Raw genomic sequence first — 248256 nt, 5'->3', positions numbered from 1 at the left:
ATCAGAAAACAAATCAAACTTGATTGTATTTTGAAAACAAAGACTTTGAGAGCCCATTCGTTGCCTTTTTTTCTTGAAATGATACGAGGAGTCTTTAATTTTCCTTTGTAGCACCCATTTAGGAACACGCTGTATACCAGTATACCTATTCACTATTGTAGTATCCAAGAGCGTAATGTGTGCATGAATGAACTCCTCAGAAACTCCTGACGCCAAGTCGGTACTTTCTCGAATATTTTATATAATTTTATGCAGTTAGCTCTCAGATCATCCTCGAACAAGGAACAACCGATTTTTTTTTAATTTTCATGCATCTACATTTTTCCATAGTCTGGTCATGGTAGATAGAATTTTCAATTTGTTACTTCCGATACTAAAACAAATTCTCTCACAATTCTTTCCATATCGATAGAAAGAAGTTTATTATTGTGGTAATTCATGTTCTAACGTAATGTCTAACACACCATATATTCTTGATAATGAATTTTGTATTAAGACCGAGGTCACTTACTTCTCATCATCTAGTCTTATTGAAATATATAACCCAAATCCCATCTGACGCTATAACATGAAAAAATTCATGTTCTCTCAAAAGAATTATCCTTCTACGAGCCAACGGAAAAATTGTAACATTGTTCTCTCTGCTCTACCTGCATAATCAGGAATCAACCTAATTAGGCATTGTTTTTATTAATCGGAGATTACACAGGAAGTATAAAATATTTAATTTATACCGTTCTAACGAAATATTTCGTTGGATATCCATTATTTAAACTAGATTTATAGATACCGGCGTATTGTATTCAGTACAAAACATTATTATGTTAATATTATTATGTTTTAATCATTCGTCATTGAATGTTATCCTCTTTAAGGTTTATGGTGGATATTTCGCAAATATCTATTGGTACCGATAAGAATTTTACGGTTCCATCATAAAATTCGCAGTCCATTTGGATGAACTCTGACAGTTTATGAATATCATATTCAAGGTTCATACCTGAATGGTTAACATCCTCTAAGCAGTAAATAAATAACATTCTTTGACAATTGTGAAGATAAGATAAGTAAGTACAATCCCTAGCGTACTAAACGGAGGAAAGATAGTGTCTAATTATCACGCTAGGTCCAATTGTTGGCCTACCTATTTTCTATTCAAACAGTGTCACTTTTCCAAGAAAGAAGATAAAAAACTTTTTATACTAGTGCGAAATTTACTACGTTATGCATCAAAACAAGATTTTACCGAGGTGCGTTGAAGCACAAGAGCGAAGCTTGAGGGAGCTACAAAGTACCTTGGCAGTGGCGGATCCGAGGGGGGAGGGGGTTGGAAAAGGGGATAAACCTTCCCCCTCAAGCCTCGTCGAAATATTTATAGTTTGAGAGTTGAAACAGCTTTCAATCAAAAGTAATTGTTTTTAGTATAGCTGCATCCCTATAGCAAACATGAATGAATACCACTTACGAGTGATCAAAAATATAAAGTAAATGTATCTGCGCCAATTTTATTCATACGACTTGATCACTAGAACGCTTTATGGCTGATTTTTTTAACTACTGTGATATGCAAAGTTTTCTCAACTTGTTTTCACTATTTTTGTTATTTTATATTGATTAATTGAACAAAAATATTTTTTCAATTATTTCCATCTTGACCAGATATTTTCAACTGGAAATATATTGTTATCTCATTTTGATGTCTTATCAAACCATATTTTTCATTTTTACTATTAAGTATGTCCATTCGAAATATATTTCTTCAACTTCCAACGAGTTGTTAGGAGTGGATGTTACTATAATGCAATTAATTCACTGACACCTTTGTTAGTATTATTACTATTAGTGGTTACAATGATAACATAATCTTGAATTGAGTTGGCTATGCTTTTTCCTCAAGGTAGTAAAAAACTCACCTTGCTCTCGCTTTTGGGGGAGTGGAATAGCTTATTATATTTGAGCAAAGTAATAGTTTTTCTCTTCTTGAATTTTCTATAAATAATGAAATAAGACATATTACTGTTTCCTGTTTATAATTTATGGCACACTGTAGATTTCGAAAAAAAATTGGATAAGGGTATTCGGACATAGATTTTTGACGGCTTAACCCAGAAGAAACGCATCGCTTTAGTTCCTTCAAATAAAAAATAAAATAATAAAAATAGGTATTTCAATACCCAGAGATATCCAAAAATTATTCAGATTGTTTTTTTCCATTAAGCCAATTTTCCCAATAGAACGAGAAAAAACAATGAAAGAATTTCTCAATGCATGCACCAATTCCCATGAAATAAATACAGATTTAGAAAAAATTAAATTAATTCGAAAAAACACAAGAACATATTGATCCTAGTCATTGTATACGAAAAAACTTTCTAGGAATTTTTAATTGCAATAAGTAAATTTGATGTTTTCGATGCATCAGAATTCTTCAAAGAAGGATTCTGTTAATAGAAAAAAAACTATTAAATTGCATTGTGATGAGAATTGAAACGAAAAACCTAAAATAAAAAATTCTCTGAAAATAATCGCCTTCCCTCTTTTGAATACTTTCTCGAGTTCCAACATTAGTAAGATCAGTTGATTTCCTTATTATTTCAGGATTATTGCTAAGCTCATCACATACAAGCTGCTTCAATTCTTTCGTGAAGATGTTCCCTGGAACTAATTTCAACCTTGTTAACTGATTATTGCATGGAGCATAAGATAAGACAAACTACATATTTTACATCATTGGTTTATTATTTCGTGTATCTCAACATATAAATATCTTATACTTAACTGTACAAATTTGTATGAAAATTCTAAAGCCTGTAGAAACTATAGGAAATAATTTTTATGTTTAATTCTCTACATAAATAAACGCTGTGGTTTCAAATTCCATAATTAAATGAATCAACTTTTCATTCTCAGAAGATAAATGTATCCACTTTTAGGTATTTATAAAATTTTCTGCAAACAGTATGACGGAATGTATAACGGAAAATTGAATCATGATATGAAAGGCGATTTTTTGTTGTTGTTTTCATCATCTCATGAAAATGAAGACTAACGACAAAAGAGTTTTAAAGTTTAACATACTTTTTGTACCTTGCTTGTTACAACACCCTCAAAATTACTTTCTCAATCCAAAGGGCATGGAAAAAAGGAAAGTAATGGATTCTCAACAATTTTCAGGTTTTCAATGACAATCATAGACGCCTTATCGTTTTTCAATAATTTTCATTTTGCCCCCCCTGAGAAAAATTTCTGCGGGCGCCTATGTTTGCTGATTGCTCTTGTTGTATTGAACCAAAAAGATGTAATATTATATCAATTTTATAATTTGGGCACTGTCATAATTATTCGAATTGACTATAGAAGTATTTTACTATAGTAAGCAATAGTTTAATCTTTCATTAGGCATAATTATAATATATATAAAGGTTCGAATTACGATGGAAATATTTTACCCATCTCAAAACCTTGATGCGGGAATATGTAAACTTTGATAACGTAATTAACGGCTGAATGAAAATTGAATTATGTCATGCTCGCTAAATTCATAAATGGTGAAGTGTAAAAGTTGCTGAAATGGATTGTTGCAAATTGAAATTCAATGTTAATTTACACTTGGAATATAATCAAATCGTGAAAAGCAACTATTCTGTTTTGATGAATATCAAGTGAAGAATAATTTATTGTTTTAATCTACTGAATAATGAACTGAGAGTTCCAAAAAAGTGTTTTTTTTTATTATAATTTCAGCTTGAAATCATCATAAAGTGTTACGGTATGGAAGGTAATTGATCTTTATCAGGAAATCCCTGCACTAATATTTTAGAAATTTTATAATATTTATTTGAAATTCTCCTTTTCGTCGTCTCCGTTAACTCAAATTAACACATATAATAAAAATATTCTTTTGCTAATATTGTTTTGTATAACATAATTTCATGACATTTTTATTATAAAACTAAACCTAGTGACAGTGTGCTTTATGGTCTCTGTCTCTCGCTGAAGTTGAATAAAAATAGTGTACAATCATAAGTGTCCATATAAGGAAATGAACGAGTACAATAGATTGTTAGATTGACAATAGTCATTATGGTGACAGTTTTTCAAGAGAAAAAAAATTGTTCAGGAATTGGGTTATGAATCTTCGGCCTAAAATGGAGAAACGATCTTTAAGAAATACTTTTTTTAAAAGCCCATCTTACCAAATATAATTTTTTTAAATCGTGTTCTGGTCAATTTCCAACATGTTGATGGCGTTATTGTAGACACCACCTCAATTCATTAAACCATATCTCAATATTGATTCTGCTGGTGCAGAACATCACATAATTTATTCAAGAAGACAAATTCAAAATATAATTTCTTTGTGTGGATTAAAAAAAAACTATATGAACTTCTGATGAATGTGTTACTATGATTTATGCCACTTCAGAAAGAAATAAATTGGTATTGGTCAACCTGCATTTCGACATTTCAGGGGAAAGAGTTCGGTTCAATTCCATGCTTAATTTGAGCTTTAGATATAAGCCTCAAAGCATTCGTATTTTAAGAACGTACCCTTATACTTTGGTATCCAAGGAAGCAAAACAATACGTAAATAACTGGAAAAGACCCTATAAACTCACGTGATGATAAATATCAATTGCGATTCCTTCATAAATAATGTCAGCTACATCTATAGTAGATAAAACAACCGTAGCAACAGGACCGACAATAAAATCGATCATCTAATCAATCATGAATAAATGATACCATCCACTTCATTCTTCAATCATATGGTCTCAAGAAAACGAAACCAGATCACTTACGGTCTTAGCAATCTGCAATGTTGCATGTATTGGGAACAATTGGAAATATTAATAATTTTCTAGTTCAAGTTACAATGTCAGTGTACCAGGGATTCAACACGCACCAACTCTCACTATTCGGTTACATGCAAATTTCAATTAGTGTAACGTTGCTTCAAATTGAGTTGCACAACAAGCCTGTACCTGGTGGATTAAACATTGAAATAGTGCAGGATCTGATAATGAGGTTTTCGGATTCTTCATTGGGGTTCTCTTCTTTTCAATAGTAATTATCCTCAATTAGGATCACCACAGCTAATGCAAGTTTGAAGTTGATGCTACATAGTTTCATTCCATTTGCTCTCTGTGAATTAATTTCTCACATTTGGGGTTTCGAATTTTAAACATCTTTTTCTTTTTCACGAATTAGGAATAATAAGACTAGGGCTTTGTTGACCTCATCGAGTCAGAAAAAAAATCATACGAGCTATGATGATAAAGTTATGAACTTGCACATTCAGTTAGCTATATTTGACTGACTGAGTGAATTTAGCTGCCAGCTTTTCTTCCATTAAACTTTGGGTATGCGTTATCAGCCAATTTCGATGGTGCGCCCCTCCAAGAGATTACGGTGTTTTATCCAGATAGCTTGATACTTTGTGATCCCTGCCAAATACACTTACCCCATCTCCATAGCTGAGATCTGGAAGCTTCGATCCAAAAAACTAGAATTCTTGATAATATGAAGTATTCCATTGTTACAATAACGTTATTTATTGTTTCGATTGAGCCTCTGTTTCAAATATCGAGAGTGGGATATCGGTAAAACGAAACTGAAACAGTTGAATAAGAAAATATATGAAGAATATCTCGGATGTAGGTACAAACTGAATGCAGTCCTTCAAAGTAAGTTTCACTTACTCTATAAATTATTGTCGAAGGCTTTATACTAACTTTAAAGAATTTCAATCAATCTGTAAACAAGCAGTGGACAATTCAAGTAGTTTTTTAAATATTTTTTGATCTTCCCAAATAAAAATTACTTCACCCTGTTTATATTGAACAAAGAATGTAATTCAGCCAGTGGGGGATTTACAGAGTTTTCGCCTGTGGCTATTCAATTTTTGCCGCTTCTGAATATTGATATCTTACTTCGCAATCATATCAATTACAATGTCTCAGAATAAAATTCTAACTAAAATGATTTGTGTTCTAACATCCTCTTAACATCAATTTTTCGGGATGGTTGGAGAACTAAGGTACATACCGTGTCATATCCTGGATTATTTTCACAGTAAAGAATCATCAAAAAACATTATTTCCAGAAAATAATATCGCAATCATGTATATCACTTAAAGTTATGTATGTGTCTTAAAACTATACAATACCCATAAATAATATAAATAAAGCTTACACAGAAAAAATACATTCGACGAACGTTGATAAATATTTTTTATTAGACTTACAGTTTAAAGACAATAGAATAAATTCCTTTTCTAAATTATATGTTAGTATTAGAGTTCAAGTTAAATTATAACAGCATTTATTTATTTATTAACCATTCTTTTTTTTTCTCTAATTTAAAAAACGAGTTGATGAAATGATAGAGAAATCGATTCTAAAAACCAGCTCTTGAAAAAGAACAACGCCTCAGTCGCAAATGGTACCTATTCAAACATACTCACATTACTATCTGAAAATAAACTTGCCATCGTTATCGAAAGCATTGAAACAAATGAGACATTATAAAAGTATCTCATGTCCGAAGCGGCATTCATTGACTTTTTACATCATCTGTTCAACCCACAGCTGCAACCGTTTTTATTATGACGTTAATCAAACAATATGGTAACCATTCCACATAAATGATGGGATCAAGCACATCATAATATTTCCACTACTTCAGCAGGAAATAGAGCAGGGTATTAGTTCATTGTCCACAAATTCTGGTTAAGTCATGAAAATTATTTTGAAATACAATCGAAATAATCCGATTTATATTCCATTCGGGGCAGAATTAGTGATTAATATTTTTTTATTATTGGCTTAACACACAAAATGAAATTTGATTTGATTTTCACTCTCGAGCTGAAATCTAATGCTTTTTTTCTTTCTATATTAAATAACTATTTCAATCATCTCTTTGTGGATGCTAGCTGTGGCTCACTCTTCAATATAATAAGACAATATACAGTGTGCTCCAATGAAAACTTAACACCGGCTTAAAAATGAAAATCTGGAAAATCGCAAAAACTCGTCCAAGGATCCATCCAGTGGAGCCAGATCAGGTGATCTGGGTGGCCATCCAATATGTCCCCTTTTTCCAAACCAGGCGTGAGGAAAATTTTCATCTATGAACCGATTGAATGAAATGAGGTGGTGTGCCTTATTGTTGGAAAATGATCGTTTGATAGTCTTCTGCATTTTCCATTACTTACACGAGGGCTGTATGAATAGCGTTGTTCAATAAATCTGAATAAATCGACTAGTGCGATTTCCGGGTATAAAAAAGGGCCGATTATGTGTTTTCCATAAATACCCACCCAAGCATTTAATTTTTGGGGACGCTGAGTATGCATATCACGAAATGATCTTGGATTTTCATCTAACCAATACCGACAGTTATGCGGATTTACAATGCCGTTATTATTTTCCTCAAGGTTAAATAAACACTCGTCCGAAAAACGTAATTTCACTGACCACTTCACAGAACTGGGGTCGGCAATCGGGATCATCCTCATTCAGTTCCTGAACCAATCGTTTTATAAAGATGAAATTTATGTTTGAGGATTCTCATGATTATTGTGCATGAAACACCAGATACATCGGACAATTTCCTAGCACTCAAGCTCCGATCCATTGCTACGCGTCCTAAGACAGCCACGACCCTCACTTCGTCTCTTTCATGCACCCTCTTTTTGTTTCTGACTGAACCAATAGCGTCAAATTTGCCAACCAGTTGCACAACGTAAGCAGAGGATACATTTTTTCCAGGATATCGTGCGTTAAAGTCGCTTTTGTTCGCGCAGAGTCGTTATTTCTAAAAATGAATTCATCATATGCACCTTTTCTTCTACGAAATACACCATTTTAATTTACTGCAAATTTACAATCGCTTTGACGACATACTTGTAACGTTCTTAAAAATTCACGATAGACTAAGGTTAATCCAAAACATGGTCCGTCCACTTTTTAGGACTAAAAATTAATAATTTTTTGGACAAAGAAAATTAACAACATAACCACTGAATAACTTCGAAATGTCTGATACGAATAATATTGTCGAGATAAATTCCACATTGCCTCTTTTACTACTTTCGTTGTTAATTCATCATCGATGGATATTTTGAAGAGAAATTTTAGGGTCAGATAGTACTCGATACGATCTTCAAAATTAGTTATCGCAAACAGGGTTTGTACCAGGGCCGGATCCAGACGATGTTTGAGGGGGGGCCATAAAAAGTCAAAATAGCGTAAATTTCTGTTGGTACCTACTGGGTCAAGTGGTTTTTTTTATAGAAAGATGGATTTCAATAAATCATATCATATTCAGTTACCAAAATTTTTGTAGGACAAAAACAAGTTCAAAAAAAATTTCACATATTTCATAAATATATGTAAATTCATTTCATAAGAAAACTCAGGCGCAAGAAAGTATAAAGTGTAGTAAAAAGAAAACCATTATTTTTGCATGAAGAACAAGGCTTCAATAACCGTAGTTAGAATGATCCAATTTGCGCTGTTTCGTTCGATAACTACAGTTCCAAGTTGTGCCAAAAAGTCTTGTTCTATTAACTGACTTTGCGCCCCTACGATTTGGCGCCCCGGCAAAATGTCCGGTATGACGCTCCTGGCGGCGGCCCTGATTGGCCTTCCAGTGCGTGGTGCATCTTTGACATCGAAATTACCGGAACAGAATCGACGAAACTAAAATTGCAAGTGATTGGTCATTACAGTATCAGGTCCAAAAACACTATTTACATTTTCAGCCACCTGGCTGATATTTTTGTCTTTATCTAAGAAAAACTATAAAATATAGCGTATTTCCTTTTTGCTAGTGTCCATCTTTGTGGCGCGCTCAAACTTAACTGAGTCAACTCATCACAAAACTGTCAAAATGTTTTTGTAGTGCGAAATCTCATCTTTCTAACGCTATATAGTGAAACCCAATCGGACTTGTAGAACACGAAATACAGATAACTAAAGCAATCTATCGAAAACATAATGAATTCCTTTTTACTGCACCTATTAAATGAAAACATATGAACAAATATTAAAAATTTAATAACAAATTCTAGTCTCCTATTTTTTCGACAAGCATATCTTTGTATAATATTTCAACATTAAGACTGCTGCAAATGGTTCTATGTATATGCATTAATGCCAATAAATACATTCAACATGTCTTCAACCATTCTAGATCATATCCAATCTTTCACCCTCATGATTGCCCACGCATATTTTTCGATTTTTCAGGATACATTTTTATATTTATAAGGTCCCCCCCGTATCCGCCCCTGATTTGTACTCACGCTCGTTAGAGGGTTGAAGTTACGAGGATGAAAAAAGTGGAAAAGTTGTTCCCGTTGACTGATTCGAGCGATTTTCATTTTAAAGTCGGAAAACCGAGGTGTTAATTTTTCATTGGACCCCTCTGTATACTTTATGACTACCACTATAGCCTACACTTGAAGATATTTCTTTTGAAATTCTATGTTGTTCTATAGAAATACTATCAATCAATTATGATTACCGATGTTGTTGTCACAAGAAAGTATAGCTTTGTAGGTATGTGAAAACAAACGCGATTCCTTTATTCGATTACACAAACTTGCAATTATCAATTGTTCTCCGCCAACTCTCACACTTTCGTCGCTAAATTCCAATACAAATAGAACGAACATAAGATTTTTACGAGAAGCATCATACTTTCCATCCTGCCGAAGAGAAATTGTTATTGCTCTTCGACCTCTAGCAAAGATGAGTAAATGTTAATTTGTAGTGTTGTTCTACCTCTCCTATATAGATGAGGTAAAATAACCACGTTGATCTAATGGAAAAAACTGATTGATGATCTTCTTTAAATAAAAATGAAGTGAAGGGAATAAGATTTTGGATAATACAATTATCTTGAATTTTCAAAGATTATAGCTATATATCAATTCCTTGAATCGATTGTACAGGCTGGGCAAATAAGCGAGGTAAGCGGCTATATCTCAGGATCCACTCATCGTAGAGACTTGCGGTAAAAAATTTTACCACTAAAAGGTACAAGAAAACACACTGGAAATGGTTTTGAAGTTCATAGCTCTACCGCTAGGGGCGTAATTTTACTCGAAAATGTTTCATATGAAGTGGACGAAAAAATATCATCATTGTAATCCTTGGAAAATCCTCTATCTTTTGAATTGTCACTTTCGATTTTACGACATCAAATAAGGGAAGGTGAAAGGGAGAAATCTGAATGATTGAAATGCCTGTAACTTCAGTTTGGCTCAACATTTTTGAGCAAATTAGGTCTTGTCTGAAAGATAATATGTTGTCGATTGAGGACAAAATATACTCATGATAAATTTGTTTTGGCTGCTTTCGATAGGGGGCGCTCAGTCAGAAGTTCATTGTTTTGTTCATTTTACTCCGAAATTTCAAATGTAATGATAGGATTTTCTTAACAGAATAAGAAATTCCATCAAATTTGCATGAAAAAACCTGAAGGTCGCAAAGCGATAGTTTCAGGAGTTCTGAAGTTATGGCCGAAATTAGATATTCTTCAACTAATGTTCTGCGAAAAACCAAATTGTGTCTTTAAGTTCTGACAGAAACAGAAATCCCATCAAATTTGTATGAAAAAACCAAAAGGTCGCAAAGTGATAGCTTCAGGCATTCTGGAGTTATGGCCGAAAAAAGATATTCTTCAACTGATGCACTGAAAAACTAAATTGTGTCTTTTTTCGGCCATAACTCAAGAACGCCTGAAGCTATCGCTTTGCGACCTTTTGGTTTTTTCATACAAATTTGATGGGATTTATGTTTCTGTCAGCATCTAAAGACACAATTTGGTTTTTCGCAGTGCATCAGTTGAAGAATATCTTCTTTCGGCCATAACTCCAGAACGTCTTAAATTATCGCTTTGCGGCTTTCAGGTTTTTTCATGCAAATTTGATGGAACTTCTGTTTCTGTTAAGAAAATCCTATCATAACATTCGAAATTTTGGAGTAAAATGAACAAAACAATGAACAGTGATGATATTTTTCTTCAACTTGATATAAAACATTTTTGAGTAAAATGCATTTTTCCACTTCACGATAGCAATTACGCCCCCTAGCGGTAGAGGTATGAACTTCTAAACAATTTCCAGTGTGTTTTCTTGTATACTTTAGTGGTAAAATTTTTTACCGCAAGTCTCTACGATGAGTGGATCCTGAGATATAGCCGCTTACCTCGCTTATTTGCCCACCCTGTACAGCGTGTTACTGAACAACGTGTCGATATTCAAGGAACGTATCTGTTGCACGGCTCCAAAATGACTAAAAAAATCGCATTAGCTCTGGGACATTGTGTTGAAATTGAGATTATTTCTCAGCGGTTAACCTCCGATTACCTACTACTTAATATTTCAGTGACATATCAATTGAGTATAGAGAATGTCAAGAATTGTTTATTTCTTATTCTAGCTCTTTTTAACTCTTTTCGGTCGGACAAGTCCTTTTTCACCAAAAATCAAACGAATATTTTGTAGAGGTGATTTTAAAACCTTAAATGACCTCTTCCTTTGAAATATTTTGAAAGGTTTTTAACGTCAATAGTTTTATTTTATTTTTGAATCTCAATCTTTGAAGGATGCTCTTATCTTCTAGAATTCTGAATTCTGAACGGATTTTGGTGTTCCAAATTATGGAAACTACTTGTTCGATGGTCGTAATGTGAACACAACTTTTCTTAAATTACAACAATCTTTATCGTAAATTTGAAAAGTTTATATTGGTGTGATAAACAGAAAAATTGAAACGAAAAAAGCGATTAAACTTGGCCTGGCCTTCTACCGTGTACCTTTGTTTCATATTTCGGGGTATTCCTTTTTCACCTATCCAATAATTGGTTATTATTGGTAATTCCATATTTCGACGAAACCATTGCTATCTCGCTATTTGTGTGCTGGTGAACGATATGCGAAACCCGATAAGAATACACTGAAATAACGACATATGCAGGCAGCTACAAATCAACAGCAATGCAGGACTGGAATTGTAATGAATCATCCAATTACAAATGCCCATGCAATCGGTCATCTTCCAAATCACCACTTTATAGTTAGAATTGTTGAATAACTATGCAAACGATAGTTGGATTCTTTTCCAGCAGTTATTGGAACATTATATTTCACTATATTATTTTTTCATTGAATGTTAAATACTAAATTGGTATATGGAAAAGTAGACTTGTACTTAGAATTGAATCTGAACAAAAGCTAGAATCCTAGGTTATTCACATATCAAATTAATACGAACTCGTTAGGAAATTTATTTTTGGGATTCATTGAAAGTAGTTGTTTAAGTATTTCTTTTTTGACGAAAGTAGTTGTTGAAGGCTGTTTTATTACAGACCAGACTCCGCATTAAACATTTTTTTCCTCTTTTACTAGGCAGATTAGTAAGTTCTCATAGAAATTAAGTATAAGCATTTATGTGGTGAAACCTCAAAAGCGATAAAAAATGAGGAATAGAAAACTCGACAGAATTACAAATCGAGAAGAAGACAAGAAAAAGCTGTATATACTGTGTTCTCTTCATTTTTATGAGAGATTTGTGATCTAGCCTGTAAACGCAGAAACTGGGAGGTTCGTAAGATACAATCCTGTAGGATGCGGAAATTAAACTTTCCAAACAGCATTATCGGTGACATGAACTGCAAATTTAGAGAACGAAACAGCAGAACAGAAAACCAAAATGGATAGAAGCTCAAGGCGTGTGCCGAAAAACTGAATGTCAATGTACTAGGACCTGAAATTCCAAAATAATTGTCCATAAGTATTCGCTTTACAGACTTATTAGATGTCGTCATAGTGAAAGACATTATCCAAGAGTTCTGACTGAAAGACGGCACATCGGATTAAAACTCAATATAGTTTAGATAGGGGCACTGCCGAAAACAAAAGAATTTAAAACGAAAGATTCAACTTAACAGACTTGCAAAATTACAGAGAAATAATACAGTTAAGAAAATCACTGACCTCCTCAAGAACTAGAGCACGAAGTTGAAAAGCACTGAGGAAATCAAAAGGCTACCCTTGAAGCAATCAGGTAGTGAAACCTCAAAAGCTGATAAAGAGGATTAGAAAACTCTACAGAACTTCAAAGAGCTGAATAAATACAGCCAAATGGTAAAAAATGATCTAAAAAACCAAGAACAAACAGATGGAACCAGTGGGTTAGGAAGTTGAACACCATAGACTATTCATAATGAAAGATACAGTCTCATGGACCTGAGGAAATTCCAACATTACAGACAGAGTAAGTGGAATAATATATTCAAATCTTGAAAAATCCTAAGTTCTGGCTGATACTAAAAAACTAGAATTAGGTATCTATATATGAGACGATGAAGATTAAGGCTTGGAAAAAGGAATAAGAGAAAATGAAGAACTGATATTGGTAGCACCGTATTACGATACCATTCCAAATCTTACATCACCAACAGAGATCAATAAAGTCATAAAAAATTGAAATCCAGAAAATCCGAGAGAAAATCTCCAGAAGAAGGAAGAAATAACAAATTTTATGCTACAGAAAATACTCAGGAAAGGTGAAGAACCATAAAGGCGATGGAGTAATAAGAAGAAAGCCCTACCCAAAAATGAAAGATGAAAGGTCGCCAAATTTATTGTGTTCAATGTTCTAGGAAAAAACCACAAAAGCCCTTGGAAAAATTATTCCAAAGAGAACTAGCGATGAAACAGAAGCACTGAATCTGATACCACCTAAGCAATTCAGAATCAAAAGGGATCATGTCACAGAACTCGAACTACTGAGGCTTATCGAATTTGTTACTGAAAGATTTCAGAACAAGCAAACCACATGACTAGTGCTAGTGGATCAATCAGATGTTGAGAGAGCCTTCGACCGAGATTGACACGAAGGACTTGCGTATATGTAGGATATACTACCAAAACCTGCAAAATAAAAAGAAACTAGATGGCGCAGTATTTACAGACAACTAGAAGCAGGAGTGCCTCAAGGTTCAGTCCAGGGCTTCTATACATCTCTATCTTCATGAACATAATTTTTTTGATATTGATATAAGTAATAATTGAAGGAAAATTTTGTTTGCAAACTATTTCAATTTTTACGGTGCAAAAATTTCAGGTAAATACGAGAATTGCCTACCTCAGTACTTACTCGAGAATTAGTCAAGATGAACGATTATATTTCTACTCATTTAGTGAAGTACATAATAACAGGTGTTTCTTTCGAGGTATATAACTTTAAGTTGGCATTCTTGTTCAAGATGGCGACCGATTTAACAGCTGTCAAGTGATTTATTCTCAGTTTGGTTTGGCAATTTATCATGAATAGACTCACGCCTGAACAACGCTTGCAAATAGTGCAATTTCGAAAATAATGGTTCTGTGCGGAATGCGTATCGCGCACTACGTCCAATTTATTTTGTTTAGCGATGAAGCACACTTCTGGTCGAATGGCTACGTCAACAAACAAAACTGCCGTATTGGAGTGAAGCTAATCCTCAAGTGTATGTCGAAACACCGTTACATCCAGAAAAACTGACTGTTTGGTGCGCTTTATGGGCTGGTGGAATCATTGGTCCGTACTTCTTCAAAAACGATGATAGCCAGAACGTTACAGTCAATGGTAATCGGTATAGAGCCATGATGACTATCTTTTTCATTCCTGAATTGAACCACCATGATGTCCAGGAGCTGTGGTTCCAACAAGACGCCGCAACATGTCACACAGCTCGTGCTGCAATCGATTTATTGAAAGACACGTTTGGTGATCGCCTAATTTAAGGTTTTGGACCTGTGAATTGGCCTACAAGATTTTGTGATTTAACACCGCTAGACTACTTTCTGTGGGGCTATGTAAAGTCATTGGTCCATGCGGATAAGCCACAAACCCTTGACCATTTGGAAGACAACATTCGCCTTGTTATTGCCGATATACGGCCACAAATGTTGGAAAAAGTCATCGAAAATTGGACATCCAGATTGGACTTTATCCGAGCCAGCCGTGGTGGTCATATACCAGAATTCATATTTAAAATGTTATGCCACAAGATTATCTTGCGGATAAATAAAATTCATGTCATCGTTGTTTTATTGCAATTTAAAGTTCTATAGCTCTAAAGAAAACACCCCTTATAAGGTTGATCTGACCCTATGAGAAATTTCTTTAACGCCCTTGAATCTATATATATTTTCGTCGTGAAAGTGAACAACACGCTTTACTAGTATATCGATCTCTGAATGACAATTTGTGTTTATATCCGTTTTGTGTCTGTATCCGACAATTTCATATTCATCATTCCACCCACTTCCAATATCAAATGGTAAAATATGGATCTGATTCCTGTTATATCAACTGAGATATCTGGTAGATCGACAACTTTGATTTATGACCTCTATTATGGTAAACTTCACAATATGAGAATAATCTCATTATAGCGCAGACAAGAATCGAACTCCTAGTAGAAAATGAACCGTTAAATGGCTAGAAAGGTCAGGTACTATATCCTTAAGTTCACTACCCGGCATCCTCAGAAGTTAAGACTTCGAATCGAATTGTAAAAGAAGCTACGTATATCCAGAAAAAATTGATTTTGAACTAGAAATCTAGTGCAATCATTTTATGTGTTTTTCGAAATATTATATGTATGTTCATCGGATTTGCTTCCGACGCTACTAAAGAAAAATGTATCTATTGGGATGAAAGAAAGTTGGTCTTGATTTTTAGAATATGTATTTGCAAAATGTATTTCAGACCATTTTTACCGACTATGTTTTGTGTATCTCTGTATGTTGGTCTGCGTGTCCTGCAATTCTCATCCGATTTTGCTGAATTAATAATAATAATATAATAACAATAATAACAACCTTTATTGATCCCATAAGACATACAAATATGTATAAGATAAGTCGCACTGAAAAAAGTAAAGAAAAATCAATCCTAATACTATAACTAAGTAAGAAATAGGTTTTTATCAGCTAGATATTCACTAATGGAATAATAGCATTTTTCAAGCAATTCACATTTCATCAATTTCTTGAACTTAATTACACTCAACAGTTTAATATAAACAGGTAAATGGTTGTACAAACTAATGGCCTGGTGAATAGGAGAACATTCAAATTTAGTTGTTGCATGAGCTGGAATACATAAAGTTGTAATATTTCTGGTGGAATAGTGATGGAAACCTGATAATTCAACCATTAATTGTTCATGTACATAAATTAAACATCTGTAGATATATAAACTAGGAAGAGTAAAAAGTTTATATCTTCCAAAAAAAGGCTCACATGAATCACGCGAATTCAAGTTGAAAATTAAACGTATTATCCTCTTTTGAGCCACAAACACTCTACCCAAATCAATCGAATTTCTCCACAACATGACATTATAATCAAGAAAACAATAAACCAAACTATAATGAATACTTAAAATAGACTCTATGGATGACGAGTCTTTAATCCGGCTGATAGCGTAATAAGAACTACCCAATTCTTTACAAGCTGACTCGACTTGGTGATCCCATCTCAGAGAACAGTATAAGTGTTACCCAAAAACTTAACGTATCTCTGGAAGTTACTTGCTCACCCAAACATCCCAATACCAAACGATCCGTCTAAGAGTTGCGAATGCGAAAGTATATACATTCAGTCTTGTTAATATTTAAAATCAAACCATTTGAGTGACACCACTCCACAAGCTTGCAAATAAGTTTATTACATATTGCCGTGAGTTCAACAGGACTGTACTAAGAACGCCATCGACGTGTCATCAGCAAATATAGACCTGGATCAATATAATCCGGTAGATTTTTGTGCGGTAACATATCACTTTCCGCACTTGTACGGAAGATAACTACATATTGAGAATTATGTAATGGTGAAAAATTTTCAACAACACAAAGTGTCTAGTGATTTGTAATAACTTTCTGCTTCCAAGAAGGCGCTGTGAGTTGCGCATCTATTGGAAGATCAAAACCACTTGTGATATAAACCCAACCGTTCTCCACCGAAGTCACTATGCTCCGCTACAGATATGGCAGGGTATAAGGCAGGAAATACTGTATGCTTTACTGATGAATCCATCAGTGTTAATAATCTAATATTTGAATTTTTGATAACTCGAATCGAATTGATTGGTAATAGCGTCAAGTATTAATATTATATGTAATTTTAACTTGATGAGTCGAATATATGTGGGAATCCCCTATTTACGTATGATTTCGATCTATTTTTTCAAAGCATAATCGTATGGAGGTGTAAGGTCTTAAATCAATAATGGAGCATTGGCATGGGTATAGACCTTATCTCTCATCTCATATGGCCCCAAAGAAAAAAGTTTCGGTGGTAATTTTTGATCACCTCTTCAAGAAATAATACGGTCAGAAAACTTTTTTTGTAGATTTGTGATTATTATTTCCTTGCTTGTGTGGACGTAGCACCGTCTTGTTGAAAATAAAAATCATTTATAATAGCAATCCATTCACCGTAACACCAAACCTGGGTTTTAATTAACGCTACGGGCTACAACAGCGATATTCACGGCTTTTCTTGTGCTCGCACATGGTTTCGATTCTTCGCATTACTAACTTGTCCCAACAAACAGCTCAAATATATCCACCAGTCTCACTATTGCCGGCCGAAAAGGTGCTTTAGTTTTGCTGGCTGCAAAATTTTCACCATCTTTTTAGTGGAATTTGAAAATTTCAGTGCGTGGTTGAAACATATATCGTTCTATTTTTAGTAATGGCGTAGTTTCTGCTTGTCAAATGTCAAAAGATGCTTAGAAAGTGACAGCTGCCCAAATAGCGGGCTATTCAAAATGAAACCCCTCATTGGAAAACCCTTTACTAGGAGAAAGGCACCTTTTCTGGGACAACTCAAAATGTCAGGCGAACGCAGACAGTGACATTCAGTGCCGAAACTGCAGTGACACTCAATCTATTATTGCAACAAAATAACATTATATTTTTGCGAAAAGTAAGCCTTCTAACACTACGACACTAAGTTCTACGAAACCCAATCTCATAAAAATTTGATTCTCTTCACCAATTGTTGCTGCTCCGCCTGCTCAGAATCAGATGATGCAACAGCTCTCGCCAATTCGAAAGTAATTACTTCCACGTGAAATGAAATCTACAACTGGAACATCAGAAGATCCACTTCGTCGCATACTTTATTCTGGAGCTCACTTCCTAAGCCGGTTTCGTGAGTGTTGGCCCTGAACTTGCGAATTAAAAAGCCAGCCAGTAACCTCACTAAAGATGGAAGAGGCTGCATGTACTGGTACCTACATTCTTCAGGGTATATTTATGCAGCACGTATGTTGTCCATTGGCGGAGATCTAACTGTACAAGATTACAGATCGTCGAATTCAACGGTCAGAAATTCAGATAATCGCTATCTTTTGAGCAACAGACGGGGGTACTTAGGGTGGAAATGAGACGAAAATTCAGATCGATGAAGATAATGAGGTAGGCGATGATTCGTTATTCGTGGTCTGGACAATGAACCCAATGATGATCTGGTCAATTCTAATTGAGATTGGAAATTATCAAAGAAGTCAAACAATTACAAAATTTTGATGAGAGCAATGACGCAGCCAGGATTTTGTTTTGGAGGGCTGGACACCGAAAGAATTCGGCGACAGAAGGTTGACTTAGGTTGTCGGTTGTATAAAAATTAAATAGTAAAAATTCATTCTATAATTCTTAGATTGAACTGAAGGTTGAAGTGAATACTAAAGATAATACAAATAAATAATTTTAAATATTCAGTTTTCTTTCAGATCAGATAAAAATCATAATAAATGTTCAACAGAATGATCCCAGTCAATCTCTCACTTCCCATTGTTCTTTTTAAATCCATTTTAGCGATATTGCACTAGGTTTTGAATCGGAAATTTTCGATAATTCCATCCTCCCTATCTTGAAATCTTGAATTCACATTGAAAGGTAATTTCGATGGCTGTTTTTAAATCCATTTCGTGTAATTTGGTTAAATTTTCAAATTAGTCGAAGAGTTATTACTCCGATCAATCAAACGCTTGAATGCCGATGTCACAGATTGATAACTATTGATCTATAACTCAATCGTAAGAGTGACATTTACAAAAAAACAATTTCAGGGAATTCCACAAGTATCTTCAAACCACAAGTAAATTTCTGCCGGGTCTGTACATAGTATACCTATCTATAATATTACTTATATATATATATTGGGAAAGTAAAATCATAAAAGCATTAAGTGTGTTTGACCAACCTAAAATACTAAAAAGACTCTTTGAGCTTTTGTTGCTGAAGACTGATTTTGCGTAGGGAAGGGATTTGATCTCAACTCATTATGGTAGTTGTTTATATGGCTTGATGAAGGTTGACTAAGCTGAAAATGGCACCTTTTCGAACCAATGAGTTTGTACCACTTTTCCGTTCACCATTACATTACATACACCGTTACACGTACCTTCCTCCACGTCATACGGAAAACTATTATTTTGTGCATACTCGCAGATTAAAAACGACTATCTAAATATTTTTTTCCATGTAGCATGCATCTGAATCTATTGAGAAAGTAAATGTATGAAAAAACTGTTTTATTCGATGACAGCAATCTATGGTTAAATTTAATGTGCAACTCGAACACCCACTTTCTATATATCCGCAACAAGTATATTTTGCCAATTTTAAAAAAATACATGGTCATCTCTTGCTATGAATAAAAACCACACTGCTTTTTGCCATTTCTTCGGTCACCTCTTTATTTCACCGAAAAAATTCTTGACCAAAAGATATTCTGTTGTTCAGAAGTTTGTCAGGTCGGAAAAACTTTTTCATTTTTTCGACTTGAATGCATATCGTGTAGATATGTATATATCTAAAGTTTTGGGGAATGTACTTAATTACAATATTAATTTCATGATACCAAATTCTAGTAAAATCTGAGGGGTAGATTCTGAAATATTGAAATTTAAAAAAAATCTGTTTTAAGAGGGAATACCACCACGTGACTGCTTATTTCAAAACGAAATTATAGAGTTTTCCTTTACAACTACCGATTTTTATGGGGTTTTCACATAATCTACATTGTAGAATGACAATATTTTCAATGTTCGAAATAAAAAAAAATTATGGTAACGTTTTCTCTCAAAATGCGACTCTCCCTGAACCAAAATTTTTAAAATCAAATTCTTAATTTTACGATTCACCTATGATGTCGTAATCTACCATGAAAATACTTAAATTCTGCTCTCAAACATATCGCCAATTCGAATATAATAACTTAATAACTACCAATAGTGCTATCAACGACTACTGAAGAGGTAGGTACTTCAAGCACGTTCAGTAGACGATAAATTATTATGATATAGATTAGACAAAAACAATCTCGAGTTACGCCTGTTAATAGGCAACCATAGAAACGAAAGAACGCAGAACAACTCAAATTTTAATACAATATAAAATTTTCTTCGAATGCAGCATGTTATGAAGAAAATATAGCTGAACGCTTTACTGTTGATGATCATTAACAACTTATTTCCGAAGTATCGTATCTCTAGAAAATAAAAAAAATCTTTTCAAAAAAAGTTCCATATCTCAAAGATTATTCGCCATTTAATGCTGAAATTTATCGTAATTTCTTTCTGAAAAGGATAATTCTTCTTGAAGGTTCATTTAAATTCTGTTCCCAAGGAATCAATAACGATCTCACATCTTCCAAAAAATGAAAGAGACGTAACTTTTACTTGTTACAGTCGAATTTGGTGAAAAATCATCGCGAAGTCATCGAATCTTTTCTGGTTATATTTTTTTCATTTGGAATAACTTCACAAAAACTTTGAAAATCCAAAATCAAAGCATGAAAATTCTCGAGTATATTCCAAAAATATCATAACTGAATATATTGAAAAAAAGAGTGTGGACTGATAAACAGATTTAATTCCCTAATAACATTTATTCTCTAGAGTATCAAAGTCGAATTTAAATGTATATAGGAAGTAAAATAAAATTAACTCAATTCATTATTTGATTATTCATGATTTTTTACTAAAAAATTTTTATTGTGATTCTTATCACAGTCACAATTATAAAAACGTTTGGGGTAGAACCCTTCTTCAATGTCTAAAATATAATAATAATAAATTAGAAACATTATATCATCAACTACCTAACAAATTCAATTAAGGATAAATAGAATAAATAAGTTCACTACTTGTAAATCTCGACAAACAATTTATAATTTAAAACAGAAAGGTTATCGGGTATGTAGTCAAACTTGAACAATTTTAGCTCTTTATTGTTTCAGCCAAGATTTCGGACAATAACTTGTCCTTCTTCAGGGCTACTGAAAATTACATAAAGTTGTGAAAAACACACAGAAATCAATACAGCAGAAATTACATCAATGTGAGTCTTAAATGTTAAAAAGATTTCAATGTCCATATATAATATGTAACATGCAAGGAAATAACTATATTTTTCTGAATCTTAACAATAGAATTAAACAACGAGTCAAATCTTAAAAGACATATGAACGAATAATGTCAAAGGTTGAAAACATAGAAAAACACAAAGACAAGAGACACAGAGAGGAATGACACTAGAGGACGAGTGACGTCACAAATGAGGAATTATAAGGCGTTTTATAGTGAGGGAATCATCTGTAATGCATAATCATCTAATTTCACTCATATTAATCAATTAAACGATATTACAATAATAATAATATAAGCAACAGCATCAAAGAATTAATTAATTAATAACTAAACTGAATAACTGTTGAACTAAATAAGTTCAACAAATCATAAAATAAGCTTAAAAGGGGTGTCTACCACGTGGCATTCTCGCCATTACTCCTCTCTCTTCACCGTTTTTGAAAGCATACCACTTTCCAAGAATCAGGATGAGTGAAGCAATCTCAAAGGTTCCTTCATAAAAAATTAAGGTTTGTTCGGCAAGTGAAATCATGCATATATTTATTATTCAATAAAAAAATTATATATTTTTTTCTATTCTAAAAAAAAATCAATAAAAAGGAATTTTCGCATTGATTCACTAAAATTGATAATCCTCACATATATTATAAATCACTGGTATCCAACGTAAAATAAAACGTACTGACTTTTGAACTGATCGCTGAAATGGTATAGACCCCTCTTAAACTAAATGATATTTTTAAACAAATGTACAAGTATATAAGTTTTTTATTTATATATTTTCAACTGAAAATCAACAAAATCATTTTTAAGTTTACAATCAATTATTCACAAGCAGCACATTTCCACTGTTAGAGATATTGGAAATTTTCTGGAATTTTCCTTTGTGGTCTCTTAGATATCTCTGCTTTAATAAATACATACGTGAGATATGGTGAGATTTGATTTAGTTTTTATGAATGAAAAAGCCACGACTCAAATATCAGACAGTTTCATATGTTTCTCTAACTTGTTTGAACTTGTAATAAACAGCTTTCTTAGATCTAATGTTTCGTAAATCAATTTCACAAGTATTTTCAAAAGATACATAACAAAGTTCATCAAAATCTTATGTAAGCAAACACTTATGTCTATCTTAAAAAATAAATAACTGATTCATTGAAATCGGTTTTAGGTTGGTTCCGTTCGAAGAAAGAGTTTTCAAAACTCCTGAATGTTCGTATCGTTTTGCAATATAGGTAATCAACCCAAAAATCGAATGAAAAAAATTCGTCAGTTTATCCCCCAGACCTTTTCTCGGAAAGGGCTATTTCAATGAAACTTGGCGCAAAAAACGGAAAAAGAGGCAGTTTTGTAAACATGATCTAATAATTATTTAATGGATTCGGTCCTTACTTGGCGGAAATTCATTATAAATGAAATAAAACGAATTTATTTCCACTATATTATTTAATTGTTAGCAACAATTGTTTCGCCACACTGTGGCTTCATCAGGCTACATTTCTGAACATATCAGTTCAGAAATGTAGCTTCATCAGGCTACATTTCTGAACATATCAGTTCAGAAATGTAGCCTGATGAAGCCACAGTGTGGCTACATTTCTGAACATATCAGTTCAGAAATGTAGCCTGATGAAGCCACAGTGTGGCGAAACAATTGTTGCTAACAATTAAATAATATAGTGGAAATTAATTCGTTTTATTTTATTTTATGATCTAATAAGTTGTGAGTTACAATTTATTATAGTAGTTATAATTTTCGAAGTGTATTTCCACCCTTAAGATAAAATATAACATGGTGTCATGTATGTATAAAAAAGTATTAGAACGCAAAGGTTAGGTTTGGTAAGGTTCTATCCCGCGGTCAGTATCTTGCTGTGGGGGGAGGTAACTGCATGTTGTGAAGTAGACAGTGAAACTAAAATTGACTGCGACGAGCTGAATAAGCCCGATCATATTTTCTCTTGCAGGAAATGGAAACAATCCATCCAAAAGGAAGCTGGAGGAGGAGATCGAAGGCAACTCTGAGAATTGGAACAGCATAAGGCTGTGAATCAAAGGCGTAATGAAGGAGAGCGCAGGAGGAGTGAGCAAGGTAGGTCAACAGCAGATACGATACAACTAGACCAAAAAAAAAGTTAAGTGGAAGTTTCTTGTTTTTGTTTTCTGAATGCCATTCTCGAATTTTGGGTTAGGTGTAGGTGGGTTATATTTCGCGCTGTACGTCACTTAGGCTGAAAAACACAGAAGACTTTCCTAATTGACGTGGAAATCCACTTTTTCGAGGTACCCGTGGAGGAAGTAGTTAGGTTATTTGTCCGCTGGGTGGCGCTCCGCAGTAATTCATACTGACTAGCGTCTGCCAGAATTCAATAAGGTGCCTGCTATTTCGTTTATTTGTCATCTTGGGTAGAGTTGTGCGGTACCGACTACTGACACAGATTACGGATAACATAGATAGAACACTCGCCTTTCCCAAACCCCCCCCCCCGAAATTAAGTTTTAGTTATTGTCCCGGACGCTTGGAACCGCTGCTAGTCATTTGTTTACGTTTGGTTTGCTCTTGCAATATTATTTTAACCTAGAAGCTGAAAATGGACGTTTGTCATTGAAGTTGTTCAACTAAGTACAATTCTCGTACGCCGTAGAAATTCATTTGAAGAAAAAAAATACTTCCAAATTTCGAGGTAAGTGCTTCAATTTAACAAGTTTCAATTAAATAAATAATGCATATATTATTTTATCAGAATGCCTAGACTAAAGAAATGTTGTGTACAAGGATGTACCGATGAGACAACAATGAGTACAAGAAATCATTTCCCTAAGAGTAATTTGGATGAATTCAATAACTGGCTCCAAATTCGCCAAAGCAACTTTTGCTGCTATCGCCAAGACTCCTAGTTGACTCCTAACTTGTGGGCCGATATGCCTCTTATCAAGACTCCTTACCAAGAGTATTCGGATTTCCTCGCGACCAGCAAAAATGTTGCTGAATGAATGTGATTTTGCTTATACATAATAAAATCACGTCAATAGTAAAAAATTATCCAACCAAGAAATTGGCAACAATTCAGTAGGCATCGAATTTATGAAGGTTATTTTGTGTGCCATTCACATTTTGATAAAAAATATCATCTTCCAGGAAGCCATCGTGGTCTTACTTGCAATGCCATACCTACAATCAGTATTCCAGGTAATTTTATCGAATTACTCAATTTTATTCATATTTAAACCCCTTAAATTTTTGTTCCATGTGTACTGTCCAATGGAGCTGCAGTATATTCTGGTTTAAACGATACTAAGAATTAGGCGTTACATAGTTAGTATATATTTCAGTAATAGTTATAGGATGTAGTATGTTTCTAGTCTGTTGGTTTTTGAATTCTGATGAACATTTGATTTTTTGTAGGTACTGTATGCACTGATTGATTCGCTCAATGTATCAAAGATTCGAAATACACAGGGTAAGTTTTTGAAGGAACCAATAACCACAAAATCAGAACATGAAATCTTTTGGAAAAAATCAATAAAATTTTTTGAAAACATGTATTTTATGATGAAAAAAAAAATTTAAAAAAATTTTATTTTGACTTTAAAAGCTTTCGTTTACTTTAAGAGGAGGTTGTTAACTGAAAAAAATTTCAAGTATATCTTGACTGGTGCTTTCAATCAAGATTGCCTTGAAAATTTTTTCAGTTATATCCGAGGGCATGGTGTAAGGAACACTAATCCAAATATTGGCCAGTTTATGTCCTCTTTCAAATGCCTTACTTTGAATAACTTCATGTCCTCCCATTCTGTAGGTTCCAACTGTGAAGAGGATTTGACATCACATTGTTTGGATAATGTAAAATCATTTGTTTTATCAAAATTTCCTTTACCTCAAAATGTTGTGCTTGAAGATTTAAATATAGTTATTCCGAAATTAATAGTCCTTGAACAAAAATCAAAATTTAGTGGATGTACTTTAGTTTATATGTGTGGATTCATTTGTAAAATTTCATTTAAATATAAATTGATCAAACAATGTGATAAGTGTAAAAAAAATTTAACCTTTAACAATGAAGAATTGGGGGACATGGATTTTATTCAGGTAAGGCAGTATAAACACGGAAAGTTGACAAAACCTGGGCAATGTGTATCATTTTCATTTCGGCATTCTCTAAATTACCTTTTCTATATTATTCCGCGAATTTGTGAAAAAAAAAACATTTCCCTTTATTTAAAATCGTTTTTAATGAAATATTTGGACTTCAAAATGTTAAATTGTAATGAACATATGTTGGGGGAAAAAGTATGTGAGACAATAATAAGGTGTTCCTTGCACTGGTGGTGCAAGCAGGTAAACGAAATTATGAGTGGTACTGACACAAAATTTTCCAAATTCCTTCTAACTTCCCCTAGTGAAGAATTAATTGATCCTATCAAAATAGGGGCAAAAAGGATCTTCGATACAAAGAGAAAAAAGAAATGATTTATTTATTTAATTTTATATTTATTCATATATTTATTTATTTATGCATTTATTTATTTATTCATATATTTATTTATTTATTCAAATTAATTTATTTATGTTATTCATTTTTGTTGAAAGTAATTTTATTATTGTTGAAACTAATTTATTCTTTTATTGTTTGAACTAATTTATTTATTTAATGTTGATGCTCCTTTATTATTTCAATGTTGATATTTTTATACATATATTGTTTATTTTTTGTTGATTTTTTTATTTTTGTTTACTGCTAATAAATTATATGTTTATTCTACTATCGACTTTTATTTGCACAAAATGTAATATCATCACATATTATACCAGTTATTTAAAAAAAAATTCAAATGGTTTTTGGTCATCATAGCAGCAAACTCCATTTGAATTGCTTAATATTTCGTTAATAAATTCAAAACAAGTATAGGAAAACCACTCACTTCAAATTTCCCGCGTTTGTCGAGTTTATTCTTGTCCCGGACGCCAGGGGGAGTTAATTTCAAATGATTCTACTTTAGGTAGGGGAGTGTTCCATCTATGTTATCCGTAATATGTGGGTACTGATTATCCCTAATAAGGGTGAAACCGGTATATCGCTACTTTCCCTTGATGACCAACATTCTCCTTGGGTTACTTTCTATTTGATTCCTACGTAATAACGTGGAAATCTTCTGTTTGACAATGGTTATCTGGATGGCATATTTACCGAAACATTAACCAGATAGGTAATATCTTTTGATATTTATATACACTTGGAAATCGTAGGTACTTTTTTCTTTTTCCTTTATCCAATATTACCCTCATCGTCAAAATTGCCTGATCATCTATTTAATCGGAATTCTAAGACAAAGCAATGTCCAAAAATGTGTGAGAACCATAACGCCATAAAAGCCGAATTCAACAATTACCCTTTTGAAAAAGATACAACTAAAAGGAGTCATGGGAGACTACTTCGTGAAGAGAAAACCGAAGAAGGAGATGCTGCAAGTGATGGTTGTTTTACCGATTACCTTTCTAGAAAAAATACCCAAATTGACGCGTCTCTGTAGACAAGTGATGACCATAGAAAATCCACATAAACATAACAGTGTCATATATATGCCAATATTTACACCACGCACAAATGTAGAGAGGAACCAAAGTGCGTCGGCAAAAATTCTTCAAAAGAGTGTAAGCAGACGGTCACGAAACCAGTGAAACCAACTGATCAGTCTACATGGTTTGTTCGAAATTCCCGAAAGCGGATAAAAAAAAGACCAAAACTGCTTCCACTCCCAGGACAAAGAATAGACAACGCGATGTAAATGCCGCAAACAGTCTTAAGTCTAGGACAAGCGATGAAAGTGACGATTCGGTCGTCACAAGTAATCGAAGTATACAGTTGAAATTTTTAGACCAGTACAGGAACGTAACCAGAACGCTTGAAGCCATAAAAGCCAAATCCCAAAACTACCTTTTAGAAAAATATACACAGGAGTGAAGAGAATACAGAAAAAGGAGATGTTACGCATGATGGTTGTTTTACTGACCACCTTTCTAAAGAAACAGTGGCGTACCCAGACCTAAACCTTGAAGGGGGATAACGAAAAAAAAAATTCAAATTTTCCTTCTTTTGAATAAGTTTTCCAAAGAAGTTTGCTTACTCATAATAAGATTGTGATATATAGGGTTATTACATATAATGCAAATTCCTTCTGGGGGGGGGATATATCCCCCCTATCCCCCCCTCTTGAGTACGCCACTGTTAAGAAAATATCCAATATCAATGTTTCCACCAAGCACAAAACAAATGTTGAGAGGAACAGAAATGCGTCGGTAAAAATTCTTCAAGAGAGTTTAAGCAGGCGGTCACAAAACTAGTGAAGCCAACTGCAGTGGTTTCTACCCAGTCAATTACAGGGGTTGTCCGAAATTCCCGAGAGCGTGTAAAAAACGCTACCGAAACAATGCATCGAAAGAAGGCAACTCCCAACCAGTAGTCCAAATGACCAAAACTGCTTCCACTTCCAAGACAAAGAAGATGCCAGCTAGAAAAAAACTAAATATATAAAAAAAGAGCTCACCGCAGAAACAGTTATCTTATCTTGAGAGTGCTTATTACCGTAGCATGACACAGACACATTGAAGCCATGAAAGCCAGATTCTGCAACTACCTTTAAAAAAATGATATACCACTGAGGGTAGTCATGGAGGGACTTCTTCGTAAGAAGAAGATGCTGAGAGATGCCAATGAATAGACATTGCGATGTAAACGGCGTGAACAGGCTTAACTGTAAAGGACGATCGATGAAAGTGACGACGATTCGGTCGACACTAGTGTTCAATCCTTCCAGTTGAAATTTTCAGACCAGTACAGAAATGTAACCAGACCGCTTGAAGCCATAAAAGCCAAATCTACAAATAACTTTCAGGAAAGAGATAGACCGCTAAGAGGAGTTATGGAGGGACTACTTCAATAAAAGAATCCAGAAGAAGGAGATGCTGCGAATGGTAGTTGTTTTACCAAACCTCTCTAGAGAAAATATCCAAATTGACGCCTCTCCGAGGACTAGTGGTGACTGTTGAAAATCTGCAGAAACACAACAGTGTCATAAATGCCTATGTTTCCACCAAGCACAGAACTAATGTAGAGAGAAACCGAAGTGCGTCGGTAAAAATTCTTTAAGAGATTTTAAACAGGCGGTCACAAAACCACAAAGAATAAATTGTATCCAAAATTCCCGAAAGCTGTTAAGAAAATCACCGAAACAGTGCATCGAAACAAGGCAAGTCCCAACCAGTGGTCCAAATGACCAAGACTGCTTCCACTTCCAAGACAAAGAAGATTTCCAGCAAGAAGAAAACTAAGAGAGGAGCCATTGGAGACTCTTCGTGAAAAGAATACAGAAGAAGGAGATGCTACGCGTGATGGTTGTTTTACTGACCACCTTTCAAGAGGAAAGTGGAGGAAGTGGACTAGTGATGACCGTTGAAAATCCACAACCGAAGTGGTCGGTACATTATCCGAGAGAGTGTAAGCAGGCGCTTACAAAACCAGTGAAGCCAACTGCAGTGGTCTCCACCCATTCCACTCGAGTTGTTCGAAATTCCCGAGAACGGATAAAAACCCCTCAGAAGCGGTGCCTCGAGACAAGGCGAGTCCCAATCAGTAGTGCAAAAAGACAAGACTGCTTCCTTTTCCAAGACAAAGAAGATTTATACCCGAAAGAAGATCTAACTCCAGAAGCAGTTATCTTATTCTGAGAGTGCTTCTAAGAGCATGACACAGAAGTTTCGATCGAAAACTAACTGATCGAAATGGGTTTCGACGTACAGCAAGTTGCCCAGCTATACAAAAGACAAGGCGAAAAGAATATAACCTTTCCAATGATGCGGCTCTAACGCCGTCTGAGAACAGTATAGAAATACACGATCTGACGTCAATTTGTTCATTCGAAATCAAGATAGAAACGCATAGAATAATACAAACATACCGATATTTCCAAGAAAGTGCAAATAAAACACAATAAGAAAAATTACCTTGATTCATAGGTAAAATTTTTACTTCTTAAGTTTCATCAAAATGAAGTCTGTATTACATTGAAACTGTGATTCACCAAGATGTAGGTGTAGTAAAATCACTAATAAAATAAATAAAATAAAGAAGTCACAGATGCCAAAATTACAGAAACATGCAGTCAATTGCGCTATCAGACAAACTGAGTAAACTACTACAAAAATTCCATTTATTTTCATTAAACTACCAATCAAATAGCCTTAAAGAAGAAAGAAGAAATAGAAGAAGAAGATGCTGCGCTTGATGAGCAACCTTTATAGAGAGAATATCCTAATTGACGCTTCACTATGGGCTAGTCGTGATCGTTGAATATCCGCAGAAACCAATGAAAACACAACAGTGTCTTATATGCAAATGTTTCTATCACGCACAGAACAAATATAGAGAGGAACGGAAGTGCGTCAATCACAGAGGTTGTCCGAAATTCCCGAAAGCTGGTAAAAAAACGTCTCCGAAGCAGTGCCTCGAAACAAGGCGAGTCCCAATCAGTGTTCCAAAAGACCAAGACTGCTTCCTCTCCCAAGACAAAGAAGATTGCCAGCCAGAAGAAAACGAAATGTGTTCAAACAAAGAGCCAACCGCAGAAACAGTTATTCCCTCCTGAGAGGAGAACCATAGCATGACACAGAAGTTTCGATCAGAAACCAACTGATCGAAATGGGTTTCGAGACTAGTTGAGTTTCAACCAGTAGTCCAAAATACCAACAACAGTCCATTTCACCGAAGTGAAAGTTAGTGTTAGTTAGTGCATTTACTATTTTATTGGAGGCAACAACTTAACAGAATCATGGAAAATCAGTCGAAAACTGGGATGACTCTTCCGAGAAGATCCGGAAGGGTCAGAAAGGCCCCGGAGCGATGGAGATACCCTGTAGATCAACACAGAATAGAAGTCCGAAATTACCGAAAGCGAGTCAAAACACACCACCAAAGAAGTTTTCGAAACTAGGTGGGTCTCAACCAGTAATCCAAAAGACCAAAACTGCTTACACTCCCAAGACAAAAAATAGACAACGCGATGTTAACGGCATGAACAGGCTTAAGTGTAGAGGACGATCGATGAAAGTGACGATTCGGTGTTCAATCCTTCCAGTTGAAATTTTCAGACCAGTACAGAAATGTAACCAGACCGCTTGAAGCCATAAAAGCCAAATCTACAAATAACTTTCAGGAAAATATAGACCACCAAGAGGAGTCATGGAGGGACTACTTCATGAAAAGAATCCAGAAGAAGGAGATACTGCGAATGGTAGTTGTTTTACCGACAACCTTTCTAGGGAAAATATCTAAATTGACGCGTCTCCGAGGACTAGTGGTGACTGTTGAAAATCTGCAGAAACACAACAGTGTCCTACATGCCAATGTTTCCACCAAGCACAGAACTAATGTAGAGAGAAACCGAAGTGCGTCGGTAAAATTTCTTTAAGAGATTTTAAACAGGCGGTCACAAAACCAGGAAACAATATAAATTGATATCCAAAATTCCCGAAAGCTGGTAAGAAAATCACCGAAACAGTGCATCGAAACAAGGCAAGTCCCAACCAGTGGTCCAAATGACCAAGGCTGCTTCCACTTCCAAGACAAAGAAGATTGCCAGCAAGAAGAAAACTAAGAGAGGAGTCATTGGGGATTACTTCGTGAAAAGAATCCAGAAGAAGGAGATGCTGCGAATGGTAGTTGTTTTACTGACCACCTTTCTAGAGAAAATATCCAAATTGATGCGTCTCCGAGGACTAGTGGTGACTGTTGAAAATCTGCAGAAACACAACAGTATCCTACATGCCAATGTTTCCACAAAGCACAGAACTAATGTAGAGAGAAACCGAAGTGCGTCGGTAAAAATTCTTTAAGAGATTTTAAACAGGTGGTCACAAAACCAGGAAGCAATATAAATTAATATCCAAAATTCCCGAAAGCTGGTAAGAAAATCACCGAAACAGTGCATCGAAACAAGGCAAGTCCCAACCAGTGGTCCAAATGACCAAGGCTGCTTCCACTTCCAAGACAAAGAAGATTGCCAGCAAGAAGAAAACTAAGAGAGGAGTCATTGGGGATTACTTCGTGAAAAGTATCCAGAAGAAGGAGATGCTGCGAATGGTAGTTGTTTTACTGACCACCTTTCAAGAGGAAAGTGGAGGAAGTGGACTAGTGATGACCGTTGAAAATCCACAAAAACACAACAGTGTCATATATGCCAATGTTTCCACCACTCACAGATGTAGAGAGCAACCGAAGTGCGTCGGTATACATTATCCGAGAGAGTGTAAGCAGGCGCTCATAAAACCAGTGAAGCCAACTGCAGTGGTCTCCACCCATTCTACTTGAGTTGTTCGAAATTCCCGAGAGCGGATAAAAACGCCTCAGAAGCGGTGCCTCGAGACAAGGCGAGTCCCAATCACTAGTGCAAAAAAACAAGACTGCTTCCTTTTTCCAAGACAAAGAAGATTTATACCCGAAAGAAGATCTAACCCCAGAAACAGTTATCTTATCCTGAGAGTGCTTCTAAGAGGAGTACCGTAGCATAACACAGAAGTTTGATCGAAAACTAACTGATCGAAATGGGTTTCGACGTACAGTAAGTTGCCCAGCTATACAAAAGACAAGGCGAAAAGAATATTACCTTTCCAATGATGCTGCTCTAACGCCGTCTGAGAACAGTATAGAAATACACGATCTGAGGTCAATTTGTTTATTCGAAATCAAGATAGAAACGCATAGAATACTACAAACATACCGATATTTCCAAGAAAGTGCAAATAAAACACAATAAGAAAAATTACTTTGATTCATAGGTAAAATTTTTACTTCTTAAGTTTCATCAAAATGAAGTCTGTATTACATTGAAACTGTGATACACCAAGATGTAGGTGTAGTGAAAACACTAATGAAATAAATAAAATAAAGAGGTCATTAAACTACCAATTAAATAGCCCTAAAGAAGAAAGAAGAAATAGAGGAAGAAGAAGAAGATGATGCGCGTGATGGGCAAACTTTATAGAGAAAATATACAAATTGACGCTTCACTCTGGGCTAGTCGTAATCGTGGAATATCCGCAGAAACCAATGAGAACACAACATTATCTTGCATGCCAATGTTTCTCACGCACAGAACAAATATAGAGAGGAACGGAAGTGCGTCAATCACAGAGGTTGTCCGAAATTCCCGAAAGCTAGTAAAAAAACGTCTCCGAAGCAGTGCCTCGAAACAAGGCAAGTCCCAATCAGTATTCCAAAAGACCAAGACTGCTTCCCCTCCCTAGACAAAGAAGATTGCCAGCCAGAAGAAAACGAAATGTGTTCAAACAAAGAGCCAACCGAGAAACAGTTATTCCCTCCTGAGAGGAGAACCATAGCATGACACAGAAGTTTCGATCAGAAACCAACTGATCGAAATGGGTTTCGAGACTAGTTGAGTCTCAACCAGTAGTCCAAAATACCAACAACAGTCCATTTCACCGAAGTGAAAGTTAGTGTTAGTTAGTTAGTGCATTTACTATTTTATTGGAGGCAACAACTTAACAGGATCATGGAAAATCAGTCGAAAACTGGGATGACTCTTCCGAGAAGATCCGGAAGGGTCAGAAAGGCCCCGGAGCGATGGAGATACCCTGTAAATCAACACAGAATAGCAGTCCGAAATTCCCGAAAGCGAGTCAAAACACACCACCAAAGAAGTTTTCGAAACTAGGTGGGTCTCAACCAGTAATCCAAAAGACCAAAACTGCTTACACTCCCAAGACAAAAAATAGACAACGCGATGTTAACGGGCGTGAACAGGCTTAAGTGTAAAGGACGATCGATGAAAGTGACGATTCGGTGTTCAATCCTTCCAGTTGAAATTTTCAGACCAGTACAGAAATGTAACCAGACCGCTTGAAGCCATAAAAGCCAAATCTACAAATAACTTTCAGGAAAAGATAGACCACCAAGAGGAGTCATGGAGGGACTACTTCATGAAAAGAATCCAGAAGAAGGAGATACTGCGAATGGTAGTTGTTTTACCGACAAAATTTCTAGAGAAAATATCTAAATTGACGCGTCTCCGAGGACTAGTGGTGACTGTTGAAAATCTGCAGAAACACAACAGTGTCCTACATGCCAATGTTTCCACCAAGCACAGAACTAATGTAGAGAGAAACCGATGTGCGTCGGTAAAATTTCTTTAAGAGATTTTAAACAGGCGGTCACAAAACCAGGAAGCAATATAAATTGATGTCCAAAATTCCCGAAAGCTGTTAAGAAAATCACCGAAACAGTGCATCGAAACAAGGCAAGTCCCAACCAGTGGTCCAAATGACCAAGGCTGCTTCCACTTACAAGACAAGGAAGATTGCCAGCAAGAAGAAAACTAAGAGAGGAGTCATTGGGGACTACTTCGTGAAAAGAATACAGAAGGAGGAGATGCTACGCGTGATGGTTGTTTTACTGACCACCTTTCAAGAGGAAAGTGGAGGAAGTGGACTAGTGATGACCGTTGAAAATCCACAGAAACACAACAGTGTCATATATGGGTTATTCGATTGACATGAATTTTATTTATCCGCAAGATAACTTCGATGACTTTTTCCAACATTTGTAGCCGTATATCGGCAATAGCACTGCGAAGACCAACAACAGTCCATTTCACCGGGGTGAAAGTTAGTGTTAGTTAGTGCATTTACTATTTTATTGGAGGCAACAACTTAACAGGATCATGGAAAATCAGTCGAAAACTGGGATGACTCTTCCGAGAAGATCCGGAAGGGTCAGAAAGGCCCCGGAGCGATGGAGATACCCTGTAGATCAACACAGAATAGATGTCCGAAATTCCCGAAAGCGGGTCAAAAGACACCACCAAAGAAGTTTTCGAAACTAGGTGAGTCCCAACCTGTATTCCGAAAGACCAAAACTGCTTACACTCCCAAGACAAAAAATAGACAACGCGATGTTAACGGCGTGAACAGGCTTAAGTGTAAAGGACGATCGATGAAAGTGACGATTCGGTGCTCAATCCTTCCAGTTGAAATTTTCAGACCAGTACAGAAATGTAACCAGACCGCTTGAAGCCATAAAAGCCAAATCTACAAATAACTTTCAGGAAAAGATAGACCACTAAGAGGAGTCATGGAGGGACTACTTCATGAAGAGAATCCAGAAGAAAGAGATGCTGCGAATGGTAGTTGTTTCACCGACAACCTTTCTAGAGAAAATATCCAAATTGACGCGTCTCCGAGGACTAGTCGTGACTGTTGAAAATCCGCAGAAACACCACAGTGTCATATATGCCAATGTTTCCACCAAGCACAGAACTAATGTAGAGAGAAACCGAAGTGCGTCGGTAAAAATTATTTGAGAGATTTTAAACAGGCGGTCACAAAACCAGGAAGCAATAAAAATTTTTCTCCAAAATTCCCGAAAGCTGGTAAAAAAATCACCGAAACAGTGCAACCAGTGGTCCAAATGACCAAGACTGCTTCCACTTCCAAGACGAAGAAGATTGCCAGCAAGAAGAAAACTATTATATAAAAAAAACTTACCGCAGAAACAGTTGTCTTATCCTGAGAGTGCTATTTAGAGGAGAACTGTAACACGACACAGTTTGAAGCCATTGTGGCGGCTTCTCATAAAGCTCCACATAGCAACAATAAACAGCACTCGGTAGCCTAGACGTTAAGAGGTAGACTCACTCACCGAGATGCGACGAGGTGCCGGGTTCGAGTCCAGCATTCACCGTCCGCACGATGCCGCGAGGTGCAGCTCTGATTAGGCGGCAATCACCCGGCTGCACCGATGACCTCGTAACACGCATAAGTTTCGTTCCTCCGTCACTGGGGAGGGAGTCATGTGGCGGCTCCTCATAAAGCTCCACATAGCAACAATAAACACAGCAATCGGTAGCCTAGACGTTAAGAGGTAGACTCACTCACCGAGATGCGACAAGGTGCCGGGTTCGAGTCCCGGCGGCTCCCGATATTAATAAATTCCCCAAGCGTCTGTGACACGGCACACACAAATATACCAAAGTCACACTGATGAGTCCGGTGTGTGTGCCAGGGACGAAACGCATAAGTAGGCATATGTGAAATCCTACACCATTAAAGCCGGATTCTACAACTACCTATTAAAAAATTATATACCAGGTACCACTGAGGGAAGTCATGGAGGACAACTTCGTGAAAAGAATACAGAAGAAGGAAATGCTGCGAGTGATGTTTGTTTTACTGACAACATTTTAAGACGAAATCTCCAAATTGGAGCGTCTGTGTGGGCTAATGTTGACAGTTGAAAATTCGCAGAAACCAACGAAAACACAACAGTGTCATATATGCCAATGTTTCCACGTACAGAACAAATGAAGAGATGAACGGAAGTGCATCAATCACAGAAGTTCTCCGAAATATACCATCTGACATCAATCGGTTTCTTCGTTATCAAGGAAGTATCATCCTCATCATTATTGCATCCAGTGTTGGACATATGTCTCTCTTATTCTATTCGATTCTCCTCCGTTCTATTTTCTTCTTTATACAGGGTGTAGTATGAATAACATGGTTGACCATATCCAAGTGGTGAATACAGGTCATTCAGGAAAGTAGCTTGTTGTGTATTTTAAGACTTTTATATTTGGATATACAGGGTGATTCACGAAAGTTGACCTAAATTTCTGAAACCCATAACTTGGGAATAAGCAGTCCGATTTTGTTTAATTTTTATGGGTTTGTCCACTCCATGTATAGCTTCAAAACTTTTCATGTAATTTCAATATTTCCAGAGCAGTACTCAAATTGATGACTTTTTTCCTTCAGACTACGAAGTCTATATTTTCTTCACATTACTTCTTATTACAGGAATGTCGTTATTGCCAAGAAAAAGTACATTTTCCAGTGTAATGAATTCAATTTTTACTTTTAATCCTCAGCACCTACTGAGGGTTATATCTAACACGCTTCGTAAAATCACATAGGGTGATGATCAAACATAAACATAAGGAACAGAAGAGGAAACTGAAAGAGCAAAACAAGCAAGACCGCATAGAAGCTGAAAATGTAGATGACTTTGGAGAGAGTGAATCAGAGGACGATGTAGATTTATCTTGGATTCCTGATCCTGATAAAATTTATGGTTATAATGAGGAAGATAAATAAATAATTGTTGTAAATATTTTATACATATTGAGAATATATTGTTATAATGAAAAAAAAATATATATTGATTACGTATTGAAGGGTTACATGAAGTGAATGAACCCAAATAATTTGAACAAAATCGGACTGTTGATTTCCAAGTTATGGATATCAGAAATTTAGGCCAATTTTCTTAAATACCCTGTATCTTCGAAATTAACAGTTTTAGGTTGTACAAAAAGCTACTTATCTGAAGGGCCTGGATGACCTACATTCACCACTAGGCTATGGCCAACCACTCATGTAACACCCTGTATATAGTTTGTAAATAGGCTATAAGAGTTATTGTTCTCTGTTCATAGCTCTATGATTAACAAGACGATCTACACCGGTGTTCGACATAAAACTTGGTATCAGTTGTGAAAAGGCATTGCCTGTTAAAAATTGATGTAAAATATCGACAGAAGACGAAGCAGGTTAGAATTTCAAGCAAGCTATTATTGATGAATTAAGAACTGTTGAAAAAATCTTAAATGTATTACTTCAAACTCATTCAATTCAACATCAATGAGCCACAGGGTTCGTCGAAATGGAAAAATGTTCGAGATTTTCTGTCTTCTGTAGAAGCAGAAGCTATGGAAAAAGTCAAGATTGCTCTTCTGTTAAACATATTAGGAGAATCGAAAATCGAGAAAAATTTTGACGACAACGTTTACTCATATTTGTAATGTGAAAAAGAAAGGTTTGATAACGAGGTTTGAACCAAAAATTACTCGAAATGATAGAATTTTTTTAATTACCGATTCGATTGTTCTTACCTTATACAGAGTGTTCCTAAATTGGAGATACGAAGAAAAATAAGATAATCCTTGAATCATTTTGAGAATAAAATGTCCTATACATGTTTTACAGGGTGTTTCTTGTAGTCCTACTTTTTGTGATGCTAATAACAGTTTATCGAATCTTTATTAATCTCATCACAGATTACTGGATCCTGGATCTTCTGATAATTTGATTTTTTCTGAGGATTACTGAAGAATTGTTCGACAAGAACCAACAAAAAACCAAAAAGAGTAGTACTGGACCAGATTTCCTTTTCACAATTTTTCAAACTACCAGTGGTTCACCAAAAAAGAGTTCTGGTGGACGAAGCGGGCACTCTTCCAGAAAAAATATCACCCTGTAGATTTGCATTCAAAATGAGCATATCACATGATGAAATGTGTGTGATTGGAATATGTACGCCAAATTTAAATCAAATATTTTTTGAAGGGAAAATGCTATGAGAAAAAAACTTGAACTTTTACATCTGTATCGAAAACAAGTTGTTTGTTATATCAAGAGGTGATGCTACACCCCTTGAAATTTTACTCCATATCCCCCTTTTGTACGAGGACAAGAATGTGGCATATGTATTTGTTAGGTCTAAACAAGCATTAGGTCGTGCATGTGGAGTCTCTAGACCAGTGATAGCTTGTTCAGTGACTGCTCTTGAGGGTTCTCAACTAACACCCCACATCAAGACAATTTTCAATGAAATTGAAAGACTACTTATATAAAAATGTGTATATTTGTTATTTGTTATAGGACTTTATTTCTTAAAATGATCCGAGGAATCTGTCATTTTCGTTTGCAACTCCAATTTAGGAACACCCTGTATAGTCAATACAAAACTGATATCTTCACAAATGAATTGCAATTTGAATGTGATGAAATACATTACATCAATTGTTAAACACATCAGAGACCATTTTTCGATGCGAATAACTCTGTTCAGTTTTTTGATAACTGCAGTTTCAAAATTTTGTGTCGAAAATTATACAAAAAAAATAGGTGATCTTGCAGTGCAGAACATTGCCAAAATACCCAACAAATTTTCATGCCGAGTTGGCGAGTTTCAGGAGATCGTATCATCAGAAATCTTCATCTATATAAAATGACCGACAAAGATGAGATCAGAACAAATTAAATTGCTTATAATACATTCAACAGTTCTATGGTCTCCAATAGGCGCATAAAAACCTAAATATCAACTTTTTGCGTTTTTTTTTCACCTAAGTTTATTATATTATTAAATTATCATGGGTGACTGGTTAAATAGGGTGACTGGTGACAATGGCTCAGTGGAGATAGAATATGCTCCATAAGGATATTGGTTTCTGAGATATTGTATAGGGTGATTCATAAAAATGCTGAAACTATGAACTCCCATATCCTGGTTAAAATGGCAAATTTTTCGCTGATTTTTTACAAAGTTGTTACTATACGCATTCCCCATCAACTCACAACAAAAATTACAAAAATTGCGGAACCGTATCGAAAAATTTCAATTCACGGTTCAGGTGAAAAATATCACGGTATATGAGATAAAAAAAATCAAATAGGAATTGGAAAGAAGCGAAAAATATTGAGTGAAGATCAGGTTTTTGTTTGAATGGCTCAAATTCTGTATGGTTTTCATGTTGAAAGCGGAACACTACAATAATTTCATATTTCTCTTGATGAAAAAATATTTTCGACAGAACAATATATATATAATATAATAGAAATAATATATAAAATAAAACTCAATACAATATTTTCGACTCATTTCAATAACTCCCAGAACTCCTGTTTATTCTACTCAATTGAAAAATGTGGGACAATCATCAACCTGGTGTAATTCCAACAAAGTATTGTCTTCTACAAATAATAAATTAATTTCAAAAGGATATATTTTTCTATATATATATGTTCTAAGGTGGTGATTTGAGTTCTCCTTTTTCTAGGCGGCCAAACTTGAAAAAGAAAACATTATCTTATTCCAACAAGAATTTCTTCAATGCAAACAACAGAAGATTGAAGAAATTTTGATATGCAAAACTTAGCGGTTTATTACTCAATGTAAAGAGAATGTTTTTCTACTCTATTCGATACATTGTTCGATACTCTGTTCGATACATGTTGAGTAAGTTTAACCGACCAGAGGGGGTCTCATGTGCCCCCCTCAGAACCTGAACAAAAAAAAATGTCCTGATAATTATTCCAATATTTTGACTATACTTTGTTGAAAACATACCAGATGGATGATTGTTCCACATAGAATTCATACAAAATTTTTGCCATTCAAACAAAAACTTGATCTTGCGAATAGTAACAATCCTGTATAATATCAGCGAAAAATTTGCCATTTTTACTAAGATATGGGAGTTCATATCGTCAGCATTTTTTTTATGAATCACCCTATATGTCTGAAATCAATAACCTCATGGGACATTTTAACCCCCACTCCTCATTCATAATTTGAGGTCCTCTATCTCCACTGAGCCGTTGTCCCCCTGTATATGTATATAGTATAAAATTTCACCTAATAACTATTTTATCGACTCTGTTAGAATTGAATTGGATTGTAATTATCTGTTAGACATAAGTGCAGCTTATACAATAGTATGTTGATTTATACAAAGAAAAAAAGAAACATAAATATTCACAAAAACCAAAACTTACAAATAATGTATTATCCAGGATTTTGATCTGCATTTTTTTTAAACTACGTGCATGTATTATATCCAAATGCAATTGAAGCCCATTGTGGTCCATGACGAAATTATATCTATGATGCACTAGTTAATGGGATAACTGCCCAAAATTATTTGGATCACCCCAGTTCCATATCTACAACTTCATTACCATGGTGAACTATAAGTTCAGCGCATGAAAGGTTGATCTGTAAAAACATTAGTTGTGTAAATATTTTTCTAATTGATGGAATAAAATTCAAACTCAAGTATTAGGATATAGGTTATTCCAAATCCACTTTTCGATCAACGCATAATGGAAGAGTTATGAAAGTAATTCACAAAATTACCGCCAAATTTGTGAAAACAAATAATGAAGGTAAACAAAATAAATATAATATGAATGAAAGGGTATGAACTCAAGAGTAGCTAAATAAAACCGACAACTGTTTAAAGATAACTATCGCAGTCAATTAATTGAATGTTTACCAACAAAAAACATGCAATAATTCGGTCTAAAATTTTTATTTCATTCTCATTTTTTTGATCGATAAATTTTTGTGGTTATTGAGAATCGATAAAAAGACGTTTTCTCGAAATGCGACTACGACAAAAACATGTATAGGGTGTCCCAAATTCGTTGTCTAGTGAGAGGATCTCAGAACCTCTTAGAGCTAGAAAAAAATGAATGCCACATTTTCGGGCTCGATTTTTGAGAAAATTAATTAGGTGGAAACCGCAACCTCAAAGTTCAACTGTTTTCAAGTTATTCAAGGAATTTGGAAATTGGCGTGAAATGAAAAGTTCTCATAACTTTTTTATTCTTGGTGCTATTAACATGAAGCGAAAACATCCTACCGGCATTTTTTTTAGTTGAATCCATTGGTGTCATGATTTAATTTTTATTGCCATCAGTTTCGAAGTTATAATATAACACATCTAAAAGAGTAAAAATTTTCTTGAAACTACTTAATACCAGACTAAAAAATTCGTACCGATTTTCAGACTGGTAGAAAGAGATATATGAAAATGCTGAAAATTTCGCGTTTGCACATGCATATTACGAACCTATCATTTACCTGAAAAATTTAAATTTTGTAAGGAACCATCTACCGTCTAAATTGAAGCATGTTGGGAGTGGAACTTGAAATTGAATACTAAAAATTTTATTCATCGCAAAATTGATCATAATGCTTCCACTTCCTCCAGTATACTCCAATGCAAAGGATGAAATGAAGATGTAGAGAAATAATAGTTAGGAAAAACAACTTCGAGAACAAATTATAAAATACGAAAGGCATAAAAGAAACCTACTTATTGCATGAATAGAAGCAGAAAAAAGAGTAATTATTTTCTATAAAAAGGAAAACGCAAAGAGACAAGAAACAGGAACAGTCACAAGAAAAGACTAGATGTACTACAAAATTATTTTCTCAAGATAATACACGGTAAGCCAAAAATATTCCCAAGTAAACGACTCTATGAACTAGCCAAAGTACCCGATATTAGGCAGATATTTGCGCTGAAGATCATTATGAACATCTTTGAGGGAAAAATTCATATAAAAAAGAATGATCACCGATATCGTACCAGAGCAGCTGATAGAAATTTTGAAGGCCCAAGATCAAAGAAAAGGTTTGGTCAAGGATGCTGCGACTACATAGCCCCAAGACTGTACCCCTTAGTACCCGATGAAATATCTAAACTAAAAAATAAGAGATCTTTCAAACTAGAAATAAAAAAATGGATTATGAAATTTGATAGAACAAAATTACATGAAATAATTAATCAAAAAACTTTATAAAATACTCGATTTCGACATGAATACAAAATGGATTTGACACATACCCGGACTTGACAAAGAAAAAAAAGAAAAAAAACCGTTACATGATTTTTGATTTTCACAAATGCAGGCTCGTATCTACGATGGAGAACACGATTTATGGGAGTGTATATAATTAGAAAAACATATATTTTGTGGCAGAATTAAAGAAAAATATTTATGTTAGCACTGTGCACAGTTAATGTAAAAAATTAACTCTACAGTAGCTTAGAGTTTGTTTAATGTATTTATTTTCTTGAATAAACTCTCTTATTATTATTATTATTATTAACATAGAAAATCATAAAATGAATTAAGTACTCACAAAAAAAGATAGTCCATGGTTTGTTCATCAAGGTTTCAAGTATGCATTTGTAGACATCTTAGGGGCGATACCAAATAAACATTATTTCTTCAGTCATATGTAGATCACCATATCACAACAGTTTTGAATTGTCGCTTCAAATAAACTCGTTTCTTTCTTCTTTGTATTAATATATGTATAGATGAGAGAGTTATTTCATTTTTACATCTTTTTAAAATTATGACAAAATGATCATTCTCTTGGTATTCAACCCAAATCTATTCAGTTCTAGATATTAGCCATCTTAGCCAACAACTGTCTATGGAGTCGAAATATATAATATTTATCGAAATTATCAATTATATCTTCAATTATGAAAAGATTCAAAATCTCATGGAAATTTTCAACTAAGAAATCTGCAATTACACGTTTTGCTTCGTAAAGTTTGAATGCACTATCAATTTTCATATTCAAGTAATTTCTATAATATGGAAACATATCAATGCCCCTAGTCCTACGAACGTTAAAGCGGAAATCTGCATTTCGAAGTTTTCGGGCATTTTCATAATCATTATCAGTTAAGATATCGTAATATGTAATATTTGGAAAATCGATTACTGTTGATTCCTTCAATATATCCAAGGAAGCTACTGATATCGATGGCACCGCACTAAATTTATTTCTAAGTTGCGCTAAATCAGTTCTTGAGAGCGTCAAAGAATCGTACGTCATTTTTTGTAGTACAAGATGAGCAATTATGCTCTTAGTGGAATCTTCGCTATACATCAGTGCTAATCCTAGAGGAGTTTTGTTAGTTCTATTTGTCAATGTTAAATCTGAATTGTAGTACAACAGAGGAGCTACCAACTTTTCGTTTCTTTCAATAGCGAAGTGCAAAGGAGTTGCACCAGTATAGATAGTCTTTGCATTTATATCAATACCATGCTCTAATAACAGTTCCATAGCTTTTACTGCAAAGTATTTTTCATTTTTTGTATTCGAAACTATCATGTGAAGATAATTGTATCCATGAACATTCGTGAAATTTTTATCGCTACCATTGTCGAGCAATTTTGCAATATTTGATATTCTTTCTATTCCGAAATTTATGTGTAGAGATAAAGCGTTTTGGTGCCATCCGTCGCAGGCGTTCATCAACGGCTTGTAACGCAGTATTAGATCCAGGCACTCGCTATATTTTGAGAAAAATACTGTATGAATGGGTCTCCATTGATATGGTCCCCTGATGTTTATGTCACCGCCATACTCCAACAACATACGCAGTATGTCAGGTCTATCCATTATTATAGCTCGGTGCACTGCTGAGCGCTTACACCTATTTATCCTATTGGGACCTCCACCCATTTTCAGTATCTTCAAAACTATCTGCTCTCTTCCCGACTGAACAGCGTGTTGCAGAGCAGTGTTATTGTACCAATCCAAACCTAAGTTTATGTTATGCTTCAACTGGACCAGTAACCAATCAATTAGAAACGGATCTGGAAAGTTTGAATTTCAATTACCTACTCATTATGATTTGAAGTTATTGAATTATACTGACAAAGAAACTGCAACACCCAGAAGGAGCTGTTTGAATTTAATTTATTTTTTGGTATAACATAGAAAAAAACCAAGGGTTCAATACATTTTTTAATAATTTGTTTGTCCACCGCGTATATCTATACACTCCCCAACACGTCTCAGCATTGATGCAATAGAATGGTCTATTTCTTTTTGAGGTATACTATCCCGAGCTAACTGTACTTCATGTCTCAGAGCCGCCAATATGTTTCACCAAAAAAAAAATTCAAATTCATACAGCTCCTTCTGGATGTTGCAGTTTCTTTGTCAATTAGTATATATGAGCAATTCTGACGAAACTTCGATGTAGATAATCCCATCAAATTTGTATGAAAAAACCAAAAAGTCGAAAAGCGATAGCTTCAGGGGTTCTGGAGTTATGGCCGAAAGAAGACACAATTTAGTTTTTCAGTGCATCAGTTGAAGAATATCTTTTTTCGTCCATAACACCAGAACCCCCGAAGCTATCGCTTTGCGACCTTTTGGTTTTTTCATACAAATTTGATGGGATTTCTGTTTCTGTCAGAACTTAAAACACAATTTGATTTTTTGCAGTGCATCAGTTGAAGAATATCTTCTTTCGGCCATAACTTCAGAACGCATGAAATTATCGCTTTGCGACCTTCAGGTTTTTTCATGCAAATTTAATGGAACATTAAATTTGAAATTTCGGAGTAAAATGAACAAAACAATGAACTTCTGACTTAGCGCCCCCTATCGAAATCAGCAAAAACAAATTTATCATGAGTATATTATGTCCTCAATCAACAAGATATTATCTTTCAGATGAGATCTAATTTGCTCAAAAATGTTGAGCCAAACTGAAGTTACAGGCGTTTCAATCTGTCAGATTTCTCCCTTTCACCTACCCTTATTTGATGTCATAAAATCGAAAGTGACAATTCAAAAAGATAGAGAATTTTACAAGGATTACAGTGATGATATTTTTTCTTCAACTTCATATGAAACATTTTCGAGTAAAATTCATTTTTCTACTCGAAGGTAGCTATTACGCCCCCTAGCGGTAGCGGTATGAACTTCAAAACAACTTCCAGTGTGTTCTCTTGTACACTTTAGTGGTAACATTTTTTACCGCAAGTCTCTACGATGAGTGGATCCTGAGATATAGCCGCTTACCTCGCTTATTTGCCCACCTTGTACAGGGTTTAAAAGAAGATCATGAACTTGGACAACTCAAATTCATCAGAACTAAAGATTAATGTCTAAATGACATTAATAATGACAGTCATAACTGTCATGTGTTTAATAATAAAATATAACTTACTACCACGCTTGATAATGCATGCTGCAGCTGAAAGTCGTGTATTCGGATCAATCCAAAAAAGTTCTTTTCTGTTTCGCATCAAAAACTTGGCCAGTACTCTATTTTCAGCATACCTCATATCCATCTGAATAACTTCGATCAGGGAAGGATAAGGCTTCTCCTCTGTCTTGGGCTTTCTAACGGAACAACTGAATGCCTTAAGTCTCTCCAGTTCCGCATGGTCAAGTATGTCACTGATCAAAGTCTCACTAGAAAGTTAAGATAATAATAATTAATCGCCTCTATTGAAAGTTACATAAACATTGTGTTCGATAAAAAAAAACATAATTGTGATTACAATGATGCGGTGAAGTATAGCGTAGCTATTCAAACTGAACCACATCAAAGAAAAATATATAAAAAACAATTTAACCCACTCACTAAATTTTGATCATCTAATACTGAACACTAATAACCACACTTTCAGATTAAGTCAGGCATGTTGGACCACAAAATTTTGAGAACTGAGAATATATACAGGGTGTCCCGGGAAGAATGTGACAAACGAATACCATAAATTAAGGTCATCATGGAGGACCCCTATCAAGATGTTTCAATCGCCTGAGTGCCTTCGTTGGGGATATACAGGGTGATGTTCATCTTATGAGTGAAATTTTACAGTTCAATAACTCCTTAACTAATCGACCGAATAATTTCAACTTTTGAGGTTTTGCCACCCTTTCCAATCGCCTTCCTTCAGTATATCTGCTGAACTGAAAATATTTTATTTTCGATTAATTGTTTTCAAGATCAAATATTTTCAATTTATTTGCTGTTTTTGTTCTATTCTTTATCCAGCTTTTTGATTGAAAGTTTTCCTAAATAATTTGAGGAAAATTTAGGCGAGACATTCGTGAAGGGTGAAACAACTTCAATTTTCGAAATAATTCTACCGATAAATTCAAAATATCTTGAACTATGATATTTCTTTCATGAAGAAATGTTTATTGATCACCCTGAATAATGGCGCCAAGCAGAGATTTGAAATTTTTTATTATGAATTAATTCTTTGTTATTACGAAAACGAAAAAAAAATCATGATATCAACATACAGGGTGATTAAATATTCAAGAAAATAGAAAAGGTCTTAAATTTTCCTAGTCCGGATCTGATTTACTCGATTTCAGAAATATTGAAGGAAGGCGATAGTAAAGGGTGACAAAACTTCAAAATTTGCAATTATTCGGTCGATCAGTAAAAGAGTTATTGAACCGTGAAATTTCACTCATAAGATGAACATCACCCTGTATATCCCAAACGAAGGCACTCAGGCGATTGAAACCTCTTGATACGGGTCCTCCTTGATGACTTTAATTCATGGTATTCGTTTGTCGCATTCTTCCCGGGACACCCTGTATATTAAAAATTGAAATCAATCCATACCAGCAAAAAATAAAATATGCAGCAATAATCAAATAGAAAAATGTTGTATTACGCAATGCAACAAAAAAAATCATTGAGTAAAATTTTTATATAGGATTAATTATGAATAACGGATAAAGAAGAAAAATACCCACAAGAAAGTGATATCTGCACCGATACATGATACATAAATTGAATTCTAATACAAATACATGAAAAAAACGTTCCGCTTAATAAATTAATCACCTGACATGAGAACAAACATAATTTGTTTTCGGATGATGAACTGAAAACACAAAAAATATTCAAGCAATATCTTATGACAAATTGGAGCTCTTCTCATTAGAATTTGAATCAGATAAAATTGCATCCAAATCTGATCCCGATGTCAAAGAATATACTTTACAACTTTTACAATTCCTCACATAGTCCAGGTCTAAACATTCTTATATCTATAGGATGGCCACTTTTTTAATGGGATTGTATTGGTAACTTTTAAACCATAAGAGTTAGTAGGTCGGTCAAATGGAGAAAAAGTTGCATTCATTATCAAGCAGTTCAAACAAATCAAGATTATCAGGGCTGGTTATTGAGATATCATAAGAAAAGTAAATTATGTCATTTTGATTTTTCTTTTTTTCCCACTTTATTTCAAATATCATAAAAAATGTTACAGGAATTTTTTATTCAACAGTAAATTATCCTCAATTTGACGTAATCAGATTTCGTATCCAACGTTTCGTACTCTCTGGGCCACCCACAAACTCATTTTTTTCAATACGGACCTGCATATCTTATGACATTTTTCGAAATAACATTTAACGCTGAATTCAACGATATATCATACAATGTCATTCAAAGTTGATTTTTAGGTGATTTTGACCCTCATCCAAATTTAATGGTGTGTATGTAAGAAAAACAAGTCTATTAACGATATCAATGTTCTGACCCAAATTCAATCAAACCCAGAAAAAAAAATCGAGAACTGTGGCCAGTGAATGGAATTTTTCAAAAACTGCTGTTGATAAAATAGTCAAGAGACGCGAATACAATGATTTTAAATTTGAATACCAAGCCTTGCAAAAATTATATCGTAATGATCTCAAAATAAAGTTCGATTTTGTAATTTGTTTCAATGGAACAAATGACAAATACAACAATAGTGATACCTCGCGAGAAAATCGAGAATGTTTTGGAAGGTATTCAAGGAGACCAAACAAGCAAATGTATAAGAAGTATGGGTTCCAGAACCGTAAAGTGCATTTTACAAAATGGTGGACATTTCGAACACTTACTTCATTAATTTTCATTTACTTTCGAATAATAGTTTGATTTTTCTTTCATTAAATGATACTTTCGTTTAATTATTATGAATTGAAATATTTAAATGATTATTAAAAAAGAAGAACCAAGAAACCATTATACTGGTTTCTTGCTTTGATTCTAATATGTTCCATTTAGTTCAAGATGGGTAAGTTGATTTTCTTATCGAAATTTATTGCATATTGCATATTGCATGTTGTTAATTGAACTAAATAAAGGTAATACAGATCCGACCCAAAGAAAATTGGATAAGGGTCAAAATCTACTTTGAATGACATTGTATGATATATCGTTGAATTCAGCGTTAGAAGTTATTTCGAAAAATGTCATAAGATATGCAGGTCCGTATTGAAAAAAATGAGGTTTAGGTTGGCCCAGAGAGTACGAAACGTTGGATACGAAATCTGCTTACGTCAAATTGAGGATAATTCACTGTCGAATAAAAAATTCCTGTAACATTTTTTGATGATATTTGAAATAAAGTGGGAAAAAAAGAAAAATCAAAATGACATAATTTACTTTTCTTATGATATCTCAATAACCGGCCCTGATAATCTCGATTTGTTTGAACTGCTTGATAATGCTTCTATATGCATGCAACTTTTTCTCCATTTGACCGACCCTCTAACTCTTTTGGTTTGAAAGTTACCAATATAATCCCATTAAAAAAGTGGCCATCCTGTATATACTTCTTGAGAGCACATTTGAACAGTTTCAGTCTCTTCCTTGTTAAATCTTCCTCAATTTTATTTCATTCTTAGCCGAATCTTTCCTCGATAACAATAATTCGTTCCTTTGGGATTCCTGCATAAATGAATTATAGAACGATTTATTTTGTTTACTTTCTTTTTCAAGCGATGTCATTCGTATATGGATTGCTCGGTAATATCAACTACCTTATCTCCACATGTTGACGTTACCGTTTTTTTTTTAAGTTTTCATTGTTTACCTCAGGAATACCGAAAAAAATGACGTTTCGCTTTTTTACTGAAAATGGTCTAATTCTTCCTTTGTTTCTGTTAATTTTTCTGTAATTTGACATCGTATTTTATCCGAGGTTTTACCTTTCGAAAACTTTTTCTGCCAGGTTATTTGTCAAGTCTTTCGATGAAAGTTTGCTTGACCAACTCTTTAAATTCTGTTTTATTCCCACGAGTGAAACCAATTCCAATTAATACTCAATAATCGTAGTAAGAACAACAATATTCATAAATAAACAGATAAAATACAGCTGAGTGAATATTCAATCAATCAATTTTAACAGAGCCGTTAAATCACGTCTACTTGCTAGGTAACACACGAAACAAATGACATCAGATCATGCATTTCGTAATTGAAATCAAACATTTTTTTTTAATTGCAAGTGAATTCTCCGTATTTACTGTAAGGAGTGTTAAGAGGGAACTGATGAGTGCTTAGAGATTTTAGACTTTTTGACAAAGAAAAAATATAAAATTAATCTGAACAGATCTAAATGTTGAAATTTTGTTGATGAAAAGGAGAAAAATAGGTATAAGATTCTGTGTATAAAGTGGAAGTACATAAAGGTCCCTAATTATAATATGATCATTTCAATAAATAAGTTTGTGACCCTGGTAATGTAAGCTCGACTGGTCAGTTCTAAGGGAACTTTTCATTTCACCACCGTCAAACTCACTTTCGTCATTTTAGATTTAATTTATGGATGCGCGAATGTAATAAAATTAAGTTCATCTTATAGAGACATGATCTAGGATCTAGCAAGGAGAGATAACCATTGTGTACGATAAATTTATTATTTGTAGCCATCATTTTACTTCATGATATGAACCCGAATTCATTCTTGGCCACTCATTCGGAATTGGAAAATATAAAAATCATAAAAATTTTTGTCCGGCATAAAATTCTTTAATTCCACCCAGGAATTGGGCTTCTGATGTAGCCTATATTAACGAAAAATTGCTCCTTGCTAGATCTTTCATTTCTCTATAAGACGAACCTAATTTTAACATTCAAATATGATAATTGAAAAAAAAAATTGTGGTAGAGAAGAACGTGTGATGGAAATGACACAATAGAATGAGGTTATATTTTGTAGTCACAGAGCATGCGTTAAGAAAAGGATCCCTTTCTTGCCATGAAGGGCCACTATCGAGACTTTATGATGAAGGACACTTCAAAGCTTTCTTCAACCTTGGAATTAGTTCATGAAACAAGTTTCAAAAAGGGACTTTACTTACTTAAATTGAACTGGCCCTAAGCATAAGTGTACTTCCAAGTACTTACTGGTATATTGGTCGTGGTTCATCCATAATTCCTTGAATTCTTCAATTGTGGTAGGAATAGTCGTCTTAGTGCTTACGTCAGTGGCGTAGCGAAGATAGAAGCGCCCTGCAGCAGAATCAATTTTGGAACCCTTCTCAATCACCCCTTTATCGATTTTTGTAGCCTCAATGTCAATTTCATCACAATTTCCACACTAAATTAACCTATATAAAATATATGAAAAACTTTATTTTTCAAACCATTTTTTGAACCATTTCCCACTTATATAAATCAGAAACTAAATGAGCAATTAAATTTGCCGTAAACACAATAGAATACTGTGGAAATGAAGCACTCCTTTTGAAATTCTGAACTACATTTGTTTGTCTCATTTTCTGGTTTCTATTGTATAGTATTTTATTGTGCTCAAAGCAATTTGAATAAGTTTGGTAATTTCGATTCAATATTCTGAGCGGTAGTAAACTATATATTTAGAAACAGGAGAAAAAGTTTGAAAACAAACAGAGTGCATTTGAGAAACATCTTCTGGATTGAATAATTCCAAAAACTCTCTTCAAAACTTTGATACTGATATTTCAATTTTTTTTTTCAATTTCAATTCTTCAATAGAACAGACATTTGTATTTCATCCATTCCAATCATCAAATTCAACATCATATCAATATCCAGTCTAGGCACGGTGTCTAGACTTAAGCTTGTAAAGAATTGTTATTAATTATATTTTTATTTATAAAATAAAAATTTTTTCATTGAAGAAAAGATTAATTGAATACATTTCCTGTTGAAATATTATAAATAAAAGTTAATGAATATTTTCATAAATTGTATTTCCCTAATTTCTTATTAATTTATTTTCCAGGTATTCATTTTCTATTTTGGGTTCATGAAATGTAGATACCTTCATTCGAAATAAAATTTCAGTTCTAACAATTCCTCCATATGAAAAAAAATATTTATCTTCTATACCTACTGTTTTTTCCTAGCCATGGAGATAATAATAATTGACAATTTTTTTACTATATTTTGGACCTATAGGTACAATTTTACTATCAAAAGATAATTAGTCATTTTCAAAAACCGACGTAGAGTTTTAATGATTATAAAATCTGTCATTGCAATTAAATAAATTTTACGTATCTATTTGATTTTATTTGTCACTTCCGAGAAATTGATTCATCTCACCATTTGAATTATATTTTCTTTCATGAACCATAATCCATATCACTTGATAAATTATTAATTTCAGTTAACTTATGATATTGTCAAAAGAAATACATACGTACATAAAGAAGATTCAACAAACTCACTTTTTATTTTATTGTGAACTGAAAATCTCAGGAACCTTATGGTATTATTTTCGTCCGTCTCTACGCATAACGTCATGTGACTGCAAAACAGCAGATAAAACACATTATTTTCAACATTTTTTACATATAAGTGTCGCTCCTGAAATCGCCCACAATATTTATGAATATTTCTTGGCCTGTTGAATTTTCTTTGAAGTTGATGAAACGAAAATATGCCTAATTATGCGTTAGCAAATTGTACAAATCATAGTCGAAGGACGTAGGAAACAGATATCAAACACTTTCGATTTCAATAAAATGAAAATTTGACAAAAGACAATTTTGAAACAGAAAATGACAAGAAATTGATAAAAATTATCTATCAAATTGTTTTCATATCTTTATGCTGATTTGGAAGTAATTGCAATTTGGCACCACATAAAATTAGAAGCTTCTGTGAATTTCTCATAATTTTTGGTTTGTAAAAAATAATGTCTACATTGAAAAAAGGATGTAAAGAGAGTTGCTTCAAAACTACAAAACCAACATTTCACTTGTAATTTGCTGGTATCTTATTTTAATTTTTTGAAATAAATAGAAGAACTCAATGATAATTCAAGTTCATTCGTGAAACACAAAATATTTAAATACACTCCGCCAATAAATTAACGCATCACTAAAAATAAGGCAAAAGTTCAAGATACAATTTCGTCAGAACTACTTGTCCGATTTGAACGTTTTTTTTTTAATTATATTATTTTTCACTCAAGAAGCTGGTCCGAAAGTGGTGAAACAAGATATCACCTTATTTTTTGAATGAGAATTTCCAATTTTCATGGAATAAATGTCTTTATTTCACCAGAAATCTCAAGGGGAAGTTCACCCAAAGTTGCTCTACCACTTAACCCTTTTAGTCTACAAAAGATACATTCGAACATAATTCAATCAATAAGAAACAAAAATAAAAGTACAAAGGAATTAAGACAACAACAACAAAATTTATATAAGCAAGCACAATTCGCACATACACTCAAGAAAATACACTGAAGATATAAGATCTGATCTTCCTCTTAAACCTACTTGGATCTAACATTTTATACTCATCAGAAACACCATTGTAAAGCCTGTAAATATTGTAACTGAAACTTTTCTTAGAACACGATCCTGCGCTGAGGACACTATAATATACGTTCAGGACTCATTGATATTATGAACGTCAATTTTGTATATTAATTATCGTAGAGATTCTTATTCGTATCTATTACGAAATACCCCACATGTCATCATTTATCTGCTTTTTATCTACTTTCATACTTAAAACCTCCTAATATGATTTAAGGATAATCCAAATCCAAGAATCCATCAAAATATTTAGCACATTAAAAAATACATACTTCGTTCAATTTTTATGGTTAAAAATTATATTCGATCGGTAAAATATGCGTACCGTTCTTGTTACTTAATATTTTACTATTGAAACTAGTTTTGCGAGGCGTTCTCAACGGATATAGAAGATGAAACATTCTCTCAGAGAATTCTTCTGTTTTATCCCGGGAATTTCGGGAACACTGCTTTAGAACGATCAGTTTTCTACCCCAAGCGGTTCCGTACGTCCGAGAGATGTGCAGCCCACGACACCATCTCCCGGGCAAGCAAAGAGTCACTACACATTTGTTAGATGCAAATATCATCTTTGGACAAAACCGATTATTGTAATCACTTCACTTTGAATGATGTCAGATACATGATTATGAATGCTATTTATTTTGTAAATATTCAACCAAATATTTACAATAAAATCTTTCTAGGAGATAAAGCAAACTAGGAGTTATTTAAACGGAGTGGTTTCAACAAATCGAAATTAAATCGTTATCCACAATTTCGCAGAGGCCTAGAGGGGAGGAGCCAAAAATATCTAAAAAATTGATGAGAGAATTTTACACCAATTATTGATTATTGTTCAAATTGGTACTAGACAATTACTGGTTTAGGAGTAAATAAAAAACTAATTAGTGAAATTTCGATTTTATTTCTCAATAGTTTCATTCAATCTATCATTGCAGGTTATTGAATTATTTAAAATATTATGCTGTACATGTTTCAATTCATAGACTCTGTTGAAAATAGATTCACTGAGGGATTTTCAATATGACATTCCATGTTTACATCAACTTTTATCATTCAACAACTACAGTACCTACATCCTTTATATCGTGGTTTGGAGAAGCATCCCAATATTTTCCTACAGCTATACATTATACACCAGATTGTTTTCTAGGTGTCTTCCTAATATTTCATCAGTCTATCTTCCCGATGTCTCAGACATCGAAATGCGTATGTCATATAGGCCTGGAAGGTCTCTTGAATAAATCATCGTCAATGTCGTCTATATCCACGCCATCTGTGTATCCAGAATCATCGTATCTAGACCGATCTGGTGTCCTAGAAACTCTGCTACCACCCGTTGGGCTTCTGGTGGCAAGTCTCAGAACTGGATCGTCATATCTCCGAGATACCAATGTGAAATCGTGGTGTGCATCTACCAGCTTCTGCAACCTCCCAATCAATTCGTAGTCTGGCATCGGCAGTGCAACTCCGAGGATCTTGGCAATTGAAGATTTAAAACTTTGTAGCTGAGCTTCCCTTCTCTGAATTTCCGATAGAGTGTCCTTCACTCTGGATAGTTCATCTCTTAGAAGCTGCATCGAATGCTCGCTTATATTTCTCTCTTGATCTATTGTTTCTCCAGTGGTTCTTACTTGATCCTTGAGCTGAGTAAGTTTCCTGTTGTATTTGGTTCGAAGTGTTTCCGATTCTATCAGTCTCTTTTGGAGGTCTTCTATTTTTCTTCCTCTCTCCAACGCAGTTATCTGAAACGTAAAATATCCATCTGCATATAATACGCACATGCTCAGTATCATAAAATCAAATAACTTCAGTGATATTGAAATTGGTGGAGCATATTTCGAACTTTAGAACATTAAAAAAAGTCTATATCAAATATAACCTTACATTCATTAAATCCAGACCTTCAGTCAAAATAGAATAGGTACATTGAAGAAAAAAAGATTTAGGTCACGTTGAATTATAAATAAGATAACGAAATTTCAGTGTTCAGAAGACATAAAATCATTTTTTAAAATACAGAAAATCAATGAATTATTTGAATTATTCAAAAATTACTGAATCCAAGAAACAATACGAAATAATTGGTCAGGGTAGAAGTACTCGCAGTTTCCGGTAGGAAATACTCTATGTGCAACGTTCTTCCATGCCCAAAATGATTATATCTAGATCTGTTGGTAAGTTAATTACATGAGTATGGTAGTTAAAGACTGAAAAAGTATTGACGTTGTGGTTGCGCACTGTTTCAAATATGTTTTCATTGAATTACTGATAATTTCAAGAAAATGGCATTCATCACTGTTTTGCAACAATTTCCTTGAGCAGCCGAAAAATCACATAAAAAATGATTGCTTTGTTGGTTTAGTTGTTGTTGAACATGCAGTTTTCTAACGAAAAACATGTAGCTATTATTTTTGTGTACCTTTGGTTTTTGTGATGGCAACGCATTGAAAGCTTGTCAGAGGTACAACAGGAGATTCCCACATAATAGCAAGATTAGCAATTACCATACTGTTGCTGATGGTGCTACCCGAAACAATTATTATGATGCTATGAGATGAGGAAAAATAATACATTGTGTACTTGATAATGCGGAAATAAGTACAAGATGCATTGTTACCCGTCTAAATGTTTCCCAAATTTTTGCTTGGAGAACTTTGCAAACAAAAAGTACATAATTTGCACCCAAGAGATCACATGGACTCGTATGGTCTCTAGAAGATCCTCGCGCTTTTAAAAGAAGGGATTTCCAACAGAGATACATGCCAACTTGGTCAAGGAATCAAAAGAAGAAAAACCTCAGAATGTGATTTTATTGAACCAACCACTTTAGCGTAATTAACATCGATCAAGGCCATGCAAAATGATTACCGAAAATATAAAACGCCTCTTGAATTAATGTTCAAAGGCTCTATGGTAAATACAGAACTTAGGACTCACAAGTAAGTTCTAAAAAAATATCTTGCAATCAACACCGAAGCCAGATTTGAAGAACTGCTAAATGAAGATGTTTCTATCAAACATGTCGATAGTTTCAAATATCTTGGCGTTACAGTTACCAAGGATACCATAGGTAAGGATGAGATAAGAAACATAATCTGCAATGGAAAGAAAATTGACATGCTTTTGTGGAGTAGAGTCAATTCTTTGTTATTGTGCAATGGGTGCAGAAATAAAGCGTAGAGTGTTGACAGTGGACGTGGATCTTTTACGCAGGTGTGCTGGGGTATCTAGACTTGTAAAGAGAACCAACTATGAACTGAGACAAATCATGAACGCGAATGATACGGTGATTAATAGGATTGAGAGGTGAGAGTTTAGAGAGGTTTGGCATTTCCTGATAATGTCTGATGCTCAATAGTCAAATAGAGTTTTTGAGTGGATCCCTCCCTATCGGAAAGAGGGAGGTAGTCCAAGAGGCAGAAAATAGGTTTGACAGACTTTATGATGCATATCATAATAGAACGAAGTGGAATTACCAGAACATCAGAAAGGCTGCTCTGCATTCGAACAAAAAAAAGATATCGCACAAAAATAATATTCGTAGAACAATTGCCAGTATGACCAAGGCGAACAGCGGTCCAGTCAAAAAAATCATATTTGAATGTTTTGAATTTCCAAACTTATTTTTTATGATTTGGACAAATTCATAAGAGGTTACCTTATAATCTGCAGCTTCCGCTAATTGACTATTAAGATCTCTGATATGCGACTTCGCTTCTGATAGTTGAACCTGAAGGTGATCCACTTGTTTGATCAATTTTTTGATTCGTGCGTTGGCTTCATCCCTTTCGCTCTGTAGTATGCATTTATTCTTCATATTGTCTTCTTGTAGATTTAGTTTCCTTCTCAAGAGATCTAGATGAAGATCTTTCCTCTGCACCTGTTCTCTCAGATTCCGAACTCTTCTTTGGAGTTGATATACCAAAGCAGTCTATACAAGAATTGATTTCAATCAAATCATATTTTCGGGTGATATTTTCAATGGAAATAAAGTTGAATTTTCTCATATATTCCATATGCATTATTCCAAAAATATGTCAAATCGGAATGGCATGCGGATTTCTATAAGAGTCTCTATTCTCTCAAAGTAGGTTAATTATTGAAGCTCTACTATATTTATTACAGGAGACAAATACTGCTCTAGTGTGGATAGAGGATGTCTCAAACTTTATCGGCCATAGCTGAACTAGAGGATCAATAAATGTGGTGGCAAATGTTAATTGCTAAGCTGCATTTACACTAGGTGCGATTTTGTCTCGGAATATTTTCTAGAGGAACTTCTAGAGGTTTTCGCTCAGTGTAAACGTGAAAAGAATGTCGCTAATGTAAACGCAGCTTTAAAAAATACAGAGTGATGAAAGTTAATTATAATTTATCTCCATATCGTAAGAGTCCCTTTATTCTGCATAAAAAACTTCTTATTTAACTAATAATAATACATCTAATAACAGATGTTTGAATACTCAATACTCAAAGTTTGTTTTCATCTTTGAATAGATAATGATTTGTACATTTAATTTCGCATTAAATAGTGTCATCAATGTTAACAACACAAAAGTTATTATTAAAGAGTACTTTATCCGCATCAAAATTATTGTAATTTCACGAAAATTGCGTATTACTTTCAGCCACTTGTAAATTTTGGCGTCTAATATTTGCCATAACATTTATTGGAAGAAATTTTCTTTATTCGAACTCTAATATGCCTTCTGTACTATAGCCAATAAGTCTGTTATTGAGAGAAATCGAATAAATTGCCTAAGAAGAAGCCTTTTGTTGACTCTAATGGTATAGGTTTTATCTATTCAGAAATATATTTTGTATTTGTATTACAGTGGAATAAACAACTTCATTCAATTATGGAGAAGTTCATAAGAATTACTTGGTGGGGAACTTTGGCTAGCATGTGAAAAAGCAGTGGTTTTACGATTAGGGACTACTGAGGCCACCTGAAAATAACCTAAATATTTTCAAGCTAAAGTGAGGATAACCTAAGGCTTACTTCGCGCAAGGAACAATCGTGTTTTGATTTTTCCCGTTGCAGACGCGGTAGTGTTCCATATCCACAGCAAAGCAGCTAACATTTTCAAAATACACAATTAAAAACACAAATCTGAATATGTACAGGTATAAGAAGTACAGCCCTGACTATAGGGGCATGAATTCTGTTGATAATGACAAGTTTGAATTGAATTATTTTGAAGTATTTTGATTGCTTAATCATTCAGGACCAAAATTTGTAATGATCCTGCAATTACAAGTTCGTTATTTTGCCACTGATGATTTGAAAAGTGTTTGTAACTACCTATAGAAACATTGGACCATATTTATTTCTATAAATCTGCTTTTTTTTGTTTGAGATGTATTCCTCAAATTTCAGTCAAAAGGGAATATTCAGTCAAAAGGGAATATTCTTATCTTTACCTCTTTTAAACAATGTTATATTTTTATTTTTGACTATGCTACTGCTTCTGTGTAATTTTATATCTACTGATTTTTCAAATGCTCGTCTCTTGGAAATTTTGTTTTGATAGCATCAAATGGACCATACAATTTTCAAGAAGAATATCGACAAAAAAAAACTAATGACAATAGATCAGATCGGGTTGAATTTTTTGGGTACATATATGAAGAATCATAATTTCAAGCCCCTTGCTAAATTTTATGCTGACAGTCTCATCAGAATCATAAAAAATTCAAGAAGAACGTCGAATGGAGGAAAATGGAAACCTCATATAGATATATAAAGGTTATGTGACCTCCAAAGATTGGTGAATTGGTGAATTAATGATGAGCAATCCAAAGCTCCTGTCTTCACTTCAGTGCTTTCCTTATTTTTTCAGTGGTAATTATAGCTGAAACTATAAATGAATTTGTAAACTACAGAGGTGAAAGAAAAAAACATTTGTTTGACTCTTAGTTCTATATAAAACATTATTTTCTTCTTTTGGCGTAGAATAAATTGTGCCTATTAATAATCTTGATTAAATACTATTTCAGTAACCGAAAATAAATGATTTCATTAGATATTACCATCGTATTGTGAAATTAAAAATATTTACAGAAAAAAAACGAAATAATGCTTACCTTATCAACTAACTTGTCACTTTCTAATCTGGACAATTGTTCAGCTCTCAGCAAAAGAGATTCTGTATGCAAATCCACTCCGATATCATTAGCCATTTCTTCCATATTTAGAGCTCTAGCAAGACGTTCCAAAAAGTTCAAAAACTGAAAGAAATGTACTCATATTATGATGAATATCGGTTATCATCAAAAGTTCACTATATAAGTAACAAAGTTATAAATATTTGAATTTTTAATACCCCAAAGGATGGCTAAAATATTTTTGGTATATTCAACTGTATATAATGGTAACATTTCAGTTATACCTGATCAAAATACCATACATTTTTCATATTTTCAATATGAATTTTAAGAGGATATAGCTTATCAGTGAAACTGCAGATTTTAAGGAAAACTATCTTGGTAATGAATATTTTAAATGACTAATGAATATACATCAGATACTGAAGAAAAATCAGCAAATTTCATGTTTCTTTTTTAAATTTCAGAGCTAATTGAACCAAATAATTTCAACTTCCTCAGCTTTATAATAATTAATCACCCAAGGATTTTTGAAAGCAACAATGGGTAGTTTTAAATGACTAATGAATATACATCAGATACTGAAGAAAAATCAGCAAATTTCATGTTTCTTTTTTAAATTTTAGAGCTAATTGAACCAAATAATTTCAACTTCCTCAGCTTTATAATAATTAATCGCCCAAGGATTTTTGAGAGGAATAGGTACCAATGAATACTTTTTATAATGAAAATTTATGAACGAATGAAAACGAGATTCAGAATCTTCGAATCTGACCCCACTTAAAATCCTTCAGAATCAACGAGAAAGCATCGGTATACATTTCAAAATTACCCATCTTTCCGATTTGTTTGGGTACATCGAACTCGTTCTTGTTTTCCGTACATTTGAGAAAATAAAGTTTTTTTAATGATAACCAAAATCTCTTTCAGTGAGTTCTAGGAAGTTAATTCATTACTGTTGGTAGAATAGAAAGGAAGTTACCAAATAAACACTTCCAGTTGAACTTATACACCCACTAAAAAAACAAACACAATTGAAAATACATCTCACATCATATGTGTTAATTCCTGGAAAAGTTTGATCGTTGAGAATTTGAATGAATACACACTTTATTCTAGATGTTGTTTCGATGTTGATACATAGAGTGCCCATACGCCCCAAACATAAACATGACGTCAAAGAAACCTCGAAGTTTATATTATGGATCTAGTTTTCGTTCCTTCAGATGTAAAATGATTCCTGTTCAATTGGGAAACTTAAAATTATATTTTTTTAAGGCTGATTGGAATATCTCATTTATATTATCATTTACTGGCATTCAAAACAAAACATTCTGCGTGATAAGTGGAAAGCGCATGTTATATTATACTGAAGAGCTAAAACCAGTTGGAAATTATTTTTTTTCGATTTATAAGTATTTACTTCTTTTTTTTTCAAAGCAAAATGGCCATTTGCCTAATATTTTTCCATCCTTGATAGCATACCTGTCTCAATAGAATAAAATGAACATCCATTGATTTCTCTTAAAAAATATTTGTTTTTATTCAATATCAACATGACACTCGTCGAAAAAGCTCACTGCTGATACCTCACTCTAGTATAAAGAAGAGATAGAGAAGACTCAACAAGATTCAAAGTACAGTGCTGTTAAACTTTATGATAGACTCCCCCAAGACTATAAAACGCTTTCATTCAATGAATTTAAAGGGAAGGTGAGAGATTTGAAACATTTTACGACTCGAGGGAATTTTTACTCTAAAATATATATAGTTTGTCTAAAGTTCGTCCTCTGTTATATAACTATTTGTAAATATTTGCTATTATGACTTACCATTTGATTATTGATGGTGCAGTTTTATGCTTGTATCTCAACATGTCATAAATAAATAATAATATTCATTATACAGGGTGGCCATTTGAAAACGAAACAGACGAGATTACAGACGAAATAAAGTTTTTCGATAGAAATGCTTGGACAGGTCGATTTCTGTTTCGAGGGGGACAACTTAAGATGTAGGTTACGGACGCATAGCGCTTCAACCCTTGCTACTACAACCCTTACCCCCAAATTTTGAATAGGGAAGATGGGGTAAGTGATACCTCAATTTAAAGGTATTTTTATACTGATTTCAGCACAGTAATTGTTTTTTCATTTTATGCATTAGTTCTCGAAATATTCTTAACTAAGTATTTGAAAATGAAGTAGTGTTTTCATGGCACTTGTAGTGTTTTGTGAAAAATCGACATTTTGAGCTTCAAAACAACCATGACTGTGGCTTCCTTCCTAACTAACTAACGCATGAATATTTCGAGAACTAATGCATAAAATGAAAAAACAATTACTGTGCTGAAATCAGTATAAAAATACCTTTAAATTGAGGTATCACTCACCCCATCTTCCCTATTCAAAAATTGGGGGTGGGGGTTGTAGCAGCAAGGGTTGAAGCGCTATGCGTCCGTAACCTACATCTTAAGTTGTCCCCCTCGAAACAGAAATCGACCTGTCCGAGCATTTCTATCGAAAAACTTTATTTCGTCTGTAATCTCGTCTGTTTCGTTTTCAAATGGCCACCCTGTAAAATCCTATGAGTTGTTAAAATTCCGCTAACAATCCAAATTCTGATATAGTCAGAAAAAATATTCAATTTCTTTTTTGACAAGATAAATACCAAGTTAGATACGAATAAGATTATTTATAAGACATATTCAGGAACAACTCACATTTCAGAAGGTACAGAATTCTAAAATTCATTAAAGAAATGAGCAACTATCTAGTTTCGATCATTTCAGCTAGGTAATCCAATAAATTATAATAAGATAAATGAAATACAAATAGGTACTCTCCTCACCGTTTGCTTGTCCCTCCTGAATCCATCTTTAGCCATTTCGCAACTTGTTATATCATTCTCAGCTTTATTCAAACGAGATTCTAAATGAGCTTTTTCATCTTCAAGACTTCGTATCCTGGCAGTGGCTTGATCATACAAGGATATCTGACGAGAAAACTGCTGCTGCTCGGTATTGAGGTTCTCTTTTGTTGATTCCAATTGCTGAAGATTGAAAAAAGACCGAATAAGTAATTATTGTAATTATTCAACTTAGATAATGGGTTTGCGGAAAGTGTCGAAGGAGCTCAAAGTTCCTGGTTGCACCTCAGTGCTTCTATTTACTTTTTATATGTATACATGTGCTCTCGAAGGGTGCAATTTATATCATAATATTTTATGTTTCTTGAATTGAATCAATTCAATTTATAGCATTATTGAAACTGAAATTTTACCGCAGTTTTTTCCTTGATCTCCGTCGTTAAATCTCTTATTCGATCCTTGATTGTTACTTCAAGAGACTCGACGAAACGTGAGGGTGTGCTCAATAAGATGGCCAATGATTCCAAAAAATGACGATTTTCATTCTGGATACGCTGTATTCTTTCATCACGTGTTTTTAATTCCTCTGAAATCAAACCTCTTTTAATTTAGGTTGAAAGAATCCATTCGATATGAGATATGACTAAAATTGCTACTAATATAGAACATCTAAATCAAATCACTTTATTGTCTCACCAACGTTTAAATAGATTCAGGATACCCCTAATTCAATGCTAACTGAGAGCATTTCCAGAGCTATAAGATTTGGAAAAAAATCTTCCCGATCTCCTTTTTCGAAATAATGAGATATCAGAAAACTAATCATATATATCTTAATTAGCTCTTAAGTTACAGCGAGTTTCTGAGAAATGGCTGTTTCAAATCGAACAGATCGGAATAAGCCAAAATTTAGTTAGGGTATGTAACATATTCAGTTGAATGATAATGCCGAATTTCTTGAGAATCTCATTAGAATTCCCAATCTATAGGGTGTTTTTTTTCGAGGTATATAACTTTAAGTTGGCAATACTGTTCAAGATGGCTACCGATTTAACAGCTGTCAAGTGATTTATTCTCAGTTTGGTTTGGCAATTTATCGTGAATAGACTCAAGCCTGAACAACGCTCGCAAATAGTGCAATTTTATTTCGAAAATAATGGTTCTGTGCGGAATACGTATCGCGCACTACGTCCATTAGCGATGAAGCGCACTTCTGGTTGAATGGCTACGTCAACAAACAAAACTGCCGCATTTGGAGTGAAGCTAATCCTCAATTGTATGTTGAAACACCGTTACATCCAGAAAAAACTGACTCTTTGGTGCGCTTTATGGGCTGGTGGAATCATTGGTCCGTACTTCTTCAAAAACGAAGATGGCCAGAAAGTTACAGTCAATGGTGATCGGTATAGAGCCATGATTACTAACTTTTTCATTCCTGAATTGAACAACCATGATGTCCAGGAGCTGTGGTTCCAACAAGACGGCGCAACATGTCACCCACCTCGTGCCATAATCGATTTATTGAAAGACACGTTTGGTGACCGCCTAATTTCACGTTTTGGACCTGTGAATTGGCTTCCAAGATCTTGTGATTTAACACCGCTAGACTACTTTCTGTGGGGCTATGTAAAGTCATTGATCTATGCGGATAAGCCACAAACCCTTGACCATTTGGAAGACAGCATTCGCCGTGTTATTGCCGATATACGGCCACAAATGTTGGAAAAAGTCATCGAAAATTGAACGTCCAGATTGGACTACATCCGAGCCAGCAGTGGCGGTCATATGCCAGAAATCATATTTAAAATGTAATGCCACAATATTATCTTGCGGATAAACAAAATTCATGTCAATCGAATAATCCATCGTTGTTTTTTTATTGCAATTTGAAGTTCTATAGCTCTAAAAAAAAACACCCTTTAGATAGAAAAATCAACAGAAACAACATCATTTGTCCCAATTAATCTTTATTGCATTGCATTAATCTTCAATATTTTAATAACAGAAGAAGTTCCTGGTGAAGAATCCCTCCTACAAAATTGATGAGTTACCTAATTCCAGTAAGTTATTATATAGATGGCTAAAATTTTTTTTTGTTGATGGCATCGACTACTACAGTCATTAGCCTTGTAAAGATATATGTAGATTTCAATCAAAGAGACTATATATGGACACATCGGGAAACAAATTCACAAACACAGTGTATAACAAAAATTTGACTAGAATAAAGAGAGATTCAATTCATTGCGTATACTTTGGTATTTTTTGCAGTCTACCAATATATGATAAACTGTGAGTACCTGATTACAATCTTCATACCTAAATAAATATTATTTTTATTATTAATAGGCGCATAAATGAATGAGCGCTCGAAAGCTCATGGCTCCAGGTCAGTGCTTTTTTCAAATTTTTATATGAAAATTCAATAGTTTTGAATAGGTACACTCTTATATCTAGATTGATGTTGATCATATATTTTACCTCTCAACTGGCAAACTGTTGCTTCCTGCTGGGCGAGATTTCCACTTGCAGAACCCAAACTTTTGTTCGAATAGGAAAGCTTTTCTCTCAGTTCCACCAACTCTCTCTCATTTGATCTGTGTAGCATCTCCAACGATTCTTTTTCTTGCTTCAGCCTGTCGATTTCCAGAGCTTGAGATGCTGCTTGCCTCTGTAGGCATTCCTTATCCGATATTGCCCTTTCTAAGTTTTCTCGACACGTTCTCAATTCAAGTTCCACCGTTGCTAACGTGTCATTAATGTTGGTAGTCCTGCTCCTCAAACGGGAAGTGTCCTAGAGTTATGGAAAAATGTTTTTGCCTGACAAGCTTATTGAAGAGGCGATTTAAGCTCGAAATATCACTACTAGATTTTGATTTGCTATTGTACAGGCTGTCCCAAATTTGATGAACTCTGAAAGTATCTAGAGAACTATAAGATTCAGAGAAAAAATCTTCAAGAACCCTCGATCGATTAAGATATCAGAAAGCTGATCCTAGATGTTTTGATTCGTTCTTGAGTTATAGGACATACTGTTTTGAATATTTCGCTAAATCTTGGTTTTTGTTCAAGATGTTCGAAAAATTCTTAAACATTTTTTTCCGTCATGTTTACAGATGATACTCAGAATAGATCGTGCAAATTAATTACCAAATTAGAGTTTTAGAGGAGAGTTAGTGTTTTTAATGGGACTCCTTTATATTTTTCAACAGTTTTTAAGCTCCAGATTTTCCGGTTTTTCAAAAATGTCATCCGTTTCAAAGATGTTGAGTTCTTCGACTTAATTTTTGAATTGGCACATCTTGTATTATAAATATTTTTCACTTATTTTCATTTTCCCTGTAACTCGAGAACGAAGCAAAATATTTACGATCTGCTGTCTGATATTTTATTATTTCGAAAAAATAGATAGAGGGTCCTTGAAATATATTTTCTAAGTCTTATAGTTCTAAAGATGCTTTCAGTGAGCATCGAATTATGGACACCTTGTACTGCAGCATGAGTTGATTATAAAATTTAGATTCGAAAATATGTAGTTCGTTTCATATAATAAGATAAAAATATAGGTTAAATAAATACAATAAATAAATTCTGGAGCGGGACTAGTTTTTAAAATGACTGGGGTATTATTTATTATTTATTTATACCAACCTTTTTCGATAACCAAATATACAGAGTGCGTTTTTAGTAGTTTAGTGTCATTCATCTCGGAACGGATTGAACAATTTTTATAGATTATAATGAACAAATGAAATTTGTTATTTCAAATGTTATTTCTACGGCGTTATCAGCCTGTGATCGAGCCTTACTCCATAGATGGCTGTACGATTCCTTACCTGTACTAATTCTGAAGCCTTATGCACTAAAGCTTCTGGGGACATATGAGCACTATCACTTATATCCGACCCCAAAGCAACACACAATCTCCTGATGAAATCTTGCATCTGCAACCTAGCAGATTCCTTCTTCTGCTCTTGAGAAGTAAGGTCCATTTCGGTGCTCCTCAATTTCTGTTCCAAATCTTTTATTTTTTCTTCATGGTATTTATTGTCTCTTAAGGCAGTTTGATAGGCTATTTCGCTCCTACTCTGGGCCGAGTATAGGTTTCTCTCTCTGTCTTCCAGGTCGTGAATTCGTTTCTTCAGCGATGATATTATGGCATTCTGACGTGCAGATTGCTCTCTCAGCTGCTCTGCCTCCACCTGAAGCTCTAAGCATCTTTGATCTCGAGATCTGAACTGGCACCTCATATCTTCCAATTCTGCTGTGAGTCGATCTCGCTTGTACTGAAGAGCAGCTAACTCGCTCTTTAGGGCAGTTGTTATGTCCACTTCGTTTTCATCCATCTGTAATCAAACATTCAAAACAATATATGGTTAATATGAGCACAAAATTTTTTCATAATTCATAAACATTATCATTGTACAATGCAAAATTTTCAATTTACCATAAGGTTTAAATTATTTTCAGTGAAACCTTATGAGTTCGTTACATGCACTGAAATGTTTTTTTTAGTGGAGGCTTTCAAGCTGAAAGAAAATATTTGAAGAGGTAATTTTTCTGCAGAATACAATAATATTTTACTTAAGACCTCTTCCCTTCGAAATAACAGCCCTTCAATGTCAAAAGAGTTTTTTTTTCATTTTTTTCATGGTTTTTATCTTTCCGAATTAATACCCTAACAGGGTGAAAAATATTTAATGAGATGAAATCTTTCGGAAATATTGATTTAATCCGTGTATTTCCTTTAAGAGTTCAACTTTCCTTATAAAACTACAGAGGGAGTCATTGTTCAAAAAAAATCAAGTATAAATATATCATATGATGTTAAAATGACAATTTAGTTGTTCTGTTTTTCTCATTGTCTAGACTGCCTAGAGGGTATGTAAAAAAGTAAAATAAATCAAAAAAAAGATTAAGACCAAAAATTAATTCTGCTGAAAAATTACCTCTTGAATTTTTTACACCATTTCACAAATAGAAGAGTTTAGGATTGAATTCAATTATGTCCATCTGTTTGGCTAGCAAACTGAATATGAAAACGGTAACTCTCTAAGGAAACGAAAAAAAGGATGCTCGACAGATAGACACGAAACCAAAGTAGTTTAATATGATCTGAAATGCATCTTTCAATTGAAAATTCTGAAATCGAAGAGAAACATTTTTTTTTCATCCCAAAAGTGATCACAACGCTTCTACTACCATCGGTGGACTCGGAAGCAGAAACCTACATAGAACATATTCAGTTCTCAAAAGAAATATGTGTAGTAGTTAACAGATGTCTAAATGAGTGATGATCAAAAGAATGAATCTTAAACCGACCCTTAAACATTGTATTGATTTAAAACTTTGTGGTATGACTATTGTTCAACAAACAATCAAATAATAAGATCGTATAAAAATCGTATATGAATCAGCTCCAGCAGAAAATTTTTAACTGAAAACTGAAAATGGTTAAGGTAGGTATTGTATAACTTTTTCAAAAAAAACTAAATAGAGAAAATGAGACTTGCGAATGTATGAAATTGAAAATCCTCATAACGAATTTTTTTAATATTCCTTTCATATCCATATATGTAGTTGTAACTTGTAACTTTGCAGACGTAATGTTGTTATTTTGAAATTCTTGGGAAATTTGTAGTTTTGGAAACCATCAACCAATAAGAGAACTTCGGATAAAAAATGTAATACTATCGGTCATTTTTATGCTTCATTCATAAGAAAAAATTTTTGAAGTCACGAAAATCAAAGTAACCCAATAAAAACCTTAATGAAAGACTATCGTATTCTTAGGGAACTCAAACATGAGAATCATCTTTTCAAAGTAATCATTTTTTTTTAGCCAATTACTTATAGTGCTCATCAATGCTTGTGTCAGTTTACTCACACAATAGTTCACAATTCATTCTACTTTTCATCCTCTACGTCTAGATATTATATCAAAACTACCACGGCAACTGACTAAACCTTCGTGTCGTTGATGGTAGGGAAGATTACCTACTAACGTTTGAATTGATAGTTTAAAACGCAAACTCAGACCCAGAGGTAAAATTTACATAATGCGAAAAATCAATCTCTGATTGGAAAGACAACATGCAAAAAATAACATAACCTGTACAAAATACCATAATCCATCTAGGATGCAGGAGAAAAATACCTAGATCCACTGGAATTTCTGGTCAAATTTGGTTTGTTTTTGTGATTGATATTGTTTAAATGTCTTCTAATTTGAAGACTATAAGAAAAAGAAATGCATAAGATGAACGTCCACAGTCTTGAAATTCTCCCAAAGTATATATTGATGTGTTTAAATAAAAGTTTTTCGAAATAAATTGGAAATATTAATTTGTTCTTCCATGAAATTTTTGCGCCTAACATCAATTCAAATAGAAATTATTTGGCCTAGCTAATTGTAATTCCCATTTTCTCTTTAATATATTGATAAGAATTTCCTACCTTCATCTTTTCCTTAAAGAAAAATCAGAAGAAGATTCTTGTTAGGACAGGCTGAAACCCATAATGGTATTCTCTTTTGAAGGAGTCTTGAGGTTCAATTTTCAGGGTTAGGACTTCAACGTGTTCACTCAAGGACATGAAAACGTCGAATATTCTGGAGGAATATTATCATTCATATTTCGCACTCCCATTGAAATATAAAATTTTTTTGGTAATACAAATTTCAAGTTTCTCCTAACGAGGATTTTCATGTTTAAGGACTGCCGGAATTGAATTTGACTACATATTCGACATTAGTGATGGAACCTTATCAGTTGAAATACTCGTAATTCCCAGCTCAAAATTGAACGAGCGCTCAAAAAGCCAACTGGATAACTAGAAACCTTTTCTTTCGAGAACGGTGTTCATGAAATAGAAATTATCACGATGAAGTAATATTCAATATTCACAATCTTGATTCATCACTTCAGATTTAAGTAAATTTTCTTCATAACAATCACTCGAAAATAAATTTGTTCAACCCTTTCATCTTAATTCCTTCTTCATTGCAAAAGATTTCCTTACAGAAAAGTGGATCAATATTCGCGTAAAGCAAATATTTGACCTAAAATTCGGTACCAATACGTTGAATGACATTTATGGAAGGGAAGATAAGATAACCATGTCATTTCCATGTTATTGACGTTCTCGAATAAGACAATGCTAAAAGGGAAGAAAGGATTTCAACATAATTCCACTTTCATTAATTCGACAAAATTTCTATTAAAGGTTACGAATGAATTAGTATATAGATAATGTTGAAGTTGAAAAATTATTTCAATTATTATTTCCGATATTGCAAAAAATGTTGTTTGTGTTTCAAGATTCAAGTCATGAATAATATGAACATCCGATCAATTTTAAAACCTTAAAAAATAGGAGTGCTGTGGTGAATTCAAGAGCCTTTGAGTGCATGGTCATTTATGCAGCAATTGCACCCTTGGAGACTACATAACTGTATAAAGGTAGATATGTGGTGTTCAATGGTCTATTTAGGGCATGAATGAACGAGAGCTCAAATGCTGACAGCATGTCAGTACCTACTTCCTTGAATTTTTCCGATATTCTGCTTAAATTTTCTGCAGTAATTACCGCTGCTTGAAACACAACATTTTTCTTGAATTTTTTATGGCTCTCGTTATGCAATTCGCACGAGGCCACATTCAAATGCAAAATTTCATCTCGATCGGATCTGGAGTTTTGAAATGAATAGGAAATAAAGTTACGAACAGCCATATTTCGGAATCGCTATTAGGATTTTGCCCATGCAGAGGGGTTTATACCACGTAGCATTTGCGTGATCAGCCAAATTTCAACTACCATTTTTCCTCAGCGTTTATGAGATCCCACCATTTTTCAGGATGAGTGAAGCGTTCCTATGATTTAGCGTCCTTTTGTACCACATACAAGAATTCAAAATACGCTTTTACGTCATTAATTTCAATTTTATAAAAACCGCAATTTCAGCCTTTGATAAGATTTTTGATCTAATATTTTTATGAGAAAATTCATGAAAGAAGAAATAATTATTCGGAAAGCTATATCACTCATATATACATATTTATTTGTCAATAAAAAATTCATCTAATTATTTTTTCACTCCAAAAAATTTATAAATAAGGACTTTCCGTTTTGACGAACTCTTTGAAAAGATTAATAGCGAAAACCTCATATAAATCCATTTGTCTCTAGCGTAAAATAAAGCGTTCTCATTTTTTGAACTGACCGCTGAAATGGTTTACACTTTAGACCTCTATTAACGACTTCAAACGAGACATTCGAGACCCAAACAATTTCAAACTATTTATGTTATACCTCCTACGATTTCAATTCCAATTTAAAAAATGTCCTATAAACACTTCGTTTCCAAAATACAGGATGAAGTTTTATTTCATTTTCAAGTTTTTGCTCATAGCATCTTCCGTTCACGAGATATAGGTATTCAACTTAAAATTGGCCCAAATATTCCAATTTAAAGATTTCATCTTATGATATGCTAATTTTGAATGCAAATCTATAGAGGGTGATAGTTTTCTGAAACAGTGCTTGCTTCTTTCCTCCATAATTTTTTTGGTGTGGACTTCTGGTAGTTTGAAAAATGTAAAAAGAAATTTTGGTTCAGAACTACACTTTTTGGTTTCTAGAACTTTTGTTGTATCTGCTACCGATTTCGAGATAAAAAATTAAACAATTCTCTCGCAATTTCCAGGAAAATCCAAATTATTGTGAATATCCAGGTAGTACGCTAATACCAATTAATTAATTATATATACCTAAGTTTTTGTATCTCGAAAACAAAGAATTTTCGGGTCCATGTTTAAAGGACTTTTTTTTTTAAATTACCCAAAGAATCTCTCATTTACCTTCGTACAATTTAGGAACACTGTACATAAAAAAATCATTTAAAGCATTGGCAAGATTTCGTGTTTATAGCGTATTCAAACCATAGCAGCATGTTGTCATCATTCATGCTCCAATTGCACCCTTGCAGACCACGTATCTATATTCAGTTATGTCGTCTCCAAGGCTGTAGTGGAACCTTGAATGACGTGCTTTCTTCATTTTTAATATGTAGATTAAAGTGCATGCTGATGGTTAGGACGACTTGTTTAATTTTTTTCTGTTTTTTGGGTAACAAAAAATTCTTATTCTTATTCTTATTCGATAAAATATGTATAATTTGTACTCAATTTTAAAAATCATTCCAAAATATCGATTGCTATAGTTTACTCTTCAAGATTTCTACCAGTCCGATTCAATACAATATCAACTTCATTCAAGACAAGCATTGTGACTCCAAAAGAAATTTTCGAAGAATTATTGTTCAAATCAATGTCTGAACCACCAAAAAAAAATTGATTTGTACGGATGTCGACACGTCTACACAGAAATTGTGAAACATTCGAGGCAGTATCTGCACTAACCTTGTTTCCTCTACAGAGAATGTCAAATATCTGCCAATCCTCTTCAGCGTTACCGGTCACCCCTTTCTCTCCTACAGGATCTGTAGACGTTTCTTCGGCCATATTATCTCATTCTTCTGTCCCCCAAACGCCATCGATGAACGGTTGATAAGAAGAATGAAATTCATTTGTTTGTATACAAAAACGAATTCCTCAACTCAAAAATAATCCCCGCAGGTTTCAGTTCGATTCATTCTGTGGTTGTCTGATCGATAATACCAAGGTGAATAAAAACAGTTATGAGCTGTAACGTCACGCAAAGGGTTCCTGATGTTCTTGATACAACATGAGTTTAAACCTCAGAGGAAAGGTTTTCTTCCCCATGAGGATTGAACCACTTGAGGGAAAAATTTTCAAAATGAAAACTACAGTTGTTCGTATGTGGATTTTTGAGCGCTCTTTTCCCAAACAGGGCGAATTTCCACACGATGTCCTCATTTTTCGAATTGTGAGCCAGGATTAGTGGCGTACCCAAGGGGGGGATAAGGGAGATATATCCCCCCTTGCGGTTTCCATGATAGCAATTTCTCCAAATTTTTAGGACCCTAATAGTAAATAAATATAATCATATTACATCTAATTATCCCTAAGTCGGCACATTGGATTCCATTACGCACTGTGTTAACATTTTCACTAACAAAAATAGTTTAGTTTAGTTCAGTAGGTTTGGTATATTCTATTGACTATGTGGCGGCTTCTCATAAAGCTCCACATAGCAACAATAAACACAGCACTCGGTGGCCTAGAGGTTAAGAGTGCAGACTCACTCACCGAGATGCGACAAGGTGCCGGGTTCAAGTCCCGGCGGCTTCCGATAATAATTAATTCCCCAAGCGTCTGTGACACGGCACACACAAATATACCAAAGTCACACTGATGAGTCCGGTGTGTATACCAGGGACGAAACGCATAAGTAGGCATATGTGAAATCCTACAACTAGTTTTGAGGTGGACGACGTAAAATGTTTATATTATATTCCGTGTTTACCTTTAAATGTGTGTTAAATGATCTCAAAAACAAATCAAGATCTTATTATGAGTAAGCTTTTCAGGAAAACTTCTTCAAAAGAAGGAAAATTAATGCAGGCGAATCTTAAAGCTTTCAGCGTTTGAATACAACAATCGACCCTTCAACAAGTGAAAATCAATCTAAAGAAGTGTCTGTAAATTCAAAGGACATCGGAAAGGAATAACAATTTTTCTTCTTTATCCCATCAACTTTACCCGGATTGTTAGTATCATTGATAACTAACATACCGTGTCAGATCCTTGATTATTTTCACAGCAAAAAATATCAAAAAAACATTATTTTAAGCAAAGAATATCACAATCATGTACCAGTTTTGAAGTAAGGTATTATTATTACTATTCACTGAATCAGGGTCGTTGCGATTCTGTTAGCCTTCCGGGAACTGCGACCAATTTGATATTTTGTTCTTAATTTAACCCTACCTATTAATACAAACCCAGAAAAGCAGTCGATACGGTTAACGAAACCGATAGCATGTTTATAGGAGCCTTGACTATTACTTCTTGAGTATCCAGAACTGTTTCCCATGTGAGTGGTTTTAAGGCCAGTCAGCCCTGGACATTCGCACACTATTTGAAATATATCAAATAGCATGCTTATAGGAGCCTTAAGGCTCCTGTGCAAATGTCCGGGGCTGACTGGCCTTAAAACCATGGGAAACAGTTCTGGATACTCAAGTAGTAATAGCCAATTGGCTATTACTACTTGAGTATCCCGAACTGTTTCCCATGGTTTTAAGGCCAGTCAGCCCCGGACATTTGCACACTATTTGAAATATATCAAATAGCATGCTTATAGGAGCCTTAAGGCTCCTGTGCAAATGTCCGGGGCTGACTGGCCTTAAAACCATGGAAAACAGTTCTGGATACTCAACCCGGACATTTGCACACTATTTGAAATATATCAAATCCTACTTGAAATTAAATCAATTTTTCGACATGGAATATTTTTGACCGAGTTGATTGCTAAGAATGTCCATTTAAATTTACGGATATGATCCTTCTTCTAAATCTTATTTGCTGGAAATCGAATGTTTATACTTTACCCTCCAATATGGCCAGAGCCATATTGGATAAGATTCTAAATCTTATTTGCTGGAAATCGAATGTTTATACTTTACCCTCCAATATGGCCAGAGCCATTACTGGACTAAAAAAGTTCTCTTACTCAGTAAACAGGAACTAGAAAAATTGACAGGCGCACTCAAAGGACACTGTCCAGGGAGGTATCATACATGTCGCTTCTGTCAAGAAGCCACTGAAACAACCAAACACTTGCTATGCGAATATGAGGCTGTTCACCGGAAAAGGCTCCAACACTTTGGCTCTTTGTTTTTAGAGTCGGAGCAACTGAAGGATGTGGCCCCCAGAAAGGTAATAAAGTCAATTGAGATGATATTGCCTGCATAGTAAACAGCGCGGGGATGCACAATTGATCTTTAGGTCAAGGTGCGTGCGAGATTTGATGATATTTCTCCCCTCCTCTAATCTAATTTAAAATAACCTTCAGTAGAGTATGCCAAAAAAAAATCGTATTTTTTTATTACAATTTCAGAAAATTTTGGTTTTAAAAATACTTATAAAACTTAAAGAGCACTAATTAATAAGGTCAATGAAAGTCATTTGGCCTTTTGACGAATGAAGGGATTTCTGATGCTTGCAATTTCGGATTGGTCACAGTTCAATAGCAGCAGTTCTGCTCACTCACGTGGCCATTAATATTACAATGAACTTTATCCAAAAGCAAGATGTTTGTAAATGCTCAGAATTGCTAGGTTTATGAATTCTCAGCTCTGAATGGCATCTTGGGGTTTCAATTTTTGCATCAATTGAATTTTATGGGAATGCAGCATTAAATCTTTGTGCAAAATGAGGTGTAGCGATGATCAATGCATTCAAAGCAATTGTACGCTTTCGAATGGAGAGGTCGGGATCATCACGAACAGACCGATCAACCCGTTATCTTCAAGCCAATAAGTAGCTTGATATTTTAACCAACTACTCGACTTGAAAATTAAGCTCGTGAAAAATTACATACTTGAACTGAACGTCTGAACTTGACTTGATTTGAGATATTTATTGCTTGACTTGATATCAATAAGCTACTTAATATTACTTGAGCTTCATACGCACGTCATATATTTCTGCAAGCTCATACGCCCTTGAACAGAATAAGGGGTTTCCCGATCGCCAGCAGGGGCGTACCTAAACTTGACTCATGAGGGGCGTTTACACCCAATTCGAAAAAACAGAATCTTTAAATTTTTTATAATTTTTTTCCAAAATGTTAATCAAAATTTGTTTTTTATTTCTTTTGATCAACCAATAACCCCATCGTTACACCTATGATTGCAAGAGTGATTTTCTTAGTAGTTTTCCCGCATTTCTATGAAATTTTTGTTGGGCAGAAATCTACTGGTAGATTTTGGTAGTTTTAGAAATCTAACATTATGAGTAACGGAGATACCGAGACGGTTGGGAATTGAGATGCCTAGGCTGTTCCCATTAATCAATTCATTGTTCAGTGAGGATCTGCGTGATTCTAGAAGAATCTACGCAAACATAATAAAATCACAATACTTAGATTCATAAAATATTGTAATATGAGACTATAGGCGCATACGTTCAATTACTGAATTTTAAGAGGAGAAATAATCACAGAAATAAACAAAAAACATCTAAATATTGATAATCATGAATTGATTTGATTAATTTTAAATATGTAAAATAAAAAAAACGTTTTCATAAGATATGTATTTTAAATTTAGTATTTCAGATCCAATTTCGAAAAGTATCCTGTATTTAGTACCTCGAACAGCCATATTCAAAGAATTCTGTATTCCATTATTTTATCGTATAAATCTTTTCCAGCGATACCTCGCTTTTGAAAGTATTCGAAGATATTAGGGGATATATTAGGAAGCTAGCAAAACCACTTTGGAATTTTAGATTTATTTTTGGTCATAATTTAAGGCTAATTTATTATCCTATTGAAACATTTTTTCCTCTCAAATTGTCAGAGAAATCGCGGCTTCTGTTAGCTCAACGTTAAGCTAGCAAAGCCTAATCATGTAATCAAACAGTGCTTGGAGGTTTCCCAATAATAAGAAACTGTATTTTCATATTTTTAATTTTGTTATTATCTATAGTGATTTATTTTTGGTTTCCATTTCAAAATAGTTGATTTTTTGGTTCTTTTATACAATATAATTTTATAAATAGAAGTGCTTTTTGCAAGGTTCCTTCCCATTTCATTATTTTTTTTATCGATGTGACACTACACAATGCTAAAAATCGAGTAGCTTGATAGAATTCAAGTACTTGATAAATAAATACTTGACTTGAGATTGAAAAACTACTACTTGACTTGAGCTTGACTTGATTTCAAGTCAAGTCGTGAATCCCTAGTTCTAAATAACATTGGGTGTTCGAGTTTTGATTATTTGTGTTGAACTAATCTCCTCAAACCCATTTTCGAATGAAAGGAATGCTAACCACATCATTTAAGTGAATATAAGAGACATTTTTTCGCGCTATAGTCGAAGAATTACCATTTTTATAAAATTCGCGTACGCACAACGCGTGATTTGTTTCCGAAAAACACTCCATAGCGAGTAAATTCCCATGAGCTATCGATTAGCAGTGTGAAGTTTTATTTGAGAGACACATTTTTTAATAATCATTTTATTGGTGAAAACTTTATAACATAAAACTAAAAAGAAGTTATAGCATGATTTTACTGAATAAAATGATTTTAAGAGTATAATTACCATGAATTGATTACATTTTTTTTCTTTAAACAGGATAAGCAAACCAACTACTCTTGTTTATGGTTAATATCCGCTAATTTACAAGGAAATACTCGGTTTGAAAAGAATATCTTCATACATAAAACTCCCGAAAAACTTTTCAATATTTATTTACACCTTTTCACTGTAATTAATGAAATCTGATCTTTGAAGCTCCTTATTACACCAGTTTAGAAAGGCCTGCAAAAAAATGTTGGTCAAAACTAAATATTTAGTTGTTTAGAAGACTCACCTTCTTTCTAAAAGAGGTAAAGTTCGGCGATAATTGGTTGAAGTTTTGAAAAGGTAAGATTTATCACCCATGTCAGTATTATATCCCTGCAGGTACCTATTTCCAGGGGCCTGAAATATGATGAAACAAATTATTTGGAGAAATTGAAAATTTAAGATTAAAAATTTAAAATTACATGAGAAATGCAACATTATCATTGACAAGAATTTGCTTCGAATAAAATAAATTGAGTAGTTGTTGAAAATTTCATATACATTGAGTGAAGATTTTCTACAAAAAAAATCGTCAAAATTTTGAACATTTATCAATAAAAGGTGAACAAATTGAAAATAATATAACTGAATTTTATCATTTTGCAATTCAATTTTGATTTAATACTAAATAACACCCATATATGTAGAGGTATGAGGTGTCTTCTTGGTTTTGTATAAATGAAGAAATGCAGTCGTATAAAATGTTGCATTTTCTACGTAAATGTAAACAGTTTTAAGATGAAGATTATAAATTATATATTACATTATTCCATACGTCATGCCATATTTGAGCTTCATCAGGATCCATTAACATTTCTGGAATATGAAACACAGGAACTGATGTAATGGCCAGAAGTTCATCTTTCTCATTACAATACCTTAAAGAAGAAACAACTAAATATAACATACATATTTAATCAATTAGAAATCATTGACATATCACTCGTCGTGAATACGGTCACTGAGTTGGTGACAAAGACTTTTGAGCGCTCGTCATTCATACGCCTATTGGAAACCATAGAACTATTGTAGTATGACTAGTATACCGGGTGTTACAGGATCATGGTACACCCCCTGTATCTCCGTTAGTTTTAAACGTAATAGATTGAAATTTGAGTTATCCCATATAGATAATAAGCGGCACTTTTTGATTTATAAATGATTTTTTTTCTCTTCCGGTTTTGTACCATGATCCTGTGTTTTTTTTTAGAAGAATAGAACTTAGAAATGAAATAAAACCAGGATGAATTATTAAAATTGACTCAAAATTGACTGCAAAAGATAATTTTTTGGCATTAAAATTTAAATATCATTTCTGGCATATGACTGTCACGGCTGGCTAGGACGTAATCTAATCTGGAGATCCAATTTTCAATCACTTTTTCTAACATTTGTGGCCGTATATCAATCGTCAAACAAAATTCTTTTATGGATTCTTTTTGGGATCAACAGCAATCTTGTTTTGGGCCCATTCATTGAATATACTACTTGCACGAGATTTTTGTGCAAAATCGTCCATAAAATAGATGGACACATTATCCAATTCTTGTGCACAATGGCGGAGAGACTGATTCGGGTCTCCTTCTACGTAACACTCTACAGCAGCAGTGTCTTCTTCTGTTCTCACTGTACGATGTCTCTGTGGATGCGTATTTATCATTTAGAGTAACTGAAGTGAGAATCACGTCCTTGGTTATTCATGCTGAGTACTTTTACAGGAGCTAAGATAGCTCTTGTCCATAGTTAGTTGGAATAATTGCACGATACGCATTTCAAAGATTTTGTCTATGGTTCTAGTGTCACTATCAACATGTAGTTTCGTATACTGCTTGAAATTGCTATTGCCCAGCTGTTTGCAAAATTTAATTTCGATCCGATCAATTGTCATAGAAATACGATTTGTTTTTTCTTTTGTTCTGATGATGCGATCTCCAAGAAATGATACACCAAGCTTTAAACTGCTATTTTCTTTATGCTATCAAAATCTCAACGCTATTGATGTTCTCTGGACCCTGAGACGATCAGTATTGTCCTTTTCTCATCTAAATGCAACATTTCATCTCGTTAAATCGATTATTTTCACCACGATTATAAAATTGTTTCAAGAGTGAAGTACTCCATATTAATATTTAGAATATTTTTGCCATTTTCATTGAATTATTTTGTATGGTTTAATGGGTGTTTGTTTATTATTCTCGCAAATAATTCAAATTCGAATTTATTTTCAAATGGATTGTACTGATCAATGTATAGAGCAAATACTCATATTCAAATTAAATCCAATAAATAAACAATATAAGGTACCAAAGTGCATGGCAGAATATGCAACGTGAACACTTTGCAAAAATCAGAAGTAAAGGACGTTATGAAATGGGTAAGAGCATTGGAGAAATCATGTAGTGTCCAGACCAAATTGCAAATTGGGCTAATCACAGAAACCATGAACAAGACTACCAGTTGGTGAGCCCACAAAATGTGGTATAACAGCTGGACATTAACGTCACAAGGCAAATCACAGAAATGACAGTACCCACAACATACACCTTAAACTAGTGATAATGTTGACTTTTTCATGGTTTGCATTTCTGAAATTAACCCTGAAAGAAGCTGAAAAAATGCATAGTGCAATCTATGACATATATAAGAAAACAACCCAGAAATAGAGTAAAAAATAAATAGAACACTAAATACAGTGTCGATAGGGATGAAAGTGGCCACAAATGAAATCAGTCAATAAATATCTTAAAATACTTGATGAAAATTTGAAGAAATTCTACTTACTTTCTTCTGAGACATGACCAATCTTCTTCAGTTTCTTGGACCCAATCTCTCAATTGACTAACCTGTAGGTCAAAAGCATCAAAATCTATTCTTTCAATATCCTCCACAACAACCTCAGGGTCGCCACCTTCAGACCAATCATAAACTAATAGCTCGGAATGTTTACTAAAAGAAAAGTAAAAATGTACAATTCCTATACTTGCCAAAATAAGAGGAATGATTTACATTACTTGCCAAAATCCATGAACTCACCTTATATCTTTCAAATACTTTTGTTTATAATTTTTTTCCATTGCAGTAAGATATTCTTTTGTTAATGCAGGAGATTTGACTTCAGAAGGTATATTTCGCCTCTGAATGTTTTCTTGAACTTTTGGAACAGGCAGATCCAAATATATTACAAGATGTGGACGTAATAGTTCTTGTAAAGTTCTTCTTCTCACTTCATAATAAACATCGTATGCTTTTCAAAAAATCAATAGGTTATTCAAACAATTCATGTAGATTATAAATTATAACTTACTTGGTCTAGAAATATATCCTTGGCTATACATGGCTTCAGCAAAAACAAAATCGGAGTATACACATCTGTCTAAAACAACACCTTGTCCGGTACTCAAAATATGGGCAAGAGCATCAATGTATTGAGAAAACCTACAAATTACAAGCTCAGGTTGGGTTTTTGTTCATAATTATATTATTATACATTGTCGACACTATAATAGACAGGATACATTACACTTATCTGAACATAAATCTAGAAGTAACATTATTGCGTGTTCCTAGGAGATCATTTAACCTCATGAGTTCATGAGAGCTTATAGTACAAATGATGATGATTTTTTGAAATGATCAATTGTAAAATATACCCACAATTATATGAAGTGCACTGAAACTTATCAACTCACTTAACGTAATATTGGTGCATTTGAAAAGCTGCAACCATTCCAGTTCTTGGATTCAAAAGGAAATTTTTCACATCAAAACTCCTACAACGCTCTGGTAACTGACTGTCAAGAGATTTTAAATCAAATCCATATTCATTGACATACAACATATCTAAATTAGCTTCAGGCATATAAAGCATCTCCAAGTCATCAGCCAGTTGCTTTGCAAATACACTTTTACCAGCAGCAATCGGCCCTTCCACTACAATGAGCTAAAAAATAAATGTTGCAAAGGTTTGTTGTTTTCTTGTTTCATAAAGCTAACTTTAGAGTTGTCATCAAAACGTGATGTTGTTTTATCAATAAATTGATGAAAAAAAGTATACTTTTTCTCCTTATATGGCCATGGTTTTGGTTTAGGCTTTTCATCAGGATTTTTGAACAGTTTACTGGTGATAGTTCTTATAATTTTCACATCATGGTTTCCAAAACTAGAATTTGGTAAAGGGTTAACAATACTCCGAAGAGTAATACGAATTAAGCTAGCCATGATGGAAAATTATCCAACGTAATTGCCCACAGCCAAGAATACCAAATATTATTATATAATAATATTCCACCAACAGTTTTTCGTAGTAGGATTTGACAGATTGAGTTGAACTTAACCTATCTTTCGGATTGATGACAGATGCATAGACCTAATATCGAATTGTTGTTGTCTCTCTGATTAGGTCAAATGATTTTCCCGATCAAGGATAGGCTGCGCCCTCTTCAGCATTCGTTTTCAAGTGTAGGTAAGATCATTTCCAACACAAGTATTTCGTGGTTAATTGTGATATTTATTCAGGAAAAAAATATTATGAACAATGAGAATAGTTTTTTTCAGTTTAATGAATATTTCTGATATTTAGAAGAATAGAAAGTTGAAAAATATTTTCGAGGTGAATTGTAAATATTTAATTGAGAAGAATGACGATTATAAAGTAATTTATTTTTAGAAATCAAGGTGCCCTTTGATGAAAACATATATCTTCTGTGAAAAAAATATATAAGAAAATGTTGCACCTTATTTGTACTTCTGATTGAGTATGATTAAATAATGTATATATTCCTTGAAATTAAATGACAGTTATTCTTTTTCCACTTTTTAATTATTTAAATAACCATTATTTTTTCTCTACACAGTAGTTTTACAGTTATATTACTTCTTTGTGTTCTCATGAATACATGTAGGAATGTTTTTTGTTGGGACTGAATTTCTATTCAATTTTATGAGTCTCAAATCAGTTTTTGTAGATTTCAAATACAAATCTATTATTACTACTACTATATTACTACACATGGAACCTTACTGATGTTTTAACGAATCACCTTGTGTATGAAAATCAGACTCTTCTAAATGCTTTGAACAAACTCACATGGAAACTGTTAATTTCAAATGCTACCAACTTTCTCGTTAGTACCACTTCATCAGTTATTCTTAGTTTTAAACTATTATACTTGGGAAGGCAAAGGAAGGGGACGAGGTCCCTTTTGGAACTACAATTTCATCAGTAAACGCAACAAAAAACTTTTGTTTTCTACATTTTAGGCCAGTAATCACTAACACTGTCCAATTAAATATTAAATAGAAGCTGAAACTCTGGAACATAACTCTTATAACTCACCGCCGAACACTAAAATATAAAAATTGAACCGTTAATGATTATAGAAAAGAAATGAACGCCTGACGCCATCAAAGCTTTGGAGTCTTTGGGCCCTACCTACGCTCATGAGTGTGAGTTAATGCAAAAAACCTCATGGACCGAATTTCCAAATGCGAATCGCTGCTGAATCGCTCCGTTTTTGAAACAGTTGGTGACTGCTGATGAAAAATGGATCACTTATGACAACGTCAAGCGAAAACGGTCGTGGTCGAAACGCGGTGAGTCGTCAGAAACGGCCAGGAAGGTTATGCTGTCTGTTTGGTGGGATTGGCATGGAATTATCTACTATGAACTGCTCCGCTACGGCACAACTGTTAACTCGGAACTCTACTGTCAACAATTACACAGTCTGAAGGAAGCAATCGCCCAGAAGCGGCTAGCTTTGGCCTGTAGGAGAGGAATTGTGTTCCATCATGACAACGCCAGGCTACACATATCGATAGTGACTTTCCAGAAGCCCCAGGAGCTTGTTTGGGAGGTTCTTACGCATCCACCTTATAGTCGGGACTTGGCACCAAATGATTATCATCTGTTCCTGTCCATGGCGAAGAATTTTGCTAGTGAAAAATTCTTTTCACTACACCTTATTCTTTCTTTCGTCTAACTTTTCTCATGAAATAAATCTGCATATATTTATGAAATATTTTAAATTTCTGGAACTTGTTTTTGTACTACAAAAATTTTGGAAACTGAATATGTTATGATTCACTAAAATCCATTTTTATATAAAAAACACTTGACTCAGTAGGTACCACCAAGAAATTCTGCTATTTTGCTGACCTATATGAGCCTCGACTTTCTATGCCCCCCCCTCCCTTAAACATCGCCTGGATCCGCCCCTGTTGTGTACCCCCTTGAAGAAATGCTGGATCCGCCACTGGGTATGAGTATATTGATAACAGCTTTAAATTCCCGTTTTTTGAAGAAGTGCTATTTTGGAATGATCGATCAATGAATGGATATTAATTTAATTGAAAGAACTCATAAAGCGATCTCATCATACAATAGTCATAGAAAAACGATTTTTAGTCCTGTTTTTGAAGGTTTGTAATTTATTTCAAAGAGTTAATTAAAATGCATGTACAAATTGCAAATATTTGTACAAAAGATTTCAAATATACTAAATACTTGTAGTGCTAATTTGTTCAATGGATATAGTACAAATTTATACAAAAATATTGCTTAAAAATAAACATCTTCGCTACACTAAAAAAAAACTAAATAGGTGTTCACTGTTTTTCTGGTGTTTGATTCTTAGTGTTGAATGGATTTGTTATTAACTTGGCCACAGATTGGAGAACAGTTATAGGAATCTGCAAAAAAGACGAGAAACAATTAATTGACTTTGTACAAAAAGAATATATTTATTTACTAAGTAGAATTTCGTGAAAGACTGAACTCTAACTCAGATAAACTTAGTCATTCGAATACTTCACAGGAAAAATAAAAATACTGAATCAACGATTTTCAAAAATTACTGTCTCTGTCACTCTGAAATTAAAAATCCTCTAATTGATCCCCTATATATGTTTTCTTAACAACATAATAAAACATAAAAGTAACACAGAAATTGAGGTTTTGCAGTCAGTTCAAACAGAAATTATAGATTTTTCCAATTATAACCACCGATTTTTATGGGGTTTTACATAATTTCTTTGAACAATGATCTACATTGTTGATTGACAGTATTTTCAATTTGCGAGTGAAAAAAAAATGTTGGTAACTTTTTGTCTTCCGCAAAAGAATTGTACAAAGCACTGATATGAAAAACCAAAAAAAATCGTTTTAAAAGATTTAAAACTATAAGTCTGTGAAAAAAATAATAGTATGTACTACAGTGCTGTTCTATACATATATTCTTCGAAAAAAAAAGGCGATAAAGTGTATAACTTCGTCATCTTAAGAGCGCCAGAGGGGAAACGAATATGGATACCTAATAATGATTCGCGGCAAGCCACGTGGTGGTAATCCATCTCAAAGATAGAATTCGTGAAGTTATCTGGGACGTACAGCTGCAAATGTGCGAATTGACCATGAAAAATTTCATGGAAAGGATATGGTGCTTCAACCGTAGCCGTGTCGGCCATTTGGCTGATATCGTTTTTCATCGTCAATGGAATTATCCTTTATCTTCACAATGAAATAAACATCCATTGTTTCCCTTAAAATATACTCTTTTTTTTCAATATCGAAATGAAACTTCTATTAGAAAACCTTAAATAATAAAACGAATCTGAAAAAGGGACGAGAATCAAGGGATGAGTTATCGAATTATGAAATGTTTTGTAGTAATATATTTTACAGGCGTATGGTCCACTTCGGTAAAAAATTACCAATACTGTGCTTGAAGTGACGATGGGACACAGTAACAAAGCTTACACAGAACACAACCAATTCTCATAACTCGGTAAAAGTGTTGGGTCTCACATCAGAAGATTCGGAATAGAAAATATTAAAACATATACATTTTTTATTATGTATTTAGATTTTTATTTTATTTTTGCGGTATTATTTTCATATTGTTGTTTATTATAATGAACCACATACAAGCAATAGTTCTACTAGAGGTTCTTTGGAAAGACCTGTTTATTCAACCTTTGTATTTTTTGTTCTATTATTGTTTTGACTGTTTGATGCTCAATAAATATATTATTGATATGTATGATATCTAAAGGTACAACTGCAATGTAGGCAAGAATTGTAACTTGGTTTGAAATCTTTTATTTGTATACTTTGAGGTGAATAAACATATTAATATTATTATACCGAATACTCACATTGAAAATATCATCGATGAATCTGGCAAACATAGTTCCAGCCCTTTGTGGTTTGAAGTCACCATTGGAAGGTGGTGAATCAATCCCTGTGCTAATGCCTGTTATTTGAACTGAAGCACTGTTTTTATCTGCGTCGCTGTTTATGGGAAGACGTTTGTCAGGATCTACAATATTGAGCGATGGGTCATCTACGGAAACCTGGAAACATTGATACAATATATTTTTTTGAGGTATTGTTTTCTTTCCTAACTATAGGAACTTATTGTTTCAGAAGTTTAATACAGTATACACTATAGATCATCCAGCTTTTTAATCAGAACGAAGAGTTTTAATAGACGAAAATAAAATAGGTAAAAATTAGATTTAAGGTTGTTTATAAGTACTTAAAAAAAAGGATTATAATATTGAGTTTTATACATTTTTTGGACAAAATATACTGAATGGCCCAATACTTTACTTTTGTTTCTACAGTGTGTTTCACGAATAATTTTACACGCTTTCAGTGCAGATGCAGGTCATTTTGGGGAATTCGAATCGGAGTTCGAAATATATCCTGAGTATATCAGTGTAAGACATACAGGCTGTTTTATGTATTTTATCGATGTCTCTCATGACTGCATCTAACATTGTTGAACTAATCTTGCAGTTAACCGCCAAACTTTTAACCTAGCTGCCCAGTCGAAAGCCTTTTCATTACTTTCTTTTCTGGCGTTATAGAACTTGAGACGTTCTGCAAAAACTGATTTTACCACGGAAAAATGTGAAGTTAAAGTTCATTCAATTCTGAAAAATTTTCTCTCTGGGTGCTTTTGGTATAATTATATAAATTCTTCAGAAGCACATGACATTTTTCACATATATAGGGATTCAAGGCTTGGCTTGGTTTTCAAACTACTTGGCTTGAACTTGAGCTTGACTCAATTTCAAGTCAAGCTCAAGTCAAGTAGTAGGTACTTTTTCAATGTCAAGTCAAGTATTTATTTATCAAGTACTTGAATCATATCAAGCTACTTGATTTTTAGCATTGTCTAGTGTCACATCAATAAAAAAATGATGAAAAGAGAAGGAATCTTGCAAAAAACCTTCAGGCTTTGTTTGATTTCATAATTTTCCATCCAGGATCTAAGGCACGTAAGGCATCTTATAGATTTGTCGCCTAACCTATTGCGGGTTTTTGTAACTGTAAGAGCAGCTCTGGGAAATTATCTTTCAACAGAAGTTGAAGATGCTGGTGTTGAAAAAAAAAATCCTTGGTCATTTTGGCCAAGTTTGGAAAGATATTTCTCTAATTCTGTGGTTATTCCGTTCATTCTTCCACATCTTGTAGAACAAAATCGTGGGAGAATATATCAGAAACGCACAGTTTTCATGGTTATATTTTATTATTCTATGTTGGTACTCCGAACTTTCCGCCAAGGCTTTATCTGTCAATTCATCAATTTGCCTTAAAGAAATCAGTTCTGCCAACCAACATTTTTCAATGCAAAAATCACTAAAATATATTTATGGGAATATTTCATTAATTTCAATGAAAATGCAATGAATTAGAGGAAGATATTTTTGAAACTACCAAAATCTACCAATAGATATCATAGAAATGTGAGAAAACTACTAATAAAGTCACACTGGCGAATGCTTCAGTCTCTCGGCGCTCGAGGAATTCAGTCTAAGCGCGCACGAGATTGCAGAAAAATATTTCGTGCGACGCGTGCATATCAAGCTCAAGTAATATCAAGTACCTTGATATTAAGTCAAGCAATAAATATCAAGTCAAGCTCAAGTATGTAATTTTTCACGAGCTTGATTTTCAAGTCAAGTAGTTGGTTAAAATGTCAAGCTACTTGGCTTGGTGAATCCCTAATTCAAAGTATGCAAGAGAATCCCATCTTCCTCGCCAATGTTCAAGTTGGGAAAATAACTATTAAATATTTGGTGATATTTTAGTTTCAGTGACTTGTCTATAATACAGGTCCGGACTGAGAAAATCATATTTCTGATGTTACATCTTGTGAAACTTCCAGTTCATCAAATTTTCAATGAGTGAATTTATCGAAAACTACATTTAAACCCTATTGAACAAGCCAATCGACAATACTGTCACACTTCGTATGAATATTTTATGTACCACTGAATATCAGGTATATGCCAAGCCAATTCACAATAAACATGGCAAAATTTTTGAGGGTAAAATAAATGTTATGTTAAACAGATAAATTTCCGTAAGACCTGAACATAATTCAAAACATCTTATGAGATATTTGATTCTCATGGGTATAACTGGAATTCATTAAGAATGTGAAATGTGTAGAAAAAATACAATCTTCAAGGATTTCTTTTCTATTCATTCTAATGTAGGTATTAGTAATTATTGAAAGTACGATGTATGGAATGAGGAACTATGCATACAAACTAAAGGAAATGAGCAATGTTCTAGTAAAACTAATACGTTTTCAGTATTCAGATAAAAGTAATTATTTCTTTAACCTTCAGAGTCATTACAAGTTCAATCGATTACTCACATTGTCCAATTCGTTACCAGCAGGTCGTGCTAACACAACACTCACTGTAAAAGCACAAATTAACAAAGCTGCAATTGGCTTCGACATGTTCTGTAAAAAATAAAGTAAAATCAGCATGAGCATCGTATATTTTTGGATTTACGGGTGAACTGTATATAACTAATGATGAAAATAATCCAGCAGTAGGTATAGAAAGATTACCCACATAACAGGATTACCCACATTTAATTCTTGTAATTAGATTATTGTTTCATTACACATATTTTCGACCAGACATTCCATTTGAAAACTCGTGAAAACCATTTTTTCCCAGTATAATAATCAATTCCTTTGGAAACTTTCACTCAACTCATATTTTCAACGATAGCATCTAAAATGTGAAAGTTAAGATGGTTTGATGAAAAATCTATCTTTCGTTCTTTTCGTTCGAAAAAAAAAACACAAATTTGTATTATAACTTCAAAACTAATGGCAATAAAAAATAAGTTGACACTTAAGGATTCTACTAAAAAAAGTGCCTGTAAGATTTTTTTTCATGTTAATAGCGCCAATAATAAGTTATGAAAACTTTTCATTTCACATCATTTTCCAATGTTCTCTTTAAGCTTGAGAACATTAGAACTTATGAGGTCGCGGTTTTCACTAAAATAATTCTCTCAAAATGAGGTTCTGAGATCCCCTCACTAGATAACAAATTTGGGATATCCCATACATAAGTTCAGTTATTACTCGAATAAGTGAGGTAGGTATATGAAAAATTAGGTAGTTACCTACTTCTCCTGAGTGCAGTTTCATCTTTCGTGTCAATAAATTAGAATAGATAAAGAAAAACGGTTACATAATGAATTGTAGTAGCCGTTCACATCAATTACAAATTAGGTATTGCATTGTAATTATACAATCGTAATAGAAGAGGATCAAAAGAGTCGGAAGAGTTTTTGCTGTTGTCTAATAAGTTGATAACAAACAAGTTCCTCGTGTTGTATGCTTGAACAACTTTCTAATTTATTAAACGCAAACGCATCTGTATGATTGATAAACAATAAAACATTGACATTTATATACCAAATTATGAATTTTGAACGATCGTTCAAAGATAATGATCTGCATACCATATTTTATGGAGCTTTTTCAGAGAAATTTTGAATTTTTGAGGTCCCGTCTCTGAAATAGCGCGGTTGAATTTGTTGATGGACAAAATCCGAAGAGGAATTCCGTAAATATGGACGTTCGAAATTTTTAGAGCTGTAGGATGTATTACACTTAGAAAATATTTTTTGACTTAGATTCCACCTGACCAATAAAAAAATGGATTCTCATTCGACAAAAAATGAGTTTTGTGGTTTTTGTCGTGACTAACTTTCACATTGAAATCTAATTATGAATAAAAAAACTGGATGTTTCTTTTGTGAAACAAAAGGTGTTATCATTTCCGGTGAAACCGAAGTCAAACGAATCTGAAATTTTTTCTCATCTCTCCCAAGTTTAACTATACAATTTTAAATGTTTATCGGTACCTAGTCTTCTTTTGAAATATTTTAACCGGTCTTCGTGAATCTCTCTGCTTATCCACCTTTAAACAATTTTATTGAACTGTAATGAAATAGCGCTCAAAAGCTCCTGTCTTCACGTCAGTTCACTCTTCTTTTTTCGAAATTATTCTTGAAACATTCGAAACTAAAACTTCCTTGTATGAAGACAAATAAACCAACACTAATTGTTTGTGCACTGCTTGTATTTTTTCGTGGTTATGACAAGTGTATGAATAAAAATATTAGCACCAAGCTTGAAAGTGTTATTTCATTATACATACAGGTATAATTTGCGTACAAAATTTCAACTTAGTTGGATCTGTTGTCATTGAATATTAGTTTTTTTCTACTTGAATTATTTTGACGACACTTCGAACACAGAATTGTGCACAAAGCTTCAAATTGATATTATATATACAGGGTGATCCATTAGTAAATGTATATGCGTTAATCTGAGGTAGAACTAGCCTAGATGATCCCCAAAAACCTATATATGATAGGTCTAATCAACTCCATAGCCGAGATACAGGATTGTTCATGAATTCAACCATATTTTGATTTTCTCACAGCTTTCGAACCACCAAGTACCTTCGATTGATATTTTGAACGTATAATTCACTCTATTATCTCCACCAATTCATCTTTAAACTAATCAAAAAATTCAGGCCCGTATTAGAAAAATATGGAAATTTCCACAAGCTAAGATTCAACACCCTGTATAGTGAAATATTGGAATTTGATGGAAATGTTCGGAAAGAGCAGGAATTTTTCAAAAGGGATCAGTAGATTTTAGTCACCCATATGTCATCCAACTTATTGAAAATTTCGACTAAATTTGAGTTGAATAATGGAATTTCACTTACTTCCCAAAAAAAAATGGTACATTGTCCCCAAATTGAAAAAATTTTGGTTCCACTGATTTAATATGTGTATTTCGTGATATTATAACAAATTATCTTGAGCACTTTTTATTTTCTAGAAGAACATGACTTGTGTTGTAACAAATTTACCTACTCAAAATTATCAACATTGAATAAGTAAACACAAATAAATGAACAAAAAAAACATTTGAAATGAATCACAGAAGTTGCTCAAAGGACCCCTATTTTGATAGTTACACATTTTGCCTTTCTCGAATTATGTCGAAGAGCCTTTTTTATCATGTCTGGATTATTACTTATTATAATGTCTGGATTAATACTTATTATTATTATTATCGCATGCAACTTCGATACGTTTTTTCACTTCCTGTTTCAGACGAATATATTAAAGATTAAAAAATTGGTTTACCATTAAACCATACACGAGCAACATATCAGCTTATTATTGATTAGAGAATTTATGAGGCATTATTATGTTGGATTTCAATTGAGATCAAATCACAATACACACAAATATAACAGCTATAGTAAATCTGTTTTTTTTGGTATTATCAGCACGAGGTTGCAAAAACCTAATCGCTCTCTCCCTTTTCAGAACTGAGAAAACACGCTATAGGTACCTACGAATTTAGGACAGCCCCTATATGAGGACAAATTGACAAAACTTTGCACTGCAAAACAATTCCATTGAAACATTTCGAAAGTAGGTATAATAAAACCAACATTTTATATGAATATGTAAAAATATACATATTTATATTCAAATAGATATGGTGAAATCAGAACGATTATTACCATATTATGAGGAAATTTGGCTAAGGTGTATCCGTGCACCTTGACCATATTATCAAGAGTATATTCTGATTTGAACCGGCAATCCTTAAAATCATTTTGTGTTAAGTTCTAAAGAATCATTTCTAGTTTTCAGTTGTTCTTCTGCGTAATGAGAATTTGAAGATTTGAGGCTGAAAATGTTTTTTGTCAAATTGTATTATATCTATTTTTTCATTGTAAATAATATTAATACGGAATTGAAGAAAACCACTTATTTGGCATCAGGAGTTTTCGAGCTTTCGTTTATTTATCCATACAGAACTTTATATGAATATTGTATAATAGTGTGCATAGTTATATGCTCTCCAAGGACGCATAAATGATGATCGCTCAAAAGCTCCCGATGCGAAATCAGTGTTTTTCTCCAATTCTACAATATAAGAAATGTGCTTCTCATTGTACATCTCATATTCATGAGATGTCATTTATTATATTATTTTATTATTGTTGTTGGTTAGTTTACCTAGATGAGGGGTATCTCTTGAAATTTGGCATGCTCTAGTAATTTACATACACGAATTAAATTTTCACCTAGTCAGATCTGTGGTTATGGAATTAAACATCTCTTTGGATATTTTATTTTGACTTTTTTTATGATTCTAGTGACGTGATCTATTTGAAATTTTGTATTAGTCTCGAAATTGTTACTAGTTATTGATATACAGTCAGAATTTCAACTTGGTTGGATCTGTTATCACTGATATATTTGGTATTCTGCTTAAATATCTGATTCGGATGATGCAATGAACAGAAATCAAAACCTATAGTGAAAAGTCTCTAGGTTCTCCTTTGAGAGTTATCGTGTTCACGATCGAATCGGGTGGATAGAATTGAATTAGACCACGGGTTCATCATAAGTGACTCAAACCTTTAACTCCGTTCCCGGCTCAAAATTCGAAAATTACTCTGCTCTGTTCAGGGAACGAACACTCAAAAATGGAGTATAAAATGCACCGTTCATATTTCAAGACGTATAAGTACCTACATTGAATTCGAAGGCTGAGTATGAAGAAAATCAGAATGTGTATCTAGAATTATAGAATATACTTATTTCTATAGTTCTGATTATGCGATCAACATAAATTTTTACAGAAGGGACTTTAAATTGTCATTCTACAATTCATATCTCGATTGAATTTGCAGTTTTGAAATTAACATCAAAACAAAATTTCAAACAGCCTTATTCACGGAAACACTATTCGTATTTTGCCCATTATCAAAATGAACTGCGGCATTCAAAATCCGAACCTATTCTACAAATTTCAAGTTTCTAGATCCTTACGTTCGAAAGTTGTCCTGTATCTTACGGAAGGCCAAATGGACGGACAAACTCGAATTCGAGAACAGATTCGAAATCAGTGAATTAACCTCATTGTTTGATACTATTCCCGGCTCAAAAATCGAAAAACGCAGACATTGTGACGAATGAGCACTCAAAAGGTTATGTTTTCAAGTTAGGAAAATTTTAATTTTCAATTATCAATATTTTGTGAGCATTGAAGATCATTTTTAATGCCATGAAATTATTTGATGAAAGAGCGAATTATAAGCTCCATTTGAAATTTGCAGTTTTAAATGGAGAGAAAGTAAAATTCAAATATAAATAAGGCTATGTCCAGAATCCATAGGTAATGTTTATACCGGAAACTTAGTATACATACATCACGCAATTGGTATTGTTTACATTCCTCTTGATCAAATACCACAAGGTGCCGGGTTCGATCCCCGATGAAGACATATTTTCGGTATATGAATTATGGTATTTTGTGACATACTTATATTGTAGGAAAAGCCAAGATCAGATCATGTTTATGAATCACGCATTACCCTTGATATTTTTAAATGGAAAGTTCCACAGTATGATTTACCTGTTTGAAATCGAACATCGTTAAAAATGAATAGTTTCCAGGAAACGCATAATTATGAAATAACCACTGGCCGAATTACGTGATCAACGTTCACCTGGGTCCTATATGATAGCAGGTGAAGTGCTCAAATATTGATAAAATCTATACCACAATGAACGTATATGTTTAATGAACTGAATGGCGTGATCGAGAATTTGTACTCACGTTATATCCTTTTTTTTTCTAAATTCAATCGGATGTCAGACGAAAATTGCGGAAATATGCACTCTATCACTGTTCAACTATTTCTGGTGAGCGGATTCATTATGCTGTTCGCTTACCGTGTAACTCTCCTTCCAACTTCTTCTGCACCGAATGTCTGTAGATAGTAAAACATTGAGAAAGTCCTTGATTGGTGAAATAAATGTTGTGTCCAGATAATTGTCACATAAGTCCACTTTTCATTAGGTAAACGATGGAATAATAAGGTATTACGTCTTCATTCCAGATCGATTGTAAATGTAGGATGCACAAGAAGTGGTTGAGGTTTGTGTACCCACATACTATCTTATTCAAATATTGCATCTCTGCTCTCGGCCCGTAGGGGAGAGAAAACACGCTTATCATTATATAGGATTCATTACTTAAAATTGAGAAAATGGTAATGTCGAAGCTGTTTTGATTCGAAGAAAAACTGCAGGTTACTCAAAAAATAAAAAAAATTAAAAAAAATAAGAATTTGAACAAAGCGTGCATATAGGCTTTGCTCAAGTTCGTATTCATGTGGATGTTTGCTTCAACGTAGGTCAATCTTTTGAAAACAAAACTGAAGTAAAAACTGTCTGGTCAGCTACCTACAAGCTATAAGAAGATATATAATGAATTGGTACTGTTCAGTACCAATGTCACTTTGATAATTTTGACGTTTATAGGTAAATTTTCTGGTTTGTTAATGAAGTTCTTTCTTTATTCTGGTATTTAACTATTTATTGTTATAGTAGTAGATAAAGTATAGTATTCAACTTGCGGTAATGGTCATAACTCACTTGATGAATTACAGCACTCTCCTGCGGCTCGTGCTGCAAACTTCATCTGCGTGAGTTATTACCCACATTACCGCTCGTTGAATAATATACTATTATCTACTCCTATGGAATTATATATTCATTATTCAACTGCTTTTGTGCAATTAATAGTATCTATTAGCAAACAACGTGAGTTATAATAACTCACTGTTATAACTCACTACAATATATCGGAAAAAATGTGCTCCTGTACTTCTGTGCTTCTATTCTGTTGGTTGAAATGGAACATTTCATTATTGTTATTGAGGGGAGGAATGTCACTTCGATAATTTTGAGGTTTATAGAAAACTTTTGGGGTTTTTCAATGAAGTTCTTTCTCTATTCTTGTATTTCAGTATTCATTGTTATATTCGTAAATAAAGTATAGTATTCAACTTGCGGTAATGGTCATAACTCACTTGAAGAATTACAGCACGAGCCGCAAACTTCATCTGCGTGAGTTATGACCTACATTACCGCTCGTTGAATACTATTATAAACGATAGTCTTGATGAGCAGCTCAATTTTATACTTAGCAAGTCTCAATTTTTGCATTGTCTTCTAAACTGTTTCGACGTTATACACTTTTTGATTTTTTCTGATATTGTCAGTCAACGAACTTATGAAAGCAATAAAGCTTTCTCTTTGGGAATTATTTCTCGAGTCCTGTTGTCTCATGTTTGACGTCTTAGTCATAGTGCGCGTTCGATTTCTTTTTAGTTTTAACTTTTGGTCAGCAAGGTTAGTCTCAAGTGATCAAATTCCTGATGGCATCCCAGCTCAAATTTTCGTTGAGCATACATTTTTGCTACAAAACTACCTAAGGGGTTGCAACCCTCTCCAGGGGGTTGCTAGTAGAAACAAGTTTTGTATGCCCCCCTCTCTTTAAAAATCGACCTGTCTGAGGGTTTTCACAAATTCTGATTTGTTGTTGACTTATTGAGGGTGGATACTTTTAAATGAGACACACTGTAGTTTTCAAATATTTACTCAAAAAGTTTTATCAATTAAATGTAAGACAACTTCATTTCCGCTTATATGAAGTGACCAATACCTATACTTTTGACCAATATATTAAGATGAATGTTCATCAAGTAGAGATTGAAGCAATCAAATACTTGAAACCTAATTAATATCACATCCAGATAACCATACATCATCAAACTCTCGAAGCTCTTAATGATACACCTTTCCTTATAATTTATAATGATTGCAGTTTTCTGTAGTGAATAGAGGAGAAACCGCAATCATTGAGGGAAAATATAAATTCGAGTACCAAAGTTCATCAATACATGAAATTTTTTCTGAATAACTTCCTACATATAAAATACGTTTTATGTTTTCCCCGTAATGAATATAAAATTTTGAGTTGAGAAGTTGAATCATTCCACTTCATTTTAATGGTTTGGATTCAAATAATGTTTAAACCACTTACGGAAATGAGTAATAAATCGTAGAATACAGAAAAACCAGAATAATGTTTGTTGTTCTCTAAGGTCGAACATACTTCATATGCCGACAACAACCTCTAGAATACAGTAAAACATTTATATCATACAATTAGCTAAGTCACATTTTGTTACCGATCAGAAGTACGATCATGCGATGTGATTTGTTAGTATTTTGTACTTTTTTGGTGATTATTCAGCATGGTGATTCTTAAGTTGAAACATTGAGGCAAAACTTCTTGACCAATGACATAATTTTCAATTTTGTGCCGGAAAACATAGAACTCAGCATTGGGATTTAGCTCAGAAGTAAGAGCAAATTTTGTCCCCAACATGAACTATTAAATTTGACATGAAGCGCGCGGAAATGAAAACATAACAGTGATACGATATTTAACTGAATTCGCGAGTTTCTCCACGAATAATGCACTTCTTATGTTCCATAGTGAGTCAACGTTTTATATAGACTCAAAATATATTGAGATGAATAGGTACCTAAATATATCAGAAATTCAGAAAACAAACTTCAAGCGCGACAAACGACGTGAAACAACGGATGACACTAGAAGAGCAATAGTTGCCAAACCATGGATATCAGCAGGTATAGGGTGTTTTTTTTTTTCGAGGTATATAACTTCAAGTTGGCCTTACTGTTCAAGATGGCGACCGCTTTAACAGCTGTCAACTGATTTATTCTCAGTTTGGTTTGGCAATTTATCATGCATAGACTCAGGCCTGAACAACGCTTGCAAATAGTGCCCAAAATGAGATTGCCGTTGTTCCCGATTTTCATAAGCGAATATTGTTTAGCGATGAACGCACTTCTGGTTGAATGGCTACGTCAACAAACAAAACTGCCGCATTTGGAGTGAAGCTAATCCTCAAGTGTAAGTCGAAACACCGTTACATCCAGAAAAACTGACTGTTTGCTGCGCTTTATGAGCTGGTGGAATCATTGGTCCGTACTTCTTCAAAAACGATGATGGCCAGAACGTTACAGTCAATGGTGATCGGTATAGAACCATGATTACTAACTTTTTCATTCCCGAATTGAACAACCATGATGTCCAGGAGCTGTGGTTCCAATAATACGGCGCAACATGTCACACAGCTCGTGCCACAATCGATTTATTGAAAGACACGTTTGGTGACCCCTAATTTCACGTTTTGGACCTGTGAATTGGCCTCCAAGATCTTGTGATTTAACACCGCTAGACTTCTTTCTGTGGGGCTATGTAAAGTCATTGGTCTATGCAGATAAGCCACAAACCCTTGATCATTTGGAAGACAACATTCGCCGTGTTATTGCCGATATATGGCCACAAATGTTGGAAAAAGTCATCGAAAATTGGACGTCCAGATTGGAATACATCCAAGCCAGCCGTGGCGGTCATATGCCAGAAATCATATTTAAAATGTAATGCCACAAGATTATCTTGCGGATAAATGAAATTCATGTCAATCGAATAATCCATCGTTGTTTTATTGCAATTTAAAGTTCTATAGCTCTAAAAAACACCCTTTATATACAGAAAATAATAAATACAATTAGGAAAAATATCGGATTCCAAATATGTGAATTTGCATATTTAATTGAGAATCACTCAAATAAATATATTCCATTCAATATAATATACATTCATAATGATATAGTAAACTTGTGTATTTGAAAATAGGTACCTATATCACAATCTGACAACGTAATCTAACCATGTTGGGGACATGTAAAAATTACGTATGCTCCCTCTATCTATTTTTATTACTATAAGGGATTCAGAATGTGCTGATTCCACTTTTTTATTTCGTCTATAAGTGTTAATAACGGTGACAGAATCATAGAAAATTCAAACGGATTATAGAAAAAAAGTACTAATGTGAATTCAAAAGCTTTTGGTCCCTCGTTCACTAATGCGCCAATTGGAGGTCACATATACACCTATATACAGTTGTGGTCCCGAGGGTGCAATTAGGTATGAATGACGCACGCTCCTGATTTCACGTCTGTGCTTTTCTATTTTCTTATTGTTCTTACTACTGATTCAAACTGCAAAAGATCCTTAATTCATTTGAAAAATTCATCAAAACAAAATTCTATTCCAATTACGCTATAAGGATGTTTACAAAATAACGATATCCATTTTCTATACATTTGTTGACTCTTCTAGTCAAATTTAGAATTGATTTTTCAATCATATTGAGATTATTATGTATCTCTTCACGTCTGGTTCATTCGTGACATTAGTTTTTCTCTGTTATTGATCGACTCCTTTAATACACTTCAGATGACCCCCAGAAGTGGTGTGAGGTCAGGATATGGAGAAGGCCTTGCCACCACGGTCCACCCAATTTATCGGTTTATACGCTCTAAATCTAAATCTAAATAATTCGTGACTTATAATGAGAAATATAAGTGAAAATTACTCCCATTTGAGAAATATCGCCTAGAAGGTGTGGAAAAATATTCCTCAAAAAAATGATATTTAATTTCACTTCAAAATTCTGAGGACCAATTAATTTATCATTATTTATTGCATACCACACATTCACACTGAATCGCCCCTGAGTTCTTTTTAATGATTTATTTCAGACCCCAGATCGTTTTTGTATTAAAGCAAAGGGATTTTACTTTTGCCAAAGGTGCTTATTGTGGTATAATTCATTTCATCCTGTATGAACTGAGCCAGTGAAAATTATTCTCATGATCTCTCGTCTGTGACCTCTGATCCATTTGAAGTACATCAATTTTCCGAACAATTTGGTAATGATAAGGATGATTCTCTTCTTTTGATGTTTTCCAAATGAACCATTCACATAGATACTCCCTTCTTCACAGCTATTTCCTGCTATTAACTGCAGGATTATGGTTATTATTATGGAAGAATATTCTCATGTATATGTTGTCTTATTCTACTGGGTCATTATGGGTCTAGCCATGTTACTCAGCATGAACTAAAATAGAGGAAATTACTTATGATTTGGAACTCGGCGATGAAGTGAAAGTCACTAGTATTCCCTTTCAGCAATTCATTTTACTTTTGTATGGGTGTACTGATTGAAACATAAACGGTTCCAAAGGAATTAGCCTCTTCGATAATATGATGCACGTCGCGCATGCTTAAATTAGACATTTCCAGCAGATAACACTATTGTTACAAGACCGAAAATAGTAGTACCTGCCTGATGAAGCGAAGGAGATGGAAGCACCCCCATTGGCAGAGATTTTTCCACTTTCTATAATATCTCACAATCGCTGTGAATCTTCTCAAGAAGTAAATGGGCAGAAGCTAGCCAATCGCACTTCGTTGTCTAGCTCGTTGCCTATACCATACGGTAAATACGTCTTATAAAGGATAACCGATGGTTGAACCGATGCGTCAACTACCAAATTGCGTATTTCTAGTAAGGAATTTGGTAGTTGACGCAATGGTTGAACCACCAGTTATCCTTGATAATACCGGTAGAATCAGTTTTCTTGAGTTTAATAATTCTGTCCATTAGTCTAATTCTTTAGCATACATAAAAAATGAATCATTTTTTCTTGGATCAGCAAATATTTCTTATGGCCGGCGTTTAAGAAACACTGCTATAGATCATCTATCGGGTGGTTGCCAAAAAAAAATTGAATTATTGTATTTGTTTTTTATTTTAAAATTTTGTTCCTATAAGGTTTTATTTACTCTTATTCAAAAAATAAAAATATTTCACAGTTTGTTACCTAGACCTTAGATACTATTTATGAATTTTGAGCAAAAGGTGTTTTTTCAATGAGTATCATTGAAGGGATGAATCAATAGCTCGAAGCCGAAGCGTAACCACCTCCTCCAACGGATTTGGATAAATTAATGGATTTTGAAAAGCCAAATGAACCCCCACCGCTAGCTCCTGATGCAGCATTCGTCAGGAGTTTATTCACAGCTCCAAGAGTAGATACTGGGATCTGGAAGAACGAAACATTCTGATTATTTTGTGACAATACTACATAGTTTAAAAATATAGATTTTTTCAATAAATTAAAAAAGCTTATCAAAATCAGCATGAATATAGAGGGCACTCGTGCTGAATTTAGCAGAAAATAATAAAAAACTACAATTCCCGATATTCTCCTGGTCAAATGGTATAGTTTTCGATCATCATCGTGTTAGGTCAGCAGTAGAGTTTTATTTTAGTTTTTACTTTATTGGAAAGGACTTTCTGTAAACATCTTATAGAGGTTCTGTCTTACGATGTGGTTTTGCGAAACTTCCTACGATTCACAGAATAACGTGTTCAACAATGAATAGGGAGAGAAAAAATCTTTCAAATTCAGAACTCTATTTAGCTATTGAGGAGTCTCCATTTAATTTTTCAGTGAAAAGTGATTCTGCTCTTAGGATTTCTGGCAGAATTCACATACAAACCCCAAGAGCATGGTTGTACAGGAATGCTTCCCAGAAGACTATAACCGAGAAATTCTTCAAATTTCTCTGATTTGGGACTTTGAGCTACCACTGAATCTCCATCTTTAAAGGGTATTAATTAGTGAAATTGCCATATGACGTTACTGAGCAACTGACAGCTATCGAACCCAAAGACCGCTCGTTGCCCAAAAGTCTCGTGTAAAGACTTAATCGGGTCTCACCTTGCGGTTTTTTTATTTAAAAAAGACCAGTCTTTTGAAAATGCTGCGTCACCGTCACAGTGAACTTTGAGAGCATGATCCAGAGAGCTTCTGATTACAGCTAGATAATGCTACAAGACACAGCCCATGCACTATTCTCCAGGGATGTTTGTAAATGCTACGCTCTCGATATTTGACTGTTAATTACTGACTGTAACTCTTACCACTGTTCTTATCTAATTTTTTCCCTCCATCTGGGCCACACCCTAAAATTTTCCCAAGTATCAGGAGAAGTACTAAGGGTACCCCTTGTCTAATAAGAAGTTTTGGCAGTACCGCTAACAAAACACTTCGTGGTTCAGGAAATTAAGATGGTTTTCACCATGGAATATTCCCGATCCAAGAGTATTTTGCACGTGGTACTTTTATGGCAGACATTTGGTTCTCATCATGTTCGTTTCTGAGCGTTCTCAACCCACAAAAATGTTTGTGAAGTTTATAACTTAAATAGGTTCCATTATGAAACAATTGAAAACGTCATGCCCTCGATATGCTTTGAGGAACTAATAGATTTACAAGCTTACAGTTGTCCATACGTAAAATACTTACAGGGAACAATAATTTGCATGCTACATACATAGTTTTGAAAGCATGCAAAGGAACTATGTAATATAAACTTGTTTTTTTTTCACTGTTTGAAATGTGAAAGCGTAAATTTAGAAATAAATACTCACATTGAATATATCGTTAAATAGTTGAGGATTTGCAGTCTTTGAAACACTGGCGGAATATGTAGCTCCTGCTGAACCTCCAGCTCCTCCATAGTTTGAATAGTCCCCTTCGTAGCCTCCAGAGTATCCCCCAGAATATCCTCCATTATAACCTCCGTTGTAACCACCAGCATAACCATTACCGATACCAAATGAACTGCATAAAAATAATTCAATCAGTATATATTGCAACGCTTTTGAGAGCGATTAGTCTAATAAAGAAATCATTTTTTTACTAATTCAATTTCAAATCAATATTATTGTCAATTCATCATGGGACTGAATATTCGCATGCAGGAAATTCTGCTTTTTTTAAGTTTATACTATTTTTTGCTCCATCAGCAGACCGTATACACTTTGATTAATCCAGTTGAATTCAATTTCATTTATTATATACAGGGTGTTTCCTAAACATGCGGCAAAAATTCAGGGGGTTGTTCCTTGGACTATTCTAAGAATATTTTGTCCTTTGATGATTTTTGAAAAACCTCTTTGTTTCGAAGATACAGGGCGAACAACATTTTTCATATTTTTAAAATTAATAATAGTTTAAATAAAAATGCGTACCGCACTGTGTTTACTAAGTAGGTACAATTTATTTTTAAATTTGTTTAACAACATTCCAATTACTAAAAACGGCCAGTTTTTTGACTAAAATTGCTAATACATCACAAAATGAATTCAAATGAAAACCGTGTTTAATCTGTATTCCTTTACCATCTGCACTTATCAATTTTTAGTAAAAAAACTGGCCGTTTTTAGTAATTGGAATGTTGTTAAACAAATTTAAAAATAAATTGTACCTACTTAGTAAACACAGTGCGGTACGCATTTTTATTTAAACTATTATTAATTTTAAAAATATGAAAAATGTTGTTCGCCCTGTATCTTCGAAACAAAGAGGTTTTTCAAAAATCATCAAAGGACAAAATATTCTTAGAATAGTCCAAGGAACAACCCCCTGAATTTTTGCCGCATGTTTAGGAAACACCCTGTATATTGAAGCCAAAATACTCAAACTTCTGAATTCTAGTAATTGTTTATTCAATATTTTCGAAAATTCAAATACTTACAAATGCTTCCTAAAGAATGGACGTTTGTGGAACTTCGTTTTGTAAACCACAGGTACAGTTTCGACAGTTTGCCTGAAATCAGAAGGTAAAATTTGTAAATGCTATCAAGTTTAAATTAATGTTATTCTGGTAAGAAGTATGACAATTTCAATTAGATACACTATTCTAAGGCCACTGATACGGTGTCTTTTTCTCTTTAGATGGCCTATGAATAAAAATTCCTCTACCTGGCCATATTCTAAGCTGTAATTTTTTTTTATAATATCTAATTGATTTTATGATATTCTTTGATGGCTCAGTGTTTGTAGAGGTTGTGGTCTAACGTCAGTGAAGCGTTGAACCTATTTTTTTATTGAGTACTGTTATTGATATCATAATAGCATACAGGCTTTAAAAATAATGAATGATTGATGGAACGAAACTAATGCCTGCAAGAATAACAGAAAAACCAAGAAGCGGTATCTATTCATTTCACATTCAAGATAATTGAAAAAGAGCACCTTCTTAACCGTTGCCAATGAAGGTGAAGATTTGATTTACAATTTGAAGCCCGAGATATAAAAATCACTTACACAACAGTTGGTGGTGGTTGATGTACAACTGGCTGTTCTACGTGAACTTCTTTTTCGATAACAGTGGGTGCAGCAGGTACCCAAATCTCTTTCTCCACAGTTGTTGGTACTCGCACCACCTTTTCCTCATAGGATGGCACTTTGATTATTTTCTTCTCGTAATTTGGAATTACGGTTTTTTGAATGACAGTGGTGACTGGTCTCACTTCTGGTGGAGGTGGAGCTGGGTGGTGAACTGATTCGTGAACAACCTCAACGACTCCTACTTCTACAGGTTTCTTGACGACTTGGACGTGTTTTGTCACTGGACCTCCATAATGATGTGATTTGAACTCAGCTGGAAGAAGTAGGTAGGTACTTGTTAAGTTATTTTTCTTTTTTTTATGAATAACCAGAGTTATTTTTAAAGTCTCTAATTTCTTCAATTTGGTTTTTCAGCATCATAATTCATTTCAAACATTTTTGGTAAAAATATCAACGTTTCATTTTTGATAATTTTTTTCGAAAATATCATTATTTTATTTATTACATTTTCTGGTAGAAAACGATTTATGAGAGCTGGTTGTACCAATACAACAAGAGAGTTGGGATTGGCCTTGTTTACCGCAAACCCGTCAAATTCAGTCGAATGTTTTTCAAGCAAGGTAAATTTCCTAACGATTTTTCATACCTCAATTTTTGAAAATTCTGAGGCAGAGTACCATTTTGCACTAGAAACATATTCCCCTCTTTCTTCAATTGAATGCATACCGTTTTCCAAAAATTTTTCATCATAAAATAATACGTATCCATCTCAGTCAAGCTCTAAGCTTTCAAGAAAGCACACTTAAAATAGAAGTATTGTTTGAGAAATACCAATGATGTAGGTAACGGATTGCATTATTAGAAAATTTGTTCGAACTGTTTATCATACTTAGAGTAAGAAGAAGAACAAATTTCCTCGATCCATTTAGTTTGTGGATGAATAAATAACCATGGTTTTGAGAGAAGCGAGCTTTTCCATTTGGTTTGTGGATAAATAACAATGGTTTCGAGAGAAGCGAGCTTTTCCTCACGAGGAATTTTGCCAAAGGCGAATAGGACTCTGTGGTGTGCGCTTCCTAAACACTGTTCTTAAAAGACCGAATATCTAGAAATAGGACACAGATGTAAACTACATCTAACGAATTTTTTGACAAGTGATCCATTTGGTTTCTGGAGAAATAACAATGGTTTCGAGAGAAGCGAGCTTTTCCTCACGAGGAATTTTGCCAAAGGCGAATAGGACTCTGTGGTGTGCGCTTCCTAAACACTGTTCTCAAAAGACCGAATATCAAGAAATAGGACACAGATGTAAACTACGAATATTTCGACAATTGTTTCATTTGGTTCGTGGAGAAACAACAATGGTTTCGAAAGAAGCGAGCTTCTTCTCAACAGGAATTTTGCCAAAGGCGAATAGGACTCTGTGGTGTGCACTTCCTAAACATTGTTCTCAAAAGACCGAATATCTAGAAATAGGACACAGATGTAAACTATATCTAACGAATCTTTTGACAAGTGATCCATTTGGTTTCTGGAGAAATAACAATGGTTTTGAGAGGTTTTGAGCTTTTCCATTTGGTTTGTGGAGAAATAACAATGGTTTCCAGAGAAGCGAGCTTTTCCTCACGAGGAATTTTGCCAAAGGCGAATAGGACTCTGTGGTGTGCACTTCCTAAACATTGTTCTCAAAAGACCGAATATCTAGAAATAGGACACAGATGTAAACTATATCTAACGAATCTTTTGACAAGTGATCCATTTGGTTTCTGGAGAAATAACAATGGTTTTGAGAGGTTTTGAGCTTTTCCATTTGGTTTGTGGAGAAATAACAATGGTTTCCAGAGAAGCGAGCTTTTCCTCACGAGGAATTTTGCCAAAGGCGAATAGGACTCTGTGGTGTGCGCTTCCTAAACACTGTTCTCAAAAGACCGAATATCAAGAAATAGGACACAGATGTAAACTACGAATCTTTCGACAAGTGTTTCATTTGGTTTGTGGAGAAACAACAATGGTTTCGAAAGAAGCGAGCTTTTTCTCAACAGGAATTTTGCCAAAGGCGAATAGGACTCTGTGGTGTGCGCTTCCTAAACATTGTTCTCAAAAGCCGAATATCTAGAAATAGTACACATAGGACAGGGGATGTCACCCCTCTTTCTTCACACAGATATCAAGAACTTCCAACAATGAATCCACGAATGGAATATATGTAAGTATTGTTGGTGATGAATTCAGATTCTACTGAAATGGTTTACCTGAAAAGCTGCTAGCTCCTCCTAATCCTACTGACTTTTCTTTGATAACTTCCACTGATTTTTCTCCAACAGATGCACCGGCGTAGGAACCTCCATAGCTACCTCCCTTTGAGATGCTACCTGCTAGTCCAGCACTAGCTGACACTCCACCACCAGCAGTTGCGCCTGCGTATAGTCCGCCACTACTTTCATCACTGGCTGTACCTTCGATTCCTGTAGAATTATAATATCAGTTTAGTAACATGATAGAATTAGTAAGACATAATATCAAAAAACTAAACTTTCAACATATCCCCTACTGAATATCAGAATAGTTTCAATTGACAACACTGATATGTCCGTAGAAATGTTTTATCTATAAATAAAAACAGGGAAGATTACCAAAATTTAATTCAGTGAGTCTCTAGCAAAGATAATTTTTTTCAATTAAAACCTCATAATCAACAGGCAATTAGATTGCCTGCAGCAATTAGTTTTGCACCTGAAAGAATTTGTTTTTTATTTTCTGCCCAAGCAAAAACTGAAATGAGTGAGCAATCATTCGGTGATTCGTTCTCTCGAATTTTAATTTTTTTGTTGAATTAATTAAAACTTCATAATCTAATATGCAAAATTCATTTCTTGTCACAAAAAAATAATTTTAACCTTTTTACGTATTTAGAAGGAATAATTGTTCCCAAAAAAACATTATAATTGAACCAAATTAATTTTTACGGCATTCAGACAATTTTTCAATTCTGGAAAAAGTACCTCCCCGGGGGGTAATTCGGAGGTTGCGGCTTCGTGCCCCGCTCGGGGAGGTACTTTTTCCAGAATTAAAAAATTGTCTGAATACCGTAAAAATTAATTTGATATATTATATACAGACATAAACCATTATTTATCTATTATAATTGAATATGCATAATAACAAATAGCTGTTAAAAATATAGACATATCAGACACTCATTTTCATCAGATCAAGTTTTTTCTAAAGCAAAAGAAATTTAAATTTTTTGAACCTAAGTTAAAAACTCATTCATTTTGTATTTCATGCTTTCTTATACATTCTATTTTCGAATACGTAGATTGTCAATTTATCTACAAATATCCAAATATACACTTCAATGTGAATAGCTCGTTAATGGGACACAATAAGAATGTGGCAACAAAAACTTGAAATTTCGGGAAACTTCTTGGAAAAATGCTCACCTGCCCCTGCCTCTGCTCCCCAAGGTGTTCCTGCACCTGCATGAAGTTTTCCATCGCTACCTATGCCTGCATTTGCTTTGAATCCAAGAAAGCTGACTCCAACTCCACCATCTCCAAAGGAAATCGGCTGAAAATATCCATAGTTATGTTATGATGAAATAGTAATTCATTCTTATCAATAATGGAATAATTTCATTCCCGTCCCAGAAATAGTCACTTTTCCATACTAAATTGGCATTATACTCTAATGCAGTAGTGCAAAGTAAATATAAATAAATATACCTATTATTTGCCTAGAAAATAAAATTTCGCAATTCAATTATGTTTGTTCTGAGTTCTAAGAGTAGTAACAGGTTTTCCAATAAAAGATTTCTATTTTGGGGTTGAGTTGAATAGCTTGCTAGACTTCGCCCTTGATGTCATGATTGCCAGGCATATTATAATCCTGCTTCTCCGAATAAAGACGTTATTTATTTATTCATTTTATTTCATATAAAAAAACGAGTATATGCATTTTTGAAGAAATCAATGTGTGTCATCAACGATGGAAAATGATATCAGCCAAATGGCCGACATGGTTACGATTGCAGTACCATAGTACAAGGATATACTATGGCAGTACTATATCCTTTCCATTAAATTTTCTATAACTAATTCACACATTTGAGCCTGTATGTTCACAATAACTGCATTGCATCTTTAAGATCTTGAATCGATTGTGGAGTTTGCCAAAGAACTTTTCCTTTGCGTGGCCCCAAAGAAAAAAGACCAAAGGTATTGACAAGATTTCGGTGATCACATGGCCTGAAAACTTTTCTTGCAGTATTACGATTATTTCGTTGCTTGTATGCAGAGCCTTAATCAAGGTACTATTATTATGGAATATGTTAGACAGCGCCCCCCATTTTCGATTTTTTTTTCACCCATTACATTTTCTTATGAATTTTTTATTCATAATTTGAGTCATTATTTTCGTTAAAGCTTCAAAATGATAAATAATATTATACAGGTTGTATATGAATAGTTGCGAAAAAATTCAGGGAGGGATTTTTTATCAAAAAGTAGGCTGGGTCTTTCATATAAAGTTTTTTTTTGCGGCTCCCACTCCTTTTACAATTACAGCTCCCTAAAGATTTCCAATATGATATCGTATGTGATATTATTAGTTATTCATTATATTTTACAAAATATAATGTAATCTGATCTGTATGAAAACTATATTATACAATATTACAAGCTTTAACATAGTAATAGTTTGAAATATTCGCTATTTAAACTCTTCATCTAAAATAATTTTATAATTTCTGGGAAATATTTGATTTTCTCTGAAGATTTGGTAATTATGCACGATAAATGGAATGTATAAAATTGCGTAGTCCGGAATATCCAGTCATATAGGTATATAATTTGGTAGATCGATCAACTCTATATTTATGATTCACAATAATCCAGCAAAACCTATCTCACACTAGTACGAGAAAATGTAATTTAACACACTCATTCATTAAATTTAAATAAGATTGAGAGAGAAATATAATTCCTTTCAAAGAATTTCTATGACAGGCACCTAATTATACATTCATCCAATAGAGGACTTAACTCATCAGTTGAAATGCCTCACGACTATGATTAAAAAAAATAAATTAATGAAAAAATCGGCAAATACAATGAATATTATGCTATTTCAAGGATTACTGAAGTAGTAATATGATAAATGATGAATAGTGTGCGATCCATCTAAATCAAAGTTATAAAGCTATTGAGATACAACTACCTGAGGATTTGCTTTGAAGTAGATGCTGTATAAAAAATCCTCTATCCGGTTATGAGAACTTGTACTAGGTAAACAACATTTCGGAAGGTAAAACCGTTTATTTCCAAGTCTTGACGCACATTCAACAATGAAGAATATCTTCTAACACAAGACAGACAATCTTGATTAAGATGATAATTCAGATGATTCGCTTTGATACGAAATAATTGTGAGCTTTGAAGATATGCTATAATTCATCTGCTTGCTACTTACTTTAAACGAAATTTCCCCATAAACGGTTGTAAAAAGTGTTATTAAACTGGTTATTGAAGGCCTTCTTTAATGGTGTGCTCTCATGAATTCGATCATTTTGTGTAACTTGTTCAGACGGAAATCCATCAACCATTCTCGATCAATATACTACCTTGCACCTTGCTCACTATTCAATTTGTAATTTCCAAAGATCTCAAAACTTTTTATTAGGTTTAATTTAAATATTGAGGTCTTTCTTTTCAAAAGTATCGAAAGTAGCAAAATTTTAATTTTGGATAGATTAATCGCTTATAGAATTTTTTATGTCATACCAGCTTGTAATATTGATTCTATTGCTCAGTTACCAATATTATTATTAAGTTTCTATATGCCCTAGAGTATCACATAGATACTTCATGACCCTTAACCATAATGTAAACAGACAAATAATTTTTATTCTATTTAATGAGTTTCATAAACAAAATTAGAAAAAGTTAAGAGCACTATCACCATCTGTTATTCAAATTAATATGAAATTGGCAATTCTCAAAGTATTCCGTTAATATTATATAGGCTGCAGCAAACATAGATTCATGTTTTATATTCTGGTTATCAAGTTTCTGTAAAAAAGAACCGATTGCTAAGGTATTCCTGCAAGCTTTCTTGAAACATATACCTATTTTTTATAATCGCACTTTCTTACCTAGTTCTCAAGACAGAAATGCCTAAAGACACTGACAGCTATTTCTTGACAGTTGCTAGTGTTTTTAGTGCATTTATTAAGGGAACTTGGATTTTATTTTCTACTGTTATCTTTCTGCATCCAACAAATACACTGAAAATTAATGCAATATTGTACATTAAAAACGTCCTATTCTTTTCATCATGAACAAATTTCATCTTCATAAGTCAGGACTTTTTTGGCTTATATTCTTCTGATCAGGGGCGGTGCTAGAGGGGGCATTAATGCCTCCCCAGAAATATCACATGAGCAAAAAAATACAACATAAATAATTTAACGTAATCTAGATGGACCTGAAAATCTTGGTCCCCGTTAAAAAATCCTATTCCCCTATTCTTAATAGGTAGCGTCGCCACTGCTTCCGACCCTCAGTCCCTCACTGCAAATATTCGACCAACTTATAGTAATTATCTATATAAATATTCTTATTTATCACTAAAATCTTCTTTACCATTGAATAACTCCGAGAAAATGTTTCAAAGAGATCGGTAAAGAATCTCAATTAATAGTATAGTTTCATAGATATAAGCACCAGCAAAATTAGAGGCAGGGCCGCCGCAAGACATTTTAGCACCCCTACAAAATAAAATTTCACCGCACTGCTTTACCTAATTAATTGCATTTTCTTCAGAGGAGCCTCTGTTTTTCTTCTTAGGCATCTTTTCTATTTCATAAGAAATCGTATTTTTCAACTTGAAATCTCCTTGACAAAGTTCTTAAAGGTGCAAAAAGTCTTGTTTTATTAACTGACTTTGCGCCCCTACAATTTAGCGCCCCGGCAAAATGTCCGATATGCCGCTCCTGGCGCCGGCACTGATTAGAGGAACAGACAAAATCTGTTGTAGTTCAACTCTTTCACCTATTTTCGCTATTTTTTTTTTCAATTGTAGCTTGATCATCAATTATTGGAAATAGTTTTACTCTCTGGAAAACGAATTTTGATATTATTCAACTTGCTAAGAAGTTCCGTGAAACAAAATTTATGCTCTGATAAGATTTGCACAATTTAAATGAAAAAAGAACAAATATGAATTTAAATAATGTTTGCAGTTTTTCTTGGTAATTACATAATTGAAATTTTAAAGGATATGATATAACTACAGACAACTCAAGTAATTTTCCATTATAAGTAATGAAGGTATCCTGTAACAAAATAACTGAGCACCAAGTGATTAAGGAATTAGTTTCCTAATTTTTGAACAACGCTATAAATCATCGAAACTCGAATATACGGAGATGAATAATTGACACTGGTAAGATAAAATTGAAACCGAATGAATTTTTCACTTCGCATTCAATGCAAACAAGAAAATAATATACAATTCAGAAAATATTCAAATGACATGAAAGCTCTGTAATAGTCGTTACTGACGTAACCTTACTGTTTTATATTCATTACTTGTTGTTAAATTGGAAAATAAAAAATAGTAAAGTTCAACCGATAGTTACAGTCAGAAAAAAGCAAATCTCATAAGGGGACCTTTTAATGACCAAATATCCTTCAAGAACAAGTTTTTATGATGAATGCATAATAATTCAATGCACCATATGAAAACCTTCGTCTAATGGACTCAAACGTTGAGGTTTGACAAAATTTGAAATTATCAGGGTGGGTTTGAATCTTGACTACCGCATTTATTATGTTTTTTCAAGGAACACAATTTGATCAGGTTAAATGTGACCAAAATTTTGTTGTTATGTTCATTTCAAGCTTCTATCCAAATTATATCTTGATTCCTTAAGCAGAACCATAGACAACTCGAGAAGAATATTGAAAAAAAATCCAAAATATTTACACAGAACAAACCCAGTTGAGATTTCGAGTGTTGATGTGAAATAACAATGTAAAGCTCCGTGCAGAATTTAAAGCTGATCATATTAAAACCATAGAAAATTGAGGAAGAATATTGGAAAAAAAAATAGTCGATATTTCCGTGACAAAAAAACGGAGAGATTCAGCATGTTTATTGAAAATCAAATTCGAAGCTTCTTGCTAAATTTCGTGTTGATCATAATCATAGAAAAAAAATTAAGAACAATAATAAAAAATAATATTTCAGCAATAAGTATCAGACAGAGTTAAATTTCCGCGGTCCTTATAGAATAATAATTTCAAGCCTGTTGAAAATTTTCGTGCTGATAGCATAGGAAAAAGGGGAAGAAAAATGTCGAAAAAATGAGGAAAGCACTGGCTGACTTGAAGTTAGAAGCTTATGAGAGCTTGTTCATTCATTCGCCAATTGCTCTTTTGGAGACCTCATATACAATACATATGTACATCAGTTATGTCTTTCCAAGGGTGCAACTGGCGTTGAATTCGTCATCAGAATCAATGAAAAATCAAGCAAAATATCGAAAAAAGGGAAAGCACTAACGTGGACTCGGAGGTTTTTGAGCGGTCGGTCATTCATGCGCAAATTTCAGCCTCGTTTATGGCTATAGTCGTTTATCTCCATGCAAACAGGTAAAGCTCCAGACTTCACGTTAGTGCTTTCCTCACAAAGTTCAAAGTTTCTACTTACGCTTTCACCTGCATAGACTATGCTAGTAACTGCGAAAAGCAGCGTTACTTTATGGAACATAGTTTTCCTGGAACAAAGAGTAAATGTTGAATATTCATTAATTTAAACAACAAATATGCATAGCACTACGAAATTCCAATAAAAGTGTCTTGACTTGATTCAAAAAATCTACCAACTTAAATTTAAAAAGAGTATACAGATAATTGAACAAATCACAAAATAAGTATCAAATCAAATAAAAACGACTTATTGCCTTGAAATGCTAAATTAAATTTCGCAGAAAACTCAGCATCATTTCGTCTAAATGTTTGAAATTTTCAAATTTTGATCCAGGAATGGTAAAGTTCGATACGTTGATGATTGGTCAGCTAATTCTAATATGTCGGTTCGTATACAAAATAATTTTTGAATGGAAAGACTTAGAAACTTGAAATTTCCTTCTCGAAAAATAATAGTATGATTAGACCAAAAATAACGTGATTTAGAGTGCTTTTGAGCAGTATAGGATGGAAAAAACATAGTACCACACCCATTGGTGGAGAACTTTTTCTTTTCGCCAATCTTCCCTTTTTCGATAACTTAAGTAACATTTTCAGTACTTCGGCACACAAAATTCCATTTCCAATTATAATTTGAAATACATATTTTTATATGTTGTAAAAATCATCAAACACTCAAAATGAATTGATCAAATGAGGCACTAAAACAAATAAATTAAACGATAGATAACGCTTAAACTTCCCTTGAGGGAAAACCGAAGAGAAAAGGTTGTGCAGTTATGTTATTGACAGCACGTTTTGGACAATTGATTTAGTTTTTTCGATTCCTTAAAAGGTCTCATATAAAATAAAAATTCCCGTGAGTGAATGTTCGTAAAATAGTTTTAAACATAAAACATGAATTGTTCATGGTCCAAACTACTTCCTCTTATTGTCGAACAATTTCGTGAATAATTTTGAATAACCGGTTCATCGAGAAACAATCCTTGGAATATGCAGGAAAACTCAAACTTTTGAATAAAACATGATTTTTTTTATGCACTTCCAGAATTGTTCCTTCCTTGAATAATTGTATATTATATCTATTAAGCTGTTAGCAGAATATATGAGAATTAAAAATATGTTTTTTCATTGAATGACAATATTTCGGCAAATACTATGAGAAAACAACTCACAATACAAAGTAAAATACAGGGCAAGAGTAACATTGAAGGATGAAGAATATGGAGTTAAAAATTTGGTTCTACTCAACTTATTCCGTGCAGCATTCGTATGGTCCATATCGCTATCATGTTCAACCTATGAAACGCATAAGCTTCGAGAAAAGAATAAAAACTATGCTCGATTTTAAATTGAAAAGTTAATATAAGTAAATATTTTTATAAGAGTAGTAGTTTTGAACGGAGTCGCAACTGGAGCAGAAGATAGCGAGGGGAGTCCCACAGGGAAACATTTTGGGTCCTCTACTATCCATTCTATATACCTCTAGTTTTTATAGATGCTTGAAGTACTTCGATTATTATTTGTATCTTTGTATGCTGATGATACTCAAATACAGTTATCTTTTGATCCCTTGACGTAGACCAAGCTAATAGAACGTAAATGTCGGCCTCAACATCAGTGGCTCTATACTATTTTGCTCTGATGATGCGAGACTAAACCTTCAGCAAAGTTTGAATGACCGATACCTGAGGTTTATCATTAAAAATGATGAAAGAACATATATTTTCTCCCGTATGTATTGAAGAATTTTATTCATGAATATTTATGATAAATCCGTCATTTAATATTCAAAGGATTATCAAAACAAATAAAGGGTCTTGTAACTTTGCAGTGGCCTTTTTAACATAGATAGTTTTCATGGATTTCGAAAGAGAGAGTTCACAATATTGATATAAGATTCAATAATTCTCAATTTATGATTGTTAGTTTTGAAGTCTGATCATATGAAATAGTTGTCGGTCACTCTATTATAATAAAGTGGTAAAGAACATTTCAATGGACACTATGATGTGACAATCACATATGTATAATATGTATAACATCTCACAAAAGTTTCGAAAATTCAAAAAAGTAACAAAAAGTAGTATTGTGAAGGATTCTACATCTAGATAATAGTATAAGTAATTCTGATAATTATAGTATAGGTATAATTACGTTACTTTTCATTATCCTAAAAGTTCTTGCATTATGTCAAAAAATATTATTATATTTTAAAGTATTTTTTCTTAGTTGAGACCACAGGAGAGGTTTGTAATTAGGTATTGTAACAGAAGGTAATATACTCCTCAAGAAAAAAAATTATGAGTAGGTTTTCCACGAAACATAGTGAAAATAATCGTTGAGCAAAAAACATTTTTTTTTATTTTCCTGATTCAAATTTAATTCAAAGAGTATATGAGAACTTTGAGAAAGGCCTTACCTCGATTAGTGAAATTTGAAGGTATAGTAAAACAAGTAACGCACAACACCAAAATTCGAGAACTACTGGTCACTATTATTGATCGAGCATCTTTATCTTAAAAACAAACCAAGTGGGAATACCTGAGCATCAATTAAATGGTGAAGGACATGAATTGGTAAGTAGTTGTATGTTTTGCTATGAGGATATGGAAAAATTCAGTATCGCGTTAGTATAGCTGATACGTGAAGACAAGAAGGTTCAACTACCATCGATATCAGAAGAGTAATTCATTTCAGATGGGCTTTGAAACTTTCCAAAAATATATTCTCCTTACCTATGACGATATATTTTCTTTTAAATGATATATCTCATTGTCTGGTAAATGTCATTCTTCTCATATTTACATAAGGTAATCATGAATCGAGGAAACGTCCGTGGAATATCAATTGATTACTTTGTATCAGAATTAGAATGTTATGTGATTCATCTATGAATGAACTCTGTTCAACCCAAGTGAATAATATGAAACAATAGTGCAAATTTAATTGTTTAATATTTGTTTATTTGATTTTTGCGTTGAAAATATTTCTTTCAGGTTTAGGAGTTTGAATGGGATATTAAAAACATAATCGTTAAATTTGAGAAATATAAATGGTAATACGAAGCCTTTATCACCGAATTTAGTGTCTTCTTTTCACATGGTTAAAGAAAGAGTTATTTTTTTAAACCTTTTATTTTCCGGCTTGAATTGATTGATTGGAATTTTTAGATAGAATTTGCTACAACAATCAATATTTGTACCTACCTAATTTTATGACTCTGACCAGAGAATATTTAGATTTTTTGGAGACTTGTTCCAGGTATATAGCCCACTCAGGGCCGGAACATGTGTTTCGCTGATAACATTTGGACTTTATTAGTAACTAGATTCGAATGCCAAGTCATAAGAAGTTTCCATATTATGTTGATTGTGGAATGTTGTTTTCTGTAGTTGTGAAAAATGAGGAATTCAAACTAATAAAAAGATTGATGAAGCAACGTACACATAAATTTACAACATAATAAATAACTCCAACACAACAAAGGAACCAACAAAATATATACCAAAGTTATCTGGGAAAATTGAAAATATAATAAACCCGTACCCAAATATAAAAATTGTACACAAATCAAATCAGAAATACGAAAAAATCAGTTATTCATGAGATGCCATGCTATGTAACAGAATAAAAGGCTACAAATATTCAAAAACCCAGACAGCCATCTTCGAACACATAGTAGATAATAAACACACGTTCAATTTCGAAGAAACGAAAATAATAGATAAATAAAAAACCAGACAATCCCTCGAAATTTTTGATTGTATAAGGTCTGTAATTTATCATAATTATTTTTAGATATTGAAAAACAGTTCTCCCCGAAACGTTCGTTCAATTGTAACTGTGGTAAAAATAACAATAAAAAGTTTTCAGTGAACAACCATCCCAAATAATCAAATACCTAACAAATTCAATTATTGAAATTAATGGGATAAATAGGGGTTCAACGAATAATCAGGGAATTCTGTTTATATTGGTTGGGCTGCCATGTGTTATTTATTATACATGTAGCTGGTAATATGGTTTCGAGATTTTCATTGCTGAGAATGTTGACAAACGCATCAACGCGTAACAACCTTATGTTGTTTTTAATAATCAAGGATGAAATATGAAAATGCGGCCAGCAAACTTGGCCGAATTACCGCCCCTCAAATAGAGGCGCCTGAAACGGTCGCCTCACTGTTTTACCCCTAGCGCTGGCCTTTCCTCTAACATTTTATCTAAATGACAATTTTGAATTTTGTATGTTGATGTACAGTAATAGATTAATTTCTTTCTTATGATTACAAGAGTCAAAGTTAGAAAAATCCATCATTGAATGAAGATTTTTTCCATGAAAGTTTCGTTTTCAGCTATCAAAGTGAATGTGTTATATTCTCAAAAAAAAATGTTACCTACGGTATCAATTTTTTTACACGCATCAGCAAAAAAAAATTGGGGTAGTCATTCAAAGAAAATTATGACGTCACTTTACAAAAATGAATTAATTTTATGTCATGAAGTGATTAATAAAATCTGAAATTTACACTTATCCCAATGTTTGAAAACATTTAATAACAAAATTTTGTTCCTTACTTCATCCACACACTGTATTTCAATAATTTGGTACCTACCTAATTTTTCAAATTCTAATTTTGATCATAATTCAAGTATGAATACTTAGTATTTGTTCTCTTTATTTTGAATGAATATTTATATATAATAGGTAGAAATAATGTTTCGATGAGTTGAGTTATATTTTTCTTGATTCAGTTCCTCAATTATCAACTTTTGAAATATAATATTCAATGTGTTAAATCACTACTGTATGATGTTGAATTATAAAGATGAATTAGTAAAATTCATCAAAAATAATATTGAATGAATATATATTCTCATCTTCATTTGTTCTGAATCGAACATTCAAAACTCATTCAGGGAGAATTCGTTAATTTTTTTGTTATCGATTATTTATGATTTATGACTTTTAGAAAGCGTCAAATGGATTATAAACTATCTAAAAGGAGATGGTATTGATACAAGCTCATTATTGGTTGAATTTTATTGATTCTTCATTCATTCGAATTTGTTTCCGGTTTTGATTTTTTTCAGAAGAAGAATTTTAACAGCAAATCTGCTAAAGCTGCTCCAATTGCAAGAAAATCATCTGATACTGGACCTCGTTCAACAAGCTGAAACTATCAATCAAGTCAATTGTATATACGTGGAAAACAATGCGATCATGCTATAATTTTCAATTTAATATAATTTGTGTTTGATTTTGTTATGTTATGTTTGATTCATCGTGAATAAATTCTTGAAGGAAATATATAAAGTTATAATTTAAAACATAAAAATGAATTTGTTCAGTACTCACCTCGGGTTCAGCCTGACATGAGTAAAAAAATATAAATAAGACAACAAAAAATATGTGGATCTGCATATCTGAAAAAAAAAATTTTATACTCAAATCAATTTGAATAGTAGTTGGATATTCGACATTAGATACATTCCGGAAAAAATGTGCTTTAACTAACTTCAACATTGTAAGACATTTAAATAATGCATTACCTCAAGCTTACTTCTCTGATGTAGGTATAACTATACAACACAAACAGAATCAGGTTAGGAGCAATATGTCAATGCTGAAGACTGGTGTTCCTTATTATTTATATGTATAGAAAAGCCAATTTAATGATTCATTTAACATTATTTTTGTTTTTGTTATGATAACTCATTAAACTTAAAAAAAAAAAACTATAAAAATTTAATCGTTTCAATTTCATCTTCCAAAATCATCTAGGTACTTTGGAATTCAATTAATTTTCAAGTCTATCGATGTTTCTTTAGATCCATTCTTTTTCGAATACATAAAAGCAAGAAGGGAAATTACGAAATCTTTACAATATATTTATATCATTAAATACTCAACAGAAGAAAGTAATTGGAATTGAAACAGTAAATAAAATGTTTTCATGAAATTCCCGATCAGTTCTATTTCCCTTTTGTCCTATTGATATATCAATCTTGTAAAGTATTCATCATTAAATTATGTTTTTTCAGAGGCGCATTTTTCCAAAGCAATTTTTCGCCTTTCTATAAAACTATTTTTTGGGTGTTTCTATAAGTAAATATAAAATAAGCCATCTATCATTCTAATCCAGATTTTCCCTCTTTAATATTTTGAATATTAATTTTCAACTTTTTTCTTTTTTCCAGAGTCAGAAAGGTCGTCATTCAAATTCCTTGTACTTATTTAAGCTCAGATTGAATATTATCAAAAACTAATTATATTCAAAAGAACGGGAACTTTTTGAGTGAATTTGCCTTGAAAATATTTCTTATTTATTTACTTTGGTTTGGAAAAAAAATGAGAAAAGACAGAAATGAACTCCGCTAATAGCAAAATTCTTCAATTTAGTTTTTAGACTCCTTATTTTGCTTCTGGTCCAATTTTTTGGGTGTTTCTATAGGTAAATATAAAATAAGCCTCCTATCATTCTAATCCCTTTTTAATATTTTGAATATTAATTTTCAACTTTTTTCGTTTTCCAATGTCGAAGAGGTTGTCATTCAATTTCTTCATACTTATTTAAGCTCAGATTGAATATTATCAAAAACTTGATAATATTCAAAAGAACGGGATCTTTTTGAGTGAAATCGACTTCAGAATATTTCTAATTTATTTATTTTTGCTTTGGAAAAAGAGTGAGAAAGAATTTACAAAATTTTAATGAGAAATGTTTATAGGACTTTTTATTTTAAAATTATCCTTCGTACCTCCAATTCAGTAACACCCTGTTTAAGGTAAGAACAATCGAATCAGTTATAAAAAAATGCTATTGTTTCGACTAATTTTGTCAAAAATTTTTTTTCGATTATCCCCCCAAGAAAAAAAAAGATCTATGGCCTTAGTAATCTGAAAAAACTTTGTCCGGTTATAGTGACTTCTCGATCGTTTTCACGAGCCTCAAAACCCCGAAAACTATATTTGATACAGGCTAGAAGAACTTCGTATTATCTTCTATAAAAATAACAATTCTTGCTGCAATTCTTATGATTTATGGATGCTTGGATAAGAAGTTATTAAGTTCATAGATTAATTAATATACCTATGAATCATGATAATTTTTGAATACAATTGAATTTAATCAAATAACAAATAGCAGTGAATAATGGTTACAACCTATGCATTATTGATAAGATTTTTATTAACAAACAAAGAAAACAAGCATCACGTCTACCATACCCTATGGTAAGATGTTATATCGCCAAAAAAAGTTCATCGACTCACATCGATAATATCTCAGAAAAAATTAGTGAATACTTCTAAAGGAAATTTTAATTACATATTATCTTGATGAACTAATAATAATTTGGAAATTTTCATCAAAAATGATAAAGATAGAGCTAATAAAGATAATAAACCAGGTGTCTACAAATTGAAATGAATTACCCTATATGATTAACATTGGAGAAACATGAAGTACTTTAAAAAAGAAAACTATAACCTCTTCTTGAAAGATCTCCCTGTTTGACAAAGTAAGAAATTAAACATATTGCACTTTGAACATTAGCGAATCATATAAAAGATTGGGGCTTTAACTCAAATGATATATTCTAAATTCTTCCTATGGAAAATAAATAGCTTTATGTGTTTTCAGTCAACGTTTATATTTCTCATAGATAGTAGTTGTTCTACAATATATGTTTCATTATCAGTCGGAATGTAGCCTGAAGAAGCCACAATATTGGCGAAACAATTGTCACAAATCATTAAAATATTAGTGGAGTTTTTTTTTTTAATTTTATTTATAATCAATATTCATCAATCTGAATCTATTGAAAATCATCTAATGTTTCAAACATGCAGAATTTATTGAGAACCATACAGACTTGTTATAGCTATTTGTTCATAATAATAAAGAAAATGATGATGATGATTTTAAGAAGGCTATCTACTTCTTAGGATGGGGATAAAAACTGTAATTCAAATTTGAGAAAAAATATAAATATAATTGATCTAACAAATAGAAACAAATATATTTTATATGTATTTATTTATTGTTTTTTGTTAGCTAATGACTTTTCACTTTTTCCCAAATTTACTGTTTGCTGGAGGATTGAGAATATGAATTATTAAACGTCTTGAATTATATACGTATATATATTTTCTATCCCGAGTTATTTTGAACCTAACTTTTATGAGAACTTGATATCATTTCACACCAAGAAGGCACTATTTCTAATATCTATCAGAAATCGGAATATCTTCATCTGAGAATGATAAAATAATAACTGAGGCTGATATAAGGAAAGAAGTGAGTAAAAACAATAACCTACTCACTTATTGAATTAAAAAACCTACCAACTCGAGAACACAATCTAGAAATTTTAAAGGCAAAAAACGTATTTTTCTCAGCATTATTTAAACCCCAATAGACTACAGTATGGGAGTTGTAACGTTACAATTGCCCATGGCCCATGAGACTCTAAAGACTGATTTCTAGGGGTGGTTTGGCTTATTTGGCAACAAAACGCCTACCCAGGTTTTTACAAATTTAATAAAATTTAAATATACAAAGATCGAACCTTTTCACTCTGAACTATTAATATTGAAATAAAATCTTAACTTATATCTGTTTTTAATGAATCACTGTGCTATCAGGATGGAACCCCTTTTGTAGATTATTTTCAGCCTTTAAACACCAGATCTTAGCAGGAAGCTATAGTCCTCCAATTACCATTCAAAGAAGTTGATGTAATAACGCCAGGTATTACGAAGGTGTTCTCTCAGTTTCAGAAACTATAAAGTGGTTCAACGTATACACCATTCCAACTTATATATCTCAAGGAAATACTTCTTGATATTTTTAATCCCAAAAGAGGTTTCTGTTGTTCCAATCCCACGGGAGGTGCGAGAATCCCGACACAATTCTCGCCGACATATTAAATTCCAAATCTCAAACTAAACTAGTAATGGCTGAAATCTAAAACAAGTTAAGTATCTTTCCCGGAGTCTAGACAATATTCAAAATCTTTCAGGAAAATTCTCTCTGTTTCCTTCTCTAGATAAGCGCATCCGCATCCTGACTAAAGGCATATAATTAATTGACAAATTACCACGTCTTTGAAAATTCCAGTAGCGTAACATGAATTGAAGCGTGCAAAATCGTTGCAGTGTTTAAATGTTCCCTTCTGAATATGACGTTTTTGTAGACCATTTTAGAATTTTTGGATCCGTCCATTGAAAATTTAGAATGAAAACTTTTGAGTAGCAGTGATCGACATTTTTTCAAAAATGCGTGGATTTGTCATTCGAAAATTATTTCGCTAAACAGTAGCTTCCTCAGATTTTACATTTTGAATAACCATTGTTAATAACAGTTGCTCAAAATGTAGAATCCGAAGAAGCTACTGTGTAGTGAAAACATTGTTATCAAATAATGAAGAAGTGGAAATAGAAGAATTGTTATTTAATTTCGATTTACATTATGATAAAAAATCACAATGATCAGGGCTAATGAAAAGTTACTCATTCTAATTTTTCAACGTTCAAAACCAAAAAAAGGAGTCTTCAAAAACTTCATATTCAGGAGGGATATTTTTCTGGGTTTCCTTATTTTTTGGATAACGTTAACTGAATGTAAATGATCAAAAGGGAATAGTATTAATACAAACTCATTATTAATTCAATTTTATTGAAACCTTCATTCTAGTGTGCTCCCAGATTTGAATTTATTTGATCCATAGACGAATTCCTTTTAAGAATGCATATCCTCTCTTCACCAAATCTCCAAATGCTATTTCAAGTGCCTTAAAATCGTCATATACGTCCGCTCGTTTAGCAATCTAAAAATATCCAATGAAATCAATAGTTTCAACGTAGATAAATAAGTGGTTATGCTATACTCCTTATGCTTAATTTTACTCTCATACTTTGATATGAGACATTGAAAAACATTTTTTCTTCATACTCACCTCAGGCTCTGTCTCTGCCTGGCAAATGCAGAAAAATAGGAATAAGGCAGCAAATAAAATGTAGATCTTCATATCTGGAAATCAAATTTTTTTATCCAAACCAGTTTGATTAGTAGGAGATTCAATATGAAATGAAATTATAAAAAGATCGTACATATTAACATTATAAATCAACTCAACAAATATATTACCTTAAGATTGTTTTCTTTGAGGTATCTCAAACAGTAGAATCAGATATGTTTCGATTATCAAAATGTCAATGGTAAAGATTGCAATGCTTGATTATTTATATGTACACAGAAGACAATTTAATGATTCATATAACATTATATTTTTACTTTGTAATTATAACTTATAGAACTATAAAAGTTTAATCGATTCCATTCCATCTATACAAGATCTAATTCAGAATTCAATTATTTTTTACCTATAAGTTATATTTCTTCAGATCCATTAATTTCCAAAGACTGAATATCAGAAATTGATATTTCAAAAAATATTTTCTTGAAACTAAATCGAATTATGAAATAATGAATTATTGACAACGAAATTTCTCATTGGTAGATACGTCTTTCAAGTTATCTAATTCTCTCGATTAATCTAACCCCTAATCAACTTCGAACTATATCAAGATTATTTTTCCTCGATACAGCTAATTAATTCAATGATATTTCCATCATGTTTTTTGCCTTAATTGCTATTTTTTGTCCCAAAACTTTATATAGGTGTATATTCGAGTATATATGAGAGGTGATTTATTATGATAAATATTTTTTCATCTTCATCTGAAACCTTTTGTGTTTTATATCCACATTTTAAAAAAGACCAAGTATAGATTGTGGGTGAATTCTTGTTTGAAGAATTTCATCATCTTCTAAATTAGATCGTAAGTAATATTCTTATACTTTCTACCCTTCATCCCTGATAGGTATCACTTCTAAACATCATCCTCAACATCGAAGAGCACAACTGGAAACATTAAGGTAGGTACTCTCAAACAATTGTTTCTTGGTCTATTTAATTATAATTGTATTTATATCATCATCATTTTCATTTCATGAAAACGATTAGTGTTGAAAATCCGATAGCGGATTTTCATATCTATTTATTCGAATATTGAAATATACATTATTTCTTTATAAATCCAGAATCTTTTATGGATGATTTTGTTGACTTCATCATTTTATTTTCCTTTCGTGTGTCCTTAAAAGTATTTCCATCAACTGAAGATTGAATCAATCATTTATCCAAAATTTTAAAAAATCATTAATTCGGGAGAAAATTGATCTGGAACATAAATGTGCAATCAATGTTCAATTGGTCGAAATGAAGAGCCTCTCCTAAATGTATGTAGACATTGTTTAATCTTAGTTTAGTGGAATGAGATATCTATTCTTATTTTCCTGTAATATTAGATAGACAAAAGTAAAAAAAATATAACATTTATTAAATCACTAAAAACTACAACAAATAATATACATTGAACATTAGTCTCATTATAATCAGTCATTTTTCAGGTTCAACTTTTTGAAATGTTTCTTGGATGATCTCCTTTAGTTCTAGAGAGTACTGGAAAAACCTTCTTCTGAGCAGTATCAGGTGATTGAGTGGTTCCTCCAAATCTTTGTGTTGCATACTCTCTTAGTTTTCGTATGGCAGGTCTAGAGTGCTGTACAAGGTTGTTTAAAGCAGTTAAGGTTGATATAGGTATCTGAAAAGAAATGATCAATTAATAATTTCTTCCTTGTATTCTGTATGAGGTACTATACTGATTACAGAGTAACTTTTAGGTATGGAACGCCCCATTTATTTTGGAAACAGATCTCACGATTTTATAGATTTTGATGTGCAAGGATCTGTAATATTATGGAGGTATCTACATTGTTTTTCTGGAATAATATTGAACTTCGTTAGGTCGAAAAGATCACTTTGTATATATTTTCCTTTTTACCCATATGAATGGTTCTTAGGCCAGTCAGCTCCGGACACCAAGTGTTTCTGCTTCCGATCCACAGAGCCTACAAAACTCGTCTGCTGACTTTCCCATACGGTAGAAATGATGTTTGTACCGACAGTGCCCCGTTAGCAGTCCCACCATCACCCGAAGCTCGTCTCGCGACAGCTTCAGGAGCTTTTTGGCGTAGGTAGGTGAAATCTTCACGAAATTCTTTGCCTGAACAAGTCTAGGAGTGTTAGTCCAGTGGATTGTCCTGCTGTTCAACTCCTATAGCTGGAGCGCAGCATTATATTGGTCTTTTCCTATCCCTCAGAAAGGCTCAGGTCCAGCAGATGTTAACCTTAATGCATTTTTTGCAAGTTCATCAGCTCTTTCATTTCCTTCAACCCCACAGTGCCCTGGTACCCATAGTAGAGTCACCTTATTTCTTCTGCCCAGTTGCTTTATGGTGTTACGGCACTTCCAAGTCAGCAGAGACCCCTGGCAACACGATTCCAGGGATCTCAGCGTAATTTGGCTGCCCGTGGTGATGTAGATATGCGCCCCCTTGAGGTTCATTTTGTGACACTCCTGGGCGCATACATAAACAGCCATTATCTCGGTCTGTAGAATCGAGGGCTCACTTCCTAGGGCTTTAGAGATCCTCAGTTTAGGTCCATATATCCTAATGCCGGTGCCCTTCTCTGTTTTTGATCCATCATATGGATGAATTGTCCAGACAATTTACGAGACTTATTGCACTAGGACGGTCATTTAAAACCGTTTCAAAGGGCGTTTCAAAATCGTAGATGGTTGGCATAACATCCGATGGTTTTGCGAGGAGGTTTGAATCTAGTTGATTCAGTATCCTCATATGTCCAACCCAGTTTCCAGGAAGGAGCTTTTCATTAAGGGAAATTCTTATTGCTTCGAGCAGGCTACATTTCCTCACATGTAGATGTAAGGGAAGCAAGTCTAGTATGACCTGTGGGAGCTGTGCGCATAGCTCCTGTGACACCAATGCACGCCAGCCTTTGCAGTTTCTGCAACCGCATATGTGTGGTGACCTCCTCGGTTTTTGTGCATCATGCTAGAGATGCATAGGAGACAATAGGGCGTACCACCGCTGTGTATAACCACATTACCATTTTCGGTTTCACTCCCCATGTCTTTCCAAAGAGTCTTTTGCATGCTCACATCTTACCTATATGTTTCCCCCAGTTCAGTGTACTGTCCAGATATTTGCACTCACTAAAAAATGCAAAGTCTGACCATTTAAGACCAGAGCTCTGAGGTCTAGATTCCTTCTTCTAAAGCAAAGAGTAACAAACACGAGATATTCTATCAAATATATTGCAGTTGAAATAGAGGAAATATTCATTTCATTTCTAAAACATAAATTTTTTATTTCTCAAGAAACCTAGGGGAGGCTAAGTCTTTCGACGATGTGTGTATTTTGTACTACGTTACCCGACCACACCGATAAGGACTTATTCTGCCCTCGATAGACTGAAAACGTATTTGAGAAGTACATTGAGAAGTGAGACATTGACTGAGCTTGCTCTGTTAAATAATTACTACAATTTTGAATTCGAAATTGAGAATGTATTAGACAGCCTAGAACACCAGAAAGGAAACTGAACATTCAAAATTACTTATTTTGTTATCTTTAGTTTTAACTTCAACCTTCAACAGTTCAATCTCCGAATTATAGAATGAATTCTTCATATTTAATTTTTATACAACCGACAACCTAAACATTTCAACTAACTTTTCCTCTATCGCCTAATTTCGAAACAAAATGCTGGCTGCGCCATTGATGAGTTTGGAAGTTTAATACCACACGAGTAAGAAATTCGCACGTGTTGCACACCATACTTTTTTTGCGATTATTAATAACCAGAAATCTTTCACAAAATACAAATTTCAACACTTAAATCGAATTGATCTATTTCAGAATGGCCTTCTCAAAGGACCAATTTCATTAGCCTATACAGAATCACAGTCCGAACTGTGAGAAATGATTCAACACATGGAAAAATTAATTTTTTATACGAAATCGCTTGAGGATATGAAATTACTAGTCCAAATCTTCATTTTTTACTTACATTTCAAATTTTTGCCCTTATAACTTTTATCTTTGGAATCCTGAAGCAGTAATTCCCTTCCAATCGCTCATTGTTTTTCTAGATATAAAGATTTAGAAAACTGAATTAATATCTATGAATTTATATGGTGATAGTATGAATGAATGAATCTGAGATAGTTTTGAAACTAGAAGATGTTGAAGCAGCCACTTCGTATTTCTTTTTGGTGATAATCAATGACAGATGAGTATGAATGAATGGCTTACATTGAAGAGACTATCAATAAACTGTGACCTCTGCTCTGATGGGTCTGTTTGTCTCTTGCCTCTACCTTCATTATTCACAACAGCTAACTGGTAATCATATTGGTTCTGTTCAGGGTAGCTTATCTGCTCCATTGTCTTTGGTGGGTCTATAATTCCTGCTATCTGAAGAGACTGTGTAGTGATAATAGTGATAAGGAGCAACCAAACTATTCGATCCAAGATGTAAACCACTATCTGAAAATATAATTTAATTTTAGAATCATAGGATCATAGAATCATGGAAATGTATTGAAAACTCTTTGTTATATTCCTTGTGACCAACAGTAATTTATATTATGCTTATTATTTGTAATGTTCAACAATGTCCAAACATATTCACAAGAAATGTACATTACAAATGTCACTATATGGTTATTTCTTCTTTCAACAGAAAAAATTTGGACACGTGGAGAAATCAAGATGTTATTACGATTAATGTAATGGACAATCCTCGGGACAGTGTACGTATATTCAAAATGATGAAAGCACTGACGTGAAATGAGGAGCTTTGGAGCTCACGTTCATTCACGCGCCAATTGCGTCCCTAGAACCGCATATATACCTATATACAGTTATGTGGAATCTAAGATTGTAAATGGCACATAAATGAACGAGCGCTGAAAAGCTCTTGACTTTCCTTATTTGTCTTCCATGTTCTGATGAAGCAATCAACATCAAGCGTGGAATTGTTATTCTATACAGGGTGATTCACGGGGATGGCCTATTAGACGAATATTTGCATATTGGGTTTGGGGCAATGATCTTTCTCTCTAAAATATTTTCAGATCTCTACAACTTCCGATTGTACAGGAAACGTACTACTACTTCCTCATTTCAATTGGCACGCCCAGTATATTATTACATCATTAGATAGCTTTCTTGATGACAATTTCGGCAATACGCCATACCTTGGGTAAAAACTCATTATTCATGAGGGTCATTCTTATGAAAAAAATGGTGGCGGTGAGGACTCACATTTTTTCGAATTTTTCGGCAGAAAATGCCTTTTTCGAACGAAATTTCTTTTTTTTTCGATTCTGCAAATACGTAGTATTATAAGACTGTTTGCGGCTTGGACTAAAAATGTACAGGGTGTTCATAAGAAGATCATGAACTTGGACAACTCAAATTCATCAAAACTCGAGATTATCAAATTAAAACCTATATTTTTTATTATTTCATTCGATTCTACGTACAAAAATAGTGGGTGTTACTTAAGGAAGACAAAAACTCAATATCTTTGACAATAGACGATTTTGAAAAACCAATAACGGGATGCTTTGCAAAAAATCTGCGACTAAAAAACTGCGTTGAAAAATATAGTGTGCCATTTGAAAAACACCAATTCTCCTTTGTATCTCTTAAACGATAATGAATATCTAAAATGTTTTATGAGTATCATATAAATAATAAAAATTACTGATAAATCGTTTTAGAATTTTTTTAAATCTCGAACATAAACCAAGATGTAGGGAAATATTCTGAAACATTTTTCAGGAACACCCTGTACCTTAAGAACGAATCAAGATATCTATATGATCTTCTCTCTGATATCTTATTATTTAAAAAAAGGATATCGGGGATCCTTGAAGATTTTTTCTCTTAGTGTTATAGTTCTCCAAATGCTTTCGCAGTGAGCATCGAATTTAGGACACCCTGTAGAGAATAACTCTCAAAAAAAAAGTTCATCAATTAAAAGTAAAAAAATTACCTTTTTTACGACAAAAAATAATCAAGATTTTCTGATCTGATAACTATCTTTATCGGAGGATATTTTTTAGAGAATGCATTTTTGCTTATTAGCAGAAAGAATCAAAGCAATGCCAATATATAAGTCATAAGAAGGACGGAATTCTCGTGGGATTCGAATTCATACCAAACAAGACGCAGGTTTTATTTTCAAGGAAGTAGTATATCGTAATAAAAAGATAGTTCTCATTAAAATTCGACAAATTTGAAAGCAGAATGTTGTTGTGATGCAGATATATAGATAAGCATGCATTTATCATTTATATATGCTTTTTTGTGAATGATAAATGCTTCTGCATTGGAAGTATGTTTTCATGGAAATTCACTTTGCAGGTTATCAGAGTAATTGTATAAGATCAATCAGAAATCTACTACTTTATTTTGAAATAACTATTTGAAGATTCACGGCGTATAAAAACACTTGGATTCACGTCAGTGCTTTTCCCATTTTTTTAATTAAATTAATGGATCGCTGTCTAGACTAAGCTCTCATGAAGATATAGTTGCCTCATTCCGTAATGGTTTTCTACATATTTCAAACCTTATCTTACAAGGTATTTCGACTTATTTAGAAAATATTAGTTTTTTCAATATGGTTTATTATTTTATCTTTCAAAAAAAAAGTTGAAATTAAGATCGATATTTCATAAGAAAAATCACTGAGCCTTTAGGCGCTAGTCATTCATGCACTGCACATAAATAGGGTGTTCCTAAATAGTAGGTATCGGATCTTTTAAAGAAAAAAAGGCCTATAAACATAGGCCCGCAAATGCTTTGTTTAGGAGATGAGGCTTTTGATGTTAATTTTTTTATCAAGTTTTTTTCTCATAGCACCTTCGCTCCACAAGATATCTAACTTGAATTTGGCATGGCATAGATACCATAATTTAAAGATTTCATCATTTGCTAATCTTGAATGCAAATCTACGGGGTGCTATTTTATCTGGAACAGATCCCGCTTCTTTTCTCCAGAACTTTTTTTGATGGGCCACTGGCAGTTTATAAAATCGTAAAAACAAACTTAATTTCGTTGTATCTACTACCGATTACGAGAAAAAAAATTCAAACAATTCTGTAGTAATCTTCAGTAAAATCCAAATTATAAAGATCCAATGAGTGAGCTGTGATAGATATGTTTAAAACAAAACATGTTCGGGGCAGTGTTTATAGGACTAATCTCAAGGATTATTGAAGGAATTATTCGTTTTCCTTTTTACCGCCAATTTAGGACACCTGTCTACCTATGTATATGAGATGAGATTTAACATGATATTTAGTTATCGGTTAGTTTATCTAGATAATGAGTTTTGATGATTCGGTCCCTTAAAATTTAAAAATTTTTTTAGTGGTTATTATCACATATACAGGTGTCCCGTAAAGACCACGTCAAACCGAGGGAGAATGTAGATCAAAGGATAACCCACCTGCTATGACAAAATTTCCATTATAAAAGTCTTACCGTTTTCGAGTTATTTTTTTTTTTTTTTGAAAATAATGAATTTTTGCCCATTTCAATAGTTTTGTTCTTACGGTTGGTACAGTTTTACATCTTTTTGGTTAATTTTTTCAGTAAAATATTGCTGAAGAATGATTTTAACATTTACATCAAAAACATCCTCCGAACATTTTAAAGGGGGGCTATGAGAAATATTTTTATTGGAAATTTTGGTAGTGGATTATTTTGTTCATGAAGTTTAGCCCATCGCATCGTAGTGAAAAAAAATGTACCGAGCTACTGCTGCACACATTACACCAATAAATTGTCTATTTTATAGTGATTTCAAAGAGGTATCACACAAGTCATTTGTTATTCAAAGAAAAAAGATATGGCTCTTTTTATCCAAATGGGTACGTTTCTGACAAAATCAAGTTTGTCAATTCTGTTAAGAAATCTTCGATATTGCATTACTCAGTGAACAATGGTAATTGTTTACGTGCGAAAATATTACTCGCATAATTATTCACCTCAACAAAATTCAATTTTGCCGGCAAATTTTGCGGAAACATCATGCAGATCCAGATTTTTTTAATAAGATCATTAGGAGCGACGAGTCTTCCTGTACCAAGGATGGGTACATGAATCTCCACAATTTGCATGGCTGGAATATCATAAATCCACACGAGGTGAGAGAAGATAGATCACAATATCGATTCAAGATCAATTTATGGACTGGAATATTTAATGGTGCAATTTTGGGCCCGAACGGCGGTCACCAAACGTGTCTTTCAATAAATCGATTGTGGCACGAGCTGTGTGACATGTTGCGCCGTCTTGTTGGAACCACAGCTCCTAGACATCATGGTTGTTCAATTCAGAAATGAAAAAGTTAGTAATCATGGCTCTATATCGATCACCATTGACTGTAACGTTATGGCAATCATCGTTTTTGAAGAAGTACGGACTAATGATTCCACCAGCTCATAAAGCGCACCAAACAGTCAGTTTTTCTGGATGTAACGGTGTTTCGACATACACTCGAGGATTAGCTTCACTCCAAATTCGGCAGTTTTGTTTGTTGACGTAGCCATTCAACCAGAAGTGCGCTTCATCGCTAAACAAAATAAAATGGACGTAGTGCGCGATACGTATTCCGCACAGAACCATTATTTTCGAAATAAAATTGCACTATTTGCAAACGTTGTTCAGGCGTGAGTCTATTCATGATGAATTGCCAAACCAAACTGAGAACAAATCACTTGACAGCTTTTAAATCGGTTGCCATCCTGAACAGTAATGCCAACTTAAAGTTATATACCTCGAAAAAAAACACCCGTTACTATGATAGAAGGTAGTGTTGACCGGCCGAAAGTAAGACTCTCATCGAGTGTTTAATCAATAAATTATTTGTGCTTCCGATTATACAACAAAAGGAAGTGGAAACATTGAGTTCACTTCTATTATGAAAATTTCAAAATTTTCACTTCCATTTCAGACCATCCTAAACAACTTTGATTTCGTGCCTGTCTGTCAGTCTGTTTATCTGCAAATTTTTGTAACAGCCTTAATATACTATTCTAATGAAATTTGGTATGAGCATTTATTTCAAGCCGTAGATTTTCCATATAAAGGGTGCAGGTCGAGAATGCGCGAAAGTGAAATTCCCAGTATTTCAGTTAATGAAAATTAGTACTAATTTTCGGATCTAGTAGTAAGTTTTTTCGTGAAAAAAACACGCACCGCAAACATACTAGACAAACGAGCACATTAATATAAAATCATTCATTTGTTTTCATAAACACATTAGTTTTTGATGAAAGCACTTTGATGTATACATATTTAACAAAAATGAAAGTAACCATACAGCATAATATAAATATATGAATCAACTGCACTTCCGGAAATGTATTTAAAATCTACTGCGATGGAAAATACTACAAAATACTCACTTTGCTCATATTGACTTTTAGATCCTTGTTTATGGTGAAGCACACTAAAAAAGTACTTAACTGATCGGAGATACTCAAAGAAGTCTCTGAGCTAAAAGTACAGAGCTCAACGCAGAAGAATATAGGAATAATTGAATAACAAACGATTACGAGTCTGATATAACTGTACCACCTTAAGGATATGTGAATAAATAAAAACCTTTCTCTCGTGTTGGACTCTTAGGTACTTTCACATTTCTCTCCAGCCTACCCGGTAGAGGATGTTTTCGCCAGTACCGTAATGTCCCATGTTAGTTGAATTACGCACAATAGCATTCTGCAATATTATCATAATATGTATTCCATTCAGGAAACAGATTTATCTCAGCCCTCGATAGCTGAACCTAAAATCCCCAAAAAAGGTGTACAAAAAAAATCATTTAATCCCTCATTTCTCTATTAAAGAATCCTGAAAATTTCACATTCCGTATCTACAAGTAAAGGGTGTTCTTTTAAGAGCTATAGAACTTTAAATTACAATAAAACAACGATGGATTATTCGATTGACATGAATTTTATTTATCCGCAAGATAATCTTGTGGCATTACATTTTAAATATGATTTCTGGCATATGACTGCCACGGCTAGCTCGGATGTAGTCCAATCTGGACGTCCAATTTTCGATTACTTTTTCCAACATTTGTGGCCATATATCGGCAATAACACGGCGAATGTTGTCTTCCAAATGGTCTGGAAATTTTCTGGATGTAACGGTGTTTCGACATACACTTGAAGATTAGCTTTATTCCAAATGCGGCAGTTTTGTTTGTTGACGTAGTCATTCAACCAGAAGTGCGCTTCATCGCTAATGGATATAGTGCGCGATATGTATTCCGCACAGAACCATTATGTTCGAAATAAAATTGCACTATTTGCAAGCGTTGTTCAGGCGTGAGTCTATTCATGATGAATTGCCTAACCAAACTGAGAATAAATCACTTGACAGCTGTTAAATCGGTCGCCATCTTGAACAGTAATGCCAACTTAAAGTTATATACCTCGAACAAAAACACCATATATTATCGTGTACACATAGGGCTGCCACCAGGACCGGCAAACCGTACATTTTGCCGAGGCGCCAAATTTTAGGGGCTCAGTCAGTCAATGAAACAGGACATAATTTTCGACAAAAACTGTTTTCTTAATGAAAATTCCACTCTTCGTAGTTAAATACATAATAAAATTACCAGAGCCTTTTTTTAATCTAATATAGGCGCACTATCAACTAATGTTATGAAAATACAAACAGGTACTTAAATGCATCTTTAAGAACTACGTCATCTTTTTGCTATACATTTATAGAGCGTCGTACATTTAAACAATGCAGAACGTTTTTTGATGAAATCGACAAATCGTTCTTTGATTGATTTGACAAGGTTAGTTCAACTATGAAATATGATTTCATTCGAAATTGAAAAGATGTCTTAGGGGAATCACAGAGGCTCCTTCAACGAAAATCGAGAGAAATTAGGCAAAGCAAGGCGGCAAAATTTTATTTTGCAGGGGTGCCAAAATGTCTTGGGGCAGCCCTGTGTACACATTAGATAGCCGATTTAAAATTTTTAATTTTTATACAAATATTTCTACACAAAAGCACACAAAAGTTCCCGACTTAACGTCAGTATTTTCCTCATTTTTCGATTGAACAAATTGAACAACATAAACTTTGAAGATGGAAATTTTCTTCTGTGAATTTTATTTGTGAAAATAAGAAAACAAAAGTCGTCTGTCATCCTAAATTTTCTTGGAAATTTTTTACCACATTGAAATCCTTCGCTTCAGAAGCCAATCCATTAAAAAAAACACAAATCCATTTGTGAAAAACTATAGAACATAAAATAAGTATATTATGACTATTAAGGGTTCTATGAGTAGGTATAGTTCAATGAGTGTGCTTCGAATGGGTTTAGGCTTAGAATTTTGAATGCTTTTCAAATTGATGAGGAAACAATAATAAATATTTATGAATTCCCATGTTCCCAAAAAAAAATCGTAAAGATGAATTAGATCATACGCCGATAATAGTAAGTAGATTCAACATTCAACATCATCGATTGACATTCGTTGACTTTCTCTAGACAAGAATGAAGTCATTTGCATTTTGCATTCGCACTACACATGAAGTCGAGTGTTATCCGCTTTCTAGACTAGATTTTGCACTAAAAAAATGTTCAACATTAAGTGAACAAGAATAGGCACCTACCTGCATGGAGTAATTTCTGGAGATTGTACTTGTTTATGTGTTCAATATAAATTTAATGACATTATAAAATACAGAGCGAATGTGCATTAATTTTTTGTAAATGTATTGTAGAGTTAGCTTGTCACAAAAATGTTTCACTATTTTGAGGTACTGTTAAGCGAGTACATACAGTAAGTTCCAATAAAATTAGAATTAGGGTTGTTCGAAACGGTCGATTTTATCGATAAAGGAAAAAAATAAATTTAGTATTAAAAAAAACTTTGCCAATGGGTGTGGTAACTTCCTACTCCTTTCAAGTTGAAAAAATCAGTTCGTTATTTTCGGTCTTGAAATAATCTTCGAGAACTTCTAATTTACGCAACTATTTATTTCCCAAACCGAATACTTAGATCAATTATCAAAGATGTCTCAGGAACTTCTCATTTTGTGTAGTATAGCAAACGGGTGACTAAGTATATTGACAAACAATAAATAATTAACAAGTACTTTAAATGAAAAAATGTCATGTCAAATGAGAAAATTTCAATTTTATGAAGTAAAATACTATTAATCGAATCGAAACAAAATACTATATAAAGAAATAACCTAATTACAATTTTTGGCTGAACTCTCTATAATTTTTGTTTTGGTGGAAGGAAGAAAGAAAAGTAGACTACCTCGGTAGTATGGTCGACTGGGAGGTTGACTGTGGTGCCGAGGGTACCGGGTTCGAATCCCGGCTAGGTCATAGATGTTGTATATGACTGGTGGTGGTTAATGAATTATCGTTTATTACTTGATTATGGGTACATAGCATTACTGCTGAGCCCAAATAAAATAGAAAAAAAAAGAAAGGAAGGAGAATAAATCACTTGACAGCTGTTAAATCGGTCGCCAACTTGAAGTTATATACCTCGAAAAAAAAGACCCTATACTTTTGGACCTGATGAGGCAACTGAAACCTGGCTACGCAATTTGATGAATAATATGCTGATTCTATTATATTCTTCAGGATTATTAGTAACAACATTTGCCCCCATTACCCCCCCGTAGCGATAGCCTTGACTGTGACGAAATAATGATTGAGCAATTTGTTTAGGGACGACTAGCGCTCAAAAAGTTAAAAATTTGAATGGTTCATATAGAAATGAAATATGTATCTAAATGCAAGCATTAAAAACTTTATTAAGTAACGTTATTGAATATTATTGGACACGCCTGCGCTAGCTCTTCTTTTAGTTTAAAATTCGATAGAGTTACGTAAATAACATCACTTTATCCAAAGCATTGACACTATTAGGTAATCGCAATTCAATCCATGTTCACTTCTCCATTTGTTTTGGACTATCTACTCAAAAAATACAAAATATTATCTGGTGTCCGTAACATTTCTCAAAGATGATATTGTATGACCTTCAATTTCTAAATTTCAGAAATATTTTCATAGATCAAATATCTTTCATGATAGAACAATTAAATAATAATAATTATTTTCAATATTTTAAAAAATTTCCTACTACTAGATCGAAACGAAATGAATTAAATGCAGAGAGCAGGTACCAAAATTGACATAACCTGGAATTTCGAGCTGAAATTTATTGATAATCATCGTTCATGGTCCAATTCCAACTCACTAGAGAGGGGATCCAGTACCTAGTCGATTACTGGTAGATAACGATAATGAAGAATAAATATTAGAATACTTTCCAATTGGAGGTCATTCCAAGAGCATTAAGTTTCTGGAAATCACTATTGTGGTTAACTTAATCATTTTTCGTTCCGGTTTTCCTGCTGTTATATATACAATAAAGAATGTCTGAACCACAGTGTAAGAAATCTAAAATGGCTAGTGTAAATTCTTTGGAAAAATTGAAAACTTTAACTACGGTAGTGGCTGATACCGGTGACTTTGAAGCCATGAAGAAATTCAAGCCCACAGATGCCACCACGAACCCTTCTTTGATGTTAGCTGCGGCAAATCTACCCCAGTACAAACCTCTCATTGAAAAAGCCGTCCGTTATGGATTAAAAGTTGGAAATAATATAGATGAGCAAGTAGAAAATGCGATGGATATGTTATGTGTACTTTTTGGATTGGAAATTTTAAAAATTGTACCAGGAAGAGTATCAACAGAAGTCGATGCAAGGTTATCTTTCAATAAGGAAGCCAGTATAGCAAAGGCAAAAAAATTGATTCAGTTATATGAAGACGAAGGAATAGGTAAAGATCGTATACTTATTAAGCTTGCTTCAACATGGGAAGGTATTCAAGCAGCCAAAGAACTAGAAAAAAAATATGGCATACACTGTAATTTAACACTACTATTCAGTTTTGCACAAGCTGTTGCTTGTGCTGAAGCTGAAGTTACCCTAATTTCACCTTTCGTTGGGAGAATTCTTGATTGGTATGTGGCAAACACAGATAAAAAAACTTACAAAGGTGAAGAAGACCCAGGTGTTATTTCAGTAACTAAAATTTATAACTACTATAAAAAGTTCAATTATAAGACAGTAGTTATGGGGGCTTCATTCCGCAACACCGAGGAAATTAGAGCATTGGCAGGTTGTGATTTGTTAACAATAAGTCCAAAGTTACTGGCGGAATTAGAAGCAAGTAGTACACCCATACAAAAAAAATTGTGCATGGAAACTGCTGCTCAATCAAACTTAGAGAAGCTACATTTAAATGAAGCAAAATTCCGCTGGATGTTGAATGAAGATAAAATGGCTACAGATAAGTTATCTGAAGGTATTAGGAACTTTGCTGCAGACTCCGTAAAATTGGAGAAGCTCATCCTGCAATTACTATCCGAATCCAAAAATTAATTTTTTATATTTACAATTTTTATTTTATAGAAAATGATTTTATTGGTGGAGTACTTTATGTAAATATAATGCATATTATTTTTAATTATACATTTCTGAACTTTTAAATAGTTTTTTTTGGATTATTATGATAATGAACCTCTGGATTCTTATGTAGATAAAAATTCCAAGCCCCTCAAAAAAGTTTATATATAATATAAAATTTCAACATCAAATTATCTGTCCTTTTCCTGGGTTGTGTTCATAACCTTACTCCGAGTAAGCTCTAAAACTAGAAGAAAGGAAAAGTAGGTTTATGCACACTTCAGTGTAAACAAGAGTTACTCAGAGTAAGTTTATGAAGGCCCCATAAGAGATAAATTATTCAATTCATTTATTTTCTAAGCATGGAATATAAAGATTCAAAATTTGAATATCCGTGAAATATTTTTTATGGTAACTATAACATCTCATGAAATTGATGTAATTTGTGCTTCATCGAGACAATTTTTCATACATGAAAAAAGAATAGAACTTTTTTATGTGTAATCAAACATTTTAGTAAATAGAACCTTAAAATAAAATCAAATTGATTTCATAAAGAATAAAAAACTATTGACATTAATTATTGTATTGCTAGTCAAACCAAGGAAAATTGGAAGTCTTTGTTGTCTTTTATTTTTGCTTACCTAACGTTTTGCCCAATATGTGGGCATACATTTGGATGTATATTTCATTCTCTGAAGGAGCCCATATGTATGTATGTATATTTCAGCATCTGAAAAAGTCCACATATATGGCAAAACGTCAGGTCAATAAAAATAAAGGATAATAAAGACTTGTCCTAGTATCAATACAATAATATTTTGGGGACACAAAACTATTGACATTAATGGCAGGAATGATATTAGATTACTTGAACATTGATAATTGAAATGAATTTTCATGCAAAACTCCCATAAATATTATTATTCAATGAATCTCAACATTTAGAGAATGTTGACCGTTTCACCCAGGAAGTAATAAACACTTGGGGATTTTAAGAAAATTACCAAATAAGAAGTATAACATATTGCTTAAAGAGTTTAATACTTACAATATTTCATAATAATAACTAATTTTTACATAAGAATTTTATGTTTTCAAACATATAAACAAATATAAATATTTCAAAACTGTAAAAAGAAAAACTTATAAAATGATCGGGAAAACCATATTTCATTAAATATCAATCTTTCCCTTTTTTTGCTCTAATTCTTCTAATGTATCATCTGAATGTTTTCTTTTAAGGCTTTTATTACCGTTCATATTTTCTGTTTGGGGCGAGTTGGTTGTAATAGCTGTACGATCTTCATCAAATGATTTGTTCAAGAGGTCGAGAATATCTGAGTTGTTTGGTTCTGTTAAATTGCATAAATCATCTGAAAGCGGAACATGTTGATCTCCTTCAGATGAACTGGGTATATCTTTTGTAGATGTGAGAAGGCATTTTTGTACTTCGTCTATCAGTGAACCAAAATCTTCATCTGCTTGTGCAGGTGCATCTTTCATTTGGTTACTACTCTTGCTGCTTGATTTTTCTAGGTCCTCCTCATCATCTATTCCTTTATCAACTTCATTAATTTTGACATTCTCATCTTCTATTCCTTTATCAACTTCATTAACTTCATCAGATGTGTTTTCTGTTGCTTGATCTTTTGCTGATTCTTGACTAGAACCTTCTGGGCTGTATTTTTTCAGTAATAATTCAATATCGTCATTATCCACAGATTTTTCTTCTGCTAATTTGTCTGAAGAGCTTTTCTCAACATTTGATTCTGATTCATCAACAGTTGGAGAATTATCAGGCTCTTCAGTTTCATTATTATGATTTTCTACAATTTCTGTCAACTCTTCATTGTATCCAGTTATTGATTCTTTATTAACATTAATTGTTCCACTTGAATCATTGTTTTCCAATGATGTATTATCTACACCATTATCAGGTTCATCATCCACATCTACTAGTTGGAAACCATCTAAACTGCTTTTTTCATCTTCTAATTCTTCTTCATTGCTTTCAATACAATCATTAATTTCCACTTCTTTCTCTTCATCTGAAATGTCTTTTACTTCATTGGTATAATCTTCAGATTTTTGCAATTCTTCATTTTCCTCATATTCTGTTTCTGGATGATCTTCTATTGCAGAATTCTTATTTATTTTGTCATTGGCCTCATCATTTTCTTCTAATTTCTCATCATATTGTTCTTCAACATTATTTCCAGTTTTTTCATTTTCCATATCGGTATCACTATCTATCATTTCAGAGGAAGAATTTTCAGCATTTTTCTCGCCATTTTCTTCTGATTCCTCTTCATGATTTTTTTCTTCAATATTTTTAAATGACCCATTATTTACTTCATGAATTGATTCATCTTCACTTCCAGATTCAAGAGACAATGATATAAGTTCATCATTTTCTGATTTTTCAGATTCAATTATATCAATTACATCTACTTTTGATTGTTCTGACATTTTTCGAGTATTTCTTTTTCTTTTATTTTCATCGTATTTATTTCCGTGTTCAAAATTATCACCCAAATCATCATCAGTAATAATAATTGTAGGAGTATCATTAAAATGAACACGTTTCTTTTTCTTGGGGGTTACAGTCATTTGAGATATGTCACTCTCAGATTTTTTTGCAACAACTGAAATATTTGATTCTGGAGATGATATTCCTGTCAAAGGTAATTTTATTCTTTTCACCACAACTACAAGTTGTTTTGAGATTTCTACCGGAGGGGAAGAACTAGAAATTGATTTAATCACTTTCAATTTATTTTCTTCCTTTTTCTTTTTATTATGTAATGAACTTATATTTTTCAATGACTTGATTTTGATTGGTGGAGTTCGTGTAACTTTTATTATTGGTCTTTGAGATATCAAACTACAAACATAACTACACTCATCTTTCTCCACATAAGCATCTTTTAACTCTTTCATCTTCACAAATGGAACATAGTTGAAAAGTTTTTTATCTTGTTGAATTTCCTCATTAGTTTGAATACCAGAATTGCACAGTGGAGAGAAATTATTTATATTTGTCAAGTTAAAACCAGTTAATTGTTTTTGTTTATAAACTTCTGATTCTTTTTTTTCCTTACAATCTATTTGGAATGAACAGTCAGAGTCTGGAAATTCTTCAACATTCCTGCTTCTTGTTTTTGGTTTTTGTATTGGTTGTGAATTAACACCAAAATTGTCAGATTTACTAGAATCATTTATGTTGACTGAATTATGTTCCTTTTTCCTTTCAAGAGTCAATTCTGAATCTACTTCTTCTAATTCTTTATGAATACTCTTTCTTGTTTCACAGGAAGACTTTCTACGTGATATTAGTCTTTTTTGATTGGGAGAAGATTTCGAATTACCATCTAGGTCCCATTCAGACTGTAAAAGAAAACAATAAGAATAAAAAAGGAATCGCACTATAACGACAATAGATAATAATATATATAGACTTTTACCACAATTTTTCAATATGGTGTTCTTCTGTATTAAATCAAATTTAAGAACAGTATCTATTATAAATCATATGAACGTATATAATCTTGGAATTTTTTATTTTACATCTTGTTACATATCTTTCACCTAGTTTTACCAAACTAAAAGGTCTTTTTGATGTATTCTCCTACAGAGTGTAGTATACACTACACTGAACTTAATATAGTGAAGTATGTTCACCACAAAGATTATATGTTTATATTTAAAAAAATAAATAACCCACATTAAAATCTTCAAATAATAACTTAAGGGTAATATTCATAGATTTATTAAAATATAAGGATGATAGGACTATCGTGCCTAATATTAGTATAATTCATATAATAAGAATGAAGTAAGTACTGATCCGAAATCAGGAGTTTTTAAGCACTAGTTGATGCAAGTGTCAATTGCACCCTTGGATATATCTGTTAACAGTTTTATGGTCCCCAATGTTAAGAGTCGCCTTGTATTTAAAGTCATATTGACAAATGGATTTTGTCATATTATAATATTTGTCAGTGGTTTAGAACTTAATACATTTCATTTACATTTTATTATATTATAGATTGATAATAGTTGGTGACATGAATGGGATACCAATTTAATAAAAAAACTTAGTGCAAATACAAAAAGCTTTGATATTGGTCAACCAGTATTTTAAAAACCCATTCACACAACAGAGTAAAGTGGATTTCAGGTAAATCATTGGAAATGTTATGTACAATATATTTCTGGAAGAAGATTGTAAATTAATCCGTTCTTATGCAAATACACTCAAACAAAGAGATTTCAGTACTGTAAAAGATCATCGTCAAAACCAAAATGAGTTCCACTTGAGATATTATTAGATACTTCAGATGATACTTCTTTGACAGAATCGGCTGAAATTGATTTGAATGAATCATCACATAAATAAGAAAAATTGTGTTTACAAGAAGAGAGAAGTAGAATTCAGGATCAGCCTGAAAAGTCAGATGGATCAGGCAATAACACTGAGAGGGAAGAGATGTTACAGTCACTTTTTATTCAAAAATTTATTTTGAGGAATGGATGTTGGTAGATTATAATATTTGTCAGTGATTTAGACTGAATGCATTTCATTAGTTTTTGACTATTTTATTATATCATAGATTGATAACACCCAAGGGCAGATGAATAAACGAGTGATTAATAATTTTTTTATGAATATGAATTTTCTATGGTTCCGACACTACTCTTAACACAAAGTTTGGAATGGTTATTTTCACTACACTAGCTACACTTCTTTCAAAGTCAGTGTGTTTAGTTGATGGAAGGAAATAATTTTTCATTGCTACAAGATTCTACAACAGTATAGTGTGACAACAAAAAAAATCAACAAAACAAGGTGCAAATTACATTTATTGCACAAGTGTAGCTCAGTGTATTTAGTTGAGTAACACCAAACAGACCTAATAATTTTTACAAAATTTCATTAGGAAGTATCAATTCACATTTAGTTTTTCAGTTCAATATTGAAAATCATGGTTGTTGACAAGCGCGGTCCCAGGGGAGGGGGTCATGACACCCCCATCCCCCCCCCCCCTAAATAGAACCACCTAACACTCAATATGCATTTCAAGCGGACAATGTACGAAATGGTCCCATCAAAAAACTTGAAGCCCATGATGGTGACCCCCCAAAATTTAAGGCTAGGACCCTTGGTTGTTGAATGCTCTAACAGCATCCTGATATCAACTTTATGGCCTACAAATAAAATCTGTTCATGCAATTTTTTTCTCATAACACTAAGTTTCTATTGAAGAAACAGAAAAGATGACTAAAAATAGAAAAATTCAATATAATCTCCGCCTATGAATTTTACCGGTTGATCCATACCAAGCAGTAAAAATGCTATAAATCAATCATAGATTTCAAGGTTTATTGAACAATTTTCATAAATTGTTTTCTGCATCTTCCTCAAAATTGTATGTCATCATATTCCAAGAGTTCTTATCAAAGTCATTATAATTTGTAAAATTCTTTCGGGTTTTTTCATGTTAATCTAGAACCTAGTCTAATAGAAATCTAAACCTAAGAAGAGATTCAGAAATTCCACACTGCCTTGACAAGTCATCAAGGAAAAGCAATGAATATTATAATTCTGAATAACTCACCAATTTATGTATTAAATTGTCCTTCAAGTGATTTCTGATTTCAATAACATAATAACAACTGACACACAGTCCAACTTCATCCTCCTTGGTCAACCATGGTTTACACTTGGTCAAAAAAATTGTATCATTAATAGTGAGTACTTCATTTTTTTCCCCACACATTTTACACACATCTCTTGTTTCCAACTCATCATTTGCATTCTGATTAGAAAAGACTTCTCTTTTTGAACTTATCAATGTGATCTGATAAACACATACTGGGCAGAGATTGAAATTCAATTCTATTTCCTAAAATGAAAATCTTATGAGAGAAAGACAACCCCATCAATTACAATTAAATATTGTCAACAATTTCTTTTTTAATTTGTCACTAAAATTGTAATAAACTTTACACTCCAATTATGTAAACAATGTAAGGATTAAAATTTGATTTTAAAATACTCACTTCAGCAATATTTAAATCAGACTGAAAGAGGCTACATATTAGATTACAATATTTCTCTGAATTTTTAGAATCCAAAATTAAATTTTTACATTTGCAAATCCCACAAACTCCACTGTGCAATTCCATTTTTTCCAGTAGGAAATGATTTGTTATATATTATTGTAATATGAATATTTCTCATGAATTTCAAACTCTACATAAACAAACGTATTCCTAAAAATATCATAATCAATCACTAATCATTTGCTTTGCGACATGGATTCACTGCCACAGAATATACTAAAAAACTAACGGGAATGTCAGTCTATGGTTTAACCCGGTCTTTTTGGCGCTAATTTCTCGAATCATTTTTTTTCTAGTTATTCATGCTGATCAACTCGAATTATTGATATTACTTCAGTTACATATATTGCTTCAGTTACAGCTTTTTATTAGTTGAATATTAATTGAATTATATCATCTGATAACCTTTCAAAACTTAAAACATAGAATAATATTCTTTATTTTAAGTTTCAAGGGCCAGTTGCACCATTTGCCTAATCGTTGATTGAAAATTTAATCATTGATTACTTTCTGGTTCCCTAAGAAAAATCAGAAAGTAATCAATGTTTAAATTTTAATCATTGTTTAGGCAAATGGTGCAACTGGCCACAAAGCTCTTTAGTTGTAGTAGGTCGTGTGGAGTTAAGCATTAGAGACCAAGGAAGTGAAGTCAGGGAGCGGAAGGACCATAGACCTAATATCAATGATATTATTGATATATTATTATTATTATTCCCAGTCCCCACAGAACAGTCCTTCCCACAGAACAGTCCTTCCCATAGACCTAATATCACTGGGAAAGACTGGAAAATATATGCTCTGAGGTACTCCACGCCTCTCGCTCTGCACCGGAACTGATATAGGCAGTGTGCATAGTTGAATGTAGCTCCCTCCGTGGAGAAATTAAACAAAACCATTAGTAAAATTTTACGTCTTTACTGTGTCTTGCCTGCTGAAGTGGTGTTAAAATTAATGTTTTTTGACGATTCTAAAAATTTTTGAGTTCATTTTGTTTTCGATAACTGATTTACAGTATTGAAAATGAATTCTGAAGTTATGAAATTACCATTTACTGTGTCACAGTTCATACAATACAGAAAATTCTATAAAATGTTATTCTTTTCCGAAAAAGTGGTTCGAGAAAGAAAGGAAAGATATGATTTGATAATGCGAGAAGAGTTTGGTAAAAATATCTGAATAATTGAGAAATATTAGCAAATGTCTTTCATATAAAAATTATTGTAGCGCTGATCGTACTTCGAGAGAATGGCAACCTATGAAGAATATTATAAAATATGATCATTTTGTGGGAAACGTGAAAAGTAATAATCCTAACCCAAAGATTTTCCACGATGAATGAAGTAAATTCAATATAGAATCCCTAACCGACTACTCAACTAAGCACCGACATTGGCTCAGAGGAAAAGTAGTTGCGAAAAACATCCAAGACTTTGACGACGTCGAAATAGCATGGGCAAAATTAAGAACTAACATACTTGAAGCAGGAGAGGAAGCATTTGGAAGAAGAATTATAAAGAAAGGGGGAACCTAATATGAAACCTTGGTTCAAACAATAAGATGTTGGCTGAAAAAATGAGAAAATCATAAGTACCTACAATATAGGTCACAGATTACGGCATTTAGGAAACAAGTATTATTATTATTTAAAATTAAGGCTTATTTTACGAAGTACATGATTGTATCTCAGCGAAGAAATCTTTCATCCATGTTCAAAGAATAGATTATAAAATTCCTTTTACTCTCTTCTAATTGGTTCCCTGATTGATGATACATATTTTCGATGTCTACAAAATTTCCAACTTTCTCATTAAGTGGTTCATCAACAATTTCCTCAGGAATATCTCCTTTCAACTCTTCCAAGAACAACACATTATGTAGAATACATCCTCATATCACGAGGAGACAAATTAGATTTTGTCTGGCCGTCTCCAATAATTTCAATCGACGAAATTGCTTTTTTTCTTTTTACAAAACACATTCAAAAATTCTTCAATATCAGCTCCGTTAGCTCCGTCATCGTTCGGCAAATCAAGAACGCACCTATTGCTCCGTGGTCACGTGACCTATCAACCGTTTACACCGCACGCTCCGCACCGGTGGGCATATACCGAATGCAGTATGTATACTAAAGTCTAAAAAAGTTAGTTTAGTAGTCTGTGGTTAGTTAAGTGTAGAAGTCAAAAAAAAAGAAGAAAAATATCTGTACCTTTAGTAGTCTGTAGTGAAATAATTGACATTATTGACAATATTGACATCATTGAAGGAATGAAGGAATGAACACAATCACAAATGAAAATTAAATCCGAGTAGAAATCTTGATTCTTTCTTCTGGTTTTCAAATCAGTTCAAAATTAATAGAAGATTTTTCACTTTTAAATGTTGAAGGTAAGTTTATTTCTCTTGAGAGAGTTGTATTATGTTGATCCTTACAGGCAAATAACAATAGAAGTAATGATTTAGGAAAATTCTTATCTTGGATTCTAAGGCATGGAGCTGTGAATGAAGGTATTCCCATTGCAATAGATGGATTCGTCCCAGTGGAAAGTTTATTAGAACACAGATTCCTTAAAGGTAGATTCACTAAAAACGACATAATCAAAGTTGTAGAAACTGATGACAAGAGAAGATTTGCTCTAAAATTCAATGAGACCAGTTTTAAAATTAGAGCGAATCAAGGGCATTCAATAAAAGTGAGTTTTGTTTTCTTCTCAATCAAATATTGGTAATTATGTAGAATAAATTCAACTTTATAGCTGTGATAATTAATCTTGATACTTATAACTCATAATCATGTGAATAGTGATACTGATCAAGTTCTCCAACATCAAAATGTTACATTACGTAATTCATAGATTATCAATTATCTACATCATAAATAACTTTTTTTGCAGTTAGCTGTTTAATGTTCTTGATGTAGAATAGGTGTATATCATTTTGACATAGTGGATTTGGGGTCTCAAGGTCATATACCCATACTACATGTTTACCCATACATTTCCTACTATATAAACTGTTTTAATCTAACCTTCCAAAAAGAAACACTTTTGAAGAAGTTGATTTATATGGTTTAAGTGCTTGAGATGTTTATTGAAAATTGAATGAATGGGAATGTTAAGACTTCTCTTAATTTTATATTATGCTGAAGACTTCCATATTGTTAAACAGAGTTAGAAAATTCAGAATTTTCTATCCATGATATTGGTTTTCCACCAAATGTTTCATGTCTAACTAGACTAACCTCCTGAAGTTTATTGTCTACTACCTTAAAACTTTTGATGATGTTTACTGTAATTGTAGACAAAGTAAGTTGGAAACCTGCTAGATTATGGCTAGAAACCTCAAAATTCACCAACTCTGTCGGTAGTCCTTTCAGAATTCCACGATTATCTCATTGAGAGACTTGATATTCCAGTGGGTTGTCTTGAAATTATTACCACTCAGACTGAGTTGAATAATAAAAAAAACAAGGCTCATTAGGTGAAACTGCCTTTGAATATTAGTTTTACATGAATTGAAAATTAATTCCATTCAATTATTACTTCAACAATATTGATTATAGTTTATTTCAGGTAGTTATAACATTAGAGCTGACACCAATTACCAACGCCAATAGTTTCGAACATGTTGTTCATGGAACATTCTTCAAAAAATGGAATAAAATAAAATTGGAAGGTTTACATCGTATGAAAAGGAATCATATACATTTTTCACAGAATATAACTGACAGTAGTACTAATATCAGTGGCTTGAGGAAAAATTCAGAGATCTTTATATATATTGATCTAGAAGCAGCCCTTCAGAGTGGATTACAATTTTTTTTATCAGCAAATGATGTCATTCTCTGTCCAGGAGATGAGGAAGGATTTATAAAACCGATTTTCTTTAAAAAAGTTTGTAGAGCCAATGGTTGTCCATTGGAATTTCATTGAAAATGGATAACAATTCCTCTACTTGTGATCTATGTAAAGTGACTTTTGGTAGTGAAACTGATTCGATTTTACATTTCAAAGGGAAAAAACATCTCAAACTATCTGAACAGCAGAAGAACATCAATTGTGGAGTGTATATCACAGGTTTGAGAGATGTTTTATACTCTAATTATCTGCAATTAATGAATAAAATAGAGGTTTTGTTAAGAAATTGTAAAATTAATTTTTTTTAGGTTTTTCCCGTAATCAATCAAAAGAAGATGCTCTACAATATTTCTCAAAATTTGGAGGAATAGAAAAAAGTATAGTTGGATCTACTCTAACTTACATGATTATAGTGTATGAAAAGGAAGAACAGGCTGCCAAAGTAATATCTCTTGATCATTCTTTAGGAGGTAGACAATTGAAAGTAGAAAAACGACAAGCTTTTCCACATTTTGGTTAGTTAATTGATATTTTATCAAGTATATTCATATTAAAAAAAAAACTTTATTCAAATTTATCTTCAGAAGTTTTTGAAGGTTACATTACTTTGCTCCATTTTTAGAAACTTCTGGATAAAATTTTCAGAAATCTTGCCAAATCTACAAGTGACCTTGAGAGATCATTGAGTGTTACGTCAAATTCGTAGCTATGTTGCCAGTTCGGAAAATTAATCAGATGTTCGAAGAATGTAATAGAATTGAGACAGAAAGTCAATTTCCCGCGACCAACGGTTATTACAATCTAGGGGTTGTCCATTAATCACGTGATCTTTTTTTAGCATTTTTTGAACCCCCCTCCCCCATTGGTGATACGTAGTGAGGTTTAAGACCACCCCCCCTCCCCCTTCTCAACATCACATGTATTTTTAGTACCTACAACGAATCTTAAAATTTTCTGAATATTAACTCAATTTAAATACAGGTATAAACTATAATCTTTCTTCTGAAATTAAGGACCATAATAAAAATGTCTACACCAGGTTGCAAGTTTTTTTTGATTGCCATAACAATAATAATAAACGAAAAGTGTAATCATAGGAAAAACATGTATTGTACTAGTACATGAATATATTCAATGTAGTCAAGGTCACTACACGCCGCGCCGTGCCGCTTAATATTTGTTTAAAAATCGCGCGTTTGACGAAAAAATAAATACACGTGATATCTTACTACACCCCCCTCCCCCTTGTGATATTTTCGTGATTTTTATCAAACCCCTCCCCCCCCTTTCAAGCCTCATGTGATTAATGGACAACCCCCTAACAGATTGACCTTATGGTATTAATACCTTAATATCACATATTACTAGTGTTTGTTAATATATTGCATCTTTTCCTTCAAAATGGGTGATACAATACAAACTCTTTTTAGTTCAATCCTAATTGTGGATCCAGCATAAATCTTCAGTGATGAAGAATTCGAGGACAGAATTTGACTCTACATTGTTTTTTTTACTACTCGCTTAGAAGGCATAAAATGGTGCGGGAAAAAAACTGCTTTAAAACATTTGTGAAACCTTCAATATACTAATGACCTGAAGCCGAAATTCGAGCATATGGTCGGACGGATATCAATAGATTTGCAAAAAGCAGTGTAGTTCAAGAATGAAGTGTGTGCACAATCTGGCAACAAAAACTGTGAAATGACAATATCGATACATGCACATTCTATGTACCCAAATCCACTTGTAGATTCAGCAAGATTACCATATTTTCAGTTTGTTTTGTTACACTCTATTTTTTTTCAGCTCTCGAAGAAAGTGTGGATAAGGTTTTTCATAATGACTTAATTTGTCGTTTGAAGGACATAACAAACTTTGAAAACCAAGTACATCAGTTTGTTCAAATGACGACTCCAGATTTGAACAGTATAAGTTGGGCCTACAATTTAGTCAATTGGGACGTATATAAAGCATTGTCTTATTCCTTTCAACAATGTTATACTTTTAATTTTGGATCGAGTACTACATATTTACAAATGAATTCAAGTGACTTAGATATTTATGTGGACATAAGACCCATGCCTGTAAATGAAAGAAATTGTTTAAAAGCAATTAGGTTTGCTTTAACTAGAAGTAGGCTGTTTCATAATATTATTGACATACCAACAGCTAAAATACCTATAGTGAAAGCCATTCATAAGCAAACTGGAATGAAATGTGATATAAATTTCAAAAATATGTTGGGTGTTGAGAATAGTAAATTAATTCGTTACTATCTTTCCCTCGATTCCAGATTAAGACCCGTTATGTTGGTTATAAAGTATTGGGCCAAAATTCAAGGCATAAGTGGAAGAAATCATCTTTTCACAAGTTATTCGTTGGTAATGATGTTTATTTTTTATCTACAACAATGTTATTCCTTTCCAAGCGTTTATGATTTGCAAAGACATACTGTACCCACAGATCCTAGAGTTATTTGGAATATGAACATAGTTCCAATAACAACTTTGAGAAGTACTCATATACATTCAGTTCCATTATTAGAAATTTTGAAGGGATTTTTCAGATACTATTCCACTTTTAAATTTGATTCAGAAATCATTTGCCCATACCTTGGAAGAACTGTTGAGAAGCAATGTTTCTCAGACATCAACCTTATTCCAGAACAAATGCAAATTTATAAAAATAATTTAGATAACATTGCACCTCTTAAATATGATAAACCAGTGTGTCTCCAAGATCCATTTGAACATAATGCTAATACAAGCAGAATAATATTCAAAAATATTTTGGACAGATATATATCAGTATGTTCTTCATCTTTAGAGATACTATCTTCAAATAATCAAAATATGTTTATAAGATTATTTGATGTTATTCAAGAGAAGGAACCTGAGAAGAAAAAGGATAGTAATGACCCAGATAGCTATAATATTATCTTGGAAAAAACAGATTTTCAGTCTGATTCAAATACTCATTCAGCAGAAATTTGGTATGACCTTACCTTAGACTTTTGTTGTACAGTATTTGAGAAGATCTTCAAGTTAGATATGAAACTAAAAGAAAATAACAAAACTGCAAGAGTTGCTAATCAACAAGATGTACATGATTCTGATAATATCAAACAATTTCATGCACTTTCTTTTGTAAATATTTGGGATTGTCGTAATATAAGCCCTGTTAAAATTAAGGATAAACTCGATAAATGTAAAACTACTTTAGACAAAGAGATTGCAATCAGTGACTTCATATGGGAGGAAAATACTAATATTAAGCCAACAGTACCTATATTTGAATGTGATATTATTGTAACCTATCTCAAAGACCCCACCAGAATTAATATTGAAGTTGTTAAAAGAAACTCTTACAAAAAAATTTTCAAATCTTTCGGTTTATATATTAGTACTAAAATTCCACAATGGTTCACGTTACATACTAAGAAAGTGAATGAAGTACAAAGTGTCAAATCATCGGGTAAAACGGCTCATACAAAGTGATTGATTTTTTAAATTTTATTGTAGATACATTATGGAAATGTAGTTCATTTTTATTTGTATGTGATATTGGCATTGAAAATAAAATATTTTTAATAAGCATTGTCTCGATTGATTCCTTATGAAATAGCTGTTGCTTTTTTAATCCAACAAATAAAGAACAGATTGTTAAACAAATAAAAAACTTCTCTAAATATGCTTGAAAAGTTTGCTAACGATGGGAGAGCTGAGATAGTAGCTTTGACTGAACATTGGTAAAATGCTGAAGAAATGGATTTATTATTATTATTATTATTAAACAAAGATTAAAGTTTAGGCAATGCCTATAAACTCACAGAAAAATTTTTTTTTTTTAAAGAAGAGAACAAGTTAAAAGTACTTGAAGAGCGAAATATACAGATGATCTGGAGAGAAAAAAAAAAATTACACAAAAAGGTTCCTTTCACTTGAATGCCAACTGTCATAATTGTTTTTGAACGAGTTCACTGACACTGACTCCACCACAGCAGGAGGTAACGCGTTCCAAACACCGAATATCCGGTTTGTCAAAAAGTTTTGCCTTTGCACAGTTTTAAAGTTTTCTTTTCGTAGCTTGAAAGCATGGCCTCTCAGACGGCTATCCCTGTTCAACGTGAATAGGTTGCTCAAACTGACACCAAACAGATCATTCAGAGCTCAAAAAGTAGTGATGAGGTCACCACGAGTCCTCCGGTCCATGAAAGTTGGTAGGTTCATTATGGAGAGTCTTTCACTGTATGACGGGCGCGAGATTCCGTAAGGGAGGCGCGTTGCACGACGCTGGAGACCCTCCAGCAATGACAAATCGCGGCACAACGTCGGACTCCAAACAGGCCCGGCGAACTCTAAAATAGGCCGTACGTAAGTTTGGTATACAGCAGCGCACGTAAGGGGATCACACCTGCCAAATGCTTTTTGAATCAGGAATAAGGATCTTTTGGCTTTGTTGACAGCATGGAGGATGTGATCGGACCAACTCAGGTTATCTGTCACTATAACACCCAAATCACAATGGCTGCTGGAAACAGGGATGACAACTCCATTGAGATAGTACCTCTGGCGTGGATTATGAGGACCCATGTGGAGGACGACGCACTTCCCACTGTTGAGCGGCAGTTGCCATTCCTCACACCACCGCGAAATGGAGTCGAGGTCATCTTGAATAGTGGAGGCGCTACTGGAGGGACCAAACATCTTGGTGTCATCGGCGAACTGTGAGAAGTGGGAGATGACATGATGTGGCAGGTCAGAAACGTAGAGTAGAAAAAGAACTGGACCCAACACTGAACCCTGCGGTACTCCACTCATGACAGCTCTCGGTGAAGAGACAGAATCGCCTACACGAACCTGGAAGACGCGATTCGAAAGAAAAGCCTCGATCCATGAGAGGAGGCGGCCACGAATTCCGATATGATCGAGTTTGGACAAGAGACGTCTATGTGGCACACGGTCGAAGGCTCGAGAGAAGTCAAGGTAAATGACATCAACCGGGTCGCCCTTATCAAGGGACATCGACCAGGAGTTGACACATTGGAGGAGGTTTGTGATGACCGAGCGCCCCGGGAGGAAGCCGTGTTGACAATCAGGAATTATGCCGTGTCCAAGAGAAAATTGTAAAACTTCTTCCAATATAACCCTCTCACAAATCTTCGCTATGACCGGGACCAGGCTGATGGGGCGATAGTTATCAGAACAACGCTTATCTCCCTTTTTGAAAATTGGCGTAACACGTGCACTCCGCCAAGAGGAGGGAAGGGAGAAAGTCTCGAATGAGCGAGTGAAGATCAGAGAAAGGGGGAGCGCCAGAGAATTGCTACATTCCTTAAGAAGCCTTGCTGAAAATCCGTCAGCACCAGGTGCAGACTGGGCATTTAGGGCAGAAAGTTTGGCCTTCACGACGGACGGAGAAAAAGTTATGTTTTTGAGCTCAGCTGAAACTCGAGGGATTATTATCGCGGGAGGTGAACCAGTTTCTTGGGTGAAAGAAGAAAAAAAAGAATCAGCTAAAATGTTTGCAGACTCTTCAGGATCAGAGCACGGCCTGCCGCTCCGATCATAATTATTTGTATTTTATTATGTTATGTTATTATTTCAAAGTTCTGCCGATCTGCAAGCAAACATGGGGGCAGTACAATTTAATGTCGAGATTCACTCAATAGCATAAAAAGACCAGATCTACCGAGATTAAGGATAGAGATAATATTCTTTTTTCTTTCACACCTTCAGTGACTGATAAAACTTCTAAAGATAATGTTTGCAAACCAATGTAAAAACGACCTCCTTGGGTTTCCATGAATGAGTAGGGTAGAGAACAAAAGATCTACATAGTCGCAGTTCTTGGAAGGCTTACCAAGCCACAACAACCCCAGTTCAAATAATAATAATAATGGAAAAACTTGGACAAATTGTGAGAATTTCTGAGGATAAAATTGAAAGGCCGCTATCGTCCAATATGCCTTTGAAGTTAGAAATCCTCTCAAACATCAAGCTATTACTCAAGTATAAATATGGAAATTTTTGAAATAAACAATAATTGCAATAACATCAACAGGAGAGAAGAAATCACTTATAACACCTGGTTACCAGCAATAGGTTGCATTTGAACCAAATCCGCCTGAAGTTGAGAGGATGAACTACCTTCTCCCAGTTTATGTAGAAAGTAAATATCATATCTGGATGAGACCAAGCATCCAGTATCGAATTTGGTATGAGCATACCTTTCGCTAATCTATGAACAAAAAACCTCTGAAGATGCTTACCACAGTTGTAGTTGAAAAGTGATATGAAATATCGATTAGATGATGGTTAGAAGGTGGATAATTTTCTAACACTGTTAAGGAAAAGTGGATATGAGAAAAGGTCATTGGATTTGTTACAACAAATAAGTTTTTCTATTGTTCAGAAATTGGAGGTTGTGTTTGTAGTAACTAAAAAAACATAATTTTTATGAATCCATATTTCTTTAATGAAAATAATGTACATGTTTATTGCCTAGACCGCCAATATATTACACTTCAGAATAGGGTCTTATACATAAATTTTTGTTGAATGTACTACCATACAAGTTACCCAGATACCTGATTGTAATAATTTTTCATTACAATCAAGTATTAATCCGTTTTAACAATGACTAACATTCCACATTTTGCAAAATATGATTATGTGAAAATTTTCGAATAAAGAAAATTATGAATCTTTTCTGTGGAATCTAGACAGTGTTGTGCTTCTAAAACACTCACTACACACATATACCTACAAAGACTAAAATCTAAATGGGCTTCAAAACACTTGACTATTAAGATTTATAAAATGTTGATGTTGTGTTAGTATTCTCCACAGAAGTTATTGTAAGATGATAACATAATAATCTATCAATTTTTACAGTGATATGATATATTGTTGGGAACATTTGCAAAGTCAATTTTTTGCTTGTAATCTGTACAATTTTTTTCATTGGGATATTAGTTGATATGTTTATTTTCAATCAATTTTGCATATGTTCCTTTATCAATTAGATTGTAGAAGAGAACAAATATAACAAGAGTTCAAAAGAAATTATTAGGGTTCAAAAGTGTGATCTCTACTACAATCTGAATTATGTACACAATTACCATTGGTTTAAATAGATACATTTCTCAAATAACGTATTCACCTGAGATATATTGAGTACAATGGTTTACTTTATACATTGGAAAAGTAAATATATGTGTGTAAAAACAATTTCGAGATCCTAATCATTTTCGTGTTTGGGAATTCGAGAATATTAAAAATTAAACGACAAATTTTCAGAAATATTTACCAAAAAAATTAAATGTATAATAGACCCCATTCAAAGTATTCTCTCATAGGTCTAAAAACAAAAAATATGTAGTCAGTCAAAAAATTGACAAACAAAAACCATATAAATAAATTCTCAATAATCAAATAAATTAACGGTGATATCATGGACACATCAATATTTTCTTAATATAATAACAACCGTTTTAATTTCAGTTAGGAACTTTGAAATATTTCTGATTGGTCCTCCGTATAAAAAAGAACCATACGATTATTTACACTGACAAAATGATTAATATTTTTCAATTTCATATACACATCGTTCGAATGCTAAACAAATAACTATATCTAAATATACGAATGTTTTGCGATTCTATATAAATGTGCCTATTGTCTTACTATCTATCTACAGTACTATACATATTTGACAGATGACAAACATTCATTTATAAATATTTTAGGACCCTGCTTTACTAAATGAATGTCAACTGACTATATATTTTAGGATGAGTGATATTTATATCAATTAAAAAAATATTGTTTCCATGGTATGTTATTTTCCAAATGAAACAAATATTGAGTAAAAATAGAAAAAAAATAGCTGATATGTTCATTTTACGTCTCCGTGTGATGTTGAAAATTTTTTTCAAGTAGGGGAACATACCATGTAAAAACAATTTAATGATATAATATTCGGTCAATTTTTGAAATCACTATTTTACATTGACATTCACAAAATTTAATACCGGCATTCATAAGAGTATAATCAGTTAATACATTGAATGCAAATACATACATTTATACAATAAAAATAAAGCACTATATAAAAAAATTAAGAGACTGTACAACCTATACATATAACACTAAATTATTTTTGGCATAATTGTCGAAATTTTCATCGTAAAGTATCTACTCAGCCTCACCAATTTGATAATAAATTCAAATACTGACCTTATTCGGAATGCAAATTTTTATACCAGGGGTCCACAAAACCAAGGCATCAATTTGGAGCTCAAATAATAGAGTTAAAACTTATAATTAGTTTAGGAACTTTTTATTCGTGGAAGACTGTTCTTTGAATAATGGCAATGTAGAAGAGTAAAGCTGAAAATTAGCTCCAAATAAAAACATTTTTAGCGATATCTTGGAATAAATCAATATTTCTCTCAGTATTAGTCATCTAGTGGTATGGCATACCTTTCCGAGGAACTCGCATTCAATATGTTTGCAACATTCTGCGTGATCAGTGATAAACTGAATATTCATTGCACTGTGTTGTATCACTCTAAATAGTGATCCGCAAAGAAGTTAACGTGGGGTCATTCTTGTTTGACCATCATATTGGGATTGAAATTATGACTGCTAGATGTGACTAAAGATAAAGGACTAGGGGCTAGTGAGTTAGCAATCGCGAACATTGCGCCATTAGTATTGGCAGATGAGCACGGCGAACCCATCGCCGCAGCTGGTGGATTGATTCTCTTCTCTTTCTGTCTCCTATTACAAAACCACACTCGCACAACTTCTTTTTCCATGCAGAGACCGTCCGCCAAAATTGAAATTTCTTCTGATGTTGGCTTTGGGTTCTGCATAAACGCTTTCTCTAAAGCTATTCGCACACTCGTTTCTATCGAAGTTCTTTTTTTGCGACGTCTTCCAATGGCTTCTGGTGTCGTCAGAGGGTTGCTTAGAGCTCCTGGATTGGTCATAGTGCTGTCTGCGTCCTCTAGCCATTTTTGGAGGAGAGGCTTCAGTTTGCACATATTCTTGAAGCTCAGGTTTAGAGCTTCGAACCTGGATATTGTTGTTTGAGAAAAATCGTTACCGTATAATTTTCCCATAGCTAAGCCCACGTCTCCTTGTGTAAACCCTGAAAATAATTCCGAAATGTAAATTCTCATTGCACCACATTAAAGCAAAATATTTCTTTCCTCTCCTCTTACACCTAAAGCGTGTTTACCATGGAAGTTTGGAAAGTACAGCTTCCTTAATAAATTCGATGTGAACAAATATGAATTTATGATCAAAGTATAAGGTAATGTGAGCAATCTTGTTATTCACTTGTTTTCTACTTCTTCTGCCCCTTCCTTGAAATTTAGGCATTTTGTGTTGAATTTTAATTATTAGTCATTTATGGTGTCCCATTTGGACACTATGAGTTACTCCTTGGCTTTAACATAACCAGGTGTAGCGCTAGGCATAGATATATTCGATTGTCAGATGACTTTAACTTGTGTGAATGTACGAAACAAATTATTATTGCAACAATAAGACCAACACCTTATTTGAATAATTAAGGAAATAAACCAAATTGTATGTCAAAATTAGCTAAGATAGAAAAACATAATAAGGAACTAAAAAAAGGTTCTCAAAAAAAATTGAATCAGTGTAGCTATTCTTAATCTGAGAGCTCAACAAATGAAGGAAATAAAGAAGATAAGATTAATTTTGTTGTAAATTCTGACAAGATCTTTATAAAATTTGTGAAATAAAAAAAGGCGCAGTAGCTTTCCTTCTTCCAATGTTCTCGATAAAGACATACAATCTGTACTAACCTAACTTTATCCTCCTCTGTTTGAACGTCTTGGCAAACTGTTCAAGCTCCTCCAGATCCGTGGTCTCTTCCGGAGATGGTTCAAGAAGCCTGGATGGAGTTTTAAGATGTTGCGGCGTTAAACCCACTGAACCAGGAGTGCTTGGAGTGAGTAGACTAGCAGGAATGTGTGCAGCATTGTTGGGTGGTGTTGTTTGAGTTTGATGAGGCACTATCGTATTGTTCGTGGGAATGCTTGTGTTGTGCTGGTGTTGTACGACATTTTGTTGCTGATGTTGTGACTTTTGGAGTTGTTGAAGTTGTTGAGCAATTTGTTGTACCTTCAAAAGAAAAATACTTCGTTTAATTCCAGTTTTAAAAACAATGTTAGAACATTTACTAATGAAACGAGATAACTGGCAAATACTATTCTGAATTCGACGCAGCATTGTTTTTTTTTAACAATCGAAACATCCTAGTTTAATTTGATTTGCATACATCCATCTACCGAATTTAACGAAAAATGATCAAATTTCTTTGGAAATAAACTGTTGAAATTTTAGTCAGTTAATTTAGGTAGAGACTCGAAGCGATCTCTGTATTATCTTTATCGTATTTTCAAGCGCATGTTCACGCACTTAACTTGCATGCAAACAGAACATTAGAAACTTCACAACACCAATGAGGCAGGACATTAATGATGTCATCATGAAATGAACTAACTACATGCAACAGACAAATGGATCTTAACAGGACGAAAATTGGGATGAGCTCTAGTCTATCGACAACTATGTTCTTCATAATATAATAATAATAATAATGGTAGGTAGGCGAAAATGTAACAGAAGGCTTATCGTATATAAAAATTATGCTTTTGAGAAATATCAGGGTCGATTGATAACTATCGAAAAACTTCAGGAAATCACTTAGCGCAGGAGTTTTTGAGCGCTCGTCTTCAAAAAGGCAACTGCGCTCTTGAAGACCACTGACTGCAAGCCAGTACTACTTCGTTTTTCTTTGATAATCTGCTTGAATTTTCCAAGATCCTGATGATGTGATTAACATAAAATTTTGAATATCGTTTGAAATCATCAGAGTTCAAAAATGGAAGCCTTTTGTTATTTTTTGCCTTGACATTCTGATTATTATATTAGAAACATTTCGGAAAGGAGCTCATCCCCAAGATCCAAGACATTTAAAGCGTTTTCCAACACACCTGCATCGAATGTGGAGGCCTTGTTGTTAGAGGTGTTCTGGGAAATCCTTGTAGAAACCCCTTTAGAAATATCAAATCGTTACAATCGCATCTAAAGTTGTACAAAATGAATAATTACCTGGTTCTGTATGAAAAATTGTGTTTGGGGGTTGAGTTGATTTCCGCTTGCCTGTTGAAGCATGGCCAATTGTTGTAGCTGCTGAAGATTCTGGGGATTTTGTAGAGCTTGCAAACTGCCCAACATCTGGAGGTGGTTTCCAAAGATACCTCCAAGCCCTCCCAAAGCTGCCAGAGCAGCGCCGACGGCTGGACTAGAACTTGTGACCTGGGAATTCGGGGATGGTATCCTTGGCTGCTGTTCGGGCTCATTTGTTACCTATAAAAAAATTGTAATGAATATAAGAATAAAGTCTTACTTCTACTTCTTGTTTGGATATTTTCATCCATTTTAAAAATTGAGAGACACACTTAATATTAAATGACATACAGCATTCAATTGAATGATTCTCAACCCCGCGTGAGTATAGAGCGAAGTTGTACGAACTTAGAGACAAAAAAAAACACGTCAATCCGTTTGAGCCGTCTTTCAGTAGAGGTACCTAATCAATTTCCGGTGTTTGAACGAACGTATGAGTGTGGGGATATTCCCATTCAAATTCACATGTGCTGATGTAAAATCGAGTAGTTCGTTAATGCACCAGTCCAAGTTATTACCACGGATAATTTAACACTTAATTATATTCATTCAGAGGAAATGTTCGGCTGCAAATTAAAGGTTGTTTCCTCTAAATATGCAAAGCATCAAAAGGTAAAATCATACCTCGTCATATTCAAAAGAGATTGCACCTTTTCATTAACCATCCAAGGTAACATCTTTATTACTAAGTATTTCGGAAAACAACGATTATAATATGCAGATGTGTTGATGTATCCTGATTAATTTAAGGTCATCAGCTTTCAATTTTTTTTCCGAAAAAGTTTATCTTTCAACCAAATATTTCTTTTTTGTGATAATGCAAAATTTCAAAGCAAAAAAGTTTAATTCCAACATAATTTGAAAATTCGAAAATTACAGATATCGTGACGAATTTCAGGTGCATGTCTTCGGAGAAAGAGACTTTAAAAAGGCAATAAAAAAGAGATTTAAATGGTATAATGCTACCTCTCCATCATTTTTATCGATTGGAAGGAAAGACTGATACGTACACCTACGTAGCAAAGAGAATGAAGTAGAGGGAACCAACATCCCTTAAGAGTTTAAACATTCAACTTTTGGAGGGTGGCGCAACACAACATTATCGGAGTTAATACGATTGGGACCTTCAAGTTCTGATTTATATATAACGGTAGAACAAATGTTTTCAAAGAGAGAACAGCCTGGAAACATCCCTAAGGAGAAATCGTCAATTATCTCTATACTCATTTCGTTTAAAGTCAATATTTAAAGAAATACTCGATATGATTCGCGTCGGAAATATATTGCTTTTTTTGTTTTTGGCCTCGATGGAAATTCTCAAAAGATTTTCCTTTCTGATATCAAACCATATTCTACTAATTTTTTGAGCGCTCTAGTACCTGAGGAAAGAAAGTTGAATCCAACAAAAATCTCTAAAAATAAATATCTTACGGAAAAATGTTTCTTTATTTCAGTATCGAAATGAGTTCATTACATTACTAAAAACAGTGCTGTAATGAACTCATTACTGCATTGTTTTCAGTTATATTTCTCGTTTTTTGGTTGTCAACACAGAATTTTTTATCAAATTTCAACTCACGTCAATTGTCAATATACTTAGCATAATTTGGATATAGTGAAATGATTTTCAACATTATTCCCAATTTCTCTTGATTCTGGTGGTGCTAAATCGATTTCGTCAGGCATAATTCACGATTTCAATGCGTAATTATAAATTATTTCAAACTTCGAAACATACGATTCAAGTTCCGTAATCTGTCAATTTTCGTAACAGTCACACCAGCTGCCAAGATACAATACAAAAGTCACTAGGATTTATAATCTGAATTTATCGTTGAATTCCGACAATATTCCACAAAACTCGACTGAAATAGAGAAAATATCGTGTAATACTCGTTGCAGAAGGCAATTCTAACACTCATGTGTTCGAATTTCGCATTCGTGTTGGAAGATTTTTGACTGATTCCACTAAAAAAATCACCCGGTATAAAATAATCACTGGAATATTCATGCCGAATTTCAGAAGTAGGTATCATCAGAACTCATCTAGATGACTGACAACAATGATCTCTGTATGAATCACATCTGATGTGCGGTCAAGTAGGAGCTACTCGAATTTTTCAATTTTCAATCAAACAAAGAATCAATGATCACAAAAATTGCTTCAGCCGATAAGGTAGGTATACATTTAGTTTAATTAATTTAGAATTGAATACCAAATTATAGTCTTGATCTCTCCTTAATCTGCATTTAACTAAAGAACAATTAAAGAAATTAATTTAACGTTCTTTAATTCCATTTCCTGTGTACACGCCCTGATCACATTCACGATTGTGAAATAGGTAAATCGAGAAGAATATCTAAATCATTTCGAATAAAATAACTAATTAAGAAAACAAGATTGTTAATGTAATTTTTTCGAGCAATATCTTGAGATCAATGCTTTGAATAATTCGAATATTAGGCCAATCGAAAAGTCCCCGGTCTGATGCAGAGATTGCGGTGTTAGTATTAAACTCATATGATTTCTAGTTAGTACCAACCTTCGAACGAAACGTGTCAAAATTTGACAGCAATCCGACCATTAGTTTGTGAGATATTCCGTTGTGAGTGTTGCTACTTTTGTTGCTCGAAAAAAGATGGATAAAAAGGAATTGCGTGTGCTGATAAAATATTGCTTTTTGAAGGGAAAAATACAGTTGAAGCAAAATCTTGGCTTGATGAAGAGTTTCTGGGGGCTGCACCAGGAAAATCAACCATCATTGATTGGTATGCTAAGTTTAAACGTGGTGAAATGAGCACCGAAAACGGCGACCGCAGTGGACGCCCGAAAGAGGCTGTCATCGACGAAAAAATCGAAAAAGTTCACAAAATAATTTTGAATGACCGTAAAGTGAAGTTGATCGAGATAGTAGACATTGTGAAGATATAATCTGAACGTGTACATTATAACATTCACGAATATTTGTGCATTAGAAAGCTGTGTGCAAAATGGGTGCCGCGCGAGCTCACAGATCAGAAGCAACAACGTGTTAATGATTCTGAGCAGTGTTTGAAGCTGTTTAATTGCAATAAACCTGAATTTTTGCATCGATATGTGACAATGGATGAAACATGGCTCCATCATTTCACTCCGGAGTCCAATCGACAGTCAGCTGAGTGGACTGCACACGATGAACCGAATCCAAAGCGAGGAAAAACACAACAGTCAGCTGGCAAGGTTATGGCATTAGTATTCTGGGATGCGCAAGGTATAATATTCATTGACTATCTCCAAAAGGGCCAGAACATAAACAATGGCAAAATTGCATAAATTGGGCGTCGAATTGCTTCTGCATCCACCGTATTCGCCAGATCTGGCCCCCAGCGACTTTTTCCTGTTCTCAGACCTCAAAAGAATGGTCGCTGGAAAGAAATTTAGCGCTAATGAAGAAGTAATCGCCGGAACTGAGACCTTTTCGAAGCGAAATACAAATCGTACTACAAAAATGGTATCGAAAAGTTGGAAGATCGCTATAATCGATGTATCGCCCTCGAAGGCAACTACGTTGAATAAAAAAACCGAATTTTGCCAAACAAATGTGTTTTACTGTGGTAGACCGGGGACTCTTCAGTTGGGTTGTTAGATGGCTAGACATAAAAGTTGATGAATTTCGATTGAATATTCCATTGATGAGGAGAGTCCAGTTGTTGCAAAGAAATTCTTCTATATTCCTTACCATCCTGCCATCACACCTTCCATTATAAGAACTTTTAGAAACCATGTACCAAACAATCAACATCTAATAATTGCTGCACGCATGCCTTGCACTTTGGGTAAATATGTATTTTCAAAAATGAAGGACAAAACACCAACATCCAACAAGTCTGGAATAATTTACTCCATAGATTGCATGGAATGTAATAGACCATATATAGGCCACACTGGCAGAAATTTAAGTACTAGAACATGTTAGAGATTGTACAAAAGGGAGACAAACCACTGGATTATCTAAACACATATATGAAACGGGACATACTATGAAGTTCTCAGAGGTTAGGTGCTTAAGATCTGAGCGAAACAAATATAAAAGAGAGTTTTTGGAGGCGGTTGAAATCATGAGCCATAAAACAAATTTAAATATCTACTCAGATTTTAATGGTATTAATTCCATTTATTGCAACATCGTTCAACTGATTAATGTGAGTCAAATTAGATGATTATGCTTTACAGATGATTCCCTCACTATAAAACGCCTTATCATTCCTCATTGTGTGACGTCACTCGTCCTCTGTTGTCGTTCCTCTCTGTGTCTCTTGTCTTTGTGTTTTTCTATGTTTTTAACCTTTGACATTATTTGTTCATATGTCTTTTAAGATTTGACTAGTTTGATTCTGTTGTTAAGATTAAGTAAAATATAGTTATTCCTGCCAAATTACGTATTATATATGAACATTGTAATAATTTTAACTTTTAAGACTCACATTGATGTAAGTTATGCCTTGTTAATTTCTGTGTGTTTTTTACAACTTTATGTAATTTTTAGTAGCCCTGAAGAAGGACAAGTTATTGTCCGAAAGCTTGGCTGAAGCAATAAAGAGATAAAATTGTTCAAGTTTGACTACACACCCGATATCCTTTGTATTTCTAATTATAAATTATTAGTCGAGATTTACAAGTAATTCTTTGATAAACCTAGTTCAAAAATCTAATCTATCGATTATTATGGATATTAATTTTGAAGGAAATCTAGTCGTAGAGAAGGAATCTCTTCAACAATCCCTCGACAGCGAAATTTCTTTCGAGTCCGGTAATTTTCGAAATGAATCACGTATGTATGTTCCAATTCCGCCGGCTAGATAATTGAGGCAAAAAATTTGTAATACGTATCAGAGAACCCGTCTATGTAATGAAGAATAACTCACCAAGTTTAGTGCCCCTTCTCTTGTAGATTCCAAGGAATTCTCGTCGTGATGATCACCCCGATCACTAATTAGACTCTGGTCATCACCACTGACATCTCCATTCGCATCTGCGAAGAAAACATTATAATCATTATAATTTCTTAGGGCATGTCAAGAGAAAAACGAGTGCTTTGTAACCTTCATTTTCCAATCTCCTAAAGAACAAAAATCGATCGAATCTTTTCCTTAGAATTTTGTTCATGAAGATTGTTGATTTTTTCATTCAATGTTGTACACAACCTAGGTTCTTTAATGCAGATTGATTTTGATTCTGTGTAATCGAGAAACTCGCTGATTTTTTTCATAATTTTTTTTTTACTATTCGTTTTATATCACTTCGAAAATTGAGAAGTTTTTCAATCGTATCTCAATTATTTCAATGATGAATTTCAAAATTTATTCATTATCATGGAATTACCAATTTTTCGAAAACACTACTTTGAGTTAATTGTCATTTATCGCTTTCTTAACGATAAAACTTCCATTTATTGATATTCTGAATTTTCAAATTGAAATACAATAGAACGTATATATTTTTTTGAAAAATAGATTGTATCTTTTTTCATTAAAATATGATATTTCGCAAGCGTGTTGGAATAGGAGCCCATTTTGCAACTTGTTTCAGAATATATAATATTCAGTAAGTTCATTCTAAACCGTCATACGAAGGTTTCTTCCAAAAATTGAAAGAATCGATCTAGCCATTTCCGCACAAAATCAAAATGATTCTACACTGAAGAACCTACTGAGAAAGGTTGCGTACACCCTTATGCCATAGAAATTTGTGTGAACGATAATTAATATTAATAGTGATCACAAAATTCAAAAAATTGGGTTGATATTTCAAGGATTAAATCGTTCACTCAAAGAAGATCGTTGATTTTTTCATTGAATGTTGTGACAATTTGTGTGATCAGTAATGAGTAATAATTAGTAGTATCAGTAATCATAAGTCTTGCTATTTATTTGTTAAATTGAATTAATATGAAGAAGAAAAGCAAATAAAATTTGCTGCACTGATGAAATGGATCAATGTAAAAAAACCAAATCACAAAAAAATGATGATCAAACTCTGCGTGAGTATATCCTGTGCTTATTTAGCTACAAAAAGAATTTTGTCAATCCCCTGGAGGCGTTACTTCAATTTGCTTATCAATGATGATTGGTGTTGAATGTAACTCACCCATTTTGATAAAGCATAAAATGTAATACAAAAAAAAAACAAAAGACAACACAAAATCATAGATAACTCCGTGCTTTATGGAACGAATTGATGCATTGTTTCGAATCTGTTTTGAAACAGTAGGAATCGTATCATTTTTAATGATTGACATAAAAAACGAACTATCCTATGCAAATTTAATGACAAATTTTAATATTCAATTATTTTAATCTTCACGGGTTATTAAATCCCATAAAGACTTGCAATTATACGGTGTACCTACCTCGTTTGTTTGAATAATAATGCTGCCTAATCACTTACTAAAATACGATAATTTTATTTTATTATTACATGCTCCATTGTAATTCAACATTTTTCCATTAGAATTCAATTCAATTGCAAGTTTTATTGGCCGCTCTTGATTTTAGTCTGTGTAATTAGAAGATGTAACTGCCTTGCCAAAATTCATTAAGCATCTCGTAATGATATAGTATTTAATTCGAAGTCGACCTAGAAAAACCGAGCAGTTCATTATTTTCAATGTTTCTTTTGGTACGTTTCAATTATTGCTTCGGAATTTTGGAGCTAATTTGGTATTTCTTATCTGTAGAAAATAGACAAATCGTCTAATTATATATTACATATTCTTTTTTATTAATATTCATTGACGTCCGTGTTTTTTTTCCTAAAATACATCATTATTATTAACTGCTAAAGTATGCTCTAGCCATTCTGAATGAATGGAATGCCTACTCAGTTTTAAACGTCCCATCATAGGGTTTAAAAGCTTCATTTGCTAGTTTTTTCTTTTTAATAACAATTTTTGGTTTTATTAAAATATCTTGCGGGGAATTTTCCCGAAAGTTAAGGTTCGACTCAATGATGACTAATTCGTGATCGAATTAAAAAAAAATATTATTGTTCTATAATCAGAGGTCACGAGAGCCGAGAATCGAGAGAAATGTCAAATATAAACGATGCATGCGCCATCTGAAACAGACGCGATCCCTCTAAATCAAGTAGGTATAAATCTGAAAAATCACCCGTTTTGTTTGAAAGTTTTACAGGTGAAAGTGGACACCCCAGGTTTTCTATGCATCTTATTTGTGCCTAACCATAAATATTCAAGCAGAATATCGAAAAATAACAATTTCAAGCTCTAAGCAAAATTACATATTGATCAGTGTCATAGAAAATTCAAGCAGAATATCAAAAAAAAAAAGGAAATAAGGATAGAACTGACGTGAAGTGAGAAGTTTGAGAGCGCTTGCTCTTGTGTCAGTTTTCTTCAACGGCGTAATCGGCGCATGAATGATCGAGCGCTCAAAAGCTCCTTTTCATAAACTTCTTTCATAACTCATCGTATGAAATTGATATGCAGTATATACCACGTTGAAAATATATTGTTGGCAGAAATGCAGGCAATATCGCCATACAAACGAAGTTAGATGCATCAGCGGTTGCTATCGCTAGGTCGGGAGATCATTTTGGAGCTATTTTCACGGTCGCTGAGCAAACGGCGCGTCAAGTGACCGATGCATCCCTAAATATCAAAATTCAGTCGGTGTGAAATTTGCTATCGTATGGCCAACAACGCTTCACTAGGGGAATTTTATCAGGGGAAATTCCCGTTGCTTGCTTATCGTTCTTTGGCAGAACTTAACACCTTGTGGTACTGATCTATCGGAAAATTGCCATAGAGGAGCTTTTCACGCTTTATCAACCATTATCGATGAAGGAACATTTTTCGAGCTTTTCTTCTCATAGAGAGCCACGAGCGATATGCTTGATGTATAATTTTTTGAGTTTTCTGTGGGATGGCCGTTTTTGTGGTTGAGAGACAAATATAATAACCATAGAGTAATAAACATAGATAGAGGGAGTATACGCAATTTTTACACGTCTCCAACATGGTTAGATTATGTTGTCGGATCGTGATTTGTTTCAAATCCACAATTTTACTATATCTTTATGAATGTATATTACCTATATTGAATGAAATATATTTATTTCAGTGATTCCCGATTAAATATGCATATTTGAATATTTGGATTCCGATATTTCATCCTAATTGTCGAATTTATAATACGCAGAATATTTATTATTTTCTGAATCAACCTGCTGAAATCCGAGGTTTGGCAACTTTTGCTCTCCTAGTGTCATTGGTTGTTTCACGTCGTTTGGCGCGCTTGAAGTTTGTTTTCTGAAGTTCTGATATATTTAGTTATTTATTTCAATATATTTTGAGTTAATATGAAACGTTGATTCACTGTGGGACATAAGAAGTGCTTTCTTTGTGGAGAAACTCGCGAATTGAGTAAAATATCGTGTCACTGATATGTTTTCATTTCCGCGCCCTTCATGTCAAATATGATAGTTCATGTTGGAGACAAAATTTGCTTACTGAAAATGACTTATTATGCTCCCTTTATCTATGTTTATTACTCTGAGCTCTGAGGTAAACATGAATACATTTTCAATCCAGTCCAATTTTTGACTAGAAATCCTAAAATAACAAACTTCACCACCTCATAATATTGAATCAGAAATATAAGTAGTAGACATCGATCAAATTCGAGGAACATTACACCGCCCTAATTACTCTATTAACGCGCTGGCCGTACAGATGTTCGCAGAGGCCGTATAGAAGATTTGGGAAAACCACCATGTCAGCGTGTGATCGATGGCTGGTTACACAATATCCTTTTATGCACTGTATCGAGAGCTAACGCGGACAACCCTAATTCGTCTCTTTAACCTCATTGTTACCGGATGCCGCGCCAATCAAAATTTATAATGCGATCCCCATTTGAATTCAACCCCTTCTGTAGCACGCGCCATTTTAACAAAGATTGATTTTTTAAGCTCTAACGGAAAGAGAGGCTGTAATGCGATTGGAGGGCGAGATATAAGGAATTACATATCGAATTTAGATTGGAAAATTATACAGATCTTGATTAAATCGTGATTCTTCTCGTTTCTATGGTTTTAGAAAATGAAAACGCAAACATTTATCATAATTCAGCAAGTATGTTCATTGGAATGGACCAAAGACAATTATTCCTCAGAATTTAACATCCCGTATCTCGAAAATAAAACCTTTGCGGGCTCATGTTTATAGGACTTTTTTCTCAAAATGAGTCGAGGAATTTTTCATTTTCGTTTGTACTTCCAATTAAGGAACAGCCTGTATAGGAGCAATATTTGAAGAGATACGAGACAGTTGCTTCAAAAAGACACGAAATCTGAAGTTTGACATTTAAAATAATCGTTTCTGTGGGAAATGTTCACAGAGTTTCACGTAATATCTATGACGAAAATAATCCATTCGAACTATGGATGGTGAAACTGATTTATCAAAAATATTGCTAATCTAAATTATAGCCGAAAATATCAGGAAATATTATACTTTATAATAAAATAAAAGCGTCTCTCATATGGAATTAGTGGGATTTTAAGAATTAAACAACCATTTTCATTTCTGTGATTGAAATTCACTCCCCCTTCTCGTGCTCTATGGCAAAAGGGAATGGGAAAACAGAGCCGTAATAAATGAAATTTACTTTCATTACGAGTATGTAAAATAAGAAAGAGATTTTTATCTAAATTAAAGAAAATTTAAGATAAAATGATTTAGAAAACGAAAAAATTCTCGATTATAATTCCCTAAAATGAATATAATTCGTCGAGAATTTTGTGTACTTATCGATTTGGAATTGTATCGATCACAAGGTTTGCTACGTTTTTTATTAATTTTCTATCAAATGCCAATGGAAAGAGAAAAAGTCAATCATAGAATATAAGGAAATCGAAAGGATCTGTTTTTGAACAGACACTGTTATCGTGGTATATGAAATCGATCAGTTTAATTTTCACAAATTTCTATTTGAAATGAAAAATTCAAGCCTTTTTTCCGATTTTCTTATCACTTGTAAATTGACAAAAAAAGCACGGTTAAGGAACTGAATGACAGATGACAATCTGTGATCGCTTCAGCATTGGTTGATTTGTAATGTACATAGATACCACATACAAACATGGGCGCCCGCAGGGGGGGGCCAGGGGGGGCCATGGCCCCCCCTGAGATTTTGATTGCCTCATTTTTCAGCACGACAACCCTCAATATTACTTTCTCAATTCAGAGGGCATGGAAAAAAAGGAAGTAATGGATTCTCAACAATTTTCCGGTTTTCGATGACAATCATAGACGCCTTATCGTTTTTCAATAATTTTCATTTTGCCCCCCCTGAAAAAAGTTTCTGCGGGCGCCTTTGCATACAAATGTCAATTTGAACGAGGAATTGAATTGAAAGACAAAAACAACATACGCAGAATAAAAAGGACTATAATTATGTCAAATGTAATCTATGTAATTTCCTGATACCGTCCTGTTTCACCCTTACCACCCAGTCAACCCCTTGAATAGGATTTGATGGGGGCGCGCAAGTTTGTCGATCGTTTATGATTGATTGATGATAGCCCGATTTAGTGTCTTTCATCTTTCGGCGTCAAACCGTTTTCGATTGGTTTTTAATGCGAGATTTTTCGGTCTTGCAACAGCAACCGTCCAATCGCATATTTTACACTCTCGCCCCCTCTCTCTCAAACCATCTATCATTTAAAATTGGGAAATTGTGCGTTTGCCTGGAAATATCACATGGAAACAAGAGGGATTTTCTGTATGCTCCATAAAAAGGAATTATTTTAGAATGGTTCCAAATATACGCAGTTGAATCTTCAAGAGAAAACACTCAGGTTATTTATAATATGTTCTATGATTGTTCTTTTTATTTTCATCGAGACTTCTTGTCGTCAGAATGCGCAGAAATATTGTATTATTTTTATAACATTATTAGGGTGCCAGAATTGTCAAGTAACTTGTTACTTCGTTTAGTCGTTATGTGAAACCATCACTTAATTTTTGTAAAAACCTAAATCCTGTTCGATAACTAACGTCCTATTAATTACATAATCATGCTCATACTAACGCTCTACATAGCATACAACTGGCAATATCTGGAGAAATTGTTCTACATAATTCAAAAAACTCAAGTGAGGGTTTCAAGTAACAACTGTCAACAAAGTTATCTGACAATTTTGATATTTATGGAAATGCACTGACAGAACTCTTCAAATGAAAATGGTTAGGAAAATACATTGTTATATCAACATAATAAATGATTTACTTAGTAGGCTGAAGCCAGAACTGACAAATAACTTTGTTTCTCTAATTCTGTGGTTATTCCGTTCATTCTTCCACATCTTGTAGAACAAAATCGTGCGAGAATATATCAGAAACGCACAGTTTTCATGGTTATATTTTATTATGCTATGTTGGCACTCCGAACTTTCCGCTACGGCTTTATCTGTCAATTCATCAATTTGCCTTAAAGAAATCAGTTTTGCCAACCAACATTTTTCAATGCAAAAATCACTAAATTATATTTATGGAAATATTTCATTAATTTCAACGAAAATGCAATGAATTAGAGAAAATAATGTATAATACTCGTACAGAAGGCTCATTCTACAACTCGTTCATTCCAAAACTCGCCACTTCGTGGCTCGTTTTTGAATTTTGAATTCGTGGAAGAATATCAATGCCTTCTGCACTTGTATTATAAATAACTATGACAGTTGTTATGTGAAACCATAACTTTTAAATTATGTAGAACAATTCCTACAGACATTGCCAGTTGTACGCTATGAAGAGGTTTGGTATCAGCATAATTATGTAATCAATAGGACGTTACTTATCAAACAGGATTTAGGTTTTTACGAAAATTAAGTGATGGTTTTACATAACGACTGAACGAAGTGACAAGTTATTTGACAATTCTGGCACCAGCCTACTACTTAAACGAAAATACAGGGTGTTTCCTAAACATGCGGCAAAAATTCCGGGGGTTGTTCCTTGGACTATTTTAAGCATGTTTTGTCCTTGGATGATTTTTGAAAAACCTCTTTGTTTCGAAGATACAGGGCGAACAACATTTTTCATATTTTTAAAATTAATAATAGTTTAAATAAAAATGCGTACCGCACTGTGTTTACTAAGTAGGTACAATTTATTTTTAAATTTGTTTAACAACATTCCTATTACTAAAAACGGCCAGTTTTTTGACTAAGAAACACTCTAATCCTTAAATAACGCAACTTTTTTGTAATCTAAGCCACCCTGTATTTCCAACGGTTTTCGATATCCCTGTAGTGCCCCTCTAAATAGTTCTAACCCTGTAAGACATTCTCAGATAATTATTTCATTAGTAATAATAACAAAAACAACAATAGCCAAATATGGATCTTGCAGGAGGAGAAAAAAATAAAAATGCAAGTCACAGGTTAAATATGAAGAAGAAGAAAAAGAAGAAGAAGCCAAATATTTTTTCAGTGACGGACTTCAATACGCAACAGAGTGAAAGACTAACCTTCTAACGAGACACAAAATTAGCATATTTCCCTCCCCAAACCGAAGTCCGTCGAAAAATTCACAACCCGTAACGGTCGGCAAAAATCAAACCCTATTTTACATATATGGTGACGCAAAAATTCTTCATCCACTGCCCATTTAAACGGCCGGAAGAGGGAGCGGCGGTCCGACAGATCTGAATAAGCCTTATTTATATTCCTCTCGCGTCAATCTTGGACTTCGATTTTTCTCCAAACGATAAAAAACGATACTAGCGCTGGATGCCAGAAGGTCTGCGTACCAACATTTTAACATTCAATTTATGATAATTCGCGATTGGATGAAAGTATCAGAATGAATTCATGAAAATATTTTCCACATATATCGATATATATATTGATAGTGCAATAATCCGGCAAAACAAGCTAGAAAGCCGTTGCTGCCTTACTTTCGATGTGCTTGCTGCATCTGCCCCTGGCGATTAATACGAAGAAATCGCCGATAAAAATGTACGTTACACTTTGTTTCATGCACAAGAAACTCAAGTTTGTATTTTTGATTTGCTCTATGAATTGCAAATTTCATCGAGATGAATTGAAACATGGAGTAATAGGAAATGGTAAACTTAGGGACATTAGAAGAGTAACTCCTAAAAGGAATAATTCCTTCTTGGAAGAATGCAATGATAACAATGTTAACGTTTGTTAATTTAAAAAAGAATATTTCCTTTATCTACTCCTATTGAATTATATATTCATTATTCAACTGCTTTTGAGCAATTAATAGCATCTATTAACAAACAGCGTGAGTTATAATAACTTACTACTATAACTCACTATAATAAATCGGAAAAGATGGATCTGTGCTTCTATACTTCTCTGTTTCTATTCGATTGGCCAAAAGGGAACATTCCATTATTGTTATTGAGGGGAGGAATGTCCGAGGGAATGTCACTTTAATAATTTTGACGTTTTCAAATTAAGTTGATATCTAATTATTGTGAATTTTTTGCTGAAAACGATTAATTCAGACAGTGAAGATGATATATTATATATATATATATATATATATATATATATATATATATATATATATATATATATATATATATATATATTTCCAAAAGAGAAACAGCTAATGTTACCATACAGAATTACTCGCCCAAAAAAAGTATAAAGGAGAAATTTTCAAGATATGTGTAGCAGTTTACAGGGAACTATTGAGGTTTTTCATTAGAGTTCTATCTCTGTACTAGATTCGAGCTAGCAGAAGCTAGTTCGAGTGTGATTGGCGACACTAAGTTTCCATCTTCCAAATGTTTACTTTCCATTCCTTCTGTCTATATTCTAAGGCTGTATTTTTTCTTAGTATTTATTGATATAGTCGTAGATAAAGTATAGTATTCAACTTGCGGTAATGGTCATAACTAACTTGATGAAACTTCATCTGCGTGAGTTATGACATTACCGCTCATTGAATAATATACTATTTCGGCAGAATTTTAGAAATGATCAGAATGTCAACGTTTGAACATTTTCTCATATCCAAATGTCGGTGATTTTTAAATTTTGAGTTGAGAATTTGAAATCAGAATAAAATCAGTTTGTCTGTCCTGTACATGTCGACGAAATCCATTGAAAGTTTGAAATTTTCAGGTTAGGTTCAGGGTCCGAATATATAGGTTGAGATCTTTTCAATGGTTCCAGAAAATTCCCACAAGAAATTTCGAATTGAATTTTACCCAATCGTTTCAAAAATATCCGATTGAAATTAAGTTAATCGATAAAATGAGTTCTAGATGTATACGGACAAAATAATCAGTCTGATAACCCTTTGAAACATAGAATATCTTCGGGAAAATCGATAGGATTGAAAAAATGCCAGGATAGATGAGCCGAAAATGTAAATCTGATTTTCAAATTGATTTTTTTTTTTCTAAATTATATATCACAACCTTGTTCAATCCTACAGAGCAGTTCAGTTCATTTTGCTACAGAGCAGCATTTATACAGAAGACCTCTGGCTGTGTTATAAAATCACCCCTCAGGAAGCATTATGCAGTTAAAAACCCTAAATAGACATAACCCTTTTCAATAAAAAAGATGGCCACGCGTCGTGGCTTATAGAGCACGTGTTGTCGTTTGTTGAATTATAAAAGATGAGACAATTTATCAACGGGATCTTCGTCCCAGACTTTCGAATTTAAACTTTCGGGTCATATATCAATGTATTGACAGTTATAGATGAAATTATTTTTCAGGATGATGAATTAGGTCGTTTAGATATATAAATATATACTAGATTATATAAACTGCATCTGAAAACGTTGGAATTAATTTAATAATACATATCATAAAAAAAACATATGCAACAGAATTATTTTGACTTTCTCCAATATTGTGAAAAAAATGAGGCGTAGTTGAGCGCTCGTTTATTCATGTGAACATTGCGCCATTGGAGACCACAAACTGTATATGGGTATAGTAAGGGCGCATAAATGACGAACATTTAAAAGTTCCATGGTTCTGATGATCCTCACCACTCGAAATTTGGCACAAAACTTGAAATAATTATTCTGTACATAGTCACAAAATATCATCACGTTCGGATTTGTAATCACAGAAATATTCGGAATTTCTTTTCCAATATTGTTCTTGAATTTCTATGGTCATCAATGAGTCGTACCTTGTAGTTTGAGACAATTCCCGGCTTAAAATTCGAAAATAACAAACAGTGTGACGAAATGATAGAGCACTCAAAAAATCAATTTGAGCGTAAAATGTAAAAATTCCAATATATAGAACAATAAATGACACGCTTTCAAGAGATCTGAATTCTCTTTCTGGCAAATGAATACGTACCGGCATTTTCCCGAGATTGGGGCAGAAGGCATCAGATATTCAAAACACTACTGGAAATCACGCTGAATAATAGAATAGATGGCACAATAAAAATATACTGCCCACATAATGTTCCAGAGATTTTCGGTATTACAGGGATCTTTTCGCTTCCCGGCGTGTAGTTTATAGTGGTATTTATTGATATAGTATCCAAATCGAAGAAGGCTTATTCAAATTTCTCGATTTCCCTATCCCTCAACGCAGAGTGAGAAGGGAGTTGAAGAAGTGCTTTGTTGCATGCTATAGTGCAGGGTGTTATCCAACATTTTAGTTCAATATGGAAATTGATAACTTTTTTGAGAATTTCTTTAGGAATTTTTGGCGTACAATCTATAGGGTGTTTTTTTTCGAGGTATATAACTTTAAGTTGGCATTACTGTTCAAGATAGCGACCGATTTAACAGCTGTCAAGTGATTTATTCTCAGTTTGGTTTGGCAATTCATCATGAATAGACTCACGCCTGAACAAAGCTTGCAAATAGTGCATTTTATTTCGAAAATAATGGTTCTGTGCGGAATACGTATCGCGCACTACGTCCATTAACCATGAAGCGCACTTCTGGCTAGACTACTTTCTGTGGGGCTATGTAAAGTCATTGGTCTATGCGGATAAGCCACAAACCCTTGATCATTTGGAAGACAACATTCGCCGTGTTATTGCCGATATTCGGCCACAAATGTTGGAAAAAGTCAGTCCAGATTGGACTTCATCCGAGCCAGCCGTGGCGGTCATATGCCAGAAATCATATTTAAAATGTAATGTCACAAGAATATCTTGCGGATAAATAAAATTCATGTCAATCGAATAATCCATCGTTGTTTTATTGTAATTTAAAGTTCTACAGCTCTAAAAAACACCCTTTACTACAGATAATAGATTCTTTTGAAAAAACTGTCAAATTCAGAAGGCTCAATTTAATTGCATAGTCTTTTATATTGAATCTTCTATGAGACATGAGCTAAAATAATCGATTGTAAAAAATTGTCTTTTTTTCACTTGAGTGTGGAAATGTTCTTTATCTTTCCTTTTTCAACCTATAAAGTTTGTCTGAGTGAAGTGAGTAGGTACTTAACATCCAATTGTAGAAGAAGACAGTTCATGAATCCCAGAGTCGATCGTCATAATTTTATCGTAATTAATTCAACTATTCATCAGACAAAAATTCAATTGTCACTTCTTCGAAGTTTATTCAGCTATACCAAAGTTCTTTTAACCCACTCTTCTAATCACAAAGACCGCAGTCCTCACTATAATTTAGAAATTGTAGCTTATAAGTGGCTCACTTCCATTTGTTGAGATGATTGACTTGTTTCCCACACTCAATCTCGACTCAAATAAGAAAAATTAAATTGCGGAGATATATTGAGAGGATCTTACCTTCGTTAGATTGAGGAGTTGATGGTGTTTTATCCAATCTATGAAGTGGTCGTTGATCAGCTGAAAAAAAAAGATTTGTGTGTGAGAGATCGCTGCAAGTTGTTTGAACTTAATGGAGTTATAAGCATTTAAAATCCCCATCAATTGAATAATATTCACCTATGTTATTTTTTTATAATTGGTAAATACCGGAAACAAATCAAGAAAATTTGTCTTCTTTTCAAAGTTTCACAGTGTATAAAAATTGATTTCAGGCTTCAGAATCTGCGAAACGTATCCCTGAGCTAAATTTCCAATAAAAAAGTGACTTAAAAATTTTTCAAATGATCGATGGATTCCATCTCTTGGTCATGATTATAAACTCTCACAGATGTAAGATATTTTACAAACCGATTTGTTTTATTTAAGGGTTGGTGGAGGTCATAAAAATAGGGTAAACCCGGAATGATTTCATACCCCTGTGATATTTGCATGTGAAGCACAGTTTCATCTATATTTGATAGATAGCGTGGCTACCGAATATGAATGTGGAAGAATTGTACGTATCGTGAATTTTTCAGACTTAATTAGAACAATGATTTATTTCTTGCAGATGACGAGTGGGAGCATTAGAAATTCAATATTCAATTATATTCTCGATATTTGATAGTCATATTTCGTGATGGAGTTGTTGAATAATATATAGATTCCTGTCGTTGGTATACCACAATCAATTCAGTTTCATAATAAAAATTCAATAAAGCTACTTTTATTATTTTTTCAATTTTTGTATAACAAGATATCACGCTGTGAAGTTTGTCAGTTATAATTTATATATTCTATGTAGTGTTTTACTATAAATTAGTGTTTCTGTTCCATGCAATTTATGTTTTTCCAGTTATTGAGGATTAGGTATTTTCCTAAGAAGTGATTTGAGTTCAATTTACTTCATGCGTTTGTAGAAACAATATTGTTTCTAACTGCAGAAAGTCAACTGCTTGATGAAACGGCAGTTTTGTGCGGGAAACTTGTTAGAAAAATAACTATTGGGTATTTTATTTCTTGAGTTATTTACTCCTAGCCAAAATACGAACGCAACTTTTCCATGGGACTTTTTCCAAATCTTTATCAAAATGTCTAATCCAAACAGTTTCGAATAAAATTTTCATTTACCAACTTTCACTTTTCTTCAAGCCAATATGACAAGCCAATTGGGAATCGAAAAGTAATGATAGTCCCCACAAGTAGAAACTTCCACTCAAAAAATTGATTGTAAAGTCGTACAGAGCTGCCATATATCAGCCTGGACAAGTTCTTAGTGAAATAGGGCTGTAAAGCATCGATGAGTCGTAGAGTAGGATATATGCAAAGGTCCCAAGGATAAGGGTGAGAAATAATAGCATAGGGTCACCAGTCCCAAGGGACCCATAACAAGTAACTTATCCCAGTCCTTTCGGATGGACATTTCAGCCGCAAAGGATGCCCCAGCATCCCATTTATAAATAACGCATACGTTTATGTACACAAATAATCCACAAAAAAAATGTTTGTAGGATCTGAAGAATCTCAGCTTGCCAATTCCCAATGGAAATTGAACATTTTGTGTTATAACAGCCATAAGTTTCACTTATGTGATCCATTATGTTAACATCTATGAAGCAGACAATGTTACGAAATTGTAAATTATTTTTGCCTTTTGAATATCCTCATATGTTATGCGATCTCAAGATAGTTCACGTATGACAAAAATTTCTCATTTTTTCATTGATTACGTCTCTCCGTTATGTCACATCATACTACTTTTTTAAGTGACACTACATATAATCCTATTTTATCCATTAATTGGAACATTACTTCAATATCATTTGATATCAACCAAAAATAAATTCGATAGATTGAGCTCTAATATCCAATTATCAAAAATATAAATCAAGGGGTTGGCAAAAAATTAATTGCTAGGTTTGGGTTTGTCATATGCGCTTTCCTTAAATCCGAAATAATTGGTTATTAACTCGTGATTGAAATAGGGTAGAAGAACAGCAAAATCATTTTCTAGATTAATTGTAGAAATTAGAAATGTTATTAGTTGGTTGGGGTGCAGCTGAGAGCTATATAAAAAATTCAATGGGGCAGAAATATAAACCTAATTGGTCCATACTAATTTATTACGTATTTCTGTTTTCGTTAGAAAGGTTCTGCAAGTTACACCATAAGGGGAATTTGTCTTATTTCTGTCTCTTTCTGAAAAAGATTAAGTAGAGATGGTTGTACCCAAAATAAAATGTATATGAAAACAGTAATTGCCTTTTAAGTCTAAGTACATTATACGACTTCAATGAATATTCTATTCTAATCGTTCTAGGCCAAGTTCCCAATGATAAATACTACTACATTATGCATTACCAATTCAATGATTTCGAAATTTTATGATCCATTTTATACAAATGTTGAATGAGCTATTAGGACGGTGAAGGATAAAAATGTACATTATTATACTATAGGTAATTTCAACGGAAGAACATAGTAATAATTATAAAATAAAGCGGTCGAAATGTGCAATCATTATTTCAGTTGTAGAAAATCCAAATCGATTTCATACATTACAACCATTCAACTCGATAATGTTACTGAATCTATTACATTTAATGGTGAATTTCAACGATACCATAGCATATTGGATGTGTTTTCATGATTAACTACTAAATTTTGAATTCATTCTGAAGAAAGTACATAACGTAAGAGAATATATTAATCTGATTCCAAAAACAAGTTTCAACATAACGCAAAGTTAAATGAGGGATGACCAATGTTGAAGAAATCAACAGCACAATTTGGAAAACCTGCTTGTATAATGAAACAAATCATCATAATAAGGATTGAACTCTATGCCGAAAAATACTGAATAAGAGTGAACAAAGGTAGAAGAGGAGGCAGATACATAAATCATGGAAAAGAAAAGAATGAATTGAAATAATGAAATGTTGCTGTATTTCACCAAAGAAAGTAAAACGAAGGTGTTAACTATCTACTTACGAATGTTGTAGTGAGGGTGTCCAGTAGGAATAGCACTAGTAAACAAATCCATGTAATTTCTATAAGGCATATCGGTGTAGTCGGACATAAGCGATGTCATATTAATGAAAGGAAATTATAAGTACTGAATATTTAAAATGAAATATTTACTATATGTAGTAAATAGATTAAACTTCGATAGGTTTATTTTTGAGATTACATGTCGATAAGATAAACTGGCACGAAAGTTAAAATCATCTACCTATATAAGAAGTATCAGAGCGTATTTTATAACCAGGTATATGAGGGCGCTTATTATCAATATGTGTACGAGGAGCAACAGATAAAATGATCCCATCCCCATTTTAATTATTTTTTTTTTAGAATTATAATACGCACTTTATTTGGCGCGAAGTTGTATTCGACTTATCGGTTTTCCCGGGACATTTTCATGAGATGCTTTCGTCCGCGTTATTTGATCTGAACTGACGCCATGGACATCGGTCAGTAGCCGATATGAGCGATAATGCATTCACCCTCACGTTAAAGCTCGTGCTTCTCTATACTACACCCACATATGCCTATCCAGGCTGCATTTGAACGACCCTGAGCTGCCTACTAATGTCCAGTTGGGCCAGAACACTGGAGAATAAACAGTTTTTGCATTAGTGGGGTAATCTAATATGCTGATCGGGCCTGTAGAAAATGGGGAAAAATTCGATATCTCATCGCAAACAGGTATTTTATTTCGTCGAGATGTTCCCTGGTTGTCTCAAAACGGATGTCCAGTTTGTCACGTAAAGTTAGGATTTGGAGAATATTTTTTATTAATACTTTTTTTGAATATACATCTAAATATCATCTGACAAAAAGAATACTACAACTGGAACAAAACGATGTAGCAAAATTTGGATAACTTCGAAAAATTATCTAACTTTCCCTTTTCAAACCTTTTATTTGGCAAATTATGAAAAAAAGTTCAAGTGAAAAATAACGAAATGCAAATTCAAACGAATTTTTCCAACAAAAAAATTGAATCGATATGAAGTTCTCTATTTTTAAAATGAAATTCAATGAAATAAAATCCAAACAAAATTTTCATTTCGATGAAATACCTAACCAGAACATCAAAATCATACAATACATTATTTTGACGCAATTTTTTACAGAAATCATTTCACTGCTCATGAGAGACTTACTTGTAATATTATTTCTAAGGCTATTGAATTTTACTTTACGAAGAAAAACTGTTATTGAACGAAAAATGTTCATTCGTTTCTCTTATCCCTGAGACAGTTGAAGTATACACGATATTTGCTTTGAATATCGTTAAGTCAATAATTATAAATTTTTATATCGATCTATATGTATGTATACATATTCAAATGGTGTTAAATTACAAAATAGGTAGATAACAGGTGGTATCAACAAGTTTGTTTGAAATGGTAAGATATTCATACTGAGAAAATGAGTTCACGTCACCTCTGTTTCAATGATAATGATTTATAGAATTTTCTCATTGATAATTTCAATATGACAGAAATATAGAATGATTGATGACTAATATGAGGCAGAAGAAGTAGACTTAAGGAGTGGAAAGTTTTAATTTTTCATTAAATTTATATTATTTTGACAAAATGGTTTCAAATTTCATAAAGTATGGTAATGACTACTAATCTTTGAACGAATTATAAATTCCTTGATCCTATGAATATTTTTGATTTACACACATTTTGAATGATTTGAATTTTTCTTATATGCTATTATTGAAATTAATTTTTACCTTAACTGTTACTGTCGGAAAAACCTGAAAACCATAAGGTTATATTGTGACCATTCTCCTTCGATAATTCTTTATGGCTGTTTGAAAGGGGTTGTCATTTCACTCATTTCTTTCAAACTCTGAACATCGAGAAAGCATTAAATATCTCTACTAATAACTGTCAATTCATCAGAATGACGTTCTGAGCTTTTTGGAAGAGGGAAAATATAAAACTTAGGGAACATTAATTAAGTTAATTAACGAAGTTTTCGGCATTAACAACGCTCTGTTTGGAAATTTACGGCTTCGATATATGGCGCAATATGGCATTTCTTTCCTTCTTTTAATGCGAATCCCAAGAAAAGTTTTCAATAGAATCTGAAAAGTTTAGATGATAGTAGAAGTAGGGGTGGAAATAGAAAATAATAGCTATTTGCGCGTGATCATCGGCATAAGAATAAACACAAACAGCCAGCAGTTGATATTTTTTACCCTTATTTTCACCTGATGTAACATAACATTACATAATTCAATCTTGACGTCACCATTTGTGAGAAAAATGTTCAGAAACGAAAAGTTGAGATGGCTTATGTAAATAACATGCTATAGCTCTTTTTTTCATGTTTGTTTTTATACAAATTCTTCAGTGTGTTTCATTTTCTATATTTAATTTGGAACTATTAATAAAGCTACTTCATCAGAATTAATTTCCAAAAATTGTCTGTGATCAATAAATACCACGTCTTTCTTGATTGGTGAATGAGGCGCCACTTTGACATGCAACTTCAAACTTGGCGAACTTAGATATTAATCGAAATATATTTAAAACATATCAGTTTGATATCTAAACATATTGTTAGATCATTGTACCAAACACAAAAATGGATTGATAAATATCACTGTATTTTTTAGATCTTGAATATCACAATTGAAAAATAAACACATCAATTTTTCTGGAAACCTTATCATTCAGAAGATTACTGTATTTCTCAAAGGGGTTTTCCACGTATGTTTTTTTTTCTATCAAATTTAGCTTAAATTTCGCCCTTCCTGTTATCAGCACCATATACACATCCTAACTTTCAAGCGTTTGAACACATTTTTAAAAAGTATCACCCGTAAAGGAATGAAAAATCATCCTTCTTACTAACCTCTCAAAAATATAATTTTTGACATACGACTAGGGCATTCCTCTATCTAACTCTTTCAACTATTTTTGTATGAATGGTAAGAAGGATGATTTCTTATTGATTTAAAGGTGATTTTCATGTGAAAATGTGTTGAAACCTGTATTACGATGTGTATATTGTGTTGAAAAAAGAAGGACAGAATTTGATCGTTTTTTTTTTAATTTTGGGGGGCGATATCTCCGATACTAATGGATAACTATGTATATTCATCATTTGTTTTCGAAGATAATGTAGATATCATTGTATTTTACCAAGTCCTGAGATTCTTATTCTGAAAAGAGAATCATTTTCATAATTGATACACGAATTATGTTTGGTCAATCAATCCCTGTGATTTCATGATGATGATGAAAGCTGAATCAAAAGAATCCTTCACAATCATTGAATATTGAAGTAATCTAGCACCAGTTGAACCCCTCGTATTTCCAAACTATTCATTCAAACAAACATTTCGATCGTCCACATCGGACTGGACCGTTCTCCCCAAAATTCATGAATAGATTTAGAATCACTTTAAATGCTAAGAGTATCTCTGTGCTGCACAAAAAACCTTTACGCTGAAGAATCCACTTCTATTATCCGGCTTGATGCATTGTTTGTAAAATGGTTTCTTATGCTATCCCGGTCCACTTTGAGAATTCAGACTATTTGATCTTCAGAAAATCTCCATGCCGGCAGAAGCTTTTTGTCGGTTCTTCATCTCATCGATATCACTTCTCAACCTTCGAGGACCTCAACAGGGAGCTCAAACAGTTTGAAGCTATTTCTTAACATTTATTACAGAGAAAATTCACTATACTGCTTTACTATAGGTGTAACTCTTCTATTGAAGATTAGAGAGAAGCACTGATTTCGGGACAGGAGCTTTTGAGCTTTCATGTGTATAGCTGAATCTGTTATGAAAATATAGTGTTTTTTTTCTACTTGAATAAGGAATTTTTCATCAACCTTGAAATTGTTGTTATATATATCTACATGCAAAATTACCAGTTGGTTTTATCTGTTGTTACTGCAATATTATATTTTTCCAATGTACTGCTTCAATTTTCTATGGTTATGAAGTTGCTTCAACACGAAATTTTGTTCAAGCTTAAAATTGTTATTTTTTAAATATAATTACGCAAAATCTCAAACTGGTTATTTAAATAATGACTTTCATTCATATATTCTGCTAAAATTTTCTCTGACTCTTTTTTTTGCATAAAATAATAATTCAACATCTAAATGACAAATTCAGATAATCTCGATCAAATGGAAAGTTTTGAAATGGCAATATTTGCGGAACCCCTAGTCGGTTTTTTTCTATTAATGAACCTAACCTGAAAATTTAAAGTTGCTGCGTCTTTTCGTTGAGAGTTATCGTGTTTACAGACCGATAGGACGGACAGAATTGAATTGACCAGGGATTCGACATCAGTGAATCGAACTTCATCGTTTCGAATAGAAAAATAGATACATCTCAACGAAATTATATAGAGCTAAGTTCGGAAAACGAGTGCTCAAAAATTAAAAATGAAAAGATAGACCTCAACAAATTGAAAAAAATTATAATAAATATTATACCACGTGCTGTGAACCCGAGGTAAATTATTTTCCAACAGATCCGAATTAGAAAAAATGGCAAGACATTTTATTCAACCCAATAATTTACCGTCAAATATTAAAAACTCGAAGACAAGCTAAATGTTCTGTATAAATTTCAGACTGATTGTATTTGTAGTGAGGCAGACAATATGGCGATCTATTCGATCAAATATTCGATATTCGACATCGTAAGCTACCTAAATGAATACTCCAGAGTGGTATTAAGGGAACATGTATATGTGAATCTCTTAACTTCTACGTGCAGCGTTCGTTTTGAGTTTCAATTTCAGGCTGATCTAAAATGTATTCGAAATAAATATCAAAGTAGATTCTCCTCTGACCTGCGGCAAATTTCAATAATAAAGCACAGACCTGGAGCTGCGAAAGCCCAAAAGGTAAACCGACTATACTATGCATTGAAGAAAATAAGTTTCATACGAGTTGACTCTAATGTAAACAGTGGGACGAACTAATATTGCTGCCCCCTGTTCGATAGGGTCCAGCTGGACCTTAACCCGTCAACAATTTGCCGATAAAGGGAATAGGGAGTTCCACGAAGCATTTTCTGGAATATACAGTTTTTGCAATATCCTTTCTTAAAAAGAGATTCAAATTTGACTCATTCTATACAATAAAATAATATTTATTTACCATTTCAATTTTAAATAAACAATAGTCTTTTAGCTAATGATAAACAATATAGAATATCCATTAGGTATGGTTAGATTCATTTCTGATTTTTCATTCAAATCTATCACCATAAAATTTGCTAGCTGGAAAACTCGATATATGAATTTTGAAGGCTAAAAAAAGGGGAAATTTAATTATTTGTGTAATAATATTCCATTTGCCTTGTATTGTTTCTATTTATTTATTTTTGTTGTTTAAAAATGTATGTATGTGTGATGTTTTTATTTTCGAAATTTATATTCTCCTAATTCATGAAAATATGATATTAAATCTAGTTAAATCAACACAGTAAATCGTCAAAATAACAACTGTACTAGGTATTATAATCTGCGATGATCATTTTGGCAACACTGTAATAACCACGCTCTAAGCGTGGGTGCGTTACAAAGAAATGTAGTTTCCACAGGGTCCGGATGGTCAGCTGTACCTCCCTTGAACACCCTTATTGATATACAGAGTAAATATTGTTCTGCACTTTACCTTCAACCCCTATATTCGTCCTATTTCACTCTTGAATTCTATTCAGAAAATTTACATCCAATGAATATGTTAAATTTTTCTTTGTTGTACGAAAACGTGGCTTCAAATTTTCTCTTCCTCACTGTATTATCGGAATATCAGGGGTTGAATTTTCATTGAATTAGATCTTGGAATGTATGTATTTAATTATTGAAGAATGCAGAAATTAAAATATTTCCATTGAAAAATTCTTGTTTCAACTTTGACTAATTTGGAATTGCAGACCTAAAATTGTTTTATCGATATTCATTACTCATGGTGTTTTTAAAGTAAAATCACTTGACACAATTAGATAATAAATTCGAGAGTAAAGTGAAATTTGATTAACGATTACTCAATGAACTCATGTAGAATTGGTAAAATATTCAGTGCAATCAAATTATCAACTAGATAATACCAGATATAGATTTGCGAATATACTTATCTATACCTACAAAATATATTGATTCGTTTATATTATAATCTTGACGAAGAAGTGACAAAATTTTATTCAGCTCAATCAAGAATTATTCGAAAAATATAAACTAATTGAAATTTAATTTAATATATGTCGAGGTATCTAAATTTTCAAGGAAATAAATCTGATTTTCCATAAATTTTGAAAGTGAAAAACTGTGAAATCTAAATGGCTCAATGATTTTCCATTCAATAGAATGAACGGTTTTCGCACAATTGAACAAAAAATATGTTGAGATGTTTTCTCTGCTTCATAACAGAGGAAACATCTCAACCATGATCTTATGTTCAATTCTTTTTTTTTTTTGGTATTACTTATTATCAAGAAATCGACGAATCTACTTCTGGAATTAGTTCGACACTTTTTGCCAAATCTAGAAATATAAATTCACAATTATACTACCATAATTTCTGATACTATGGAAAATAACTAAATGTTACTTTTTGGGTGTGAAAATCACCCTGTATGTATCCCTAAGGTAATGAAAAAATTCTGAGATGCAAAGCTATCTGTCTCGCCACGTTTAGGATTAATTTCAATTTTTCCTGATCCCTAATAGATAAGGGAGAACGATTCATCATATATCCTGAATAACTAGTGTATTTGTACGCTTACACTATAAATATGTTTACAATTGTGATGATTCAATTGATCTCCACCAACCTCAAAATTTTTCCGACTGAGTAAATAAAATTTATGCGTAATACAAAACCCCATTGATATTCAATAGAATTTAGATAAGATCATTCAATATTGATGAGAATGTTTTCTATGAAATTGATTAGATTAGTACCTGACGATCTGACTGAAATCGAAAATATTGGAAAATTTGTATCATGATCCTTCATGATAATTAAAAACTGTCTCCTTGTTTTGAGTATCTGTTTGAATTATATCTCTCGTTTAAGGAACTATTCGTTATAAATATCGACTTCCTGGTCTTATTTTTCATTTCTGACAGCTCCATTATATTCAAAGATATTATCTTTGAAGTAGTTACCAAATCGTGTTCAGGAATGAGTTTACTATTTTTTTCCGGTAGAAATTTGGTATACATATTCATCGAATCAAAATATCCAGCACTTGTTTGTGTTAGTTGGCTACCTCTGCTGATGATCTTGATCATTATAAAGTAATCAATTCAAATATTTCTAGGATTATGTGGGTCCTTGCCTCTAATATTAGTTTTTTTTCTATATATAAAAAAATACATCAAAATAAATATTACGAAAAGGAATATTCAAAAAGTAGACATTTGGTCTTGAACAATTTAATGATATATCGATTTTTTTTTGACAATAATTTTTTTGTATCTTCTAAGTTAATATGGAAAAAAGTTGCTCTTACCCCAATTCATTCTCCCTAATGATCAACTAATGACGCACTCCTCCTGATTATTATCTACGATTTTTTTTTATCTATAATCTGAATAGCAATTGCGTGCTTTTTAATCATATTTAAATTATTCAAACTTTCCATAATAGTTTAATTAATCTTTATAACTGGCTATCACGCCTGGATGAATTTTGGTCATATGTATCCTCTTGTTTTTTCACCAACTCAAAGTATCGAATATTCTCATATCTAGAGGAATATTCTAGCTTCACGAAATACGTCTATTTTGAATATATTTTGTACTGAACTTAATATCATTTTTTCAGAGATGAACTTAATAGGTACCTACGTGAAATTGAAGAAAACATAACTGTACATAGTTACATGCATTTTATTGTATTTATTAGTTAAGAAAATTACATAAATTATACCAATATTATAAAGAGATTTTATTCAAGAATCAAATAGAACAAACATATGCCAAATCATTTTTCAGTTGAAATTGATATAATTTTTGAATAATCATTTTCATCGGCATAATTTCACAATTTGTTCAGTTGACTTTTACAGATAGCAAAAAAAAAATTATCATTAGATACATAATAAAACAACTTGACATATTTAAGGACTAAACAGACGAAATTATATCTGATCAGGTAGAACAGATAATAATTGGTGATATTTGTTACATGTTTAGAAGTATAATTTTGATATCACATATTTATCAGGTAATTCAATCAATTCGAATTTGATTCGATGTTCTCTAAAAGTTCAATCAGGTTTATTCGAACTTAATATAATTTTCGAAACACAATTGTAGGATTATTCGAAGACAAAAATTTAGTTGACATACCGGTTAAAATAAGAAATTGAGGGAATAATATACCTTTACTCATATAGAATTGTTAAGTCAATTCCAATTAGATTCCTTTTTTTGTAGCTTACAATAATAATTAAAAAAAAATTACCTATCGATCCGCCTTCAAAACCTATTTATATATAAAACAATATCATTATTCCAAGCACCTTTTTCCGATGTGATTCAATCGATTACCTTTTAAGTATAAATAAACAAGTATAAAAAGCACCCTGCCCTAAATGCTATGTAAAAGGAGTCCCATTGACACCATTCTAGCCGTGAGGGATGTAAATTAGGGTGATGTGGGGAACGAAAAAGAATTTAAAGTATCCTTCCGAAGGGATTCAACTCCCAAGCGGCTTACCACAACTTGTGACACGTTGAGTCAAATCACTGCCAACAGGTAAGCAAGATCTCTTACTGTTCACCGACAACCCCAAAGGATGTCTATTTAAATTCACCCCTTCTGAATATTGAACACCCAATTGGTTTTTTATCAATGATCTGATGTTGAATATGTACACGCGACAGATTCACGCAGGTAAGTGGTATCAACATGTGTTTTTTTTAACCCTTTATGCTTGCCACGCGACTACATTAGCATATTGTCGCTTACAGGTATCCCATTTTGTCCCACTGGGGGAGGTGTTGGAACTAATTTCCATGTGAATGTTAAATGATTACTTGGTTAGATGTCAGATTTTATGGAGGCGTATTTTTTTAACGATGCTAATAATAAATGGGAATACTTAAATATTATATTAGTCATGGAGTAATAAACATAAAGGGAGTATATGCAATTTTTTACATGTCCCCAACATGGTTAGATTAAGTGTCGGATTGTGATATATTTTCAAATCCACAATTTCATAATGACCGTATATTATAGTGAATGAAATATATTTATTTGATTATTCCTGATTGAATATGCAAATTTGAATATTTGGAATCCGGTGTTTTTCCTAATTATCAAAATTATAATAAACAGAATATTTATTATTTTCTGTATCTACCTGCTGAAATCCAAGGTTTGGTAACTTTTGCTCTCCTAGTGTCATCGGTTGTTTCACGTCGTTTGGCGCGCTTGCAGTTTGTTTTCTGAATTTCTGTTATATTTAGCTATTCATTTCAATCTATTTTGAGATAATATGAAACGTTGATTCACTATGGGACATAAGAAGTGCGTTCTTTGTGGAGAAATTCGCGAATTGAGTGAAATATCGTATCACTAATATGTTTTCATTTCCGCACGCTTCATGTCAAATTTGATAGTTCATGTTGGGGACAAAACTTGCTTACTGAAAATGACATAATGCTCCCTCTATCTGTGTTTATTACTGTGAGGTTAGATGTAAGAGTGAATATTTTTATGTGGTCTTTGACAAACAAAAAGTCATATATGTCATGTTTTAATTTTGAAAACTTAGAAAGTTGTTGATAGGAAAATTAGGGTTTAAATATTGATTGAAGGAAATTGGGTGGTTAGGAAATGCTACAAGTATATTTTCTGTCCATGATGATAAGAAACAAATTAATAAAAAAACATCACTTTGAACGTAAGTAAAGTTTTGTTCCATATCCAGTTTATAACTGAAAACGGTTCCATGACAGAGCCGAAAGCTCAGAAGAATCAATAAATAGTATATAAGCCTATTTTTGTGAAATTACATAATCTGATAATATCCTATCATATTAAACGTAAAAATTAATTAAACTCGGAAATCTATTGAAATAGCTCACTTTATTTTTTTTTGTGCTGTCTTCTATGTGAAGGTTAGTGATAAATTCTGTAAAGTTCTGAATGCTTTGTGTTTTTTTACTTAGAATCAAAATCGAGATGTTTTTCAATTTGAGAACTGTATGTTTTGAATTAGTACAAAACACTGGTAATAATGTAATTTTAATATGATTTCTAGTCGCCTCTATCTGGACCATAATATTATTTATTAAATCAAGATGATTTACTGATACAACTAGATCAGTCGTTGCCACTTCTATGAATATTGTTTTTCTTTGAATAAAACTACCAAATCAGAATTGTCCTTCGTGGAAATTCTGAACTCTGTAATTGTTTAAACTACGACCTCGTGCTGAAAATATTGAATTCAGTTCTGAAACTATGGAAATTTTCAGTTTTATCTTTCCATGAATCATTTCATTTGAATATTGTTCTATAATTTCAAGGCTTCACATATTTGTCAACCATATGATATTATAAGAAATAAATAGTGAATATTTCAGTTTAGTTAGAAATTTTTATCGTCAAAATAAGTTTATTTTTAGAAATAATCAATCGTACCTTGAGATACGCGATATGGTTATTCCGCTATATTTCGATGATATTCATCAAATTCAGTTCCTGGTTTTACCTTCTCGTCGAAAGTCCAGTTTTCTTGATATTTATTTCCATTTTCGTTATTATTCACCACTTATGCAACTTATCATACATATACTCAAGTGTTTGATTTATATTTATGTGATAAATCTTTATCGTCTTCAATATATAATGTCTCAAAGTTCTCTCATGTTTACTTAAGGTGGAGTATGAATTCTAGAAACGGAAATGAATAAAATAATTTAGTAAAATGTTAAACGAGTTCAGACTACTTTGGTTTCCTAATTTAATAAAACTTTGAATATTAGTTCGATAGATCTAGACATAATCTTTTGATGTCGATGTGTATCATGAAATTCACGTTTACCAGAAAACTTTCCTATTATTTACGACTCTTCAGGTCTGTATATTCTTGAAGGAAAAAAATAAATTCCCTTATCCCCCCCTTATCACGCCCAGTAGGCTTAGGCACATAAAAATATGCCCTTCCACCAGTTCTAAAACCCTGAACAACATGGAACACAGAGAATACGATGAAAAATCACACCTAATGTCCGTGTTCCGAATAGACCCACGCACCAGTAGGGGAAAGAATGGTAAATCGAGTGACGAAAAGGGGACTGACCAAATCGTCAAGACTCTAATGCACTAGATAAAGTATATTGGGTCACTTTTAAATAATGGAGGACCATTCAAGTCGAGTATAATTCCATTTAAATAAGAGAGAAAGAAAGTTTCCAGCTGTGGGGATGACCCCTTGCGAGAGACGAAAGGGGGGTAGACGTGCGAAATGCGAATTCGATAAGGATTGATTTTCGCAGAGGAAAAGTCTGAAAATCCGTTTGGGGCAGTTTTTCCGACTGGTGGCCAAGAACGTTGAAAATTTGGATAGGTGTATTTTGCTTCCAATTTTCCAATGAGACGTTTCATTTCGATATGAAAAACGAGGATATTTTAAGTGAAATCAATGGATGTTTCTCTCATTGTAAAGAGGAAGATGGCTGTGTCTGCAGCACCATATTCTTTTCATGAAATTGTCCATTACCAATTCGTACATTTGCCACTGTATATCTTCAATAACTTCACGAATTTCATTTGTAAGGACTTGAATCGAATGTGGAGCATTGGTATAAACCTTATCTTTCATGTTGCCCCAAAGAGAAAAGGCTAAAGGTGTTACATCATAAGATCTAGGTGGCCAATTGTGATCACCTCTTCGAGAAACAATACGGCCAGGAAACTTTTCTTGCAAATTGTGTTGTTATTGTTGAAAATAAGCGTAGTCCAATCACCTATAAAATCATAATTATTCTCTAAGTTTTTCTGACCATAACCAAAATTTCACCAAATTTTTTAATTTACATTAGTAAACTAGTTTCGAAGACCTGACCTAAATTTGATATATGAAGATTACCTCAGTAGCGCTTTAACCACTTTCAATTACAATTATTGAAAATCAAATTTTGCTTTTGTTTAATATTGACAAATGTCGGTACCCTTGTAATATATTCAGACAGGCCTATAGAGACATTAACATAGATAGAGGGAGTATACGCAATTTTTACATGTCCTCAACATGGTTAGATTACGTTGTCGGATTGTGATATATTTTTAAAATCCACAATTTTACTATATCATTATGAGTGTATATTACATTGAATGAAATATATTTATTTGAGTGATTCCCGATTAAATATGCAAATTTGAATATTTGGAATCTGATATTTTTCCTAATTGTCGAATTTATAATAAGCAGAATATTTATTATTTTCTGTATTTACCTACTGAAATCCAAGGTTTGTCAACTTTTGCTCTCCTAGTATCATCGGTTGTTTCACGTCGTTTGGCGCGCTTGAAGTTTGTTTTCTGAATTTCTGATATATTAAGGGATTTATTTCGATATATTTTGAGTTAATATGAAACGTTGATTTACTATGGGACATAAGAAGTGCGTTCTTTGTGGAGAAACTCGCGAATTGAGTGAAATATCGTATCACTGACATGTTTTCATTTCCGCGCGCTTCATGCCAAATTTGATAGTTCATGTTGGGAACAAAATTTGCTTTCTGAAAATGACATATGCTCCCTCTATCTATGTTTATTACTCTGATGTATTGTCACATTAGGCAAAGATTATAAAATATCCATCAATATTTAATCCATGGTAAGACATTTTATTACACTTCCCGAAACAGGTCAACAGATATGGAAGAATATTTCATCCCTATACGTGATAATGCAGCGCCAAGACGGTCATCCAGTGAATTTATGACATTTAAGATGTCGTACATCTCAGTCAAATTCAGTTACATATGCCTCTCATCCAGTGACATTTCAATATATGTTTTATGGAATGTATAACCTGCACTGGCCATATATCAGAAGGGACTATCAGAGCAAGGTGCCGCTGTGCTCGGACCCCACAGGACATTCTGAAGGACCGATAGGGAAACTCCCCTAGGACCTAACTCCCTCTGCCCACACGAAATACCTTATCTAGAAACAGACAGGACTTCTCCATTTTCTGTCTCACACATTCAGGAATGGAGAACGGAATGGAATGGATATGTTATAAGGACTATGCCCAGCAGGAAGGATTCTGTACTTCCAGGAACCATTAGAGAACTCTTGGGGAACTTGATGCAAATTTTATAGGTTTTATTATTTTCTGCTGAGCAAAAAATTATCCTAATCAAAAGATTCAATTATAGTACTGAGTTTCCATTTCTGTAAATATTCATATTTTGTAAACATTATTACCTGTAATACCTGTAAAAAATTGTATCATGTATCACTCGAAACAGATATTATCATTCCAAAATTATTTTATCGCCTGCAATAATATACTTATGCTGAAGCATCTAATCATAAAATCATTTTTTGAATGCTTTTTAAGTTTGTTCATTTTTTGAATTTTTCACAACACAGTGCCTTTCAAATGCTCCATTCAGATTAATCTCAGAGTAATAAACATACATAGAAGGAGCATATGTTATTTTCAGTAAGCAAATTTTGACCTCAACTCGAACTATCAAATTTGACAGGAAGCGCGCGGAAATAAAAACATATCAGTAATACGATATTTCACTCAATTCGCGAGTTTCTCCACAAAAAACGCATTTCTTATGTCCAATAGTGAATCAATGTTTAATATTAACTCAAAATATATTGAAATAAATACCTAAATATATCATAAATTCAGAAAAGAAACTTCAAGCGCGCCAAACGACGTGAAATAACCGATGTCACTAGGAGAGCAAAAGTTGACAAACCTTGGATTTCAGCAGATAGTTACAAAAAATAATAAATATTCTGCTTATTATAAATTCGGCAATTGAAAAAATATCGGATTGAATATTTAATTGTGAATTACCCTAATAAATAAATTTCATTCAATATAATAAACATTCACAACAATATAGTAAAATTGTGGATTTCAAAATATATCACAATCCGGCAACGTAATCTAACCATGTTGGAGACATGTAAAAATTGCGTATACTCCCTTTATCTATGTTTATTACTCTATGAGATCAATAAACCAAAATGTATATTCAAAAAACCGTTAAGCCTTTCGAGTTGCTTTATTAGAAAACATTACTAGATTTAATCAGAAAAATTGCCTGCTCAGCCTTATCCAGAAAATGAGTAAAAAATTACCAGAATGATGCCCATGCATTGTGGACTCCATATGTGACCTAATGGTGTAACTAACAAGGTCTCTATTTTTTTCGTAATAAAGTGAAAGATAACGATAGGGGTGTTTCACCCCGTTCAGAGAGGGGTCAGTTTTATATTGAAACCTCATCAATAATATATGGATTTGCCGGGAATATTAGGTTTATTCAACATCCTCGTTCTTCTATCAAACAAGCCAGTCAATTTCCGAACATCATTGATTTCGAAGGAACATGCCCCATTGACAGATTATTAGGAAAACCCCCAAAATCGCTGACTCACCCCTTCTTGTTAATGTCACATGTTGCGCCGTACCTTGGGCCTTATTATCAAATCGACTGTTCAGCATTCGCCATAGACGAAGGAAAATATCACAATAAAACAGGATTTAACAAGAGGGGTAGTTTGGAGAGGATACATCATGATTATCTTATTGAAGATACTTATCGAAATATAAAGAATTATCAGAAACGATTAGAAGATTCAAGCACGAGTAGGCATTATGTTATGCCAATGGACTAGTTTAGTGATGTTGATAATACTATATTTGACACGATAGAATTAAAATATAGAGCAAAACTGATAAATCAGTGAAAAAATTTTGAAAATCCATCAATAAATGACTGAGAAATAGATTATTTAAATTTACGTATTTTAGCGCGGAACGTCTTTGGTCTGTGACGTCACGGCACTTGCCTGTGATCGCTACACCATAAATTACGTTTAAATACTTAGCCGCGCCAAGGCTCTCGCGCCGTTTGTAGTTGTACAGTGTAGTTTTAACTCGAGTTTTGTTTTTATGTCACCATAATGGAAGAAGGCTTCGTGAAAGGACAAAGTGACAATTTGCCTAAAATAGATATATTCGCAGTGATGGCGTTTTTTTCTTCAAATCCATCTTATGTCAGTGCTGAAATAAAAGGAGTTAAACTTTTCAAGTAAGTATCTACTTTTGAGTTTGCTTCATCATGGTTCAACTTATAACGATGATTTATTTAAAAAACGTTTCATAAACAGTTTGTAGTTGAGAAGGTACTGGTTGTTGAAGTCTATCAATGGCACAACATATTTATGTGAGGAGTAAAAAGTAAAAAGAGAAAAAAGTAATTTATATGTATGTAAATAGAAAGTTATTTCAGCCATCGTGTAACGAAAAAAACATGACACGAACGGCATAAGTGATTGTACACCAATGAATTCGTAAGCACTCTGCGAATACCAGTCGTCTAGTGTGTGACGTCACGCCACTCACACGTACTATGAAATTATTCTTCCAAGCGCAACTTCAAAGTCCCATCACTTTTTCATTTCTAGAGTTATTTCAATGATTCTTCCACATTTTTGTTTCATTTTACTTAAATTTTCAGAATTAATCCTTAACAAAAAAATGAAAACTAGTCCATTGGTTTGGGTGACAATGAGTCACCTCGTCCTTCAGTCCTAAAAATTCTACCCGCACCAAACAGTGACATATTGAGGTTGGAGAGGCTTCTCAACAATCATTATTATATTGTCAGAGCCCCAAATGCGACGATTCTGCTTATTAACGTAACATCCAAGGTGAAAATGGGCCTCATCACTGAAGATGATTTTTTGATGAAAATCCATATCATTTTGATGCATATAATGCATCAAATGCATCATGTCATGCGAGAAATCGACAAACCTGGGTTTTCCTCAACATCACCAATAATCTCAGTTGTTCTTGAGAGACCCACAGGGTCTCTTCACATCACTAACTAGTCCCAACAGCTCAAGCTTTTTCACTAGATTCACTTTTGAAGGCTGAAAATGGTGCTTTACGACGAACCAAAAGTGCTTTAGTTTTGCGAATTCTCACCATTTTTCTAGTGAATTTTAACAACTTCGATGCATTTGATGCATAAACATAGATAGAGGAAGTATACGCAATTTTTACATGTCCCCAACATGGGTAGATTACGTTGTCCGATTATGATATATTTTTAAATCCACAATTTTACTATATCATTATGAATGTATATTATATTGAATGAAATATATTTATTTGAGCGATTAAATATGCAAAGTTGAATATTTGAATTCCGATATTTTTCCTAATTGTCGAATTTATAATAAGCAGAATATTCATTATTTTCTGTATCTACCTGGTGAAATCCAAGGTTTGGCAACTTTTGCTCTCCTAGTGTCATCGATTGTTTCACGTCGTTTGGCGCGTTTGTTTTCTAAATTTCTGATATATTTAGGTACTTATTTCAATATAATTTGAGTTAATATGAAACGTTGATTCACTATGGGACATAAGAAGTGCGTTCTTTGTGTAGCAACTTGCGAATTGGGTGAAATATCGTATCTCTGATATGTTTTCATTTCCGCACGCTTCATGTCAAATTTGATAGTTCATGTTGGGGACAAAATTTGCTTACTGAAATTGACATATGCTCCCTCTATCTATGTTTATGAATCTGAGGGCTATTTAAATAGAAATCTCTTATTGGAAAACCCTTCATATACTCTGAAGCAACCTTTAAAATAATTTTTATTATATTTGCGAACTTCTACTTGCATAGGTGTTGAAAGTTTTCTGTTGTATATCTACTATATTCTTCAGTTATGTACTCAAATTTAATTTGAAAATAGAAGTTCCTCGAAAATTTCCATTGGACCTTTGATATTTTTTATAACATTCAGAATGTAATCTACTGATAAAAAAACGTTGAAACGACCTTTCGTTCGACCAACCCATATGGTTTCCAGGGGTCACATGCACACCGGAAATAATTAATGACCAATTCGGTAAACTTTCAATTTCCAATATTATCAATGTTGAAGAGGCAATTTTCGAGTCCGATTCCGTGTCTTCCAGATATAAATTCGATAAATGAGCTATCATAAATGTCGTCAGGCTTGCGACCCAGCCATATAAATTGTGCCATCCCTATTCTATAATTAAAACCTCTCCGTCCCCCGCGTAAGCCGCTGCCCGCGCAGTGTTACCAACCACTCCCTAACAACTGTCATCCTTCCCTGATGCATAAACAATTCTGACGTTGCGAACTTAAATGAAGGCAGGCAAATGGGTGACAGTTCGAACTACTGTCGTTTTCTCGGAAATCCTAGCCGATACAATAAGGTTAATCTGTAATCAGAGGGAAATTGGGACCTAGGGATAGCTGTATGATGATTATTCATTATGCCGTTTAAACCGACCCTTATGATGGTAATTAGCATCGAGCGATATCATCGCATTTGGGACCCTTTGAATTGAACGTTTAAAATTTAAAGTGGCAGTTTTTTCGCCCGCATTGTACTATTAATGTAGGCAATTTATATGGTGGGCATCACGTGAGAAATTTCTTTTTTTTCGTATTCGAATTGAGGAAAGAATTATTCTAATTTCTACAGTTATTTCAATAGTTGTAGATTACGAAAATTGAATATGTTAATACATTTTCACTTGTTCACAATCTCGAGCTTTCTGGAATACTATTTTGAGCTATTATTACGATGATTTGTTACGAAATCTTCAGATTTGTACAACAATTTTTGTCTATATTAGAGTTGTAAAACTCATCTTTATTCATTTAAAAATGAACATAATATATGTATAAGTTTTCATCATTCATATACCGGCGCATCCGTCAATTTGTATCAATGATTTTCTTATAAGAATTAAATTATTCATTATTTCCTCGTTATTTCTATTCAATATTTCTTCAGAGAAAAACAAGTTTTTTAGACAAACTGGCATCAAATACTTTTTGCCCTTGGATGTGGTACACAAATTTGGAATTCAATATAATTTGGAATTTTGGAAACGAATTCGAAAAATTTCATTCATAATTTGTTTAAAGACTAAAATTCAAAATTTAATGGGAATTCAAGTTCTGAATCAAACTCATCTACATAATAAGTATTTTATACCAATGAGCAATACTATACCGCTCAACGCATATTGTGATTTTATTATTTATTTTATTATTATTTATTTATTATATTATATATATTGGAGCGATAATATTTTTTTTATTTTTTTTTCGTTCGAACTGATCCAGAATATTTCGATGAACTTACCTGGTGGGGATAGTCCAAGTCTTGAATGAAGTGCTGCTTTGGATTCTTCGGCAGTAGGTAATTGCATATCTTGCCTCCAGTTTATTTCAGGTTCATTCATCCATATTTTTCCTGAAACAATGTTGTTACTATTAATGAGATATTCTATCAAGAAAGTCATATTGATAAATCAATTGAAAAACTGGCTTGAAGGTGTGTGATTTTGTTATTGAATTCACACTATTATCCTGTATGCTTCGTAATAAATGATCTCATCAAACTTTTTTCGGTTTTCAAAATTCAAAGTAACACATCGAGAAAATCGCTTTCAGTTAGGATTTGAACGAATTTTGATTTCATTTTTTGTGTCATTATTCAATGTCCTTCGTGTGCATTGGTAATTTTCAATGAAAGTCGTGTTCGGTGAATAATTAATAATACTCAACACTAATTGATTGCTACCAACCCGCATTCAACTACCAATTTAATATTAGTTGATCCTAGGCAAATATCACGAAAGTGGTAGCTTATGATTCCTATCAACTCATATTAATATATACATCTTTTCTACAGGCTGTAACCGAAGAATTGCGAACGTTTTTGAGCGAATATTTGTCGAAATTTAAATGGGTCTTTCAAGTAAACAACAGCTCTTAGGCCGTTCCTTGAAAAGTAACATATTTCCCAAAATGGGAAAAATCATATTTATCTCTTCCTTGGAATCTTGAAGGAATGACATTTTGTGGGCATGTTTAAACAATAAAAAGGCTATCTATGAATATTTTTCAAATTTTTTTGTGATCTTTCAAAGAAGTGAAACTTGTAACCTATATTGATTTTTTTACGAGATCTTTTCAACGAAACATAATTTCACAATTTAAAAATGTGTTTTAAAAACAAGGATTCATTACAAAAAAATTTAACTATTGTGCAAGTCCACGAAAGAAATAGTTTCCTAATGAAGAAATGAAATGAAACATTGTACATAACATATCTTCTGTAAGTGGCTATCACGTTTTTTTTTAACGCAAAATACCCTTCCTTCAACATTTCATATAGTAAAGGCCTGAGCGCTTTTGTTTACATTAAACACCCCCTTTAATTTTCGAGAAGAATTCGATCCCTTAGAATTTTAGTACTTATTTGATAACACCGTCTATATAAGAAACTGAACGATCGAATTTGGATAATCAAATGAAGACATTTAGCGGCGTTAAATTTATATAACATTACATAACGTAAACTTAATTCCATAATCAATGTAATACACACAAATGAAAAGAGAAAATAGTAAAAAATATAACAATTAATCAATCAAATCAAGTTATACAGAACGAATATTCTTGTACTTATCGAAAATACTCATATTTCCTCATAATCTAGTAATATGCATAATCAAATAACGAAATTTAGCGATATCATATTATACTGAATATATATCAAATGATGTTGAATGAATATCCTTGTATTTCTTTTCTATTATCTTATACTTATATTTTCTTATATTCTCAGTATCTAAATTCGAATAAATTTAATCGATTCATACGTAATTAGCCCAAGTAAACGAAACGTTGAAAATTCTTCCCCGATATTCACGGGGACATTAACATAACCTTGAGGAAGACACCTAGGCAAGGAAATCCCAATTTGGGAATTTTACGAGCCGTAGAGGTTGAAGACCCGAATCGTAACGTTGTTGTGGCTGCTCCAGACCGGTGGAAGCTGCGTGTTCCTGGACGATTGTTGTGGTGGGGGGAAGGGGGGTATTGATTAGAGCGACCCTAGTTAGCGCCGTCCCGCCTCTCGCGTCTCCAACCCCCGCATATGCCGGTTCCCCGCTCGGGGCGAATAATTTCGAGCTTTTGTGGATATAAGAAAATCGGGGTGGGGTGATTTTCGCCGTCCGGACTTAATGAAATCATGGACGGTAATAATTTCGCGATGAAACAAAGGAGGGGTGGAGGGGGTGAAGGGGGTTGAGTTGCGGAATGAATCGGTTTCTGATCCTGGTAGGCGGAAAGGTTTTTATTTCTTCCTAATGATTTTTGTTACCTAATTTTATTTTTCCTTCTTTCAATACGAAATTTTGAGGTTGTTTCTGGAAAGTTCTAGCATTTTGTTTTAATGTTGATATTGAGCTCCAATAATTTATTTTTGTATATCACATTTGATTCAATGATGAAATTTGAGAAAAAAATATAGAAATACGAAAATAGAAAACATTATTATTTTTTCCAACAAAATAATTATAAGAACTAATAGATAGGTTTGCTATTAGTGCTATAAAATGTTAAAAATTGGAAATGGAACAAAGAACCTGTCTAAAATATTTTGTGATTCACTTTCCTGGTAAATTCTCGCCATACAAATTGTAAAACTTTTTTTTGAATTGGAGATTATTTAAGTCATTTTATTTGATAGAGCAGAAATTTAAAATTAAACGATAAGGGGATGAAGCAATTCAGAATAAAAAATCTAATAACGTATAAAAATAATCGAAAACATATTCGTATTATTATTATATATTATAAGATCCAAAAAACAGATTTGCTATTTATTATTGCTTTTAATTGTTAAAAATGAAAAAAAGAACCAGTCTGAAATATTTTGTTTTTCACTTTGCCGGTAAATTGTTGACATACAAATTGTAAAATTTTCTTTTATCAGGTGTGTGAATAAGTCTTTCCCGTTTTTTGTAAGGGATGGCGCCACCAATACTGTGCGAGTATTTAATGGTTACATATGTCATAATCAAAGCTTATTCATCTGTCAACAATTCCACACTAACACATTAGTTGAAATTTTTTCGCATCATAAATTTTTGAAATCGTGAAAATGTCGAAAATTGAGCCGAGTCGACATCATTTGCGGGAAGTTTCACTTTATTGGTTCAATTTGAAGAAATCTGCTGCCGAGGCGCATCGGTTGCTTCAGGAAGCTTATGGAGAAGGTTGTGTCGATGATTCATGTGTTCGCGGATGGTTTCGACGCTTCAAAAGTGGCGATTTCGACGTGGAAGACAAGGAGCGTTCCGGGCGGCCGCAAATCTTTGAAGATCAAGAATTGGCGACTTTGCTTGATGAAGATTCGTGTCAAACGCAAGAAGAACTTGCTGAAGCATTGGGAGTTGACCGAACAACCATTTCCAAGCGTTTGAAAGCCATGGGAATGATCCAAAAGCAAGGAAATTGGGTGCCGTACGAACTGAAGCTGAGAGACCCGCCGTATAGTCCAGACATTGCTCCGTCTGATTACCATCTCTTCAGATCGATGACGTATGGCCTGGCTGACCAGCACTTCCATTCCTACGAGGAAGCCAAAAAATGGGTGGATGACTGGATAGAGGCCAAACCGGTCGAATTTTTTCGCAACGGGATTCGTATGTTGCCAGAAAGATGGGGGAAAGTTGTAGCTAGCGATGGCCAATACTTTCAATAATTCATTTGTAACCATTTTTTCCACAATAAAGGCTCAAAATTTGAAAAAAAACGGGAAAGACTTATTCACACACCTGATAATTGCAGAATATTTATATAATTTTACTGATATAGCAAAAATTAAAAAAATTTTTATTATTTATCGAGTTTTTGTATGTTTTTTTGATATTTTTATTTCAATAGTGAAATTCGAAGAAAAAAAAAACGAAAATTGGAAACATTCGTATCTATTATTATTTTTTAACCTTAAAAAAAAATTATAAAATCCAATAGATAGATTTTCTATTTGATATTGCTATTAATTGTTTAAAATAGAAAATGGAAGAAAGAATCTAAATAATAATAATAAATATCTTAAAAATTTTGTTTTTCACTTTCCCCGTAAATTAACGACATACGAATTGTAGAGTTTTTTTCGCAGATTATTTATATCATTTTACCGATAAAACAAATAAAGAAAATTTAATAAAATGAGCATGCAATGAAGCAATTTCGTTTAAAAAACGTTATAATGTATACCCAAGCCCAATACTGAACCGGATTTGGGATCAGCAAAGAAAAAAAAGGTAACCATTATTATTCATACCAATTTTTTCAATAATTTTTGTCCCCGAAAAAAGTGATCCTTAACGTTCTAATATATTCTCGCTATTGGCAAAATCTCACTGTTAACTCTAAACGAATTTCCAAGAACCCCAAATTCGAATAATTGGCGTTCCCAAAGAAAATTTGTCATAACCGATACCATAATGAATAGGTCGAATTTTTTGGACGGAATCAACATAAGTAGCAGTTTTGCGAAAGGGACAACAAATTACGAATTGTCCGAGTTTTAAATTGTTATCCGTGGGATGACACATGAATAGTCGCAACAAAAGTGGCCATGGGAACTCGGTGTATTCAAAGAAGCCGCAGGGTGTTATTACCGAAACAATCGTCTTCTGTTACTAGATGATTGATTCCGAGAAACCGCTTCGAATGATTTCGTAGCTTCGGCGACAAGAATCTTCAACGATGGTCGAATAAATGAGGAAACTTGTCTAGTCTCGAATACGTGTAAATGTGAAAAAGAAAAATGTTGGTTCAATAATCGCCTCTTGTGGAACACCTTCCTTATTGTACCTGTTAAGTGTTAGATATGACAAAATTGTTTAAAACCCGGAGAACTCTTTCGCTACCACCTTTTTTCAATAAAAGAACCACTTCCGATCATGCACCTGAAAATATAAGGCCACAATTTACTTAGAATTTTTGTTACCCAATTTTATTTTTCCTCCTTTCAATACGAAATGATGGTGTTGTTTTTCTGAAAATTTCTAGCAGTATTTTTGATGTTAATATTAACCTACCATATTTTTTTTTGTATGTTATTTTTTATTGTTTTTCATTATTTTTATTTCATTGATGAAATTTGAAGAAATAGAGAAATACGAAAAGCGGAAACATATTCGTATTATTATTTTTTGAACTTCCAAAGAATTTATAAGATCCAATAGATAGACTTGCTATTTGTTATTGCTCTAAATTGTTGAAAATGGAATAAAGAACCTATCTAAAATATTTTGGGTTTCACTTTTCCGGAAAATTGTCGTCTTACAAATTGTAGAACTATTTTTAAAATTGCAGATTATTGTCTTGTCTCGAATACGTGTCAGGTGTAAACGAAAAATGTTGGTTCAATAATCGACTCTTGTGGAACACCTTCCTTATACCTGTTAAGAGTTAGATTTGACAAAAATTGTATAAAATCCTGAGAACTCTTTAGCTACCCCCTTTTTTCAATAAAAGCGCCCCTTCCAATCATGCAGCCGAAAGTATAAGGCCACAATTTACTTAGGAAGTCCCTTTTATCAATTGAATTGTGCATCTTCAAAAGGATGCCTCCTCGCCTCCCCCGAATCTCCGTTTGAGCAGGGCGCCCACTAAAATGCCCTTATTTCACTTTTATTTAACTCAGTTTTATCTCCTCCAAATCACATAGCCGGTGGATGTTTGAATCTAGAACGTCCGACCATCGAGAAATTGGAGATTAAGGGATGGAAACGTCCGTGTTTTCACCCCCTCGACCCCGGCTCTTTGTGCTACCAGTATCAGATGTTCAAAAGTAAATATCCTTTATCACGTGATAAGTCGGGATGGATCTTTGGTTCTTGTTGGATATTCTGGACGTTTCTAGGATTCAGTGTATGTATTTGGTGGCAAGGCAGTGGAAAAATATCGATCAAGAATAAAATAAGACAATTCCATACTAAAGCAGAGTTTGAGCTATATTTTTTTTAGTTTTCCATAGAAAGTAATATAGGTTTTTTATAGTACAGTATTTTGTGATTTTTGCAATGGATACAATGCACCAGATTACTTGTCTTGAATTTTGCATCACAAATTAAATTTCGTCAGTGAAAGTACATAAATCGTGATTAGCAAAAAACAACTCTCAGTTTTGTAACAAGACAAAAATTTGAAAAAATCTTATCCAACAACCATTATATTCTCCTGATATAGTTTCAATAGAATTTCTTCTCTTTCCAATCGTTTTCAGTCAAAAGAACACAAAACAACTCTCTACGATTACTGAAGACCGTTCTTCAAAATGCCTTTGCGAATGATACTAATTATTGTATTATTTTTGGGCGTAAGTATATTATTGCGTGAAAACGTCTATTTTAAAGGTGATAAAAAACACAGTTTGAGCGTTATTGATCAATTCCCGGTATTTCATTGACATACACACAAAATAGTCATATTCCATTTCGTTAAATTTTTAATGAAAATGTCTGTATTTTCTAATGGGAAACCACCAAACATTTTTGTGGAAATTTAGTGTTCCTCTTCGCGTATTTAGTGTTTTAAAAAGAATGAGAATATACAATATTTTACCGCAAAGACCTAGCTTGAGAGGGAACACAACTATGTGAATGCTCAAGAGATATTTCTTCTTACAAATTAAATTGGTGATATGGTATCTCTACAAGGCACTAATGTATTTCAAAAGTATTCGTAAAAATAAATCCTACGAAAAATCATACCAAAAAAGGCTCTAATTTTGTGAAAATTTATGAAAAAAAACTGATGATGTACTTTTTTCCGACGAAAGTTGGAATTATTGTAATATTCCTAACTTTTACTGATCATTTAATTTTTCTGGAAAAACCGCTCATTATTTTTGTCTCTCATCCTTGACAGATCATGAGAATGTCACGTGGTGGTGTTCCCTCTTATAAACAGTTTTAAGGTCAAAATAATTTACGAATTTTGGGTTTAAGCGTCACAGTTTGATATGGATATTCAGTGACAGGAAAAAAAAAATCAATGTTGAAAAAAATTGTATTTAGAGCTGGAGAGATGGACTCAAATTTTGTCATTCGGTTACGGAAATCTAAAAAATCGTTTCCGATTGAACGTTGCGATATTAGCTGGTATATCTTCAAAAAATTTGAAGGAAAATACGAATCCTCACAAGAAAACCAAAATTTTGCCGATAATTGACTCGCAATCCTTCCAGCTCCCCAAGAGTCCCATAAAACTCATCTCACTGAACGGAACATTTTCCGATCGATAAAGCCGTATATCCCAATCATGGCGCAACATCCAACAGCACCCGTTTGAAGAATCGCGACGAACGAAAAATCAGGTGTTATTAAGATTCCAATTTATTTGCCCTTTCGCAAAACATACCCGTAATAACGTTAGCAGCCCTCTCTGCCGCCCCGCAAACAACCCCCAAATATAATAATAAGGTACATGGCCCCACCGGAAGTCCTATAAAAAGGACAAATAAGAAAAGTAAACGGCATGATCGAATATCGAAAGGTCGAGGTATAAAAAAGGAGAGAGCTGCAAGACGGCCGTTTAGCACGCGTTGCCATTGGCTACCCTTTGAATAAGGGTTGAAATCTTATACGGCATATCGAGGTGGCGTGAAGCGAAAGGGATGATGATAAAAATGTGCATGTAAAACGCGTTAGGTCGCGCACGCGTGCCAACTTTTACATAATATCAATAGGAGAGATATGGGCGGGATACGCTTGCGCTATGCAAAACTACCCCTTTTCATCTGCATACGGCTGAGGAAAAAAGGGGATGGCGCTAGCTCGCGGAAAAGCGGTCCCACCTACTCCAGGAGCGGTGCCTCGTTCTTTTTTTATGAATACATTGGACGAGGCGTCGAATCCGATTTTTCCGATTTTTATAGGGCGATGCCGGGATTCCGGGGAAATATGGCAGCTGGAATGACGAAAATCGGTTTTCTCCCTCTAGCTATACGTATAATAAGGATACAGTGTTGAAATATAAATGGCAGAGAAGTCTTTTATGGATTTTTGGACGTATTCTGGCTCTGATCTCAAGAAAAGGACCGTATTTCTTCAATGTTGGGGGGTCAGAATCAATATCATCTTAAAATGTATCAAGGAAAAAACCAAATTCGGTGTTTTACCTTTTGTCAGTGTTTTACCTCTAGCCTCGTGAAATGAAGAAGCACAGAAGAAATATAAATGGCAGAGAAGTGCTTCATAGATTTTTGTACGTATTCTTGTTCTGATGAAATCAAGGATAGGAACCGTATTTCTTCAATGTTGGGGGACAAAATTAATATTATCTTAAGAAGAATCAACCAATAAATAAAAATCCGTTTTCTCCTTTCGTTAGGTATAATAATATAAATGGCAGAGAAGTCTTTTATGGATTTTTCGACGTATTCTTGTTCTAAACTCAAGAATAAGAACCGTGTTTCCCCTAGTATTTCCTCAATGTTTAGAATCAAAATCAACATCATCTCAAAAAGTATCAAGGAACAATAAAAATCCGTGTTTCACCTCTAGCCAAGTATGATAAGGAGGCACAGAAGAAATATAAATGGCATGATGTGCTTTATGGATTTTTGTACGTATTCTTGTTCTGATACCAAGAATAAAAACCGTATTTCTTCAATGTTGGGGGTCAAAATTAATATAATCTTATTAAGTATCAAACAAAAAATAAAAATCTGTTTTCTCCTTTTAGTTGCGTATAATAATATGAATGGCAGAGAAGTGTTTTATGGATTTTGGGACGTATTCTTGTTCTAAACTCAAGAATAGGAACGGTTTTTCCTCTCGTATTTCCTCAATGTTCTCAAAAAGTATTAAGCAACGAACAAAATTCGGTGTTTTACCCCCAGCCACGTGTAATAAGGAGGCACAGAAGAAATATAAATGGCAGAGAAGTGCTTTATGGATTTTTATACGTATTCTCGTTCTGAACTCAAGAATAGGAACCGTATTTCCTCAATGTTGGGGGTCAATATCAATATCATCTCAAAAAGTATGAAACAATAAAGGAAAATCAGTTTTATAATTTCAGTTATGTATAATAAGAATACAATGAAGAAATATATATATGACAGAGAAGTCTTTCATGGGTTTTTGTACGTATTCTTGTTCTGAACTCAAGAATAGGAGGTAATTTCACAGTGTTATATGGGTCAAAATCAATTTAATCTTGAAAGGCAACTATCTCCAAAATATTTAATAGTTAAATCCATTTACATTTATTGGACGAGTGATAAATAAGCGACTCGTATTAATACTGAAAACATTTTTTATTGTTCCTTAGTTGATAATGAAATGAAAAAAATTTAGTATAATGCTGTTAATTTTTCCATAAAAAAATACTAGGTGAATTATTTGGATGCTTCAAAAATTGATTCAAAGAATCATTACCAGCTTCAATGTTCAATAAATACTAACAAATCATCTAAAACCGATCACCCTCGTACGCCAAAAAAAAAAAACACAAAGCGTTTGCATGAAATACACCTTTTGCAAAGCGTATTGAAAATTAACGAATTGTCAATGACCTAACCCGGCTTTTTTAAAATATGACGAATCAAAAGTTCCAACGCCATTGTTAAGCTACCAAAATCTGAATTGGAAACAGTCATCAATTGTTCCCGTTCTGATAGAATGCCACATGCTACTGCGTGGGCATTTATTTGCCATTTTTTACTCCTTTGAACATTTGAAAGCATTCGTTTCTATTGTATGCACACGCTTGACAGCGTGTTTGTCTGCGCGTACGAATGTGTGTATACCTGGGGTGTGTAGCCTCGCAACCCTTAATAGCCCAACTACCCCTCGTCCCCCCCTTACAGAATTCAACCCCAGCACGGACAGATTCTGCACATCAGCTGTGGTGGAACAAACAAGTTATGGTTAAATAGTTGAGATTTGTGCGGATCGGATTTTTTTAACGGGGATGCTGAGGTTCTTTTCTTGGAATGCCTTCCAGAAGGAACCTGAAATAATATGCCCCATTGTCATGGGGATTTTTATACGTCTTAGGAAAAAATTCGATCTGCAACATTGAGATTTGTCCCCTTTGTACTGGCATCCAAGACGTTACGTCGTTTTGTTGATTTGATTGAAGGTGCAAGATGTTGACAAAGAGCGTTTTGTCCAGTTCGATAGACGAAACTTTCAGCCTTCAGTCAAACGAAGAAAGTGCTATTTTGCTAACAATTAATATACTGAAATAACATATATTTCAGACATAACGTATATAATACCTTTGCGTTATATTCTGTTAACAAAATATACCTAGAATTGATTATTTAATCGACCCGATTGAAAGGATTGCCGCATCTGACATTTATTTTATTCACTGCATCTCAAATGAACATATTTTGAAATTTCCAAACTGGATTACATATATAAAGTAGACTCTTTGTTACATTATTTCAAGAAAAAAAAGAGCTTTTCATTGAATTAAATGTAGTATATTTCCGTAAATGAAATTTGAACGAAAGAATCAAAAAAATATGTTCAAAATAATTGTTATCTGATATATTTAGAAAATGTCATAGAGTAATAAAATTAGAGGGAGTATACGCAATTTTTATATGTCCCCAACATGGCTAGATTATATTGTTGGATTGTGATATATTTTGAAATCCATAATTTTACTATATCGTTATGAATGTAAACTATATTGAATGAAATATATTTATTTGAGTGATTCCCGAGTAAATATGCGAATTTGAATATTTGGAATCCGATATTGTTGAATTTATTATATGGAGAATATTCATTATTTTCAGTATCTACCTGCTGAAATCCAAGGTTTGGCAACTTTTGCTCTCTTAGTGTCATCGGTTGTTTCACGTCGTTTGGCGCGCTTGCAGTTTGTTTTCTGAATATCTGATATATTAAGGTATTTATTTCAATATATTTTGAGTTGATATGAAACATTGATTCACTATGGGACATAAGAAGTGCTTGGAGAAACTCGCGAATTGAGTGAAATAGCGCATCACTGATATGTTTTCATTTCCTCGCGGTTCATGTCAAATTTAAAATGTTGGGGACAAAATTTGCTTACTGAAAATGACATATGCTCCCTCTATCTATGTTTATTACTCTGAGAAAAATGCTAAGCTACATTTCTGTGGTTAGTAGTTTCATGGATAGGTACCAGAAGAAAAAAAATGGCTATTCCAAAAAAATATCGTTGATATAGAATCATAGAGTCTAACACTGGTCTTGTGCGTTCTTGGTACAATGAAAAAAACGTTACAAATTATGAAAATGTTTTGAGGATTGGATATATCATAGAGTGTTAAATTCAATTTATTATTTATATTTTGCTATCAATTGTTACATTGTTACATATGGAAAATTGGGATAACGGAATTTGGCGATTTGGACCACAAAATCATCCGTTAAAAATCGTACGCCAGACATATAACCCAATAGTCATTATAATCCTTTCATACCCCCTTCGATTTGAAATTCTAACCGTTTTGCTAAGGTAGATTTTAAAGAATGGAAGTGTGCTGATCTCGTGTGGTAGATGCTCCACGTGTGGCATATTTTATGTTTGCCTTAGACTAACAAAAGGGAAAGGGTTCACCCTACAGCATCGCGTGCTATGATGAATCAAAGAGGTAAGTGTGTTTTTGTTGAGGACGCGTTTCCATTGGAGAGGATTCAGAACCAATCGTTAGTGATTTTGCATAATTTGGGTGCGTTTTTTAACGGGCCAAAATGGCAGCCGTATTAGGGTAATTCGTCCAAATGGGTCCTAAGAAGTTCGTGTTCAAAATAATTTTCAATAAAAAAAAAATATTAGAAGGGTAAAACAATTCATGGACATTGATATTTTGATTTGAAATTTCTAGTTTTGAATTTCTGGAAACAAATGTGGAAGTTCTATACAAATGGAAATAATAAGGCCACTTAGGGCTGTTATTGCTATAAATAACCGAGAGAAAAAAATTTGGAAAATTGTAAAGAAAATATTCCTGAAAACTTTCCAACATGAAATCAAAACTTATGATAGTACAAATTGTATATAATAGTCAAAGTTGTGAGACTTTCCGTTGGTTGGGAAGCTTCACCCTCATTCATAAAAAAAACTTTCATGAATAAAGTGAATCCATCAGACGTCTCAGACACAAATCTTTTGTTACCCAAATTCAATTCATCTGATTGCAGAATATCTCCGACAGCACCTATTTATACATAACCTAATCTGACGTAATTCTATAAAAATTTCCTAAACCACTGCAATATCCTTGGGGGATGATCAAATAAAAGCATTCATGATTGTAACGGTCTCGGATAAAACATCGTTAAAAAAAATTCCAGAAGAATAGATTAATCATCAACGGATTTACCAATAGTAGACTTCCAGATCTTTCCCACGCTGTTCTTGCGCGAATTCTGGAAACCAGCCGATTAGAAATTCATACGCGCTTCGTAAAAAACCCCAGAGCACCCTATTTTTTAGGGGTCGAGAATCATAATGGCTATAAGTAGGTAAAAATCGCGACGGGTTCTACTGAATGGAGCACTTTACCCTAAAAAACGGAAATTGAGGGGAAGCGTTGTGTGACCCAAATTCGCTGTATTCTATAAAAAACGCAGATTAGAAATATGCAACGGAATTCCCATTTTAAGGGGTTTTACGCCAAACCTTTGAAACTGCCATCTTTTTGTTCGTTTTTTAACGGTGTAAATTTGGTGAAATGGGGTAGAATATGCTTTTATCACTATCGGATTTTTATTTTTATGGAAAGGTATGGGAACCTTTGGTTTGTCATTCGATACGTTGATATGTTTTGAAATTAGGGTCAAATCGTTGATTTCTTTGATACAACGGTTTCAAGAGATGTTCCAACGTGTTTCTAGAGGATTCTAAGAGACTTTGTTGTGTGACCCAAAAACCCTGTATTCTACCAAAAAAAAACGACTAACGGAAATATGCAACGGAACTCCTTTTTTTAAGGGGTTTGACGCAAAACCTTTGGAACTGCCATCTTATTGTTCGTTCGTTAACGAACTCCTTACGGTGTAAATTGAGTGAAATGGGGTAGAATATGCTTTTATCGCAATCAGATATTTATTTTTTTGGAAAGGTATGAAAAGATTTGTTTTGTCATTCGATACGTTGACTTATGTTTTGGTATAATGGGTCGAATCGTTGATTTCTTTGATCCAACGGTTTCAAGATATGTTCCAACGTTTTTCTGGAAGATTCTAAGCGACTGTAATGTGACCCAAATCCTTTGAACTGCTATTTTATCCATTGAAACTGCTATTTTATTGTTCGTTTTTAACGAACTTCTTAAGGTGCAAGATGAGTGAAACGACAAAGTTATGCTTTTACAACAATCGAACATTGATTTTCATGTAAAGGTATGGGGCGATTTGTTTCGCCATCAGATATGTTTTAGAATAATGGGTAAACCGTTGATTCCTTTGATACGATGATTTGAACCCATCTTTTTCTAGAGAATTCTACCACTTCGGATTTTGTTAAGAGGTCATGTTATGGTGTTGAAGGTTAAGACTTTCAATATATTTACCGTAGAAAACTATACCACTTTGACAGATTTCAACGGGTTTTTCTAGAATGATCGAAAAAACGGTTGGTGAAAAGGTAGGCAGGATCTTAGAAAATGATGTAGAACCATAAAAGTCATCCATTGTGTTTACTCTTTCAGGTTAAAGTTCGAGTTAGAAGTTCTAACATGAGACGAACTTCTGAAAAAAGTGCACAATTAGATTATATGAGTTGTATTTTGAATATTTACTTCTTTTTGAGATACAAAATACATAATTTGATGAGATCAGATCTTCGAAACCATCTACTGGTATTTTCTTAGTTCCGTTATGAACGTAAATTCATTATTATCTAATTTCAGATTGTTCATTCGGCAAAATCAACGGTGAATATTTCCCTATTGAAAACTAATCAAAAGATCGGATAAGTGGAACACAATGAAGAATCACCTGATTTTTTTTACCTGTTTATTAGAATGATTGGTTCATTTTCCTTTTTGATGCCTTCAAAGAATGAATACCGAACAGGCAGCTCCTCTTATAGGATTCCACTTTCTTCATAACTCCAAAGATTGCATTTTTTTGAAATCATATCTGAGTTCTTTTAAGCCGTCAATCATCTCGTCGATTGGTTCATTTTCAAAAAATTTAATGCTTACCTGTTTTCAGCAAAACACCGGACGTGGTTTATTATAAATATCCAATCGTCTGAAAATGCTCCTACCTTTTATCTGACTACTTGTTCTATCTGCAGCCATTTGCCCTAATTACATTATTATTCCATTATTCATGGTTTGACGCTAATAAGCACAGATAAAAGCGGAGAAAGAATGCTATCGGTAGATATACACCTGAGATATATAAAATTTCAGGCCTTTGAAAGATGATCGATCGTTCAAAAAACTCTCATGACTTGATTGAATTATTTTCAAGAAAATAATCAATTTGCTGAAGTGTACCATGATTTAATTTACTTATAATGAGTAGTTTATGTGACCAAATGCAGCTATTCGTATTACAAATATTCTCTCCATATTCTAATTGAAAGATTTTGATATATTTCATATTATGCAAAAAAAATAGTTATAAAAACTATCACGACAAAGAATTCAGAATGTTATTTCCATCATCAGAAGGTAATTTGCATTCGACCATATTGCATAAGGAATAAAACCACTAACTGAAGCATAAACGTCTGGATTTCAGCTAGTTTAATATATGGACTCAAAATAATAGTCAGCTTGCTATAGTTCCCTGTCTTTATAATATCTATTAACATGTGGAACGGTTTATCATTTGGAACTTATATTTTTCTTTAATTGGTTTTGTTTCGTGAACCACTCGTTCCCTGGAGTTTAATTTGGTATTTTATGATCAACCACGCTATGAAACAGAGAATGAATGAATGATTTCGACGTGGAAACCTTATAATCAACTACAACATCACAGGCGCCCGTTAAAATAATAAAAAGAGAAGGAATAAGTTGGTGAATAATTGTACGATATATGAACTTGTTCTCAAATAAAAGTGGTTCAAATTAGGTATCGCTGAAATGCGTTCTCAAGTCAAATATTTATACAGTACGCTGTAAAGATAAATTATAATCTGTTTCGTGATCCATTTTTCTAAGCGTTCAACTTTTTCGTGCATCTTAAAGTAGTTAATTATAATGCTGAAAAGATAATTATGGATCAGCTCCGCTCTTACACGTATCTTTACCAAATGGAGTCTTCATTTAAAAGTCTCGACCATTTTTGTTCGGAGAACGATTAGAATTCCTATATTTTTTCTTTATGAAAAATACCCTCATTGTATTCAAGTTCACTTTGAATTTTTTTCTTTGTTGACCAATAAAGGAAATACGAAAGTCCAAGTGAACGACCCTAGTTATTATTCTAAAGAAGCCTCTACCAATTCATCATTCAAATAGGGTACAGGTCGAATAAAAAGGACAAAGAATATATTCGCAAAAAATTAATAGATTTCACAACGGAGGGAAACACAAATATATAACAATCCCTGGAGGTTGCTACCAAGGAATGGAGTTCGGTGTTTGAGGAACACAAAGAGAACTTCTCATCAATTATGTGTGAGATACAGTCGTCTACCTGCTGCTTAACAAGTCAGCTCGATGGACTAATGAATAGGACGCCCCCTATTGGGAACTACGTTACTAACTAGTAATAAAATCATCTTCAGATTTGAATATTGGTTTGTTACTGTTTGTTCATGGGTCATGAGTTTTGCCGCTTATGTTGCTGTGGGCACATACAACCAGAGTTATTATCACTTTTATTATGTAGAAACCAACCTCTTAGGACAACCGTAATGGCTTAATCCAATAACTAATGAATAGTGAGAAAGTAGGTACTTAGAGTTAGGTTATTTGAGAATTAGAAATGATCTTTGTAGGGTCGTGAAACTATAAGGTGAATAGTTATTTATAATACAAGTGCAGAAGGCATTGATATTCTTCCACGAGTTCAAAATTCAAAAACGAGCCACGAAGTGGCGAGTTTTGGAATGAACGAGTGGTAGAATGAGTATTATACATTATTTTCTCTAATTCATTGCATTTTCATTGAAATTAATGAAATACATATTTCCATAAATATAATTTAGTGATTTTTGCATTGAAAAATGTTGGTTGGCAGAACTGATTTCTTTAAGGCAAATTGATGAATTGACAGATAAAGCCGTGGCGGAAAGTTCGGAATACCAACATAGAATAATAAAATATAACCATGAAAACTGTGCGTTTCTGATATATTCTCGCACGATTTTGTTCTACAAGATGTGGAAGAATGAACGGAATAACCACAGAATTAGAGAAAAGATATTTCATAAATTATGCGATGAAGTCATACTTTAGGTGTTGCAGTATATTTTTATATGATAAAGTTAGCTTAAAAGAAACCTACCACTGATATCAAAGTGAAAAATTAGTTATATTTTAATTAAATCGAGGAAATTGGATTACCTGTGAAGATCGCGAGATTTTCTTCCAGTTCACAATCTTGGTCGGCTTATCTTCAAAGTAAAATCTTGTTTCTTACCAGGGCAGCACTTATCCGCAATAAATCAGAAGAATTTTTCTAGCGCGTCTTGCCTCTGTTTCAAATTAATTAGCTGATTTGAATAATGGCAGAGTTAAATAGAATATGTACGAATGAATAATCATATTCAGATAGATATGAACGAGTCTAAATCTAATAAAGTGCACTGCTAATAACAACTTGGAGAAGAACAAAACCGTTATGGGTTTTTGCCCATGCAAATCTTCAACAGAAATGTAATATTCCTGAATATTACAAAATGAATAGATAATTAAACTAGTTTCCTAGATCCTTATTGTTTTAATAAATACAATTAAATGTATATTTTCTTACTTTCATGCGAAATAATGATATGTCTGAGGATAAATTACATTAATTTCGAATTAATTGTGAGTCTAGCAGTTCATCGTTTGTTCTCAGTATATCACCCTCTCTGAATCCTCATGGACGAAAGGAATAATAAGAAAAGAAGGTCAAGTGCGGCAAGGATATTCAAATTAATGCAATCTTCAAAACGGAGCCGATAAAAATACTTTCAAAACATGAAAAAATATCAGAATGAAAAAAAATTGAGAAATATAACAGGTTTTCATGCCATACAATATAGATAAAGATAAAACAATTTAGCATAGTATTTCTGTGAGTTTTTTCGGAAAGTAAATTTTTATTTGCAGGGGTCTAATCTGAAATAAATGCTTAGTCTTAGGAGTATGATCTTTCTTTCAATCAGGGCGGAGACCCTTCAAGAATCTTAAATGACAATAGAGGTCGAATCTCAAAATTTTGTAGTTTTTTTCGGTGTACAATACTTGTTGGAAGTGATAGATGAAGGGTATTAAGTGTTCGAATTTCGGAAAGTTTTTCGATTTAATGTTCAAAATGCCTATTGTTGATTTCTAAACCGTATTAGAGTCTTCGTTCAACAGTTTCTCTCACATTCTATATAATGGTATAGTATTAATTGGTAGTTGATAACTTTGTTATTGCTGATCCTTTGAAGACACTTGTGCCCAACAAAAGTTGATAGAAACATTAAATGACAGTTTATATACTGCCTAGAAGCAAATGATAAATAATAAACCTCTCTACAGACATTGGTGCAATATTTCTTACATAGAAAAGGCATTTGATAAAATATATCATCAAGGTCTAATATACAAAATGAAGTTGATGAAATTTCCAAACGTCAAAATAGAAAATCAAATGAAAAATGGAAAAAAGGAGGATTTTAGCAAACAGCTAGAAGAAAACAGGAAAAAGGCAATTGCACGGGAGACTCTACCCGCTACTCAAACCAAAACGTAAAGTTTCCTTAAAAAACAAGCTGAAGATAATAAATATGGTGCAAATGCAAGCATTACGTATGTAGAAATAACCTGGTATAATACGAAAGCTTAAAAATGTTATTTTCTATATACGCGCATTATACGTATGATGGAGTAATTTGGTATAATACGAAAGACAATAAGAAAGATAAGTTACAAAGTACTCCAAACAGAGTAAATAGTAATCAGAACAGCGGTTGGCGCCCCATAGTATATAAGTAACAAAATTGAAAATCAAAACTATCCAGAAAATACTTAACAAACGAATAAAGAAGACAATAGAGACTCTAAAAGAGCATGAGAATAAAGAATTATGAAAGATAATACAGATCCCAATAATAAAGAAAGTGTATAATCACAGAAAAATATTCTAAAGTACTATTTTATGTGGGCCACCCGGTATATATCGAGAATTTCCTGACGGGGTTGAAAGATCAAAAAAAGAATGGCCCCTATACAACGTTCGTGACACTGGATGAGCCAATTCGGGGTGTGGGTGAGTATTGAAATGGAATTTATCGTCGACGCAAATATATATTCTGGGGGTTAAATTCAATTACCGACTTCTATAACTACTATTCCGATTTCGAGGCTGAATAGGGTGCGACGGGCTTAAATTGTAGGCGTTTCTCCAGCTCTGTATCCAAGGCACTTGTATTTATTATACGATTCGCACTCAAGTTCGTTGCCAACAAGACAATTCAATTACTAGGTTCATTTTTGCGGGTAGTTAGTAACTGGCTAGAATGCCAAGGGAGGGGGCGGTCAACCCCTTCACCCAACTTTTCCCCCACGATTTCACTTGGTTGATTTCCTCTCCAGGTGGAATTTCCAACTTGGGCAGAAAAGTTTCCAAAATTCACGAAGGTTAAGGGTGAATAAAGTTTTCGATTTTTTTTTATATTTCGTGAACACTCATATTTCGAAAATGTTTCACAATGAAATGTTTTTGAGTAATAAACATTGATAGTGAGAGCATATGTCATTTTCAGTAGGCAAATTTTGTCCCCAACATGAACTATCAAATTTGACATGAAGCGCGCGAAAATGAAAACATATCAGTTATACGATATTTCACTCAATTCGCGAGTTTCTTCACAAATAAGGCACTATTTATGCCCCATAGTGAATTAACGTTTCATATCAACTCAAAATATATTGAAAAATATCGGATTCCAAATATTCAAAATTTCATATTTAATTGAGAATCACACAAATAAATATATTTCATTCAATATAATATACATTTATAATGATATACTAAAATTGTGGATTTGAAAATATATCACAATCCGACAACGTAATCTAACCATGATGGGGACATGTAAAAATTGCGTATACTCCCTCTATATATATTTATTACTCTATGATGTCGTCTAATCGAAAAATAACTCATTTAAAAAATCTGGAGAATTTTGCACCAGGAACTAACAATAAGAACAACCTTCAATCAACTTGTTCTTTATCGATTGAAGATATAAAAAAGCCTGTGTCTTGATTAGAGTGAATTGCTACACACCAAAAGTATATCTACTACACTTTCAAACCAATTCTTCTGATGAACCACAATAGAAAACATGAATATTCAAGAAGCCTAATGTATTTATGAAAGTGTTCTGTGAATGAAGAACCATATAATTATCATTTCCAACAAGTAAAAAGCATAGTTGCATACACATGCAATACAAGTATTATTCACACGGGGCTAAGCAAGTAATACGATTAAAATTCGGTTTCAACATCAATTTTCTATAATAAAAATGATACCAAATATCTGCTCTATATTTATATCACCTAAAAAATTATAAATATTCCGTCTCCACAATCAAGTGAGGAAGTTTCGGAATACATGAATGCAAATGATTTGTTCATCAACGATAACGAGCAATGTCCTGCATTTCTGAGTTATAGTTGGATTTTCCCAAGTCAGTTCGGATCAATGACGTCTTTCATAGTAAAATCGAATAAACATATCCGAAAACTATAACAATCTGTTTCCGCTTTATGAGAAGCATAATTTTTAATGAAGATAGCGGAATCTGAGGCATCCTTAATTAATTTATGGCTTGGTCTTCTTCAGGGGTACCTTCGAGGCACGGAATAATTAAGCATATCATTAACTGCACTCGAGTTATCCGAAATATATCGGAAGAAACACATTAGAACGCTAAGAAGCTTCCCAAAAATGATATTCTTTTGAATGCTTACAATTTGGAAGATATTATTTCAACAAACCCTACCAGATCAAGTGAATTCTGGATTATCTGACAATCGCAAATGGAATTTCCATTGAATACACAAATATTGTAGGAATATTGGTCCCCAAATGATCCAATCATTCTAGCCCTCACGACTATGATTGTATTTTGCGATAAGCGACCCCATGCTAAAAAAGCCATCAGTGGGGATTGGCGAATCAGCGTATGTGATTTCATTCATTTCAAATTGAAAAGGGAATGAATATTGTCATATTGCCGATAGATAGAGTTCCAATCACCTAGTAAACCGCTTGGTTTCAGATTACTTTTTTGCGGTTTTGGGATTTGGTTACCTTTTATTGAGAATCAAGTGATCCAACGTTTAAAATTACAAAGAGAAACATCCCTAAGAGACCCTCAAATTGAAATTCAAGCAAACCTACATTGAAACAAGTCATTGTTTTCGCGTTATTGGCGTGTGGTAAGAAAAATGTTTTCAATATATAGCGTGGACTGTAAAGATGATTATATACCTACTCAAATTTATTTAGATATTTAGGCGCCATTTTGAACGCCCATTTAATAGTCTTCCAAAAGAATAACTGCGGTTGCATTATCAGCAATAGCAATAACGTTCAATTTCCTCAACAATACTTCTCGCTCCCATGAATGTAACAACAAATGTCATTAAATTGAACATATCCCAGATGTTGGGTGGGAGGTAGCATGTGAGGCATTATAAATGAGCCAATCACGCATCAGGGCAATTATTCGGCAAAATTTTTATGGATATTATTAATGAGCGGTTTCGTCACTTTGAAGTGACAATTTTGCGATGGTAGGCAAAATGCGCATCAGAAAATTATGCCAACGCTGCTGTGTGAGTAATGGGATGTTCATTGGATGACGTAGATAATGTTATGGTAATTGAAGATGAGGAGGCTTAGCTATTCGGAATGGCATTCGAAAAGTAAACATGCTACTTACTCGATATGTAAACTAGAAAAGGAGGCTACGCTGAAAAAATAATGCATTTTTATTGTGTATAGAAAAGTTATTTTCTATTCTCACAGAATCTTACGATGGATATAATGCTGACAGATTTGCATCAATGATTAATCATTCGGAATGTAGATTAAAATTATCAATATCATAAATATAATTTGTTCTAAAGTAAACATTTTGTTTCATAACCAGTAATAGTGTGACACAAACGGTTTTTTTTTTCGAAAAAAACAAGCTATTTCTTCCGCAGTCATTTCATCACAATAGGCCTTATTCTGTCACTCGAATAGAAACGAACGAATCGAATTGTAATGTAGAAATTGGAATGTTTTACGCCTATTGTCTCCAAATTTAGACTGGAATTTTATTCCCTGAGCCTCTACTATAATTTCTCCAATTTTGCACTGTTGTTCATTAGGGAGAGTTTTCTCCCTTCTTCATGACTATATTTTCTCTATTCGATTTTTTGAAAGAGGTTTATATTTCCTCTTGTGTGTCTTCCTTGTTGTAATTGTATTATTCATTCTTAATTCTGCAACGATTTTGCACGCTTCATTCCATGTTACGCTACTGGAATTTTTGAAGACGCGGTAATTTGTCAATTAATCGTATCATATCGTGCACTATCGGTCGGAACGCAGATGCGCGTTTCTGGAGAGAATTTTCTGAAAGATTTTCAATGATGATTGAGACTTCAGCAAGAATAAGTACCTCAGATTTAGATTTCAGTCATTATTAATTTAATTTGAGACTCGGAATCTTATTTATCGGCGAGAATTGTGTCGGGATTCTCGCACCTCCCGTGGGATTAGAACGAAGAAACCTCCCGTGGGATTAGAACAAAGAAAACCTTTCTTGGGATTGATAGATATCAAGAACTACTTCCTTGAGAAACAGAATTTGGAATAGTACGTATGTTAGACCACTTTAGTTCCTGAATCTGAGAGAATACCTGCGAAATACCTGGCATTATCACATCAACTTCGTTGAATGGGGATTGGAGTACTATAGCTTCCTGATAAGAATTGGTGTTCAGAAGGCTGAAGATAATATACAGAAGAGGTTCCATCCTAGTGGCAGAGTGGCTCATTTAAAATCGTTTTAAGTTAAGTTTCTATTTTATTATTTGTTTGGAGTGAAAAGGATCGATCATTGTATATTTTAATTTTATTAAATTTGTAAAAACCTGGGTAGGAGTTTTGTTGCCAAATAAGCCGAACCACCCCTAGAAATTAGTCCTTAGAGTCTCATGGGCAATTGTAACGTTACAATTCTCTATTCTCGTGCGCTTTTAGAGTTTCTATTGTCTTCTTTATTTGTTTGTTTACTATTTCCTCATTAGTTTCGATTTTCAATTTTTTTCTGATTTGTTGGTTACTAATGCTCCATAATCGTGCGCTTTTAGCATTTCTATTGTCTCCTTTATTTGTTTGTTTACTATTTCTTCAATAGTTTTGATTTTCAATTATTTTCTGATTTGGGGCGCCAACCGGTGTTCTGAATACTGGATTTAGTGTACTTTGTAACTTATCTTTCTTATTGTCTTTCGTATTATACCTGGTTATTTCTGCGTACGTATTTAGAGAATAACCATTTTTAGCTTCTTGTAAAATTTGGTGTGTATAGAATAAATAGAACTAAAAAAATTTGACGAAGAATATCGATAAGTTAAAACCTGATATTTCATTGATAACAAATCTAACCCAGTTGAAATTTTGCATGTATATAAGGAATAGTAAGTCGAAGCTCTAATGAGAAAAAATAGCTCAATAGTCAGTGTTTGCCACTTTTTTATATTATAAAATTGATGAAACACAGAAATAAATTAAGTTTCATCATAACCTGACATGTTATTTCCTCTTATGAAATCGAATATTGCAGTATTTATTTTCGAATCAATGGTCTCCCCAAACAGCACTGTCTTCTAGTTCCGCCACATATGGAGCAAATTGCAGCGCGGCTCCAAACATCGATAAGTCGGTGGACGAAAAATCCATCTCGTCAAAACACCATCAACGTTGTTTGAGGGGAATAATTATTGGTCTTCTCATTAATTTTTATAACGGCGTATATCATGGAACTCATCACATTATAAGAACAATAATAAGCATAGGTAATTTGCAGTATATCAAGTATTGAGCAGAGCGGCGTGCGGAGAAGAGAGATATGCAAAGACAGGGCGAGGGCTATATAGTGTATAAATTTTAAATCTGCATTCGGATTCTTTCAACTTGGCGTTCGACGTTTCGTGCTTATCGACCATAAAATCGGTTCGCTGTATTTATCACGGTCTCTATTTAATCATGCTCCGGTAATTTAGTTACCTCTAACTCGAACTCTGTCTCAACTGTGAGTTATGGAGCCACAATAAAGGCTCTGTCTATAATGGCTGCGAGCCCCTATGATTGACCGGCTTTCCAACTTTTCTCAGTGGAATATCATGAAAAATATTCATTTTCTTTAGGAAAATATTGTTTCAACCTTAAGTTGCTGAACCACAATAGAAATTGAGTTGTGTAAGTTATGGAGCCATAATAGAAACTATATGTCTGGAATGGCTTCAAACGTTCAAACCGCTATAGTTTTCATAAAATTACTTATTTTAATCGCGAATATATTAATATTCAAAATTTCTATAGGAATATTCAATCTTCATTATAAGTTATGGAGCCATAATAGATACTAGGTCTATAATGGTTTGAGCTCCCTCTATTGACCGGGCTTTCTGTTTTTATTCATATACCTTTTTTATTTTAAGTTTAATTTGTTGCGGAAATCTTTATTCACTAGAATATCAACAGCAGATTATTAATTTTCTTTAGAGAAATTCTGTTTTAAAGTTTCACAGTACCACAATAGAAACCAAGTTGTGTTAGTTATGGAGCTATAATAGAAGCTATATGTCTTCAAAATGCTTTCAAGCCTCTATAATTCTCTGTTTTCAATTTTTCTTAAAATCACTTGTATTGATCGCGAATATGAGATATTTGAAATATTATCTAAATATTTGAATTTTCTATAGAAATTATAAATCAATAAAGACTATGTCTATAATGGTTTGAGATCTTTTTATTGGTCAGGTTTTTTGTTTTATTCATAAGCTTTTCTTAGTGTTACTTTTATTTGTTGCGGATGCCTTTATTTGGTGGAATATTATCAAAAGATTATTAATTTTCTCTAGGAAAATTCTGTTTCAACTATAAGTTGCAGAACCACAATAGAAATTATGTTGTGTAAGTTATGGAGCCATTATAGAAAATATATCTCGAATGGCTTCAAACCTCTATAATTCTCTGTTTTCAATTTTATTTAACTCACTTGTATTAATCGCTAATATAATTATTAGATATGTGAAATATTATTTGAAGATTTTTTATTCAAATAGCGCGATATTATTGACCATTAAGTAGGAAATGTTATTAAAAACTTCATTCACGACATATGCCACAACAAAGACACAGATTCTCAGATTTTTTTTAACTTTGAATGAAGGCATCGACTGCTATGGTCATTAGCCTGAATTTTCTCAGATATTTCTTATCACAATTTCGATTTGTCGAAAAATTTTGATTGGGTCCACGAAAGTATTTGTAATTTTTCTTCAAATTGAATTTTGAAAAGTGAAAATGCTGGTTGGGAAATACGATGTTTTTCCGATGAGATTTGTTGAAATTTGGCAAGAAATTCGTTGTCGAGTGTATGTAATTTCATTGGATATGCAACGAATGCGATATCATTTATAAAAATTCACTGAACAAAAACGCAAAAAAAAAACTGAAAAAATCGAGAAATACACTCGCAACTGAAATGACAGATAATTATCAAACTTAGTAAAGAAATGCATAGCTGAAATGAATAATTCCAACTATTTCTAAAAGCTCTGATCCTGCAACACAGAAAGTAAAATGGCTTAAGTAACTGTGATTTTTCTTTAGAATATTTGTTGAATAATATTTATTAGATTCTGGGTTTTACAATCTAAAATAAAATCGAAATCTTTTGGTAAATATTTTCATATACCACATTGTGAATACATATTTTGTTCGGATAGTTTCGACAGAAAATCTTAATTAAAGTCATTTCTAAGAATTCAAAGTTTTTTTCAATCTTTTTCCCACGAAACTGGATTAACTCATGTTCACCTTCGAATCAATTTTTTTTTCCGAAAACTGGTTTCTGCCCAGAATAAATTGAAACATAAATAGAAAAAATAAAATATTCCTCAATTAGGAGTTATTGATTTGTTAGAACTCGTCGCTAGCCTCCCATTCCTCACATCTCAAACGAGAATAGTGTTAAGCTTACAAAGTATATTGAAGGCAATAATATTAACTCCAGACATGCATGCAATATGATTAATCAGATATGTTTTCCTTACCGATCTCTTTGTAGGTACCGCGATCTGGCTTCATTCAATAACAAATTGTTTCTTAAGTGAACGCTGCTCCATCGTATGGATTTTTACTTCGTGTTTTACACGCTTTTAGCGCTTAGGGGTAAAGTTTGGCCAGGTCAGAACTCAGCACACAAGTTTTTAGTCGAAATTTTCTTCATTTAGGTTTGAAATTGATTCAGTTTGTAGTTTCTATCTTTTGAAAAATGAAGAATTTAAAACTTTTAAAAGCGGGCTGATGCCAAAGATCTTTCAAAGATTGAATTCATTTTTCCTATTTATGAGTTGAAGTTCATTCTAATCGCAATTTTTCATTAATGTTCTTCATTTTAGTATATTACTTAATTTTGTAATAGTATCATATAATGGTTAATAAATTTATATTTTATCTTTTCAACTCCACGAAACCCACATATCGCTAGGTATATTTAAATTGGGGTGTGGTATAAAGAACAACCCTCTGACGAAGCCAGAAGGCCGTTATACATTTGCTCACTTCCAAGTCGTAATCTCTTCATCGCTGAAGGAATTAGGGGGTATCTTCATCTGTTGTCCCAGATACAGGTGGTGCTCAGCAGAAATTAACATAAAGTTAGCTTTGGGAATGTGACATGCAAATAAGTCGATCAACTCTAACGGTTAAAAGAGGGGAATTCTTTAAAAAGAATGGTTAGAGTTATGGGTATAGATGGGAAAAATTTGCAGGAAGTGAGATCACGTATTTCCTATTGAACTGAAGTTCCTGATCTTCAACATTCAAAATTCAAACAATCGAATTAAACATAATATGTATTTCAACTCTGCATTTGTAAAAATGCGACAACTTAAACTGTGTGAAAGTATGAAATAAAATTGTTCAAAAATATTATACTTCAACTTTCGATTATAACAGATGATAACTAAAGAAAAAATTATCACCAAGAGAGGATCTGGACGTAGAAGACATTCATTGCTGAAGTCAGAAGGCAGATAAAGAAGATGTTTTGTTACTTGATTTCTAGTTTTTATTATATTTCCAAGCTAGCTTTACGAACCTATATAGTAACGATATTTTTACTAAATTCAATTCAATTCATAGTTCTTTTCGATCATCAGATTTCACACATTCTGAAATATAAAGTGCAGTAAGGTGAATTAATCCATTCGAAAGCCTGATTTTTGAAAATATCAAACCCAACATGTTGCACTTGATATTAATGGATCGATAAAAAATTTTGTACGGACCTGTTCACGATGATCTTATTCCTCAACAATTAATTAATTTGACTATGATCCAGCTTTGAATATATCCGAAATTCCCACATAGCAATGCTAAATAACGAAGTTACTACAGGCAATGATTGATAACAATAATTTAATGATATTTTCATACGATTGTTATTAATTATCATTCGATATCTGCTTTCTGAGCCCCAACGTAGAGATTTATAGTTCTGGAATACCTTATAAATTAACTCTAATTCAAAATGTCAGTTAGGTTTGAGAAATCAATCAGTGGATAATATATGGAAAGTAGTTGCTTATAACAGTGCTAAGAAAGTGGATTAGATCTGATTTATAAAATTAAGAACAAAGTTTGCCGAAACATCGGTGATGTGGGATGAACATTTTCATTAGGATGAAGAATGACAATCTAAAGCCTCTTGCAAATGAATATGAAATAACTATATTAAACTTTATCCGAAATTTGATGTTGATAGGGTCTTACAATTGTAGAAGATTGAAGAAAAATATTGGAAAAGAAATAGCCAATATTTCCTTGATTGCAGATCTGATCGGGTTAAGATTCTGCGTGTGTATTGAGAATAACCATTTCAAGCTTCGTGCAGAATTTCGTATTGATTGCTTAATTCACAATCATAGAAAATTCAACCAAGAATGTCGATTAACAAAAACTTGATATTTCAATAACAAGATATGTGATATTAGCAAGTTCTCAAATCGAAAGTCGAATTGGAATGTCAAGAATCGAAATCCACGTTGAGGTATTTCCACCAAATGAAGCAGAAATTTAAAATTCGAAATAACAACTTGCAATCTTCAAATGAAAAATGGAGATTAATTAAGACAAATTCGCAATAATTATGAATGTAGATATCCGAATTAATCAACCTTTCCCAACAATTATAGTTTGGTTTTAATAATAAGATACCTGCTGATCATTAAACGTAATTATTATTTTTCGGAACAGAACCAGGCCCTGATGGATTCGCTTTAATAGCCGTTAGAGACCGAATAAAATGCTTACCATGAAAAATAATTATGGGAAATAAACTCCCAGGACTAAGGGACTGGAAATTGGGGGTATCTTCTTTAGGCCTGACTATGAAATTGTACTAATTAGCGATCTTCTTTGAGGAACCAGAAGCATTCTCGTTTATTTCATTATTCTTTTATTGAACGCAATATCCTGAATATAGATGCTTTTTGAATCACATGAATTATTTTTTCCCTCTTTCATTCAGTCTGTTAAATTTTTGAACAATTTCAAAATTGGATGCTTCGTTTCAAGTCTCACAGAGAAACATTCAATGTTTCAATACAATCTTCTACACCAACAGTTTTGTGGGCTGTGGTATTCAAATCACCTAATTCCAAGTCACGAGTTTGTTGAGATAAATTCAAATTCAAATTCAAAATTTATTCTCACATTTAAAGTACAGTAATTTTACAGTTTTTTTTAATTACATTCAAAAACATCGAGAGATGTGCAACAGTACCTAGACAAAATGTCTGTTTCTACCATTGCACTCCCTCACGTTCCTCGAAATGTACATACAAAATAACAATTGGCAATAAGACGAAAATCGAAAAAAAAAACAAAACAAAACAAATGGAGAAAGCAGTGACGGCAGGTAAGGACTCATCCGGACATGCAGGTAGTCCAGAAATCTATATCATACGAATGCAAACCTCTCAGGATTCTCAAATATAAAACTCCTGAGCTCTGATTTAAAGACATTCAATCTTTTATTCTGTTTCAGTTCAGTAGGAATGACATTAAACAATTTTGGACAGAAATATAGAAATGATAATGATAAGATAAACTTATGACTTCAAATAACCTCTTAATCGAAAGTTGGAGGATGACAATTCATGAAAGAATGACTGCCAATTTTCCCAAACCGCCAGATGATAATCAGGTGAGAACATGTCATGTAAATGACTGTCAATGTTTCGCCGTCCTGCTAAAACCTGATTTGACTTGAGAAAAACCCAAAATGATTTCTTCAGACATCACTGCAAATTTAACTCCTCAAATTTTTGGCTCTAGCAAAATTGCTTCTTGAAATATTAGTTTCTACTGGATTCTTCCAAAAACTTGTTAGAAAACAATGACCCAGAAGTAAAAATCAGCAACATGTATCTAATTTTCATTCAAGCATGTTTCTGCAACAATCTAACACATCTAACATCAACCTACATCATGACGGAAAATGTTCATAATGGTTATGAATGATAACTCAGGGTTAGTGACTTCTAGTTCCGCCACTACATTCAACGTTATAATGCTCAAGAATTGAGACATGCACACATCCTTCATTTTGATAATTATGTATGCTGTTTTAGTTCAGCCACCCATCAAATTCGTGTGTATTCTTTTTAATTATCGCTGGAGAATAACGATAATGGAATTAACGAATCACAGGTGCACTTCCGGTAGACAGACCCCATCATGCAATCGTTGTACCCGGTGGTTGATAATCAACCCTTTTGAAATCCTTCGAACGATGACCCACTTCGGAAATTGGACCTCCAAAAAACATACGTTTTGCTTCCGAGTCGCCTAATTTGAAAATTTCCGCTAGTAAGTGTATTTCAGAGCATTATAAACAATTATAGTTTTGTATTGTAAGTCTGTGTGTCTGCTAATTCTCGTAACATCTTTCACTTCTAAATTTTAATGAAATTTCATCGGTATTCTGTTGAGCCACATTGAAATATAAAATTCAAGTTGAACATGTGCAAACTTTTAGAGAGAAAAAGGGGAGGAAATATAGAGCCACATCAATAAGCAATATATCTAGAAGCTTCAGATATTCAGTTTATATCAATACAAATACCCAAAAACGCTTCCTTTTATACTCATGTTTTTATGTGTTCACTTCTTTCTACAGTCATTTTTTTTTTCAGTTTTTTGATTCTACATTGATTATTCTGAAGGTTCTCTATTGAGCTGTTGAAATAAAAATCATAATCTTCAATAAACCATAGGGATTTCTTTGGAATTGAACCCGAACCTGTGAAATGAAGATCATATCTTTGTTCGTGAAATATTCGGTTTAGAAATATATTCTCCCATCACCTCGGCTGGACGAGCGTTCCTATTGAAGATGAAAAATGAATTTGCTAGCGCTATTTCTCAATTAATCTAACGAAATCGTTGCTGATAGAGTACCTACGTGGGAATGCAAGAGAATAAAATCGAATCGAACGTTGAAAACGTTGTTTTTTTTTCACATGAAGATCAATGCTTTATTACGATGAATATTCATAGTTATTAAAAATATTATTTCATTCGTTTTACGATCAGTTTTTTCACTATCTTTTCTTCTTTTAACGAGGTAGTGTAAGTACTTCTCACGCTCAGGATCAGCATAATATCTTCGAGTAATTTTATGGAACATAATTCGTGAATTTGTCAATAAAAATGGTTTGATCTGAACATAACTCTTTTCAATGTATGTATTTTCAAAAATTTTGGAATGAGTTGATCGATCGATTAAAGTTCAGTGAAGCTCGCTATCAGGATAGAGAAAATCTTCCGTTTTCATATTTGTTTGAGGAGAGCTAAAGAAGAAACTAGAAAATATGAGATCTCAGTATAAATTTGCGGCGTTTTAATATGAAACAATCTACTTGAAGAGTTCCGTTTCATAGAGTATTATAGCTGAATGAATCCAGCCGACTGGTTGTCTCATTTGATGTTACACCTGAAGGACTGCAGTCAAATATGTTAAACTAGCGTAACAATGTCTGCACCTAAACAAACATTATTAAATTAAAATGTTCTGGAGGTAAGTGTTACGGCATGATTGTCACATCTACAGAAACATTAAAATCAAATTAGTCTAATAATTTCGTACCCGTATTTTCTTTTTGTGTTCCGTTGAAATTACGATACGCAAATTAACTTCGAGCTGTCGCAGAATGATAATAAATTCACACAACGACTGTGTTTCTTGGCTTCGGTGTAATTTGGGATCAAATGATGTCTGGAAAAAATTAACAGATAGGTACTTTCACTTCACGATGTAATCTACACTATACTACGCGAATGTTTGCATAACTATTCTATTATATTGATGTCTCGGATAATTTACAAAGGCTATTATGCAAATAAGATTAATTTAGAGATTGTTCTATTGAAGGACGATCGATCATATTTCGATATTCATGAGATTTATGTAGTTCTGACAGATTTTAATAAATGGTGGTCTTTTTCGAATACTTATAATTTGTATTTGTATACAGTGAAGATAATAATAATAATAATAAACTTTATTCAGCACTCGGCTATTGAAAACAATACAAATGTAATCCACTAACTTAATTAAATTCTTCATAAATATAACTCATTAAACATTTTTTGAATTCTCTATAATTATTACAATATTTGATATTTTCAGGTAGTTTATTGAAGATAACTTATCCCCTGCTAAATGTGGATTTATTCATTAATGTAGATTAACTTTTTCTATGTAAAAATCATCTCGACGTCGTGTTTTATAATTATGTATCTCCTTAGCAAATTTTAGGTTTTCACTCAAATATTCAGGTAACATTTTATTTCTTGCTTTGAATATTAAATCTAATGTTCTATAAATAATCCTTTGATTGACACTCATCAATTTCAAACAATTTAACATATTTCTTATGGGAGTTCTTTTATTATTACATTTCAAAATAATTCTCATACCTCTATTTTGCACTTTTTGTAACCTATCTATGCTACCTTTATTTAAATTAAACATAACTGACGAGCAATAATCCACATGAGGAAGTACCAATGATCTAAACAACATCAGTGACGTATTCATATCAATTTTACCCCTTATTCTAGATATGAAACCAACCTTGGACATTTTATTTGCGATATAATCCACGTGAAACTGAAACTTTAAATTCTCGTCTAAAATCAATCCTAAGTATTTCATTTTAATAATAATAATATAATATATTTTACATAAAACATGAAAATGAGTTATTTTAAAGTACAAAAACCATTCACCTTCCAAATTTTTTCAGGGAACTTTCGAACATACATAGATATAAGTTTTTCAATTTGAATGTTCATTCGAAACATTATTGAAAACTTTCTTCGCAAATATTTATTAAGATGCTGAGTTATATACCTCTCTATATGTAGAGTCAGCAATGTTGTATTTCAAACAAGTTTGGCCAAAGTTCACTTTAGTCTGAATTCCTAGCCTTTGTGATGATTCAAATTACTCAATCCAAGAATGCATCGTTTCCCTACATAGCTATTGACCAAATAAAATATTATTCTGTGAAGGAAAAGATAAGATTTTGATTTGCTTCCTGGTATTTTATTTCGTTGAACAGTAAGACATTTTTTATAATAAACACCTAAATCTTTCAAAAATGCTAGAGTATAGTGAGATGTATAACAAGTGTTCTGATATCGATATTATGTCTCCTTTAGTTAGAACAAGTGGTGAAGAATTCAATTTCGTAATACTGTTCTTGGTACTGGTGTTGGCAACCTCTGACCTTTGAATTCTCCAAGAAATCCACGACAAATTGATTGTAGAAAAGATTCCATAAACACTAACAATTGACTAACACAGCCTTATTCAATTTTCAACGCTTGCCAATATATTCATACGAAAAAGGATAAACTTGCATAAATGAGAAAGTAAACTCATTCGATCAGACTACAAAGGAATAGGATCATGCAAAATGTGGACGGAATGCCAATCAATTAAATAAGTGATATATGGTGTCGAAAAATGCTAAGACCATTCATTAGGTGTAAAACGATCAGACGTTACCTCTATGACATTATCCAAATCTGTGCGTGCATTACGTCAAAAGTCATGAATGTGCGAAAAGGTTGAGCGACAGAATGAGACGGAAAACCGATATATCCATACTATATTTCTTTGTCGGTTTAACGATCGTGGGAATAAATAATAATAATGTATGCTCGGGCAATAATCATTTGTGAATTATAACAAAAACTTGCCACTTGTAATTTCCATAAACTATCCTCTGTGTAAATTATATTCTTATACCACGTTCGGCATCTCAAAACCCACGTACAGCAGTCACTGCAATTATTTCTTCTGTCTATCCCGTGGTCTGTGTTACATCTTTTAAATTACACTCTTTACATGATTGTTCTATGTGTAACAATTATTACAAAATGATTAATTACGGAATATTATTCGGAAACTTTGAAGTTGAGAATACTTTATGTGGAACTTTTACTGTTTCCCGTACTTCGAAGATGAAGATCTTATTTCGACTCGTAAAATTCAGCCCTGTTTTTCTACTTAGTCTAGTTCGGTCGGGATGGTAATTACAACGAGAAGAAGCAATGACGTGAAAAATAACGATTGTTGCTAAGATTATGATGATTGGTTACATCGATAACAAGAATATGGAGTTTTTTGAAAATTAGCTTTATTTTACGCTAAATTACTATAAATTTATATGAGGTTTTTACTTCCTTATTTTTTTGAAATGAAAAAAAAAAAACTGAAAATTTTTTTATTGAAGAATAAATATATGCATGATAAAACATTACGAACAAACATTTATTTTAATATGAATTTTCACATAAAAAATAATACAAAAAGTCTTGTCAAAGGCTGAAAATGCGGTTCTTCTAAAATCAAAAATAAAGACGTAAAAACGTATTTTGAATGCTTGCATGTAGTAGAAGAGGAATCAGGGGAACGTTTGAGATTGCTTCACTCATCCTGAAAAGTGGTGAGATCTCAAAAACGCAGAGGAAAAATGATAATGCCACTTGGTATCAACCCCTCAAGACGATTCGTTGAATGCTCATGAAAATTCTATGTATTATAGGAGTGTAATATACAGGGTGGCCATTTGAAAACGAAACAGACGAGATTACAGACGAAATAAAGTTTTTCGATAGAAATGCTCGGACAGGTCGATTTCTGTTTCGAGGGGAACAACTTAAGATGTAGGTTACAGACGCATAGCGCTTCAACCCTTGCTGCTACAACCCCCACCCCCAATTTTTGAATAGGAAAGATGGGGTGAGTGATAACTCAATTTAAAGGTATTTTTATACTGATTTCAGCACAGTAATTGTTTTTTCATTTTATGCATTAGTTCTCGAAATATTCATGCGTTAGTTAGTTAGGAAGGAAGCCACAGTCATGGTTGTTTTGAAGCTCAAAATGTCGATTTTTCACAAAACACTACAAGTGCCATGAAAACACCACTTCATTTTCAAATACTTAGTTAAGAATATTTCGAGAACTAATGCATAAAATGAAAAAACAATTACTGTGCTGAAATCAGTATAAAAATACCTTTCAAATGAGGTATCACTCACCCCATCTTCCCTATTCAAAATTTGGGGGTGAGGGTTGTAGTAGCAAGGGTTGAAGCGCTATGCGTCCGTAACCCACATCTTAAGTTGTCCCCCTCGAAACAGAAATCGACCTGTCCAAGCATTTCTATCGAAAAACTTTATTTCGTCTGTAATCTCGTCTGTTTCGTTTTCAAATGGCCACCCTGTATATATATAACTTCCGAGTAATATGCGATTTTCATATCGATTCAAAACGCAGAATTTAAATTAGATATTTTGTGTTTTTACTCTTCTAATGGCAATATCTTCTTTATAACATTATCCTTCATATTTGATCAAATATTATTATGGTAATAGGTAAAGCAAAACATTTTACATAGTTCATTTCCAATGAATTTTCAATTCCAATAGTTGAAAATCAAATACTCATTAATGTTAGACTTGCTATATCAACCAGATTTAAACTACAAATAAATTAAGAATAGATTTTACGAAATTATAAATTGTTAACAATATAACCTATAGTATTTTTCTAGCCAGAAAAAGTCGGTTTGAATGAGTATTTAGAAGCAATAATAAAAAAAAAAATTGCAGGCGATTGCAGTTCAATACCTCGCAAATGCCAAGTTTTACGCTTGTGCAACGAGACTTGGCATTTCGCTGGAAAAATTATGGTAAATATTTTGTGAAGAAATTTTAGATGACTGCGATCGAAAATACCATTTTTATTACGAAGCTCAGTAAAAATTGTGGGAACCACTGCAGGCGAATTCGTATTCGAGGTGATACCAACAAAATAATGGCTAATCACTTATGCATAACAACTTCCGTTAATGACCCACTATCTACATGTAATTTTGAGTCATTTGTAGGAATATAATCCTTAATTCCAAGTGTGAAAAAGTGAAATTACTACGGGCTATCATAATAACACCTAATGAAAAGAGTAGCCTTAAAATTATTCAACGTTTTCTGTTATAAAAACGTCATTAATATAAACAAATTACTCCGTAATGTGGTAGCGAAATGTGTTTAACCAAACAACTTTTTACAGGACGATGTCCAAAGCTCATTCATGCCGCAGACTGAAATTTACCTGGTTTTCACCGGGTTCAGCATGTTTTAAAACGCATTAAGACCTACGGGACAGCTGATTCCACAGAGGATCCGAAGTCCTATAATTATCATAAAAAAAAAACTCTGGAATGGACGAATGACCAAGAAAACAAGACCAGAAGGTTATATTCAAATTTTTATGAAACGGTATGAACTGGTGATTTGGGGACTTCTTCGAGCTGCCGCCCATTGACAAAAAAGTTAGGTTAGTCGTAAAAAATTGGCCCGTCATTGTAAAAACTTTTTCAGGGATCCCGGCATCGATTTTTGTCAAGGTTCAAGGAATTCTTCGAAACCGACTAGGGTACCTAAATTCTCACGACAATTTCGATTTATTTAATTCAAATTCGGAGAATGGTGAACCCTCATTTGAATAAAACTAAGTCTAAATATCGCTACAAGCTGATCTTCGTCAACCGCGTCAGAATATGATAAACAGTTTCGGAGAAAATGTATATAATGTACATACAGACAGATCCACTCATTCGAAACTGATATCTACAGGTCATTATTTTCAAAATAATAACAAAAATTGGAAATTTAGATTTTCATCTAACCATCATAACTATAACATTTTTGATGCGATCGCTATGAAACGAAAATATTATTCAAAAAAAATGTATTGTATAAATTTTCATTTTTGTGGTTTTGGTTGGACTATTGGCCCCATTACTGTTCCTGTTAAAGCATAATGAATATTTCAGATAATATCCCCTACGGTAGTGAACATTTACCGAATAGCTATTCTTTTTCTAGATAATGAATCTTTCTTTTCTTTGTGTTTATAAGTTAAGAACAAAAGGTCTCGAGTAAAATTCTTCTTATCTATTTGGCATACTTGAAGTCCTTTAAGAGGAAACGTTGTTAGTCATTATCGATATTATAGATCTGGTACATGGATTCCGACAAAAACATGCACTTTTGAGCTCCCCAAAAAGAGGGGTCGAATGGCGAAATGTAGGCGCCTTATTCAGCATACCAAAACCACTGTCAGACACAGGTAGTTCCGCCTAAAAATCTATTCTCTCATTAGCTGACGTCCAGGTAGGAAAAAAATCACATTCGGATGTCGCCTCCGTGACTTATAATGCGAAACCTGAAATTTTTTACGATTTCAAATTGGAATTCCGAGAAAAATTTTTAACAAATAGCGAATCATTACAATGAAACAATATACATTTTATCACCTTGATAGGAGAGTTGTTTTGCATTTTCTGATGCAGGCATCTCAATTTTCTCAAAAGATAGTGTGTTTTTTTTTAATTTTTTTCAATTTTCCCATTCTCGAGTGAGAAAAATGGAATTTTCAAAAATTAATTCATAGTTATCGATGTAGATGATAATTTTTTCTGAAATTCACCCAATCTATATAAATAATGAATTTTTTATATTAGTCTTATTTGTACGTGAACCAAATCTTCAATTTATTCATTCAGCAGACTCGAAACTAATGAATATCGATAGAATCAACCAATGTAGTACCTACATCACGACCATATTTCAATCAACGCATGCACGATGATATTGAAGATTGCTACCTTAGAAAGCCTCTTGAATATCCTTGAATGATATTCAAATGAACACATCCATCGAGGAAATAACTGGAGTTTAGAATTATTCAAATTGAGAACCTATCCATTAACGTATACTCTTAGACATAAGTTCATCAGACCTTACAAATAAAAAATATAATATAATAATCGCCTAACACAGGTATAGAAGAACCAATTTCAGACTGAATACAATGAACCAACTCATAAGACAGAGAAGGTAAACTTGAGGTGAAGCTAATAGGAATTGGCAAATTTGAAAAATTTAATAATTCTTGGAATGACATTGAAACGTAGGCTAGTCAATCTTTGTCGGTGTTCACCACAAGAAAAAGATGATATGAATTCTTGGAAATTGTGGGGGATATATTGATCAATAATTAAGTGAAGAAATTTGGACTTCCACTGTGAATTTTACGCCTTTCCTTATCACAAAATAAGTCTACATGGTAAAAAATAATATTATAGTGCCATTAGGTTTGAATTTGGGGTTGATTTATCCCAATTCAAATTCAAAGGTTTAAAATTTCATAACTTAGAATATAGAAATTTTGTTTTCGGCATTATGAATACAATATAGTCTTTAGTCTGTATATGATAATCACCAAATTAAGAGGAAACTTTAAAAAAAAATGTAGTTATCTAGTAATTAGTTCTTGAATATCAATAACTCGAACTCATGTTTTTCAGTTGGGGTAAGTAAAATAAAATGCATTAAACTGTAAAAATGATATTGATTTTGGTTTATAATTGTAATGACAAAGTCGATTGCTGTAATACCGGGCTTCGTTTGAAGGCCATTTGCACGAAATTTAGCACTAGCTACGATAAGTATATAAGATTTAAATAAACGTGCAATTATTTAAAAAGATTGGGTCTCTAAGAAATTTAAAAGTTGAAATGAAATTAAAAAATAATTTCTCTTAGCCCAAATGAAATAAAATCACAAATTAGAAAACGCTTAATAGTTAGTTTTATTATACTTTATTCAATTTTTTCAAACACAAATTCCTAGGCCTAATTCCCTTTTTTTTATCTGAATTTTATGCAGAAAATACCCGCAGTATTATAAAATCGGATATCCATCATCTTGTGCACACCATGATGACTGATTCTCGTGTTCTTGTCTGAAGGATTTTCCCCTCGAGATATGTATCCGATGTAAGTGTGGATGTTATGAAAAGCACATTTAAACCTGTTGCAACCCCCTAGACACGGAGGGAAAACTCCTTCAACGCACGCGATCCTTTCAATAAAATGCCTGGCATTCTTTTAACCCCTGAGGTTATGACATTCTCAGAACTGCATAAATATTTAGTGCAAGAATCTAAACACTTGTTCAATTCGTTTTAGACGGTCCCCTTTATCCGAGATTTTTTACGGGGGTAAAAAGCTTTTAAAATTATCCCTTGTATGCCAGTGAAAGTTAGGCGGTATTTATTGCCTCTGAGATGTTCCGCTTTTTATACGTCTTTTAAAAAACTGCAAACAAATATATTTCGTTCTTTATGCCACGTAAATTGCAGTTAGTTTACGATGACCCTTTTTTAGGGGTAATTGTTGGAAGGATTCGAAATATTGTTACTCAAGGTCAAGTTGTTTTTTTTTCACTTACCGAACTTTTTCTCGGCCACTGGTGTGATGGGTGAGCTTGGAATATCTGAAATAAAAAATGGTTTATGACTTTGTTGAAATGATTTGGAAAAGCACAGGATGTTGTTGAGTTTTTTACTATTATAACCATAAACTTTTTGGCATTCAAGAAATTGAAAATTTTGGTACAAAAAGAATCTTGAAGGTTTCTGAAAGTTGTAAATCTGAATGATCATTGATGGAAAAAACAGGTAAGGCAAAAACTGAGTATTTTAAGAGGTCGGAATAAACAGGAAACACTTTGTTTATTTCCACATATCCCTAAAAAAATTGAAGCTAAGGTAGAAACAAAGATACTATAATTCAATAAAATTAATATATCGAATTTCTCTTAGGAATTAAATGATCCACCTTCGATCTTAACGAGCAATATTTCGTACGTCATCTACTCCTTCCTTATTGTTCACGATAGTATGAAGCAGAACGAAGTTTCACAATGAAACAAATAATTACCATAAAGTACGATCGGCGCATGTCGTAAAGTACCTTTCGAACCTTAATTGAGCATGCTTCTTGGTAAGACCAACCTGGCCGCGGCGTTACAATAAACAATCTACACTAGCCGGATTTTATATTCCTGGATTCACTTGTTTAAACCGATATGTAAATAATATTAATGAGATGCTGGATGGCGTAAGTCACCACGATTTACAGAACCGGGAATTTTCCCATGCTGATGATGCAGTGTGTATTTATGCAGAATCAACTAACACACAGTATAATAATAATAATAACACCAAAAATTATCAAGTAACAAATAGTTCAAAAAGTGTAAATTCTTGAGACTGCTTCGGTAGTTGATACGATTCGGGTTGACGTCTAAAAATATTTATTGAAATGTTTCTTCGGTTCATTAGACTTTGCCAAAGATTATACCATTGTGTTGGGGTGTTAATGTCTTTGAGGGTTTGGTCGATTTCATCCCTGTAACAACACATCGAGCGTTAATATTATATGCTTCTGACGCTACTCATATAATATAATATAATTCCGCCTTTATAATTAAATTAAGATGGACGAAAACGTTCATTTTTTAATGGAAAACACTTGATCTTTAAGAGGCAATTTGATAAAAATTCCACTTGGCTGCAGGAACTTTTGAGCGCTTGTTCAATCATGTGCCTCGGCGCCCTTGGTGATCAAACAATTGTATATGAGATGTGATTTACCAATACGACCTTATTGTCGGTAAGTTCATCTACAGGGTTTTTCAATAAGAGGTTTCATGTGTATATAAAAAAACCAGTATATTTTAAGAGAAATCAATGGATGTTTATTTCATTGTAAAGAGGAAGGTATGCCATTAACGATGGAAAACAATATCAGCTGAATGTTTTGAATCGATTGTAGAGCATTGGCAGATCTTTTACGTGTTCCAATGAAAAAAGTCTGAAGGCGTTAAATCACAAGATCTTGGTGGCCAATTATGATCACCTCTTCGCAAAATAACACGTCCAGGAAAGTTTTCTTTCAAAATTGCGTTTGTTTTGTTGCTTGTGTGACACGCAGAACAATTTTGTTGAAAATAAAAGTCTTCGACATCAATATCTTCCAATTCCGGCAATAGAAATCAAAATGTTGGTTCTATTTTTAGGAATGGCATAGTCTTCACTTGTCAAATGTCAAATGATAACAGTTTCAAAAGTGACAGCTACCCAGATAGTGGTTTATTTAAACTGAAACCTCGGACTGGAAAACCTTGTAGATCAGGAGTAAATACGGTACGATGAGAAATTCGGAAAGAAATTCTGATATTTTCAAAATTTACGGATGAGGTCGAGATGAAAATTTGCCTTTTGATGTAAAATTATAATATCGAGACTCATGTTGATCATGCTGAGGAAGAAGAAGAAGAATAAGAAGAGACTCATGTTGATCGCGTAACCAGCTTCAGAGAAATGTCGAGAAGTAAATATAACGAAAAGAAAATATAGGTATTGAGATTTTGCATATGGATATGAAATAACAACTTCAAGCTTGATGTAATGGTATATTCTGAAACAAGTTGCAAAATGGGCTCATATTCTAGCACGAATGCGAAATTCGAACGCATGAGTGTTGGAATTGCTTTCTGCAACGAGTATTAGACGATATTTTCTCAATTTTAGCCAAGTTTTGTGAAATATTGTCAAAATTCAATGAAAAATTCAGATTAAACATCCTAGTGACTTTTGTATTGTATCTTGGCAGTTGGCGTGACTGTTACGAAAATTGACAGATTACGGAATTTGAATCGTACGTCTTGAATTTTGAAATAATTTATAATTACGCATTTAATTCGTGAATTATGTTTGCCGAAATTGATTTAACAGCAACAGAATAAAGAGAAATTGCAGATAACGTCGCAAATCATTCCACTTGATCCAAATTATATCATATTGTCAATTGACGTGTGTTGAAATTTGATAGGTTCGGAAGTCAGTGTAGACAACCACAAAACGAAAAATATAACTGAAAACAATGCTGTAATGAGTTCATTACAGCACTGATTTTAGTACTGTAAAGAACTCATTACGATACTGAAATAGAAAAAATGTTATATTTCTGTGATGCCAGATCCGATGGAATTGTAATAAATAAGTTATCACTGATTGTTCTAGTAGCAATTTCGAGAATTATAACACGATTTGAACTTGCATCCAAACTGCTGGGATTTCATATTCCTAATATATTCACTCGTTCAAACCGATATGTAAATATTATTAATGAGATGCTCGATGGCGTAAATCACCACGATTTTCCAAGCCGGGAATTTTCCCATGCTGACGACGATTTCGTTCACTCCGGGTTCTTCTGGAGCTATTAGCCGCAGAGATGAAATCGTGGCGGTCTCGAAGTCGAGGCTATATCGCTGAGTCATATTATAACTGAGAAATGAATTATAATAATGAAATAAATTGGATGTATTAATGGTTCGTTATTAGGTTTCAGTGAGTGATGATAATGGTCATTATTATGGGGTCCATTGTACGGCATCCGCAGTATTTGCATGTTGGCCAGGTATTGTCAAGTCGACCTTCGCAGACCGTGAACTCTCATCAGGTAAGATCCACTTCGCGGTAGTCTTATATAATGGGGGAAATCTGTTGGAGATTAGCCGGAAATAAACGCCTTCAGGAATTCTTACCTTTTAGTGACCTTTAGTCGATCGTTCATCTGATAGACGATCTCTGACGATCGATCGAAGCGGGTGATTGAATAACTAAGGATTGAGTGTGGATTGACATTGAGAAATAAAGAGTGCAATATATTCAAATTGCTCGTTATAATGTCATTACACCGAGCAATTCATAACTTATGCATAATTAAGCTTGTTTTTGAGCGAATAGATCGTTCTATTATAGGGGGTTTCCTAATTGTAGGACATTTTAGGAGATGATAGTACTCATCAAAATAAGAAAAAAAGTTCCTATGAACATATGTCCGAAATGCTTCCTTTTCGAATTACAGCCATCTGATATATTCATTTAAAACATAAATTTTCTGCGATAATGTTTGAACGCTTCGATTGACTTAAATTTAAACATAGGCGCAACTTTTCACGGCAAATCTTATGTTGGTGCAATTTTCTTCAGGAAAAAAATTCAAGGTATAGTTCTCTCGAAAAAATCACGAGTAAAGCATAGAACTTCCGTGTACTATTTTTTCTCTATTTCAGTATCGTAATGAGTTCATAACTCGCTCCTTCCTCGCTCGTTTTCGAATTTCGCATTCGTGTTGAAATAGGAATCCATTCTGCAACTTGTTTTAGAATTTACTATTCTGAAATCCGATACAGGGTGAATTACTTTCGAGTAATGCCGTTACCTTCATTTTTTTTTAATGGAACACCCCCATTTTGTCTCAATTTTTGGATTACTCCTGATTACTGGCTGATGTAAAATGTATCACATGTTGATTCCAATTGGTATAGGGTGGACAAAAATAAAATAGTTTTGTGTGTGCTCATAAAGTAACGCGTAACATTCTTCATTAGTTAGTTATTAACAATATTATCAAAAATACTTATTGTCTAGCGGCAATTGATTTGAATGTAACACCCTGTAGTTTGTTACATTTTTAGATTAATAAAATATATGATATAAAATAAGAAATAATTTCTTTCATATTCTGTCTTCTAAACCACAAGTATCAAACATGTTTGGAAACAGCTCATTTTTATTAATCTAAAAATGTAACAAACTACAGGGTGTTATATTCAAACCAATTGCCGCTAGACAATGAGTATTTTTGATAATATTGTTAATTTAACTAATAAAGAATGTTACGCGTTACTTCATGAGCACACAGAAAACTATTGTATTTTTGTCCACCCTGTACCAATTGGAATCAACATGTGATACATTTTTGGAGTCAGCTCAGCTAGAGTAATCGGAAAATTGAGACAAAATGGGGGTGTTCCATTTAAAAAAAAGACGGTGACGTCATTACTCGAAAGTAATTCACCCTGTATATTAGATTAATATTTCAAAATACGGTAAATTAAAATAAAAATTCGACGTATTTCAGGATTGTTTCTTAAAATGGTTGGTTTTGCTAAAAATGAATTTGTTCCATACTTTACGGACACAGTGTATAAAACGTTTCATATTATAGGTCTACTATATAAATCGAAATGTGTATGGTATGCAAAATATAAACATTTTAATTTGTAGGAGGGCGTAACATGTGTATTATAACACGTCCTGGGAGAAATATTGTTCAGGTTTGTACTGAAGAAGAACTGCGATGACCAACACAGGACTGGCACAAGAGAAATTTCTACCTAAGCTTACTGTCTTATTCTTAATCGAATCGAATATTTTTTCTGTGAAAATTTTAATAATGAGAATGAACACAAAAGCCAGTTTACTCAAGTTGAATCAGCTATTGAGAGAATATCTTGCGGTTTAGAATATTCGATTAAGTAATAGATCAAACACGTTTCTAGTTCTATGAATAGTAATAATCTCTATCGCATAAATTTTTTGCGAGCAAAACTTTAGAAAACATTATCATATCAACCTTCAGGCATTCTTGGGAAATGTTCAATATTCGATTCATCACATCGAGTCAATTTTTCAGTCTAAATTGATGAATTGTCATTTTATCAAAATTGAAGGATTGGTTTTATTAGTGGTTTGAGTGATGTATAAAAACAATTTAAGGAAATTAATATGAATAAAAAAATTTTCAAATATGTATGCTATAATTGAAGTTTCCAACCATATTAACTAAGTACGTCCCTGGAGCGAACAGAAACTGAACTGGATGCCAGATCCACCAAAGTTTCGAATGTTTCCACCTTTCGCCTAATTACATTATAATTGGTGATTTGTTCGGAAGATATGCCCGTTGTAACACACCGCTATAAGATCTTGCCGTACCGTAGAGACAAATTCACCAAAGGATGATCCTGCCTCCATTGTCCGAACCTGCCCAACGTGCAGACCACCAAAAATACCAATCAAGCAGTGAACAGTCTCGATTTTTTTAAATTTTCTTCAACTTTTGCATAATGTTTTCAAGATTGCTCGAATTACAGTTGGATATGGAAAATATTCGAGGTGTATACCTTTCTATGGTTCTGAGGATGCGATCAACAAGAAATTTCGCATCAAGTTTGCAACTGCCATCCTTTGGGACAGTTTTCTCCATTCTGCATGACATCATTTTCCTCTATTTGATTATTTGAAAGAGGTATATCCTTTTGTCTGTCTTTCTTGTTGGAATTTGTATAATCTTTCTTAATTCTCTATTCTCGTGCGCTTTTAGTGTCTCTATTGTCTTCTTTATTTGTTTGTTTACTATTTCCTGAATAGTTTCGATTTTAAATTCTTCTCTGATTATTAGTTACTAATATACCATGGGGCGCCAACCGCTGTTCTAATTACTGTATTAAGTGTACTTTGGAACTATCTTTCTTATTGTCTTTCGTATTATTACTCCTGCATACTTAATGCTTGGTATTGGCATTATATTTATTATCTTCAGCTTGTTTTGTAAGGAAAGTTTACTTTTTGGGTTGAGCAGCGGATAGAGTCTTCCGTCCCATTGCTTTGCCTTTTTTTGTTTTCTTCTATCCGTTTGCTGAAGTTCATTCTTTCTTCTTGCTTCCTCTTTCGATTCTAACGTCTGATTTTCTATTTTGACGATTCCTGCTTTCTATTTTTCTTGTTCTCCGAAATAGATTACAACTCAAAAAGCCTAACAAATTTAACAATATCGAATTCGAAATGTCGACACTATATTTTTACAGAAATCAAATTATTTTCAACTAGATTCAATTTTGTTTAGTGTTGATTACTATGTTTGAATTTTATAACCAACGAGTTGCTAATTTAACGATATTGAAGTATTGATTGGTACAAAAATTGATTTCAAAATAATAATGTTATAACAAAGTTAGTCAAAACATGATATTTTTGAGTGTTCGTCAATATATTATTTTTTTTATATCTGGGTAAGTAGACAAACTTTTGTATATGTTTTATACGATTAAATATAAAGAAAAATTTCAAATTACGACAGTCGGTGAACGAGAAACTGTATCGAAAAAAGAACGGGTCATAAAATAGAATTAAACATGAAATTTGTTTCGGTGATGCTGTTTTCTCCTCTAGCGATCTTTTTCTATCGAATTTGAGTATTCATATACAGGTAGCTGTTACGAAAGAGAATAATGACTGAGCTAAGAAACTAATTTTCATCCTGACTTTTACAAATGTGTTGGACTTTAACGACGTATTCAAATGTGTTCGAGCCACTTCACACACCAGACCGACAGCACTGAGTGGTCTGATACGATAATGATAGTTTCTGTCAAATTAAATACTAATGCACCCTGGCTTTCGCATATATTTACATGTTAAATTTTTATTTTTCGGGGAATATTAGTGCTTGAATAAACGGACTTTTTATATTCAAATTTTTAACTGGCTATCTATGCACTCGGATATAAATTATAAAACTGTAATGAATTGTTGTTAATAGAGGAAAATATCGAAATATCGACTGATACTTATAATCGTGTTACAGGATTTTACCTACTAATTATATTTCAAGTACCTACAAGAAATTGATAGTTCATGACCCCTAACACAACGATTATTATTTTTGGAACCAAACACACGATTTTTAACATTTTAAAATAATTAATCATCACGTTATTTTAATACAGCAAAACATACCCGTCATTCTGATTCTGAATAACTTCAGTATTAAATTAGTTTAACAGAAATTTTTTGTGTATTCCTAAATTTATCAAAGAAATAATAGATAAATAATTCTTCATCGAAGGCATATATATTGACAAGCCAATCATTTTGGAAATATTAAAAAAAAGACTTCTTGAATAGGTATACCTAATGTTTCTGGTATCGTTGTTCTAGATTAAAACATTTCCACTTTTCTTGATATCACCTCTAAGAATAGGTACTGCCGAGGGTACCGCGAACTTTATTTTATTATACATAAAACATAGGATTTTTAGTCCTTTTAGCACTTGCATCCGTCGCGTGCAAATAATTTCATTTTATAATTTTGATGTAGAAGTGGCTATTTGATCCACCCAAATTGCAATTGAAGATATGAAATATTAATGTTCGATTAATTTTTCCCAAATGTGAAAAACCAATCGATTGTTTGCCCAAATATGTATAATTTTAATTTTTGAGCATTTAAAGAAAAGATTTTCTGATGAATAAGTAGTCAAATTCAGTTATATCCGGTATCAGTAACTTTTGAAAAAAAAGCTTTTGTGATCTAAATGAGCCCATGTAGTGCTGTAACCGGCAAAATCTGTGAAGAGAGTTTGGAAGTATGACCCCTATCACAACGATTATTATTTTTGGAACCAAACACACAATTTTCAACATTGTAAAATAATTAATCATCACGTTATTCAAATAGAGCGAAACATACCCAATATATCGTCAGTGAATTTTCTGAATGCATTTCTCCCAAAACTAGATGTTGGCCAACGGATTCAACTCTTGTTCAATCCGTTGGCGCTCTCGCGTTGTTTCAATTTCAATTTAGAGCAAATTCTAAAACTTTTGTAGATTCCCATATGAAATTCAATGCAAATTCGATTTCACATCATCATTGTTTTTCCATAAATGAAGAAAAATATTGAAATAAAATTAAAATCAGATAATTGGATATATGCAAAACCATCCTATTAGTTTACTATCTCGTGTCATTTTTTTAAGACTATATAACTATTGTTTCCTCATTACTGCTACTCGTTCTTTTTATGTTTCCATGGTTTATGATCGGTGGTTCTTGGTGGTTCTTAATTTAATAATTCATTAAGAGTGTGTTTTCAGTTTGTTAATTGACAGGTAGGTATAAAGTATGTAAATTAATACGGACAGCCATGACTTATTCCAATTTTGTGGTTTTGATAAATCGGAAGTGGAAAAATAACAAATGAATGAATTTCTGGAACGGACGGGACCTCATTTACGGGGTGGTCGGTTATTCGTGTGTTGCAATCGTGAGTTCTGGCCGAAACCGCAAATGGTCTATCGGAAATACACCTGCGAACAGATGCCAGAACGTCCTAAATAATTGATAATAAGTGCTTGCTATTATGGTTCTTCAGCGGAGTTAATACAAAGGGCAGGTTGCCGTCATGGATATTAAGTTCCGGATCCTATTTTTACCAGAGTAATTTTCGGGTTTCCACGATATAAATTTAAAATTTAACAGATACTCTTCATGTGGTTGCATGCGCTTTATTGCAACCATCAGCATCATTACAAAATCATATGGTTTTGTTGAGTATCAATCTATGGGAATTTAAGTTTTTTTTACATTGAGAAAAGAGATAATTTTTTTAAGAATGCCAAAAGAATCCGCTTGGTATCAGAAATGTATAAACAACATTGTTCAAATAAAGATATCTAGATACCTATGTATTTGTTTCCTACACAATATCAACGAATTCCATTTCAATCCTATGTTATTTTTGATAATTTCACCAGGTTTATATTGATACTTCGGCATTTTGTACCTAAGTTCATTTTGAATGATGATTTTTGTGATACGAAATTAAAGACGTTTTTAAGTGTTGATTTTGTTTCAAGCTTTATACAAAATTTGATCTTGATCGCGTTACAATGATCATAAAAAAATCAAGCAGAATATCGCAAAAAAATGCACAATATTTCGGTAAAAGATCGCCTACTCCAGACAAAATATCCGACAACAATGATATTATAATATATAGTTTTATAAACAGTTCTGTGGTGTCTAACAGCGCAAAAGACGCTCATGCACGCCAGTGGTTTCCTTATTTTTATATAATGTTAGGTACTCCTACTAGTATTTTTATTCTAGACTTCGAAATTTGCACATTTATGCAGATAATCACTGAAAATAATGTAGAATTATTATTTTGATATAATCTGAAAACCTTATACCTACTTATGCGTTTTTATTTTATGAAGTGAAATAATTCTCACGAGTCATAATTGATGTATTTTTACAAGTATAGGTATATTCCGAGGTATATTCACAAGTGATATGAAAGACCCCCTGAAGGAGTTGCCGTAATTCTAATTTTGCTAATTTGTGTTAACTGATTTCTGTACTAATGAGGAGTTATAAGGGTATACATTGGTTATGTAGCTTGTTTACTGAGTTTTACTTTGTCAACTTTTCTCAAGTGTTTTTACAATTAATGAAAATACAGGAACTGCTGTGAAGTTTGTATTGCAAATTGAATTTTGCGTTACAGGCCTGAAAATTTTAGTTACATGATTCGTCAAAAAAGACCAGATATGTTTAACAATAAGATCACGAATTTATATTGAAAAACTCATAAAATCCTAAAGAACAAAGACCAATTTCTGTGATATGATTCAGATTGAGTTGTTTGTCTTAAAAATGAGGCCATGATTTTCAGTCTATAGAAGACAAAGCGAGAATTCGTGGAGAGGGGTGTTGTCGATACCTTAAAACGCATTCAAAGAATATTTTCATGATTGTATTAAGAATACAAGAAAGAGAATGATTAAAAACTATTGAAAGCAAAGTTGCAAATGGATGAACAAAGAAAGAATATTTTCAAATCTGTGAGAATGCATCAAGTTTCGAAATATTTTCCTCTCTCTGTTCCCAAAATTTATGATAAAAAACCATCGGAATAGAAAACAATAAATTCCGAATTTTATTTTATTATTTATCAGAGCCTATTTCTTCTTCCTTCGAATAAAAAAGCCAATGCCGATAGTTTTATTCCAATTTAATTTCATTATAAGGTGTATTTTGGGCGTTTTTTCTTTACTTTCAAACAAATATTCATCAGGAGGAACAAGTTAATGATTTAATCTATTAATTACATATCAATAAGATAACGCCGAACAGGAAGTAAAAATAGTGAAATATACAAACTCGAGAGAAATTAGTGTCACTAAAAATGTTGAAATACAATAATATTTTACATCACGGAATAAACAAATTTGCAATTACATACCTGGCAATATGTAATGAGACATCGACCCATTTCGTCTCGAAAAAAATTATATATACCAAGAATTATACGTCCTTTCCCCAAATTATTAATTAACTCATTCCAACCCAGCCGATTCACATGTTAATCATGGTCAGATTCATATTAAAATTTAGGCTTAATTATGAATAATATGCATGACCACTAATACGTTCATATTTACAGCAACCGTATCATGGTTGATTTATATTTATTTTGAATGATTTATGTTGAAAACAGAGAAAGAGAGCTTTGGGTCATTCAACAGAGCAACCATTAATTGATTAATTTCGATTAAATGTTTAATTAGTTCGAATCGATGAAATAACCGAGTTCCAACAAAGAATTGATAATTATTGAAATTTAATATGTGACATACATACATACATTTCATTGCGTTAACATGAATACAGTCATAAAATGAATGAATAACTACATAAGAATGCTTAGGTTGAATGAGAGTAGCTATTTAAATGATTTTTTGCGAGACAATACTGAAATGGAAAATTCCTTTTACGAATCGTGAGATATTTTGTGTTGTATTTTATTCAATTCAAGCTCATGGTTCCTGACCATCGTGCAATTAAAGCGGCGATCATTATCATAACTACCATTTATCGTAATTTTGTTAATTTTCATGTTGAAACCACACGGAGCGTGAAGTAACCCAGTAAAAAAATTTTGACGTCAAGCCAGCGCTTCCAAGAGGATTTGTATATTTTCCGTTTGGAATATCAAATATTTGCTCCCTCTGCAAATTCAAATTCGTGAAACCGCAAGATCATTTGAATGCCCACACAAAAACCAAAGCCTTACGTCAACAAAGGTTTCCAGGAATCCGGTCTTTCAACAAGAGAACGGTCAAAAATTTGAATACGATGAATGTAGAGGATGAAAAGCCGAAGGATCCCCAGGAAACATTAATAGATGTATACGGACGTGTGAGCTCCTATCCAACGGACTTTTTTGTGCGAAGAATGCATATTTTTCACCACGTGAAGGCAACTACCTGCCGGAATTATCTATAGATCCCTGTTCTGCATCATCTTTTAGGCCTTCCTGGCACGGTAATGTGCAGGTGTCAAGAGCTTTGAAGAATGGAGATCCACATGTCAGGTAGAGCGATGTGGGTGAATGGCAGAAAAGATATTTTCACTAGTTGGATCTCCGTTTGATCTTTACAGACAGGCTTTATCGCAAATTTAGACAAAATTGCTAATTCTAATTGGAGGAAAAAAGCTTTTTTCGATTAAGACTAAGAAGCGAGAAGGCTTTTGTTTGCAAATTTGCAATAGTCTTCAAATGGGACTAAGAATTTTCAGTGAATTCTGAGTTCAATGAAAATGGATCATTCTTTAGCTCAAATGAAGATATTGAAGAGGTTGACTTAGCAATAGCAAATATCAGTTATTTGGAGAGTGAAATCAAATCAAGGAAAGGATCTTCTTTCGATTAAATGAATACCAAAAGGCTTTTACTAGTAAATTTGCAATGGTCTTCAAAGGGACCAGGGTTTTCCAGATAATTCTGAGTTCTATCAAATTGGATTATTCTTTCGGGCTCAAATGAAGATGAAGAGGTTGAGAAACCCTTTCAGCAATAGCAAATATCAGTTATATTTGGAACGTGATAATCCAAAGTAGCTTTGTCGTTTCAATTGTGGGAGGCTTCAGAGTTTTGCATGGTGAATAATTGAGAAGCTGACTTACCTTCTCCTCTGAGAGGTCCAGGACTAGATGGGAGAGATCTTAGTGGAGAGCTGGTGGTCGGAGGTCCAACACCCTCTTCTTCGGAACTACTCGAAGGGCTACTACCGCGCGTATAGCTCTTGTTATTATTGCTTCTATTAAACAGCACCCCATTGTTCTGCAACAGCATCATGTGCTGTTGTGCCGCCACAAAATTGTTGAATTTCATTTGATGCGCGTTAACCGACCCGCCCGTTTTTGTCTTAAACTTAGACATTGTAAAGTCCAGGGGTTGATCAGTTTCGTGGGCAGAGAGGTGCACGTGTGGGGGTGGTTGTTGGAGTAACATCGGCATCTCTTCCTTGGAGGGATGTCTCCAGAAGGTCTGGAAGTCGATGTTGTTGTTGATGTTCGGTTTGAAGGTTGACTTTGGCGTCTCCACGTTATTGTTCTGTTGGAGGGTGGGTAAAGGGTTGGATTCTACCCACCTCCGCACCTTTTCGTTGTGCAGATCCGCCAGATTCGCGATTTGCATGGGACGAGAATTAGGCTTACAAGGAGCTACTAAGAACACACCGAAAGTCACTGCATATCCTTCAAGATCGCACTGAATGTCTTTGCAGTCGTGTTTAAGGGCAGCACTGAGATATGTCGTCACACTGTCACTTGCATCGCGTTTGTTGACATGAGATTCAGAGCTGCGCTAACCTATACGGACTTGCTTGCGGCGCCACAGTCTATAGCGGTATAAACGGTCGTATACATCCACATATTTGCATCAGGAGGATGCTGTGCCGTGTCGAGAGAGGGGGTTTGCGATCCGGGCCTCCGAGTGGTGGGGAAGCTACGCTCGGACCAATCGCAGGCGAGTACGATCCGATATACAATAGTGTATAAATTGTATGGATTATTTATTTATTCCTACATGTTATATATGTATTTATGTGAATATATGTATGGAACGGAAAGGATTATTCCTCGCAGTAGCTTCGCTTTTTCTTCTATTTCTCCATCGCGCTTTAATGGCGAACCCGCTGGTGATCGATTAAATTGAAATTCAAATTGCCGCTACTTCATATTATTCATAAATTTCGTTTTTTTCATTTCGCGTTCTTATATTTTATTCAGATGGTAAAAGATCGTACTTTGGTCGTGGACATTTTTGCCACATGTGAATAAACTTTGTCGAAGATACCAATTCGAAAATAATCTTGTTGTGTGCCTCGTTCGGTATGACACTTGTCAATTGGTGCTGTCGATAATAAGAGGACTGATTGATGTGACTCTGTCCGTTTGATCGTATGAAATATTCAGTTGGGATCTCTTTGAAGATAATTCGTAATTATCTGAAAAACATCTCTAGATTTTTTTTACTGATAATTTTTTCAAAATGTATATTTTTAATTTTATCAAATGTTTTTTATATTCATATCAATTAATCTTTATTTATATCAATAAAAAATTAAGAATTCAAGCGAAACGGAGAAAGACTTGACGGTAAATAATATTGGTATGTATACTTACAGATACGTTTTTGATTCCATGATATTATATAAAAAAAATAATTTCAAATTGAATGCTGACTGATAGCTAATAAATATTTTTATAGATACCGAATTTCTTGTTATTATATGAGTATTATAAGTCCTACCATGTTTATTATTGGAAAAATAAATTGGAGTGGATATATAAGGATTATCGATGTTGAAGCATCTTGGTGAATCTTGAACAATAAAAAATAATTGAGGAATTTGGAAATTTGGAATTCATATGATATGACAAATAAGACTTTTTTATTCATTGAGAATAAAACTGTTCGTTATCAATATCAAGTAATCCAAATAATTTAATATACTCATCATTATATCATCTTAATCTACTCATGATAATTTTTTTCTAAAGACAGGTGAATTAGCTTGAGATCAACCTTGGTGTACCTACCTACTGTTACCTGAGTCTATTTCAAAGCTTTTGTTAAGGCAAGTGAATTTTTTAGAGATACTAGATACTAGCAATCATATTATGAGTATTTTCATTAAGATTGATAAATAGATCATAAATGAATAATAATATTCATTTTATGAATAATGAAATTAATTTCATGAAAAATATTGAAATACCTAAAATTTATTAATAATTACATGAAATATGAACATGTAGACAAGTATCTATATTTATCGCTATGCAAAAATGTTTTTTTTTATTCATACCTTGACATAATACATATCTTAATATTCACTCAATAATATGGAATTTTTCATTTGAGCCATATTCTTTAATATTTTGCAGTGTTTTACTTCATATATACCTATACATATATTATTTATTTCTATTTTTGTTGAATTGAATTCAATTGTCTGTCTAATTCATTATCGCACTTTCATTGGTACAAAATATTAGATAAAACCTATATTTCATGAGAGTTCCTGTTCAAATAGGTATTTCTATCAATTTAATGGAAAACTTCTATCATAGAAAATTCCTAACATCCTAATTTCATGAATTTAGAAAATATTAGGATGGAAACTATTTAATTATATCACCGTTTTTTATTTAATGGTGATTTAATGAAAAAATTTGTTTTTCAATAGTATGTTATTTGTTTTTATTTTCTTTCAAATAATACCAGTCACTTCTAGTCATTTCGGTTAATTGATCCAATTTCAAAATTAGAAAGATCAAAATTGTATAATATCAATTAATTATTAGATCAAATCAAATATCATCGTTTCCAAGAAAATCTCTGAATAACGTAAGGAAAACAGACTAAATTTTCACTTGAATTTTTTATTCTTGAATGCAAATATGGTAGGTATCAATGGAATGTACAGGAACTAACGATAGGAACTGCCTACTGTATCATATAGAATCAATTCCATACAGGAATAAGTAAAACTTATTTATTCACAGAATTAAATAAATTAGTGAGGACATCACTAGAAATTATGGCTCTTTGAGCCATATCGATTCTTTCTCATTATTGATAATACCTGCAAGTCACATTTTCTATGCTACTAACTCTGTAAAATATTAACGGACAAAGTAATATCGTAAGAAGCATCTATTCGTCCACAGGGTCATTCTGAAGCATATATATTGATTTTATCACATAATGAGTCCAGTTTACTCCACTTGCAGGAAATGATATGGGGTCGTCACCCCCACAAATATATGTTTGCGAGAATCTTTTGTATACGAGATGAACGCATATGCAAAAATATTGGGGAATATGATGCATATTTATCAGAATTATCTAGGTGATTTTTTTTTGTGATCATCTACATTTCATGAGTTGCAAAGTAATGAATGGAAATTGTTGAAATTGTTCAATATAACAATAAGAAAAAATAAAATATGTGAAATAAACATTTTCTCCACTTCCGAACTTGCACAGCAGGTTGATAAACTTTGATTGCTTTCATATCGCTATTATATCTATTTTCTCTACTCTAAAGGTTTTCAACGTTTTTATTGGACATACCTATGCAAAAAATTGATGAGATAAAATTCTTATATCTTAGATTTGTACTCACGATGATCTATCAAGTTTTATAGGTAAAATTATGTTCAGGATATTTCAAAAATGATATTATGGTTTTGCAATAAGTATCTATAGATATGTAATTTCAAATGTTTCATATCACCTCACAGAAGTTTTTGAATACATGCTATCCTTGACTGTGTTAATCACTATTCATGATAACCAGAACTTATAGAATAAAATAAAAACAGGTGGAAAATTTAAATGACGCAATCGCGGAATTCATCACACAAGTAATTACTCATCTTAGTTCTTAGAAAGGTTTTATTTTGCATAGGTATTGCATCTGCATCATATTTATTATTTCAATATATTGTTCTGAATAAAACACATCAACAATGTTCAATGGATGTTGAATAGGAAGGAATTAAAAAGGAAAACGTTTTCAATAATATCCGAGAAACCTATGTTGTTATGATTTTTTTTTTGTGTTACTTATATTTTATATTATCTTTAAAATGATATATTATTTCCTGGACTTAGATTCGTTTGATTCCGATATCGTCTCACCTTTACATATCTATAGTTCTAAATTTAATTTATAAATATTGTTATGAGTTATGATTCGCGACAAATAATTTTTGTTGTTTCAAATAACATTACGATACCATGATCTCAATGATTTGAAGATTCTTTCGAAGAACCTATATAGATACCGATTTAAAGTAAGGTAGATGTGTATCTACCTAGTAAAGTAAAGTTTGAAGTAGATATAGATTTGATAAGTATAATTTTATGTTTTCTTATCT

General features: G+C 33.2%; 11 protein-coding genes and 4 long non-coding RNA genes across 22 annotated transcripts; 5 read left to right on the top strand and 10 right to left on the bottom strand.

Moving 5' to 3' along the window:
* Window positions 1-23770: 23770 nt before the first annotated feature.
* Window positions 23771-25878, top strand: LOC123684571. Its single transcript, XR_006748158.1, has 2 exons — window positions 23771-24140; window positions 24201-25878. It is a non-coding gene; the product is annotated as an uncharacterized LOC123684571 (long non-coding RNA).
* Window positions 25879-38362: 12484 nt separating this feature from the next.
* LOC123684440 lies at window positions 38363-52553 on the bottom strand. 5 transcript variants are annotated; one of them, XM_045623709.1, is made up of 5 exons: window positions 52443-52553; window positions 50077-50279; window positions 45088-45335; window positions 42243-43720; window positions 38363-40304 (listed from the first exon to the last, which is right to left on the bottom strand). In XM_045623709.1, exons 2-4 carry the CDS (start codon window positions 50100-50102, stop codon window positions 42510-42512), a joined length of 1485 nt encoding a protein of 494 aa, XP_045479665.1. In that variant the 5' UTR covers window positions 50103-50279; window positions 52443-52553; the 3' UTR covers window positions 38363-40304; window positions 42243-42509. The 5 variants fall into 5 exon arrangements, with proteins under 5 accessions (XP_045479665.1, XP_045479664.1, XP_045479660.1 ...); XM_045623708.1 differs by lacking the exon at window positions 52443-52553 and adding an exon at window positions 51384-51517; XM_045623704.1 differs by lacking the exon at window positions 52443-52553 and adding an exon at window positions 51360-51459.
* A 901-nt stretch (window positions 52554-53454) lies between these two features.
* LOC123684828 (coiled-coil domain-containing protein 170) lies at window positions 53455-71106 on the bottom strand. The gene is made up of 8 exons (XM_045624301.1): window positions 70886-71106; window positions 65303-65812; window positions 63948-64260; window positions 61880-62052; window positions 61449-61649; window positions 58578-58721; window positions 56149-56421; window positions 53455-54232 (listed from the first exon to the last, which is right to left on the bottom strand). Exons 1-8 carry the CDS (start codon window positions 70985-70987, stop codon window positions 53702-53704), a joined length of 2247 nt encoding a protein of 748 aa, XP_045480257.1. The 5' UTR covers window positions 70988-71106; the 3' UTR covers window positions 53455-53701.
* A 4750-nt stretch (window positions 71107-75856) lies between these two features.
* On the bottom strand, window positions 75857-80091 carry LOC123684438 (NADH dehydrogenase [ubiquinone] 1 alpha subcomplex subunit 10, mitochondrial). Its single transcript, XM_045623702.1, has 8 exons — window positions 79741-80091; window positions 79437-79687; window positions 79052-79182; window positions 78781-78991; window positions 78529-78693; window positions 76511-76625; window positions 75995-76104; window positions 75857-75942 (listed from the first exon to the last, which is right to left on the bottom strand). The coding sequence occupies exons 1-8, from the start codon at window positions 79963-79965 to the stop codon at window positions 75933-75935; spliced, it is 1218 nt and encodes a 405-aa protein (XP_045479658.1). The 5' UTR covers window positions 79966-80091; the 3' UTR covers window positions 75857-75932.
* A 2059-nt stretch (window positions 80092-82150) lies between these two features.
* Window positions 82151-91894, bottom strand: LOC123684674. Of its 2 annotated transcripts, none has more exons than XM_045624034.1 (4): window positions 91737-91894; window positions 86418-86507; window positions 83899-84096; window positions 82151-82434 (listed from the first exon to the last, which is right to left on the bottom strand). In XM_045624034.1, exons 2-4 carry the CDS (start codon window positions 86502-86504, stop codon window positions 82351-82353), a joined length of 369 nt encoding a protein of 122 aa, XP_045479990.1. In that variant the 5' UTR covers window positions 86505-86507; window positions 91737-91894; the 3' UTR covers window positions 82151-82350. The 2 variants fall into 2 exon arrangements, with proteins under 2 accessions (XP_045479990.1, XP_045479989.1); XM_045624033.1 differs by lacking the exon at window positions 91737-91894 and adding an exon at window positions 91533-91565.
* A 5753-nt stretch (window positions 91895-97647) lies between these two features.
* Window positions 97648-112464, bottom strand: LOC123684456. 2 transcript variants are annotated; one of them, XM_045623727.1, is made up of 8 exons: window positions 112193-112464; window positions 109772-109838; window positions 104503-104629; window positions 103312-103524; window positions 101036-101372; window positions 100464-100535; window positions 99355-99547; window positions 97648-97960 (listed from the first exon to the last, which is right to left on the bottom strand). In XM_045623727.1, exons 2-8 carry the CDS (start codon window positions 109829-109831, stop codon window positions 97811-97813), a joined length of 1152 nt encoding a protein of 383 aa, XP_045479683.1. In that variant the 5' UTR covers window positions 109832-109838; window positions 112193-112464; the 3' UTR covers window positions 97648-97810. The 2 variants fall into 2 exon arrangements, with proteins under 2 accessions (XP_045479683.1, XP_045479684.1); XM_045623728.1 differs by having other exon boundaries at window positions 109772-109841; window positions 112202-112370.
* Window positions 112465-114799: 2335 nt separating this feature from the next.
* Window positions 114800-115388, bottom strand: LOC123684666. The gene is made up of 3 exons (XR_006748165.1): window positions 115324-115388; window positions 115130-115197; window positions 114800-114950 (listed from the first exon to the last, which is right to left on the bottom strand). It is a non-coding gene; the product is annotated as an uncharacterized LOC123684666 (long non-coding RNA).
* A 4045-nt stretch (window positions 115389-119433) lies between these two features.
* On the bottom strand, window positions 119434-120029 carry LOC123684549. Its single transcript, XR_006748157.1, has 3 exons — window positions 119925-120029; window positions 119734-119807; window positions 119434-119604 (listed from the first exon to the last, which is right to left on the bottom strand). It is a non-coding gene; the product is annotated as an uncharacterized LOC123684549 (long non-coding RNA).
* Window positions 120030-121160: 1131 nt separating this feature from the next.
* On the bottom strand, window positions 121161-129378 carry LOC123683927. Its single transcript, XM_045622935.1, has 3 exons — window positions 129198-129378; window positions 124023-124256; window positions 121161-121444 (listed from the first exon to the last, which is right to left on the bottom strand). Exons 1-3 carry the CDS (start codon window positions 129204-129206, stop codon window positions 121253-121255), a joined length of 435 nt encoding a protein of 144 aa, XP_045478891.1. The 5' UTR covers window positions 129207-129378; the 3' UTR covers window positions 121161-121252.
* A 3632-nt stretch (window positions 129379-133010) lies between these two features.
* LOC123683926 (transaldolase) lies at window positions 133011-134352 on the top strand. Its single transcript, XM_045622933.1, has one exon. It carries the CDS (start codon window positions 133231-133233, stop codon window positions 134242-134244), a length of 1014 nt encoding a protein of 337 aa, XP_045478889.1. The 5' UTR covers window positions 133011-133230; the 3' UTR covers window positions 134245-134352.
* A 941-nt stretch (window positions 134353-135293) lies between these two features.
* Window positions 135294-140616, bottom strand: LOC123683925 (serine-aspartate repeat-containing protein F-like). The gene is made up of 3 exons (XM_045622932.1): window positions 140335-140616; window positions 139890-140177; window positions 135294-137658 (listed from the first exon to the last, which is right to left on the bottom strand). The coding sequence occupies exons 1-3, from the start codon at window positions 140458-140460 to the stop codon at window positions 135445-135447; spliced, it is 2628 nt and encodes an 875-aa protein (XP_045478888.1). The 5' UTR covers window positions 140461-140616; the 3' UTR covers window positions 135294-135444.
* On the top strand, window positions 137877-138928 carry LOC123683928. The gene is made up of 2 exons (XR_006748073.1): window positions 137877-138451; window positions 138548-138928. It is a non-coding gene; the product is annotated as an uncharacterized LOC123683928 (long non-coding RNA).
* A 2008-nt stretch (window positions 140617-142624) lies between the features above and the next one.
* Window positions 142625-144399, top strand: LOC123684270 (tRNA 2'-phosphotransferase 1). Its single transcript, XM_045623456.1, has 3 exons — window positions 142625-142782; window positions 142830-143087; window positions 143967-144399. Exons 1-3 carry the CDS (start codon window positions 142774-142776, stop codon window positions 144324-144326), a joined length of 627 nt encoding a protein of 208 aa, XP_045479412.1. The 5' UTR covers window positions 142625-142773; the 3' UTR covers window positions 144327-144399.
* On the top strand, window positions 144329-147847 carry LOC123684269 (speckle targeted PIP5K1A-regulated poly(A) polymerase-like). Its single transcript, XM_045623454.1, has 3 exons — window positions 144329-144470; window positions 144560-144766; window positions 146058-147847. Exons 1-3 carry the CDS (start codon window positions 144329-144331, stop codon window positions 147746-147748), a joined length of 2040 nt encoding a protein of 679 aa, XP_045479410.1. The 3' UTR covers window positions 147749-147847.
* A 2854-nt stretch (window positions 147848-150701) lies between these two features.
* LOC123684201 (protein nubbin-like) lies at window positions 150702-244727 on the bottom strand. 2 transcript variants are annotated; one of them, XM_045623369.1, is made up of 9 exons: window positions 243988-244727; window positions 231764-231808; window positions 193732-193842; window positions 172279-172338; window positions 160391-160497; window positions 155408-155665; window positions 155290-155349; window positions 154096-154414; window positions 150702-153410 (listed from the first exon to the last, which is right to left on the bottom strand). In XM_045623369.1, the coding sequence occupies exons 1-9, from the start codon at window positions 244499-244501 to the stop codon at window positions 152860-152862; spliced, it is 2025 nt and encodes a 674-aa protein (XP_045479325.1). In that variant the 5' UTR covers window positions 244502-244727; the 3' UTR covers window positions 150702-152859. The 2 variants fall into 2 exon arrangements, with proteins under 2 accessions (XP_045479325.1, XP_045479326.1); XM_045623370.1 differs by lacking the exon at window positions 155290-155349 and having other exon boundaries at window positions 243988-244726.
* Between the last annotated feature and the right edge of the window lie 3529 nt (window positions 244728-248256).

Source organism: Harmonia axyridis, chromosome 7 (assembly GCF_914767665.1).
Source record: "Harmonia axyridis chromosome 7, icHarAxyr1.1, whole genome shotgun sequence".
Lineage (NCBI taxonomy): Eukaryota > Metazoa > Arthropoda > Insecta > Coleoptera > Coccinellidae > Harmonia > Harmonia axyridis.
Note: the sequence above shows the minus strand (reverse complement) of the source record. Positions and strands in the feature narration are given on the sequence as shown.

Excerpts from the sequence above, each read along its gene's own strand:
- LOC123683927 (XM_045622935.1), bottom strand. Across the intron at positions 121,445-124,022 it reads TTATTGATAGTCTCTTCAAT|ATACCTATATCAACCTTAAC; the intron begins GTAAGCCATTCA and ends ATTTCTTTTCAG.
- LOC123684201 (XM_045623369.1), bottom strand. The coding sequence starts at position 244,501 with ATGCAAATCGCGAATCTGGCGGATCTGCACAACGAAAAGGTGCGGAGG. Across the intron at positions 155,666-160,390 it reads GAGAAGGGGCACTAAACTTG|GTAACAAATGAGCCCGAACA; the intron begins GTGAGTTATTCT and ends ATTTTTTTATAG. Across the intron at positions 155,350-155,407 it reads AATTTTTCATACAGAACCAG|GGGTTTCTACAAGGATTTCC; the intron begins GTAATTATTCAT and ends ATATTTCTAAAG.
- LOC123684674 (XM_045624033.1), bottom strand. Across the intron at positions 84,097-86,417 it reads CTGGTAACGAATTGGACAAT|GTTTCCGTAGATGACCCATC; the intron begins GTGAGTAATCGA and ends CAATGTTTCCAG. Across the intron at positions 82,435-83,898 it reads TCATCGATGATATTTTCAAT|ATTCCTATAACTGTTCTCCA; the intron begins GTGAGTATTCGG and ends TCTTTTTTGCAG.
- LOC123683925 (XM_045622932.1), bottom strand. The coding sequence starts at position 140,460 with ATGGAATTGCACAGTGGAGTTTGTGGGATTTGCAAATGTAAAAATTTA. Across the intron at positions 140,178-140,334 it reads CTGATTTAAATATTGCTGAA|GAAATAGAATTGAATTTCAA; the intron begins GTGAGTATTTTA and ends TTTTCATTTTAG. Across the intron at positions 137,659-139,889 it reads ACAATTTAATACATAAATTG|TCTGAATGGGACCTAGATGG; the intron begins GTGAGTTATTCA and ends TTTCTTTTACAG.
- LOC123684270 (XM_045623456.1), top strand. Across the intron at positions 143,088-143,966 it reads ATCAAGGGCATTCAATAAAA|GTAGTTATAACATTAGAGCT; the intron begins GTGAGTTTTGTT and ends AGTTTATTTCAG.
- LOC123684269 (XM_045623454.1), top strand. The coding sequence starts at position 144,329 with ATGGATAACAATTCCTCTACTTGTGATCTATGTAAAGTGACTTTTGGT. Across the intron at positions 144,471-144,559 it reads TTGTGGAGTGTATATCACAG|GTTTTTCCCGTAATCAATCA; the intron begins GTTTGAGAGATG and ends AATTTTTTTTAG. Across the intron at positions 144,767-146,057 it reads ACAAGCTTTTCCACATTTTG|CTCTCGAAGAAAGTGTGGAT; the intron begins GTTAGTTAATTG and ends ATTTTTTTTCAG.
- LOC123684828 (XM_045624301.1), bottom strand. The coding sequence starts at position 70,987 with ATGGCCGAAGAAACGTCTACAGATCCTGTAGGAGAGAAAGGGGTGACC. Across the intron at positions 65,813-70,885 it reads TTCTCTGTAGAGGAAACAAG|ATGGATGAAAACGAAGTGGA; the intron begins GTTAGTGCAGAT and ends GTTTGATTACAG. Across the intron at positions 56,422-58,577 it reads GTGACAAGTTAGTTGATAAG|ACTGCTTTGGTATATCAACT; the intron begins GTAAGCATTATT and ends ATTCTTGTATAG.
- LOC123683926 (XM_045622933.1), top strand. The coding sequence starts at position 133,231 with ATGTCTGAACCACAGTGTAAGAAATCTAAAATGGCTAGTGTAAATTCT.
- LOC123684440 (XM_045623709.1), bottom strand. The coding sequence starts at position 50,102 with ATGGATGAACCACGACCAATATACCA. Across the intron at positions 45,336-50,076 it reads GAACCACGACCAATATACCA|TGAGACTTTGATCAGTGACA; the intron begins GTAAGTACTTGG and ends TTAACTTTCTAG. Across the intron at positions 43,721-45,087 it reads ATGCATTATCAAGCGTGGTA|ATCCGTTTCTAATTGATTGG; the intron begins GTAAGTTATATT and ends CAAACTTTCCAG.
- LOC123684438 (XM_045623702.1), bottom strand. The coding sequence starts at position 79,965 with ATGGCTAGCTTAATTCGTATTACTCTTCGGAGTATTGTTAACCCTTTA. Across the intron at positions 79,688-79,740 it reads GTTTTGATGACAACTCTAAA|CTCATTGTAGTGGAAGGGCC; the intron begins GTTAGCTTTATG and ends TTTATTTTTTAG. Across the intron at positions 78,694-78,780 it reads AAGTATTTGAAAGATATAAG|TAAACATTCCGAGCTATTAG; the intron begins GTGAGTTCATGG and ends CTTTTCTTTTAG.
- LOC123684456 (XM_045623727.1), bottom strand. The coding sequence starts at position 109,831 with ATGTTCCATAAAGTAACGCTGCTTTTCGCAGTTACTAGCATAGTCTAT. Across the intron at positions 103,525-104,502 it reads GGGAGCAGAGGCAGGGGCAG|GAATCGAAGGTACAGCCAGT; the intron begins GTGAGCATTTTT and ends ATAATTCTACAG. Across the intron at positions 99,548-100,463 it reads CCATTCTTTAGGAAGCATTT|TTCATTTGGTATCGGTAATG; the intron begins GTAAGTATTTGA and ends ATTTTTATGCAG.